This window comes from Aythya marila, assembly GCF_965140915.1.
Source record: "Aythya marila genome assembly, chromosome: 4".
Lineage (NCBI taxonomy): Eukaryota > Metazoa > Chordata > Aves > Anseriformes > Anatidae > Aythya > Aythya marila.
Genome location: NC_139045.1, coordinates 44934855 through 45223212, shown reverse-complemented (window position 1 = coordinate 45223212; position 288358 = coordinate 44934855). Strand labels below are relative to the sequence as shown.

The following is a 288358-nucleotide window of genomic DNA, read 5'->3' as shown; positions in this document are numbered from 1 at the left end:
AAAGATATATCATCTACTCTTAGCAAATAATATGGCCACTACCATACCCAGTCCCATGAAAATACAATAGCTCCTAACCATCCTTTTTTTTTTTTTTTCTTTGTCTTTTTGTCTTGCCAACTCTGAATTTCATCTCTCTGCCTTGTTGCGTGGAGTGAGCCTTATAAACTAGGGAACTGGGGAGCAGAAGGCAGTGGCTTTGCAAATTCTCCCATTAATTTATTCTACATGCTGCTGAAAAGGCTCTCAAACAGCTTGGCAAAAGGGCACTTCCAACCACTGTACGCCTATTTATCTCCTTATTCCTTTGTTTTCTATGAAGGGTCAGGCTGTATGCCACATTTAAGGTATAAACTTCAAAAGGAACCAACAGCTGTTTGAAGCCTTTAGGACACCTTGGCTATCACTCAAAAATGGGCAGGTCTTGCTATGTATCCAGCGGTCTCCACATCTCCACAAACATGGTCCCTGACCATGCTCTGCTTTCTGCACTGTCCTGGCAGAGTCAAGTCTGTGGCACCACCCACTCTGAAAAGGCAAGAATATAAGAGGAATAACCTTTCATTTCTCTTTTTTTCCTATGCATTATGTTATACTTCTTTCACCACCTGGAGTTCAGTTCTGATATTCCCGATAACCCAACTATAGGAAATGCTGATGAAGGAGACACCAGAAGATTACCCTGTCTATTTTCCAGCCTGACAGCAGGATCCACTGTGATTCTTTCTGACAGGCATTTTCCTAATGTGTTCTTCACACTGGAACATGCCCTTGCAATTCACATTATGTTCAATAGAGACATTCCCGTTTACCATGAGTAAAACCTGCAGCCTCAGAAGAACAGTGCAGAGGGTAGGTTTACACACGTATAAAAATTCACAGAAGATAAATATACTCTAGGTCAAATTAACCACTGATAGAAAAGTTAAGTGGGGTTATGCCCACCTCTAAAATGAACCAGTACATGTCCTCTATAAAGCTGTTGAGGAGCTTTATCTGTTAACGAAGAGTCTGTATGTTTAATATTCTCTCATGACGGTTGTTTTACACATGCCAAATAATATTTTGACCAGCTGCTGCATTTTAATTACTGCAATCTAATGAAACACAGGTCTAATCAACACGACCAGGACACCTCGGTACTTCATTTAGGTCAAGGAGTTTTCTCACCCAGTTTGAATAAGCAGAGAAATCAGGGCCATGAACACTTGGCTGCTGGCTCCGCAGCCCTTCCTTTCTTCTACACTGCATTTGGGGGAAATTCACCAATGCTGAGATCCAATGCCTCTGTGTGAGTATTTACCCCTGGCTTTTCAATGCCTGCCAGATCTGGACAAGTAACCAGTAGTTTCTTATTTTAAAGTCAGCAGTGTCACTTGGAAATTAACTGTAGTACCTATTAAAATCAACATGGGATGGGTACCTACCATGAGAGCTCAAAGAGCATCTCTGGAGGTGACACAACGGCATGTGGTAGCTGAGAAGCACCCAAGCATGAGGATGGCCCCTGACATCCTCCAGAGCACCCTACTGCTATTAGGGGACTTCGGTGCTGCTCAAACCCAGCAAATCTCACACTGAGATCACCCTGCTGGGGCTCTCTTCAAACACAAGTCCCTACCCCAGCCATACACTGGCACACCAGCCAACACACACGTGCGGGATGTGAGTCCCACAGGCCTGCAGAGTGATCCAAAACGAGTTGCACAAGGGGGAGGGCAACCAGCAACCACTCTGCTCTGACAAATGAACCTATTTGTCACACACTGTAGGACAATTTCCCTAAAAGTAACAGCAATATGCTACTAGGGAAACAATACTTTACTGCATTACAGAAAGGACATGAGCTCTGGACTAACTTTATTCCTTCAATCAATTTACTATCAGTGCTTTGTAACTGAAGAAATGGGCAGCATTTGCTGTCAAACTGACACATGAAGGTGAAATACTAAGTACACAGTGGGGTGTTTGTGTTTTGGGTTTTTTTTTTTTTTTGGTAGACACAACACTTAGGAGCAACACAAACGGGACAGGCCATCAGACCCACTGGTAGAGTTGCCAGCACCTGCTGTTCACTACTCATCAGCCCAGAGGAACACTCACCAAAGCAGTGAAGACATCTCTGTCCTGGTACACTTAAAGCAGGACACCTTGTATCATGCCGTGTGTTGAAAGGGGTGTTGTCGTATAAATGAAATTCACAACAGCAGCAATAATGAATTGGATCTTTAAAACTCTCATCGGAGCGACATGGTCACCTGCAATTCTCAGTCAGAAAGGCACGTTAAACCTCACAGAAAAATGCTTCCATTTCCACGACATTTCAGTGGATTCACACCTACTCCTGGCTGCATTTCAATGAAGATAAAAATAAACACCGTGTACGCTACCCCAGCTCCCCAGCAGGAGCACTTCCACGACTGGGGATGGAGGAGCTTTCTGAAGCAGAACTTCTCAAAGACGTGCAGCGTCAGCAGACCGCGCAGCAGCTGTCGCTGCTGATGGGATGGAAGCTGGCTTTGCAAGAAGAAAACTTCCAGGAGAAAGAGGAGAAGGCAAAGGGAGAAAAGCCATGTGACCACTGCAGACTGTACCAGCAGTCTTCCCCAGGCAAATTTCAAAATTGTAATGTAAGGATGATTTTAAAACCAGGCACCACCAGTTTGTTGTGTTAAATTATTCTCAGCAACAGAAATGTTTCCCTCACTGGTCCCTAATTTTTTATTTATTTATTTATTTATTTTTAAAGTATACATATTAACTCTAACCAACTAGCATAAACCTTGGAGTTTTAACACGCCCTTCAAAAAGGAGGGCCTGGCAGACTGAAGGATCTCATCAAAAGAAAAGGAAAAAATCCAGATTTTTGGTACTGCCTACCTATTTCAGAAGGCAATAAACCAAGGCATAAACGTGATGGACTCAGAAAAAATACGCTTGCCAGTGGGGTTACATCTCCAGGCCCACAGATAGCATGCTGTATCTGTCCTTCAAATACATGTAAATAAAGCTTAAAGCAGAAAATCACCAAATATACCTCATCCTGAATAACTGTCCAAAAGCAACATGAATCACCCTTCTGTGAAGTGCTGTTCAACACTGGCTTTCAGGCAACGCAGGTTCAAGGAGCTAGTAGAATTAATAGTCAAGAGATACCAATGTCTTTGCAAGGAATACCAAGAGCCAACTACCTGCAGTTATGATGGACTCGAGGCTTTCAAATTACCATCACGCACACGTACAACTTCTCTGAAGCAAAGTGGAGAGCCATTGCTGCCAGTGAAAGGACTGTCACTCTTAGCAACACAGAAACCAGAAGTAGAAAAGCATATGCATTTTAATCCAAAATTCTCATTCCTTTATCAACTGTACAAATTTTAGTAAGAGGAGGTCCATAAGAAGAATTCAGTTCAAGTTTTTCCTCACATTCAAAGGGACAACATCCATGTTAGAAATGAATCTACAGTTTTTCTACCTCTACAATGGAAAGAATTGCATCAAAAGGCAAGGTAATTTAAAACTTCTCTGACAAAGCAAGCAAGGGTCTTTGTTCCTTACTTCTTTGTACTGTTGGGCATGCACAGTCCTGATGCATCTGAGCTCATCAAAAAGTTCTCAACAAAACGAAAAGATCCCATTCATTAAAATTCTGGCTGCGCACTGCTGTTGCTACAATCGTCTGTCTCATGCAATGACATTGTGAAGTTCAGGGACAGATGAGTGAAGACATCAAAGCCAACTCCCTTTGAAAAGGAAAGGGTTTGATAGCTTGCGTCTTTTCTGTTCTGTACTGGACCCAGACACTAAATCCAAACGCCTTCACATCACAGGCAAATGCAAATTCCTATTTTGAAGCCCATGTCTCAAGTCAGGTCCCACTCTTACTGTTGAAGCACCGAAAGCAAGCCTGAGTTCCAAAAGGGGTTTTGCATTCTCACATGAAATTATCAGTATGTTCAGAGTATGTCCACGGAGCCCACGAGCTCTGGCCCAGACACTTCAGACTCTGCTGGTAAACAGCCATGTAGCATGGGGACTGAATGATAAACAGTAAGAGAGTAATTTGTAAAAACCCTAAAAAGCTAAATGAAAACAGGCAAAGAAAGGTGCTTAAATAGCAAGGCACCTACAAACGTAGAAAATTAAAAGGTACCTGCGATGACTAGACACAGAGGAAAAGAAGAAAAAAGGCAGATGAGTGTTTTAATGTTACTCAACTGTACCAAAAAGCTATCTTGTCTATCAAGGTTATCTTGTCAATAGAAATGGACAGCAACACTGCAACATGACATTATCCATTACCTAGTGAGGTAAAATATGTACGTGATCTAAGCACGTGTTGGAATAGGCATGGATACAAGTCTATCTGTAGGACCATACCACTGGCTTTCTGCCAAAACATAAAATACCCTATACAAAGACACCAAGAGAAAGGAGCTTAACAGAACCGAAGGAGCCTAACAGAACCTAAGTTGGGACTGAAACAAAACCCGTACCAGAGAAAGCAGTGGAACTGTGAGGCCATCTCACCACAGCCATAGGGATCTGACCCCAGGATTATTTGAAGTTTTAACTGAATTTACAGCTTAACAGCCTTAAGGAGAGGAAGCACTGAACAGGTCATTGTGAAGCTACATTTTCTAAATCCAAGCAAACAAAAAAGAGACAAAGTAGTAAATAAAAGGTGAGAAATGACTATCCACAGCCTCAGCCTAGAATATACTTAGGTGCATTGTGCTCATCTCCCAGAAGGCTTTCATGCTCAGCAAGAGTAAGTTAGCAGGGGGCAAAGCCAAGACAAATATTCCCCTACAATCAGACACTGACAGCAATTGCTGACCCTCATTCCCTGAAAGTCAGTGGCATCTTGTCTTGTGTTTAGATAAAGGAGATTAGTCTAGAGGTTTCAACCTTAGGAAAAATTGTTTTGTACCAACCCATACAACACATGCACTATCTCAAGAAACAACTGCATGCCACACTTTGTCTGGTATTGAGAGATTAAGTTCACTAAGTGTCTTTCTAATGATTTTACTAGGCTCTGGTTGGCCATAGAGACCCCACATTTACAGCACCAAACTGGTACCTTCCAGTTAGGTTTGACTGTCCAGCTTCAGCTTGTCTGAACTCTTCTACTTCATTGACAAACGTGCTCAACGTCTTTGCAAAACAAATCTAAACCCAAACTGGAAACTGCTTAACTGATAAACCCAGGTTGAAGCTGCAGCATGCTTCTTTTAAGCAGCTCTCTTTGTGCTTCCAAACAGTGTTATGCACATAAAAAATTATGTAATATTGAAAAGTTATCACCACTTAAATGTTCTCTGATATCCAAGACAACTGACCACATTTTAGGGTGAAAGCAGAAGTAAGGGATGCTAATCTGGGCAGCAAAGGTCCCCAGGGAAGTTTCGGCCTTCCTTCACTGATGCTGTTCTGCCCTTTCCGTGGTGGGCAGCCAACAGTCACCATTTTATGGTGAACTGCTTGTTATTTGGCAATTATGTGAGGTTTGTTTTGTTTTTAAAGCCCTTACCTTTTCAGTCACTTAAGGACGACAATTTCATCTTTGATTAACTAGATAAATATACAATAAATTAATCTATTTTAATGAAGTCTATAATAAAATTTCAACTATTACATGAAAGATGTATGCCTATTTAGAGAGATCTAACTTTAGATACAGATCAGTGTGTATGTATGTAAATATATATACACATTTATATATAAAGGCCTTCTCTACCACTGGGGTGCTAGAGTTTAAAATGCAAAATGGAATGTTACAGAAAAGTTATAAAAAACTGAGAAGAGATGCTGCACCAAGCAAGTGTAGAAGAGCACAGCAGCTGTGTATATGCCAGTATATGAAGCAGCATCACATCCAGCTGCCTTTGATTTCTCCAAAACAAGACATTCACTGGAAGTTAGATTTACCAATCAGTTTTTTTTGCTGCTAGATATCTGGAGCATCATTCCACATCAATCACTCACAGCACCTCAAAAATATAAAAATAAAAATCAACACACGCAACTCATATAAAAAGCTCTGTCACTGATCATGTCCAAAGTTCCATTTCTTAGCCAGTTTCACAATCTCAAAGATGTAAAGCTTTTTTTTTTTTTTTTCCTGAATAAGTTGAGGGGACAATAATGTAACTGCCAAAGCTGTTGTATGGCTGACACGATCAGATGTAGTTAATCACTAGCTCACCCTCTAGGTGCCAAGGGCTGCATGAAGCATAGCATTAGAAATGTGATTGAACAATAGTGTTCCTTAAGCTGTCTCCTCTTCAACTCTTTGAAAAGTTATTTTGCATAAGACAAGTAGAGTATCTAAAAGTTAAAATACCTAAGTTAAGTTACCAGCTCATAATTCAGCCTGGGTCATAATTCTGGTCTCCTTGGAGCTCATTTTACTGTCTGGTTCTCATCTTCTCTTCATGCGGTTACCACAGATGATGAAGAGGTAAAAAGAAACACAAATGCTGATTGACTCAGAGGCTGCTTATGTAGGTGGGCTGCGACCCTGTAAATGCTAAACAAGATTTTGTTAACTACTTGGAACAATGAAGGAAGCTTCAAGCATAATTAAAAGCAAAACATTGCTGAGTTTTATTTCCATTTAGCAGCTCTATGTTTGAGGGCCTCTCAGGCTAAGCCAGCATAGCACCTGCCTGAGAAACAACAACTTGCAATCCACATACATTTAAAAGTTTTCTGCAATTTATTTTTTCAAAAGAGGAGAAAAGCTACCAAACCACCAAAGTTACTTGTTCATCTGCTTCAGCTGGAGTAGTCTCCAAGAGTCTCAGCAGATTAAACTATGCAGTACAGATGCATTATTAGTAAGGAAGTTATTCCAAATTCTAGGTCACATCTAGCAAGTGAAAAAGGCAAGCATGCGAGACGGCATTGCACCGAAGCTCTGTAAACCCAGTGACTCAGCCAAAAAGCTGACCTATCGATACACTGACTGCTCATACAGCTAGTTCACGTGTCCCAAGGGAGAGCCAGGTCTGGAGTTACTGTAATTCCTTAGCACAGGAGCTCATTAAAACTGCATAGGAAACGTTAGGGTGGACAGTCACAGACAAATGACAGTGCCCCATCGTGTCCCCCAGTCCCATCTCCTCATCTATTTCTCATCTGTCTGGGACCTGCAGCCAAACAAGACACGATGAAATGAGAATCAGTCAGCATCAGTCACCATCTTCACCTTCAGCATTAGCAAGGGCTACTCCAGCACACCGAAGCATGCTACTGGATGCACACCTACATAGCTCAGGTTGGAACAGCTCAGAAAGAACAGCCTGGAAGACAAGGCTGCTGGCGTGTGACGTTGAAACTGAGCCTGCCTCAGCAACAGGTCCTGTGCACTGGATAGGTCCTGTGCAGCATGAGTGCCTGCTCACACCTGCACAACCCTTTGCTGCACCCCATCCTGGGACTTGCCATAAACCAGCCTGTACAGAAACACTTGCATTGCAGTGATTCCCAAAAAATGAATACTACAAAGGAATGTGCAAATAGCAAATATTTCAATGTTTCAAGGTTAGAATCAGACTTTTTTTTTCAGCTAAACCAAGAAGTTGGTTTTCGACCACTCAGGAAGAAAAGACAGGTCAGTCTGAAACTTAAGTGGGTGACCTACATAGCATGCACATTAGATGAATGCCAGTCGGCTGCCTGCTCTATCTTCCTTTCATGGGGCTATCTTCCTTGACAGAAAGTCATGCTGGAGCTGACAAGATCCCTGTCTGTGCAATAATCGACGTGCAGCCTTTATAGTATTTGTAGGATGTTTTGCCTCAAAAATACCTAAAGATGCATTTTTCACTGTTTTTAAGAAGAATGCTTTACAGTTCAGAAATCACAGGTTACGGTGAGTGAAGAGAGCTCTGTCTCAGTAATTCCAGTTGGCTCCTCCATCAGTACAACCTAACATGACAGCTTTCACAATGCATCACCTTCCTGAAACACGAATGCTATCTTTCTGAAGGACTGCAAAGATGCTTGGCACGGTTGCCAGTCTGGATTACAAGGAGCAGACCTCTACAGTACTGACTTGCTCAGAGCAGAATACTCTCAGCTAACCTTTTGCAAAACCAAAGACCAGAGAAGCAATGGTCAGAACCGTGGCAGTCATCCATCTACCTTTGAGATGCAGAGCGGGTAGCCTTTGGAGATTGGAGCATCAGCTGAGAATGCTGACTTGAAAGCCAGCAGAGTTTGGCTGCTCTGCCTAGTACTAGCCAATTTTAACAGGAGACAACCAGAACTAAGCCACTGCAGAGCACATTTTGTCACCTACCTTGCTGACAACATCATTTCCAGGACTGATCATCATGTTCTATGCTACCACCTACAAAACATTCAGCTTGCCAACCAAGGCTACCTGTGGGCTAACTGTAGTTATTTAGCTTTATGGATTTCAGTAGCAAAATCTGTTATTTGGTGGCGTAACTAGCCACATGTTCACCTGTATTTATTAAGAACCCAGCACGATGCAACAGCTGAACAAGACCTAAGCTGTTGCTGTGGTCCAGCACCACAGACTCCCACAGCTGTCAGAGCAATGAGCAAATGCTTCAGCTTGGTTCATTGCAGAACCATCATCTCCCAAAAAACACACATAAAACAAACCAGATGATGGCAATGACAAGTAGAAAACGGAAGTTATATACTGATTCTATGAACTGTGTACCAGTCTATTTTGTTTTTAATGCTTATTTATTATGTCGTTGTTGTTGATAATGATATTACAACTGCTACTTTTGCTACAGTGACCAAAAGGGCAGTCAGTGCCCACCTCCCATCCCTATTGATCAAGCTGTGAGAAGGCACTGTCTCTGCTCCTTCCCAGTCTGCTGAACGTACCAACCTACCACATCCTGCTGGTTTATTTCCTCCTCATGGGTAGTGGACATGCTGCCCGACTACTCAAGGCTTTCTGTGGTTTCCATCTCTTCCCCCTTCCCTCTCTGGGAATAGCACACATCCTCTCTGAACATCAGCCTCTGAATGCACTTTGCTTTTGCCTTGAAGGTGGCTAACCGCTGGCTGCCTGCTCTCAACACGCAGCCCAACAACACTGCTCCTCCTCCTGACTTCTTTCTTACATCCTTGCCTGCTTTCGTGGCCACAGTCAAGTGTACACACCAGAAAGGCTGTTTTAAACAGCACCTTTCTCATTTCAGAAAGACACAACTTTTGGAGGTTCTTTTATGCATTGTCCCACAATTCTGAATGTTTCTATGAACTACGTATGAACTTTTGATATCATATAGCATTAAATGGTCAAAATGGCCTCTTTTGGCCATACTGATGCGGCAACAGACTACCATACACAAGAAAACTCTGCAGAACATGCTTCCATAAACTTTGGAAAAAAAAAAAATTAAAGTTCTGTCCCTTTACTAACAACTGCATGCTTTGGTGTTTTAGGTATGTGTACCTGAATCCATTACCTTCCATCTGAAAAAAGCTTTTCTTTCCTTAATTCCTAAGACCATGTTGTTTCCTTGTGAGCTGCAGCTTTCCCAAGCTGTTAGCTCTCTTCAGAGCATCTGGTTCCTGATCATTTCAAGTTGCTGCAGTACATAAGTGTGAGGAATATCCTTTCAAACTACAACTAAACCCCTACAAATCCTGTTAGGGTACGACTTGTAATTCAACCACATCTCCTCTAAGATTAGAAACTCCCAGCAAAAATCACACTCACCAAGCACAGATTTGCTCACTGAGCATTAACATGGTTTTCCACCCACTAGTGAGATCCCAAGTCTTTTGCAACCATACACGAACATAAAAGAATTAAAACTCTTTAGTGATACATTAAAAATTGTCTGCTTTAACATGTAAATTTTCACTTAAGTCTGTTTTAATAACTTCATGCACAGTTATAAGCTTCAAAAGCTGTTAGTACTGACTCTTCCAATCCATCCCTTCCCAAGGAGTTTCAATGTACCCAAATTATAGTAGTTTTTTTCCAAGAGTACATTTTTATGACGCTGCATTTTTATTTTTTATTTTTAACCAGCAATCTAGCAATGTAGCAAATGTATATTTCAGGCTGGGTATTACAGATCTTTGTCATTCAAGCTTATATTCCTCTCACTGTTCTTACCACAAAGCCTACAAAACAAACTGTAGCCACAAGCTAGCCATTGTCACTATAGGATTGTTTGTCAAAAGAAGTGAAATCACAGTTCTTTACACAAAGGAAGGAATTTGACTTCTTTCCAGGAACTTCTTGTCCTTCAACTTTCAGAGAATCTGTGCACTGAATTGCACAGATATCCAATATCCAACATTAAAAAGAAACAGCATCTTGACAATCTGAGTGGAGTCTCTAAAGGGCAGATAAAAAAAAGTTATCAGGCAAGGAGGAAATCTTCACTGATTTCAGTTGGATCATTTAAAGTAAGGAAGCATCACTTCTGCCAGTAAATTCTTTTCTGCTCCCTGTCTGAGGTTACTGCAGCCACTTCAAACAGCCCACAATTACATTGCCAAGTATTTTGTAAACTGCAGCTCCCAACCAAAATTGTTAAAAACTAAAAACACAAAGGGAAGCCTACCAGAAATTATTTAATGATGTCAAAGTGTATCTGCAATCAACTCCTTACTCTGGGATGCACAGCGAGTCAAGACCTTCTTTGTGTCTGCTCTCTGTAACTTTGTTGGAGCAGAAATTCCCTTTATATTTGTGTCTTGTGCAGTACAGATAATGTTATCAGTGTTCTGCGAGCAGAGCACTGCAGCACATCACCACCACTACATAGCTGATCACAGAAACGAATTGATGAACTTAAACCTTGCTTTCCAGAACATGGATGTGCTTGGGAATTTTTGGTACCATAAACACTTAAACTGATGAAAAAAAACTTCTGTAGGCTTCCTGAAATAAAACTGAATGTGATTACATTGCCCGTGGTTTCAGTTTCCAAATTAGAGCTTGCTGTGGCCTTACCAGTTGCATTAAGAGCAGTGGACAACTTTTTGCATGATCCGTTGTTCTAAATGAACTCTACTGGGTGTCACAATCTGTTAGTTAATAGTGGAAGTAGCCTGAAGGCTCCATAACAAACATAACCTTGAAAAATGGTAGCTGAAACAGTCTAAAAGCACATCAAACCAACCGAAAGTCATAACTCAGTAACCCCTTAGCACTGAGACACATCTGAAGCAGAACAAATGACTACTTTCAGCCTCAGGACATATTCTTATATGGGGACCTTTTGGGCTTCCTCCTTTTTTTGAGGCACTGATTATCAATCAGTCTAAGCATTTAATAAACTATAGTTTAAGTAACACACTCTACATTGCAGGATTGTTGTACCAAAAACCCGAATGTTGATGTGACACACAAATACGTTCCTATTTTTGTATATTGTACTCTGGTCCACAAAAGCCCTCTAGGAGCTCATCAGTGTCCCATTCCAACAACCTAGAAAGAAGTCTCATTTAACTCCTTATCCAGACATATTATTGCTGCACAGCTTTAGGGCAAACAAGGGCAAAGAAAGGACAGCAGAAGAGCAGTCTGACCTGTTGAGAAAAAGAATCTGCGAAAAGCCAAAACAAAGGGAGGGTAAGGATGGAAGGGGAAGGCCATTATCTTCAAGTGTATTGCAACTAAAATTGTCTGTGAGCATCCCAACACATATTCTCATATACGAAAACCTGTCAAATGTAGAGTAAGTGAAAAGATGTAAAGATAAAGATAGCCATATAAAGATAATAAAAGATAAAAGATCCCAAAATAGCAGTCATTATGTTGCTTTCATTACTTTTCTTAAATGCACACAAGCAAAGCCCCTAAGCACTAATCATGGCCAGCAGCACACTGAAAACAGTGTTGCAGCTTGCATTCCTGGCTCAAAAGTACTCACTTGGTATGGAGATTCACATCTATGATTAATTAGTTAATATACAATGGGAGAAAGTGCATTATGGAAGCAGAGAATCACTGGATAATCTGAAAAAGTAACTGAGTTTGACAGAGTGCAGAATGATTTCAAATGAGCAGCAGCATGAGGTCTTGTTATTTTGCACGTGATCATCTACAGTAAATTCACCCAAAAGAATCAATTTCTGTGGTAAAATTAGAAGCATAGCTTACTCTATCTAGTAGCGTATGGCCTGTATTCTCTGTGTGGCACCTTGTAAACCCTTACACAGAAAGCTGTGGATTACACATGCAGTAATGCAACCTCCACGGCTACCTGTTTTGTTCTTGTAATTACTTGCCCTTTTGGGAGCAACTTTTGAGCACTCACTGAAAACTTGACTCCTCTTTTAACTTCAGGCCACTAAACCTAAAATCAAACACAAGAGTTAGCAAAAGCTAACAGGGAATAAGCACCTTGTTTCATTATTCTTCTGTTTGACTTCTGTACAATGGATAGCGTTACTTTGTTGGTACAACACAGAGGAAGGGCCATAGGTGCCCACGGTTTTGGCTGTCTATAAAATAACATCAGCTGTTCCAACAGGAAAAAAAAAAAGCACACAAATAATGTTCATACCCAACAGCACATTACACATCTGAAAGTTACCCACGATAAACCAACCTCTCTCTATTAAAACATTTAACTAGTCAACTGAACAGGTTGTGTTTTTTGTTTCTGTTTTTTAAACAATACCTGTGGGTCTTCCTACATAGTTTTATGAAGTACTTTATAAAAACTGCAGCCTTACACACTTCCTACGTTTTTTTAAACTGAAAATGTGGGAGAACTACTCAGTGTATAGAATACTCGACTCTGGAAACTAAACAAACACCATCTCAGTTCTTTGTGCAGAAAACCATACTTTACCACTCCGATACAAAGCCTTCTATGCAAGCCTAAATCCCATGGAAGAGTTTAAAAATAAAACATCTTACATGCAACAGCAAAAATGGAGCACTGTTTGTAATAATATGCCATTTACACTGCTTAAATCAAGAGAATTTATTTCTAAAGCCCACATTATACTGCAATATCCTGCACTTCTACCAGCTGTATGTATTCTACAAAATCTATCCAATTGTGCTCGTTTAACGTGTGCAGTGCTTTGAGCATGGAAGTCTACATAAACCCGGCCTTTGAATCTGACAGCCTATTCTCTCGTCTCTGATGCCTGAACAGTAGCACTACCCAACTCTACTGCAAAATGGTCAGTGGTTTGATTTCTCATCAAGTAAGTTTCACAAAGTTCCTTCTACTAAATGATGCACCCATTTACAGGCTGTTATTTTACTTTATTGTTAGGAGTGAACCCTACAGACTCCACACGTAATCTACTTGTGCTACTCATATTACTCTTTTTAAGAGATGTTAAATAATCTTAATTTCAGGAGTAACAGCTGCTGCCTTTGGGTGCATTTTTGAGAATATTAATATTTCATATATTATATATCAGTTAACAAATACCATCAGTTCATATCTATCAGTTACTATTTCATATTCTGATTCTACACAGCAGGCGTTCAGATGAAAGCTCCGGGATTTGAATTAACTCTCAACATTTTCCACTGCTGAGAGTGCAACTGCTGCCGGTCACTTTAACAGTATTGGCAACTGTTCCCCTCTCAACAACTACTTATCCTTAACTTAGTACGGATGATCTGCCTCTGCTTTGACCCTGAGATATCTAAACCGCTGATTAAAGTTGTGGTTCTGGTCTATGACAAGGGACTGAGCAGTCTGCAATGAGGTGTCCGTTCAGCTGGGCATTTCACACACTACAGTGTTCCAGGCAGAAGGGGAAGGTCAGTTCTGCTTCACATGCTTGCCCAATGCTTACCCTGTGCAATGACATCCCATGTTGATACACCACCAAGATCCTCTCCACTCAGAGTGCAAGCACTCCTTCAGGGCACGGGGAGAGCCTCAGGGCTCATCCTCATCAATCTTGTCCTGCTTAGAAAGCAAACAAAAAAACCCTGTGGCTGAACAAAGTTTTCTTACTCTTGCTAATACGTGTTTCTGAGATGACACTCATCATCAAACAGCTAAAAGAACCACACAGCTCAGCATGCCCTGAACTCTGAGGACTCCAAACCTTCCAGACATTACCTTTTGCATGAAATTATTCAAATGGATCATCTCTCTTTTATTGTCAGAATAGTGCCATTGCTGAGGACTGAAATAATTAATAGAGAGAGGTGAAGTATCCAGATGTTTTAAGTACCACATTGTCACTCATGTCCCTGCTTCAACGCCTCTCCCAGACTCAAAATGAATTAGGCTGTTAGCAGGCTGGTTTCACTTGCACCCTTTCTACATTCAGTAACATGCAAGACCTTCAAACCTCTGATTCCATCCAGGTTATGAACTTTGTATGAAGAAAACAGGTTTGTGCTTCACCAGTTCTGGATAAAAGCTAAATTAATATCCTACTGGCAATTTTAGCCATGCTGGACAAGCATTTCTCAATTTCTCAAATGGTTGTGAACACAGTTCTGCTTTACCTAACTACACAGGACAGAGTTGTGAGCTTACAGATGACCAGAATAATCACGAATGTGAAGGAAAGCTTCAGGTACTGAAAAAAAAAAAACAAAAAAAAAAACACACACACACAAAAACCCAGCTGCAGAAATGGCTTAAAACAGCAGCCACAAGCATGCATTGCCTATCTGAATGCTGCAATATTTTTAGGAACACGCCTCCAATTCTCTGATGACCAGAATAGCAAATTGTTGTAAATATATATACATCAGAAACATTTTCTGCTTTTTATCTATTACAAACTAAATACATAACCCCATTTATTTGATTGGGAATACTATTACAGTTCATTTATCAGATTATTACAATCTGACTAAATACCTAACACAAACATAAGTTCAAATCCCATTCAACTTGCACTTTGTACCTCAAAGCAGAGAGTTACATGGAAGGCCTTAGTGCTTTTTACAAAGACATGCAAGGAATGGTTTCAGCTGCTGTTCGCTCATTTTCATGGCCAAAATTATTACCTCCTTTCAGACCCTGCAACCAGAAGCCATACTGAAGCAGTCATCTCAATAACATCGATAAAAAAGGTAGCAATCTCTGTTTAAAAGTAAGAGAAATTCTATTATTTACCAAGCTAACAGTCTATGGACTGCCTTAGTAAGAGTCATCACCAGCCATATCACATAAAAGGTTTGAAATCTTGCCAAAGGTTTACAGAAGATGTGGGAACCAAGATCTTCTCCATGGTAAGGAAAAGCCTAACCTATGTCCAGAAGCAGAACTCAGAATTTTTTGGATCTCTTGGCCATGCTTACCTTTTATAACAACTTAAAGCTGATCTTTTTTTTTTTTTTTTTTTTTTTTTTGTCTTTTGACAACATACTCGGGAATAAATATACCATATACCACAACATTTTGTCTATATTACTTGCGCATTCAGTTTCATGGATTCCCTGTCTCTAGAGCTAAGAAATGAGCAAGCACATATGACAGCAGGTGTTAATTACACATAAAACAGGTGTATGCATTCCATCTTCCGCTCTTTACTAAGCTTTGCAGAGACAACACTTAGAACAAAACACCAGCACCAGGCTATGAGGTCAGGTCTCACTCTGAGGCATTTCAAAATATTTGAACACTACAGCAGTGACAGGAATATGAATGAGGTCTTTGCAACAAATGCAAACATTCAGAGAGACAGGAAAAACACATCTCTGTCACCTGTGCTGTCAGTTGGTACCTTAAAAAAAAAAAAAAAAAAAAAAAGCATGTCTTTATACAAACACTGAAATGGGGGATGGGAGGTGGATTGTCCTTCCAAAAACCCTGAGGAAATGCCTTGCAGGAAAGCACATAATTTAGACAGAGAATGATATCTTTTTTTTTTTTTTTTTTTCCCAAACCAATTTCTCCCCCCTTTAGTTCTACTCCTAAACTCGCTTGATGCCATGTTATCAATGCATTCCTTCAAGCACCTTTTTCTTCTGTGCCTTATTTTCTCTCCTTTCACTTCTGGTTTTCATTTTGTCTTTATTCTGCTTCTTCTACCTATGCCTTCTCCTCCTTTTCTGTTTTGTTCACTGTTCTCTTTCAATGCCCAACACTTGTGGTTTTTTTTCCTCTGCTGTCTACAATGCCTTCTTCTCACTTGGTCATTCTGTATGTTCAGCTGGGGTGAGATAGATAAGATTTTTGAAGAGGTGACACGATTGATGCCAAAGAAGAATCCCTGTTCTCAATGAAGTGCTGAGGAAGGCATTTTTCATTCACTTCATGCAATCATTTGATATTTAGGCTACCTGTAAACATGCAACTAGTGTGATTTCTGGTGATCCAAAACCCATTCTGAGGTATTCTGGGAGCACAGGAACAGTAGGGTGCAAGTGATTGACTTTTCAGTGATGTGCTCCATGGCTAAATTACCTTGGAGACAGAGAATTTGAGTTTTATATTACCTGACAACCCTACCTGGCACTCCTAATGCCGCTGAACATGTTAGTCTACTCTGCACTTGAGTTCAGACACAGACTTGGCAGGAAAACAACAACATGCGCATCAAAAGCCAACTTCCATATATTAGTTAAAAAAAAAAAAAGTTTTGAGTCACCCCAAGCTCCATCTGTACAGGTTAGCCCTGAAAATCTCTAGCTGTGTATTTTCAGGAACCCCAAGACTGGGCTATTAGCGTTAATTTCATTATGACACAGATTAAGCTATCATCTGTGTCCCTGATTCTCCAAGCTTAACAATGAAAACCAGACTACTAAAATTTAATCCAGTGTAGCAGCCAGCTGCCAGAAAACATGGGCAGGCTCTGAATGTAGAAAGAATATGTGCTCCCTGCAAAGCAGTTATTCTCTCTCAGATTTCTGAGTAAATGTGGAAAGACACAAATACACAACCCCCTGAACTCAGAATACCCACATTAGCAGACTTCCTTCCTGCCAGGATAAAGTTCATTAAGCTCCCTTCAAATACAGCAGATTAACTGTAATTGATCACATACAGAGCTAGATGGAGCTGGAAAATGAGCTGGTTTAGAGATGTAGCAAACAGTTAAAGGCAGCTGAGATGTTTCATTCCATATTCTTAATAAAGACCAACAGCAAGCGCATTTCTTATTACTTCTGGGCTTAAAAAATAACAGTGATAAAATCAAATAAGAGCTACTAACATTCTGCTGGCTTCAGCAGCTATCAAGACAACAGAGTCTGGCAAATGGCCCCATTTTGATCAGGAACAGAGTTTTAGTAACCAAAACAGAGGCAATTTCCTTCCAATCAAGTTCCTTGGTGCTCACTGATCCCTTCCACAAGGGAGCATGATTCTACATATCCAACCACCTCTGAAGGGAAGTAAAGATTTCTGAAAGCCTCCACGTCTGTCATCTTCATCTCTACCTTTGTAAGGGTGGACAAGGAGAGGAAGCATGTGGAGATGGAGCTCAGGATTCCTGCAGGGTCCCCAGTGCTGCAGCACTGGATGCAGCCTGCCTCTGGCACTCAGCTTTAGGCCCCCAGCTTCCAGTGTAGGACCAAGGGAGGGGGGCATCAGACAACCTGGGTCACATGAAAACCTAGAGAGGACAGGAAACGTAACAGGATGCTGATGGAAGATCATAAAGTTATGGCATTACAAGACAAAAGAGAAATCCTAAGAGGCTTGAGAGATTGGAAAAGCTCTGCAGATAGGAAACATTTTAGGTAGTAAGAAGGAGGAAAATGATGACTCCTTAAACACACACACTCAAGACATGTACCCTCAGCTTATACTTGAAAAATAAAATCCTACTAGCAGTGTCCATTTATTATTCTCCGCCCGTATGAGCCTGTCTTTGAAACTATCTGGTTCAAAGCTTACAGTACTTCACCCTAGTGAAATGACAGTGGAGTGAAAAGCAAAATATTTGCTGTTGTTAGAAACCACCTTTTCCTTTTCAGAGGCTCTGCTTCATTATAGCAGAAGCAGTTCCTTTGTACTAACAGGAATGCATCCTACAGAGCAGTAACTCCTTACTGCTGTACAGCAGAGAGATGCTGTTGACCATGTGCGGAAACCTAAAACAAGCTCCTTATTTAACCTACTGAGAGCAATTACTGCTGACAACCACTTCAAAGAAAAATAACATGAACACAACGAATGCACAGAACAAGCGTTAATTAAGCAACACACATACCACAAAGAGCATTGTGGCCATACAGAACTGCTGAGGAGCTTATCTCAGATTTTTATCATTTTTATAAACAAAAAACAAATCCTAGTGCCTATCTTCAATGTCTTTCTGCAAAACTATTGAAGAGTCTTTACCAAGGAAGCTCACAATAGACAAACCCTCCTAGTAACACTGCTGTCCCATACTACACTTGCAGTCAAAGACAGCAAGCCCCCTGTCTGCTCTCTCTCGAGCCAAAGAAGCCGAGTGAGGGTTTCCAACTGTCTCCTAAGGACTGCTTGCTTTAGAGGACATGGTTCATGGTGGTTCTTGATGTGAGGAAGCAGCTCTGAAATAAAAACTGCTTTGAGGGTGTTAAGAGCGTAAAAAGGGCATCTCCTCAGATCCAGACACAATGCAGAGGACCTGAGTGACAAACCTAGAAGAGAATTGGATTTCTCAGATTGCAGGGCAAAAGAAAGCATGAATTTCATCCTGATAGGCTACCTGGTTATGAAACACGTGAACTAAATCCTCCTTCAGTAGCTTCCATTTGAAAAGTTATCACAATACTTAAACTGTCCAGTATCCCATGGAAGCAGCAGTTTGCCAGAACGCTTTATGATACAAGTCTGAGCATCTCCATCCTTTGACATTTTCACTTTCCCATTCATACACATCACTAAAAAGAAAGTTATTAGAAGTATGACATGTATTTATCCCCCAAATGCCAAGATTTCTTTTTTTGTGTGTTTCATGCAACCCTAGCATAAGCTATTGAAGCACTGCTATGTCCCCACTCTAGGAGGAACCAGCAAATCTATGTCTCAATCCACAGACTAGAAGCTGTTCCCCTTTCACTAGGGCTTATTTTATTGGTGCTTTTTCAACATTGAGAAGATTATTCATGGAATAAGACATATGAGAAAGAGGAAAACATTCACCATCCACTCCAAGTCACTGAAAATGTTTGACAAGAACCTACAATCAGCGCTTATTTCTACCAACTTGTAAGATTTGCTCTTCCTCTCAAATGACATGTTCTGTCCATATAGAAGCAGTAAAAAACCACCCAAGTGCCTCCTGAGGAGGCAGCTTCTGAACACATCTGAATCACACGAAGCTGGGACACTGAAAGTGAACAACAAAGTGGCATTATCTTACACTTCTTTCCCTGTGAGTTTGTAGATCTATGTACACATGGTGCCAGAACAGGCATGTTCGCTAAGGCACCAATGAGAAAAACACACACAATGCCCTCAAGCAGGTTCTGGCTCAGCTCTGTGAACCCTTGGACTATCTTTTGACGACTCCCTGCTTTCACAGTGCTCATCTCATTCAAGCCATGAGAACTTGAAACAAAAGCTGGAATGGAGATGAACAAAACTATGAGCTATGATTCTGCTTGAGGTCCCTGGTGTTCTCGTTGCAAGGATGTGTAAGGATCCTGGTGTAAAGTTCCAAAGAAAAACGGCATAATTTCTCTGATGAAACAAAGCAAGCAAGACACTGCACAACCCATTTAACTTCCATGCAAAATGGTGGAACAGATGACCCAAAGATGGCATGGGGAAAGCTGCAGAGAAACGAGCCGTTCCTCCTTGAAACTTCGAGGTGCAGAAGTGAGCAAGCTGACTGAGGCCTTGGGATTTGGGTCCCCAGCATCTCAGAGCCTCATGGGCTGTTTCCCCACCAAGCAGCCCCACAGTGTGTGGCAGCAGCATGGAACAGGACAGTGTGCTCTCATCCGCCCCACAGCTTTCATCAGGACCAGTCCGCAGCTCCCAGCAGATGCCTTCCATCTGGAGCCACACGAGCAGGAACCCCTCTGTTGATGCTTTCCGAACAGTGTCTTTAATACTCGGTATCTGTCCACCACAGGTGAGCTACCTGTCTGCTCTTGTGAAAGTCTACCTTCCTGCCTTTTGGTTTCCCATCAGCTATGGTATCCAATGAGAAGCCCTTGGGGCAGCCCCAAATGCCAGCATCCCTCAGCCCACCATCCTCAAGCTCTCTTTTACACTACCTGCCCCACTTACACTTTACACTACTGGGGTCTCCAAATATCTGTGGAACCATTTCAGCTTATTCCTGCATGTCCATCAAGAAGAGGGAGAGAGCACAAAGCCATGGAGGTGCCATCATTTAGAGACCTTTCAACCCACCTCAAGCAGAGGCCAGTCAGAATTTGATCCAGACCAGAAGATTTCTCCTAAGCTTTTAAAATACACTTATAGCAACTCCAGCAGGGGTGTGGAAAGACCACATTAAGTGTTTGACAGGGCCTACAGAGAGTTAAGGAAGTACAGACGTAAAAAGCTGATGCCCAGTGCTGTCAGCAGTACTTAATTATTGCTAATTCTTGCTCTAATAACTCTTCACACACACAATGGTGAATTTATTCATTTTAACAAGTATGACTATTTTGTTAATCATCAGTAAGATACGTAGGATCTAAAGCAAGGGAGGTTTCTGGACAAGAACAGGGGAGGAGGTACTGATTCTCTGTTTAATTTAGCAACTGTTGCCATGGAAATATCTATTTTTTACTGACTGCTGATGATTATCTCATGTTTGAAATGTGATTTATGCATATTCTACATGAGAGCAGGGATGCATATTTATAGATGAACAAACCAAACTGTGGCTATTCCAACATTAAAACGCAGCATGCTCCACGCAGGTCTCACAAAAACATCATTTGTCACAACAGACTATTAATTATGCAAATATATTGGCCTCTCAGTATATGTAACCCAATTACCAGAGCAAAGCAGCAGCTCTTCCCAGATCTGAAATAAACGGGAACAGGAAACATAAAGCAACTCCCATTTTCTTCCTCATCTTCTCCTCATGAAGGGGAGGGACAGAAGCAGAGGCTGGCTGGTCCAGCAGCTGCTGTTGTTGCTGACTTCCACAGGCTGCATGAAGACATGGAAGACATTCAGGAGTCTGCTGCAGCAAGATTTTTGTCAGTTTCTTCATGGGCTTTTGTGCCCAAAACTAATTTCTGAAAAAAAATAAAATAATAAAAAAAAATGTTCCTCCACAAAGTTAAATATCTTATCTCCATTGGCTTTGTCCTGGCACATGCCTGCTAGTCAATCACGTACCTTTCCACACATCCTTCTATTTAAAATTACCAAGTTACACCAAAGAAACCATGGGGATATTACACTTGCTTGCTCGTTGATTTCCTTTGTGAAATCAACAAATTGTATTTTGACTCAAGGGATGCCATAAATTTCATCGCATCCCATTCCTTTTGATTACTCCTTCAAACATTAAGGTCACAAAGTGATGTTTTCTTTATCAGTAGCAGTGGAAAACAATGAATGAGGACAACAAAGCTGAAAACTAGATGAACAACAGTGACTAAAGTTACTTCTAATAGAGTAAATGAAAAAAAAAGTTTCTTACTGCAGGCTAGCAGAACAAAACACAGTCCTGTGACAAAATCCCAGCAGCCAGAAGAAAGGACTTCTCTAGTAAAGAGGATAAAACAATAACTTTAGCTCAGAGCAGCTTACACTAGTCCTAAAGATGGTGTCCAAGAATCAAGGATATGAGTGCTGTATCGAGTGCTGTATCTTCACACTTAAATACAGCATTTTTACACACACACAGTTGCAGTACAGCTCCTGAGCACTGGGGGTAAAGAGCTGTTCCTGTGGTGTGGGAAGACAAGTATTTGTGGGCAGCAGCAGGTGTAACTATCTCATCTACCCATGAAAGACCCCAGATGTCCTCTAACTTTTTATTTTATTTAGGGCTGATTCTCACGATGAACACAACGGCAGAGGAAGAAGAAACTGCAGCGTTCACTTGGCATTCTGGTTGAGCAACTGCTAGGACCATCATGCTGTGTGACTGGTTGAACTAAGGTACCCGTCATTACTGGATGCATACGATATAAAATACTTAAAATTGCTAGAAATATTCCTCTCTTTGGCAGCTTTTGACTCGGCTGTTATCTGTTGACTAAGTTATCATGAAGAAGCTGGTTATGAACAAGTTCTTGTTACACCTGCACCTAAAAAAAAAAAAAAAGACTACAGAAATACATGAAAAATCCAACGTAAAAAAGAATTTCTGTTTTAGAATTAAAAATAATTATAGCTATTCAGCAATGAATAACTAGATAAACAAAAAAAAAAATGCTGAATGCCAGACTTAAGGTACAAAAAGCAACGTACAGTTGCAGAGCTGGCCCTAAGTCAAAACAACCCAAAGTCCCCATACTGACAGCTGCACAACAGCAGGCTCAAAGTAAGAGAAGGAGAAACTAACTGCCCAAGTTCAAGTAAGCACAGAACAACAGCTCCCATAAATAAATTGAAAAAGAGACTTGGTACTTGGACAGAGACACCCAGAATCTGTCCAACACATAAAGCAGCAGCAGAAATGCCGAAAATCACAACTGTTGTCCCACGCAAAAAAAAAAAAAAAAGAAAGAAAAAAAGAAAAAAAAAGTAATCCAGCCAATAACAGATCTACACATTCTTCGCTGAATTTTGATGCACTCATGCTATTCTTCTGTACACAGTAACATAGATTAAGAATAATTACATAGTAAAATGGTTTTCAAACTATCATTTAAGAGGGCAAATAGACAGCGAGCCAATCATGGATTGCCTTAACCCTCTCTTTGCATGTTAACACCTGAAGCACAGACATGCTCCCCTGATGTGATGCAAGATCTTAGCCTGGCTTCTTGGTCTGCTCCTGCATGTTCAATCTCATTTCTGAACCCTACAGCAGGGTGAGGAACCCGCCAGCCGACTGGAAGATGAATCCAACAGTTAAGGACAAGACAACGCATGTATGCATTTCAAGTTTGGCACTGCAGCTACAACTCTCCTACGGCTGAAAAAGGTATCAAAGGTATCTAAAAGCTAGCTGACCATTGTGTTTGTAATAAATGGAGATCATGGAAGAGCCACTTGTAAAATTTTCCACTAAAATGATTACCAAGTCCAATGGCACCCTTTAGCTCTGTCTCTCTCATTAGAAATGATATATTTTCAAAACCAGATGGATAAACGTATAGAGTTAAAGCTAGCATGCATTATAAGCTTACTGTAGTTGAAGACACACAGGACCAAGGAAGAGCTGATTACACAATCCCCAGAAATGCTGGGAAAGTAGAAAACTTAGGGAGTAAGCCCAATAGATGCATCAAATGCTGAGTCACCACTGTCATATGTGGATGCAGATATGTCCTTAGCAGTGACAGATGGAGGAAGAGGCACATACAGAGCTGGTAAAAGGAGGGGCTGAAGCAAGCAAGCCCACTCTGTGGGTTGACAGCCTGGTAAAAGCTGCAGAGAGGCACAGGGAAATGGGATGCAAGCAGATTTCAGAGACCTTGACAACGCTAGCCCAAGACAGCAATTGTCAGTTCCCATGCCAGACATTCCACACAAATTGCTAAAGACATACGTAGTGATCTATACAGACACTAACAAATCAGCTCAGATCATCAACTGTCTGAACCACGTACTCTGGTGGAAAAAAAAAATAAAAATGTATATTTTCCATCTATCTACTTATTTTTGGCAATCAAATCAGCTGACAAAGTCTTTTTGCAAACAAGCACTGGAAGACTTGAAGGCGTTGCCAGCGTTCACATAATAGCTGATGACATGGTAACAGCAGCAGCTCGGGGACAGACTGAAGCTAGACATGGCAACAGCCCAAGCAGAACACACCGGGGTCATTCCAGATAAAACCTGGTTTGTGATGCAAGACCACAAATGCCTGGGACACCTGCTCTTTTCTGACAGAGCCTAGCCCCTAGTGGGGCTGAAGCTACTGCTAAATAAAATAGTGAAGAGTTAAGATCAGCAACACAAGGATGGGATTAATCAGGGAGTTGTCAACACCGTTACAATAATGGCTACTGGAAATGCTCGAGTGGGAGGGAGTCCGAAAATGAAGATGCATTCACTTAGCAATACACTGCAGCACTCTTTTTAAGATTTATCATGAATAATCATTAGAGTGCTTCTGGGTGGAGGCAGGGAGAATTTCACATGACCCAGATCCTGGCTGTAAACCTACACAGATGGGATTATAGCTAGCTGGTATCTCATAGCAAGAGCTCTGTTTCAGACTTACGCCTTTTACTTCACTCCTGGTCTCCAATACTGGGAAGCAATGACATTGCAAGTTCAGCAACTTCAGCCAGCAAACATGCTGGCATTGCTAGGGTTGAAGAAAACCATGATGTAAATGCAGCTGGGCATGGGGGAGACGTATAGTGGAGGGAAAACTGATTTCAGCCTGTGGAAATTTTTTTTTCTACATTGCAATTAGATTTTCATGTATTCTAGCCTAATGTAGTCAGTTCTTAATGCTGTGCTTAAAATTAAGTACCTGAGTAGTCTGATTAAGGCACTGTTCAATTGCTTAGATTTGTCAGGATGATTCAGTTGCTTAAATTTAAGTATGCATACAATTATCTTGTTAAGCCCCGCTGTCTCTTTAGTCCTGTGGGTAGTAGTGGATTCAGAAATGCTACTCGCAGTAACAATAATGCAAATAGAAGGCAGAATGCTGTTGAATACTGTTTCCCATAACAAGAATTAAGTAGTTGACAGATGCTGTTATTTCTCAAACCAAAATTGAAGAACTGCAGACTAACAATGCAGGTGACTACACCTAATTTACTATTTCTTCAATTCCAATTCCCAAAGCCTGAATACATTTGCCTGTCTTGCTTCTCTCACCGTCTGGTTCTCCTATTAGTCCTCCTAGAGGCAAACTAAACTTCCTTTTACTCTAATAGACAATATAGCAAAATGGTTATAATCATTCCTATTAGGAAAACTCTTCCTTATCATATTTCTTCACTACTAATAATAATTAAAAAAGAAAAGAACTGAGAGCACTATTTTAATTTCTCTTTCTCTTTCCATAGTAATCAGGTACCAAACACCGTCTCAATTGCCCCTTTAATCTGTGGGTCAAATATTAACAGGCTTGAATGCAAATTCTATTAACTAATTAATTTAGGGCCAAATATTGCTTAGATATGGTAAGCACTTGAAATTCTAATGGACATGAAGGTTAAATAGTTGTCAAAAAAAAAAAAAAAAAAAACAAACACAAAACAGTTGTGTTCTTATATCTAAATTACCCCACTGGAAATAACAGATTCCTCAGTCAAGCTAAATGTTTTGTCTATAAACCTGGAGCCTTGAATTTCCAATACATACAGGCAGATTTACATACATCATACAATAAGTTTGCCAGTATATGCAGAAGCACCTTTTGAGCCCTAGGTATGTAAGCTGCCAACCACAGTGAATGGCACCAACTTTGTGAGCTTCCCTCATACCACTGTAACAACTGTGCTGGCACTTGTGACAAGTACCAGCACGCGGTTCCAGAAGGTCACTGCCTACAGTCAGAAGACATCTGCAGTCTTTAGACACTGAAATTCTCCCTCTTTGAAGGGCTGGGCCTTTTAATTTCCTAGTGGCTTTATTACTTTTCATGATGGACTACTTTCAGGTGTTTTTTTTCCTTATTTTTTCACCCCCTCTACTCTGTGTAATTTACTTGTTTTTTCTTTCTTTTCCTGCTACAGTGGGAAAAAAAATTTCCATTTAGCTACCTGCAATAATTTATTCTGCATTTCCTGCTGCAGTGCAGGTTAGCATATATTTAATTTGGTTGGTTATATGCGCTTTCTGTGTACTTATCAAAAACAAAACAAAAAAAAAAAACAGTCTACTTTTATTTAGCCCAGCAAATCTACTGTATTTGTTGTTTTATTTGTTAAACGCATCCTAAGTTCTATCTACTTCCACAAGGAAAGACAAGTTTTCCCTGTGTTAGCACACAACTGATGATATGAGGGTTTATTTTCACGCATGCATGTGTAGTGACACATGCCTTGAGCACAGACAAGCTCTAGAGAGGCTAAGCACAAAGCCTTTGCTCTGAGGAAGTGGGAATTATTCTGAGGAGCTGCAATGACACATGAAATCCTTTAAATGCGGCCTGGGCAAGTTGTCAAGGGCTGGTTCAAAGTGCTAGATCCAGCCATGATTCAGGAACTTGCTGTCCCAACAGGGGAGCTGCAAAATAATTAACTGAGGCTGCTACATTGCCCAGCCACAGCTGGTGGATTGCTTTCATCATCACCCACTACAGGCCATGCTCCTCAGCTTGCTTTTTGTTACTAAATCTTGCTATTTACGGCTCAATCCAGGTACCTGCACTTCACAACTGTGGCCTGCTTGGTTGGAAAAGTGTCCAGGAGTTCCCCTGGGCAATAGTGACTTCTGTGAGAGTCTCTTGCCCTCAATACTGTTTACTCAACCATAAAATAGAGGCAATAACACTTATTTTTCAGAGTTGATATGAGGCTTATTAAAGCTTGTTTAAGTGCTTTGTTATGCTTGAATGAAAAAGGAAATTATTATTATAATTTTAAATGAAGCTTAATTATCAAAGTGTTAACATAGGCATATTAGAAAAATGAACTCTGAATTGTGAGCCAGCAATTTAACTCACTTTCTCTTTAAACAGTACAACAATTTCATATTCATCTTGCTATCACTAATCTTCACTTTTCCAAATTGTATACTTGTTTCCCACATTAAAACTAAGAAGAGGCAATATGCAAATTATATTTGGCATCTTATCTCTGCAGAAGGAAACAATACCTGCTACATTACTTGGTGACACGCCATCACTGGAATGTTGATTAAAAAATTGGCCTGCATATAAAACTATCCTGGCTGCTATATACTAATTTAAGCTACGCTCTGTCTGTCATTGGCACAACTTCTAACCTGGGAGACAAGTTACCTTGGTGATGTGCTATACCAGCCTGAAATTTGTAATAGGATTCTCTTGCAATTTTATACACAAATCCTAGACAGTACGCTTTCTTTAATCAGGTAACAATACAAAATCTTTTCTTAAGTAGCTTGTTTGGAAAACAACTTGGGACTAAAAAGTATGTAATACTGAGGATTGCTCAATTCTTTCATTACAGAATCTGTACCAAATAACCTGCTTATATTTGACATAGCAAATTGTCAGAACAGGTATTGATTCAAATCCTCATCCCTAAATCTTCTGTAAATATGTTCTATTAGCTTAAGCTCTGTCACTTATACAATGTATGCAAATAAATAAAGAACTCCAAGCTCATCTTTAAATAAGAAATAAAAGGAAAAGCCAACTATCCTACCTGATTTCCACACACAACCCCCCCCTCCAGTCTATTTGTATTTCAGGAGCTCCTCAGAAAAGGTAAATCACCATAAAAATTGTTTCATTGAGCCACTGCTCACAAATCCTCTAAGAGGATAAACACTGGAGGTTAAAACAATGCATTTTGAAAAAAGCTCCTCTGCACTTGTGCTACTCCCTGCCCAAAATTGCTATCTCTTTGGGAAGGCATGTGTGGTTTTCCCCTCTTCCAGGGGACTTCACTCAAGGCAAAGATTAGGCTCATTTTCAGCGACTCAAGGGTCTGATGCTTACTTGGACTTTCCTACTCCAAACTTCAGTCACAGATCAAAGTTGTAGTCTAAACAACTATTTCACCTGCAGATAACTGATGGTACAGGTCCACTTGGCAGATTTTCACATGATACTACCCTTAGCTGCTTGTTCCACTCAATAACTTAGTTGATGAAGACTTAATATTACATTAGCTGCGGCCTTTTTCTGCCCTCTCATTCAAACACCATTTATGTTGTCCTCTCTGTTTCTGGACTGCTACTTACACTAGCAGAGCACACTTGTCAGCAATACGTATCAAGCGTTTAATGATATTCACTATATAACGATATATGTGAGAGACTCCTGACAAGGAAGAAAAACAAGAATATATATGTCAGGTACAGCATTAAAACTACCTTGTCTGGCACTCAGAACAATGTCAGTGCTGCCATTTCTCTTTGCTCAGCAGCATCTTCCCTTTCTCTTACCCTTGTTGTTACTCTGATGGGTTACATCTCAATACCAAACACAGCACTTTGCAAACAAGCACGCATGTATTTATCACATGCGATGACAAATCAATTCTTTCGCTGACTTAATTTTCTAACCTGCAGGAGGAAAAAGAACCCTGAAAGGTAGCTATGATTTACAGTTTGCCTGTTTGGACTACAGGCCTGACAAGGCAATGCAAATAAGCAATGCTGAAGATGCACTGTGCTAGAGAATTAAGCCATAAAATTCTATGGCATATGGCATAGTGCCAAATAGCACATGAGCACAAAAAAGGCCTAGATCTGCGCCCTGAGTAAGGAGCTCCAAATTCCACAGATTTACTGCATTTTATACCTCACAACGCAAAGTTGCAATAAACCACAGTACAGCTCGCTTTTTTAAGAAAAAATAGTTCTCCATTGTATGCATTGTGAAGATGCCATCATTAGAAAGCTGACATTTAACATGAAAAAATACAGTATAAAAGGACTAAGTGCAAGGAAAAGAGTTGAATATCAAAGCAATACCATTTTCTGATGGTAAGCATGATGGTAAGGCACTATCTGCTCTTTTTGCTAAGTATTTTGGGCCTCATCCTAACTGAAAGAAAATGCTTGCATCACAAATTGTCATCATGTTTGACATTGACTCATGTAATACCAAAACCATCAACAAAATCTTACTTATTCTGATAACTTACTATCCTAGCAGAAGCTTTGAGTCTAAGTATTTATTTTTTACTTTAAGGACAAAGATTCTAGATGTTAATTTCATGTTATCTGGCTGTAGTATTGCTCAGTATTCAATGTGACATAATGGTTTATATCTCTCGACACCATTTTTTCTTTTCATATATGGCAATAAAGAAGAGGAAGTTTTATTAATGCACATCCATGAAATCTACCAGGAGATACACTAATACTATTCACATGAATTATTATTATTATTGCAGTTAGTTATGTATTCATTGAAGGCACTGTAAAAAATATGAAGGAAAGTTATAACCAGCAGGAAAAACCTCTCTATGGGTTTAGGTGCTATGAACATTACAAAGTCCTTCACAAGCCCAAAGTGAAATGGTCTATCAGAAATGTACATCCCACGTAACGTTGCAGTTAATTATATATATTTTGCCTATAATTAATTCTGCTTCCCTCTCGCTACATTTACACCATGACTGTTAGTTGTCTCCCCATATGCTTGTCTTTTGGAGCAGTGATTCAGTCCTTCCACAACACAGCTCTGCTACAACACAAAAATGCTCAAGGACACACACATTCACTTTTGGGCACAGGTAAAAGACATTCATGGTACTCCCTCCCTGAGACAGCTCTCAACTCCAAGTTAAATCTTTACATTACAATGTAAGGATTAAAAAAGAAACATCACAAAATTCAAGTGCCCAAAGAAAGTGCCTCATATGGAAGAAAAAACAGCAAGAGAAATCTTGCAAAAAATAAAAGCACGTTGCTTCCTTTTTTTTTTTTTTTTCCTGTGGTTTCTCTTCCCCAGATAGAGACATGACACCCAGTGAACAAAGTGAAACTGCTGCTGATTTTGGGACTCAACAGCAGCACAATATTTTGAGAATCTCTCACAGATGATGCGATGCAATTAATTCTAGGCAAGGTAGTCTGCTTCATAACCACCATGGCTACTGAACAGTCCCACACAGCCTTCCTTTTCAAGGTACAGATTTGCTAGCCTGGACTTGCTCTACATTTTCAATTTTAATTTTACAAAATTACCTGTATTTTAATCCAAGTGCTTAAATTGCAGAAAGCCTGCAAAGCTGTAGAGTTTATCTTTCACAGCAAGAAGCAGAGGAGGCGGTGGATCAGGTTGGTGGATCACAAGTAGCTCACATCACAAGATGAGCAGAAGTGGGCTTTGTAACCCTGCAGGATGGGTAACAAAAACACCGGGCCCAACAACATCAATCTGTATGAGACAGTACTGGGGAAGGGAAGAAGCACACAACTGCTAGGTCAGGCTGCTCTACAAAGATGCCTACCATGAAACGATTTTAGCGATGCTTCAGGAGTTGAGCCTTTTTTTGTATGCTCCCTCCTTAGCAAACTTTTTCTCCCTTTTCATACAACACTACTTGATAAGTAAATTGCTTTATGCTTGCAGATGAGGAAAAGTAGTTTACTGAGTACTAGAAATTTTCTGTGCATTATTTCCATGCGTGAGGTCAGAGCTCAAGCTGCCATTTGAGTGACCATCCCTTACAATTCGATTTGGACTTGGTTGCTGGCAGTCAAATCCTGATCGAAGATTTAGAATTTATTTATTTTTCCACCTTTTCTTCCCTTTAAAAAAATCAGGATCACGTTTAATGGGCTATGGTGTGATTTGTGGAGACTGCAGGGCCTCTAGGAAATGATTTTATCTATAATATTGTTGTCATTTTATTAATGCTACCATTGCCTTCACCCAGTTGAAGCAGCATCAATATTCCCCAGTGCACCACATTCTCTCCTGCCACAAGTCAACGTCGCTCCTTTGGAAACACCCAACAACTCTAGTTTGAGCCAGCTCCAAGTCTGCTCTGAGGCATCCTGATCTCTTACAAGCTGTGTAATAGAAAATTCACACAAATTAATCATTAACTACTCAAAAAGTACTCTTGAAGTGGGGAAAAAAAAACCTCATTGCTTGCTCAAGGACTAGCAACTCAAGTGCACTTGAAGCCTGTTCACCACCAGCACGAGGCACACCTCCAGGCTGTCTGCCCGTACTGTTTCTACGACCCTACCAAGTCTTCTCCACTGGGTAATGGGCATGGATGATATATGGTCCAGACCAGCCAGACCAACAAACTCTCAAGCCAGCTGCCCACATCCATACAAAGATTCAGGTGAAATTTTCTCCAACACATACAGCACCATGCCAACAGCCACATTAAATTGAGCCAACAGAGGGCAAATGACAAGGGATGTAAACCATCACCTGTTTTTTCAAAGCCTCAAAAGAAAAGCAGAGGATTGCACTGTAGGATTGTTGGATTAAGGAGTGTACAACACCTAGAAATCATGGTTTTTATTCAAGTATGTATTATTTTAATTTGTACAGACATAAAGGTATATTTGCCATATTCTTCTCTCATGAAAGACATCCACAATATTGGCTTGATTCAGATTGACGGATAATAAAATTAGTTTTATGTACAACAGCAAATTAAGCTCGCATGATGCCATAAAAATATCTATCTACACACTGATGACTGAAATCCAACATAAATTAATGCAGATGTTTAAGTAGCATTATGATGCACAATTAAGCCATGCAGATCTATTTCAGGAACAGCTCAGAAATAAATTTTTCTTTGTTTGTTTCAGGAAGAGCAGCATTAAATCTTCTTCTGTATTTCTTTTCTTACAGCACTCCCACCCCAGGCGCTACTCCAAGGAGTGTAGCCCTACCAGCCGCAGCTAACTGGAATTGCATTTTTCCAGAAACAAATGCAGTAAGGAATTGGATTAGGAAGACTCCCCCCTATCATACACTGCATTGATTTATATGAACTAACCCAGGATTACAGCCATGTAAACACAAAACTGAGCACAGGGTAACTTATTTCACAGTCTGCAGTATCAAGAGAGCCTTCAACAATGCCTTCTGGTCTGGTAAGCAGCAACATTTCCTAGCAGGCTGCTGTTAGAGACACACAGGTCTTTCAAGCCCCTGCAGTCTTACAGTGGGTTTGCGCAGGTAGGATGTTTTTACTCCTGGGATAGAACTAGTACCTACAGATAAAAAGTTAAAAATCATTATTTGCAATTCTGCTAGATTTTTTTCTTCATATTAAATATCTAGAGAGGAGGTCATAAAGCAAAAAGTAGGCAGAAATGCTGAAGAAGAAAACACCATTTGTGACAAAGAAGAAACTTCCATTTCTCAAAAAAACAAAAACAAAAAACATACAAACCAAACCCACCGTACTTCTGGAATACCAGAGAGCTCAGCAAGAGAAACCCCGTCTGTTCTCCCTTTTCTTCACCAACCTTTTAGCCAAGGGCCACTGAGGACAATGACCTTTACTAGATGGTTTATCCCCACTACAGACTGAACAACTCTGAATCTTAACAAATAGAACGAAAGCTACTCCATACCCAGTGGCCCCAGAAGGTCTATTTAACAGTTCCTTCTCGTACCCATCACAGGTGAGCTGTTCTAATTAGCTGCACCAGGAAGTCAGAGCACACTCAGAATGCACAAGCAGCAGCACCAAGCCTGCAGCCATCATCTTCTCTGTGCCAAGCTGCTCCCACACGGAGGCTGGCATCCCACACAGCAAGGCTATGGCAGGGCCTGTGGGTGAGCCTGGGGTCTGACCATGAGTTCATATAACCTCCAGATAACAGCTTTCAAGACACTCCTCGATCACATGTGTCTGCCTAGTCCCAACATAAAGTGTCTGAGAGAGAAGGTTCACGGAGTTACCATCATACTAGCAGCATTGCATTGATTAACCCCGTTCCTGGCTTCCACTGGTTTCATTCCCTCTTCATAATTAGGAAATCACTGTTGGTTTCCTTACAACAGAACACAAAGAAACAGTTGAGTCAATGTGCCACGCTGACAAGTCTATAAGAGGAAGCAGGCAAAGTATTTCCCCATGTGGTTACAAAACGCTTCCTAATGCTTTATGTAATATGAGTTCATATGGCATGCCCATAAGCATAGCTGCCTTACTGCTGGCTTGGTCTCCTTCCCACCCTCCTGCTGGCACCATTCTCTGGGCTTTTTGCTATTGATTTGGCCTTTTCATTCACTGTTCTGCATTCTACTCAAATTCTTTCCATATGATTCGTGTGGATGACACTGAAGAACTATTCAAAGCTTCAGAGGATATCCATCTGACCCTCTGCTTCCATATTCCACAGCAATAGTGCTGGATGTTTTCTGTAAGGTTGGGAGGAGAGCATGCAAATACTGAACTTGCCTGCCAGGTGGCACAGAGTTATATTTTCCACCAGCAACTTAAAAAAACACAGCAGAGATGTACATATTTCATCTGAGATGTTCACAGGTCACAGCTGGCACAGGGAAGTATTAAGGTCAGGAAGTTCACTCCTGTTCAGCAAGCGCAGACTGACATACGGCAGAATAAAAGCATTTGGTCCATCAGAGCAAAATTAAACAACTGGGGAGCCCCTGAAGTAAGACATCTGCATTTCAAATTTTTTACACGAAATTAATTTTGAAATTTTCAATTATGCAAATAACATCACCATTCCTAGTAGCCAGGGTTGTGCTGTGAGGAATGCAGACATTGACCCAGAAGTGAGGCAGGTTTGTGTCTTCACAAGTTTTCAGAAAGAGAGCATGCACGCACTTCCCAACTACCTCCAAAATTCATTTTTAACGTCAGTCACAGAAGTCTAAGAAATTTGTCATTTCTCCCCAAAATTCTGAGATACCATGAGGAAATAACCTTGGTAGAAGCAATGCAATGTTTTGAGGCCTCAAGCTTTCAGATACTCAAGGTTTCCTTTCTGTTGCTGTTGTTAAGGAATGAGGATGAAGAGCCTACTTTTTATTAAAAGAAAGCTCACAGTTTCTCTCAGCCTAGGGCATTAAAAATCCAAATGTGCAAAAGCATTGACTAAACTGTGTTTAATTATTATTTAATTAATATACTAATTTTACAGGCGTTGGGGATCAGTAATATCCAACAACAAACCAAGGATGGAGGGAGAAGGGATGTACATGAGAAATAACAGCCTCAAAAAGAAGGCTCACTTCAAAAGGGAGTGAAAACATCTTGTTCAATGATATGCTGAAGAGCCAAAAAAGAAAACACACAGAAAGATAAATCCAACAGCAGCAACAGAATCTACACATTTGCAAAGACAGTTTGCTTCCATTTTGTAACCTTTTTCAATGCAGTTTATTGAAGTTAAATGTGATCTAGTTGTTTCACCAAGAACTCTTTTTTTTTGCACTTTGCAGGAAAAACAAACACACCCAACATCCTTGAAGAGTAGGGAAAGGGGAAGGTAAACACCCAAACTGCTGCCAATGACACTCCTGAAAGATCTTTGTTACATGTATATATGCAGTTGATCACACAACAAAAAGCTTTTGGAAATGTATTTAGCATGTCATCTCTCACCAGGGAATAAAATTGCTCCTTACATAGCCATCATCAATAACAGACAAGTTTGTTGTAGGTGTTTTTTTTTGTGTTTTTGTTTTTAATATATGTATGTCATGCAACATTTTTAATATATACAACCTTTTCCTACTAAGAAAGACGGAGAAGTAAAACACCTGTTTGTCAGAAAACTGGCCTTGTAGCTCCTCTGATATAAGTCTGGTTTAACTCCACCAAACTCACTGGAGTTATTTCACATTCAATATGGGCTAGATGGGAGTTCAGAATTTCACTGTGTGTGCTCAATGTTTACACAGGTGAGAGAAACAAATATTGCACATTCCAGTTGCAAGATATTAAGACAGGGCCCTCTAAAGATTAAAAGCTCCATAAATATTTAAGTGCTTAGAAAACTAAAATTACTGTATCCCAGGTACTCTCTTCATCTGCATAGACGTATGAATCCTAGACTCTCATGTTTTCTACCAAAAGGATGTCAGCTCCCATTGTCCACAGCACTTACCTTATTTTCACGTTAATCAAAATATCCTCACTTTTTTTCTCATTTTATTTTATGAATACTGGTAAATATTTTTGTATTGTAAATGCTATTTCTCCTGAACATTTTGATATTTTTTTTGTCCTCCCATACAGGCAAAAACAGTATACTTACTAAACAGTATACAACCAGAATCCTTTTCTTCCTTTGACAGGTAAAAGCAGAGTTTTAGCCATCTGATTTCACATACAAGTTCCACTACTATAAAACCTGTGCTTTCATAAACAGGGATGTCTTGATGCAAGATACATAATTATATGTTCTGAGTCATTTGCATGTGTACAAGATCAACATTAACTGAAGAGAACCTGCACAGAAAGCATAAGCATTTCTATCTCAAAGCTGCAGATTTAAGACTGGCTCTGATCCACACGCATTCACAGGACTGCATCTCTAACTGATACACATACAAAGACTCCAAATTCATACTAAACTAAAGACAACTACAGATAATTTTCCTGTAGAGATGCAACTTCAGAGCAAGACCTTGAGTTCATAATTTTTATTTATGTGCACCATTTTTGACTTTCAAAAAGCTGTCACTGAAGGAAACTTCATCAAGTAATTCTCTACCTACAACATCCCTGAGAGAAAGGAACTTGAGTTTGACTGGTATCAGATACTGTTTCTGAAAACCTGCTGCCTGTGCTGATTTACCTATCCTAAAAACTAAACTGGGAAGAATGAAGCTGGAGGAAGTGGCTTAGATGATCACTGAACTCAAGAGATAAAGTACTCCAGAGACAGATTATGCTCACCCAGCTTCTTCAAAAAGGTTTTTCAACACATACAGCAATTTTAAAAATATTAGTGGTGAGAGAATATGATGTGCCATGCCTGTGAGTTTATCAGATTAACATGCATACATGATAGTATAAAAACTACATGCAACCTCTTTTTAATCACCATTCACAACAGACATGCTGACGAAAATCTTTTGTTCTATTAATATTTCAGTGGTATTAATTACCACAAATGGTAAATATTTTGCTGTTACCAGTTGATATAAACTCTGATTATCTACAAATAGCCTATTACCTATGTGATGCTAAACACACAAGTTCAAATTAAAAGCAAACACACAAAAGGTTCTATGGTTTTGCACTTCATTATGAATTCAAAACTCAGCCAAGCCCATTCATATAAGTTTCACAGATTTAAGAGTCCACATATTAAAGCAAGATGAATGCTGCTGTCTTGCTAGCTTCAGTTCAATGCCACATACCTTAAAATCCTTAAGAATTTGTCAATATCATGAGCATAATATGGGGAGGTTTTCAAGTTCTACATAAATGCCTTACTGTCACAGGATGGCCACAAGTCAGGGATGTGAACATTCAAGACCTCCTCCTGCCACAAATTACTCCTCAAGTCAAATATCTGGTTCCCCCCCCCCCCCCCCCCCGGGGAAGCACTTGAGGTTTCAACCTTTCAGTCATCTAGCAGGCACTTCTTTTTGATACTTTCTCACTCGTTTTACTCCAGAGCAGAATCAAATAGATTTACCCAACCTATTCATTTCTCCCAGCAGTTCTACCAAGGATGACAAAGACACGTTATCAGAGCACTCATTTCATTGTTATAGTAGTCATATACCACTACTGCCCACCAGTCAGGACAGACTGCATGTTTCCATCCCTGCCTGGTCTACAAACAGAAACAAAACCTATAACTCCTACTGAGAGAGCAGAAATATTTTGGTGACTTGAATTCACATCCTATTTTGTAACAGCTCCAGAAATAAGATTTGACACTGACCAGTGGTAAAGGCCAAAGACGACCTGCTTCAAGTCTAGAGATCAACTTGCATCTGTTGCCGCCCCCCCCCCTTTTCTTTTTTTTTTTTTAAACCTGTTGCCTTTCAGATTATGCTGGCTATGGTGACTGGAGCTGGCAAACATCTAGCTAGTATTAGGGAAAGAACTAATATAAGCTTATTTTGAATGGAAATTTAGTTACCCTAAAGACTCACAAGATTTCACAATGTCTATTTTGTGATTACACTGGACACCTAAAACCACTTCCTCCTATCCCAAATGTATGCCACAATCACCTTACAGAAATTATTAGGATCAGAATGGCTTGCAATATAAGAAATTCTCCATGTAAGTACGCAAGTAGACTTGCACATGATTAAAGCCATAGAGTACTTGAAAAAATGCTATTTGCTACTCATTACTACTCTCAGAATTTATTTTCTTGTCCAGGGATGAAGGAATTTACAGCAGGAAAACCTGTCAGGATTCCTCACGCTCTTCCTCAGCCATTTCACAGACCGAGAAACAAAATCACTTTCTTCTCCCTCACCACAAATAAAAGAGATGCAAAACAGTAATTACAAAATAAAATATGGTGTAAATCCCTATATACATCAAGCCCCCAATACATCATATGTAGCGTTGTGGGGTTTTTATAATCATTATTGTCTTCACATGTTCATCAAGACCACACTCCCAATACACTCCACCTGATATATGTACAATGCAGCAATGCTACGCTTGAAAACAGCATATATAAGAAGACAACACGATGCTCAAGTTCACTAAATATTACTGAAAGTTGCCAGTGAAATTCCACCCCCACCCTCCCCAAAATAATCAGCAAGCCAGTGGCATCGAGCAAGATTATTCTACTAAGGAATGTGATTTGTTAAAATCGTACATTGTTGACTCACCACGGCGTTTGATATGCCTCATCTATAGGAAATGGGTCAAAGGCAGCAACTTCATGCACGGGTTGCCATAGCTGCTGTTTGAGTCTGGCCGGCTGCTGGTACACGTTTCTAATACTAGCCCTAAACACAAAACAAAGAGAAAAGTATTTGGGTTTTACTCTTTAAGTCAGATAGAGGAACGTCAGAAAACTAAGCTAGCCTGGAACATCAATATTTGCATGTAATACAATAAAAGAAAAAAAAAAGATTATTCCTCTGTTTCCATAAGACACCCAGTTACAGGCAGTATCTGTACAGGCCATTAATTTTCTCCTGAAAAGAAGAAAGGTTAAAGATCAAAAATAATGCAGGATGAAGTGCTCTTTAAATGGGATAGCGGTGTCATGGTCATTTTCCCCCAAAATTAAAAATGAAAATAAGAAAAAAAATAATTCAAGGATGGCAACCCCAACTGTTCAAGAAATCAAATTCAGGACTGATCCAGGTTACAACAGATTGCACTACAAATCATGAAACTGTTCTTTAATAATGGTTGTTGTTTCAAACCTGTCTTTTCAGATCAGACCTTTATGTTTTTCCTTGGAATATAAATGATTAGAAACACCCACTACAACACATTGAGACTTATGTGCAGGCACCTACCATGAATACCTGGGGATTTAAATTAAGTTTGACTTATGATCGTGTGAGTTGGCAACATCAATGTTATGAATGGCTTTAAAAACTGCGACACAAATACATACAGGCATAAGGAAAGGCTTATAAATTACTGTTGTCTACAAACTTAGAATCCTCTTTAAAAAAAGTTCAAGTAGCAAAGTGCTTGTACTTAGAGACAAGCTTAAACAGAAAGGGTAATCAACAAATGCAATAAATTACAGAGGGTAAAGAGTGACCAAGGGTAAAGAGGGGGAACAACAAAGCACGTTCCACTCTGGTGTCTAACTACCAAACAGAAACTCCAAGTATATATAACAGGTGACTGAAGTTCAGCAAAATGCAGCCATGTTCATCACTGAGCATCACTCAGGTTAGGACAACATTTTAAGAGAGATCTGAACTGTAACTCTGTTGTAAGAAAAAAAAAAACCCTCAGGATAAAACAACAGCTTAATCAGAGAAGGCCCAAGACACTCCACTGTACGGGGCCAACAGTTGCGTAGTCTGAGGCTCCCTGAATTCCCACTGTAATTAGCACTTCCCAATTTCTTGTATTATCTGACCTCTTACTGTGCAACCCTGCTGAAATAGCTCTTGACTTGATGGGAACCATGATTTTGTTTTTTCCAAGCCTTCCACTGTTAATGTTTACTACAGAACAAAAAGCTGGCAGCAGTGCTGAGATGGAAATACCCCCCAAATGTTCCTTGCCATCAGCGTGGTGCAAGCCAGGCTCCATACTTGGAGAGTCATGAAGCTCTTTTTCTTAAACAGGAAAACAAGCAAACAAACAACAACAAAAATAAATGTAGAAATACAACAGTTCCTTTTCTTTTTCTGACCCTATTATAAGGGCTCTGACACCGTCCTATGCTCCATGTATGCTCTGGGATATCCGAAGACAATTCAGAGTGCTCACCTCCCTTCCCTAGACACAAAGATTACAACACTCCACTGACACCACTAAGTTCACGTGCAAAATTAAAGAATAAAATAAAATAAAATAATTAATGAATAAAGAAAAAAGATCAAGAAGTATCAGGACTTGAGTTTCCTATACGTCTATTTCAAGAACTAGCCAAAACTGCGGCTGAAGGTTGGCAGCAAAACTAGGGACGTCCAGCTAAAAGGCAGCAGAACAACTCATCTCAACGCAATCTGTTCAGTTTCTGAAAGGAGTGGATTGTGTACCATGAAATCCCATCCCTTCCCCTTTATTGTTTTTGATCTGTACGAATTATCACAGCTTAAGAGAAAGAAAACCCAGCCCTGAAGCCTGGCATTTCCCACTAACCAAGTAGTATGTTGCTTTCAGTTTTAGTCCAACATGGTTACTTGGGTACAAAAGCTTTTTTGTTTCTCTGAAAGACTGTTTTTCTTACGTTTGTCTCCACAGATGGTGCTGCAAGAAAGAAAGAAAGAAAGCTCGCAGCAAATGCAGCATTTTTTCTTTTAGCTGCTCCCCTCTATGAGGGTTAATTTTCCTTGCAGGTGGCTGATTCAAAACAGCAAGTTTCACAGAATCACAGAAAAGGGGAGCAGAACAGGAGTACTGGAAGCTGAGCTGCATTCATATTCAGTAATGTGGCCCAGAGAAGTCTCCCTCCTCTCCTCCTGAAGAGCAGAGAGCAGCAACTATGGTAACACTGCAATCATCAGGCTTAGAGGTCCTCACTCCTAGCAGTGGTATTGGAAACTCAAAATGTAAGCAGAAGAGGGGGAGACCTAAGGTCGTAAGACTATTTGCCATACAGAAGAAACAAAAACCAAACAAAGTCTGTACTTGGTTTTAAAAAGCTTATCAATAAGCTGGCAATATTTTCTGTTATTCAGGAATTAGCCCAAGAATTTAGTGGTTTATACTGCAGAACAGCTCATACTGCACAACAGAGATACCAAACACTAAAGCTGGGGATCTCTCTCTAAATGTGACCTTTCTACTTTCCAAATCTTAATAAAAATATGGTATCTCAAAGAGCAGTGCTAACATCCTGTTCTTTATGGCCTGCTTTAGCTTCCCCTTACTGTGTGAGTTTTGCAACAGCTTGCCAGCTATGGGTGAGCTTTATAACATTCCCAAATGCAATGGCAGGGAAATTTTGATAGCTATCCCTTTGCTTTCAAAAGCCAGATTTAATGCTGTAACAGAGTCGGAAGGTATTTTGTCTTACAATTACTCATCCATTGCTGTTAAATCTCTAAAAGGCTACAAACGTGCCAATCGCTTGCAGGGAAAAAATAAATAAATAAAACAAAAACCACGCTCATCTTCAAGATCTGCTCATAAAAGGCCCTTTCAGTGTGCACACATTTCTAACAATGAGGGGACATTTTCTACTACCAAGCAGGCAGAAGACAGGCAGATGAAGGCAACTAATTTTGCACGCTAAGCAATTTTTGCCATCACCCCTTTTAGAAACAGGCCTGTACTCCTAATACTGCTCCACAAAATGATAATTGGAACAGGACTCTGACAGATTATGCATGCTCTGAAACAGCAGGATAGAGGAACGTGTGAGCGTGCAGTTTGCTGGGAGTCAGGGAGAAGGAACACAGTTTAATGGCTGAGGTCAAATCACCTTTGTCATTGACATCTGCATCCCATAGAAGAAAGCCATTCATTTAGCCTGCAGGAAGGTATTTCCTGCAGCCTTTATATGCAACCTTTCCTAGCAGCAACAAAGTAAGCACACAACAAGAGTACCCAGCAAGAAAATACTACTCCAGAGCATTCCTGGCCAGTGGCTCCAGAGCAGTGTTCTGCAATAGGGTTAAAAGATCAGAGGTTGGGTGCACTCCACTTTCCCCAGGAAAGGGAAACCAAACACAGCTTACATGTGGGCAAAGACAAACATCCCTGTGCAGTAAGAACACCATCCCGTTCTACCTTAACCTATATCTTTTTCCAAAGCTGGCCTTGCATGGCAAGCTCTGTGTCCTCCAGCAAACTGATTTCAGGCTTCTGATCATTTATGATATACATTTTATGATATACATTTCCCTCTTAAAACATTTCTACACTATGCCATCATTTTTTTTTTGAAAATCTGTATTTTCATACAGTGTTGGTTTGCCTTTAAACAGGTCTCTGGCAAAACTCACAGAGGCTGCATTGAGGCCATCATGAAGCTATGCAGCAAAATGACCCCCCATGTAAACAAGCTTACAATCACTCAGGACACAAATGCCGGGGAACATGCCCACTGTGGCTCACTGAAAGCACAGCCTGCTTATTCAACAATGCTGTAACACTTCATTAGCCAGGTAAAATTTGCCTTATTTCTTATTAGGCCCCTCTGCAGGAAAAAAAAAAAAAAAAAAAAAGGGCAACATATTTTGCCGGAGGATTTCCCTGCAAAGCAACATTGATTTCACTGCAGTGTCTTCCAATTGTTGAATTCTCTCTTGCAAAACAACTGCCCTGGAGTGTGCTGTAAACACCTCTACAAAAAGCTCCTGATGGCTCCATCAGATGCAGTAGGCTTTGCAGTCCACTCATATGGAGGGGGAGTGATGCAGAAGACTGATGATTACCCGAGATGACCACTTCTTTAAAAACACCCCCTACCCCTCTATTCAACACAGTTTTTCAAACACGTCTCCCCACGAACACCTTCCTTTCCTTGCCCCACCGTTCAGGCGCTTTCCAAAGGCCACGACTTCTCTCCTTCCATCTTCCAGTTGTTTTAGCATTACCCTCTCTCCTAAATTTACAAATTCCCATTTCAGATGGCTGCGTCTGGACTATATAACCCACATAATGCACTCGTTTCCACTGAATTGCAAGCCAAGACACCTCCTTCCCCCCAAAGCCCCCAAGCCGTGTTAGAGGCGATGAGGCTGAGGAGAACACGACTGTTTACATGCGCCAGCTGGTAAAGCACTCTCACTCCTGTCCATGATGTGCCTCTGCACTGCTCCCACCGTCACCGGTCACCTCCAGCACCCGAACAGAGCAGCTCATACACACCCGAGCACAGGAGGAGGACAGCTCTCCAGCCACAGACCCTCCGGCGGCAGCCTTCTTGCTTCGGTTAGCAGTTGACTTCATTAGCCAGCGTCCCTCTCCCCCATTTTTTAAAGCAGCAATCAACATTCATCACCCCATCTTGCGAAAGCAGGTTAATCACAGAATATAAGCAGCAACCACCTACCATTCCGCGCTCGCCAACTGGTCTCCTCGTCCAGCAACCTCTCCCCCAGACCGTGACTCGAGGTGGTATTTTTCAGTCACATCCCAAACAGCGCTGAGGAAACAAATGGGCTTTTTATAAAAGTAAAAATAATAAAAAGATGGGCAGCTGGATTTGAGGCAATACAATGCTTTCCTCTAAAGAAATCAAGCAAAGCCTAGGGGAGAGGGTAAAGAGGATGGAAAAAGGGGAGGCAAAATGTCCAATAATAATGAAATAAAGAGGGGGGGGAAGAGTGGCTTGCTGAATCACGCTCTTTCACTGCCTGGAAACCATTGTGCGGCGTGATGCTGGCTGTACCATTGTGCAACCTAGCAGAGGAGACAGGCAGGGGGCCTGGGGAATGGGGCTGCCATGGCAACTGGAAGGAGCACACATGACGTCAAACACCAAGGTCTCGCGGGGGGGGACCGCGCGAGGGAGAAGAGAGAGAAGTCTCATCTGCAGCCACGGCCGTGGCACCTCCTGGAGAAGCAGGAGCTGGACAGCTCAAGCACTCACCACCGGCAGCAGCTCCGACAGCTGCAGCATCAGGGAGGGAGCGAGGCAGTGCGGGAGGCAGTAATAACGAGAATCATTTTCTCAGGGCAGATAGACTCTTTTGTTTGCGTTAGCTGCTATACATGCCAGGAGAAATGTCCATCACCCTGCAAAAAAATGCAAATATTTGGAATTCGTTTCAGTTTGGTGCTCAAGGAAAGAAAGAAATCACAAGCCAGATCTTTGTGGCTCCCAACACAGCTACCACCTGTGGGAGGAAGCAACACAACGCTCAGGACAGAGTCCCTCAGGACCCAAAGGACAGCTACCGATCTCCCCATCCACAGCATGTCATGCCTCCTGCCGTGGTGCCTCACACCCCCAGCCTACCACTTGATGCTCCTTCAAGACCCCACACCTCAGCCTGAGCTCACAGAACCAGCAGAGTCAGCAATGACTCCAGACCTCCTCGCGTCCAAAAGTGATGCTGACCACCTTTCTTCTGTGCACGCCAAACTGCAGGACACCTCCTCTCTTCTGACATTGAACAATGCAAAGTACACTGGTGAGACTACTGTGCTGGACCAGACTGCCATGAAACTGAGAGTGCCAGTCACAGAACTACCACTGAGAATTTCTACCTTGTTGGAACAGCTATCTTCTGTGAAGTGCAAACCATTTCATTGAGGGTATCGCCAAGTACAGCTCCAAGAAACTCAGTGCAGCCTCTGCCAGCTATCTGAACACCAGTGGTACCAAGTACCAGAGCCACGCACAACTCCACACAACCCAGAACCTAACTCAGATGCTACCCTGTTCAGCCTAGGCAACAGATGCCTCTCTAAAGGACAGCCCAAGGGCCTTCCGCAGGCAATACTCTAACAGAGGAGGTAACCAATGAACTCCTAAAAGTGTTTCACTTTCACTTTTTTACAAGTGGATGTTTTCGCCTTGATCTGTGCATTATTCCTGCATACACATATATTAGTAAACATGTACACCAAAATTTTCTGTCCCTTTGTCTCAATACCCCCATCCTTCTTCTCCCCACACCGTATCACATCTGTTCTCTCAAGGCCATAAAGACCTTCTTTTCAGCTGCCATCTAAGCATCACAGTTGCACAAGAACTACCACTGCCTCTACTGCAGAGCAATAACAACCCAAGGAGGGTTTTCTCCCTTCCGGAGTCTATGGAGTATCACCGCACAATGCCCTGAAAAAGTGCTTAGAATCATCAGAACCACAGAATCATCAAGGTTGGAAAAGACCTCCAATATTCTGGCCCAACCATCCCCCTACCACCACTCTGTCCCTAAGAGCCAGGTCCAACCTTTCCTTGAACACCCCCAGGGACGGTGACTCCACCACATCCCTGGGCAACCCATCCAAATGCCTAGCCACTCTGAGAAGCAATTTCTCTTAATTTCCAATTTCCAACCTGAACCTCCCCTGGCGCTTCTTTTGTGCTTAGTCTTCTTAAGACTCCAGACAGACACTATTGTTATGCAAAATACTATAACGAAGTTAGCTCTGTGAATAAAGCCTATGCATTAGCTTCTTGCATACGTGTGTATGTGCACACACACATTTCTTGTGAAAACATTTCAACACTTATTTAGAGAAACGCTTTGCTGCTGCAATTATATACAAATATTTGTGTGTGTGTTTACATATATGTATGAGTTTATTACTAATCTGAAACAACAGGGATTTTTTCCTTCATCCAGATATTTTAACTGTATTATCTAAAATGTTCAGAACATATTCAGGAAGAGGTTCAGTGGAAGGCAATAATTGTATGCATCAGTAGAATGGCAAACACCTCTGGAAAAAGCATTCACTACCCACGTAGCAGTGCATTAAGGGAAGGGGGTGGGAGCTTCTGGCACAATTAAGAGACATGGGCTGGGTGGAGGGTGAAGAAAGAAACAAAAAGCCTAAGCTTTTGCAGAGGTGACAGAGGTTTCAGAACGTAATTAGGGTATTTGTCCTTGGAACAGCAGATTTAATGGAAAATAGCATTTTTGCAGATACTGTTTTTTGTGATAAGGAGATGCTGCTTTCTCGTGCTGCACAGCTATCCCAGCATTTCGCTCCATGCTCCTCTGTAGTGATTCCAGCTAGCTGTTTGCTGTGTCCTGCTGAGATGACTTACTGGTTTGGCTAAAATATACAAAGTTCCCATAAAAAGCATTTCAGTCTGGAATTGGCCCACAGCTAAACACTGAAATGGGTTGAAAGAGTGCAGAAAATGTGAGTGAAACAATTTAAACATGTTTTAAGGCTGGAGTCTATAGGCACCTGCTTTCCAGAACAGCTGCCCTGATTACAATGAGCAGACAAATGCTTCCCGTAACAGGCAAGAGCAGAAAAGGGTATGAGATAAATATAATATAACCTTGACTGAAGCAAACGTTTACAACTGGAAGATAGCTACAAAGGTCACCATGAGCCAATTAAAGTCATTTCAGCTAAGCTCTTATACCCCCTTTCTGCTTCTAAAGTGTTCAGGAGATCTGGTCTTTTTTAAAACAAAACTTCCTTGTTTTACTTTAAACATAAATTCCAAAATAAGTACATGGAACCTGTAGCCCAGAAGATGAACACAAGACTGTACCTCTGACCTATTGTCATCATCCTAGGAGCTCAGAGGTTTGGAGAACAATTATGTAAGGAATTGCTTACACTCACTTCTGTATTTAGACAAATAAAAGGAGAGCCATCAACACAAAATGACAACGTAGAATGGAGATTCTGCTCCACCTGCGTTTCCAGTTCCTTGTTTGATGATGCTATAGATGATGATGCTATAAAAATAATAATAATAATAAAATAAAAAATATGTATGTAAACGAGATGCTCAAAGACCTAAGCACCACTTTTAACAGATGGAGGAAAGCTTGCTAATAACAGATTTTTATATTAATCTTCCAAAATGGTGCTACCAGGGGACCAGCAGCTACTACTCTGCCTGCAGTGGAAGCTCTTGGTGATTCACTGCTAATCCACATGAAGCCTGAAATAAAACTGGAATTGCTCAGGCAGTTTATGCCATTCCTTCCAGAGCCTGCTGTGTCTGCTGCATGGATGGCTGAATGTAGCAACTCCTGAATTGCTGCAGTTTGCAGTCTGGTATATTGAAGTAATTTGGATTTGGCAAGGGCTTAGTGCACTGGGTTGCAAGCAGTGGTGGCCCGGGAGCTGCTGTACACCCTGCTCCCCTCCATCTGCCTTACACAGGTCAAATCACCATTCTCTCTGGCCAAGTGGATCACATTCAATTAAAAGCAACTAAAATAAAATCCTAGTGACCAACAGTCTTAATATTTTAAGGCAGAAACTGACAAAATCCATCTCTGGAACAAATTCTTGCATCCTACTCAGTGCTGAATCTAGCACTTGGTGGTTTCTCAAGATCTGTTTCAATTATTATTGTTATATTTTATTATCCATCCTGATGTAAATGTAACACAATCAGGCTGAACACTGAAAAAGTGTAATATAATATCTACAGGAGCTGGAACCCAAACTCACTGTTGTCCTTCCAAGGGACATGTTCTCTGTACATCAAATCCAAGAGTTCCTTTGTTCCAAAGCTGTTTCTCATGTTTAAGAACTCAAGATATAAACTTTTTTTTCCCCACAGCTCAGTGATATGCAGTACAACTCCACTGCATAGAAGTTCTCACTTATTTTTAATAAAATGTATTTCAAATTCTTTCATTGATTTCATTCAATCTCCTTCTGTAGCATAATTACTGATGAGGACTGACCTGGACTCTATCTCGGGGAAAGGAACAAATGATCATGGATTTTATGCTTATCATAATCAAAATGCCTTTAAAACTCTCTTCTTTTCTGCATGATCATTACACTAGCAGCTAAGAGAAGCTCTTAAAGAGTTAAAGAAGCAGCACACACTCCTAGCACTCTGCTCACCCTTTGCCACTACTACCACTTCTTCTCCATTATACCACAAGGAAGGATACATTTAATCTCAGAATTTTTCATTTTGCTATATAGATGGATAAATATAAAGCATCTGAGATGGTTAAATTGATATGACTGGCATCACATTCACTTTCTGGTCAACTACTATTGAAAAGCACAGTATAAACAGTAATATCTTATGGCCTGACTGATGCAGAGTTTCTGCAGTTATCAAGCGCAACCAAGAGACAAAAACTGGTAGCTTACAACAGGCAAGAATATGGCAGGGAAGGCCTCGGCTGTTGGCCAAGTTCACTGTTATTTTCTGGAAATGTATTATTTTAAAAGCTGAATATATATATATATATATATATATATATATATATATATATATATATATATATATATATATATATATATATATATATATATATATATATAGAGAGAGAGAGAGAGAGAGAGAGAGAGAGAGAGAGAGAGAGAGTGTAAAGAAGAAGAGTACTTTTAAGAGAAACTGTCAAATCAAAATATCTTTTCACTACCTGTATATTTCTAAATCAGTGTCCTATATAGCATAAAGCAAACCTACATCACGTCTGCATATTACAATATGCAGCAAGAGGACAGACACTAACACAGGAGAAATATGCACGTGTATGCATGCACAGGAACATACAAATTAGATCAACTCAAGTATTCACACTCAGCACAATTAGGAAAAAGAAGTTCTGACCCCAAGCCCATAAGTATCTTCAGATGGATGCATGTGTACTTCACTGGGCAGTGAAACAGATGAAAAGATTGTTCTGGCAAGTACTTCATTCACCACTGCAATGGGTTGAAAGAGTACAGATAATGTGAGTGAAACAATTTAAACATGTTTTAAGGCTGGAGTCTATAGGTACCTGCTTTCCAGAACAGCTGCCCTGATCACAACTTCAAGTGCTAGAGAAACAGGAGCTTCCTAACAGGCACGAAAACTCCATCTCATCTGTAAACTCAACTGCTGCATTTTTAGTGAAAGTTATTGTCCTGGTTTCAGTTAGAACAGTTATTTAACTATTTAGCAGTTATTTAACTACAGAGATACCAAGAGAAGTACTTCAGCACACCAGAGCACTGCCATTTTGTGACAAGCACTCTTCTGTCTACTGGCAAGAGATACGTGCCCTGTAAAACTCTAGCAGATGAATACACACTAAAATTAGCTAACATAATTTTAAATAAACTTATCCTGGATGTTTTATTATCCTAATGATGAAAAGCATTGCAGAAGGTGCTAAAGGTGCCATAAACCGAATACCTTCTACAGAAAGCCATTATCATTTTAAACTGCCATATGAAGGTGAAAACAAAAAACTGCTCAGGTATAATTTAGTTTTCAATTGCCGTTTCCTGTATTCAATAATTCTTCCGAAGTGCATCATTTCACGCTCGATTTTCCCTGCAGAGATACATAAGGCACACACCAAGAATTCAATTATAAACGATTCCAGTTCAAGAGAGCACTAAACAGAATCTGAACTTGTCTCAGAAAGCAAACAAACAAAAAAATCAACCCCTTCCCCAAATGAGCACTTGCCTCATTTACACAATATGGATACACATCCACCATCTTCAACATACCAAAACTTCACCTGAAAACCGTGACATGCTTATAGCTGACTTGTGAATGTTTCTACACAGTTCACTGCACTGCAACCCAAAAATTAAATCAGACTCTGACAGATGGTGTCCAGGCTGTCTGAAGATATTATCTGCTGTATAAATATTGATATTAATAAGTTGCGCTACAAGTATACATTTTGAAAGAATATAGTTTTCTATCTCAAGCCTGACTGACAGCAAAAAGCCTCGGTTGTGTTACCATGGCAATAGTATGTTCCCAAATGTAGGATCTGTAAAAGTTGGACCAAGAAGCTGAACACCGCCGTATTCAAAGTTGCTCAAGACCTATGGAAATGGGAGAAGAATGAATGTCTAGACTTGGTCAATCACATCGATATCAGTGCTGTGTTGACAGCTAAACTTCCTCTTTTCTTGAAAGCTGACTGGCTCCTGAAAAACTTCCAGAGCTTTCCAAACAATGCCTTTTCTTAAGAAACTCTTTTTTGTCAGATTACCTGCCTGGGAGCTGTTTCTCTTCTTCAAGTCACATTTTAGATAACAGCTTGTGCAACCCATACTCGTAACTTATTTTTCTCACACTCACCAGGTGATGTTTTCCACTCCCAACTCCCCAAGTCTTGCACACGAACAAGCCTCTGCTCCCAGTGCTCCAACTCAAACTGTGATTATACAATGTAAGAGCTAGTAGCACATGATCTGTTTATTTCAATGCAATTGGTTGACTATCTTCCATACATTTGGTTCCCCCAGGTATTTCTCCCAAATACAGTTGCTACAGTTTCAAAGGTGTTCTTGTTCAGATTTGGGAGTACAATGATGGTAACAAACAAGCATTTGCTAATGTTTTATTTCATCTCGGCCCCGACCAATACAATAGGTCAAGAAGACTTCACGTAAGCTAGGGAGAGGTACAGACTATCAAGACAGAAACCAGCAGTGAGGATTCTAGAATCGCCTGCAAGTTAAAATGAATTATAGCATACAAACTCTCATTTGAGAATTTGGAAATTCATCCACAGCCAGACAGCTGTGTCAACCACCCAGCGCACCTTATAAGACATGCTCCTTCTCAAAGTATGTAAGAATCCTCTTCACCATACCCACTTTCTGCACGTGATTTCTGTCCCAGGCATTCTGACCAAAGGGAGCTCTGGATGCCTCGTCCCAGCAGAAGCAGCTCAGGCTCTTATTTCACATCACACTGGCCAGCACAGAAACAGAGGAGCAGAAGAAGAACCTGGAAGACCCTATTTACTCCTCCTTTCTCAGCTCCAAACACTATCCAAGGTCTCTGCTCATTAGCACTACAGAGTGAAATGGACACAACGGCAATTTAATGCCACTCTCAATTGGAGATTGCAGAGACAAGCAACAGATAGAGAATGAGGGCCTCAACATTGTTAATTCCACGATGTACTCAGCTGCCTCTCTCATACAGCATTATGCACATTTGGCAGAGCAACATTTTGAAGCACCAGATTTTAATATTGATTCTGGAATGAAACAACAGCTAAGCGGAGATGATGTACAAACCTGCCGAGCTAGACAGGTCCATAAATTCCCTAAAGGTGCAAAACGTTGATATGAAATTAGTCTAATTCCAAGCCAGCATAATTTCATCTCAAAATTGAAATAATAGCTGAGATGCAAAAGAGACCGTGTTCTCCAGGCATTCTCATTCCACTAATTGATACACTGTTCACGCTTCTAATCCTCCCCCCTCTTCAGTGCCTCAGCATACTTCTCTTTTCATTTCACTCTGCCATATTGCAAAGGATGCCATAGAAACATCAAGACAGAAAAAAAAAATAAGGGACACTCATGAAATGAAAATCCTGCCTAAGCTAGAAAAATATAAGGATGGATCCCAAACTATTTATCTCACTAAAAAAAAAAAAATAATAATAAAAACACACAAATTGTGTGATCACAATAAGTACCTATACTGGAAGAAAATATCTGTTCTGAATACTCTCTTAATCTAGCAAATTATGACAAATCTACAGCTAGTGCCTAGAGAATGAATTGAGCCCCCCACGAAGTCTGATACAAACTACCCAGCTGTCTGTCTTCCTCTCCCATCCAAGCTGCAATGTGGGACATACTTCAATTTACTTCTCCTTTCTGTCAGACAGATGAGGGAAGATAAAATATGTGGCTATGACTTGGAAGATGCTCATGAAACACAGTGTGTTTCTTCTTTGCAGATGACACCAGGTGCATGTGTCGAGCTGCTCAAGGGCAGGAAGGCTCTGCAGGAGGATCTGGATAGGCTGAGGCCAACTGTATGAAGTTCAACAAGGCCAAGTGCCGGGTCCTGCACCTGGGGCACAACAAAAGTACCTTAAAGGAGGCTGTGTCAAGGTGGGGATTGGTCTGTTCTCCCACGTGCCTGGTGACAGGACGAGGGGAAATGGGCTGAAGTTGTGCCAGGGGAAGTTTAGGGTGGATATTAGGAAGAACTTATTTCCCAAAAGGGTTGTGAGGCATTGGAACAGGCTGCCCAGGGAAGTGGTGGAGTCACCATCCCTGGAGGTCTTTAGAAGACGTTTAGATGTAGAGCTCAGTGATATGGCTTAGTGGAGGACTTGTTAGTGTTGGGTCAGAGGTTGGACTCGGTGATCTTGGAGGTCTCTTCCAACCCAGATGATTCTGTGATTCTTTACATCACAATTTCTAAGTAACGTCTTGGCATGGATTCCTTCCATGCCCAGTATTTTGCTTCCCAAAACAAAGTACCATGTGCCCAAAATAACATGTCAATCTCAAGCAATAAACTAAAGCATTAATCCACCTCTGGGTCAAAAAAAGGAGATGGTTCTATACTGTTCCATCACACCCTGTTATCATTGCCTCTGAGGAACTTAAGGATAAAATTAAGGTCCTTTGCACTTCAGAAACAGTGTTCTGTGCAAGTCTTCTCTTCATTTCACATGCGATTACCTTTGTGTGTAACACGGTAAGACCTCTCTCCAAGGTAACACAGCAACTTCTGGCATTGTACATAGCTCAAAATATATTTAATATAGAAATGGTTACCTAGGAAAGTAGAACAGAAATACCCACAGCACACAAGCTGCCCAGTAGAATGGTTTTTTAGAGCTCTTTAATTTGCATGCAGTATGCTACATGAAGATAGTGCCACAGAACTCAAGTATCTCACTAAACACAGCTGACCCTCACTGTTTGTAAAGGTGCTTTCACTGTATTTAGAATAGTAACTTAAACAGTATTATGACAATTGTCAATATTAATGTGATAACTGTTCAGGTATGTTAAAGTGAAGAAAACCGCTTTCAGTTTTTTCTCTATAAGGTTTACAGGAAATGAACACTTATTTTTACTTACATCTTGCAATAAAGCAAAGTACTTGAAAGTCTTATCAAATAGAATTCATGAAAAATTAGTCAAAAAGTATCCTGAAGAAAACAAGGGCAAACTGACAGCAGCAAAGTTATGTAATCTGAACCACATTGATGACTGCACAGCACAATTCAGTAAGTCAAGTTTACAAAAAAACTTAGAGCACCAGCATTCCTTTCCTTTTTTTTTTTTCAAGCCAGTTTCCCTAAATAAAAAACCATTTGAAGAATTTAAACTTGAAAGAATATTTAACTAGACCACAGAAAAAACAGTGCTATGTTTTTAGTCTTCTATATATATAATACTAACTTTTGTTCAGAACTGCAGCAGTTTCACATCTGCACAGCTCAAAATACACCTTTTTCCTTTAAGGCTTCTATTGTTTGTCCATATATTTTAACTAACATATCTCAAAGATAACCTCCTAATCCACTTGGTTACATGGCTTACTGTTGAAATGCTCTCATTAACACAGAATGCTGCTGGAATCGAGGGGAGAAGCTCAGTGTTTTGTTCTGAGAAAGTTAAAAGACTTAACATACTGCCAGCAGCAACAAGTCAAATACAAGCATCACCTTTAATCTGCATGATTGCCCAGCAAACGCTTATAGCAAAGCCTTAGGTTTGAGTTGGCACTAAAAGGGTTGGGAAAAGACATGAGGGGGGAGGAAAAAAAATAAGTCAAACAACTCTTCCAATGTGACCTGTAAAAAAAGAAGACATGCCAATCCATAGAATTCCTAGAAAAGCCAACAGGAAGGAATATGAACAAACTCCAATGTAATTTTAGCTTCTTTCCTATCACAAAAATCACAGAACAGATGGACAAAATGCTATACAACAAAACCTTCACTGAGGACTACTGCACCAACAGAAAAACTGCCTTAAATAGCCACTTACAGGTTGCCCCAGATCACTTCACTGAAAACCGTCTTTACTATGCATCTTCTTTTGATAGTGTTGGTTCAGTAAAGAAACCTAAATACCTAGGAACTGTGCATCAATGCATCTACCTTTTGGGCCTGTGGCTCCTTGACCTGAATTCACATCTTGAAGTTGTGCACTAATGCAGTGCTAGGGAGAAACTGGTGTCCAGCAGAGATGCTGGCACTGAGGACAGCAGCCAGCTCTTTAACCCAAGGGCAAATACTTACATGTATAACAGCAGCATGTCTGAGTTCCTTGCTCTGTTGAGAATACTGTCTCCAGGTCTCCTCTCATAATCCTGGGTGCCTACAGCTGTTCTTTGAACGGTGAGAGAAGCACCACGATTTTTGTAGCACATCTGGAAGAACCAGTAGCACTTTTAGATACCAGCATAGCGGCATAACTACTTTTCCAGACAGAGACAGGTTTCAATTCACTGTGTCTAAGTGAATGCAAAATCCAAAGCCAGAAAGAGAAACTTGAGAAAATGGTTCACCTGTCCATTTTGTTAGAAGGGAAATTACAGAAATATCTGTTCAGTTCACATCACTGTTTAAGCAAGCAGAAGGAGCCTTTGCAACACCCAAAAGAGCCCCAGACAGTGCTTTAACCACAAAGCCACTAACATGGCAGGCACTGACCTTTACATCTTTCCCGCTTTATTTCCCCTTTCTAAACAAAGTACCCACATCCGCATTCATGAAGAGACTGATTTAATTACTAAGTATGTTTTCAGCCTCTCAATAGTTGCAGCTCTATCCTGTTTCTGGATCCTTGCATTTAAGAAAGATATAGGTGACTATCTCAGCAGCTATGTACAGAAAGGCACAGAACTGGAGATGACAAGAAAAAGAAATGGTCAAACTTGACAAACGTATGCTTTTAAATAAACAGATTTCATGAATGCTCACTCACCTCTGCTGCAATTGCTCTTAGTAGGGAAATGGGGATGACTCTGATGAGGGTTATCAGACAGAGCAGTCCGAACATTTCAAACAACTATTTATTTATGCTTAGCTACTAACAGCTGCAGATGAAAAACTCAAACACATTAGTCAAATATGAGGTACAGCAATACAATGCTGTACAGGTGGCTCGCCTTTATTTGATGGCTTTTAGTCTCCAAGGCAGATGGAGTAAGATAAGGAGTTCAACAAGAGAAGCTGTGATCACAGTGAACTGTTTTTCTACCCCAAGATGATCACTGGTGTTTATATACAGCTTTGTACAGGTAAAGGCTAGTCTTGTCCAAAAGCTTCCTTCTATACATTGCTGAAAATCAGATTACCCTGGATTACCCGCACTTACATTACCTCCTGGGCATCACCTTCTTTCAGCCTATTCAGACAAGTATATTCAATTTGCAGTTGTGTTTTCACCTTTTCTTGTCTCCTGCTTTTTGCTCATTTCCTTCATTTAGCTACTTCATTTCTTCTGAATGCAATACTTAGAAGAAGCAAAGCTTCTTAAGTATTACTGGAAACTGGGTTTATTTTGTAAATATTATGAAGGAACAGTGACACTGCTAATTGCAATGTTTATTGCAAATAATGAACAAATAGCTCTGCCACAGCACCTCTTCCATCAGCCTACTGACAGTATGCAATACTAAGGCAGATCACCTTCGACAAGCTAAGATGATTCAAGTCTTTCTGAATATGAAACAATCACAGCCTTGGACAGCAGAACAAAAGTAAAAATAGCAAGCGTTTACTCCAATTATTAGCTTTATTTACAATCACTGAAAAAAAAAACTTTGCTTTTAATATCTACTCTAATTTGGATTACTTCGAGTGTTAACATTCTAGTTAGTAATTACTTACCATCAGCCTAGTCTGTCAGAGTTGGTCCATGTTTGCACCTTTACAGAAAGAAGACATGACACTGAAGTCAAGCCACTGAAGCTTTGCATAGTCCTCTCTCTTCTTGAGAAGGCACTCAGACCTAAAAAAACAGAAGAAACAATCAATTTTTCATGCTTTCTCAGAAAATGGAAAAACAGCATTTTTTCTAGATCTCACACAGATATTCAGCTATAAACTTTATTGCATGTATTACATATACATACATGTCTATACTTACATATAAAGCAGCCCCTCTTATATAAAAACTAATATTGTACAAAAGCCAGCAAAAATCTAGTTTTATTTGATAATGTCATACAAGGTTTACAATCAATTTCCACAGAACTACAGAAACACAACTTAGGATTTCATTTTTCCTATTTTCAAATTCTTTGTAGGCCTGTGTTTACCAGGCAGGTATGTACTGAAGCAATATTACTGTTTACTACACAACCTATTTCAGCTAGTCTTCACTAGTCTTTTTCCTCATATTGAACAAGTCTCAACACGGGAAAAACACCGCTAAAGCCAGCAAAAATAACATGAAGCAGATTGAAGGTATGATTATTCCTATTTCAGGTTCCAAATTATTGATAACCTCGAAGAAGACTTGAAAGAATTGACTCATTATTATTAGGCCATATTTATATTCCACGTAATTTATTATATATATGTTGTGGAACTTTTCTGATCCCTACATGGTACATAAATAAGGCTTGGGTTTTTGATTGCTTTCCCCAAATGAATGCTGTATAATTTGGTTAACAGTGTGGGGAGAGAAGACAGCATTACTTCAGCTTTCTACTTTTCTCCAAGTATTTCAGAATGGCTTTGACTGGCCAGCAACTTTGGGCTGTAAGCCTACAGTCACCTCATGGCACTGAAAAATCTGAAGAAACTGTGCATTTTCACCACAAACTCCCTGAATTTTCTGCTCTTTGCATACCTATCTCCACACACACACAGAGCAATGACAGTGCAGAGCCAGAACCCACTAGTATCTTGTGCACAGCATGCATCCAACCCTAAGTACTCAGCCTGGCAGTGCAGTGGCCTGATACAAAGGTTTATTCCACACTTGGCTATGTTTGTACAACGTGGCCAAGGAGATCCATGCAGTCCCTACCAGGTAGTTTTTTCCACATTGCCCTTCAAAAAGCATGTTCTTCCCTGGTGGAGTGCTAGGAAAATCCTGTCACTCGTGCAGATGAGGAAAACCACCGTTCTCAACACTGTGACCCACCTTAGGCAATCAGTGTTTGGCACCTTATCAACATAATAAGGCTGCAAACTGGAAACACGCACGTGCTTCAGTGCTAACTATACAGAAGCAAGAACTGCTGGAATTAACCTTCATTGCCCTTCAGAAGTCACCTAGATCAATTTGAAAAGGATTTTGCAGACTACCGCTGTTACAAGCTTTGTACTCCCATGTGCCACTTGCATCTTACTACGTAACATCCTCAAGCTTCTCCTTTATATCCCACTGCTCTCTGCACCAAGCAGTCAGTGTCTGCTCTGGCACACACTGGAAGTAATGAAAAGCCTCCCAGTGAATTCAGCAGTAATGCTTCAACCCTTAGGCAGGCAATTTGTCAAATGCTATGCAAATTGGTGCCTTGTAAAATAAAATTTTACTCCACTGCTACTGCGTCTTAAAAGATGTGGCTGAGTATTTTAAACTTACTGTCTTTCTTCCAGAGGAGAAGTAACACAAGAGCAAGAATAACTACACAAAACAGGCGAAAATGGAGGGTGGGAAAGAGTTACAGCCAGCACTCAGTAACTATACCAAAACATATCAAAAAGCAAAGGATAGGAAAAAAAAAAAAATCTAAAAAAAAAAAATAAATGCAGAGGCAGATAATTTAAAAATGACTCTTTTCCGAGCCTAAATTAATTGTGTTTTTAGAGTGGGCATTCACAGAAGAAGCAACACACTTGTTCAGTTAGTACGAGAGAATCCCAATTATGAACACAGCCCACAAGTGCAGTAACATGGAGAACTAAAGCAAAATGATTATGCACAGGAAGCTTGTGTTTTAAAGAACTGGAGCTATTTAATAAAAATATATCAATCCCTTTCAGAGGCTGGGGTCTGCGTTTCCACATTGCATGAGACTGTTACCTGTTCACTCCATTTTGATTATGATCAACAGAACGGGGTAGAGGCAGCAAGCAGCATTCCACAGACCCACACACAGGTGTTAACACCAGCACAGTCACCTGCGAAAACAGTACCACAGCTGCAGCAGCCTCATTTAATTCAACCCTTCCCATCCACAGGTAGAGTTGAAATTGGTCAAGATCCTAGGACAAAAGGTGCCAGAGGAGATAAACCCAGTATTTATTACTCAGCAACCAAGACCAAATAGAAAAAAAAAATAATAGTAAAAGAACCTCACCAATAGCCTTTCCAATCCCACATGGCCAGCTGGCAGTGAATGATAAGGGAAAGCACTGCAAAGTGCTTTTTCTCTTGCTTTTATAACATTGCAATCTTATATGTGGTATATGGCACACAGCCATTTCCATTTTTGAGTGCAAAAGCCTTGTACAGAGAACAGGGAGTACAGCCAATAGAACCAGATCTACTGAGAACTCTGAATGAAAATTTATTGTTTCATGGTGAACAGCATTTTTTTTTGTTAGTTTACTCTTGATTTTCAGCATTATTTATTCAAACAAACTATTAAAAGTCTATTAATAAAAACATGATCAAAAAGGGTGCCATTTGTCAACTCTGCTTCAATTCCCTTTTGCCAAATGGCTTTACAGCCATACAAACTATGTATGAATTGTACTCTCCCAGGAGCAGCAGAATGCCTCACATGAGAGTCTGTGGTGGGCAAAGGCACAGAGCTGTCAGATCTCAACCCAGCCAAACGACACGGAAGTCACTGCATTCAGCCCCACTAGGTTGCAGTAAAACATACCCATTTCTAGAAGCAGCTCTGACCAACCTGTTGTGGTGACAAGCATGAAATCACTGGAGATAAGTATCCAACTGTGCATTCACAGCCATGCCATTCCAGAGACGTCAGTCTAAAGACTGAAGGGTTGGGGTGTCAGTGGAAGGACTCCACAGAAGGCAGCATTTTTGGCTAAGAGCTGTGTATAACATATGGTAAGTAATCACTAACAATTAATTACTCCTATGATGCTATGAATAATGCAGATAAAAGGCAAATACATACAGAAGAGTAACAGCGAAAGGCAATGTTGATAGCAGAGATGAACGATTCTGGGTGGATTTCACTTACACCTGGTTATTTAGCTTTTTTTTTCTGCTCATTGATGTAAGAGCCGAAGTATTCTTCGAGTAATCACGATTTTTCTGTTTGTTTTTAAAGTCACAACAGAACACAGAACCACACAGACAAGGACCAGCCATGAAGGACGGAAGACACGCTATGTTATACAACTCATGGCTTCCCAGTGTAACCCTTTATGCCAAGAGCCTCCATTTTCAGATGGCAAACACGTATTCTCCATCAAATTTCTATTCCAACTACAAAGTCATCAGACTTCAAAATATTCCATTCATCCCCCAGCTTTTTCACTTAACAGTCTGTTTCTGTCCATATAGCTTACTCAGTTGTATTTATGGTACCTTTTTTTAAGCATTTCCTCTATGTTTTCGAATTGCTCCTGAAGAGGATAAATAAGCAGATCATGAGACAGCATCCTTCTTTCAAAACCCAGATATTCCCAAAGCCATTCTAGGAAGTTAATAAGTATACTGGAAACTTAAAAACTCAAGGATAATAGCAGTAAGATTAAAAAACAGTAAATCTCAGATTAATGGTAAAGTAATACTGTGAAACTGACATACTACAGCGTAATGAAATACTAAGATTAATGCTAACTGAATTATCTATTGTACTGCCTCTATGAGAAAACAAAAAGATAAACAAAAACAAGTTTGTCTTTTAAGTGAAATTGTCTGTGTTTTAATGGACTTTTGCGTAAAAGTACTACAAAACCTGCTGCAAGTGCAAACCTTGTAAACCAGTGATGTTTAAAAAGTGTTATGAATAAACTCTAAAGATTTAAGAAAATTCCTGAGGTAAAATTTAACAGAAATTAAATAGATGTTAGTAACTCCACATTGGGATTCTTCATGGGAGAATTTCTAATAACTTTGCAAAGGTCCAGGTTCCAATACAGCTGAAGGAAGACTCAAAAATAACAAAAATTAAAAAAAAAATTCCCACAAAAATAAAAATCTCAGGCGCATCTGAACGCAAAAGAAAGCAAATAGTTATTACACTCATGATAGAGAATAACACAGGCAAATCGCTTTTTATGCAATGGCAATTGGATTTACAACTTCAGCAACACAAATAAATATATATATGTTTTTTTAAATTGTATCTGATACATATTTTGTCTGTGCTGTGTCTATACACAAATGCTGGATGAGGTCATATTGGACCTGCTTGCTGTTTTCACCTCCATGTTAAACTGAAATTTTAGGAACGGTTATGAGAAACAAATAATAATGAATAATTAACAGTTTGAACTCACAATGCATGAAGCCAATAAAATATTTTTGGACTCAACACGAACTCCAAGAAAACTTTAGCAATGTATACAGGATGTGCATAAAAGCTTTTACCTGCTACAGCAAGCTGAGAAGTACGAAAGCACCTAAAGGAGCTGCAACAGTGGATAAAGTGAGGACTGAAAACATGCTTGGTATTGCCTTCTTTCTCTTTGTAATGCTTTCCAAAAATATACCAGCTTTTTGAAAGACTAAGAACCAAGAAATAAGCTTGTGAGCTGGCAAATTTAATATTTGAATTATACCATACTTCATAAAGTTAAAAAGTAATGTTGAGGCACTTTTAATAGCCTCTTTCTCTTCAAAGAATCTACATAAAATAGAATGAATTTTTACAGACTTCACTACACGTTTGAAGTCTTTTTCTCAGCATCTGCAACTCTGGGTCATAACTGTGTGTTTCCAGTATTTGTTTTATTTCTTAACACTATACAGTATTATACACACTTCAAATTTAGACTTGCTTCTGATACAATTGCCATGAGTAGTTTTGTAGTTGGGGTGTAATTCTTGATTATCAGTTTTATAGGACCTATTTAAAAAGGTTAGGATTATTCTGTTATACAGATGCCTATCACAGGTAAGTAAGAACTAGACCAGGTCATGTACATGTTTGTAGTGGATTAAAAGTATTTTTTATCACTGTTGTATTCATGCTTGCACGAATCAGCATAATAATGCAGTTGTGCTCTAGTCCTTTGACTACAATTAAATTGACTTACATGCAAGAAACAACAGCTAATATCAACGTGTTATATATCGCTGGTAGCATTTCATTTGCAAAAATCAGTGCTATAACTTCATATTTCAACATGAACTTGAAAAGAAACATTTTAAAAAACAGGTTTGGTGGTGGTTTGGTTATTAACTCATCCTCGAGTACAAAAGATCAATATAGAACACAAAACAAACATCAATATGGTGATAAGGTCACCAAAAATTTATATCCCAGGTCAGACTGCAGTAAGTAAACCAGATGAATGTTGTACAATTTTAAAAGCTTTAGTAAGAGGTAATCTGGAGAAGGAACAAGGCAACTGAACAGACTTGCAAAGCCATTGATACAACAGTATGATCCAGCATGGTATTTAGGACAGAGTTCATATTTAAACTTGTTTTAAACTATTACTATGAATGAGGAAAAATAGCATCAAATACCTCAATTAACAAGCAGACCTTCTTGACACAGAAGGACAGCAAAAAAATACATCTCTTAATATACCTTGGCATACAAGACATGGTTTACAAATATAACACCCAACTATTTACTGGATTTCCACCATGACCTCGTATGAAGCATTAAATGTCTCACTTCACTAAGGGGTACGTTGGTTATAGAAGGAATAAAAGGCTTTCAAACTTGTGTCAAGACAGGTTATGAACTCTGGTCTTTTAGCACCCATTCTCCTGTGTAGTTTTCAAGACAACTGTAAAGTAGATTCAATGCCATTAAAACACAACATAGTAGTTACTACTTGCAGTTGCATGAGGGATATATGCTATTCTTTGCTTCCAAATAGGAAATTAAGCAAAGATGCACATAGTATTATACTATTAGATTTGCTGGGTTTATTTGACCACTAAATCCCCCTATGTCAGACACGTTCAGAAATCCTAACAGCATTAATCCAGGCTGACTGCTCCCAAAATAAATAGTATCCATGGGGACTTTGCCCCAGACACCACAAAAGTTGACTGGCATGACTAATAAGAAAAGCAATAATGACAAAGTGTTGCTCCTTACATTCTCTTTTCCCCAATGTGAAAAATGTAAAACTTGCATGACTGTACTGACGCTTGGTGGGGTACAATGTCGTACAGCAGCAAAAACTTGTTTAAAGCTGCAGCAAAAGACATAAGTAAAAAGAGAAAAAAAAAAAAAAAAACACAAAAAACTTCTAGCAGTAAAGCCCTCGCTGCCTATGCCAGGAGTTCTTGCAACTTGTGCTATCTAAATGACACCTCTGAAACCTCTGTATAGAACTGGCATTCTATAACACCATTTCTACAACACGTTCACATTATCACAAGCTAAGACCATCTCTCTTCAAGCAGCAAAACACAACAAACTTGTATTTTCCTTGAAGTCTTCCTGTGTATGTGGTCTACCTAATACATAACAGAGGTGGTTCTCGGATAAAAAACCCTGATCTTTTACCCATATTACAGGCCATGGCAGAATATTGACAGCTGCTCATATTTATTCCAGGGAGGCATCATCTAACTTGGTGTAGCTTTCCTCAGAAGCACACCTTAAGCATTTCAACCTACGTACACAAAATCATGTAATACCTCTGTATGGTCGGAAGGGACCTCTTCCCCACCACCATCTCCTGTTGTGCTACTTCGAGTCAACTCTAAAATAAGGCTACTGTAACTCTAAAATAAGGCTACTGTTTTATGTTAATAAAGACCAAAGGATAAATGTTGTCAAATACAACACTGAAATATAACAAGTTTTATGATCCTAAGTCTAACTAGGCTTCTGTGAACCAAAGTGCGCAAATTATACTTAGGTTTACAACAAGCACACCTTGCAAGTGTATACTTGCAGAGCTGGAAAATGAATTTCTATGTTCACAAATGTGTATATATATATATATATATATATATATATATATATATATAAGAATAGAAAAATAAAAAAGTAATCTCGAAATCTCTCCCGTGATAGTTTCCATGAAGAAATTTTCTCAAAATGACTACTTCCATTCTCTGCCAGCTCAGTTACACTAATTTTTAGCAGCCACTTCTTGTAAGGATTGCTATTTGTATTAATTACAATGCGCTTCTTTCCTTGCATTGCTTTGTGATTTATTTTCACTAGATGTGCAATTTAGAGCAAAAACAGTGGAATATTTGTAGGCAGTATTTGAACTGGGGCAGCATGCAGTGACAGGCCATACCAGCACTTGTTTTTTTGCTTTGGGGTTCTTGTGAGTTTTAAGCAGTATGTAACACCAGAGGTGGACAAAAGGTCCTCCATCAGGAACGCCCCCCTATTCTCCAAGAAGCCTCAGTATTTAGCCAGGAGAAGATGAATCCAGTATTTCAGCACAGTTCTGTAATCCTGCCACTCCTGCTGCACAGAAAGGCAGGACCTTTTGTATGAGGCATCTGCTCTCCCTCCTCCGTCCTGCAGGTTTGCAAGCACCACATGACACCTACCATCCACACAGGAAAGCCATTCCCAATTCATATTATATCTAAAGTGGCCACAAAGAACAAGCCTTTCTCAGCACCCAAATCCCCAGTGCACGCCTTGGGCATGGTCCTGTTTGCAGGGCTGCACTGGTCTCTCCCACATGCCCTGGTTTCTACATGTGCTGGCCCAAGTATGCATTGCCTACTTTCTGAACACACTCATGGGTCAGCAGAGACAGAGACAGGATTTGCTATCCACTCATGGCTTCTGACTTCTTAAGCAAGTCTCAGGTGAGGAATAGCTCCCCCAGCGAGAGACATGTGTTTCTGGCCTCCACATCCTCAGGTCCCCCAAGCACTGCCCCATAAACCCAGATACTGCACTCCCTGTGATGCTATTCCTATCATATAATCATTCTTAATGCTACCGACTTCATTACTTCCAAGTAGTTTAACCAACTTGTGAAGGACTAATTTCGTCCTTGGCTTACATGATAGGGGTGGGAGGGAAGCAAGGCTTTGTTGTCCTGATACTATTTCAGACTTTTTGCTGTATGGATTAGCAAAGGAAAAAAAAAAGGGAGGGAGAAAAGAACTTAGTGGTCACACCTGCTTCATCACGTGAACATTATAACCAGAGCATGAGAAAAATCAGGAAAGGGAGAGCAGCAATCCTTCCTAGCTGTTTCAAAAGAATTTCCATGCAGTGACATGTGTCACAGTCTATCCCATAAGATAATAGTGAGGTTTCCCCCCCGCTACTGCCATTGACTGGTTATATAATACCTTAATGCATTCCTCCTTGGTCTCTTCACAAAAGCAGGATGAGAGGACATTCGATTACTTTGAGGAACCTCCTGCTACATGTATTTTAACAAGGCTGAATTAAGTGAAGCATGCTCCAAGGGGTGCATTTGATGGACATTGACATTCATCTGATTTAGGTTAACCAATAAATAAATAAATAAATAAATAATCCCATTTGTTATCTACTCTAAGACAATTGTTTTTATCAGTTCATTGTTAAACAGATTTGTATCCCCTCTTCCACCAATGGATTTGACTTTTTCAGAGCATTCTATTGAAGGCTTAAATGAATGCCTCACAAGTCAGCAGTTTCCTTTTCCTCTTTCCCTTCTAAGAGCTTGGATTTATGAGGAGATGCCACAGTCTGATTTAGGACAGAGCTGGTGGTAGTAAACTTCTATAATCCTAAAGTAACAGAGGTTTACTTGTTAGGAGTGAACTGTAGCTTATTCCCTGTGAGATTTGTAGTTTAGTGAACAAAGGCACCATACATGCATCCTTCTAGCTCTGAAGAGGTTCTGCAGCATTACAAACATGACTTGTCTGCAACACAATTCATCTCTAACAATAATTTTGGTGGTGAAACATACAGAGAAACAACAAGCCAAACTGTATGTTACTGAATAATGCTCTGCACCAAGAATAATCACCTTCAGAAATTCTTACTAGTACTCACACAGGTGCTTTGCTTTTCCTAATTTGGATTTTAGCCCTTTGTGTAACCAAATCAGTACCAGCTGTTTGCTCAGACACCATCTTAAATGGCCAATATTTGCACTAGCAGTAACCTTGGTGCTTAAGACAGCCTCTCTCTTAAGTCCTGCTCACCACTCCATCCAAGTCACTTTTACATATGGGAAAGGAAATTACGTTACTTAAGTTGCATCGAAGTTCATACTTTGGCTTTATTGGGCTGTTTTTCAGTTGTTGCATTTATTTAATGAACCTAGCAAAGTTGCATTTTTCTCTATGGTTTTGTTCAAGAAAAAAAATAAACACTTGTCAGTAGAGAATGTCTATGCCTGTCTTTGACTAATAAAACATTACCTATCTTTCTCAATTTCAACTTCACCTAATGCAGTTTCAATGTCTAATACACATCTGCAGAGAACTCTGCAAAAGCAATTGGTTTTAATGGTCTTACTTTAGGAGCTTAACGTGCAGCTTATTTGTGTGTTTGTGTAGAAGCTAGCTTGGTGTGACAGAGCTCCAGGCACTACAGCATTACAAATACTGTAGTCTTCTGCTGAAAAATATACAAAGCTATCTAAGGCTTATAAGATCTTCAACCATGTTTTAAATCTAGCAGTCATCTTCTTCATTATCCCATGAGGCCAGAATGAGGAAAGGATTTAATCATAGTTTATGGAAAGGAGAAACCAAGTCCTGGTATTCGTTTTTTTTCCATTGCCTCTCCTCTTTTACATTGTTATATTTGAAAATTAGTCAGGATTTAGGATGTTTTCTCCAGCTAATGGCTTTGGCCTTTGCATTTACTCTGTTCCTGCTCCCCATATGTGACATCAGGCTACAGTGAGGAAAACTGAGGGATTGTTAAAATACTACATTAATTTATCTATACTTTGAGTTATCCTTTCGATTAAGAAGCTGAATTTAGCTAAATGATCTACATAGCATTTGAATAGATTATTTCAAATAGTGTGCATTATAGGCCTGTATCTGGTGTTTCTAAAGCTAACTTGGAAACAAACAAATTTGGAAGGATTCTGGCACCTGCTGGCCAGCCTGAGATGGAGGCCACCTGCACCTGCCTGCTGGGCTGCAGGAATCATCCTGCAAGCTTGACAGTTTCTTGCCTTTAATGTGACTGTGCTAGTTGTTAAGTAGCATACTTTGTGAAAATGTGTACAATATATCAGCTGAACTTTTCCAGGAACATGAGAGTATGCAGCATGCAATCAAACAGAGTTGGGTGGCTTAATACAGTAGTATTTGTGGCTTGCATTTCTTAAGGACTGACTTTTCACATAACTCAGACAGCTACTCCAGTATAGCCTCAAACTCTTCTTTTAATTCACAGTCATGCTTATAAGACTCGTGTTTGATCATGAACTTACTAACATAGGTTATTTGCCATTTTTATCCCAGGAATTCAATTGCAAGCTTGTGTGGAACTTGAAGATGAATTTGATTTTATCTATGAGTATTAAGGTTAAATTTATTTTGAGGTCATACACTCCTTCAGCACTTAGAGGCTTTAATACACTGTTGTATGTGCATGGATAGCTTTTGCAATAACCAGCAATAATAATTGCTTGTCAGATTCAAGTTACTCGTAAGTTATTTCTGCTTAACCAAAATGTCATTGAAAGTATGTGAAGAAGCCAATCAAGGAAAAAAAAGTACATAACACAAGAAGAAAAAAAGGTTAAGCCTGTAGACTCCTCTGTGCAGTATAATGGAAAGCAGAAGTCCAAAACGAGCACTCCACAACCACATTTCATTACCCTTGTTTTACAAATCCCACCTTCAAGCTTTCAATTTAGACTGTAGCACCACAAACGGCCTTTTAAGCTTCACGGCTGCCCAAAATACAAAATGATGTTCCCAAACTGGGCAATGTTTCCCATAGCAAAGTCGTAAACCACAAAGATATTACACATGAATTCTCAGGCAGAAACACCAACCAAAGGAGCTGGAACAGAATAACAATGCAGTTACTCTGAAAGGCTGCCATCCTGTGGCACTTCAGGTATGCTGTAGTAGCTTGCTGCCCAGAATTAATGGTCTGTAAACTCTGTGAAGTGGGATAGACTGCATGTATTTGAGACAGCTCGTAGGTAGATAAATACTTCCTCATTTCTGTTCAATATTTACATAGTTTGAAGAGAAGGCTGCAACCTCCTGTATGTATCAACTGCATCGTAGTGCAGCTCATAAGCCAGGGCTCAGTTTAAGAGCTTTTATTTCCATCAGACAAACTAGTGAACATAACTTGAGAATATATTAAACTTCATGCTAGTTCTCTGGTATTGCTGTCACATTAAGCCATAAATCCTAGTTGCTGAATTTGCTGTACTACATCTGAGGAACCACTTTTCATGAGTGCTTTACTCCCTTAACCTATTTATTACTTGATTTGAAAGACTGTGGAGAGACAAAAAAATCCTGTAGAGGTCATTTCTTTAGTGCATAAATAGTATTTTTAAGTAGTGCATATTTTTCAGGGTAAATCAGTAGGACTTCAGGATAGACACTTCAGGATTTGACCCCGTACCTGATTAACTGCTTGTACTTCAGTTCTTGCTCTTCGTTTGCTGTAAATGCATGTTACTCATTAAGACTAAGGAATACATGTTCCTTCTGACAATTACAGCTTTTTTTTTTTTCATAATAGGATGAGTAGAAAAAATAATTTTGTTTGCATTATGCTGTTATGAATAGCCTGTGCACATGAGCTAGGAACAAGCCTGTCATATTTCCTTTCTGTTCTGGGAACAGCGCTACAATTCTAACTCTGTTCTAAGAATACTTTATGCAACAAATAATACAAATTCATAATTAGGATGAGCTCGTAACTAAAACTTATAATTATGTAGCAAATAGTTGTAGGAAAATGGGACTTCCACCGCTCAGAGAAGCTTTGTTAAAAAGGTTAGAGAAAAACGTGTGCCTGACAATTTCTACTCTATTATTGCAGAAATGATCAAGGAACCATGTACAGTCAAATTACAGTGCTTAGAAATGTGTATTCTCAGCTACTTCGGTAAGGACTACATCATAGCTTAGGAAGATGCATGAGCATTGTGGTTGCACGTATATTTATATATAGAGAGAAAACTTGTTTAAAAGCTTGGGTTAGATCCCAGGCAGTTAGTTCAGCTGTCTTATGTCTGTAGTCCATTATCTGCAAAGACAAAGGAGCTCACCTACAGCCATAGTCTCAGTTACTTCTCCCCATAGTGGTTCCTTGATTTAGGATCTGATTTCAGGTAGCATTGTTTCACTGGAGATGCATTTCTCCTCAGTGCTACCTTTTGTTCCTTTTGATCCCCTGGGCTGTGATACCTTTCAAATAGCATACCAGCAAAGCTTTTAGACACTAACTGTAGCTCTCCTCAGTAGCATCCCTTGAAATGCTAACCAGATTTAAAACAAGAGCCCTGTGGAGCTGACATTGTACACATGCCAGTGCATGTACTGCTGCTGCACCATCGCTCTGCTCTCCAGAGACAGCCCGTGATAGTTGCCATGGGACATTCTCAGCTCCCTCTCTTTTTTCCAAATACATTTACCTTTCCACAACCAGAAAACCATGAATTCTTACCTAATCTACAGCCTTTGGTCCTTACATAGTAGATTACTATTCTTGGCTCTAGGAATTACTCTGCATGTTTGTTTGTTTGTTTTTTCTTGTATTTCATCCTACCTTGGTGGAATTCAGCTCTGCAATGCTCAGGAGTCACAGCGTTTCCCACCTTGCAGGAAGCACTCCTCCAAGGAGATACAACAATCTGCTTTTCCCTCTTTCAAGCCAATGCATTCTGCTGTATGAGCTCTCAGGCATAAGGTAAAACATGGTGTTGCAAAAGACAACACAGGAGGAAAGTTCACAGCAGCCCACAGCTGTCTACTCAGCTGCTGCTATTTCTGCAACCTCATTTTTTGACTTCCTTAATTTCCTTTGACCTGTAAATGAGGGACCTCTCCATCAGGCCCTTAAGACTCAGGTAAATAGGAGTCTGGGCAATCTCACAGGTGAGGTGAAAGGAGTTGATGGCAATTCAGTAATTGCCAGAATGAGCCAATGCCCTTCTTTTACAGGAGAGGTTAGTCAGTTGAATCCCTATCTTGTGCATACATAGAAGGCCGTCTTCAATAAATCACACAGACTAACAAAACACTTCACTATTCCAAACTAATGAATCCTGATTGTAATGTTTTTGTGGTTTTATTATTATTATTATTATTAAATAATAATTATTATTTATTTCCCAAATTATTTATCTCCCAAATTAGGAGAGTATTATTATTATTAACAATAATATTAATGTAAATATAATATATATATATAAAATAATTAAAAATAATAATGATAATACTCTCCTAATTTGGGACCCAGTATGATTATTCAAGGACAAAGATGCTGACTCATGCCATCTGATCTCTGGAGCTTCAAAAACCTGGACATGTTGTACCCAGACTTACTCTATGATACTTGTTATTGACAGAAACAAAACCATCTGACCTGCATCATTTCACCCACACGTTTAATCCGAATTAACTACACTCTCTTTGTCTGAATTCATGCACTATCTGCCTGCTCTGATATGTAAATAAAAAGACATATTTCACTTTCATGATCAGGTATTTTGTCCACTTTGAGCCCAGGTGTCCATGTCTGCTTTACAAATCTTCTGTCTCATACATTTATTACTGTTTGCTAACCTTGAACAGGAAGGCTCAAGCCATTCACAATTAATAAAAGACATGGCATATCTGTCTGCAATTTCACAGCTTGTCTTCTCTGCTTAGTCTTTCCCTTGGCAAAATAAAAATGCTGAAGGAAAATGCTGGGTTCCTTTTTTTTTTTTTTTTTTTTTTTTTTCCCTAACTGTAATCTACATTCCTTTTCTGTATTTCTGTTTCACCTGCAGAACCAGAAATTATTGTACGCCAGGTGAAAAACTCAAACCTTAATGACCCTGTAAACAAAGCTGAACCTGTATCCTACTGTCACCCCAAACCCCTACAGTCTATTATGCCAGTTCTTCACTAGCAGCCCAGTTTTGAAGCATTAAATTTGAGCAACTGTAGAGTGAATGTATTTTTTGAAGTTTCAGACGTTGGTAGTTAACCTACATTCTGTCACCCAGTTCCTTTACTTGCATACTTCTGACACCCTTTTGCTTCATGTTGCTTTCTCTGTCTTTCCCCAAGTAATGACCCAGCTCTGCTCCCTGTCTTTTCTTTATTCCCCCCATCAAGATAATGTTTTGTGAATAGCATTAGAAACATCAAATAGAAAAGGATGTTCAGGTTGGACATTTGGAAATGTTGATCCTGATAGGCCAACAATGCAGCAGTGAACTGATACCTGCATGATCATAGACGTCTCATCCTGGAAGGTCTACAAGACTTGGCTACACAAAGCATGGCTGATCTGAATTTCCTTCCCACCCACATTTTTATGATTCTAGAAAATTTAGTGCAAACACATTAGTTGATAATACTTCACAGAATCACAAAATCGTCTAGGTTGGAAGAGACCTCCAGCATCCCCTAGTCCAACCTCTGACCTAACACTAACCAGTCCTCCACTAAACCATATCCCTAAGCTCTACATCTAAACGTCTTTTAAAGACCTCCAGGGATGGTGACTCCACCACTTCCCTGGGCAGCCCATTCCAATGCCTCACAATCCTTTTAATAAAGAAGTTCTTCCTAACATCCAACCTAAACCTCCCCTGGCTCAACTTTAGCCCATTCCCCCCTCATCCTGTCACCAGGCACGTGGGAGAACAGACCAACCCACACCTCCCTTCAGCCTCCATTAAGGTACCTATAGAGAGCGATAAGGTCGCCTCTGAGCCTCCTCTTCTCCAGGCTGAACAAGCCCAGCTCCCTCAGCCGCTCCTCGTAGGACTTGTTCTCCAGGCCCCTCACCAGCTTCGTCACCCTTCTCTGGACTCGCTCGAGCACCTCCATGTCCTTCTTGTAGCGAGGGGCCCAAAACTGAGCACAGTACCTGCGGTGCCTTTCATAAACCCATGCTGACTGGGCCTGATTGCCTGGTTGCCCTGCAAGTGCCACGTGACGACACTCAAGATAATCTGCTCCATGAGCTTCCTCAGTACCGAAGCCAGACTGACAGGCCTATAGTTTGCCGGTTCCACCTTCTGGCCCTTCTTGTAGATGGGCATCACGTTTGCTAGCCGCCAGTCAACTGGGACCTCCTGTGGTAGCCAGGACTGCTGATAAATGATGGAAAGCGGCTTGGCCAGCTCCTCCGCCAGTTCTCTCAGTACCCTCGGGTGGATCCCATCCGGCCCCATCAACTTGCGTACATCTAAGTGCTGTAGCGGGTCGCCAACCATTTCCTCATGATTTATGAGGGCCACATTCTGCTCCCCATCCCCTTCCACCAGCTCAGGGTACTGGGTATCCAGAGAACAACTGGTCTTGCTGCTAAAGACTGGGGCAAAGGAGGCATAAACTGAGGCAAAAACTGAGGCAAACTGAGGCAAAAAGTACCTCAGCCTGCCACTGCAGGGATGGAGGAAAACACCACCTGTACTCCCGCTCCATCTAGTAATCATCCCAGTCCCCTAAAGTCCTGTTTGATAGCCTTCAGCCTTCTCTCAGCAATTTCATCACTGTCTGGATGATAGGCCTGGACTGTCAAAATAGGATAGTAATCATGGGGCCAAACCAGTTTAGGAAGGTTTCTGGCAATGTCCCTCACCTGGGCCCCGGGGAGGCAGCAGACTTCCCTATGGGTAGGGTCAGGCTGACACACAGGGCTCTCTGTTCCCCTGAGAATGGAGTCGCCCACAGCAATCACCCTTCTCTCTCTCTTGGTGGAGGCAGTCCTGAGGCGTGGAGTCGACTTCCTCTCCCTAGGCATCCTCCTGGGTAGCCTTAACCTCACCCTCACCCACTGGTCTCTCAAGCTTCAAGGCCTCAAACCTGTTGTGTAAGGGCACCTGGGAAGACAAGGCCGGTAGGGGGGGGTTCCCTGTGATGCCGAGCAGCGACTCGTTTCTATTCCTCTTTATCTCCTAAGGCCTCTCCCTCTGCCCGACAGCAACAGGGCAGGGTGTCCACCACTGCTTGGGGTGTCTCCCCCCACTGCCTTTCCTCCAGGCCTGGCAGGGAGTTGCTCCACCAGTTGCCCACCTGCTCACACCCCACACACGGTGTCCCTGCCACCCTCTGACAGCAGCTACAGGCTCAGGCACTCCCTGCCTCCAGAGACCTGAACTGCCGCGTTTTTGAGCGGGCAGTCAGTCTGGGTCACCACAGGCTTTCTAGAAAGAGCTTTCTGCCTAGTGCAGACCATGGTGGTTTAGCTCTAGGTAGCTGAGCTGTTCTCCTGAGCAGGGAGGGATGCTCTGCCCTGTCCGAGTGTGCCCTGCCCACACCACCTGCTGTGCCCTGCTCTGTTTGCCCCTCACAAGGGCTGCCAGGGCCTGGCTGCTCCCTTGGCTGCCTCAAGTGGCCTCAATGCCATAAAAAATGCCCTGCCTGCCTTGATCCTCTGCTCCATTGCAGAATGTATCTGCCTCGGAGCCAATTGCCTCAGCAAGGCAATACAATTTCAATACAACAGACAGCCCGGTTAGTCCTAGAGGTTTCAGGACTGCATCTGTTGGTATAGGCTGCAGAGAGAATTACATTAAGTGGCATTTCCTTGCTGTCTCTCAGACTTCGTTAGATGCATCACGACACCTTTACACATCCAGAAGGAAAGACAAGCTCCAGGGCTGCTCTTAGCCTCTCTGAAGCCTCAGATTTGACTTCCCCACTACCCCTGCAGACACAAGAATATCTAGAAATAAATTCCAAGAGGCTGTACTAAATGGGCTATGTTAACACCTGTTTTGCAATTCACATGCATCTGTGCCATCAATGCTTTCAAAAAAATGAGCATTCTACCATTCTAAAGTGTTGCTAGAACTGCTACTGAAACTTTTTCCTTAGAGCAAGATGCTAATAAACTGGCCTAGACCTTTTACTACCATCATTGTTGTCTGTTACAGCAGTTTTCTTTGTATATCAATCAATCAGCTTTGAAGTCTCTTCTAATCTTCTTCAGCTACAGATAATTAATTATGAGAACACCAAACAGATTTAGCCAGGGGACTCAGATTGACATTACAGTTCTCACTTCCGTTTGAGAAACTCCAAATTTTAACTCAGGTACCAGTCTTTGCTAGAGCTCACAGTAAAACCGCCATTTCCTTGCTTCTGAACAAAAACACAGCAGTATTTCCTCCTCACAATCCAGTAGGTGATTTTCTGAGCTCAGTCATAAACACCTTTCCTAACAATTAAGAAAGGCATTTGCAGCAAGGCAGGGAAGGTGCTCTGCATGGCATTTTGTGCTGTATTGTTCCCTTCCCATAGTAACCCCATATAAAGGCTGTTGGCACCAGTACAGAGCTCTAAAAATGGTTTTGGCTATACAAGTTGTAATGTGACTTAGTGGAAAGCTTCCTGCAAAGATGAGGTAAAAGAAAGGGGATGTCTTACAGGGTTATTGTTACAGTCCAGTACATTTTTGCCTAGAGAAAGTATATCGGATTGTGAGGTGTTTAAACAACAGTAAGGAGTACATACTTGACATCAACTCAATGACTGCATCCTACTGCAAATTAGATTTTAAATTTAAATCAGGATTAATATGACATGGTAAGCTATGTCTCTTAAAACATTTTATGGATTTGAGTATAATTGGAGCTTATTGCTTGTTTTTTTTTTTTTTTTCTTTTTTTTTTTATAAGAAAGTAAGAAACCAAGCAAAGTGATCAAAGACTGTTTCCCCCCACCCCACATATTTAAAAAAAAAAAAAAAAAAAAAGAATTTTTCCAGTTCACATCCTTCATTACAAAACAACAGGTTTAGCTACAGTATCTACAGATACTCTAGTATCTGTATCTAGATAATCAGATACTCTACAGATACTCTAGTTCTAGTATCTGTATCTAGAGTATCTACAGATACTCATGTATCAGGAACAGAAATATCTGTCTGGGCACCTTGGAGATCCTAAATGTTGTCCAGGGTATAGTGGAATTATTTTTAAACAGCAATCCCTTCCTAGACTCTTAGGTCAGCATGACAATCTTACAGTGTCTGTGATCATCACCAATCATGTCAAGAGAAGAGAGAGATTCTTTTATCAGAAGTGCTTTCATGAACTCATATAAGCCTTCACTCAGCAGCACTCTTAAGTATGCATTTCCCTGCTAACTGTACCAGCACATAACTGCTCTGATGAGAGGCTGTTGTAGCCTTAGGAAGCTGTACTGTGTACTGTTGAAGCTCTAGTCTCCGTTCAGAGATACTGGTACCAAGGTAAAAACATCCCAGCCACTATAGGATTCTCATAAAAATAAACAATTCTCTTAATTATTTTCACTGGGAAATAAAGAGGATGCTCAGATGAGAACTGCTGGATAAAGGCAAGGCTCTGCAAGTGCCTGGGTGCCAGTGCCACGTGGGAGCTGCCTGCCTGCTCTGCTGCTAACATCGAGTGTCCGCATCCAGCCAGCACCTGGCACAACGCAGGAGTGAGGCTGTGTTGCACAGCTGGCACCTGCTTGGGTCCAGCCTTCTGCCCATCACCGGCTTCACCCTCTCCGAGGTCTTTCGTCAGGATCGCTGTGCCTCTGTGTCATTGCTGAATCCAGATTTTTCTTGGTGGAAATGCAGGATTACAACTGTTTTTCTGCACATGCAGGAAAGATTTTCTTTCTCTTCTGACAACGAACCAATTAATTTAAATAAATATAAAACCAGGGTGTGTTAAAAGAACTCGAGAAGTTGTCAGGCAAGCTGTAGGAGGATGTGCAAATCATATTAGTCTGCAAAACATTACACACACCTCATGGAACACTCCTGGTAGCTGGCAGAAAGAAATCACAGGTCCCTTAGGAAAGCGTAAGCACTGCTACAAGAAAACACTTCACACAGACGATGGGGCAGGGTTGGAACTGACTGTCATCTCTCCTGATTGTTGGAAGGCACAAGGAGGCCTAAAAGATAGCAGGTATGCAGGCAATTAAAAACTGGGTAAGATAGATGGAAAAAACAAGATTGTCTTTCTCAGAGGAAGAATACTAAAGCATGGATTGGCCCCAGGCAGCAGCCTCTCTTGCAGAGGGCTCTAGCCCCATTTCTACCCCATTGCTTTTTTTTTTTATTACAACTAGAAGAAGACAGAATTAAGATTCCTTGCTTTTCACAGATGGAAAGGATCATGTAGGCACAGTCCCTTGCTCTGAATACACAGTGGTATGTACATGGTGGCAGAACTAAATAATCACATTTCACAAAACAAGGATATAAAATGGAGTATATTTGCTTTTTTGGAGGCGTTTCAAACTGTCTGTGGCTGTGGTGCAGACAGTATATTTACAGAGCTAGCAACCTGTGGTGTTCCACTGAAAAGCCAGTTATTTCCCTTCTTCAGGTCTTAGGGGCTTTTTGCTTGTTAGATGTTTTTAAGCAGTGCTTTTAAGCATCTCTTGAGATTCCTCTTGTGACTGAAAATGTAATTGCCATTAGTGCAACATGGCTCGTACTCATATTCATAAAAATGGCAGCAGACACTTGAATATTTATAGACTGCACTAGCTTAATATAAATATAATGTTCTATATTTACATAATAATAGTCTAAAGGACCAACAAAGCATGCAGAAGAACAGGTACGTAAGCACTGATTTGAGGCTCCAGATAAGAGACACACAACCCATGGTAAGCCCCAGGCCTTCTCTTGAACTTCATTCTTTCTCATGTAAGTTCGCTTGCTGAATTGTGTGGGTTTTTGTTCTGGTAAACTCAAAAGCCTCACAAGTTACACTGAGAATTGAAGAAAAGATAGAAGTAATCTGCAGGCACAAAGCATTCTTAAGGGCATGGTTGGAGTTTACCAATAACAAGGATGAATTAGTCAGTTACAGATTTTTATTTTTATTTTTGTCTGTCTCTTGAGCTTCTTGAAGGAAAATGAATGTTTTTCCCACTTTTGGACAGCTTTGAATTTCTCACTACATCTGTCTTTTTATCAGATCACTACTGTTGCACAGAACATACTACATGCAAGTTGGGTGCCTGAGCAATGCTCTTGTGAGAAAAGAAATCATGGGCAAAGTGAATGCACAGATTGCTCAGTGACCTAGGTGACTTTGTCAGTCACTAATGCTTGCAATTTTGTGTTGATCCTGTGCAGCTACATTTCAGCCCTGGAAAATGTCTGCATAAATAGCACAGTGTGATTACTCTTGTCTGTATTTATGAGCTGCAACAATATGTTCTCCCATTTACCATCTAAAATGTCTTTTCCTAATGTGCATTACAGCTTATGAGGGCTTAGTTCTTCCTTGTAATGTATCAGCATTCAAACCAATTGCCTCATCAGTAAGATTGCTAACATTACTGTGGCTACTACAGCTAACCTTTGCTGCATGGTAGGAATATATTCAGTGAAAAAGTACTGCAGCTAACTGGAGGAAAATAGGAAAGAACAGGCATCTTAGTATACATGTACAGCTCTCTGCAAGCATCATTTAGCTTTTCAGTTACAGCTGGTTTACTCATACCAATGTGTATTTAACTATTACTCTCTGAAACAAACAAACAATGACAAAAAAAAAAAAAAAGTACAGCTTTCCATGTAGTCAAACCATTTCCTTCATTTATGTTTATTATGAAAGCACAATTATTACTGAGCTTGAAGATGGTGAGACCAGCCTTTCCTTCTGCTGCCACACTTTAGAAAACCAGCAATTCCCACATTTTTAGCATGTTTTATGTGTCTGGTAATGGCATTCAGTGTTAGAAGCAAACACTTGAATTGCATGTGACGCAAAATAAAGACAGACCTCCTTTTTGTTGTTGTTGTTTCTTTTCCTTGTTTTAAGAAAGCTACTGTTGGCCTGGTAATATGGTCACATAATTTCAATAGGGCAGGTCAGTTCTTGCTAAAAGCTTGGGACTTCAGGTTTTATTCAAACACATATTTCCTGGCCCTGGATCACAGCTATTTATATTTGCAAGGCTTATTCTGCAGCTGCTTTTCTTTTAGTGTTAGTCATTTTCTGAGCATGAGTCATTATTGTGGATACTTGGTCTGAGTTGTTAGTACACTGCAGAAAACCTGAGCAACCATGTGAATCAGTAAGTAAAAACAAGCCCAGGAAGATTTTGGTGATGGATATTAGGACTCCATGGGGAAGGACTTAGAATTGTCCAAGAGGAAATTTTATAAGAATAGGGTCACTGCTGAGTGTGAAGTCAAGCTCCAAACACATCCTCCAAAATGTCCCACCTCTTGTGGAACCAAAGAAAAAAAGGAGGTTTGGAACCTGCCTTGAAAAAGGAGTTTGTTCTAGCCAGGAACCTTTCATCAAGAAGAAGAAAGTTTGCTTTGTGAGGAAGTGCTGAGTTGCTTGGTCCCTCTACACAGCCTCTGGACAAAGAGAAATGGTCAGTGGTTCAACCAATTCTTTTCCATTTTGCATTTCTGGGCACTACCAAGCAGTCTTTCATATATTGTATTGCCTTCCAATTGCATCCCCTGGCCAGCTCAACCCCAGGCACAAAAGAAAAAAAAAATGAGGTGAGGAAAAAGAGCGGTTTCAATAATCCAGCACGTTACAAAACACGGGTTAATACTAATCTTTATTTCCCCCACACACACAACTAGGTCATTTCCTACATACATAGACTAGAAGACTCCAGGAGATGTCTGGTTTGTCTTCCAGAGGGGTCAGAAAATGAAGTTGGGTTTACAGCATAGAAGGCTTGGGGCTTTTATTTTATTATTATTATTTATTTATTTTATTTTCTATTTTGATACAATTGATTGTATAAAACATATATAAAATATGCTGAAGACAGATAAGAGGAATTCTTCTGTATAGCTGCTACTTCCGTGCTACTTCAATGAACATTCATCATAGAATTACTTCTATGAAATTTGTCAAAGACCCTTTAAAGACTTAAGTAGTCAGGCTGATCATGTAGTAAATCCTTCCAACTGAAGTATTCTTTCAAGAAATGCAAACCATTAAAATTGCTGTATGGGAGCCTGTGGGCTTCAGCAGGCAGGTATGCAATGATGTCCACTTGAAAAAAAGAGTCTGCTTATCTCTGAGCATGTGCTATGTTTTAGGCACAAACGACATTCACTCTAGAACACGTTAAATGCTCGGGGGGGAGGGGGTCTTCTCATCAGTTAGGGGCAAGAAGGCCAGTCAGCCTGCTGCTCTGGGGTTTTCTGGTAGGAAGGGCCCTCTGGTAGGCCCCTGCTGTAAAACAGAAGTAATAATCTTGACTTTAAAAACCTTGCTGTAGCTTTTCTCAGGTCAGTTACACCAGACTTCTTTGATGCTGCTCTAGCTTCCCGATACTTGCTGTGCTTTACTTAAAAGGCAACCTCTGCCTTTGACGGTGGCAATAGACATTTCTCCTTGCACTCTGACAGCCTTCTCGCTTTCCCCATCTCACACATCCCCTGTGCTGGCATGGCCTCCTCATTACTTTGATTATTCTTTTCAGGTTTCCAGTGTGCTTTTTTTTGTTGGCGATGTTTTGGCCTGCCACAAGCTGTTGGTTGGCAGAAGTGCCACATCCTTATGCACTCAGCGACACGCCAGCCTGCCTTGCCAAGCGCATTTGTAGCACTGAAGGGGAGAGGAATAAAGCACCTCTGCAAATGGTCTCGTGGCAGCTGAAGTCAAAGGAAAAAAGGAGACATGAAACAGAAATGGACACTAGAAGCAGAAGTCCCAAGAGTTCTCTTAGCTGCAATTGGGAGGAAGGAAGTGGGTGAAATCCTGGCAAGATGGTGATAATAACAGAGTGATTTCAAGCTGTGGCACATGGCTGACCTTATACACTGTATGAATAACAAATGTACACATAAGCACATGTACAGGGAAATCTGAGGAAGCAACTGGAAAACAAAATTGAGGGAATCCCTAAATCTCCACAACTGGTGTATCAAGAGCTTTTTCCAGTTTACTCAGAAGGTGTTACTGGGAGTTTTATTGGTGCTATCTATGGCAAGACGAGGATCTTTCTGTTCATCTGAAACAATTCATGCTTGCATCACAGCAGGGATAAGCTGCAGACATCTAGTGGACAGGAGCGCAGTGGGAAGTCGCAATCACCATTTTTGTCTTAAATCACAGGACTCGGGTTACTGTGCAAAACGCAAATAATTCTTCTCAAATAATAGATTGCAGCCCACACTGATACAGTAGTGGTCAATGTGGGTATGCAAGTGCATTGCAGGGTTTAAGCCCATTTATGAAAAAGTTCAAGCCAAACCCAGCTGTTTTTACTCACAGCCACCTTTAATGGTGCAGAGCCTGTAATATAAACTGTGAAGAGACATCGGAGTTACAAGTGGTACATGTTATCACTTGGCCTATTGGTAGAGAGGCCAGTGTAAATTTAAGACTTACACGGAGTAGCTGCATAGGAGTGGTCTGCATGTGTTGTGTTCCTGTCTGCTCCAGCATAATGCTGGGCTTTTGCTGATGCTGTCCAGGCTACTTTCATGTAAACTATTATTTAATATCTTAATAATTTTCATTTTGTTTCTTTATATTTCATTGTCAGTGTGCATCTGATGACTGTATGAGTGACACAGGTTAGACTGAATGAGTTTAATGTAATTTGCAGGAAACAAAGCCAAAATACAAATCTCTTGCAGGTTTTCCTGCTGCATGATAGCACCTGACTGAAATCCTGTTCTCACTACAAAGCAAAGTTGTTCTGTTGACCCTAGGCCATGCTGGACCTTAAATATTAAGTCTTAAAGAAGTCAGTCAGGTCCTGCATGAATTAGGGGAAACCGTTTTTGTACAGCCTCACATCTTTTTCACTTTCAAATCCTGCCATGTTTTGTCAGCAAAGGTTTGCTGCTTGAACACAGGCTGGCTCTTGGTTATACCAGTGTCATTCTGAACTAATGCCATTTAGTGTTTTAGAATTGCTTCATATTATGCTTGCATACCTGTCAGGGAGACTTTGAGTTGCCTGAACTGAGCAGATGATTTATCCTTCTCTGACACACAGGGTCAGGAATGTCAGTGCCGAGTTGCTCCAGGGAGGTCTGGCATTCATTTATGTCTAAGCCACTGTCTCTGAGGATGGAAGACAATAGCAAATTTGTATTGCTGTATCATCATGCATTTCTAGGTAGAGATTGCCACTCCCAGTGCTAGCCGTGGCATGAACGTGGTATGTTATTGCTGTCCTTGGAAAGGTTACTGGTTTGATTCCAGCTTCCTGGTCTACATCATTCTGCTGATGTGTTTTTCTGTGGTCAGCACACACCTATTGACTCAGTATCCCTCTACTGCAGATGAAGATTTTATTTTAAAATCAATGAAGAATTTATAACAAAGGTTTACAACTGATTCTTTTCCAATTTTTTAATTCTTAAGTAGGAAATCAATGCTTACAACAATGACTTTGATGTCCATTCTTCAGCACGGGCATCAGTCTCCTGCCAACCTGTCATTTTTTATTGCATCGGTGAGTTGCAGTGTGTTTGGCTCCCCACAGTAACATCTAGGTTAATTAGTTTAGGTATTGAAAACCAGGACTGGAGAACTGAAAAGCATGACTTGGCTGAGGCATGTTTCAGTGTGTCGCTGAGGTTCCGCTGTGGTGTCCTGGAATTACAAGTTTACAAAGAACAGCAGGGATATCTATGCCCGCTCAGATGAGAAGGTTTCAACAAAGAAACAGATACTATAGTTGGGTTTTCTTTTTTCTTTTTTCTTTTTTTTTTTTTTTCTTTTTGTCCAGAAAAATTTGAGACAGAAGTAGAATATACGTATTTAATTTAAATTTTCTTAAAAATTGCACAGAGGACTTGTTAGTGTCAGGTCAGAGGTTGGACTCGGTGATCTTGAGGTCTCTTCCAACCTAGAAAATTCTATGATTCTATGATTCTGTGAAACAATTTGTCAGGAAACAAAAACCTGTCACATCATAAATCCACAGCACCTGCTGTCACCACTTACCTCTAGCGTGTATGTATCAAGATTAAAATTCACTTAAACAAGCGTTCCTAAATCACCTACAATTGCTTCCCCTGTGGCTCTGTTGCTGGCAGTAGTGTCCCTAGAGCTCAGAGGTAACCCAGCCGTGCCCTCCCTCCTTGTTGGCATGCTTCTCAAAGGGCCAGCTCAGTGAACGTTTCCCAGCATGGAAATACATCTTCTCACCCACTTTAACCCTTATCTGTGTTTTATTTTTGAGTGAATCCTGGATTGGAGCTGGCAGTCCTTTCCCACCGGGCTATCACAGAGGGCCCTGCTGCAGCTGGGCACTGCCAGGGCCTTGTCTCGCAGTGCTTGGGCCTTGCTGCAGGCCCACTCCAACACGGCCTGGCATAGCACATGGCATATTTTGCATGTCAGGAGCAAAATACGGACGGCAAAGCAAAGCTGGGGAGTGTGCCAGGCCCTGCACAGGACTGCAAAAGTACCCAGCCCCTGCTGGCTCGGGCACATGGAAAGTGGTCTGCCCTTAACTCAGCGTGTCCCCCTGAGCTGATGTGAGCAGCTCTCCACCTCTTTCCTTGATAGGAAAGTTTTTTAATGGCTCACTGTGCTTTTGATCTCAGGTTCTGGCTTTGACAGAAACAGGCCCGGCTAGTAGCACAGAATCAGATGAATGAATAGTTCATGAACTGTTCTCCTAATGGCCTGTGGAATTGCCTCCAGAGATGCTTCATGTTTGTCACGGTTCTTGCTTTCCATTACAGCCTCCTTTGATGTAGGTCCCTTCAGTCAGACAGAAGACCAATTATGTCAATTGTGATCCATTCACTGCTAATACTAAATTACGTAAATATCTTCTTCATCATCCACATGCACTGTGGGCACTATTAGGGCAAGTCTACACATGGGAATTATTCTGGAATGATGTGTGAGTTTGTAGCTATTTCACACACCTCCCTAAGCTCTCAATATAACACAAAACACACATTTGCAAACATGAATTAAGCAAAACATCACCAAAGTGCTCAGTCAAGGTTAGAAGTGGCTCCAGGAAGAGCTAGCACCACATTAGGCATCTTGTTCTGCCAAAATCCAGGTGCTGTAGTTCAGCCTGATCTAAAGAAAGCACAGTTTAAAATACCTGTCACTGGCACATCTTAGTGCTGCTGGAAACTAGGAGGGCACTTTCTGTTATGAAGTATGCAGAGTTGATTTGCAGACAGTGCTCGGTGCAGTGAGCGCTTTCATTTCTACTGAACTGGAGCCTACATTTCAGCTGGCTGACCTTAAAAAATAAAATAAAATAAAATAAAAAATAAATAAATAAAGTAAATAAAAATGTTAAGGTTAACTTTTAGGGTCAGAAAATAAAAAGAGGATCATCCTGCTTTGAACAACAGAAAATACTGGTGCTCAGAGCTACCTGGTTTTGGCCTCAAGCTGAATCACTTCCTCCATGCTCTACAGCTAAAAATTACAGCTGGGTTCATAATAGTATTGTAACCATCGCAGATTTGGCTCCTATACAATCCTGCTGAACATGAATCATTTTACACTTCTTTAGCATGAAATGAATAATACACACAGAGGTAGGGAGGTTTTTCCATTCTTGCATTTAGGAGATTCAGAAATGAAATTGTGTTGCATATAAAACTCATTATCCTTGACTCCTTAGGGAAAAAGGGAGGAATAGATTTGCATTGTGCTCATTTATCTGGCCTCAAATTGTTTGCACTCTCCATTATTACTGACATACTAAAGAAACTTGTTTTCCTGCTGACATGCATTTCTCCAGCAGCACTAGACCACCGCCACTAACAGTAAATACAGGCGTTATGACAGCACCTGAAAGCCTAGTAGGAAAAGATCCTTAGCTGCTGTCATCACTTCATAAACCTCTGCAGAGCTGTAGCAATTTGCATCAGCGGGGCTTCTGCCATAGATAATTCTGTTTGCTGAGAAAGGCTGCTGAAGGATGCTCTGGGACCATTAGCAGCTCCCAGAGCATGCGCTGGAAACCCATGGGGCTCCTTGCTTTGCGTTCAGCTGCTTGGCCATGCATTTCTCCACACCAGTTCTTTCTGTTAGCACAAAGGACAGGTAGCAGCCTGGAAAGTAGTCTACGAAACAATCTAGCTAATGGTGTCTCCACAAAAAGTAAACTACCACCTACGCACAGCAATTTCATGTATTCCCTTCCTTGTTCTACTCATCTCCCCTGTTTGCTCTAGTTCTGCATGCCCACATCAAAAGTACAAGTTCTAATTTCTTTTTTTTTTCCATCTGTCCCCCACGCCAAGCACACACTTTCTTGTACATTTGCCAGGGGCTGAGAGAGTCTGCAAACGCTCTCTTCTTCAGTGGACAGACAACAGAGGGAATTCCAGATGCAAAGGGAGGAGTTTGACTCAGCTAGGAAGGGTTCAAGGGTACAGCAGCCAGAAGCAACTCACTGTTTTGACTGGGCTGTCAAAACATTCAAATCACTGTACCTGTTTATTCAGTGTCTTATCCCACTTCTATTCATCAAGGGATGCTATACAGTGAATTCATATCAAATCATCACTCTTTCTAGCAAGTTGACTCTTTCTTACCCATTTTGGACCCTCATTTTGACTACTGGATAAAGTACGCCTTGCTTATCCTAAGAGCAGTAATCTTACCAAGCTCCTTTCCTCTTCATTCTTAAGAAAGCCTAAAATGCCAGTTTCGTATATCATTTAACGTAACATCTTTTATTTATTAATTTTAATATTTGCAAGACTTGCTCTGTAAGATGCTCAAAAAAACATCTAGCAAATAAGAAGAACAGGTTTAATCATTCTGCTACAGCAGAGCACGCTCCAAATGTGGATTCTTAGAGAAAGGAAGACAGAAGACTTTCTGAGCAAAACAACAGAATCTAGCATTTACAAGGTACAGTGAGTGCCTGCCACCAATCCAGTCTATTCTGCAGACACACATAGGGCCACATCCCCCATCGCTGTTTTCTGGCAATGTGGCTGATGATGGGATTAACAGCACCATGCAAGGCTCCATCCCTTGCTCCGTCCATCGGCTGTAGCATCCTTGTAGCCTGCTTTTCTTACACACGTGCTGCCCTGAACTCATGAATGTAATGTAATGTGATGTGATCATAGCCTGTGATTGGAGCAGGTTGATAGCTCCTGGGAAGATTCTGTCTGCGGTCTACACTGATGGATTGTAAGAGCATCACCTCTTGTGCACCGTGCACAAGGCAAAGTGATGCTGGGCAAGACAGCAGAGCTGCTCCCAGCTTGCAGCTTTCTGGTGAACTCCCAGAATACATTTTTTGTTTGGGGAATTCACAGAAATTCCCATGAGACAGAGGGGAAAGCAAATTTATTTTTAATCCTTCTTTTGGTTATATAATTGATAGCTGAAAATCTCTCAGTGTCCTCTCACAGTAGGTAGCATGTCAGCTTGGCCTTCCTCGTGCTGTTACAGAGACTGATGAAAAAATGGTTATCTCAGCTAGAGCCTTACTTTCACTTAATACCTTGAAACTAAGCTTCCTGGAAAAACTGCTTTCATAAGGTAGGTCCTGATCAACAAATACTCTGCACAGAATCTTGACAGTTATTTTCAGAATGTTTGTGCTCAGGTTGCTTTGACCTTAGTTTTGTCAATAACTCCTGCCCCTTTCCAACCCCACTACATGAGAAGGAGCAGGTTTTGTTCTCTGGCCACTGTTGTCCTGGATTGCAAAGCAAGAAATTTGGGAAAACAGCACTCAGCCACATAGCTGGAAGCTAAGTTCCTTGAGGAACAGAACTACAAGTACTGGAATATCTTTCCTAAGGTGAAGACAAGCTTTAAACCTAGCCATTAACAAATCTTGCCTAACAGCAGCTTCCAAAAAATCTTTCAAAGATATTTGACACTGTGTGGTTCAGCACAGTTCAAGCTGAGTCCAAATGGCATAGCTACACAGTGAACTTGACTGATACTGTGTTGAGCCAGTACAGAGACCTCAAACAAGAGAAAGCTAAGCCAAAGAATAGCTCTGTCCAGGTTCAGCTCGTGGAAGCAGATCACCATGGTATGAGCTGAGTGAAGAGAGTACTAAAGAGTAGGGTAAACGAACAGGTGGTTGAAAGATCACAGCAGCACCTGGAACAGTTTTACACCTATCAAGGTATGGGTGCCAAAAGGAGCATGGCTAAAAAGGAAGCTGAGGTGCTCCCAGAGCAACAAAGACCTTCCACTGGGCATTCTGGCTGTGAAAAATTACTTCTGCATCCAGGTGACTGAAAAGGCTAGCTAGTTATGTGTGACCATAACGGCTACTAATGGTTTCTGTTTTCTTCCAAGACTAAGTCCTAATTTCAAAGTAGATCAAGATCCTTGTGATACAGCCATAGGAGAAAACAAAAACAAAACCAAACAAATGAAAAACAGATATTCACCGACTTCTTAGCCTGGCATTGATCAGAAAGAGCCAAGCCTACTCCATCCTCACCCCTACACAAAGTTCACATGGGGAACCTCTTGTCTACAGTACCTGAAAAAAACAAAACAAAACAAAACAAACAAACAAACAAAAAAACCTCAAGGATTATGCCCTAAAGAAATCACTGAGGTAATCATCAGCCAGTCTGAATGAAGTGTGTTTAATGGCAATCTCAAAAAAAAAAAAAAATTATACAAAATGAGCAGGCTCTATATCTCTGTATACACCGAAAATGAAGATTTTCACTAAAATAGTTTGTCTTATAAACCATCTTGGGCATCTTGAGTGAAAAGACCTGAAGATAAACAAAAAACACTATGAAGTGCATTTTTTCAGTTTGGGGTAGACCAGGAAATAAGCTTCAGAAAGCAACAGTCTGGATTCAGAAACCAAAGCGTAAGAAGAAACCTGTTCAAACATATCAGGAAAGAATGCAGCTGATGAGATCACTGGAAGCTTCCAGGTTTTTTCCTCTGAAAACCAAAGATAACCCAAATTGAACAGAGAGAGTACATGCACCTTGAACACCTTCCCTTCTTCCATATATATTGTATAGCCCAGGGCACTGGAGGCAGCTGTGGACACAAAATGCAGTTTTATCAAGGAGCTGTCACTTTAGCCATCCTAGCAGCTGGTAACCCCAGAGGAAAAATTTGGCTTACTGTGACTGAGGAAGCAGGACTTTCTGCACTTTACATACCGCTGCACGGGCTAAGATATACCTCTCATGTAAAAATAGGAATTCCAATTACAGAAATACACATCTCAGAGACTTTGCTGTCATACCAATAGATTTTGGATTCTACATAAATTCTGAATTGACTTTGAGGCTTACTGCATATGATACCAAGGCTTTGGTGACACAGACGTAATTAACATAGCAATGTTTCCTTCTCTTACCATTGCACAGACTTTTCATGATTGCTGCTAGCCAATGCAAAACATTCTGCTTCCTCTTACCTTGGTCTCTCCCTGAGTTGTTCTCATCTGCAGACAGACTGGATGTGCACTAGACTTGTTTACAGTAATTAGCACAACAGGCACCCTGACTGGAGCCTCTGAACCTCAGAGAACACAAACAATGCATCCACAAGCGCCAAGAGGAATGCTCCACTCTCAGCTGTTATTTCTCTGAAACGCAGACCTCATATTTGCTTCCCATGTCTAATTAATGTTTGTCTAATGTCCATGGTACAGCCACGGACATTGTAGCCTCTTCGAGGCTACATTCAGAGTTCTTTCTCAACTGGATTTTGAAAATAACTGTAATACATTTCAGTGACACTAGAGGGAAGCCAAAATGTTTCAACAACCCTCTAAAAATACAACTCACAGCCCTAAACACAAAGTTAAGAAACAACAAAAAAAATCTTTAGCGTGGTATAGAAAATACCAGTCATACTTACTATAGGTAAAGATGCCAAACAGGTTATTCATTTACAGCATGACTTTGGATTTTTTTCACTGGCAGTCTGCATGCTGTTAGGCTCCACACTGTTCCCTCTGGGTGTTCCCCTGGTGACGCTATGAGCCTGGCTGCTTTCACAGTTGTAACACATCTTCAACAGTGTAAGTTGCTAAAGTGCACTGTAAATACGGGTGGTTAACGTCCGTGTGTTTTCTTCCATATTTGCTGCTTCTGATACAAGTCCTGGTAATTTCTATTCTGCTCATCAGTTGTGTGTTTTTGTGTTTTGTTCAGCATCTGTCACATCACTAAGGCTGTCCAAATGTCCCCCTCACCCACTCCATCTGTCTGTTTGCAAACACTACAGGGAAGGCTCCTTTCACCCAGGATGCTGAGGTAAGACAGATGTAAATGTGGTCAGAGCAAATGTTTACATTCCTGCTCTGACCTGCAGTGAGGCACAGGGCTGTGTTAGGGTACCCCAAAAAGTGCTAGCCATATCTTTGACCAACTTCCCCTTATGTTCCCTCTTCCCCTCTTTCAACTTCTTACTCTTCACTACCCACATTTCCTCCCATACAAGCACCTTTCAACACTAACTGCCTGATTTTGGTGGCCTGATTTCCTGACAGGGGGTTCAATATGGGTGCTCTGATAATTTCCAGCCAGGTGGAATTTTTGTTAAATCAGTACATTTGTTACCCACAGCATACTGCTGCTTCTCATCCTGCTGTCTTCTTAAAAAACGACGCAAAGGGTTAAGCATCAGCACACATACCTTAAGGTATCTGTTTATCTTCACTCCCCAGCTAGAGGGGGGAACAAAACAAAACAAAAAAACAACATTTGATATACAAAATAAGCTGATGGTAACACAATGCCAAAAATAGCTTATTATGTTAAGTGCAAGGGAGAAAAGCCTTGATATAAAGCTTGATTGCAACAACATTTCAATTTACCAGTTTAAATACAAGACTTGCATTAAAATATTTCTTGAGATACATCTCTTGCTCTCTAAGGTGATTTTTTTTTTAAATTTATATACACATATCCAGTTGTAACACTTGACAGTAGTCTTATGAAGCATTCAAAGAGCATAACTTGATAAGTACACGCTGTAGATATGAATGGTTAATGTCTATGATTTCCTCCTTCAAGGGTTTATAACATTATGTTGAGTACTAGCCTCAGACAGGTGACCAGCCACCTGATGCAGTGTAATACCCCCAAGCCCTTCCCTGAGGTCCCACAGTCCAAGCCTCCAACGCTCACTGGATCCAGATGGTGTTGCCTCTTTCTGGTCTGCGAGGCTCTACCGTAAGTTCTCCAAAAGTGGAGAAAAACTGCTCCATTTCCTTCTGCAGCATGTCATTCCTCTTCTCCGCATCTTCTTTGGCCCGTTCTGCATTACGCATTTTGATTTCTACCATCGTGAACTTCTTCCGCTCTTGATCCAGCTCTTCGTGTAGGGCCATCAGTTCAGTCTCCAAGGTGAGATTTCTCTGCTCCAAGCTGCAGAAACCGAAATAAAAGCAAAGAGCTCCTGAACAGCACTCCTTCCATTCACTTGTGCAGAAATGCACACCACCACAAACTCATGCATTTGCCTTTTCAATTACAAAGCTTGGATTGAATTTCCAAGAGGTGTATCTTATATGTATCTTGTAACTGTCTTCATCAATGATCCCTTCCCATAGGGCACTCTCTCCTCCATAGCTCGTTTAGAAAATGCATGATGGCAGCCACTGGTTACAGTGCACAGTGGCAAATAGCTTCATGTAATTCTCCAGCAAACAGCCTAAGTAAGCCTTTTACTTCTGGAAGTGTTGACACCCAGCTCCCACTGTAGTTGCACTAATTTAATGTAAAAGGTCAGAGTAACTCCCCAAATACCTTTATTTTGCAACCCAGGTTTCTCAGTTGATTTATCTACTGTATTTGTACTTATGAATACAGATTGACAATTCAAAAACAAAACAAAACAAAACAAACAAAAAACCCTGCAATCAACCTGGCTTGTTTTTTGTCCTAAAAAGTTACCCTATTTTTGATCTATTTATCATTTTATCTAACATAGCGACCTTGTGTTTGAGAAGACTGTGCACTACTCGTACACAAAGACATGGCTCCCCCTTGTCCTCTTTAACAGGCCTGATCTTTGAAGGAAAGACTCAGGCAAAGCAGCAGTGCAGAAATGGGACTGTGAGCACAGGTAACTTACAGATGTATCCCTGTCTGACTAGGAACAGGGACTCTGGAGAGAGGTTAGAACAGTCTCCCAGTCCCAAAATTTACAGGTGGAGTAATGCAAGACTGATTTCACTGAAAGGTGAAGCCCAGTTGTACCTCAGTCTCTGGAGGACAGACATGGAGCAATGAAATCATTGCAAGAGCCTACTGATTTTACCAGTCAGATTCCACACAAACTCCTAAGGTTCTGGCTTTATTTCTGGTGCAGTGTAGTGTGTTGCAACAGAGGCAAACAGCTGCTCTGAAACAAACCCAACTGGATCATGATACCAGAAAACCAATCCCATACGCCAGCAAACTCAGTGCAGAGCATGCAGTGATCACAGCTAGTGCAGATTTTTAGCAACCCGTAAGAGAGGGAACCTCTTTTCTCTGCAAGAGCTGATCAGATGGCAGAGCCAAACCATCTTACCTCTTTAACCTTGTCTCATACTCTAGTTTTTGTTTGGCCATCTCTTGCTTCAAGCTGGACACCAGGCTGTGGAGAGCACTGTGGTTGTTAGTACTGTTGGCCACAAATGTTTCACTGTTATCACTGCTGCTGGTGGCCCGGCTGCTGTGGCCCCCCACGCTCCTTCGGTCACTTTTGTTCTCATAGTCACCCGGGTTGGAGAGGTCTTCGTTTGGTGGTCCATCCAGCACAGAGTCTTCAAAGTTCCCCGCAAAGAAGTCCTGCTCGGGGCAGGTGGTGGTGGATGAACGACAGGAGGTGGAGTGCTCGGGGAGGGATATTTCACAAGACGACGTTGACCAGGTGGCACTGTCCACGCTCTGTTTGTCGTCAGAGTTCACCATGGAGAACTGCTGGTGGACATTGTCGTAGGTAGAGAGCCTGTTGTGCTGCCCCGACTCGCTGACTGAATCCTTTTGCTTGTTGTCCCTCAGCGTGACATAGCCATTGGGCGCCCAGCCCGCGGCCCGGTTGTTGAGGGTGGTGGGGAGCCCGTCAGTGCTAGAAACACCCATCCGCACACCGCCATTCTGCATGCTCTGTGTGCCCATCTTAGTCACTGCTCCTTTCAGGGAGGACGTTCTCCTGCTCTGCAGGGTGCAGTTGGGTAAGGTCTGGCTCTTCTCCTGGCCCTCCACAGAGCTGCTGAACGACCCGTTGGTGACTATGCCACTGCCTTTATTAAAAGCTGGATTTTTTTTCACCATGAGCGGTGGGCTTCTGGTGACATCTAATTTCTGGATGCTGTTCCTGGGGCTATTTGTCTTGCTCCCTGGCTGTGCAGTTGGAGATTCATTGTCCACGCTTCCCCTTTGGGGAGACTCAGGTTTATCCCAGGAGCAGCGCCTCACTGCTGTCTCCTTGGTGTTGTTATTCTCCTTGTTCTGCAGCTGCCCCACGATTGCTTTCTTTGGCATTTCATTGTTATTGTTGCACACCTCAGGTCCCATCTCAGGGTCTGTGTCCTTGGGAAACAGCTCTTCATGCTTGCTTATCATCACTGACATCAGCTGCTGGACTACTACCGTACCTGAAAGAAGGCACCAAGCAAGGTTATTAATGACCTGTTTTATTTAGAGCATAAATGCATTTTATGGGTCAAATTCCACAAATATTTAGCAAAAAATCAATTTACACAAACATTTACTTAGTATGTCCACCTGTATGACACCCTGAATCTATAGAACATGCCTGAAATTCATCTGGCCAGCAGGTCAGATGAGCACCACCTCTGCCTTCCATCAAAACTAGCCAGCACGCCTCACAGACCCCCAAACAACCACAATTTTTGGAAAGGAGCTACTACTGTGGCAGTTATTGCATCCCAAGAAGACCACAGAAGGAGATAATGAGTAGTAAAGAATAATGCCATTATAAGTGATGTGTTTCAATGTGGAAATCACTTAAAACCAAAGTCTCATTCTGGCTAAGCACTTTCATGTAGTAGATTAATAGAAAGGGGGCAGGCGAGGGATTCACATTGCTGCAACACAGAAGATTTAGTCTGGAGCAAAACCTCAATGATGTGATGGAGTTTATTTCATGTGAATGCCTTTAACCAGTACACAGTGAGACTAGATGCAAGCAGGACACTGCCACATTATGGCATGGTAAGGAACTTAGATAGAACCACAGCTTGCTACTTGCTTTAATAAATGACTGCATCTCCAATAACCCCTTGGTGTGCACACCCCTTGACTGCACTGCAGTTTACATGCTACCATTTATAACTGGACTTGGGATAATAAAGATGTGCAACTGTTATTTCTTTAAACTGAACCTCATTAAGGACTATTAAGAATCTTTCAGGAACAAGGTCAAGGTAGTTAGAACAACCATCCCATTTTTAAACTCCTGCAGAGCTTTCAGAGGTAGGCTGTGCTCTTTTCATCAGTAGTTTCCCACTGTGCAATATCAACTGCTTGGAATACTTGGAATATCCTTATAACCTAGCCTTTTAAAATACAACTACTAAGAGATAAATCAGGCAGGTACTTGGAAACAGTTTTTTAGTGTTTTTGTGTGGTTTTTTGCTAAGGCAAAATCATGCATTAGAGGAATCATGCAGCAGGAAAATTCACTTAGTAATTCCCCTGGCAGGTGTAGCTGTATTCCTTCAGAACACAGCTGCACTGTTCAATGTGCAGCCTCTCTTAGAAGTTCCTGTACATTTAATTACATGCAGCCTAACTGGACATCAGCACCATCTCATGTCAAATCTTAAAGATTATACCTAAGGAGAAGTCATAAATCTGTTTAAGTAAAGCTGTTTCTCATGAGTAAAAACAAAATAATAAATTATTTCCCTTCGGTGAGTATAGTAACCATGCCATCTTCTACAGCAGCCACCACCGTTTTAGGCTGTTGAGAAGCAGAATGCAGAAGTTTCTTCAGTCATTGCAAAAACGGTATTTTGTTTCCACCCACTTAAAACATCTTTCTTGCTCAAACTTTAACAAAAAAACTCCTCTCAGCAGCCAGTTCTAAAAAAATACAGACCCAGAAGATACCTTTTTTTTTTTTCTTCCCAATTATTAAATGAGTGGCTAACTCCTTTTCCCATCCCAATGGGATTTCCCATCTCCCATGGGGAGACAATGTAAGATGCCTAAATGAGGGCTTCAAGGACACCGTAAAGCTTATCTCTGCACCCCAATGTCCGATGGTCACGATGGATTTGAGAGAAGTATCTACAGAAATGAGGGGTAAGCCACAAATGTAATTTTAAGGGTACTTGAAGCTGCAAAGATTGATGATACTCATGCACAGTCACAGCAAATATGCATGTAAATTGGACACCTGCCCTTGCAAAGCCTTTTGAGTCAATTGCATGATCAAACCATTCCCTATGACAATGAGAACCCAGATATGACAGTGCAGATGGCAACTAAAAAGCCTTTCCAAATTAGAAATTCCTGGCTTGTTTAAGCCACTGTTCAGAGTACTGTTCAGCTGCCCTGGGTATTCACCACTTTTGTTACATGATTTGGAAACACCATGTTTCTGTCTTCAGCAACACACTTGTTGTGTTGACAAATGGAAAGAGGAGGAATTGCAAGACCTCAGAAGAACAACAACAACAACAAAAAAAAGTAAATAAAGAAAGTCTATGGGGAATTATTATATCTGGAAAAGAGGAAAATCATCAAAGAAAAAAATAAATCCACACACTCCCGAACAAACCAATCACAAACTACCTTTTCGAATTTTGGTAAAACTGTCAGTGCCAGGTCAATGTACAATCCTAATTTCTGAGAAAGTTAAGCAAACCATACATACTAAGAAACTAGTGGTTGGAGGGAGAAAAGGCACCGTGTAATTTATGAAGAATGAAAACCATAAGGTTTAAAAAAAAACAACTAACTGTGACAGTGATATTAGTTTTAATCACAGCAAAAGGTTACAGCTAGACACTGCTGTAAATAACAGAGTGCAGCCATTTGATCACTGTTGTGTAAGAAGGCGTGCAATACTTCTCTGCCTTCTGGGGGATTCTACATGGGTCACTGCAGTATGAACCTGCACCAACTTTGTCCTTAAAAACTGCAGGTGAAATATTAACTGCACCTCTACCACATGTGCTGAATAAGAACATGCCATATTTGCAGCAAGTGTTTAGAGGAAAAGTACATTTTTAATTAAGTTGCCACGGCAGCAGGATTTAATGCAAAATCTGTTTGCAATACTGTAAATGTCAGTCACTTTTACAGTATCTTGCAAGATTTAATCCAGCAGTTTCTTCACATTGAAGAAACGTCCATAGAGACAAATATATAGAATTTACTGTTCATACAGCAGAGACTGGTATGTACTGTTTGTAAATCTAAAGATATGCTTTCTACCTCAGGTTATTTACAGTCAACTCACCCTCCATGATAGTCAAAGGATCTTCCACTTTAGGGCGAAGGATGTTGGGTCCAAAAACAGTAGCCAGATTCTGCACACTCATTTTATTTACACCCGAATAAGACTGGACTTCATCAAGGAATCTGCGTGAAAGAAAAATGCCTTTGATGAACATTTAAAAAGGGAGGAAAGAAAAACAATCAAAATGTATGGTATTTTCTTAACACTGCTGAAGTATTCCATTCCACATCCTCATGGAATATCATGAAAGCTCAAGGCTATTCTCCTCAGCTTTTTTTTTTTTTGAAAATTATACATCAATAAAAAAATAAATCTCACTCTGAACTAACTTTAAGCTAACTCTCTTGAAGATGGCAACTTTCTTCAGCACATTCAATCAATTATTTGACTCAAAATATCTTCAAAATGCAAAATCAAAAACAAAAAAACAAAAAAAAGATTAATTTTCATAATGGTTTAAGATTATACTTTTTTTTTTTTTTTTTGAATACTGGGAACTTCCTTTAAGTTCACAAATTGCAACTCCTGAAGACTTATTTTTAAGATCTTATATGTTTCCACACAACTATTCTACCAGACGTGCAGTTTTCAATGACACCATGCTTCAGGAGTGCAGAGCTAAGGCCAGTAACTGTAGCTAGAAATAGGAAAACCAGGGTAGGGTCCTATGAAGCAGACAGTATATATATATATTTACTTCTGCCTTTCTTATATTCTCATGAAAGCACTTACCTACAGATGTATTTCAGGAGATTATAATTGACAGCTGGCAGGCTCTTTACTTGCTTCACCAATTCTTTCAGGCCCTATATATGTGGTTTAAAACACAGTGGGGAGGCAGAGTTTTCTTAGTATTTTGCTACAGAGACTGAGAAAATGTCAGCAATTCCAATTACAAGACAATAAACACATCACTGAAGCTGCAGTAGTAAGACAAATGCTATACGCGTTACCATCGGAAACGGCTTGTAGAACCCCTTTTGAGGTGAGGCTATATTCTGCTAACAAGGGTTAACTCTGGATAAAAATACATACATATATAACTGACTTGGTTTCATCCCATCCTGCCATCTGCCTTTGTTCTTTCTTATTTTGACCAGCTGCTCCATTCCTCCTCCTGATGATAAGAAGGCTGAGGCTTCAAGGAACAGTTCTGGTTTGAATTAGTTGGTGTTTTCAGATGACAAATTATATACATGTATATGTATATATCAACCTAGTTCTGGTCCATACTAGAAACAGCTATTCCAGTTTGTGCCCACCTTGGGAATGAGATGAGCAGAACTGCACACAGTAATTTCTGTGCTCTGTGGAAACGGCCCCTGGTGATGGTCCTTGCCAACCAGTGCCTTTAAACTCTTGTTCAGTATTGGGTAGGCATTAAAAGAAGGCTCAGAGAGTGCCCCTCAGAAAGGAGGGACTCATACTCTTCTCAATTAACTGGAGTGTTAGGGAGGGGAACATCTGTACTTCTACAGCACTTAGATGTATGCGAGTCAATGGGGCTGGATGGGATCCACCCGAGGGTACTGAGAGAACTGGCCAAGGAGCTGGCCAAGTGTGGCCAGCAGGTCTAGGGAAGTGATTGTTCCCCTGTACTCAGCTCTGGTGAGGCCGCACCTCGAGTACTGTGTTCAGTTTTGGGCCCCTCGCTACAAGAAGGACATGGAGGTGCTTGAGTGGGTCCAGAGAAGGGCGACGAAGCTGGTGAGGGGCCTGGAGAACAAGTCCTACGAGGAGCGGCTGAGGGAGCTGGGCTTGTTCAGCCTGGAGAAAAGGAGGCTCAGGGGTGACCTTATTGCTCTCTACAGATACCTTAAGGGAGGCTGTAGTGAGGTGGGGGTTGGTCTGTTCTCCCACGTGCCTGGTGACAGGATGAGGGGGAATGGGCTGAAGTTGTGCCAGGGGAGGTTTAGGTTGGATCTTAGGAAGAGCTTCTTTACTGAAAGGGTTGTGAGGCATTGGAATGGGCTGCCCAGGGCAGTGGTGGAGTCACCATCCCTGGAGGTCTTTAAAAGACGTTTAGATGTAGAGCTTAGGGATATGGTTTAGTGGAGGACTGGTTAGTGTTAGGTCAGGGGCTGGACTAGGGGATGTTGGAGGTCTCTTCCAACCTAGACGATTCTGTGATTTTGTGGAAGGGTCCAGTTCTAGCAGTATTTGAAATGTCAAGATGCAATTAAACAGAAATAATAACCTTAGAAAGTTAGAGGAAAAGACTGCAATCAAATGAATGAGCCAATTTATATTTACTTGGTAGAAAAAATATCTGGCTGACTTGAATACCCATAAACACACAGAACAATGTAAAATCAAACACTTAATTTCACTTGGTACTTCTTCAGACTAATATAAAATTCTCTATGCCACTGCAGGGCACACAGATAAACAAAATATGGGTTCTGTCACATACTATGTTATGCAAATGTAAAGAATTTTTGGAAGGTGGCCTACTTCAGACATCTTTATGATGCCTTCTGATTCAGTGATAGGCAATGAATAGAGTCGTTTGGTCTTTAAGCAAAAGTTAGTAAAATGTGTCCTAAAATGCTTAGAAGAAAATTACCCCTCATTTATTTGCAAGAGTTGAACAGCAACTCCTAAAACCCTACCTCTTACAGTTCAGGATAATGATCCATTGAAAGAAAACAAAGTGTCTTCCATGCAAGCTGGAAGTTATTGACTACAGTGATGTTCATTTGAACTGGTTTTGGTGACATGGAATAAATACAGCAAAGGGTATGTTGTGTTTTGTTTCAGACTTCCAAACACATCAGTAGCAACAACTTTCATACATAGATGGCGTCAATTAATTCAAGCACATCTTAAATTAGGATAGGTAATCAGCACCTTTCCTCCTTCTCAAATCTGTAACAGGTTACAACATGCTAGCCTTTTAATTCATCATACTACTCGAAGTGCAAACTCACCGTTTCTTCCTCCTTGCTGAGCATTTTGGCACAGGAAAGAAAATCTTCATATTTTGCGTATGGTATGACTGGCTCTGGGAGTTCCCTTAGGTACAGCTTCAGCAGCGATGCCACCGTGTGCACATCTGTATTACTGTTGGGTTGGAATACAGTAGGTCCTCAGTGTGAACCAGGAGAATGCAACTTACAGACTAAAAGCTGCTTAACATTCTGATTTTCATCCCAGATTTTACTGTCAGAATTATATATATTTATAGACTATACGTGTGATCTGGTTTCAGTTTTATTGTCCTATAAAGAACTTAGAAGGGTACCTGTAAACAACAGTCCATCAACTCTGTCGAGGTATTATTATAAATAATTACAAATTGGGCCCAATTTGCAGACATAGGTGTTGAGATCCCAGCTGTCATTTACAGGCATCTCACACCAGTCATGCAAAGTCTGGCTTAATTGCAAGACACATTTCATTCTGACCCAAAGCAGCAACCAGGCATTATATTTACACAGTGGGGATTATTCTCCTAGCAGAGGTGGCTCTAGCTCCCAAAACATCCCCAGCATGTCTCAGTTCCACTGTATCACTGCCTCCTTTGATAGGAGCATTAAGCAAGCAACTTCTAAAGACCAGATATTCTATGTGTTCAGTCCAAACTTCATCTGAATTACAGGTCTTTTCCTGGCATGCATTTTCTTCCTGTGGGCTCCCACAAGAAGACTACTCTGCCTTTCAGCTGTACCAGAAGAGAAACAGAAAACTTGGATATGCTCTGCACACACAATGGTAAATTCTTGGGAAAGGAATTTTAGCTCCATCCTGTACAGAATAGGACAAACCACTGCAAGTCACTCAAATTCAGAACATGTCTGAATGCTAGAACAGCAGGTAACATTTTAGGGCTGGGGGTCAAAAAGCTGATATAACATGCTTTGTTGCAATTTCATTTATGGAAATTTAAGTTCTTCTTGGATATATCTAGTAGCATTCTAGGCTCATTAGCAGGTGTGCTAAAAGTAAGAAGACATGACAAAGAACAAAACCACAGGTTAGGTATGCAGTAAAACTTCCTTAAATCTTTCCATAGCATGTAAGATAACATCAGGGTATCTTAGGAGTGGCACTGTGAAAAGTATAGAAATAGATAAAAAACAAACAAACAAACAAACAAACAAACAAATTTGCATAAAGAAATCTCTCTTTTGTTACTTCCAACTCCTCTGAATTTAGCTACTCAGGCATTTTTTAAAATCCATCCTTACTGGAATGTTCTACATGCTTTCCCTGGTTTGGGTAAGAAGTTGCACTGCAAGCTGATACCCTTCCCTCTGACTTGTGAAGAGTTTGAAAAACAGATACTGAATTACACTGTCTTCATTCATAAGAATTAAGTAATGCACAGACATTTCTATGATGCACATCATTGTATATTTTCTTTTTTTCTTTGAGGACTCCACACTCAGAACTTTTTAACATTTGGAGTCTCACAGAGGGAACCACTGGAATTTGATGCACTTAATGATTAACATACCTCTAGCAAAGCTTATTTGGGAACGATCTCTATTAAAACTAGAATGGCTTTTACTAAGTTAAATCTTAACAACAATGATGGGAACAACCTTAGATTAACATGCTATGGTATGTGCAATCTAAGTCAAAACAGAAGAGCAGTGATAAGCGCTGTATGCATGTAAATGTTAACTACCACCACCACCCGCAAGAAGTAAATTCCCAGAAAACAATGCTATTTCAACCATGAAAAACTGCCAGCCAAAATTCCAAAACATGTATCAAAGTGCTTTCTAGAGAAAAATTACAAACAAAGCATTAACTCAAATCTGCATTTTTTAAAGAAGGTGCAAATTCTAACCCCTGGGTTGCAACCCTGGACTGCAGGCCTAGCCAGGCGTGGATCTAAACTGAGAATCCTGTGTTATTCGCCCTACTTGGATACATATAAAACGTGTAAGAAACAGTATTATACATGAAACTAGATATAGCTGAACTATTTTATGAGATTTCAAATGCTAGCTCAGATTTGGCATTTATCCTTTGCCTTGTACCTTTCCCCAGTCCAGATGCAAACTAAAACCCTCTTCTTGACATCTTGATACGCAAAACTCATTACCAACCACACAGCCCAGAGTCTTAAAACACAGACCCTTTTCTCCTCTCACGTACTTGCTTACATGTCTTTTTGTTGCTATTGGGCCTGGTGTTCGGAGCACACACATGGCATGGCATGCATGTCCCAGCAGTTCTCACTATTCATCCTTACCCAAGACGCAGATCATCCATAGAGCTCTTGAGTTTCCTAAGTTTGTTGGTGTATCACGAAAGCAAAAAGCAAATACAGAGGAAAATATGTTTGCTATTCAGACTGTGAAGAAGAGCAGCAGTTGCAGGGAGCAGATGAGAACTGGCAGCTTTAACACAGTGCCTTACACTGCAGCATGAAAGGGAAGGGAACACAGGCTGTGATAATCTGCGAAGAATTGAACTCCAATTGCTCTGCATTTTTGGTCTTTCTCAATATTCTTCTTCTTATTTATCTTTAGCAAACAGGGTAACTTCCCAGGCCTTGATGAAGAGCTGAATCATATCTTTCCAGGGATTATTTGCATTAAACTACAGCGGTCCTTTGAAAATACAAGATTCAAATGGACAGAGTGAGAAAAATTACCAAAGAACTATCAAAAACTGATCCATACATCTCCCAGAAGAAGCAACAGCATCTTCTTTCTATTGCAAGGACCACACTTTGGGTAGTACCTTAGTATAATTTCCACACCAGTCCCTTAGTGTGAAGTAACATACTTGTTCCTTGAGGGCACAGCTGATGGGGGGAAAAAAAAGGGCTTGCGAAACAACAAAAAAATCAGCCCAACACCGTGCAGTTTATGAACTTTCACGTTTCAGTATTCAGCACTGGCAGAGTAAGGTCCCAGTTTAGCAGACGGGGACATATTTGCAATCTTTTAAGTTACAGAACAGTAAGGCAATACCACAGACTGCCACAGGATGGTGCGATTACAAAGTAAGAAGATCTAAATGGTTGAGTTAGATTTTCCCCTGAACTGTACTGGAGCACTGCTTGGGACTTAATCTATCTATACAGAAATTACCATGCATACGTTGGCAGTATAAACAAACACATATATATACACACATACTGCCTGTTAATCCTTTTAAAAGAGCTCGGTTTTTTAATTATATTAAAGTGGTAGTTAGAAGCAAGCAACTTTCTTCTTTCTTTGCAAGCAACTTTCTTCTTTCATTGTTACATATTGATATAAAAATGTCAAATAATGCAAGTAGAAGAGCACTTCATATAGTCTCAGTATGTTTAGACCTTGCAATCCAGTATTAGTTTTTCATGCAGTGTTTTAAAATGCAGAGGTAAACTTAAAAACATCAGACTACAGCATGAATCCGTCTGTTTTTTAGGCGTTTCAACCCACAAATACCCTCAAGCCAACTTCAGCCACAGAGGCCAGCTGTGAGTTTCAAAAGAGTTTTCCACTCCAAGCTCTCTTGAGGATCGGGAGCACTTATTTCCATTTCCTGTTTGCAGCACTGTATGTTGTATCTATCCACAGTCTAAGTCAGCCATCAGTAATTACATGCCTACCTTGAGGACATTTGTGTAATCGGTAGTCCATGGATCTTTTCAGGGCCTGTGCAGGGCCTTTTCCTCAGGGACTTTTTCAAGCTACAACTGATCAGTTTCAGAAAAGACAGCATTGCTCTCTTCAGTCTTGGCCTTGCTTACATCCTAGACCCATTACAGCTCCAGACACTTAATAATTATACCTATCTTGACAGTTCTTTTGCAGTGTGACATCGTAATATCAAAAGGTTTAATCATTACACATTCATAATTAACATGATTAAAAGTATTTATTAACAAGTTTTGAAGTACAGAATGTCAGTTCCAGAAGAAAATCCTCCTTATTCGAAATTGGAACAATCCTCATTAAGTGAGGCAAACTTTTCCAAGTGCAGAATGAATGATTACAACCTTGAAATGGGAATGACAAAGCACAAAGTTGGAATGCAACAGAAAAAGTAGCAGCAAGCTGAGAAACAGCCTATTTCAGCATCTTGTGCTAGGCTGAGGAAGATTACTTACCCACTAAAATGTTCATACTGCTTTACTGTTGATGCTTTTGGAGGAGCATCCCCCACTCCAGCACTGTCCACGCAAAGGCATTACAAATGCACATACACCACAGCCTCCCTGCAGCCATCAGAACACACATTGAAGCGCCCTTCGTCCAGACTTTGTCATTGGTATCCCTCATGGCAGTGCTGTTTTTACAGCGTTTGCCTTTGTGATACCACACGCGCTGTGGAAGTGGTTGTCAGATGGATTACACTGCCTGGGGATCTTCACCCTCTCCACCATAAGTAAAAATTGCTGAAGCCCAGCAGGTCACCAGAAATCCCCACATAACCCTCACACTCGGATAAGTGCACAGCGTGTTCAGAGAGCTGGAATCAGCGCTTCAGAGCACACAGCCAACAGGCTCCTCGTAACTTTCAGAGAGGAAATAGGGCAGGGTCACATTACAAAAAGATAAATGCTACACCAAAAATAGCTCTGGCCCACGATGACACGTATACAGTTTGCATAAAGAACAAGCAGTAGGAAACAACAAGCTGTGAGACTCTAATTAAATTCAGGAGTTCTGGTAATAAAACGAAGGAGAACAGTACGAACAGTTTGTGTATCAGTACATCCCTGAATTACTGGAATTGCATCTCTGTCCTTTAAAATATGTCACAGGTCTTAGTCCTGCAAACAGAGACTCTGTCACCAACATATCCTGAATCCATCCCAACACCTGGTGGCTGTGTCACTGCTTAGCTGCATTCGGGCCTTGTAGAGAAGCTCTCCTGGACCAGTGTAGATGTCTTCCTGACACGGGAGGATGAGTTTGCAACTGGCTGCCAGTCTGCAGACAGCACATGATGCTAGAGTCCATGATAAACCAGTGCTGAAATACTGCAAGTGAGCATCATTGAGAAGTATTACAAACATGAATAACTCTTTATTGAGAGAATGAGGCCACTGCTACTGCTGAGGAACCAGCACTCACAGGATGGCCAGACAAAGCCAGTGCTCAGTAATGTTAAGGCGACTCAGGAGTGATGCAACTGATATTGGAGTCAGGCTTTGGGCCAGAAATGCAAAGGTCAGGTCAATACATAACATAATTGGTTGAACACTCTGTGCCATTTTTGTCCCCGTGTGTAGATACCTTCACTTTCCTCTATAATGTAGATACAGTACAAGCAGTACAGTGCGTAATCTAAGTGCCAGCTGAAATTTTGCCTACAACTTGTGAAACATGCATGAAAGCCTTTACCATCTTAGGCCCTGAGCTCTGTTCTCCTCTCCTTGCTGCCTGGCTCTACTTTAAGTACACTTCATAGAATCACCCAAATTATTTAGGTTGGAAGGGACATCCAGAGGTCATCTAGTCCAACCCCTGCTCAAAACAAGACCAGTTATGGCAGGTTGCTTAGTGCCTCATCTACTTGACTTCTGAGTATCTCCAAGGGTGGGGACTGTAAAAACTCCCTGAGTGCCTCTTCCACTATCTGGTCACACTCTTGCTGAAAAAAAAAAAAAAAAAAAGAAAAAAAAAGAAAAAAGAAAAAAAAAATCCCAATATATAATCAGAATTTCTCATGTTTCAGCAAGCACTGCAAAGAATACTAAGGATTGACAGACTATTTCCAAGTTAGACATCCACTTCAGGAGTTGTAACAGGAGCCAATTCATTCTAAAGCCTGATGCTTCAAGAAGAGCAATGAAGACAGCAGTTTAGGACAGAAAGAGACAGACTTTGTGGAAGGACATGAAAGATTACTTACGAAATATAGATCATTAAAAAGAGGTGGTGGGTGCTTTCTGAGGCCTAAAAAACAGATGGGTTCCTATCAGGAAACAATTAGCTGCCTCCAGCCAACATGCTGCCAAAATATCTAATCATTGCTAGGTTGTTCAAAGAGGCTGGTACGTTTCTGCAGAGATTTTGCAGGCATTCTACAAATATATAAAACTGGGTAAGCCCCACAAGTAAACTACCTCTTCTTGTTTATTGGAAGAAAAACCCACAAATCTGGCAAGCCTTATTGTATAAGGATCTGCTAAAACACTCCACATGCTTACAAAATGTCATCCTTTCCTAAAAACTTGCCATTGGTAGTGGAAAATGCCCTTTCTTGCCTTCTTAAATTAGAGCCCCACAGCAACAAGTGAAAAGCAGGTGTCTTCACAAAGGTTAAGGAGCAACTCCATTTCCAAAACTGAAATTCATGCAAAGCAACTACAAATTTTTGTTCACTGCCAATAACCAAAACCACACACTCCTACAGCAGGACACCAATTAAACGGATTTAATGACCCTTGCATCACACTAGAATATCTTTGTTAACGTGTATTTAATTGCTAGATTAGGCCTCTTAACTCATGCCATATGCAGAGGTAATTTCTGCTAGCTGGGTAGGAAGAGGGCCGGGGTTAGAACAGACTTGGAAGTGGCTCCAGATGCACAAGTGATGAGCAGGGTGTCATTTGTGAGGATCAGGGAAGGAAGCCTGGAACACCACAGGCACAAACGGATGGGAATTTACACAAGCTTAAGGCCATTTGTGTTGGCAGGAACTGGCTTTCTAGTAAAAACTTCATTTCACGTAAGTGCTTTGTGTAGGGATTACTGTGCTTTTTTCCCCTAGGAAAGGAATAAAGCCCCATTCTTGTGGGGAACTGTTTCTAAACAACTTCTTACACAGAGGACTGAATTTGGAAAATGAAGAAAATGCTTTAGTGATCTCCAAGTCCATGTCTACCTGTAGCCCTCACAGTGCCACAGCATACTGCATCCCCGAAAAGACAGCTCCCGTTGCATGAGACTGTAAAGGGAACTAGGCTGGCCTCCTAGATAGATTATTAAGTGCCAAGGCCTGTGCAGTGCCTAGAAGAGTGGTCCTTTCCTCTGCATTGCAGACCTCTGCTGGGGTTGGGGGGGATGCTGCCTAGCAGCAAGGAATGCCTTAATGATAATTAAAGGAACAACAAACAAAGGTCTGTCTTGTTCTCTTCCAGAACATCTTTCCATACACTACAATAATACTAACACATAACAAAGAACAAAAAGATAAGAGTATTTCAGTATTATGCTTTTAAATGTATATAGTCGCCTTCTAAAACTCTGACAGCTTTCCTGGAAACTGCTAAGCCCTAAAACTGTGGAGGACCTTGATAGATCACTGCCTGAGGACTGAAAAAGTAAGGTTTTCTGGAAAGCACAATTACTTCCATGCTACAAAAACATTTGTTTTGCCAGGCTTTTCATTCAATTGTTGTACCTCGATTCAGAAAAGACATACATAACACACCATAATTACTCCACCAGGGACCAGAGTATTTCTTTATAGCTGTATGTTCTTCAGAGTCTCCCTTGTTTTGTCTGCTCAACAGTTTTAAAATACAATCAGTTGTCCTTATCAAGTTGCCTTTTCCAGCAATTGCTGTCCCCATGTCCACTGTTCAGAGAAGTCTTGAATCTAGAACTGGCACACCTGCTTTCTCTCTTTCGCATCAGCATTGTAATTTTACACCAGGTCTGGAAGGCTGAGTGTCCCCACAGAGCCAGTGAGGGGGTGCCCATGCCCTGCTGTACATGAGGTTGGTGTTCTTGTGCCTTGCTACATTGCGGGGCTGCTTTAGTCCTAGAAGCAAAAAATCTCAGAAGCCCGAAGTGATAGCCTCGCTGTCTGAGCATGCTCAGGGAGACTGTGTCTTCGCTGTCTTCCCTCAGATACATGCACTCTTCACGGGCTTCAGGATATGTGCAGACACAGCCAGTGGAGAAGAATCCTCCCTAAAATCATTCAGTCAGGTCGATTTGGAGTTGAAAGTAATTTATGGTATGCTTTGAGGATGCCCTTGCAGAGGGAGGATGCAGGAACGATTGGTAGACAGTGCTGTTCTCTGTATATTGACTTGGGCATGTGGTCCTTCTGACACCAAGGATATTACCTCGTACCATCCTCATCATTCACCTATTTTTCTTCGACAATCCCAGTGATTAAATGTACAGAGATTAAATGTGCTAGTTCCATGCTCTGGATTGTTTGACTGTGGTGAATAATGGCTAATATTTGCCAGCCATCACATTCTGCCACTTACATATCCTTTTCTCAGCTGACAGCAACGGCGACTAGAGCAACAAGGAATATTTTGTCCTATCACCTACTGCCTTCTCTTTTAAAGGAATCTATACGCATGAGAGAATGGAAAAGGGATTTTGTTTTGCTAAATGTGCAAGTGTGTGCTTGCCTCTTCTCTTGTGCATATTCAAAAACGCAAGCAGGTAAACAATGCCATTCTAAACCCCAGCAAACTACTGGGCTGTATACATGTATATCAATGATAACAGTTTGAAATTCCAAGCCACATACATAGATCAGTCATGTAAGTATTAATATCTGTTTCAGTGACACTTCAAATATTTTTTTGTCCCTGAGAAATCATAATTCTCATGTCTTCTGGCAATAACTGTGATGAACAGTAGAAGAAAAGAGATAATATAAAAAGAATAATCAAATTTTATGTGTAAAAATTGCAAAATGAACCCTTATTGCTATTTTCCTTATCCAGTGCCATATTTCCTATGCTAATTTTACAGAACAAATAGTCATAATCCACTTCGTATCTTTACAAACGTGTGATTTGTAATGCAGCTGAAGGACTTCAAATTTAAAATGTAAGCCACACAAGCAGAAAGAAACCTACCCCAAAGGCAAGCAAAATGGATTCCCTGGAGGGGACAATTCTACACAGAGATGGCAAATACCAGGGATATTTCAAATAGTAGTGAGCTCACGTGATTAACTAATTCCAGTGCTAGTTCCTCAAAGCAGATATCATAGGATGTGCATATAATACATACATACGGAGTGGGATATTATTTGATTTTTTTTTTAACTGTCATACACTTTTCATTATTCTTTTTTTTTTTTTCCTTCATACAAAAGGCATCAGCATTTTTCTGCTTTTGCAGCTGTACCTCCCCTTTGCAAGACCACAAGAAATGTAAATGCTGATGTGCCAGTTTTCATAGCAGGTGGGATGTTGGATGTTTCAGATTGGATACCGGGTTTTGTCATTATGCAAGTTTAAGAAATTTCAAATATTGGCTCCACTCTCACTGAATTGTGTACACAAAGCTCACAATTCTTAAGCAACGTTTTATTGACCACGACACCTATAAAATAAGATCAAGCTCAAATTAATATGCGAAGATTTTTTGCTATTTTCTGAATTGTCCTGGATTCACTGCATTTTTGTAACTGACCAGCAACAGCACATCTAGCTGCTAACTCACAGGAGCTACAATTTGTCAGATGTGTCTAATGTTTACAAAACATGGCTGGAATTTTTCTATCCTCTGAGCAAGGCTAGTTTGCTCCCTTAAAATGCATCGTGCTCTTCCTGTTTGCTTTCATTTGTCTTTGTCAAACGGGCACGGACAGGAGCACAGGAGGGGATAAGGGCAGTGTATCCACAGAACCGTGGACAGCAGCTACGCTCAAGGCCACTGCGCAAAAAAAAGACATCTGTGCAACTGAACTCCATCTCCTAAAAATAGAGATTTAATATTAAAAGAGTACTAATCACAGCAGTAAAACCTTACCTTTCTTTTTCCTTTTGTTTCTACAAGTTGTGAATTGTACAGAATCAGCTAACAAAGCATAAGAATGGTTATTTTAATAATCTAATTTCTCACATAAACCCATACACCTGCATACCTACGCATTTCACGGTGACTTCATTTATTCTGAAGTCTTTGTTTCACCTACGTGTACTTACATGCAGAAAAAATGTCACTATGAAAAATGGCAAACTACTCAAACATCAGCTCTTTGTATTACTTCCAGCCCCAATGACAACAGCCAGTCTTTCTCCCAGTCCAAGCTGGTGACCCGGCACTGCTATGGAAGCGTGACCTGGCTTCCATTGTGTTTCTTGTCCCATCAACAAAACTGTCAGCTAAGCTCTAAATGCTCAATCGTTATTACTACTGATGTATGAGAAGGAGGGAATGTAAATTAATAATCAAAAAACAGGAGATTTTGCACTACCAGACTGGTGACTACAAATAGATAATTACAGAATAAACCCAGTGGATTTCAAACTCCATGACAAAAACTAAGCACAGCCCCCTCCCCTAACATACGCTCCTTTCTCTACAGCAACTTTTCAGCCTGTGGCCACTTTCCAGGAGCTCAGCTTGCCATGCCAGTTCCATCAAACCCGGAGAACATGCTGCTCTTCAGCACAAGGAAAAGAAAGGCTACCCAAAACCAAGGTAATATGCAGGTGTTCTTTCAACATTGTGAAATGAACTCCAAAGCATACAACTGAAACAAAAGATTGTAGGAAAAAAGTAGATGCCCAGTGGCAGAGGTGAGAGCAGAGATTAAATCTGCCTGACTTCTGGTCCATTTGCTACAGCAAAGTCACACATTACCTCCAAATTCAAATGTGAAAAAGTAACCAGAAAAAAAGGACCCTTCGAAAAAGGACACACAGGGATACAAAGCTGGTCTTCTATAAATTCTCAGCTTCAGAAGCAGAACTGCAGTACCAAAGACTGATAGCTAACTCCTGCTCATGTTTCTTTTTTGCTGTAGTGGAGATCATGTGCTTACTTCACAGCACTGGCGTTTAAACTCTCTTCTCCATTTCGTCTGCTAAAGCTCAACCTGCGTGCCTGTTCCTGGGTCTCATTAGTGTGTGCTACAGACACTGTTAAATAATTTTGCAAAAATAATTTAAGCAGCTCATCTCTGGTCTCATTTGCTTTGAATAGATAGACCTTATGCACCTCTTTCAAGCTGCACGTCTCAGTGGGGTGTTCAGTACATCATCTTCCTGGGGCTTGGGGGCAGTCTGTTTCTTAAGCATTTCCTCCATGATCATTTGGCTTGCAGGCATTGAAAAAATAACCTTTGGTTTCATTTGCCCGTAGCATTTGCCCACTTGTACCTTTGGTAGAGATTGTGCCAGGAGCATGACCAGCAATATTTAGCTAAATGTCAAAGAAAGGAAAAGATACCCAGCAGGTTCCCAATTACTGTAATTTTCTACATGGTTTTAGGTAAATTAGGCTGTATTTGAACAGTCTGTAAGCATGCTTCAAACGTTTACCAGGTAAGCTTATCACTACCCAGAGTTTTCCAGCTCCACAAAACTGTTTTCTGGTCAGTCATCCTAACTATCACCTTCTGATGAGGAATTAATAAAACTCGTATGAAGAAAATCACTTTGCTTTTCCACACAATTATAAATTCTTGGCATTTCCTAAACTAAGCATCAGGACTTAGGAAACTGTTCAAGATAAAACAGACCACAGATGTCTGCCTTCTGTGCATCTGTGAAACACATACCTTCATACATATTAAATTTGCCTACTTCATAGAAGTAAGGAAGAAGAGGAGGTAAATGTTTTCCAGCAATCAGGTTCATATCATGGTATATTTTTGCACTAAAAATCAAGCTGTGCTTTCCTTCCCGTTACTTGGATTGCTATCAAAGGTCCCACAAAATAAATGTAGCCTGCCTCTTCCTCCTCCTAATTCAGATTAGAGCCCTGCTGGGAATGAAGAATCCCAAATCCATTTTGGAGGTGTATTTATGGGTATTACAGCACACATCGAGGACTACAATCCCCTAAACCGGAATTTCATTAACGTCATACTAGCTCTTAATACGGAGTTTAATGCAGGCTTTGGGGCATTTGTAATCAACTGGTTCTGTTTCTTTGACTGTATGCCTTATGAATATACAAACTATTGCAGTTGTTGTTTCAGAAGAGCTGAAATTACCCAGAAGACTGATCTTACAGATTGAAGCCATCTACAGGTGTGTGAATAGGACTGGGTTTTTGGCCCATAAAACTCTTAATAGCTTTGCAAAATTATATCAATACTGGAACGCATCTTGGACCTGGACACTCAAAATCATTTGGGTTTATGATTACAGTCACAGCAGCCTTTGTTTTTTAAAGCAAGAGGCTCAAAATTATAAAAGATCACACAAAATCGGACTTCCCTTCCATTCAGTTTTATAGGTAACAGAACATATTGCAATTGGTGATAAGACAAATTCTTCCTTTATGGTACTGACTAAATCCCAGCACCAACACTGCATTTTGAGTTATACCAAGATCAAGGAAATCCAGATATTTCTGATTAAGCCAAACCATTAATGATACATTTCCTAACCAGCATTTCATAAATGGAACTCCTCCAGAAATGCTTTGAAACCAGACATCAAAGTCAGAAAAAAAAATAAAATGTTACAGTGATAATAGGAAACATGCAGGAAAAAAAAAGCACAAAAGCATTCATTCTATCGCCGCTGCCACGTGTCTTACAGCACCTTGGGTCTGCCAGAACAGCAGACTGCTTTGTGTCCTACCTAGGCTTCAGGGCGTGGGGGACAGCTGGAGGATTTTACCTGTCAAAAGAAGGCTTCTCTCCACAGTCAAACGCATCCTGCAACTCCTTGACAAGGTTAGCCTGCCCAGGCAGCCGAAAAAGGCCTTCTTCTTTCAGCCCCCGCTGCCGGATAAAATCCACACACTGCTCCACCAGCATAGGAGCCAGGCGGTTCCCATATCGCTTTTCGTATCGGACAGTGTCTTCTAGTTTCTGGCCAAAAATACCTACATAAAAGAGAGATGTGACATGGTTGTGATTCTCAAAAACATACAAGGAGCCTGTGTCTTTCACTGCAACCCATGCAATCTACAGGTCACTTCAATGCATGGACAATTAATGCACCCCTTTCTTAAGGATAAATTGCTGCGTCTCACGTCTGATGCTGTCATGATGCTGTCAGACATAAATGTGATGATGACATATTATACAACAGTGCTCTAAAATACTCTTTAAAAAAATAAATAAATAAATTTGAAGTGACTTTTCAGACCAAAAGCACAAAACACAGAGAAATATTACAAATAGCATTTTCTGTCAACAAACCTTCTGATTCAAAAGTGATGTACATCTCCATTTTCTTAGCTTGTGCCTAATGATGCGTATAAAATTAGGTAGTTTCTGTATGAGTTTTAATTACATATAAATGTTACCTTTACACACGGAACACAGATAAATATAACTCAGGATTTGGTTCATACTAAACCAAACAATTAATTGCATTTCACAACATAAGCAAAGACCTGTCCTACAATTTATTACCAGCTGCATTATCACTTTAGGAACAATAAATTGTGTGTACAAAAAAAAAAGATCACGAAATGAAAGGCAAAAACACGTCAGACAAACTGCAGGAAACCAGTATTTGGCTTTAGCCTTGGAAAAACATGGAATTTTACCAACAAAATTAACTTCAACCCCAAACAGAGGATACCATTATGGACACCGGAAATACAACTCCTCTTCTGTAACTGTTTTACCTCTCCCTTTCCAACTGCAGAGCCAGCCATCACAAGCATTGTCACAGCAATGTTCAGGTATATCATCTGTGATGGAAGTTCTCCCTTGAGACCATTTGTTGATTGAAGCTGGGGCTGAAGCAAGGCAATTCAATTTCTATATATAGCAACACAATGAACAGCTCTAAGGCAGCCATGATAAGAAACTAAATACCAAATAACTACCTATACTGAAAGACTGCTTTTGCAATTACGTATGACAGAAAGTGAAACAAACAAACAAACAAAAAAAGCAGTAAGTCAAATTCTGCCCTTCAGTGAGCACACAGTTCCTACCAGTTTGAAAATGCGCAGCAAGGAGAATAGAGTTATTTTGTTTTTTTCTATAGAAAGCCAACAGATGAGCCAGTCAGCTTTTGCCTCTTGCCCCAAGAACCTCTTTCACCCACAAATCACTGATACGTAAACACATAAGTAACCAAAAACTAAGGTAGGATGTAGATCAAAGCGTCCTTCAGAGCACCCTTCAATGTGTACATTCTTCCTGCAACAAAAGAAGAGTAACTCCTGCCTGTCCTTGTGCTGAAAGTTGCCTTCTGTACGCTCTGGGATGTTACTGCAAGTAGGTGGCAAGCTGTCAGTCACCCACACTGAAGGTTTGGGGCTTGCCTTTAAGTGCAATTATTTTTATGCTAACAAAGGAAATGACTGGTGAGAATAACGATGTCCAGCTAAGACATCCACAAATTATACTGAGATGCAGAGCAGCAAGCACATTTTGTGATTTCCATGGTACTCACACATGTGGATGCCAAAAACAGCAGTAGGCGAAGTGACTAAACATTACACAGTCACTCTTTATTAGCCAACTTTTTTTTCAAAAAAGTTTTTTTTTTTTTTGTAAAAAAAACAAAATCCCAAAATTTTTGATTCAAGACAGAATTTTTGAAATTTCAGAGTCAAACAAGCTTAGAAGGATACTGACTAATGTAAAATAGTTGTGTCCCTGAAGTTCAGCTTTGTCATGCTGGCAGAGGGCACTAAGTATGTTTTCTTATTTCTTACTTACCTTCCTCATCTCCTGCAAACTCGCCCAGGGCGTCACAAAAGTGTTATATGAATTTGGGCTTCTCATATTTCCCTGAGTTAAGGGTTGCTGCTGGCAACACTGAGGCCATCCTCAAGTCCCCCCCATTTTCTAGACTCTTTCTAAATGAAGCAGAATTAAGGAGAAGATCTGATGTTTAGTTAGTTAAGGAATCAGTGTGATTCTACGAATTCGGGGATTTCAAGGGCCCTTCTGCTTTTGGAATTGTAACCAAGACCTTCATCTAAAGACTCAGTTCCATTAGGGAAATCAATTCAGAAAGATCCTCTAAAAAAAAAAAAAAAAGTCTTTACTGTCAAAAGCACCTGTTCTACCCCCTGAAACAAATCCAACCCTTTTTCTGTAGAGGGATGACACACAAAACTTCACTAAGCACCAATTCTTTACCACTTGAATCTGTGTGGTAGAGCTCACTAAGCAGATAAAGGAAATGGCACATGACAGTTCCAAAACGTCTTCACAACCAGGTTCACAACCTCTCTGGGCAACCTGTTCCTACTACTTGGCTGTCAAGGTGAAACACCTTTCCTGTCTGAAACTATCCTGTTCGGTGTATGCCAGTGGTCTCTTACCCTCCCTCCACCCACTGTTGTAGAAAAGCCCAGCTCCATCTTCCTGACAATTTTCTCTTACTACCTGAGACAGCCACTTTTTGCTGCCCCCAGAGCCGCCCGTTCTCCTGGCTGAACACACACTGCTCTCTCTGCCTGTCCTCGCACAGTGTATGCTCCAGCTCCAGCACCTTGGTGGCCCCTTGGCTGAACAGAGAGTATTTGGAATAGGATCTAACAAATGCCGAGTAGATGAGGTTCGCTTCCCTCCCTCTGCTGTCTCCACTCCTGTTGATACAGCCCAATTTGTAGTCAGTCTTCCTTGCTGCCAGGTCCACTGCTGTCTTCTGTCCAACTTGCTGTCCCCTGGGATACCCAGGTTCTCTTCCATGGAGCTGTTTCTCTGAGGTTATTCCTCCTCAGGTGCAGAATTTGATCCTTCTCTCCTTGTTTTGTCCCATGAATGTACATTCAGAGCTTTCCTTCAATAGTTCTTGCTTTTGACACAAGAATTTTCAATTCTTTTCATCAGTGGAAAATATGAATATTCCAATTATATGACATACAATTACAACTCACGCTTGCTGACAGTACGCTTACTACGAATAAGCTCTGTCCTATTAGCTCTACTTTCTTCTCTCCATGCTAACATTCCATTCGATAACGTGCATTTTGCAGACCAGTTCACATTTTGCAGAAGGAAGATTAAGTTCTCAAACCTACCAGACTGCTTTGAAACTAGTATTAGTAATGACACTGTAGTCAAAACACATCACTTCATTTTTTGGGATAGTGCCATTTTTTTTTATTTTTTTTTTAAGAGTTGGCTTTCAAAGCATGCCTAATACATAACGAATAAAACTAGAATAAGGGGGCTTGTGCGGTGGAAGCAAAAAAGAATGCCCATGTTGTTATAAGTTGCTGATGCATCCCAACACAAGCTGTAGAATATTGAAAACAGCTGGCAACCATAAAGCATTAAGATGCCCAGAAGTAGTGCTACACAGCATTTTTGAACTCGTAGAGAAAGTAAGGAGTGATTCATGTACAAAAGGTGACATACCTGAAATGGGTACGACCAACTTAGATGTGTATTACAGAATCACAGAATCATCTAGGTTGGAAGAGACCTCCAAGATCACCGAGTCCAACCTCTGACCTAACACTAACAAGTCCTCCACTAAACCATATCCCTAAGCTCTACATCTAAACGTCTTTTAAAGACCTCCAGGGATGGTGACTCCACCACTGCCCTGGGCAGCCCGTTCCAATGCCTCACAACCCTCTCAGTAAAGAAGTTCTTCCTAACATCTAACCTAAAACTCCCCTGGCGCAACTTTAGCCCATTCCCCCTCGTCCTGTCACCAGGCACATGGGTGAATAGACCAACCCCCACCTCACTACAGCCTCCTTTAAGGTACCTGTAGAGAGTAATAAAGTCGCTCCTGAGTCTCCTTTTCTCCAGGCTGAACAAGCCCAGCTCCCTCAGCTGCTCCTCATAGGACTTGTTCTCCAGGCCCCTCACCAGCTTCGTCGCCCTTCTCTGGACTTGCTCAAGCACCTCCATGTCCTTCTTGTAGCGAGGGGCCCAAAACTGAACACAGTACTCGAGGTGCGGCCTCACCAGAGCTGAGTACAGGGGGACGATCACCTCCCTAGCCCTGCTGGTCACACTGCTTCTGATACAAGCCAGGATGCTGCTGGCACCAACTCGTCTTTGGGCGCATGGGGACGGTTTGCTCCTGAGTCTTTAAGATTTCCTTCTTGAAGAGCACCCAGCCTTCCTGGACTCCTCTGCCCTTCAGAACTGCCACCCAGGGGACTCTGCCAACCAGTGACCTGAACAGCTCAAAATCTGCCCTCCAGAAGTCCAAGATAACAGTTTTATTGGTCCCCCTTCTGACTTTGCTGAGAAAAGAGAACACTAAAATTTCATGATCACTCTGCCCAAGACAGCTCCCGACCACCACATCTCCCACCAGTCTTTCTCTGTTTGTGAACAGAAGGTCTAGTGGGGCACGTCCCCTGGTAGGCTCACTAACCAGCTGTGTCAGGAAGCTATCTTCCACACTCTCCAGAAACCTCCTAGACTGCTCCCTCTGAGCTGTATTGTATTTCCAGAATATGTCTGGAAAGTTGAAGTCCCCACAAGAACAAGTGCTGGCAATTGCATGACTTCTGCCAGCTGCTTGTAGAATGCCTCATCCGTCTCCTCATCCTGGTTCAGCGGTCTATAACAGACCCTCACCAGGATGCCTGCCTTGTTGACCTTCCCGCTGATCCTAACCCATAAGGACTCAACCTTATCATTCCCAGCCTCAAGTTTCACAACATCAAAACACTCTATAATACAGAGAGCCACATCACCTCCCCTTCTGTGCTGCCTGTCCTTTCTGAAGAGCCTGTAGCCAGTCATTGCAGCACTCCAGTCATGGGAGTGGTCCCACCACGTTTCAGTGATGGCAACCAAGTCATCGCTTGCTTGCCGCATGGTGGCTTCCAGCTCCTCCTGTTTGTTGCCCGTGCTGCGTCCATCATAGAATCATACAATATCCCGAGTTGGAAGGGACCCATAAGAATCATCAAGTCCAACTCCTGGTGCCACACAGGTCTACCCAAAATTTTAGACCATGTGATGAAGCACACAGCCCATTAGTGCATCTATACGACATTAGTGTAGATGCACTTCAATTGGGTCATTGCCCTCTCCCCCAGGCCCATCTCTAATGAGCCTCATTTCATCCCCATTCCCCTTCTTACCTAGTTTAAAGCCCTCTCAATGAGCCCTGCAAGCTCTGGGGCTAGGATCCCTTTTCCCCTCAGAGATAGGTGGGACCTGTCTGCACCTATCAGGCCGGATGCCAAGTAAGCGCCCCATGGTCAAAAAAACCCACAACACTTCTGTGTTGGCACCAGCCTCTGAGCCATGTGTTTATCAGGTGGGCTTTCTGGGTCTTCCCTGTACCCCTCCCTGGCACTGTAGGGATAGAGGAAAACACCCCCTGTACTCCCGCTCCACCCACTAACCATCCCAGTCCCCTGAAGTCCCTAAATTTATTACAGCAGCAAATCACAGATACTGAAGAAAAAACTTTAAAAAACAAACTATACACGAGGAAAAATAAAACCTGGTATGATGCAGAGATGACCACTGTGAACAATGTAATTGAAATCAGGGCTGAAAATGTCCTGATTTGGGTTCCCAAAGTGTAAACATTGAAGTATTTCTACTACTAACTGCAATAAGGTGGTTTGCAAATTAAGGGACTTTTATTGAGACATGTAAAATACACACAGCTGGGAATGCCTGGGGGAGAGGCAGAATAACCACAGCAGTTGTCTAGATTTGACGGATTGGATTCAGATCCCACACAACCTTCAGAACACAGTTGCATCCAGTCTGGTCACGTTTATCTTCACAGCCAGAGGGGTCTATGCACACCACCGCCCACATCCCAGATGAAGCCTCAGAGAGTTGGCTCTCCAACTATGTGAATGGTGACAATCATTTATCTGCCTTGGAGGCATGAGGATTTCCACATTCTACTTTGAGAAGCTCAGAGGTAGATGTTGAAAAAAATATGCGCTAACCTAAAGACCTCGGTCTCATGGGAAATCAATGGGAAATCAACACATCATGCCTTAAGAGCTTCTAAAGTCACCATTTACTATACTCTGTTTTCCAGTTTGGCTTTGGAATTCATCTCAGGCAGGCTTGGTGTGGTTTTGAAGTGTAGACTGAACTTCTCCAAAGGAATTATTTCTTTCACCTAATAAATACAGAACACTGCACCGAGCAACACTTAGCCATGAAAGGAATTAGTTGTGATAAGCCTGCATAAATATTGACTTGAAGTTACAGGCTGATGCCTTATGGAAAAAGTACTCTGTTGCCAGGGGCAGAAGAGGCAGAAACATGACAACTCTGCTTCCACCTGATTTTGTCCTAACTTTTACCTTGTTCATCATCTTTTTGTTTTATGTTGGGTTTTTCACTGTCGAGGAATAAAAGCCAAGATTGTTGCCCTGTAAAGGTTCCCTTTCTTCCACTATCTCTTTCTAAGGTCCTTATCTCCTCTTATATCACAAGTGACTACTCCAGAGACACCGCAGATGAATGGTTCATGAAGACTGAGATGCTGACTGTCACGAAGCACAGGCAATGCTGTGATGAACTGTGGTTACAAACATACTGTTAATACAGTGCTTAGCAGAGACAAACCAAGCTGAATGCTGTAAGCTATAGCTGGTGGCATCTCCTAGCCTCTCCTCTGCAGAGAGGCTGTGAAATGATGGTCCGAATTACAGAGACAACAGAATAATCAAAACCACAGAGTTAAGTTCAAATGCTGTTTTTTTTTGTTTGTTTGTTTGTTTGTTTTTAAGTCAACTTATAACACTGTAACTAAGCAAGAAAACCTCCATGGAAAAAGAAATAAAAGAGCCCTCGTGTTGCCATCCAAACCTAAGTTCTCCTAAATCTTATTCTCTCTAAAATCCAGAAATGCACAGATTCATGAATGCCGACCTGTGGATAGGGTGTCAGAGGAGAAAGCAACAAAAACAAGCAAATTTGGCATTCACACGGCAGCAACTTGCTTGTCTTCCCCACAACTGGAAGAAGGCAGGGAAATGTACAGATTTCCAGTTCTGACCAGTCTTTAGATTTAATCAACAGAACTGCTTTTTCAGAGAGGCCCTTGTAGGTCTTTAAGGCTATATCCAATTAAGCCAAGATCACGCATAACATCAAAGAGGAAAATCACATGCTAGCAAAGGGCATGCTGAGTGGTTATTCATTAACTAGAACATTCCCGCGGCAGAAGTTTTGTAAACATTTTGAGAAACTGGATTTCCAAGGCTAACGGATATCCATAAAGCTTATGAAAGACACTGCAGTGCTCTGTCTAAATTCTGTGTGTGTCTGCTCAAGAGTTGTGAAAGCGCTGTGGTATTTTCAATGGTACATACTCATAGTTAGAGCATGTTTTCAAAATTTAAGAATGCTGTTAGTCAATGATCTCCATAACTACTGCACACAGTCAAGGGTCACATCTCAAATCTATTGACTCCAATCCAGTAAGAAGAAAGGAGGAAGAAGATCTAGGCGGCAGCTCGGCTCCTTGCTCCTTGACAAATCACTTGGAAAACAACCGCCTGCCTCTCCAGCCCTACCGCAGCACACATGGTTGGTGAACCAGAAGGTTCTGCCTTTTCCATGCTGCCCCTGAGCAATTCAGGCAGCAGCAACGTTTTCAGAAGCATAACGCCCAGAGGGCTGATAATTTCAACACAGAGCCTGTACAGCGTGTTCTCTCACTGTGCAGCAGAGAGGATCTTCCTCCTTCCAGAACATGCCCTTAGTTTATGGACCATACTGATCAGAAAGGGCCAGTTAAGGGCTAGGGAACTGGTCTCAGATTAGAGTACCTGAGGCACCCCTCAAACTCTAATCAGTAACTGACACTGAAAATAAAAGATCAGGGGAAGGGTCTTCAACAGCAACACAGGAAACAAGCCCTGGCATGGCCACATAACACTTCATGCAGAGCTTTAAACTGTTATTTTCTTACCAGCTTTCCACTTTGCTGTTCCCCAGCGCTACATGCAATTAATTTTGAGTGGATCAAATGCAGGCAGTATTTCCTTCTTCTCTACAGATGTTTTAAATGTAAAGGAGAGGAGGAAAAAAAAATACAGCAATGGCAGAATTTTGTTCCTGTTTCACTCATTTTCTTACCTACAAGCCTTCTCCTACCCCACAGTCAATGTGATGCCAGCAGGAGATAAGGTCCCTACCCTGGAGTTGAGCACAGCTGCACAACAGAGGTTACTGCTTAGAAAAAACAAGTCTGAAAGAAGAGCAGACATAGCTACTGGCTGGAAAAGAAGAGAGGCAAATTTTAAAACATCACCAGGAGCTTAACACAGCTGGATTAGGACTGCTACTCTTTCTCTGGCCACAGCCAATGCCACTTTCTTCTCCAAAACTGGTCACTCACATGCCAGCCGACGTTCTCACCACTGCATGCAGTAGCAAGTCACCCTCGGGTATCCATTCCTTTCTGCACTTGCACTGTGTGCTCCCTCAGGAGGTTCCCACGATGCTTCTCAAGCAGAGAGCATCTTCTCCGATTTGGGCTTAAAAGATTTTCGGCTCTGTCTCTGTTCAGATGCCACCTTCTGAGCAGCCATTTCTCCTATGACGTGACCTTCCTCCAAAGGACATTTTTTTTCCAGGGCCTAACACAATGCAGCTTTCATCTGGATTTCCAGAAGGGGTTCTACAATTTGCATCATCATGATGGTACATCTCTGTCATGTCACAATGTTGTGATTCCCCTGTAGTTCTTCCAGTGAGCAGCCAATGGCTTTCCCTGTTAATTTTCTTTGCTGTGTTGTATTGCACAGCTTAGAATTTATCTATCTGATTTATTTAAGTGTATGGGCTGGGTTTGCAGAAGGCTAGCTTTGACCATTTTTACACTTAGGTATACAATCTGCAAATGAAGTTACAAGAATTCTTGAAGCCAATTAGTAAGATGAGTGTAGTTGGCTTAATTTGCCTGTTAAGTCACTGTAAAGGCTTAACTGAAAGTCCAATTAATGATCATATTTCTGTTGACTCCAGAGGGACATGGACCTCGTTAAACATGTGCACCATCATTCTGAGCTCTCTGATCTAGGGACCTCACAGCAACACTCTTGACAGAACACGTGTGTAGGAAAGGAACTGAAACAAATGACATTTAGAGGAAAGCAAATGAGCAGCATGGCCTTTGTCATTCAGTCCTCTGCCCAAAGTGCTGCAGCTTCATTTGGGGGTCTTAGACACGAAGAATTGCTGTGTCAAAACATATGGGGAAGGAGTAAACAGCTGAGGTCTTCTTGGAGAGGCTAAGGCTGTGACCTGGGGCAAAAAAGCAGCTGCCCGCAAAATTATCAGTTAATCCTTTATTAAATTTCCAAACATTTCTCAAATAGTTAGGTGTACAAACAGGGCACAGACAGCTCTAATTTACACCAATACCTTGAAATGCGCTTGCACGCTTGATACAGACATATCCACATCCTCCTGGGCATGGAAACTCCAGCAAGCATGGAAAACGCTGGCCTCAGGAGGAGGTTACGGGGGACAAACAGCTTTCGGTGCCATGTCAGCAGCAGGCAATAGCTGATCCCTGCTCTGGTTCTGCAGGGAGCACCCCACTGGTTGTGATTCCTTGTTTCAGGGCATTGTCCCTGCCTGCACACAGCACCCTCAAAAGCAGTGAGGTCACTACATCACCACCGAGTGCTGCAAGCAGAGAGCTGCTGGGCTTGCAAAAGGACAAATGGCAGCAGGGAGGGACACATCAGGGAGGAACACATGATGACTGTATTCATATATGCCCCATGTAAGATCATTTCTCACACTTCAGAACATGATGGTTTAGCCCTTACACTTGGATTTCCTGCTCCAGCATAGTTTCTAAGGCAGCACCAACATTTCCCTCTTTCCCCACCCACATTTTTTATCCTTACCACAGAGGCAGTTTCCCCCCCCTCAGCCCCAGCACCGTGGTACCTTACATCACTTGCTGTATCGCTCCCAGACATGTGTTTCCCTTCCAGCTGACACATTTTGAAAGCCAGCCTCCTCTTTGCCTTCCTCCCCTCAGCACTGCCATGCTCTGCTTCTACAGGTGTATATGCACTGCAGAAGAAAACTGGCCTTAAAAAATCTCTCTGCAGCAGGTGGAAAGGCAAGTGCAGGCTGCAGGACAGCAGAATCAAGTGGCAATGCAGCACTTGCAGCAGGACAGTGCACTGTAGGGATCCACTTCAGTCCATCAGAAATCTCTGAATCCAGGGACTTGGTCTTCTGCACACATGCACTTTTACCTATTTATCATGTTCCTTTACTCCCTCTTTTCTTGCCTCCCACACAGACAAGATAAAAACCCAAACTCTTTTCCCCAGTATTTTGCCAGCCAAACAGGCAGCAGTTAGCATCCCAGGTCCAGTTCCCCAGCTCCTCTCAGTGATATTTGCTCAGAAGCTCTGCAATAATCTTGTCTCAAGCCACCTCTTTCAGGCAGCCCATCATTCATGGGTTATTATGTAGAGGAGACAGTATCAGCTGGCCAACTACAAACAAATGAACAAAGAAGTAAATAAATCATTCATGAAATGTCAGCATCTGCATTGTTTCATGCCTTTTGTTTCGGTGCTCTCATCTGCCTGCACATGCAGCCCCCATGACTTCTCTGAAACCTGGCTTCACTAGCAAAGCAGAACAGAGTGAGAGAACAGACCTACCTTTACGGAAACTAAAACACCGCTTAATTCTCCTATAAGTAGTTTTAGGAATGAAAGGAGGTGCCGCTAAGGCACCTGGGCTGCGGACTCCAGCATTTCTGTCTTCAGGCATCATACAGGCCAGAGACCCCACGTCCCTCCAAAGCTTTCCTTTAGCAGCTGCATCCAGACAAAACACCAGGGCTGCTCATCGTTACTGACTGCTGAGGAGTTTCTGTAATAGAGTATTTTCCTCTGGAGCTAGGAGATTAGTGGTCTTCTAGCTCTTGGAGAAAGCTTGAAGTAATTTTAGTGTTCTCTTCCCTGCTTCAGTTTTGCTTTAGGGAACAATTTCCTTCCGTCTCTCTGTTTCCTTTCGTTTCTTTTATTTCCTGCGGTAAGACAACCGTCTATTATGCAATGTCACAACAAAAGAGTTTCAGCAGAAAGATGTATCTTCCATTCAAACAGAAGTGCCAGCACAGACAGAGGCGGAGAAAGACCTCGTCCTCCCAGCTGGAACAGGGGGTGGAGTGGCAGAGACTCCAATTCCACGGGAAAAGGTCAGCGCTCTGCGGTACACAAGGAGAAAGAGGAGAAAATACCCAAAAGGTCACCAAAGAATCCTCTGGGTTACGATACCCCTTGCCGGCTCCTTTTATCTCTGCAACGGAGGAGCAGAAAAAGCAGCCCCTTCACCCAAAGGGCTCTCAGTCCATAGCGGATTCCTCTCAGAAGGCCTTTTATATACCTGGCTCCCTGACGTCCGCGTGGGCTCCTCGTCCGACCGCCTTCGAACTACCAGCAGCTCTCGTGGGAGAAACACGTCAGATGCAGCAGCAGCAAGGCGTCCTTGCCAGCAGGATCCCGGGCTGCCGCCGAGGAATACATGCCTCCACACGGGGATGCTCTGCTCGCTCCCTCCCGGTCCCACGCCTGGCAATGGCAGCCACCGCCGCTGCGCCAGCCCCTCGCATGCAGCAGGTGCAGGGAAGCGGCGGAGAGGAGGGAGCTGCTGCTGCTGCTGCTGCTGCTGCTGCTGGTGCAGCGCGGCTGCCTCTGCTCCACCGGGTGACTTTGAGTTGACTTCAGGCGGCTGTGGCGTGCGGCAGCTCGAGCAGCAGGCAGGCTGTGCCCAGCTCCCGCAGGAGGTACCAGACCTCCTGCCACGACCCTGTGAAACGCTCGCACTCCTTCTCGCCTCCTCCCTCCCCCGTCATCGCAGGCTCTGCAGTTAGAGTACAGGCCTTCCCCTCCTGGAAAAAAACTGCCTTTTAAAATCTAATCAGGGAAGGAATTTCGTGTGCAAACAGGCATTACATGCCCTGGCTCATTTACATTTCTCTTCCCTGACAGAGATTTTTCCACAGTCACCTTGTGCTTGTCGTGCAAAAAACAAGCTGTTTCTGATCACCACAGCGGCTTCCCTCCTCCCTCCCCTCCTCTTCTCTTTCTAGCACAGGTTAACAAATAACATTTTAATGATACGGTTAATCATTCACAGAGCAACTTGGTACCAGGAGTCCTTTTCCACTGCAAGCCAAACTTCACATACAGGTGGCTCACCAAGACTCAGAGGCATCCATTGAACACACACACACACACACAAGTTGCTTACAATGCTTAAAAGAACCAGAAAATTCAAATACATTGCTCATGAAAGTGGCACGCGACTTTTATGACACCAGACTATTGTGGTTTAAAGTGTTGAAATCTAGGAAGCAGGTAGAAAACAGGTACCATGATTAATTAGCTGTCTGAAATAATTTTGTGTTGCAAGAAATGTATTAGTTACTGGTTAGTCATTATTATACAACCACAACTTTTCTATATCTTGTTTATAGCTAATGTAATAGATTTTTTAACTTCAGAGGCTACAGCTGATCAAGACAGGCTCTTAAACACCTTAAGCCAGAGGAACCCTTCTTTAGGAGGGTCAGACTGTTGCAGAGCAGCTGCAGACACGTCCCTGTGAGAACAGGTAAGAAAAATACGAGTGTGTCCACCCATACATGATTACAGAACAGTTAACAGTCCTTGTTAAGACTTCAGATATCTCAGAACGTCAACTTAAATAACCCATAGTTAGTCAACCAGGGAACATTGTATTGGCACAGTTCTTAATGGTGACACCTCCCTTGATATTGCTTTTACCTTGTACTGAGAGTCAGATGTTCTCCATAAACGCTAAACCCAAAATCACACACTGGCTATTCTCATGTTTTCCAGGAATTAACTGTTTGTTTCCTAATACAGTAATCCTGAGGTCAGTGTATATGCTCAAGATATCCAATAGGGAAACGAGAACACATTTACAAGTGTGTCAACTACAAATTTATTTAAGCAGTAATGTAAGGATTGCTCCCTTCTCTTTTTCTCTCTGTTTTTTTTTTTTTTTTTTTTTTTTTTCAAATCAGCTTGCGAACTCCTCAGCTAGGTGCTTCTCTCAGTATTTGGCATTAAACACTCTTACAACAATGAGGGTGTCCTGCGAGTTTCCATGGTGGCTGGAAGGATTCCCAGCTGTAAAACAGAAATAGCTCTTGCCCTATAAAAGCAAATGAGGGGCTGGTGAAGAAAGCATGGGGTCAGGGCTCGGGAGATTTGGTTTCTATCTGTAGCTCTGTCACAGCCTCTGCACAGATGGGGGCTAGAAACACAGCTTCACCAGACGTCAGCTCCCCACCTGTAAAATGGTGACACCTCTCCCTACGCCCAAGTACTGCAGGGCTGCTGCAGTTCACTGTCTGGATGGACAGATGCTGTGCTGGTGGAAAACAGGTATATAACATGGCAAGAGAGCTGCTCTCTGTGAAAAATACATCTCTGTTATGCACCCAAGTGTCTGCATTGCTGCAGTAGCTTACACTGCCATTTGACTCGAGTGGGAGAACGCTGAAGAGCTCAACATGAGGCCTTCTCCATGAACAGAAGGTTGGGGATAGATGATCTTTGTGCTACATGAACATGTGCTGTACAAAGTACATTTCTCCCCTAGCCTAACTTCAGAAGCCCATGGCCCTCCCACCTCCCCACACCAACTCAATAAGCCTGTAGAAGACAACACTTTTGAGGATAAACCTCTCACTTTGTGGGTTTTTAAAAACATCGTCCTGCAAAACCTATATGCCAAGGACTGTACCAACTTATCAACACATAAGACCACTTCTCAGCAGGATGACTGCTTAGCATTATCTTTCTAGCACGTGTTTCCCCAGGAGGAACCAAGAGAAGACAGAAATGTTTGAAGATGTGCCAGGCAAGCCCCAGCTGACCAAGTCCCTCAGGGCAGCCCACCAGTGAGGACAAAGCCTTCTAAGAACTGAACAACCTGAACAAAGCACAGAAGATGGGGGGTGGCTTAGAAGGAAAGTTTTAATCAAAATGGTAGTTTCCTTCAGTCCCTCCCATCCTCTCTCCTGTGCTGTGCCTGACAGGTGAAAATAAAACGGTGTATGCAGTCACCAATCACAGCTTTCTGTGATAACTTCTCTTCTCCGTGATCAGAGACAACCCTGCCTTATTTTTCCATGCTAACAACACCTGCAAAAAAGCAAAAAAAAACACACAATGCAATCCAGTTGCTCTTCTCATAAATTCAGTACTATTGAAATTGTTGGGTCTGCCCATCACAAGAAAAAGACTAGCATACAGTGCTTGTGGCTAATACTCCAAGGCTCACTATCAGAGCGTACAGATTTATAATAAAATTGTCACTGGCAGAAGAATCACTGACAGCTTCTTGTAACATGGATAGTCTCTTAGCTGGTGACCAAAGGAATTACCCTAGGTCTCCCAGTGGAAAGCTGATTTCGTAGAACACACATCTGTGAAAACTTCCCTCACCTTGGTAACATGCTGTCCTGTGCTATCCCTATCAAGGATAGTAGTTCCAGATAGTTTAAAGCCGTTTAATTGAGTGCTTTGTGTAGGAATACACCTGATGCCTGTGCTGCAAGTGAAAACAAAGGACCTGTTCTGCTTTTTGGAAAGATCTAGACTGTTCTTGTTTCCTCCTCTTCAAATTCTGGCTGAGAGCGAGAGACGACAAAATCGCCCCTATGTCTTTGTGCAGCTTGGAGCCTTGCATGTTCTCTCGCTGACTCACCTCCTCCAAATGGTGCCCATATAACCCTGCGAATGGATTTCACCCAATCCTCCATGTCATTCTGCGTGCCCGCCATGAGAAGGTACGTCTCATGATTAGCTGTCATCCGCTCTCGGTCTGCTCCTGCAAGAGAAGATAATTGCACTTTAGAAACCCTTCTGCTTTCCTGCCAAGCCAGCTCCTGCCAGACCGACTGCTGAAAGTGGTAAAAGCAGCTCCGTGGCAAGCAGACACGACACCGTGCACTGGAGTGTTTATCATCAGCTACGGCATGAAAAGAAGGTCCTGTAAGTACATTCCCCATCAGACAGCGAGGAGCTGTCCTGCTTCCAAAAGGAAATGAGAGGATAAATGTCATCGGTAAACAAAACCAGCCCCATGCTGTTCCAAGAGCCACGGGGCCTGCACTCATCTGTAACCTGATATATGCACTGGAAGGTTTGCAGCAGTTACTATGCCACAACACAGAGAATAAACGCGGCGAGAGAGAAGTGTGCTTTGAACGAGTGGGGACGAGTCCATTTTTGTTTTCAGGAACACTGTGTCGCGTTCCTGGCAATGCCATTTGCTGCTCCCAAGCGGTGCTGGGAATCTCTGAGGAGAAGGCAGCTGATGCTAGGAGCGGGAACAGCACAACCCGCTGCTTTGGATGGGTCTCATGAGGATTAAGAGGGAACACAGTGATTTCTTATTCCTTGTTAAGGACAGACCAGCACTGAGAAGGTGAAAGTCAGAACCTGGCTCACCACAGGTTTTCATGCCTCGAGTACTGCATCACTTCCATCCTAATGGGCACTACACTAGCTCAAGAGCAGATGGGGATTCAAGCCACCCTTCCAGCTCTGCAGTAGGAACAAACCCTTCTAGAAAGACAGCACCAGACATTTTGAAGCCCTTTCATCGAGCCAACAGCTTGTGCTATATTTCATGCAAAAACTACAAATCCCACGAGTTTCTGTGCTTATCTCTTTACAGCTTCTTCCATCCTTATCTTTGATTCTGGTCATATATAACCTAAGTATTTCTGTTCTTGCCTCAGGAACTCTGCTAGTGCCATGCTCAGTGGCTACAAATTCAACCATGACTTACTGGCACAACCATTATGAATAAACTCACTTGTATACACCAGGTTCTGCAGAATTAAGCCACACAATTGCAAAAATAACTTAGACACAGTTTTACAAACACAAGCCATATTCTCCTAGACATAGGCAGATCAAACTGACAACTCATTCTCAGGGTTTAAATCATTACTCAAAACTTAAATTTGAACTTGGAAGCAAATGAAACTTATCTACCAATTACACCTATACATACAGCAAGCATGTGTTCCCACACACAGCATCCCAAGGACGGATGCAGCAACCTGAAGTACAATGCAGGTATGCTGTAGGATATAGCACAGTTTAAAAGTTTGAAAAACACTATTTTTTTTTTCCTAAGACATTGTTAAAGGTAGCGAAGAACCTATTTTAAGTGCCAACACTATAGAAAAAACAGCGTGTGTTTTATTTTTTGGAACATTTTCAGTTACTACCATAGCAACTGCTACAAAACAAGGGCCTTTTATGCTTCATTCCACCATTTTTTACCTTTCACGGAATAGGAGGATGAGGGTATGGGAAGGAGGAAGCATCAGCAGTTGAAATAGCAGCACTCCACACCAACCCCATCCAGCAGAAAGCACATGGTCAGGCCCTGGAAATGCACACCCAGACTCTACTGTTTTTTGGCCAAGCTGCCTACAGCCAGGACAGATCTCACACTCAAACACAGAGTAGACATGACACACTCTGCTGAACCTGGTCCCAAATTTGATATAACATCTAGAGTTCTTGACCTAGTAAGACCCAGAAACAAAGATACAAACAAAAAGCCTCAATATATTGCCTATTAAATGTAATGGTAATAAACATAGTATAAAGAACTGTATTGCAGGTGTCCTTTTATGGACCAGGACCCTGTAAGTTGCTGTACAAAAAGATGTGTTCATAGAAAATAGAATTCAGATCTAAGAATAAAACAAGAGGTGACTTGATTTTCTTTCTAAATAGGGAAAAAAAAAAAGATGACAACCATAGCCATCTAATGATCCTCCTTCTTGGATGTCTCTCTGGTCATTCCATATTCTTTTAATAGTGTACATAGTTAAATTCAGCAGATCATATGAGATTTACTCAGTCAACTATTTCTAACAAAAATGCTTTCTGGAGAGCGCTCTCCAGATAAACTGGAATAATCCTGTGAGTCTAGGTATTTGATTTACAGAGGAGATTCCAGAGCAGTACTCTGAACAACAAATTCAAGTAAACACCCATTCAGCTAATACAGAATTAATGTGTTTAATTTAGCAGAGAAAGAAAACAATGTTTGGTTAGATTCTCTTTTGGTCTAAGAAAGCAAAGGTTTCCTAACAAAAGAGCTCCACCATATTATATCAGTACTTGATTGGTCTACTTTGTAATTAGACCCCTTTCTTTTACACCACAATACTAGCTATTGCAGGGTTTTTCTACTTATGCATTAATTTAGTTGTTATTCAAAAAGTGACAGCAGCTGGTCTTAAACCTTGCTAAAATATTTTAGGGTGTTTAATTTGTATATTATTGCAACTGTTAATTTTCTAGTGGGACTGTATTTAAAATACAAACCAAACAAGAATAGGGGACAGACAAGAAGAAATGCCCATGGTTTGGTAAAAAGTCACCTCAAATAACTAGTTATCAGTGAAACTTGAACAGAATGACAAGGACCTTTCTAAATCTCAGTATGTCCACAGGATATCTCTGAAAAGTACTGTTTAAAATCCTCACTCTTGTTTTTAGTTCCATATATTACTGTAACAGCTATAATGGAGAGTGAGTAGATCACCTTCTCCAAAAATGAGACATCTTATTCGTACCATAGATACTGACATTAAGTGCCTCATCTTGAAAATGGTGCTGTGCATGGAGCCCGTTAGAGATGTGAATGCATCCTTAATCCTTTCCTATGGGCATGCAAACCATAATATATTTTACCTGTTTTGTTGCATAGCTCCAGATTATGCCTTTTCAAGCTCCCTTTCCTGCATTTGCAGTCCAAATACCAGAGACACATAATGCTGGGGGTCGTGGCCTGCTTGCGGCCAGCCACCTCAAAGGGCTGGAACATGAACTCAGCTTTTGTTTCATCTTTTCCACTCATTACTTCGCAGGTGTCACAGGACCTGGAAGGAGCAGAACCCAGTGTACCTGATCAAAGAAGTTGACTCTGACATATCCAAGATGAAAAGCTGCTGTTCACACAACTGATGTTTACATCCTGTTCCTTACATCCTCTGGTAACTGCCAAACATAAGTGGATCCAGTTTGCTTCTCGAAACTACAATGTAACGCTGCATTTTTGTTTGTACAGACCCAGCCAATCCATAATCCGTTTTGTTTTCCTGGCAGCATCAGAAATGAACTACATTTATTGAATAAATCAATGCAGAGCATCCATTTGGACTGGAAACAGTGAAACCGCACAACGCCATGGTGAATCGTCCAACTCAGAGAGGTCAGATCTCTCCCCCTTCCCCTCCTCCTGCACTAGCACTGATTTACGAGTTCCCAAATGCCACTCCTGCCTCCTCCAGCAGCTCGCTAACTGGTAAATACAGCCTGCTGCTGCACTTCCTGACCAGGACAGCCTGAGACCACTCAGCCCCATGCTGGGCACAGCTTTGAGCACTGAGCTAGCGCTGCTTTGATACGAGCGAGGCGAGGTATTTTAAGAGCTCCTGCCAGCAACCGGAAAAAAACAATTTAAATACAGAAAGGCCAGTTCCTGCAGGGATCCACTCCACAGGGGAAAAGAAAGGGAAGAGCCTGTGTTTGCTCATGCAGCACCACAACACACACAGTTGGAAAAGCATAAAGAGGTGGTGACGGACTTGAAAGGCGATTGTTTCCTGAAGTATCAGGCTCAACAGCTCACCTGCTTTGTATCATCTGTTGATAAAATGCGAATGTACGCAGACATTTTGCACTCAGATGGGGAAAAAGAAAAAAAAAAAAAAAAAGTCAGGCAATGTGTTTTTTGTTTCTGGAATCTCTTCCTGTCCAACCCAACACCTTTCTCCTACCTGAACTCATAGAGGCTGAACTCAGAATCAAGTATTTGTTTGTCATTTTAAAAGCATCTTGAATTTCTTACAAACGGTAGTTCCAGCATCCCTGAGAATGAAATGTAAAGGGATTAAATTCATACCATCTGTTTAAAAGAGAATTTTTTTTCCCCGAGAAGAACATCAAAAAGTAGGATTAATCTGTTTTTTTTTTTTTCTGAGCTGAGAATATCATGGCCAACCTCAAAAGAATATTCACATTCCAATAAAAAATAAAATAAAATTGGAGGCCAATTTCAAAGTGAAACAGTTCCCAACTCCCTTCTGCATTTCGTTAAGCCACAGATTCTGAAACCCTCATTCTCAGCTTGGGAACTGAAAGATGGTGAAAAGCAGATTGGCATTACAGCACAAGCCGCTGGGTTTTCTTCAGAAACAACCTCCTGCTTGGATTCTTCACATTTGTTTTCTAAATCTTTTGTTTCTCAGGAAAATGTTGAATAGAAAAATTTCAGTCTGGTAAAGTTTTCACTGAATACACTGAATATGCCTATATATAGTATTGAAACAGGAGCTCCTAGTTACTCATCAATTCAGGAAAATCACCACTTCTGCATAGGCGCACTAAATAATGCCCTCCTCTTCTCCTCAAACATCCTGTATCAGCTGAATCCTCATATCTGTACCAGTCTTTAAGGTGGAAGACCTTATCAGGTACAGCTGATATTCCATACAAATGGTTTGCAAATCACAACAGTACACATCATCTCTGTTCTGCATAAATCTTCTGATTCTAGCCCCCTGTAGAAATAAGTGCCAACCCTCTGTGCAGCATAGCAGGCATGCTCTTCTCCATTAAGTGTACGATACTCAGTAATTTATAGTTCCTGCTCAGGACTCAGTATTTCTTTACAAGCAAAATAGCAATAATTACCACAGAATTCGTGACACTCTCCCAATATACTTGGTGTTCCTAAATGTTCTCTGTGTTGCAAATGAAGTGCATGGTAAGTGACATACTTAATGTGTTTCTCTGGAAAAGCTCATGTGCATTTACTTCATCAACTTGCACTTTACATCGTTTGTATTCAGACTTTGTAATCCAAAGCAGTAATCATCTCTGCAAATGGCAGGGGCTACTAGGGTATCACAGACCAAGATGAACGACCTTATTCTCTTTTCTTTTTTTTTTTTCCTAATGGAACTTGTTTAAGAACGAAACAGAAATAATGATTACCCAACCTTGTTATTAACACTAATCACTGCTGCTTTAAGCAAAGCTCTCTGACTTGACATGCTGATGAGCTTCTAAAAGACCGTTCAATATCAACCCACACTAAACTGATGTGGGACAATTTGCCCTTCAAACTGTCCTTGAACTGTGAGGCCAGCTTGAGCACTAAAACATTTTGTGGTCATTCCAGCTGGGCCAGCAGAAAAATCTAACTGCAAAAAGCTTGGTTGTAACATGGGTTGAAATTTGCAAAGCAAAATGAGGGGGCTAAGCACCTGGATGTAATTGTATTTTAACAGGATTTTAATATCTAACTGGCTCTGGGATTCATTGAGAAACCTTTCCTTATGGCAAACGCGAATACGCTTGAGGCTTCTATTACAGTAGGACAGACTTAGCAATGGCTGCATCTCAGGTAACTGATTTAAAGACATAACCGAAAGAGACACAGCTACCTGAACCCTGCAGCATTACTGAACTGCACGTACTGCTTGCTAAGCAGCCAAGCATATGTTCTTACAGCTGTGTTGCGGTGGAGGGGAAGGTAGGGACCAACGAATTTCTGCAGATCAGCTGATGATGCAGATATAACGTGGGGATTGCAGACAAAAGCTGCATTTTTTTTTATTTTCTCAAAACCTTCTTTATTTTGCATATGCCTGGCATTGCTTCTACTATTCTCCACTATGTAAAGCTTTACCAAGAATTGAGTACCCACTTAGTTCACTTAGGATGAAAAAAGGAGTATGTAGTCCAAGACCCAGTCAGCCCTCTCTTTTTTTTTTTTCCCCCACATGATTATGATAGTCTGGAGAACTGAGTTCCTGATAACTATGCAAAAGCTCATGTGAAAAAAAACAACACCACACCACCAGCAAAAAAAAAAAAAAAAGAAAAAAGCAACACTATGAATATCAGAGATAAATACTCCATACTTACAGGAGCTTCAGCATGACTTCTGAAGTGACTGCTAGATAACACATGCTGTATTTTCTCATCAGGGAAACCTGGTCCATTGAAACTCTACACAGAGCCTTGTATTTTCTGACAAGGTTCGATTCATTTCTGTCATTCATTGCACAGTTTCTTTAAAGCATGTCTGTATCAACTTGGAGTAAAAGAGAGCACCCTGGAAGGGTCTCTATTTAAGAGATGTTATCAGAGCCAAAGGGAAAAGAAAAATCACCCTGAGCTAGGCTGCAGTGAAGAAGTTACACTCTTTGCAACTAAACAATCACGTCTTAAAATGCCTGATAGTTTTATCTCGCATTGAATTTCACAGAAATTAAAGTACAACCTGGCAACCTTTAGCATTTCATTCATATTCACAAAAACAAAACAAAACAAAACAAACAAACGAACAACAACAAAACACCACTGCTCAGCTTAGAAACTAAGAGGTTTAGGGATTTGTGTATCTTAGCTTAATATTTGATGATTCTCAAGATTTCAGGATTTGTGTTTTGAAGACCTTCATGGCAAAACTGAGTCCAAAAGTTTGATTTTAAAGAAAATGGAAGCTGATAAATTATCATATTGTCATTACTGCAGCACCTGTTCGAACCCCATCATAAGAGATACTGAAAAAGAAGCTGAAACATTTCACTTCCATGTGAAGAAGAATACAATTGAGTCATATCAATAATTAAAACAAGGAACTTCTTGCCAGCTCTATTCCTGGTCCAAGACCAACCAGACTAGAAAGACCAAAGAGATACTAAGAAAAAAATCCCATATGCTTTGTAAGTAGTCACTATATTAGGTGAAATACCTTGACTGGTATTCCGCTAATCTTTGGACAGATAAATCTATCTGGATGGCTAGGTGTTACAACACAGCAGTGGCCACCATGAGAACTTAATTTCTAAGCATTTTCTAAAATGTATTCCATAAAACTTGCCAAATACTCTGTCTTATTGTTCTGTTAGAACCAGAGCAGGTATCAGACCCACTGCGTTATTCTGAGTGCCATTACGCCTCTACAGCCTTGATGACAAGTAATAGACCGGGCTGAGAAAGACAAACAAATTACAATCCCAGTTCTTTTACCCAGGGCTGTCCTGTTTATCTGTTGCTCTTGTCAGGCTCAGTGCTGTTGTGTCATCTGAAAGGAGATGGCCTGTAGATATGCTCAAATCCCCTATATGTTTTAAATGATTAATACCACCACTGAGAACCTTGGCTTTGAAATACATCGTTATCAAACTCACTGTTGTTTTACTACCAAACCATATCAGGGGCCCTATTTAATTTCTTTTTCCACACAGAACTAATACGTTTTCCTCAAGAGAGCAATTAAGAAACTGCAAACAAGTCAATACTGAAGATACTGCTTTTTAATACCTGAGTATAAAGACACATTTTCTGCTGATAGCGCCCAACCTGATTTTTGCGTTAATCATCTTGAACAGCTGTTCTTTGCATTGAAGGTGTATTGGGTTTTGTGCATACTAGCTTTTAAGCATAAGGGCTGCAGGCTAATTTAAGTGGTTAAATGGCAAAAGACTGCTAACACAAGTACATTCCCTGGTGGGCTTTGTGCTCTATCACAATTTCCCCACTTGCAGTATAAGCCTGAAAGACAGCAGGAGGTATTCAAGAGGGGGAGTTGCTTGCATGAAGCTCTGAATCAGCTGCTGCTGGATACCTGAAAGCAGGCTCAGGAAATGTATTCACCATCTGTAACATGATGAATAGTCTGTACCAGTAGCTTTCAGCCGTGCTGCAGGGCTACAACTGCACTACATGCCTATAAAGGTCTTACAGAAAAGCATCTTACACGATAAGAGCATGAAACAGTGCTATATACACGTTTTGTGCATTGCACAGCTACCAAAATTCTTTGTGTTAATATAATTATCGCATAAATACCTCAGCAAGAAGCCGTGATGCTTGCTCACCAGCAGTCATAACCATGCTGAAAAATGTAAGTAATGAGGGAAGAGAAGGCAGTGAATTCAAGCCATCCCTCGTACATTTAAGAGCTCTTATTTTTCCAGCGCACTTTATCTTTTCAGGCACACATCTCACTCTGCCTCTCTCCCCTACTTTTGCTGCTCTTTCTTTATTCCCAGTTTAAAATTCGCCTCTGCTTCAGGTGGATTCCTGTTAGCCACCTTATCCTCAGACACAGATCCCATGTATTCTGCCACGTCTGTTCCTCCTTCCCTTTCCTGTAACTAAGAAATTGGTGCCAATACGGTTAACTTCTGCATTCCCCCTTGACCTCGTGCCATTCCCACTTAAAAATGTCATCTCTCTTCTTGCTCAAGGCACACCGCCCGGAATATTTTGTTTACAGGCTGCACTGAAAGGCCATCACATCGTGTCGACCCCTTCACAGCTCTGCCCTCCGCCAGCCCCTGGGCAGCAGCACACATCGCTGCCTCCTTGGTTAATCAGTGCCACGTGGAAGTCAGAGGCATGCTTGCCTCGCACTGCCGATGATAGTTTTCAGCCTTCCAGAAAGAATTTTTCAATGTTGTCAGCATCCTTGTGATATAAAATGCTGTCTGAACTGTCAGGTTTGCTGTTCTATTGTTGTGACTTTCAGCTGTTTTCAGAGCTGTTGGTAACATTTTTTTGCATCCATTAGTGAATCCACTTATTTATGTTGAAGTCCTGTGAAACTGCAACAACAAAAAACACTGTTCTACCTCTTTTTCAGCCACGCAGAGATGAAATCGCATTCTTCTGCCTGTACAGTCAATATTGGAAATGAACTCTTGGAAGCAGATAGGAAAGAAAAGACAGATTTCCAGGATGCAAGTCAAACTTTTAAGGAGAATAAATAGCGTCAGTGCAGATGACTGTAAATACACACCCTGGCACTAATGTGAAATTTTCTAATGCTGACAAAACATGTATTGCAATATTACCTGGTCTTAACAAACTATTACCAGTGCAGGGAAGTAGTGAAATAATTGGATGGACCCACAAAAGTTGCATTCAATATCACTTTTCAAAAAAGCTTCCCACTCATTGTCTCTTGTAGTGGAATCTCACATGGGTATTTTTGCATCAAGACGTGGAAGATATAACTAAAAAAAAGCAGAGCTTGGCCACAAGAAATCCACTCCTCTACATCCATCCTTTCTGCTAAGATTTGAGAGATACCCAGTATTGATCCAGTTACAGAAAATGTGTTGGGGGACCCACTTGTGCATCATCACTTTCAAAACTTGTACCATAAAGAGCCATCCTACAAAATAATGAGTTCAAGAAAGTACAGATTAAAGCAAAGAGTCTCGCCAAATTCCATAAACAATTAAAAACATTAAAACATTGTGGCTTTTTAGTGAAAACTTGGAAACATAGAGGATATAAAATCAGACCGTCAAAGCCTTATATTTTGGACAAATTAATCAGACTATATCCATCTTTGTAAATTTCCCCCTCTGCCCCTTCTTCTGACTTTTGTCTATTGTTTCCTGGGAAGACAAGCATCAGTGGAGTGGCAAGAGATTTAGTGGGTCCCTTCTCTGCTATCTGCCATAGCTGATTTATTTTGAGAGAATACAAATGACAGCCAACTTACAATTTTCTCTGACTTACATGACACACCTTAAAGACAACTGACTGCACTCCTATCATTTGACAATAACAACCTTCTTTCAGGTTGGACACACAAAATGACCATTGTGTAAGTTTAAAATAAACATAGGGATCAGCTACATATGGAGAAACTCTCTGTAGGCATGTACCTAAAGAGAGAGGAAACAACGCACACGTGCATTTGCTGGTCTAGACATAGTGACCAATATAGAAAGATGCTTTGCAAGTAGACTGTGAGGGCTCTGCTTTGGCAAAAAGCAAAATCCTAGAGCTGCTGCTGCTGGAGGGGTGGCTGCCCTGTGCTACCAAGTGCTTTTCAGCCTCACATCATGAACTGCGCTGAAGTGCAAAGAACTAACCTGAAATGGATTATTTTGAAAGGTCAGTTCCTCAGCACTTACATGTTTGGCATTTGACCTTGAAGGAAGTTAAAACTTGTCGTGATTCTAAGAAAGGAAGGATCGATACCAGAATAAAAGTTCTTAAGTGTACAACCACCCAGGGACTGGAGGGCTTACCTTTAGCCATGGGCACATGAACTTCAGCGTGCAAACCAGGATGCCCAGATACCTCACCTGTGTCTTCCTCAGAATCTTAACAGGAACAACACTCGAAGCACGTGCTCACCTCAGCTCTCAGGAGGTGCACATTAAGCGCCCTGTTCCTCCTAAACATGGACTACCCCGAGCCTTCAGCAGCTACAAATCTAGGTGCTCTTTTATCCCTCTAAACATGCTGCTGTATGCAAAACAGAAGGGTAGTGGGCACTGGCACATCACAAAAATGGAGTTGAACAGCTAAATTATTGTGTATCTCCTTTGGAAAGCAAGCCAAAAAGAAGAGCACTGCTCAGCAGGCAACTGTCCAGTACCCCAGGACAGTGAAATTGCTGGTGCTCAGCCATATATTGATCCTGTCCTTGTAATTCTGTCTCATGCAACAGTGGGGTCATTGCTCCACACAGGCAAGAAGACATTGTTTGTTCTTAGATAACCAAACTGTTTTGCTACACAGAAATGTTGTTCTTCCTCTGATTTTTTTACAGGGCAACAATTTTGTTAACACCTGGCAGTAAAGATACCATGTTTCCAACACCTTTGAGGGAGAAGCAGTTTCATTTCTCCAGTGGAAACTGCACTTGCTCTCCCCCAGTTTCTGAGCATGGTGCCTTCCAGTTTGCACTGAATTATGCTCAACTTACAAGTACTTCATTTCTACACAGACCAACTAGTTATTTCATCTATTATCTGGCCTCTAATTAGATCACAGATAAAACTAATAGCTCTTGGTGGCATGTATACACAACCCAAAGGATATAGATATGCTAACTGAGCAAGTATGTTTTATGCATACGCATCACTTCATCATAATGCACTCATTTAATAATGCAAAGCCATGTTTTAGCAGTTTAGAAAACAAAAAAAGAATGAGTTCCTCAATGAAACTTGAGGGCTAATTGACCTACACAGAAGAGCTAACAGAGAGTTATGCCTCTGCATATCACCCTCTTGGTTATCTAAAGCAGCAGGAGGTTTTTGTTAGCAGTTCAAGACATTTGTTCCTCAGCTCCTCTGAAATCAAATGTCTCCAGGAGCACTGTGCCTCCTAGCACCATTTTGGGCTATCAACTCAATACAAACTCAGAAGCAGCGCCACTTCATGAATTATCAGCTCAACTCCTCAGTCCTTTAAATGTTTCTGAGACTTCTAATTCAAGCGCAGCTTTCCTCCAGGAAGAGTCGCCGAGCACCAGTTATCTGCAGGGTACAAAAAGTGCTCAGTGCCTTGCTAATCTCCACACGTACCTCCAACACTAGGAAGCTTGCTCACTGCTGCCATACATCTTCCCCCTCAGAGGTACATCACCAGGCTCGGCAGAGAGAGCCTGCCAAAGGCTCCGGGCCCAGCTGGTCACAGGCTTAGGTGGTTTCAGGGCTTTTGTGACCAACGGAGCTTTAACATCTCAGACTAGCGGTTTTGCCCCCAGATCCTCATTCCATTTGAGAACAACCCACAAATATGCTCTTATGATGAAGTTTAAAAGAAAAAAAGGTCGGGTCTTCACATTCGAACTAATTGCCACAAGCGTTTTTTTTATGCCAAAGAACTGCCAGAGGGTGATTCATCCAAGCTATCTTTGGAACCTCTTCTAGGATGAGATGAATCACTCCGTGGAAATATCAGGTCTCTTCTGAGCTGTTCATGTGGGCACCCTCACATCAGCTTTCCATGCAAGTTCACTGACATGAGAGTGTGTCTGTGTGCACGCTTTGAGGGTCCGTTTCTATATGCAAATGTCAGCTCCCTGTTCCCTGGGCTGTTCTGGACTGCACACCAACTTTCAGACATGCACAGCCATGTGATCATTATCAGCAATTTCTTAAACAGCTAACAGTTGAAAACATATCCCTGAAGTGTCTACAGACTATTTATTTAACAAGAAATACCACTAACCATACCAAGTAAGTAATCCTTAATTAAGAAAAAGTTATTCAAGATGATAGTTTTAACAACTGGGAAAAAGAATTTATGTAATAAAGTCACGGCAGCACATAACAAACATGAGATGGAACTATTAGACAGTTCTGATCTATTTTTGGCACGTTTCTTTAGGTCTGTGGAAAGAGTTAAACTCTGATGATGGGAAATGCAACAAAAATCAATGACAATCTGGCAGCTGCGAAGTATGAACCAAAGCAGCCACACACTCGGCAGATGCCAGCTAATACTGGAGAGAGAGCATCTGTCCCTCAGGTAGTCGTCTGAGCTGCTCATGAAGCAGAGAGCCTGAACCATGGGAAAGTTAGAAACCTGGGGCAGTGACCTAAAGGTGAGATGAAAATATCTGCAGCTGACAGAACGGGAGAGAGGAACTGAACATCGGCTCCTCTGAAAAATTTACTGTTCATAAACACACTGTAAGAATAAGAACGGAAATCATATGATAAGGTAGAAGTTGGTGAGAGATAAATATTTCCCAGCGAGGTGATTAAATTTATCACCAAAACCTCCTATTCCAAATATAGTGGGAACTGCAGGATCACTTAGTGTGTCGTACATGGAAGTTGCCAAAATCTGGGGGATATTTTGGAAAGGTGTCTCTGGTATCTCAGAAACACTCTCCCAGAATCAATGACAGCTCAAACTGGCAAGCATCAGAAAGCACATGAGGGCACTGCCTCTCGCGAGGTTTCCCATGTAATTTCTAGAAATCAAGTTTTCCCAATTAGGACACAAACTCTCTGATGCTTATCCAAACCAAACAGCTGAACCCATCTGAAGTGTGCTGAGGCACACACCAAGAGGGGGACTGTCCCCAGGAGTGGGGTGTTTTAAGTGCCACAAACAACATACCAGCAGAGCCACACTCCCACGAAGAGCTCAGCAGAAATGCCAGGCACAGCACTTTAAAATGACTTTTCCTGGTCTTACACGGATTAGGCAGGAGCTGCCAGACAAAGCTAAGTTCTCTACCATGGTAAGAGCCAAGTCACTTCTCCCATGTGTCACAGAATAGCCTTAGACTGGACTGGATTCTAGGGTCAATCTATCAGATGCAACCCAATTAGTCCCCAGTTCAAAATCATTTCCTCCCTTGCGGTTCATTCTATAGAAAGAAATACTGAATTTAGCACTGCTTTATGTACTCACAGGGAGCTAAATTGCACATTTGCAATCCAGCCCCAGGCCAGGAACAGCAGGGGTACAACAGCCTTAGAGGAGGCTGCGGGAATGACTGCTCCTGCACAGCAGTCAGGTGCAACGAGTATCACTCAACCCTTCTGCAAAAGGCTGCTCGGCCAGCACTGGGAGATGGAGGAGAGGTGCTCTGCTACCTACCAGTGTCTGCTTAGGTTAGAGACAGAGGCTGGAAAAGAAGGAAACGAAAAACTGAACAGAGCAAAAGTAGTTGAAAGAATATTTAGGTAAGACCCAACTCTGTCTTGTTCTTGCAGCACAATTTTCACTTCCTTGCAAAGAATTCATCTTCAAAACATTCCTATGGTCAGAGGTATAGCATATCTAAATTATAAATAAAACAATAAAAGTACCCAAAATGTAAATAATTTGTTCAAAGCTTTATGGAAAAATCTGTTGTACAGCTCTGGGAAAAGCACCACGATCTAATCCTGAGGACTGTGTTTCCTTTGCAGGAATTCTCCCCTGCCACTTTCTGAACTGTCAGGAAAGTAAATAATTGGATACAAAGTCACTTTGAACGTTCAGTTTTTTTAACAAATTCCTGGAACTGTGTTCTTGTGTCTCCTGTGAATATTGTACAGAGAGTACACTTACTGACAGCAAGGTGAACAGGAACACAGTTTTACCACACACTACATTTTGAAGCAGTGAGTACAAATATTCCCAGAAGAATTATACTGTAACTCTTTATCCCAAATTAAAATCTCACAAAGGAGAAAAAAACAAGTTGTTTATGGCTAATTAAACAAAGAGAGATCACTACACTCCTTATATATTAAATACAATGCCAGCTGAAGCCCAGTAATACAAATTACTCTCTCATTAGCGAGCACTGAAGTGGAGGGAACAACACTCAACTGCCAAGTGATTGGTTTTTGTTTTTGTTTTTTTTTTGAGGGCAAAAGGTTTGTTCAAATGGATGCAATAAGTAAAGGGCAACCTGCTAAAAAGACAAGAAGCCACATGACTATGCAGCTTACCTGTCTGGAGCTTCTGTGGTACCCAGGATGGAGAAAGAACTGACCTGGCGGTGGGAGGAAGCAACTCAAAACAGGCAAGGAGCCCCTCCTGGGAAGCTGGGATGTAACAGGAGAACCAGGATGCACTATCTGTGCTGGCCATGGCCAGCCTGCCAAGGGACCCAAATCAAAACTCACCAGCTCAGATCTATGTGGCACTGTAGGGATGACTCAGCAGCAGCAGTCCTTCACGTGCTGGTACTAGTCAGCCTGAGAGAAACACTGCACTGCCATGCTGTGGGATAGAGTTTTTTCCTGTGTCAGCTCTGGCAGGGGAGTTTGTTTCCTGCCTTAATTTCTCTCTCTTTGCAGTCTCTGACCAGACTCATTTTTAATGCAGAATGGCCTCCAAAGAGTTAGGTTTTGGCCATTGCATCGAAACTGCTGGGAGGGAAAGTGGCCTGTTGGATATGCAGATTAATCTGTTCTGTAACTGGTATACACAGAGTAAATAAATTTAATTTACACAAAATAACTCTTTTACTGAAGGATTAACTATCAATGCCTTCAAAGGCAACAGTAATTTGCAAGCCATCCCTCTTAGGGGGCTGGACTACTCCAGCAGTAACTTCTGCTCCACATGACAACACACTGACAGATGGACAAAATGGTTGAGAACAGTAACAAAGACCTGCAGATCCAGCCTCTTTATCCACGGACGGGTTGGGCCCTTTTCTCTACTAGCCAAGCAAAGTCCTGCCATTTCCCTCAGCTTCAGATGCTCTGTTACAAAATAGAGACAACTGCCTCGTGCTTTTCTCTGCTTGTTTTTTTCTGAGATGAAACGCTCTGTTTAAATGCTGATCAAGTAATTATAGAGACACAACATCCCAGGGAAAAGAAAATGAAAAAGGCAGCAGGATCTGAGGGGAGAGACCAGGTTAATTCAAAACGATGGTAGAAATATAATGATACAGTTAGAGTGGTAAACAAATCTAGACGTAATGAATTACTATATTAAACTAAATGTCACTATGCATTCTTACCGTGTAGGCGTAATTCTCACAAGAATGCCTTGAATAACTCTGATGAACTGAAACACACCAAGACTGCAATTTAAAATCTAATAGCAAAGTCTACCACTCAGGACTGCTAATAAGATTTCTGCAGCTTAATAGCTTTTCTCCCTGAAAGCAGATTTTGCCTAGACACATAACGAAACTCACAGACCTCTTCTCTCAATTTTTTAGTGCAAATTCCATGACTGTACTAAGCACACACCATGCTACAGCTGGGTAGCAGATTTCTCACCACAGAGGCTGGGCCACCAAAATGCCAACTCTTTCAGTAACCATTGCTCAGCCGGACTCGGCTCTGAGATCTGACAGCCCTGATCCAGCATGCAGCGATACAACAGGAGGTGTATTTTTATACATAAATGGGTGATTTGGAATGAAGCCCTGCTTCTGGGGTAAAATCCCAACAGGCCAACCTAGGCTGCTACTGCAGCTACACTTGAGGCTTCCACAGGAAGGAAGATTGACAGAAATACATGTATGAGAAGTTCTCCTACTGCATGGTGCTCTTGAAGCCCAACTCCTCAAAAAAAATCAAACTTATGTCAGAGGACAATACTGCCATGTTCAGAAAGGGTTTTCTGCTGCAACACAAATTAATTATTTATTTGAAATTCGAAAGCCTATTAGAGAAGATGCATTCTCTTTTTTTTTTTATTATTATTATTATTATTTTCCACGAATATCAAGTGACCTGCCATGAGAAGACTCAGTTGGTGCTAAGGGATTAACTGGCTACATGGCATCCCGACTCACGGTTCTGGAGAAAGGTAAGCTCAGGCCTGTCCCCAAAAACCATGTCATCTCCACCACACTGTGCTGTGTCTCAGCTTTAATATCATAAAGTGCACGTCTGTGATCTCATTCACTATCCTTTGATGCAAAGCAAAAATCCTGCTTGGTTTACAGCACAAAGGAAATCCTCTATGTCTGCTGAGGAATGCTAGATGATGAGAAAATAAAGCGCAAATGCTCAAATTTGTTATAATTCCTCATTAAGATAGTGATAGAGTAAAAGAGAATATTCATGAACTAACGTGCTACAGTTCAAGTTACAGCAGATTGCTAATCAAAGTCTAAAAACATGCTGACCAATTAACCCTTGCTTCACTGAGGTGTTAAGTAGCAGCTAGGGATTATCAACCCACATTAATCTAGTGGCAGATAAACGTAAACTCTCATTTCACCTACCTGCCGTTTAACTGTGCATTTTCTCCATGCTCTTCCTGTGTGCTTCAGTATCCCAAGGCACACAACCCTGATCCTTCATTCATGTTTTTCTTTTATCCGTCATCCTGCCTGGTTCTGCCTCTCAATAGTAGATCCACACCACATATACCCACACGGTGATCTGTGAAATCTGCTGGAGCACTTTGTGAAATCTGACTTGAAATACAAATAGCTAGTCTGAAACCTGTTTTCTCATCTAATGCCTCCATTTGTGCATCCACCTGAGACCAGTAAGACTGGGATCCATCCATGCCAGACCAGAAGCAGTCGTGAGCCATTACATTCATTACATGAGTCATTACATTCAGCAGCTGCTGCTGCTTTGGGATTTTCCTTGGACTACACATTTGCTTGAGCAAGAAGGAAGTAGATCCCACCCTTGCAAACCGGGAGCGTGGAAAAATGAAGAGAAGGGAGAGCTACAGCAACCTGATGAGGGCAAGTGACAAAGGAAGGTCTGAGGTGATCTCAGGGAGGACTTCAAGGACTTCAGACATTCAGGCATGAGGGAATGCTGTGCCTGCAGGGTGTGCGGCCTCAGACACGAGCAGCTTCCACCTCTGCTGGAGGCAGAGCCGGCTCCCCAAGCAAGCAGCCCAGCACCGTCCCCTCCTGATGGGCAGCATGCTCGTGAAGGACACACCACACACAGGCAATGCTTTTAGGAATACTGCTAATTTAGGTGTCGTCTAATCTCTTGTGCTTTATCTCTGCGTAAACACAACTGTGTACTTAGTAACTTCGCACAAGGTCTAGCCAGTGTTTTTCTTTTCTTTTTTTCTTTTTCTAAATGTTTAATGCTCCTGACCTCACAGGTCTGAAGGAGCCACACACAGACTGGAAGGCTATCACCTGTGGAGAAAGCCTACAGAAGACTGTTTGTCTGTGCTCCGACAGGATCTCAGGAATGACCTTTGGGGCCAGGATAATGGGCAAGAGTTTCAGCCCTGAGGAGGAGTTGCTAGATAGGGATGTACATATCAGAGACAAGCCAAGGGAAGGGAGGGTGGCACTGGTGCCTGGGCTCTTTCTGTTCAGGCTCCAGGCATTTTAAGCACCTGGGATTCCCCCTCTGACAAACCCAGCCCTCAAGGTGACACTGTACTGACACTGCACCTGCACACTCATGTTGAACTGCCAGCCAACACCGAACAACTGGCTGTGCCCATCTGCCCACTTACAGGGTGCTTTAATGCAGGTACCCTGTAAAAGCAGCCATCTGCAATGTTCAGTATTGCCACTTAGCTTCCCATCCTCTCTGTTTGGGGATGGATTGAATATTCCCATTCCCGCTGCTCTGCCCTGGAGCTTGGGAAGCAACTCCAGGCTTTGATGGCAAAGGTTTTGTTTGTTTGTTTTAAATAGCTGTAGCAGTACAGCATGGTAGATAGGCAGCTATCCTGCAGTGCTTCAACAGCAGCATTTCGCAGTGAGCTCACTTCATGTAACTTTGCTATCATATTCCTTTTCCCCGGCTCACAGAAGCATGTTGAAACCCAGCAACCAACTCCAGCATGTGCAGAACAGCTTCACTCATCCTCTCATCACACAATCAAAAACCACATCCTGCAGGAGGACTAGGAGCTCCACAGCTTGCTGCGCCTGGAGGAGAGCATCTTCTCCCAGCAGTCCCCTCCTCAGCAGCACCAAAGACCTCCCTTACAGCTCCATAAAACAGAGCAGCACACCAAGAGATCTGCTCATCAGGTATCTGCTGCCCTGAGCATAAAAGGTATACTGCTGCCACTTAAATAGCAGCATGCTGCCACTGCACATCCCAAAGCACTACAGTCAAGTTAGCCTCATTGAACTCCACTTAATAAGCAAATCGTGGCCTCGTACACCAGTTTCTGTTTGTGAGTGGCCTTAAGATGTAGCACCATGCAGAGCTCATTACAGTAATCCACTCCTGAAGTAATGAGGTGTGTTGCATGAATTTGGCAAATTGTGCAACAGAAAATGGTTACATCCTAATGAGGTGCAGATGGAAAGCAAAGAGTGCATATAATAATCATCTAAGACACTCTATTCCAGCTGTTCTTTCTCCACATTTTGGACGAATGATGTCAGTCCCTCATCCAGAGGTCCCACTGCTTCATTACCTGACCACCCTCTCCTAACCCATTCTGCATGGGCCACGGGCACAAAAACGGTCATCCAAAGCCCAAGCTTCTATGTATAACTGCACAAAAACTTCCATTTTGCTGTCTGCTGCTGTGAGACAACTGTGACTGACACATTTGACAACGCACCCATTTATTTTCTTTCACTAGTCTTTGAAAGGGTGCTTCAAGTGGCCTCAATACGGCACATAAACAAGAATTTGTTTGCAAAACAAACCAAATTTCTCTGTGAGGCTACCAAGTAATGCAGCACCTCCCAGACAGCATGTCCACCCTGTCAGAAGATAGCAGCAGAAGCATTCGCGTCTCTCTGTCTGTATTTAAGCACACAGCTGGGGAAACCACAGCCGTGCACCCTGCCTGCTGTGTCAGAGGCTGGTGACTGCCAGGCTTCCCTCAGAAATCGCTGGGAGCCGTAGGCTTGCGCCCTCGGCAGATGGAAATCCTCAGCTGACTTTCATGCGGGTGGGCTCCGTAAAACCACTGAGAAGAAAGTTATTGCACAACATTTCTGCAGAGCACTGCACTTAAGAGCCATCCTGGAGCAGACTAAACATAAATCCCTTCAGTGATTAGTATGGGTCAAGAGAAACCAGTTATTGCTTCCCAAGCTATGCCAGAGGCTGGAGATTTTTGTCACCTGTGTTAGCTTCACTGAGGGAAAAGACTCCCTGTTGCCACTTGCCAGGAGCTGTATCCATAGGTCCCAAACTCCAGGAGATGGACTGCAGCTACCACATCCCACCACCATCACAGCATGGCTTACCAGAGCCCACACCACCACCAGAAGCCTTGTAGATGCTGTGCAGACTGGCTCACCTGGATGCTTGCTTTTGTAAAACCTAGCTGTGTGGATCCCACGGGACACATGACTACTTGACGAGTGGGAACAGGGAAATGCCACCCCAAACATGCTAACACTGAGCACCGACTGTAGCTCAGGTCATAAGCAACCTTCCTTCCTTCCCAATCTTCCTTCAGCTCTACTACTTTTTGCTCTGGTCTCCACAGAGCTCACCTGTGGTTCTTGCAAAACACTTCTGTCCTCCCACTCTGCCTCTCCCTGCAAGGGGAAAGGGAGGTATAGGATCAAAAGAAGACAGACAAGGATATCAGCAGCCTACCAGATCTGCTCAAAGCCAGGCAAACAACAGCTCTGACCTTGGAAACAGTCAAAGTAAAATTACATCTTATCTCATTCCCAGCACGGGTTTCTGATTAGCCGGAAGGACACTTAACATGGCAAGAAAGAAGTACCCTCACCACACACAGGACAATCTTGCTTGCACGCAACAAACAATCCCAAGAATAAATCCACAGGAATAAATCCTGACTAGTTACTTTAGGTAAGGAGGTGACAGCGTCCTCAGACTCAACCGCTGGATGCCATCCTATCGCTAGGGATTAGGTCGGTTGCTGCTGCGGCCTTAGAATTCAATGTCCTTGTACTTTAATTATTTTAAAGGATATTTTTAACCTGCCAAACATAGCCATTCATTAGACAAGACTAAGGAAGGGTAGAATGGCTTCAAGTATTCCTTCGTGCTGAATGGAGATTTCTGCTGGGTGCCTGGAGGTGCAAAAACCACACTGGAAGGCAAAGGGGGAAGACTGACTGCAGTGCCGGGCTAACAATACACCAGTCCATTAGGGAACAACTATGCTGTTTGATCACACTTCAACGAAAATGTAAATCCTATACCATATATAAGGGTAGAAAAGAAATGAGAAGGTTCATGCCATTTGCACCACAGGCTATTCAGAGCAAACCCATATTTTCAATGGTAACAACGGGAGGTGAAGCACTTCAGCTAGCTGAGAGTAATATACTTATTTTGGGGGTAAGCAGCAGGTCTCGGACTTGAAATGTAGCTATCATCTATAATATCATTGGTAGGTATTTTGTGTGTTTCCTTTTTTTTTTTTTTAAAGAACGAAATACTACCCATTTTGGTTATCTCAGTGTATGCAGTATCAGCTATATAACAGGTGTCCTGTAAGCCCCAAAAACCTTACTGTGAAAAGGAACCAGTCTACAGAAACCATGGGATTTGCAACAGCCAAACACTCTGAAAAAACAAATGATCTTTGAGAACAAACCATGCTGAAATTGTTCCCAGGCTGCATTTGGGGAAGGGAGAAAGAACACATTTCTGGCTCGAGTCCTGAAAGACAGCCTTTCATTTTCTAACCTGGGCAAGTGCAGAGAGCCTTTATTTAAGAAAATAAACAATTAAATTAGCCAAATATGCTTTCTATTCCCCAACCTACTTCCTCTGTATTTTGTCCCTGAACTGATAATTTAAGGGCAAAGGAGTTGCCGATCCTGACCATTGACTCCATAAAGCAAACTAATACTTTTGGCAGAGATGCAGCAGAGATTGCTAAGTCTCTGAGCCAGGTTCTGGGAACCAGTAATTTATTGGCCATTAGTAAAGGCCAGAACCTGGAAGCTACATTGCATGAGAAATTTAGGAGAGGCTAATCAAAGAACAGAAAATTAGATTAATAAAATTTCAGAAGATGAAGTGTTTGGAAACAGTAACTAATAAATAGCAAGTATACCACCATCCTGTAAACCAGATGACGGCATTTGAATCCATTTACCAAAGAAACGCGCTCTCCCTTCTGCACCTGGCATGCTGAACACACTGCTGCACACACCTGCAGTAGTTTCCCCAGTGGCATCACCAGAAGTTCAAAAGCAAGGACGCTGTTATATGGATATACAGTACAGGAGCAGACAAGACTTGTATCTGTTCCTACAAACAAAGTCAATAGCTATTTTTTATCGTGATATCTGCAAAGGGTCAAAGAGAAAATCGAAAACATCTAATTCAAGAGCTTTGCAAATCTTTCCACATTTATGACGATACACAAATAATCTTTATTTGAGATTAAGCATCAACAATTAAGCATTACGTTCATAAAAATAGAAAAGAAGTCCCAACCAGCAACAGAAACCCTGGCTAAACCCAAAGAATAGCTTCTGCCCTCCACCAGAGAAATGAATGCAATTGTGGGCATAAATGTCACTGCAAATCGCCCAAAGACCAGACTCAGCAGTTCTTCCTGAGCCTGTTGAACACTCTTTGTTTACAATGGAGGCATTGCAAACTCAATTCCCTGCTGGGAACCTCAGTCCCATTTTGAGCTCCAGGGTCCAGTTTCAAGAGGAGGGCTGACTGCTACTGAATCAACAGCGGCTGGGCTGCTCTGCTGTTTGTTCTTCCTACCTCGTCCCCCTCTGGGGAGTCCAGCAGCCATGCAACAGAAGGAGGACGCCACTTATCAGGGGCAGCATTAACTTCATCCTTGAGAACAAAAGCCCCAGGTATCGGCCCCAAGGAGATAAGCATCTGGCCCCTTCTACACCAGGAGTAAGTGGTGGCATTTAGGTCCCTGTGTCTCCTGAAGGACACACTTGAGGACTCTGGCAAGCTGTACCTGCCTAGCAGCAGTGGGCTACAATTTGCTGCTTTGCTTTTAGTCAAAGCTAGAGAATGGTCCTTGTCCCCCTAAAAAGCACAAACATGACTGAAACACCCCAGTGGGAGGGCACAGGCACCCGAGGCATTAAAATCCCTGCTCACACGCGAGATGTGGCAGCACCATCCACAAGCCTCTAACCCAAAGAAAGGGCAGACACCCAGTGATGTTAGCAGTGAAGTCTGAAAGAGTAAGTCAGGCACAGCACTTTCTGAGACACCTAGGGACAGGTAGAGAACTGCTGAGCTGTGTGAAACATCACGCGCTGGCAGTATTTCCAAAAAAAAAAAAAACCAACAACACTGCAGTTTCAGCAGACATGTGCCCAATCCTACTGTATCCCAAAGAACCAGACATCGCAGTGATGCTACACAGCAATGGGGGTTGGAAATCCAGGGGAAGGAAATCCAAAGGATCCTACCAAAAGGACATCCATAAGCCTGTGAACCATTCCCCATGGTGTGCCAGGCACATGGCTTGTCCACGGAGGCTGCTGCTCCATCCACGCAAGCCTTGCAGACCTGGCCCAGCTGCTCAAAAAGGTGCTGGGATTTCTGCTCTGCAGCAAACAAGTTCCCTCGCTGTAACAACCTTACCTGCAGACTGAGCCAGCTGATGGAAGTGAAATGCAAAATTAAGGGCCTTCAGGGACACCTAGTAACAGCAAAAGGTATTTTGTGTTTTACCAACACTATCTGAGATTATATATACTATATATATAGTATATGTATATATATAGTGTGTGTATATATATATATATACAATCAGTCTGCAGCAAATTTAATCCCTAATTTCACTACAGGGAGCCTCTACTAAGCATGATCTTAAGCTCCATATTTCACCTCAGACATCAGTTTCAAAAATCAGAAAGTACAGACAGAAATATGTGCTTCTAGATCAACGCTTTTTCTCTATCACATACGATGACGGATATGTTATGATACTACACAAAAAGCAACCAGCCAATTTTAACCCCAAAGCAAGGTGCAAATCCAGAATATTTCCTCTGAGAAACAATAGAGTTAAACTGGTCCAAACATGGCAGCAGCAGGCGTCTGCAAGCTAATCTTTTAACTAATGATAAAATAGGTAATCTCTCTCCTGTTTCCTTCTCAAACATTAGAAAACCACCTGTCAGGCTACCAGAACTGAGTGTTTTTTCTCCTGCTAAATATTAAAGCAAGTTTTTTAAAATAGCCAGCTGAGTATCTACCCTGAAACAAACACAAACATTATTAATATAAATTGAAACTTTTAATCCTTTAAAAAGGACCTTTTAGGATATTCCACTGTTCAGGCTCAGGCATTTTCTCTAGACTAACCCTAGCTAAGCAATCAGCATTCAACCACCACAATTACTTAATAATTAAAAAGATATAAAAGAAAAGATGCTAGAGCATCAACAGTGATCCTAATTGCCATCAGAGTTAAAAAATGCCAGTTCTTAACAAAACTTTGTTTGTCATTAGGGATTTGCTTTGTGTCTACCTCTCATTACATCATATAGAGCAGGTAAGCCCACCACCTGCTAAATATCCTGCGTAAGGGCTATTTAGGGTAGAAAACCTTCCTAATGATATAAATTATGTTTCTATTAGACACGCCACATACCATCTCTCTACTGCTACCACCTCTAGTCTGCCAACAGGCAAGGGTAAGCCCAGATGAAAAGCTTATTTAATTCTTAGTTTACTTTCAAGGAACTTTGTCATTTCCTTGCCAATGCCTTAAAGAACTCTGCAGTAATAGAGAGGCTTTGCAGAAATCCTGAAGGTCTTTATAAAAATAAGATATGGTAATTCAGCAGTCCCTGCAGAAATCTGAAGGATTTTCAATAGCATTATGACTGAACATTAATAAAGGCATCCACAGCTTGTGATACAGGTATAGCAGTACTGCTGACAATATTTCATTATAAAAATTCCTAGAGGGCAGCAGGGATCCAACTACGAAGACAGCACTGACATCCACAGCTCATAATGTAAGAAACCAAAATTTAGACCATAAGTTATTAAAGAGGAGCTTGCCTCCTGCAGTCTTCGGAGCTCTTTCTTTTAGATGCAATTCCAGTCTTCAGTCCATCTGAAGCGCATGTTAAAATGTACCAAGGAAGCATTGTCAGTCGGGGTGCAATCATCTTTCAAGGCTTTACCAATGGTTAATAAGCATTTTACCATTCGCTTTAATTCATATAATCGCCATACTAAATTCTTGTAGGAAGAGCACAGATTAAAAGTCTTCCCTGGATATTGATGTGACAGGTTTATTAATATTGCACAGCGACTGCAATACCTAGCAAGACTGATACTTCCCACTCGACATACTGTGCCTATAATTTAGGAGTGGGACTTGGTAACATAAAACCTCGAGCGCACAGCGGCGTGGCGTAATGACTGAAGAGAAATGAGATGGAATTACAAATTTAATTTGCTTTGATACAGTTGTAAGAAAAAAGCATATAGCTAATACAGCTAGTAATATGTGAGATCAGAGGAGGAGCCGGTGAGTGGGGTGGCAGGCATTTAAAGTCTCTGGAAAAATAGGAACAGCCGTAACTATTGCACGAGCCCCCTAAAACCAGCACCTGGCTGTGGTGGGGAGGCAGGCTGTGTGGCTCTGTAAGGTAGCACTGTGCTTACTGCATGCTGTGCGCCACTCCAGCAGCCACAGCTGAGCTGAATTCACATTTCGTGGCGACTGAGGCTGACAGGAGACCGTGCGTGGTCCCTAGCCCAAAATGGGACCCCGAACACCAAGGTGCTCTCTGCCTCGATAGTCAGCTACAGATGACACTAGTGCTTTGACAAGGATTTTACTCGTAACATAACCCAGCACTTCACCAGGACTCCCAGGGCAATGCAGGTACCAGCAGGATTTACGTCCCTGAGCTTGTATTTTGCAATTTATGCCAAATGCTGCAAGTTCCTGAAAAAAATTGTTGTTCCTCCTCCCTGCTCACTCAACCTCTCATTCCAGATTCATAGAAGGACTTCAGGAAAATTAGGCTATTACGATCTTAAGAATTTTTGATTTGTTTAGACAATATGCATGGAGAATGAGAATGTAAAATATTTATTCAAGCAAATGACATTTTACCATTTTTCATGCTAATGCAGTAAGAGGAGAATGAAAACACAGTGTGAACTGAAATTCTTTCTCCCAGTAGGTAGAAATTAGGTATCAGGTGAGGCATAGGATTTTTTTTAAAAAAAAGTCCATTGGGAAGTTAACCACACCACAACCTGACATTCAGTTTGAGCCTCGCTTCTTCTGCATGTGTGAACATTCATATATGCACAGAGGGAAGACATACAAACCAACCTCTGCCCTGGCTTCCTCAGCCCTATTTCTGGGATCATAGTTTCCACAAACTCAGGTGGCTCGTTCTTCAATTTAGCCCCATTGCATCATTAAAACTTCCTAAGTTCTTCTTCAGGTTAAAATATGCCCAGCCACAGGAAGGAAGTGCAGACTCACACACTCTCCTAGACTGCACTAAGTCACCACTGGCGGTATGTTTTGGTTTGTTTTTTAAACCTGGGTACACAAACCCACTTACAACAAGCACTGCTGAACACGAAATGCCTATTTGCTGAGGATGTGATGAGCATGGAGATGCTTGGACAAGGAGAGCTGGCCCCCAAGGCTTGATTCCAGTTAAGCTCGTGGCCTAGCGTAAGGCTCAGGTACATTGGCTCTTAAATCAAATGTTTAGTGCTGCTTTTAACCCTTATGGCATCGAACGTCCAGATGGTATTAGAAGCGGTTCTTGAAGCCCACAGCTGCTATGGCAACAGCTTTTGCAGGAGGCAGCCTTCTCCTCTCCCCATGCAAACAGCAGCTCTAATGGCACAGTGTATTCCCAGGGACACCCCAGGGAAACACCCCCAGTCACAAGTTAAGTGGGCAGGCTGCTGCTTCCATCAGCAGCAATGTTTCTGCAGCTTGATGGGCTTTCACTGGAGATGTTCCTCCTAAATACAGCCTTCTAAAGCAGGGTAAATAGCCAGGGCTGCCTCAGGGACTACTTCTGAATGACAGCAGCTCTGTTCTGTTCTCAGCACCCGCAGAAGGCATTCATAACCACCACAATTACTATAGCAAAAAGGCACGGAGAACTGCTAAACAGCCAGCTACTACAGACTTCCATTTATTAGCAAACACAGGCCTTCCAGGCTGCTGAGCACCCCCGGCATATTTTAATAACAGAGCGGACAGGCAGCCACTTCTTTTCATGAGCTCCTGCAGGGCAGGCGGCATCGTGCCGGCACAGCCGCAGCGACACGGACAACGAGCATCAAGGCAGACAAAATCACAGAGGGAGAAAGGCAGTAGCTACCCAAGCGAAGCTTTTTCATTAGTGATTGCCGTGGACCAGAACATGGTATCTGAGCCCTTTCCCCTGGAGATGCTTCAGTGGAGCCAGGATCCCAATGTGGACTTCGAGCCCCCACTGTTTTTCATGTAACGCTTGGTCTAAGGCTTCATGTTAAAAGCATCATGCAGGAGAAGGGGATGTGAGACTTGAGTCTCAGCTCTCACCATGACAGCAACTCCTGCCTCAGCTTAGCTTTGGCTCGCAGCTCCTTTTTGTAATGCACGTGTGGAGCTCTCCTTCATGAGAGGCTGTTAAATCTGTGGAGGGTTAATAAAAGCCAGTTACGGGAAGGTGAGGACTGTAGCTGCTGGCAGATGCCAAGCTGCTAGGCACACAAACAAGAAAACGGAGCCAGGGCTCGCCCAACGGCCTTGGCAAACGCCATCGGTGCTCCTGGAGCAATAGGAGGGGATGCTCCAGAAGCAGCTACAGCCATTTCTGAATGGCAACTCTGCCCAGGCAGCCGTACGCTTAGCAGAGAAGTTGTTCATTCCCTGTAGGGGTACACAGATTAAAGGAATGCATCACATCTGTGCTATCCTTGAAACAGTGCCATCTCATTTTCATCAAGTCACATCATCTGCTGCTTCAGAAGAAGAATCAAGAAACAAGCCTCTGCTTTCCTAAAAACAAGCAAACAAACAAACAAAACCAGCCCTCCTCTAGCAAAGCCCTCTGCTCTATTGATTATGTTTAGCAGCATGAGTGCCTTCGGCCTGGTGTCAACCGCCTGCCCCAGGCTCTGAGAACTAGTTCTCTGCAGACAAGACGTGACCTGTGACGCACAAGATGGTTATGTTGTTTTTATGTGGTTTTTGAAATGCCTCAGCAGTCCAGCCAGCCAGCAAAAAGCAACAGGCTCCTACAGGGAGGTGGAAAGGTAAACATGGCCACCGAGCCCCCTGGAACACACTGGGCACAAAGGCAATGCAGAGGGAGCACTTAGGAGAGGACAGCCCAGTCCCACAGGCTGTGTCCCTTGTTCAGGCAAGGCCAGGGACGGTGAGGGAAGCCGTGCTTCAGGCAGGAAAGCCAACAGCCCAGCAAATCCAACCCAGCAGCTGCAGCAGCCAGGTCTGCTGCTGATTGAACCTGCTCGTGGCCAGGGCAGAGAGCGAGGACGGGAAGGTCAGCATTTCCTTAGCTCACCCCATGGCTCGCGGCTCCGTCTGCTCCGTGTCACAGGGGAGTCTGAGGGACCTCTGCTGGTGTTATTGTTGCGTATGAAAACCTTTTCAAACAAACGCTTGTGATCCCCCCATAAATCTCATTTTTCGAATATCTGTCATGGGCTGTGGCCCAAAGGCAATACACATTTTCATACCATCAGGATTTTTCTGTCATGTGTGCAAGTCAATTAAGAAAGGAAAAGACGCATATGTGAGCATATTTTTCGGCAGTTTGCCATGGACTGGAAAAGCAGTTGTTTTCTTTAGCTGCTGCTATAAATCAAAGCGTGTAGATGTGAAAATATTAAGGTATCATTATTTATAGCTACGTGAGTGAGCGAGTTTGTGGAGTACTGGCCAAAGAAAACAAAAAAGTCATTTCACCAGCTCAAGATGACAAGGCTTTTGGCTTTCCGGGTAAAACAAAACTGGAAAGGTTCTTTTCAGAGCAGCAAAAATATATGGTAACCCAGTACAAAAGTATTTTTTCCTCTTATGCCATATTTCAACAGCATTCTTGGTGATTTTAAAAGCAAGATAAGATTCTTTCAAAAGGAAAAGAACCTCCAATCAACTATTTTTTGACAAATCAAACAAAATGTTTTTTGTTTGTTTTTGTTTTTTTACTTGAACCATTCGGTGTATTCAAGTGAGCTTCATGTATAGCTTCAGTCTACTAAGAATAACCAAACGAGCTGTCTGGTCCTGTTTTACCACAGCATCAGTTAACAGAAAATGCTTTTTTTTTTCTCCCTTTTTAGTGTTAGAAATTTGGCCTGTGCTGCCTGCAACAACTGCACCCTCATGGGCATCTCTGAAGCCTCTCTGTGGCTTCAGGCAGCACCGGCAGCACGTGCACGGCTCCCTGCGGCACCGGTCACCGTCTGCTCTTCTGCACTCCTCCAGGTACACTCGTATCACTGAGCAGAGTAAAACGAGAGTAAACACGTAATGTAAACGCTCAGCACCACACTGATAACCTGCCTGCAGCACACTGGTCGCTGCTGGCTCCGTTTGATGCCATGGCAACACGCTACCTGGGACAGAGCTGCCAATTTGCGGTATTTCGCTCATTTTGTCCTCTGGTGTTTTGTAATTTTAGCAACAAGTCGTTAAGATGGGCAACTAAATATATAATCTGGGCAATTAGATAGAAGGCACAAGGAGCAGCAGCAATGTCTGTGGTCTGCCACTGCACAGATCCAGGCAGAGCTTTTCACGTTGTTGGGTTTAACCAAGGATTCCCAGCAGCAGGAAATGGCGGCGGCAGCTTCCCCGGCCAGCAGATTCTGCCTGGGCTCAAGCCTGTAAAACGCAGCCCAGTTTCTTGACCTCGGTCAGTAAGTTAAGTGCCAGCTTGAAAGCTGAGCTGAGTTCTGCATGTTTCCAAACAGTCATTTCAAATCTTTTTCCTTTGTAATGCAAACAAACGTTGCTGTTCTCACAGCTTTCATCTCAATGTACATCCGATAGCCAAACCGAAAAGCAATGCATGATCTCTGGGGTGGAAAATGAAAAATTGTGAACTGCTGTTTAAATCCCAAACTGGTGATTCTTATTTGGAAGTCTTATACTTGGATACTACTTCTGCCCAAGCTGGTAGTGAGCTGCATGCACCTTTACATGTGTTGTTACATTCAGGTAAGATATTTAGAAAGCAAGTGATGCGTTCTGAAATGTTACCTATCCCTGCTGCAAGGCATTTGCTCCTGGTCAGCTGCGTCAGTCCATTGCTTAGCTTCTGCAGCTCAGCATCATCCCTGTGCTGAGGCCTCTCCTTTTTCTGGTACTTGCTGGGGCAGCTCAGCCCCAGATGTTTGGATCCCAATCCCTGGCACTCCCTGGCTTGTCTTGACTTCCCCACCTCTAACACCATCATCCCTGCATTCCTGACGCTGGAGGAAATACACAAAGCACGCCTGCTTTCCACACTCCACTTGCCAAGGCAGTCGTGCTCGGAGAGTTACACAGAAAAGGCACAAAAATGAAAACTTACCAATATAGAAATACCAACATCATTCCCTTACCCTCAGCTTTGCTTCAGCATCCCTTGCCAGCTGAGCGCCAGAGGCCAGTGCTGCCACTGTATGTTTGGGGGGACACTTCTTGGAGGTTACAGGGGCCCAAAAGGCTGCTACACAGCACTGGGGCCATAAATCCTGGCACTCGGACAGACTGACCGACCTCCAGAGCAAACACAGCGCCAGCCCCTTCCCCTCTGCTCTTCTTCATTATCTGTGCTTGCCTGTCCAAGGCTCCCTTGGGCAGTAAAAGCTACTCTGGGCCGTGTTTCTCCTTTCACTCCTCCACCTGTTCCCACACAGAGGCCTTGTCCTGAGGGTGTCAGGAATGCATCTGTCACTCTCTGCCACAGGGAGACTGTCCCCAGCCCAAAGGCAGTATTTAACCCACTTCAAAACATTTATTTCCAACTAATTTACACTTGGGTATTATTGCAGTCTTCCATCTCTTGCATTTTCTCAAAGCTCTTCAGCTGGGAATGGGAAGCCAGATTTTTACAACTACAAAACAAGCTTCCAGACGGAAAGCTGCTTTATGAATTGCTCTTTAAACAAACAGGGAAAGGATTTAGAAGCCAAAGGGAAACACAGCAGCGATGACAGCCAGGTCTGAAGCCTACCTGATAACTCCTGCCTGTTTTTCACCATCCCCTCAGCCACGGCACATAATATAACCATTCTGTTCTGAGCAATGTCAGTCAATATTAATTAAGGGCGCAGGCATTTTAACACAACCACCAGACTGCTCTCTCAGTCTCCAGAACAAAGGCATCATTTTCTTGCTCCTGCTCTTCTAAAATAATCTCTGTCCCTGGGTAAATTTAGATTTCAAGGGGAAGTGCAGAAGGTCTCCAAGAACCTCACTCAAGTGCTGCTTTCACTGGGGAAAGGCAGATGTTTTTATTTGCAAAAAAACAAACGGAGTCCCAGGTCGGGGGCAGACACACCCCAGGAAGAAGGATGGTGGCAACGAGCAGTCTGTGCCGGCTGGCAGGTTTTGTTTCTGGAATTTGCTTCAGCAAAAGGTTAATCCCTGACATGTTTCGGGGAGGCAAACACCAAGCTGCCATACATGCAGCCGCATACAATGAAGAGATTTTCATGGCCAGGGACAGAAAGGTCACAGATGCTCGCCAAGTTCACGTTTCTCCTACAAAGCCACGGTGAACAGTAAGGTCCTGAGCATGAGCCCCTGCCCCAAGTCACGTGAACACGAACCAAGGAATTTATATCCCAGAAAGCAGGGAAAGGGGCAGAAAGGTACGACGTGCAGGTGCTATAAAGGGTGTCCCCTGTACCAGGCACCCCTAATCGGCGCCAGATGGTACAGTCAAGCTATGACAAAAACGAGGCATTAACAATTCTCAGCAACAAACAAATGAATTTGGTGGACATGGGGTTTTTATGATGCTACGGCTCGAAAGGCCCCACAAACAGACAGGGAAGCCCGTTTTGTGAGCAGGTCTACAGCAAAGCAGCACATTTGCTGGCCCATACACTGCACATTTAAGCTCAGCCTTGCACTAGTTACCAAACTGTTTAGGCTACATCCTTCATGAAGCCAAAACCAGAATTGTCTTGGGCAAGTCCCTCCTGCTCCCAGAAGAACAGGTGAGCTATAGCATGCAGCCACACTACATGACACTACAGACACAGAGCTAAGGGAAACCAGGAAGTCAGAAGGGGAAAAAAATAAGGAATTTTGCCATTGCCAGTAAGGAGTGTTTTTTCTATCCAGAATCAGAGAAAGACACCACAGATCATTGAATGAGAATCGCCTCTAACTTCTTCCTGCCCGTGGCATGCCCTTTTGCTCAAGTTATACCAAACACTACGTCTGCAATCCCTGCAAACCAGTCTGTCACTCGCAGTTCATCCCCTGCCTCCCTTCGGGAGCTCTGCTTTTCGCCAGCTCCTGGAACCGATGCTTTCCCAGCCTCTGGTACATGCAGGGTCAGAAGCAATACAGATGCAGCCATTCCTTCCAGCTTATTCTCCTGGGCTTTTCCTCTAGCAGCTCCAATCTCCTGAACTGCTCTACTCGGATAAAAAGATTGACAGCACTGTAAGAAAGAGGTGGCACAAATAAACCAGCCAATATTTCTTGGGTCATATTCCGAGAGACAATCACAATAAATCCAAATTTCTTTCCTGAATTACATTGCTAGCTTTTTCCTCAGAGCTGTATTTCAGGATACCCTTGAGTACTTCCATATTTTAGTATGCCATTTCCCCTCTATATTTACTAGAATAGCACTTTACCTTGTATTTCTTCTTTACCTCATTCATTTCAAATCTGAGCATCTCTGTTTCTGCTTCATAAAAAACTTCTCTCATAGTAGGCCTACATTTTTTTAAAAATGTAGTTCTTTTTATGAAGTGTCTGACATGAGAAGCTGGGTATTTTTGCAATTTGTCTTCTGCCTCCACATTAACCCTAATCTCAGTTTGAATGTTAGGCTTGGAGATTAAAGCTCACTGTTACACTTTGCTCGCAATGAAATGGACTCGATCCTCATTCTATCCTTTCAGACTTCATGCTCACAAGAGGAAGTTTACAATTTTGTGCTTAAACAAACCAAAACCATTCTGCTCACTGGCTTCAGAGAAAACAACATTGTGCAACAGCATACAGCGGTGCAGTATTGCACTCCTCAAAATCCATTTTCTATTTCCCTTCCATTGATTTAACTGAGAGCAAAAGCAGACCCAGGGAAGCATCTCTCCCTCCTGATTCAGGGGAGCAGCTGTTTTCTAAAAGGTTCTGGAGTAAAGCACAGACATTTTCTCCTCCCCTTGCCTTTCTGGAGCAAGATAAGGTGATCTGAGTGAGGCCCAGCCCTGTGGCAGCAGGGTGGAAAGCACCCTGAAGGACATCCCATCCCACTGCCCCCATCCACATCCCCTGGTGAGCGATTATCTACCACCTCCTACCGATGATGCATCTCCCAGGGCAAGCCAAAATAAAGAGAGAATAAAGCTGGACTGCAGAAAGGATCCGTGAGTGCCACCTTGACTTGTGCTAACACACAAACGCTTCCCTGGGTGGTAGACGACAAGGCAAACTTTTCTGTTTGCTTATACTGGAAACGGCTGCCAAAGTGACACGGGAATGAAGCACAATGGTTACATTAATGCTGCTGTTTGCTGAAAACTTCTAAAAATACCACAGTTCTCTACCGCTGCAGTGTGTAACAGCTACTCCTGTAGAGCCGGCATGCCTGCAACACATTCTTAATACACATTAATTCTGATCTTATTTTAAGAAGGAGAGTTTTTTCCTTAGTCCCCAGTCATTTTTGATGGCAGGAAAAAGCACGTGCCCAAATAATCCTGCCTTCTTGTAGGCTTTACTGAAACCATTCTCTCTAGGAAAGAAAAATCATTTCTATTTACATTACCTAGAAATAAGGGCTCCCTTCTATCAGGACCACTGGGAGTTATTCATAGCGCATGCTGACATACATGCAGGCTTTCCTACTCCTGACACAATGGAAATTTCTCAGCAGGAAGGATTTCTCTGCCCTCCTGCTGGAGGTGCATTACAGCCACAGCTTCTGTGCCCACACCGATCAACTCAAAGCTGAAATTTTCACGCTACAGAAAGTTTCAGTGGATGCAGGACTCTGCAAACAGACTGCAGTATACACTGACAAATTCCAGTATAAGCTGCTTAGATGTTGGCATCTTTGTAGGACTACAAATTGCAGTGTTAACAAACACATTCAGACAGAAATGCCACAAATTTCATCTGCTCTTCAACCTGGGCCAACGTGTAGGTTGATCTTTGGCACATTTTGGAAAAGGCATTTGCCCCCTTCATCACAAACACGGCATCCCTCTTAACCGCCGTGTCTCCCTGTTCTCTCCCGGGACACAAAGAGCACACGGAGTACCTCTGCTCCTCACTGCTGCTGCTCCTCTCCACTCCCGGGCTCCCTGCCTGTCTGTCAGGAGCCGCTGGTTTGTCCCGGCACAGCTCCACCGTCCACCGCTAACGGGCCGCAGCTGTGTCACTCTCCTCCACCGGCCCAATGTATGTTTTATTTCCATTAGGGCAGCTCAGGCTGCTGCCTAAACAGCCCCAGACAAAGATTACGCTGCCGCAGCGGTTTCTACATGGCAGAGCCATTCCCCGTTAATGCCTGTCGTGCCTGCAGCAGCAGGAAGCTGGGCCCTGCAGTGAGCAGGGGGAGCGAGACGGGGCCGCCTCGACGCCAGCTGGCTGCCATCCACCCCGGGGCAAGCTGTACCTCAGGGCCACCGCTCAGGACTTTTTCAAAACTCACTTCAGAAACCTCATTTTGATTCACGAGATGTAGAAGTGATCGGCGGAGGGGAAGTAAGAGAGCAATCTGCTGGAATCTGCACTGTTATACAGGTCCAGATATAATCGCTTCTTTCTTTTGTACTGCGTACACAATGACTTGGTTCTCCAGATGTGAAGAGTACTAAACAAACCTAAGCAGATTCTTTCAGTTTAGATACATAACTAAATGGTGTCAGCTGCAGCAAGAGAATACTCTGAGTGCTCTCAGTGTATACGCTACGCTCAGAATTAGCCCAAACTGACCCAATACATCATGGAGCTGGGAGGCGCTGAGCTAGATTAAACGTACCCGAAGCCCCACAGCACACATAACAAAAGGGGCAGACAGCACAGCACTGATTCTGCAGTGACGGCAAGTGGCATCACTCCTACAGATCACAGGAAAATGACATGCTTGTCACTTGCTTTTGTGATGCTGATACCTCTGTACTAAAAATGCTCAGGTACCTATCGCAAGCAAGTCGATCTTTAGTGCACTGCATTTTCCAGACTAACGCTACGTTTTTACCCTTAAGCTGCTATTAGGAGGTGTGCACGCAGGCAGCGAGCACCTGTCATTTCTGTTCTCAACAAACTAGGAGCTAACAGAGCACCAAAGACAGTTTTCAGCAGTGACATCTTGGCGTTTTGCCTTCCAGCTCCAGCAAGTGATCAGCTATGCAGTACTGCAGCTTGCCTGCTTAGGGCCAAGGAGAGCTTCCTGGTGTAGACTGTGGCCGCACAGTGACTTTGGTCATCATTAATTAGACAAAAACTGAGCAGGCAAAGGCTTACACACTTCCCTGTGCAGGTGCTCCACCACTGGGAATCCTGCCACCAGCGCTGAGGACAAGCTGCCAAAATTAAAGGTCAGGTCCACTCCGTCCTACTGAAGCCTTGCCTGCCTGTTTACAGAAATGGGCTTACCCTAGTTCAGAGTAAGGTGCGGGAGGATCACTGGTTCCATCTGCAACACAGCAGACACAACACAGGCAGACGACAGGAAGAAGGGGTGAGAAACAGAAGGGTTTGTGGTGTTCTCCTTCCTCCTGAAGAAAGCAAGCTTTTGAAGGGTGGAGAGCTCGTAACACTGAATTCATCTGCCAATGTTAGTAACTGAGTGCTGTCAGGACTGAGGTCATCTCAAACTTTGATATTTTCAAAATAGTAAATACCTGGAAAAAATGCTTCCTCTGCTGAAAAATATCCAGGCATTTCCTTTGCTAAAAATAAATTACGTCCTACACATTTAGTATCTAAAGAATCCAAAGCCAGGCATGAGGTTCCAGCTTGCAATGACTTGCTGTGTTGCCTGTTTGCCTCCTTTTGGGGTCGTTTTTATTGGGAGGACATGGAAGTACTGAGTGGCCAACACACAAATGAGTGCTCAAACATCTTGCAAAATGATCTTTTACGTGTACAAATCATCAGATAAATACAAATGCACAGTATTTGTGAACACAGGGCATTATACACTGTATAGCATCCAGCTGAGGAAGAGCCACCTCAGCTGCATCGATTTAAATTTCATTTAAACATTGCTCTCACATTCCAGTTCCGGCAGCAATAACCACAGGAGATGAGGCAAACAGTCCCCTCTGCAAAGTCACAACTCCAGCTTGTTGCGGAGAACAATACCTGCTGAACACACATCCTGTCCTGGTGCCTGCAAACGGAGAGGCTGAAGGCTTCAACCTACAGCATCTTCGCAAGCCTTAGGTAACACGGTGCCCTCGAGTTCCCCACTTGGTTCCCAGTGTTCACGTGCCAGACTGTGGGGCTCTCTCTCTTCACTTCAGTGCCATTTTGGTCTGTTTTTAAGTGAATACTGCAATCACCTACTCTTGTTTGTATTGTCTTATCCCATCCCATCATGATCTATCGCAGACCCTCTGTGTCAGCCAACTGCATGTTAGAGCTCCCCCACTGAAGCCTCCAGGCAGGAATTCAAAGCAATTTAATAACAATAACAATAACTGCTGCTTCAAAACTGCACAACTATCCTCTGGCAGCAGAGTTCATGGCCACAGAAACCTGCTGCCATTTCTGCAGCCTTCCTTGCTCGAAGCTTTCTCTGGGGAGTTGGGGAACAGGTAACAGCTCGCTGGAGCTGAGCAGCTCTGCTCCCCAAAGACAGGTGTATTGTTATTACTCATCTGCTGTCAGATGAGTAAAAGAAAAAACAGTTGTGTCCAGGCCTTCCTTCTACTGACCCGCTGGGGAAAAAAAAAAAAAAAAAAAAAAAAAAAAAAAACTTTTATTTTCCAGGAAGATCAGAAGAAGAAAACATGAGCTACAAACGTCAAAGCAATCAAATGAGCATGGAGTTAACCCACTGATTCTCATCCACCCATTTTGTTGGTGCATGACTGCCCTCACTATTACACCTGCTCATCTATACTGTGATACTGTGCTTGGTAAAGAAAATGGAACAAATGCTAAGGGCTTGAGTAAATGAAGGTTTTGCCTTCCTTACTCCAGACTGCTCCCTGCTTCTTGACAACTCGGGCAGCCTTGTCCTGAGAGCCAGCCTCATCAGCTGAGGTGAACAACCAGGCACCGAAGGGTGGAAGAGGGTTTCCGTGTGGGATGGAGCACCAGGAAGCGCAACTGATTTTCACTGCCGCTTCAGCCCTTGTTCCTCGGTGGTCCTGAAAACTGGGTGTCACATCGTGCTACCAATAAATGCCACTTTCCTGGTGAAGCAGTTCACAACAATGCAGTCAGGGTCTTTTCTCCCTTTTGCTCAGGCTGGAGTCAGCAGCACCCCACAGTCAGTGCGGGAATGCCGGCTGTCTCCACAGGACGTGCTGCCCCCTCCACAGGAGCTCAAGCTACCAGGCGTTACACCAGCAGCCTCAAAGCAGGATCCGTCCCTTCCCTGCACAGCAGCATGCCATGCAGCATCGATGCTGTGCCTTCAGTGTGGTCTGCTCTGCCTGGGCCCTGATTTTCACCACACACAGAGCACAACAGCCCAACAACTACATTCAGACTTCAGCTACCCAGAGCCAGACATACAGAAACCCTGCGCACCCCCCAGGGTATACTTCTTTGCCTGAGCTTCCTAAAAACAGCCCTTCAGAACAGAATGAGGCTTTCAGGGTTTCTCTCTTTTTTGCTTGGTTTTGAAAAGACTTCCTCATCCATACACTTTTGTTGCTTTTAGCAACTCACAGGTCACAAAGCAGAAAGTTTTCTGACAAAGGAGACATGCCCTATATATAAGCTGTGTTATATATCCTTGCCTGCTTATGGAGTAAAGCAAAATGTTGCACACAAAGAGGGAGTCGGGATTAGGGCTTCTGCTTGTGCCTCCTCAGTATCTTTCTGCGTAGCATTGGTGAATTCCTTTAAAATTTCTCTACCACATTTTCCTCATTCTGCGAAAAAAGCAATTAAGAATATTTACTGGCCTCACAGGGAAGGCACACTGCTTCAGTTAATTAAAGCTTCTGAAGACTTTAAGATCACCCAGCGAAGGGCTTTACGGGAATGCCAAGTGCGTAATAAAGCCAGAAAATGACCCGGCAGAGACACAAAGGTCGTATCTGAAGTGAAGTGTGTCCAGTGAAGGTCTCATTGAGATTTAAACCAAAAAAAGTTGTTGTATAAATGACTACAACATGCTTTCTCACTGTAGCTTGACTGAGATTTTACAATGTGTGTGAGCTCACGCGCTAGCTGGTGAGCTGGAAGGAATGCATTTAAAGGCAATTTGCAAATCAGAGGCACCCGACACAAACCGCTACCTATAAACATCCTAACTGCTTCAAGAGCTGTAAAAAGACGCAGTGAGGGCCCACGCAAGCCCAAGTAAAAATGCCCCTCGCTGCTACATATCACTGCCTTAGGCAAAAGCCTAATTTTGTTGTATTAAAAGAGGAATCAGCCCCTTTCAATACTACAAAGCCTGAAGGCCTGTGGTGAATGTGTTCTTAGAGCACTGAAGAACAGGATGCCCTGAGCTGTGAGGGCAGCAAATGAGGCACGCCAGGACAGAACAAGGTGTGCACAAGGGCAGGGGACACAGCAAGCTGCTAGAAAGCAAGATACCACACAGTGGCTTAAAAAAAGGCAAAGATAAAGCTAAGTTCATCCATTCCCCTCAGGATGCTTCTAGGTTCTCCTTCAGGATGGATTGGTGCCGGCAGTGCTCACTGGAGCAGACACATTAGGCACGTAAGATGCAATACTTAACTTCTGTAGGAGGAGAGCACTCACGCAGGCTGCAGATGATGTTGTGATCCAGAGCACTAAGGTTGCTGGCACTAACTCATCACCACAATCTTTCTGAAAAAACACGGAGTTGGCCTAAAACTGGTCGATCAACCTTGTGTGACTGCTTCTATTGACTGCACGACTTCCCACCTGCAGCGTTTCTGATTCACCAGCTACTGTCCAAAAATCAGATTTACAGGTTTCTGCCAGTAGCAACCAGGATGAAAAACCTGTTTGTGGATCTTAGAAAGAAAAGATGATACACAACAGGAAAATATAAAAATCAAGGCCTAAGGCATAATCCAATTCCACAAAAATGGCTTTTACTTCCAAGACTCCTTAAAGCTTAAATGCAAAAATTATTTCCTGAGGACACGTTTCACATTCAAAGCAGCCACAGCTCTTCTAATTCTGAGTGCCTAAGCAAATACACTTGCACATACCTCTTTTAATAAGAACAGGTTTTTCTATCTCATCTTTGATCATTTATTGCAGGTTCTGATTGCACGGCCATGTCTCTCAAAATTCAAGATACTCTGGTCTTAGTTTTACACCTTCATTCTATCTTTCCATTAGTTTTCATGTTAGGAGTGCAAAATTACGAAGCCACTAAGCCACCTTGTCTTTTACATTAAGCAAAGATTTCAGTGTCAGGTGATGGGAGGACATGAACAAGTGGCACCCAAACACACATCTCTTGCCACTGGTAACACAACACCAGCAATCAGCTCCCCGAGAGGTGGGTGTTCATAATCCATAGACAAGCATGGCAGCTCTTCACTGTTACAGGGAACATCTTTAGCTTTTGGGCGCTTCATATCAGGAAGTTAGTATTTGGTCATTACAAGTCCAGCTCATTTGCAGTGCCAATGTCCCCTGGGTGGAATAAGGTGAACTAAGCAAAGCCCGAAGCAGAACACAAACAAGGAAACTGAAACAACTGCTGGGTGTTAGCTCTTCCACACGCTCTCAGCCAACAGTCCTAAGCACTAACATGGACGAGTATCATCTGTGCTCTCCCCAAACATATGACAACTGTTTTTAAAAGGTATTCTCTTCTGCTCCTAGCTGCCTTTTATTCCTTTATAAAGTGTAAAATATTCAGCCTGAAAAATGCATCCCTTTTTCACTGATGAAAAAAATCATGTCCATCTCTTTGTGAGTACCATTCACTGCTCAGCTTTTCATCAAGATCTATCTGCAGTCCTGGAGAAGGGGCAGATTATCAAGAGCATCATGCAGAGCGGCTCTTGTCCCAACCTGAACAACCCCATGTTCCTGGTGGTGGTGAAAACCTGACACTTATTTTCATGCTTAAAACCAACAACGCACTTCTCACAAGATCTGGTGTGTTCTTGAAAAATCAGCATCAAAAAATCTGCAACTGCTCCTCTGGCAGCAGGAACGAACAGTGGGAACTCACCTGGTTACGTGTGCTGTATTACAGTGCTTCGTAAGTCAATAAAGTCTGTCTTGGGAGAAGAGGGAGCTGCAGGGTCTGCGGGTAACGGTCAGGTTAAGCACTGCAGTCATCTGCACCATCTGACTGACATTCACAGACAGAAAAGTCAATGACTTCATTTAAGGATTAGAACGAGGTTGGTTTTGTATCAGACTTGGCTTAAGAAGGATGAGCTGGATTCATTACAAAATGAAGTTTAATTAATAGACTATTTCAAGTTATAATTAGCTAATGAAGTTTAGGGAAAAAAAATGGAAAGCAGTTTTAAACTGAAGTATGTAACTGATTTACAGCTCTGCAATTACAGTACGTGAAAAAAGACAATGTGATAACTGCTCATCTCCAGGAAGCTCAGAAGCCATTATTTCTTTGAACTTATGATTAAATGCCTCAACGCAGTCTGGACTTCACAATTTGCTTTTGAGCTGTATTGCTTTCTTTTATAGCCTGCAGAAGATACAGGGTGCACTAGCGACGTGCAATCTATCTCTTTTTCATCCCAGACTGTACAATAAAGACAGAAGGAAATTGCTTCTCCTTGAGCCAAGACTTCTGTCCATTCTGTGAGGATGCATGGACATTAAGGTACGAGCATCACCCAGTTTTAGGAAGAGAGAGCAGGAGGCAGCAGCAGCCCCTCAACAGAGCAGGGCAGCTCTGCAATACTGAGAAGCAGCTCCAGAAGAGGGGTGCTCCAACACCCCCTGTGGTACCACCTCCAGCTGAACGCAGCGCATGGCAGGGGACCAGCGGCACAGCGTCTCACCCACCGACCCAACTGAGAGGCTTAGGGCTGCAGGGAAAGAGGAGGAAGGGATTTTATATCCCGATACTCTGCAAACACGTGCTCACTTCATAACACCTCCTGGGAGCATTGCAACCACCTCTCACGTGGTAAGACCCACACTACCAAACAAATCCTTGACAGCTGATGTTTTGGTGTGTCTTTGAGTAAGGCAGCTAAGAACAGGCATAGTTTTTCTGAGGTAGTGGAGTTTTTTGCTTTAAGGACCAGAGTCTTTCCAGCACAAAAGGTACCAGAACATTGGGATCAGATGATCCAGCCACACAGACCACCTTCTGTGTCAGGCTGATTCTAGCACACAGCAGCCAGCACACCCTCACTACCCCTGTTTTTGAACTGCAGAGCTGGCTTGCCTTCACCTGTCATATGAAATTTGTGACTGGCACGCTCCAGGCTTTCACCTTTGCCACCATCGATGGCTTTGTTGATGGCTTCAGCTCCTCTCCTTTGCTGTGCAGCTCTCTGAACTGTTTCATTATTTGGCCTTTTCTGCCCTTTGCACATCAGAACTTCTCAGATAACTCCCTCCGTCTGTTCAGCTGCTCTGTGAAGCACTCCATTTGAAAGGCTGCGTGCTGCCCTGTGCTAACAGCATGCTGCTACGCTCTTTAGCTAGTAGCAGAAGAGCTATAGCACAGATTCTCCAGCAGAAATGCTGTTATCTGCTCCTGCAGTTTCCCCTCTCCACAGAGCCATAAACATTTCCCATGCAGTAACACTATCCAGGCTGTGTCAAGTGTGGAAAATAGAACTTGAAGGCTCAAAATCGGGCAAGAGCAAGATCTCTTTGGAGGTATCAGACACTCCTGTCGAGGGCTGGGATACTGCAAGCACAGCAAACCACCTGGAAAGGAACAGGGAGCTTCTCAGGCCAAGCAAGGCTGCAAGCGCAGAGCTGCTAACAAGCAACTAACTTGAAGAAATGACTAGACATGAACAAGTTGGAGTTCTTACTAAATATTAAGACCCTAATTTTAATATCTGTTGCCAAAGGACTCGATTAGCCCCGCTGCTCGCAGATCGGAACGGAGGAACAACGTGTGGGACTCCAGCCCACACGTGCCTGTCCCTGCCCTGTGTGGTGCACAAGGCATCATCCTCCTGCAAGGCGGTGTGATGCCTCCTGCCCAGGCATCTTCCAAGATGAAGGAGTGGCTACGGCAGTGACAGCTCCCCGCGCAAGGGCTCTCTGTCCAAGTGGTTTGCTTGGCAGCAGCCCACAAAACACTTGGGATAACAGGAGGAAGCAGACCAGCACACGGTGCTGACTGGGACATTTCCAGTCCTCCTTTAGAGCAGTTGCTAACATTTGTGCATTTGGTCTCCATGCGCAGACACACAGCTTTGACCTACACAGAGACGCACAGCGTCTCCCAGAGATGTGCTGTTTGCAAGAACCCTAAACTGTTGCCATTGAAATTCTTGTGAAACCTCATCTACTTTTTCCAGAATTAACCCAACTAATTATAATCTTAATTATTCAGAGCACATAATAAGTTCTAGAGTATAGGAACTCTGCTGAATTCAGATGATGGAGTAATTGACTCTTCATTCCACTTGCCTTCATTCAGTAATCAGTGTTGTGACTGGCAACTCAGCGAACAGTGCTAGAAACTCTTTCTGGAGGAGGTAAATCTAGTTTGCCAGCATCAGTGAGGACAAATCAGCAGACTTTAATTCTGATATTTGATTTTACTTTTTTTTTTTAAAGCCCTAAAACATCATTAAAAATCTCATCTCACATGAACATGACTGATCACAGCCAATCGTCTTGACTCAGTCCATACAAGCTTAAGGCCAGCACATTTTATCAACACCCTGTTTGTGCCATCTGCACAACGCACACCCAAACACACGCATCTAGCAGGAACACGCAGAAAGCTTGGCCGTGAAGCTGCCCCTTCGCCTCTCTTCAGCAGAGCTGGGGCAGAGGTGGTGACCACAGCAGCTCTGAGAGCAGTGCGTGGCCCTGGCCGGGACAGCCCGTTTCGGTAGCACACGTTCCCAGCACGTGGAGGAGGTGGCAGCAGCTCGGCCAGCTGATAGGCAGGAGTGTTAAACACAGGCTTCGTGGGAATTCAGCTGTGCCCCTTCCTCGTGCGTTCCAACAACGCATCGAGAAAGAGGCACGCCATGCTCTTTTAAGATAATATTGTCACAGACAGTGCCATGCCCACAGTTGTTTCAAAAAGCAGCTAAACTTGAAGGCTCACCCTGAAGTCTGAGACTGACCAAAGCAAGGACTTGGCAAACATTGCACAAACAAGTTGAAACAAAAGGCTGAAAACACAAAACAGAGAAGCATAGACAACTACCCCAGGTATATCATGTGTGTGAAAGCTTCCTTCCCTAACCCCAGTTGCTGTTCCCGTGCCTGTGAAAGCCAGGAGCTGCACAACCAACAGCCTGGAGCCCTCTCTCCAAACGAAGCACACTTTAAGCAGCTGCTACACGGCATCAGCTCCACAAACCGAGGAGGCAGCGGGCAGGATGCTGCCGAAATCCAGGAGCTCATCTCCTTGGCAGCATCACAACAGGGCCACGGCACACCACGGAGCACCAACCCTCTGGGAAATAAACCTGAGGCCCCGAGATCTCACCTGGCAGGAGCGCACGCTGGCAGCGGAGTCCGCGAGGGCAGGGGCACCGCGGGCACGACAGCCCCAGGGCTGCCGCTATCGGCTGGCTGGCGGCCGTCCCCACCGTGACTCCATCGCCTGGGAATGGCAACCACCTCGCCCCTGGGGCTGCGGGCACAGACCCCACGGGACCAGCTTCCTTGGCGTGGGGCTGAGCCATGCCAACCACCACGGGGACAAAGGGAGGTCGGTGCTGCTGCCCGAGAGAGGCCGTGCAGGGAGAGCCGACCCGCGCCAGGCACCGCGCTCAGTCTGCCAGGAGCCCCCACGGGCTGCTCCGATCGAACCCCCTCAGTCCCAGGCAGGGGATTTTTCTCTTGCGAGTCGATAAAGTTAGCAGGGAGGGAGGAAGGGGTTGTAGTACTTGGTCACAGGCTACTCACCCCGACACTGAAATGGCTGTGGTTTTTTTTTTTGTTTTGTTTTTAAAGCAGAATGCCTTCACTTCAGAAACTTTTTCACTCCTGCCATTTGCTAACTCGCCCAAGATACTGTAAAACCCCAGAAAAGGCTAGGGAAAAAAAAAAACTGGAGAGGGTTTTAAAAGCTGACGGTCAGGACAGGAATTTACGGAATGAAATCTTTAAAGGCAAGAGCAGATAGAGCCAGCCAGCTAACGCTTTCCTGCCCTGTCTCTGACCAGCGGATCCACTTCCCGGGCACACCAAGGGTTACAGGATTTTACCTGCTCTCGATGAGGGCTTCTCCACATCGGCTGGGTCTCCTCGGCGTAGCTAACAGGCTGCCGCGTCTCCTGTCGGCTCCAGCAATCACAATGTCACAGCTCCCCGGGCCTTACAATCAAGTGGTTTGTTGTAAGAGAACTAAAAATAGTGCTGAATTTTTCGCTGAAGCACTTGCTTGAGTGAGCATAGTGCCAGTCAGCCCATGCGTTAGGGAGCTGCATGCAGACCTTTAGTATTAAATACAGCCCAGATTTTCCTGGAAATATGGCTGCTGACTTTTTTAAACAGAGTTCTCTCTCTCTCCCGCCCCCCCCCCCCCCTTTTTTCTTTTTCTTTGAAGGACAGCAAAAAATAAATCCCTCTTTCTGACCACTCAGAGACAAAATGAGTGGAGTTGTTTTAAGAATGTCCTCAGGGAAAGAGTGAGTCACTTAAGCTGCTTTTATGATAAAGATCCCTGGAGGAAGTCTATCTCCTTAGTAAGTAGTCTCCAAGTTGTTCAGGGATCTGTCTGCCCTGCTGGAAAACAACGTTTCACATTGTTGGGTTTTACAGTTTTGTGTTTGTTTTTCTAATAGTCTTAACACCCGCTTCCACCACAGAGTTAACAGCGGCACGGGAACTGGAGCAGGATTTGGTACCAGCTAACACACCAGGAGGGTGGCAGCAGAAGGGGCTGTTCTGCAGGGCTGTCGGTGTGCGACCCACGGGGACACTGCACATGAAAGCACACAGCCCAGGCTGCAAAGTGCAGGACAGAAATCCGAGGTAATTATTTTGCCAAGATTCTCATTGCTGTGGCTTGAGAACAATCACCGAAGATGAAGGCTGCAAAAACACCGTTTGAGACACCAACACCAGTGCTGCCAACATCCAAGCTGGGATCCCAGGAGCATATTTAGACGCAAAACTCCCCATCAGCGTACACCAGGCTTGCACACTTTTACACTGCTGGACGCAGGCAGACGTAGCAAAGAAGCTGAGAAGTGAGAAGATGCAGGCAGCTGCTGGCAACAATTGTTTGTGGCATTATAAAAGGCTGGTAAAGCTAAAATCCATCTCCTGGTGGTTGCTTTGGTCGTGAGGCAGACACCAGAGTTCACCTGGCAGCACGCAGGGACGTCCAAACCATGTTGAGGGTTGGGGCTGATCGCTGCCCAGCTGATGTTACTCCATAAAAGCATCAAGGATTCCCCTCTCTATCATAACGCACACCGCCGAGAAGGTGACATCTATATCTTTACTCTGAGACTTCCTCAGGCACCATAAATTTGCAAGAAAAATTATTTCTTCACTTCCATAGAGAAACTGCCACTGGCAGAGACGCTTTCCATAAGCAGCTGTCCCGAGCTGTATTTGTAAGTTTACATTTCTGTACATACACACACAGCTGCGAGAGAAAGATGCATGTATTTCAAACCAGTATTTTAGGACAGATCCAAACACTAGGAAGTCGGAGAGTTTCTGGGAATACCAGAGGAGAAATGCTGTTTGCAATATCCTTAGTTTGATCGGTTTTCATATGAAGAAGCTGAAACAGAGGAGATCAACAGTATATGGTCTGTTTGGCTGTTAATGTAAATTGTCTCTGCGTTTTTCTTTCTTCCCTCACATGCTTTCGAGCACTTTTATTTTTGTTGCAAGGAGAGGAGAGCTGCAATCTTTCCTCCCTTGTGGGAGGACTGGCAAATTCCTCCTACTCTTTTTCACTGCTGACAAAACACGCCGTAGACCTCTGCATCTACTTAGCAGCAGAGGCAGCCACAAACACAGCAGCGTCTTCGTTCCTGCTTCACTCTCCAGCTATTGTTTATACAGAGAAAGAGCATTAACAGAGCACACGTCTCTCGCTAATTTAGCCTCGCTCTGCCATCTGCTACTTCCCCATAAGCTGACCCTAATGAGAAAATACTTTAAAACACACTTGAGGCCCAGCTGCACCCAGTCAAGCCACCAGAGGAGGGGAACATTCCCCTCCCAGTACGTCATCCCCCAATGCTGCATCCCTGCCCCTACCCGTGCCAGGGGAATGCTCCCTCCTGTCCGGATGGACGTCGCCCCGGGCCGCAGCCCCTTGCAGCCATGCCGAGCAAGGATCCAGCTCGATACCACCTTCCGCAGTGCTCCACGGTCCTCCCCACCCACCTGGGGTACAAAAGGGAGAGCTCTGAGCTTTGCAGACCAGCAGCCAGCTTTCTGCAGCTGCTCTGGTGGGAGGACACCGCGGGCAGAGTGACACGAGCACCCGGCAGGCAGCTCCTGCCCAAGCAGCCAGGCGTTGGCTCGCACTGCACAGGGAAAGAGTGGAAACACAGGAGTGTCTTTGCCAAGATTTGGAGAAGTTCAGTCCTGAGCTGGCAACGAGATCACTGCCGCTGCTGCCCTGCAGACGGCTGCACCGCATCACAGCGAGGATCAGCGATCTGCCGCTGGAAGGGCTGCTGCTGAGACCCTCCAGAGACATCCACCTGATGTCTCTGAGACCCTCCTGAACATCCACCTAAACCCCCAGAGCACTGCCACCCCCCTTGGTGCAGGGGCAGGACAAGGATGGAGATGTGCTGGGGCCCAGCAGAAACATCCACTGCCCGGGAAGGCACTGCTGTTTTCTTAACTGCTAACAAAGCAGCAAGTGGTCACAGACCGTGAGCTTTTCTTCACTCAGATATACTGTGCATCACAGACCTGGAGGCAAACCAGGGCACGTTTCCAGCACACACCTCTGCTGTTATCCTGTAACACACTGGAGGGCCACGCTTTGCGTATGAATGACCCAGCTGAGGCAAAGGGCAAGAGCTGGGCACAGGTGAAGGAACATCTTGGCTTCAAAAGGGGCCCCTGAAGAGTATGGGGTGTTCTGTCACCAGCCTATTTCACGTACGCTCTTCACTCATCATAAAGCAGGAGCAGCTCTGTGATGCCCTGCTGCCCCTCGGCCAGCCCTTGTCTTTCATTTGACATGCGCTGGGAGCATGACTTTGGGAGGGTAACAGCACCAAAAAATGAAGATTAATCACCCATGAAAGGTGCAGAGCACAGCACAGAGCACAGTTCCATATTATTACCTGATCACACCAACTGGTTAGGCACTTCTGCTCCGCCTCTTAGGTCCAGGGCCTGCTATTTAAAATATTTGCTTCAAGTTTCCAACATCCCTATGAAAAGACCCTTCCTTATTACTGCAGAGACCATAACTGAGCACTCTGGGATTATTTGTAATGCTTCACGTGACCTCAGAAAGCGATTTTTTTTCATTGTGCATGTTTCAGTGGGATTTGAGGCAGGAATGTGCTCAGAGGTGCCAGCAGGGCTACACCCATGTGTAAAGACAGTAACACCCAGAGACGCGAATCCTAAGGATCATACACCACTGTAAATTTGGCTGTCCGGTGGATCCCTTGTGCTTTATGTCATGCGTTTAATAATACGAGCACAAACACATCAAAGAACAAGTATGAAGGAGGACAGCTAAGCCATGTGGGTATTCATAGAAGAATGCTGAGGAGGAATCCTAAAAATACAGAGCACTCCCCAACTGCTTTGTGAATTTCATGTGACAAGAACACGTCGGGTCCTCTGTTCAAAGCGTCCAGACAACACGGGGATGTCCCGATTTGGATCTGCCCTCTACATGATCCACAAGTCTCTCGTTGTCAGTAAAGTGTAATCTCTATTGGAAGTAAAGCTGGCAACTTGGCCCTTAAAATTGCTAAAAGAAATGCGCTAGGATGACAGGCATTACAAGGAGTTCCTATGAGAAACCCAACTGGTTTTCTGATTACTCCACAGGATGCAACTGGGCTACACGCGTTTTGGGGGTAGGTGAAAAGTCAGTCACAGGCAGGACTAGAACAGCAAACTAAAGGACATACCAAAAGGGAGAGGAGATTGCAATCACAGAAAATGGGAATTGGGCACAGAAATGATTTCCTGTGAGATACAGATGCAGCATCTGGTTTTACATATCGTAACACAGGAATAAATCTTCCCAAGCTCTTTCCTTCCAACTGCACCACGGGCCAAATCCAATTCAGCTGATACGTAAGAAATGAGCCTTCCTCTGCAGGTGCGCATGTTTGGGGGTTTTGTATTCGCAACCCAGGGGGATGCCCAAATAGCTCGTCTGACATACCAACATCTTCTCATGGAAGCTTCGGTCAGCTGTACCACATGAAGGGCTCTCAGCTGCACAACTGTTTAACTTGCCCAATTACATTTTTGGCTGCCCTCCTGCCCTTCAGCTTAGACAAACTCTCTCCAGGAGCTAGGTCACAAGGAGGAATTGCCAAAATATGCTACTTCTCAAAGAGCTTATTCCTAGGGGAAACAGGAAGCATGAGAAATGTTATAGCAGGTCTGGAAGAATATTTTTTTTCTGCTGAAATCTGTTACGACATCTTTTCTTTCTTCCCCTTGTATCTGTTACTTTGAACTGCACAGGTTTATAAACTCGTATCAGTACGCCAATGGCCCTTCAGACATGAACTCATTTTCAGTTTTGATGCTGAGAAAGTATGGTGTTTGTGTAATGCGCTTGTCCTCCTGGCATAAGCAAACACCAGCTGTTATTTACTTGGTTTTTAAAAAAAGTAAACACAAAATTATTAATTAAATAGGGAATTCAGAAAGCTTAGATGTGGATTCAAAATGTATTATGCAGTCACACTAGCTTGAAGTCAGGGAGAGCACAGGAAACCTGACGGATCCTCCAGTGCATTCCCAAAAGCAGCAGCTTGATGCTTTACGTACGTGTGCCATGAGTACCTTGTTCGACAGAGTATGGACTTTGGTACGTTAGGTGATTAATCAGAATAGACCATTATAAGCTGAGAAGAGCCCAAATGCTTGTTCTGCCTGAGGCTCCCTCCACACCACACTGAAACATTGGTGACAGCAGCACCAAGGTTTCAAATCCAGAGAGGAGACGAGGAAATAAGCAGAAGTTCTGAAGAAGAATGTGGTTTTGAGGTTTGATCATGACAAATCAACCCTCTAGGTGAGCCAGAAAAAGCCCTAATCTTGCTCTCTCGAACGGGAAACATAACTCCTCAAATTCTCTGCTGTTAGGGAGCAGCAAAAGCACAGGTTGCTGTTTCCTGCAAGGTTTGTTTCCCAGCAAGTTCTCCTCCAACAGCCCAGTGAGATGTGCCCATGGGGCAGTACAGCTCCTCTATAGGACCCAACAGTGCAACCCCAGTTATGAATCAGGAGTTACAAACACTGAAATCACCTTGAAATGAACAAGTCATTCTTTTGTACTTCAAACAACACCTTGTTCCTTCACTTGTCTTCTAATTTTTGTGTACGTTGAAGCTTTCTTCTCAAACTAGGAAGTCTGGAAGGCCACAGCTCTGGTGAGTTGGGACAGGCGTCTTGCTCCTGCCAGGGAAGCATCCCGAAACAGGACTGCCATCAGGAGCAGCTCTGGCAGCCAGGTCATTGCAAGAGGCAAGGGCAGGGCACACGTGGAGGAGGACTGCATCTTGCTCTGGACAGAAGGAGTTACAGGAGAAGAGGCATATTGGGCCTCTGCTCTCTTAAAACTTCTGGGTGGGTCTTGTGCTACCTGCCAGCCCACAACACCATTGCTGTTGGGCAATCCCAACTTGGAGGGTGATAATCACTGCTCTGCTGAGACAGTGGAAACATGTTTCTTCCAAAGTGCTTTGCCGGCAGGACCTTTCAAGGTCCTCGAGAAAGCAGTGACTTACAGCTAACGTATAAAATATTAACATCTGCGTTAGATCGCACATCTGGACCCTGGTAGTCGCGATGGATTACAGCACTGGTCCCAGAGGAGACCTGCCCTATGCTGTGTAACTTTGTCAGGAGGCCAGCCACGGCTGCTTTCTCACCATTGTGTGGCATGACACGTTTTTTTATATGCCAGGGCTTCCAGGAGAGCACAGCAGCAACAGGTCAAGAACTGGCTGTGCACCGCCATCTCCCAGCTCACAGACAGCAACCTGCCAGCTAGGACTAGAAGGGTGCTCCAGAAGCGTGGACCCAAGCAGGCTGGAAGGCCAAGTTAAATGTCTGTACTTCGCGCTGATCCAACTTTGAGAAAGGGCCAGGGGAAAAATACGGTGAGAAGGCAGAAATCTCACCTTCGGACACAAAAGTGCTTTTGTTTAGTTTGTAAGCAGATGCAGAAGAGTAGTAGTAAATACTCACTTATTTTCCATTTACTTTGGAGCTAAGTCCTAAAACAATAAGGGTCAACTGAGCATTAACTACTCTCTTCAGGGGACCAGATGAAGAGAACAGACATTCCTGTAGCTAATGCCAATAAAATATCTTTGTGAAAGGAGTTGCATAAACATAAACAGATTATTCCTCTAGGCTACAATAAGCGGATAAATATTTTTCTCTCCTTTCCACAGATAGCAAAACAAATGTACCGAGGCAGCAGCGAAACACCTAGGAGACCAGGGAAGGGCAGCTGCAGAACAGCAGCGTAACACCCAAATTCCCCAGCCTCTGCTCACTCCAGTGCTGCTCCGGAGGTGCCCCCACCAAACAAGCCCTGTCCCACAGCAAAGGCAGGGGACGGCTGTTACCTCGTGCCTAATGTGGTTTGCACTGAGAAGCCCGAGTTTACAGCCTCAAAGAGCATCCTTCCTACCTGCACGGCCATTTCGGCAGCTGCTTGCTCCTCAGCAGCCCCTACTTCTTTGGTCAGTCCTGCGTGGGGAGAAAAAGCTGTGAGCATCCTCCCAAGGGTGAGACTGAAACATGTTTGGGGCGCAGCCCTGTCAGAAAACATCCAGGCTCGTTGCTAGCATGCAGCCAAGAATGTATTTTGCACACAACGGAGGTTTGGGGAGAGCCTTATGGCCCTAGCGGTGTTTAGGGGTGCTGTGCCTCGCTGACCTGTGCAGCAGGTTGGCTGCAATCCTCTTGCACCTGGACGGGGATGCAAGGTGCTGCTTTGCTCCCTCCTTGAGGAGAACAAACCTTGACTTTTTATTCTGTCATCACCCACGAATAAATGCAATAGATGTTCTAGTTCAGCACAGTCTTAAACCGTTTGGATAACCTCTTCCTCTGTGACCCTCAGGAGCACATTTTTCCAAGGAGATACGGCACAACTCTGCCTCCCTTTCACCCTGAAAAGAGCAATCCTTACTGACTGCCAAGAAGCTGAGGCACCTTGAAGGCCTGTGTAAATCTGTGTCTGTTACAAGCATGACAGGAACTTGGAGGAACTCAGTGAACTCAAAGCCAGCTCTGTGTTAATGATGCAGAGCAGCACCATTTTCCCTGCCTGACACAGACAAGCATACACAGACACACGCAACCCACAGGGACAAGCACCCTCAACATCTTGGCTCAAGTATTCTGTACTTACCCATGCCTTATATGCCAGCGCGCAGGACTTATGACAGGTTAAGAACATTTGGAAGCAGCCAGCGCCACTTCCCGACAGGAGGTCACCAGGACCTTGCAGACCAGTGTGGCTGCACAGTGAGGGGCAGCCTTCAGACAGCTCTGCGCTGCTGCACGATGCATGGGGTCAGTTATGTCCTGCAAAAACACTGAAAGAATTTCAGCTGGAGCACAAGGACTTCATAAGCACAAAAGAGTTTCACTCTATTATTGCTACAAATGCAACATTTTCCAAACTGCAGAAGTGCACTCGCATTGAGAAGCACTTCCCTTATTTCATGTATCCTTCTCTGTCCCCTTCCCTGGATTTATAGATACACCTGGCAATGCACGACTTCATTTGGTGCTCACATGGCTTCCTTTCTCGTGCCCATCCATACAAAATGCACACACAGGCATGGCTTTCCAGCCAGACCCACGGCACCTACAAACAATCCAGTGCCCTTCTATGCGCTTCAATGACCTATAGCGAGGCGTAACTAGGATTTATAAACACCAGCGTTAGTCGACACCCTCCCATTACACAAACTGGAAGATCTGCACACACATTCCTGCAGCACAGCGAGTACTGAACACCCTAGACAACAGCGGCACAAGCTGCGGGCATTTGCCAGGGCAGCCTGCAACAAGGTTGCTGCTGCTTCGACAAGAGGTGGTCCAGCTGGAAAAGACAACCCAGTTCCTCACCCCTGGATTCTGAAGAAACTGGACACCCAAAAAGTAAAGTAAAAGTTACTGGTTTTACCCACTGCCATTTTCAAGTGAGAGAGACTGAAGCTGCTTCCCTGCACTCCAGCCAGACTGCTAGACTGTTATCCGTGGCCTCCTACGGAGCCGCTCAGACTTCTCAGACACTTTGTGAATTCCTGACAAGAGTTTCCTTCAGGTTCCTGCGACATTTGACACACCAGCCTGTTGTATCAGCTCTTAGTATCAGCTCATGTATTAAAGCCGAAAGAAAACCACCTCACTCAGAGAGGAGAGCACTGGCAAACTGCTAAGTAGTTACCTGAGCTTAAAAGGCTGGCTCAGAACCCGTACTTTTTGAAGCTTTTAATTCATTTTTGAATGAAGTGTGCATTTACTTTACAGAGAAAGGTGACAGACCGGGCTCCCTGGGATTTCAGACAACTGTAAACAGCACTAGCGTAGCAGCACCATGTCCCAAAGGGCTTTGTCTGTTCACCAGGCACTTTGTCACTGTACACGGGGGAGCCCAGCTCGAGCACTGCCCCAGACGCAACACACCTGCTGCTTCAGCAGAAACACTGCCACATGGAAAAGTTGGCTCAGCACGTTTCAAAAACTTAAATCAAATGAATTTGGGATTAAAATTATCAATAGATTTCCCTCATGGCCTCCCTGGGAATTGAACCTGTCTACACAATTAAAGCGCGTAAAGATTTTCTCTGAACCTGTAAAAGCCCCTTATTTACAGCCACATCTCACCACGCTAAACACCTTGCTCTGATCTATTACAAGTTGATGAGATGACAAATACTAAAGCATAAGCTGAATATACTCCACGCGTTATGAATTTACAACACAGCAAGACTTTACTTATCAATTTCCATCCGAATTAAGGGCAATCTCCTGAGCTGCTGAATTCGTACGAACCCAGTGACACATTGCTCGCAGGGAATTCATCTCTCAGCAACGTGGGCTTTGTTTTGCTGCTTATTAATCTCAGTGTCACTGTTGTTCGGGACCATGCGAATCCCTCACCAACGCGGCTGTGCGAGCATCGGGGCGTCTTCCTGAGACTCACTGGGGCATTGCTCACGTAGACCCCAATCCAGGAAGCTGCGGAGAGAATTGCAAATCTAACCCGCCCAGATGGCGCAATCTTATCAAAGTTTTGCATGTCAATCTGCTCGGTTAATTAAAACCCTCTCCTCTCCGCAGTTAATGGCAGGTCTGTGCAGCAGAAATGGCACCAGAACAGATGTTAGTAAATTTGTCAAAGCTGCAGGATGATTGCTCTGACTTCGCTGTCTTTTGAAGGACTACTCTATTTACATTTCCACTGACCTCCCATGTCAAATCTGGTAAATATTACCTCTCCTCTGGCTGCTCTACAAGACAGCCTAAGCCAAGTTTGTTGGTGAAAGTCGTCTGCTTTGAGAAAACACCACATGATTACAGGCAGCCGTTTCTAAGATTTCAGGAGAAAAACCTTCGATGATGAAAAGCATGCCTTATTTTTAAATAGGCCTTTGTCTACATCGCCTTTCATCTTATCTTTTCAGGATTCCCATGAAAAAACACAGTTGCGATTCAGGAAAAGAAAAGAAGCTGGAGACCGCCTTGGCTCAGCCACAGCCCACACCGCGGTGGCATCAAGAGCACAGAGGGCAAAACGAAGGCTGTGGGTAGGCAGGAGTCCCCCGCGTACCCCAGAACAGTTACACTACAAAAGCTGTCTCCTTACCACAAAGGCAACTAGTTGGTAGCAACATTTAAGGGTCTGACACATCCGTTCAAAGCAAAAGTGACCCAGGTGCCATGAGGCAGACAGCCTGGGCAAGGCAGGGTGAGCACATTTTCTTGGTTTTGTGACTCTGTGGAAAAGCCCTTGTAACGTGAGACGCTCCAAGACACTGACTATGCATCGAGAAAGTGGTGTTAACACAGATGTTACCTGCCTCCCATCCCAAGGGCTCAGAGTGCTTTTCCAACTCGGTTGCTATCACTTGAGTTGATCGGCATGCAAATTAAAGCAATTAGGCAGCAAGTGGCTCACTTGATTCCACGTGAATATTAAAAGAGCCAAAGGAGCTGAAAAACCTGGGTCCATGGTAAGTTGAAATGCATGTTGTCAGAGTTGTGCTTTACAGAACTGGGAAAAGTGCAGAAGGAAGAGAAAAAAAAAATAAAAAAAACGGAAAGGATCTGCATCTTTTAACATTCTTGATCATGCAAAAACCATTTGGAAAATTACCACACTTCCTTCTCCTCTCACGCCCACCTTTCAGCATCCCATCGCCCCTACTTAGCCAGCAGCCAAGCACACACCTACCCAGACCTGCAGGACTAGCACCTTGCTGTCCGCTTGCTCCTCTGCCACCCTGGAGGCCCTAAACCCACAGCAGCGTTTTCTGCTGAAAGCAGAAATACACCAAGGGCCGACAGAAAGAAAAGCAACGTGAAATGGGTTCTCCAGCAAATCAGGGACTGGTGAGTATCCAAGCAAAACGTCACCAGTAGTTATGCCTTCCTTATCCATCACTTAATTCCCTGCTAGTTTATGACCAAATTCAACTGCACGTGGTTCTTAGGGAAAGCAAGTACCTTATTGCAGAAAAATACGAGGTAGTGTTGAGATGCCTACATCTCCCTAAGACAGCCAGTAAATTATTTCTTCACTTTAAAATATTATTGAACACAACTGAATACTTCTTAGAAAATGAAAGCCCTGCACAATCATTTATTACTCACCTAATTGCTATTAGTAGGGGTGTATTTTTTTTTTTTTTTTTTTTTTTTTTTTTTGCTAATTGGCACCTCATTCAATCACTTTAACCTCTGCAACCACTGGGAAAAAGATCTCCCAGAGCAGTTCTAGAAAGCACGAGTTGATCTTATTTATTTTAAAAGAAAAGCAAGAGGGGACAGAGTAACCTCCCTGGGATGTCTTGTTTCACTTCAGAGGAAGAACAAACATCCCCACGCTGCTGTTCTTCTCTCAAAGAGTACAGGTCAGCTTTCCCCAACTGTTCCTTTTTCACACACATGCAAGACATCTACAGAACCCTGCTTTTTTATTTTTATTTTTCCTGTGTAGATTTCTATTTGAAACGATGAAGAAATTATCATCTAAATCAGCAGCTATCGTGTTATTAAAATCAACCTTTTGGCAAAATCTCCTTTTAATACACTTTCATATCCAGTTTGCTATTTAAAACTTCTCTTTACTTACATTTGCTTCTCTTCAAATTTAGGCAATGAAGCTTAGTGAAGGCAATGTGCCCACCCATACCATGAGGTCAGCACAGTTAGGTTATGCTCGCCGGTCATGAGAATTTCCTAACTGTAAACTTGTCCACTTTTTGAAATGAGCAGTGGAAAATATTTTGACTCAGGCTCACCTTGGAAGAGAAAGGCATGCTTCTAATGCAAGCGCAAGACAGCCTGTCTTTGTGTTGATGCTCTCCTTATAAACAAAACAGTAAACTCTTCAGAAAAAGATTATTTCTTGCAGATGGGAGAGCAGACTGCTACAAAAAAAAAAAAAAAAAAAAAAAAAAAAGTTAAAAAGAATTAAAAAACACGCAAGGCAAGGTAGAAGATGGAAAACAGTTAAGGAAGTAACCTCAAATCACTTAGGATTTATAAAGATGTAGGATTCATTACTTTCACAGATGCCGTTTTTGATGGCTTTAATTCTGAGATTCAGCAATTTTACTGGAAAGAATTCATAGCAAGCCGTGGGAACTGCTGGATTTGCAGCAATTAACCATAGGCATGGGAAAAGATGTTATGCTCTGCAGCGACGGGGAGTTCAAGGTATTGTGCTAATCCAAGGCTTGCTAGGATTATGCTCAAAACAAACACTTTTGACTGAGCCTTTAGCAATGGAAGATACAGAAGAAAAGAAGTCAGCTTTTTTCCCCTCTTTGGAGAGGTGGGCAACTCTGGAGATCAGAGTTGTTTTTTTTTTTAAAAAAAAGACATGTGTTAACTGCCCCTCATCACCTATAAATGTACATATTTATTTTTTTTAATTTCAAGCAATGTAAACTTCTGATTTTCATAGGGCATCTTTTGTAACAACACCTCTTAAGCATCTCCTGAAATCCGAACATTAGCTCTTAATGGATTGAAGCAAAACCAGTAGCAGCTGCTGCTCACCCCACCTACTGCCATTTCGCCCCACAGCTTAACCGCAGCTTACAGCATTCCTTACAGCAATATAAAACACTTTTCTTCTCACATCATCCCTTTAATTCCACCTCCATTTTTTCAATTAAGTGAACGAAGATCAAAGCTAAACGTGTGACTAAGCGTGGACCTGCTGGCTGTCTCACGTCCCAGATGCGATGCTCAGATTAGATCTGCTGCCTGAGAGCCCAGTGAACTTGAGGTGCCTGCTAACGAGCTGGTGTGCCTCTGCTGCCTTCCAAAACACCCTGCCAGGGTAAGTACAGCAGCAGGGCATAAAGGATGATAACTTTTTTCTTTTTTTTTTTTTTTTAAATCAGCTGGCACGGGGAGCAACACCGAGCCCCGCAGAGAGCACACAGGCGGGTTTCAGCCCATGCTGCCATACCCATGTGGCTGCTGCTGCTCAGGCTGCCTTCTTTCATCCAGCTGCTGAAAACCACTGTGACTCCTCTGATGAATCAGTCCTGGAGCTAGAATTATGGAGAACTAGACCAAAACATCAGCAAGCAGACATTCTGCTACAGTGGCTCTGCTCTACTGAGCAGGCCAACATAGGGAGCCAAAAGCAGTCGGCTGAGGCCTCCCAAGAAGTTGAAGGACCAAAAGGGGATGGCTCTTATCTCCCCCGTGTACACGCAGTAACCTCTCCTGATGTGCAGACATCTGATGAGCTGAAATGACAACAGTCTGCCTGCTCTGCAGCTGGTATTTGCAACTCAGGGTAAACGAACCAGCGCTGAACCAAAAACGCGAATAAGGGTAACAGCAAAAACATCACACAGAAACATAGGAAGAAAAATCAAATTAAGTGTAGCTGCAATTTTCAAATCAGTAGGTCATGATGGGTAGGAAATTAGATTAATGTGTGCTTGTGCAAAGGTTAAGGAGTGGGACTTCTCTTCCCACACTTGAAGGGGAAGAACAAGAAAATGAAAAGATTTTCCCAGGTCAAGGGTTGTTTACAGCTATTAGGATTAAAGGTCGAGGGCTTATGGGAAAAATGCGTCCCTAAGTGGATGACTTCCCCTTTTTTGGGACAGTTTTATATGGGCAGCCATGGCTTCATATATGACACATCAAGAGCAGAGGCAGCTCTGGGAACAGCAACAGACATGCCACATCAGACAGCACGCTACTGCCTCTGGGCTGGGCCCTGCGTTCAGCATCTTCAGCAAAATACAAAGTTTATCCCGTGTATGTGCAAAACATACTCAGCTTTTTGGTGACTTGCTTTCAGTCCCACAATCCATCACAAGTGCAGGCTGACATGCTTTGCAGCTAGGTCGTTCTGTGCAGAGATTGCCCAGCTCCTCGCACACACCAGGGCTGGCAGCCAGCTGCCAGGCAGGGCAGGCGAGATCCTCTTTCCCTGGGAGTGAAACGTGACTGACTCTGTGAGCATAACTATTACCAGCTCCACCTCCTGGACATCTGCAAGGCATTATGCTGCTTCAGAACAGCCTTTTACACTCACGTCCTAATTAAAATGGGATTTTTAGATGCATATACAGACAGAGCACAGCGTACCATATGAACTCCCTCCATCTCAGAGCGCCTGCAGGAAGCCTGCACAAGCCGGGCCCCGCAGAGCGATGGCTGCGGCAGTTACACCCTGGAACAATTCGTCCACCACGAGCAGACAGTGCTCGGGAACCTCTGCGACCTCAGATGAAGTTTCCAAAATACCATGACCAAAACAAGAAGCACTAGAGGTCACGAGGGAAATGCCTCTTCCGAACATATTGAATACCGAAGACTCGCTGTTCCCTGGGATTCCTTGTCATCAAAACTCCTGCTGCCCTGCTGGTGCTATTAGTAAGCCGTAACATTTCATCTGGTTCTTGTAGTCAAGGGACCAAAATATCCCCTTCTTTTCCCCAAAACACAATCAGGCAGAGGAACAGTCCTGCATTGCACAGTCCCTCCTCCCAACCAGCATTTCTCACAGGGGGCACAGGGAGGGCACTGGCGGTGGTGTTCCCAGGCAGCGGTGTTACTGGACATTCATCATGTTATCACCCCAAAAATGGTTTTCCTCTCAGGCCCACGGCCAATTGGGGCATCTGGGCACAAAACCTGTACAAAGCACGCATGCCTGCAGCTTTTGCTGATGCACGCCTTGCTGCAGGGAGGCATCCTGATGTTTGTCTTCAGTCATTGTGGGACTCCAAAGGATCCTGCCGTGGGTGATCAGGTACCCACTAACCCCAGCATAAAAACTCAGCTGGAACTCAATGACTTGCTTCCAACAAAAATGTGCTCCTGGTGTGGAATTTCAGGTAAAAAGGCAGGTTCACCTGTGTTTCCCAGCAGTCAGATAACCAAAGGTAAACGTATACAGTTTGCAGCACCACTAACGTTCGCGTTTGGTGCTTTTAACTTCCATTTGACTGTCTTCACATTTGCCCAGGGATGAATGGAAAGGTCCTTGTGGCCCTGGGAACAAGCTCTTCTTACACAAACATATTTTTCCATCTCGTTAAAATGAGAAATGCATTCCTCAAAAAAAAAAAAAAAAAAAAGCCTTCTTAATTCTTCATAAAAGTTGACTGCATACTGTGATGTTGACTTGGTACATGTTCTCCAGAAGCTCATGGAAAAAATGTTCAACTAATTTCTGTGTCAAACCACAATAAGTCAGTCTGACAGAAGCCAGAATTTGGAGAGCACTTACACAGCCTTGGCAGAAATCACCAAAAAAAAAATATTCCTAGATGCTGTACACAGTAAGTTACTTCACCGTGCAAAGGCAGACCCCAAAAAGGTGGAGTTCACCCTGGGGGAGAATTGGAAAGCTATCTGTGGGTGGGGAAAACATCTGCTAATCGTCAATATCAGCACGGGGAATTATGCTTAGTGCTCACTAGAACTGTTAAAGGGTGCCCAAACCAGACATGTTTTAGCATATATCTCACCTCATAAGAAAATGTAGGATGCAAACTACAAACAGGAGTAAAGCACCAAGAAAGAGCAGGTGTAGAGGAAGACGAGGGCCTGAGTAGAGGGAAGGCAGCAGCAGTAGGAAGGAGGAGGAGTGCTGTGAGGCATGCGGTCATCCAAACAGAACACACCAAACAGAACACAGGGCATGTGATAATGCTCGCCCATTGCTCAGCATACTTCCAGCACACCACTGTCCCCTCCAAGACCTATTTTCCTCCTGTTCAGTACAAAATGCAAACATCCCCCACTAATGAATATTTGCCTTTACTCGCTCACACTTTGCTGGCTCTACAGGCCCAGTGTTAAAGCTCACCCTGCATCAGATTTTGCTCAGAGAAACAGAAAACATTTCACTTGGGGTGCTCAGGAAATTAATCTGGGGCAGACACATGAAGACAGGGTGCCCACAGAAGTACCATCATGCAGCCCAACCAAGCACCGCGAGCACCGCTCACAGCACCCATACCAAGGGTGCAGGCAGCACCTTGCCTTCTTCTGCTTCTTCAGTATGGAGCGAGTGCTCGTGCTGGTTCTGGGACCTTTTTAGGGAACAAGCTCATTGAATTGCCTCTCTTAATGCCGCCAGTTACAAGCCAGGCATAATAACCATGCCGCACACCCAGAAAAATATTAACAGTTTCCAGAATTAATGCCGATGAACCAGACAGTCGGTGCTGCTTCCACGCGGCCCCCACACCGCTCACAAACGACAGCGGTGGGACATGACAGTGCTGAGCACTGGAGTCTCCAGGCCATCAGGCAGCCCCAGAGTCTCAGGCAGCGTGCTCCTGGGCTGCGTGTAGCAAGAGCTGGAGCAGCACTGACAGCTGTGCTGTGTTCAGTTGTGTGGAAGGCAAGTACTAGGACGAAAGAAAAGCCACTGTTGGGAAAGACAGCCTTGTTGCCACCACTCCAGACATGCAAGTAGGCAAAAAGGAGATGAACAGGGAATAAAAATAGGACCCATTTAAGACAGAAGCAATGCCCAGCATTTAGGGACTATACCGAGGGTTGTGATCACCTCTCTTGGAGATGCACGCTCCGGGACAGAGCAAACGCCAGCTCCCAGCCAGCATCTCACACAGGTCCCACACCCTGCACACGTTTGTGCACGAGCTCAGACACCTGCACACCTGCCTGGGCCCCCCAGCAACTGGGGATGTGCTGCTGTCTGCAGGAGGACAGGATTGCAACAGCCAAGGAAAACAAACTGCCTTCTGGTGAGAACAAACTGGGTGTAAAACTTCCCCGGGCAGCTGCAAGCCCATGGGTGCATGGCTCCTTGCCGTCCCTTGCCAAAGTCTTTGACCGTGCGTCAATCAGCATTTCCCCATCCAAATTTTTCACAAACAACAGATGGACACTATTTTTCTTCAGTATTCATCCAGGAAAACCAGACCAGTACCTCTTGGGTTTCCAGGGGCAGTCCCAATGCAGCAGAGGACAGGGAGACGAACAGTTCGCAATTCCTGTCCTCTGCTGAGAACAACGGCGGAGCAAGGGTATCAGGAACAATGAGAATACTTACAAAAGTCCTGTGTCTCTCACAAAGAAATGCAGTACATCATTCTTTTTCTAATTATTACTCTAAAACACATGCATTACTGAAATATTTAATTTTGACTTTCCAGCTTGGCATCTTCGCTAAAAACCGTACTAAAAGCAACCCATCAATCCCAGTGAAGGCTTCGGCAACACTGAGCAGACTGGACTAGCTAGTTATAGTAAGTAGCCAAGCCTAATATTTTATCATCTCCTACATTCCCATGCATGTTTTGATGTCTGTGGAAAGGCACACAAACTCCTGTCTTCATACGCTACAGTAAATATAAACCTCTAACACATAAGTGGGAAGAAATAATCCTATCGACGTAGACGGGCAATTTTATCTCACTGCAGCTCCGAAGTTCAAGCTTATGAATAACCAACTGCCATCTCTTCAGGTGGTAAATGCACAGCTGATACATCAGACCCTTTCTCATAGCTCAAAAAAAGCAGCCACCTCTCTGAACAGGGACCAAGAGGATGCTGGCTTTACATGCCTTGCCCAGCTTCCTGACTTCTCAGCTTCCCTGCTCAGAACAAGTTCGGCTAATCCAAGTAGCAGAGCCGCAACAACACTGTCTCTCCCGTACTGAGGATCTTTATGGGATTCATTTCAGTCACTGATGATTCAAGAATGAAAGAAAATTGTATTTTTCACGTGTGTTACATTTTTGGAAGGAGAAAGGAAATCACTTTGCACAGGCAGTTTTATGGATAATTCAGTCTCCCATCTTGGCTTGTTCTCTTGACTTGGAGTTCTCAAGTGAGCTACAAATTGCATTACCTCCCAGGTTTTAGGTCCCAGTGCTCCACTTACAAGAGTGGGCTTTTTCTGGCTTCCACAGGTTCCTAGCTGCTTCTGGGAAGAAGCATCGGTTCCGTGCTGACCCTCCTCACGCAGATTTCCTGTTGGATTTATTAACTCTTTGTTAATTGTCGCTACTTCTCCTCCCAGGGTCCACACAAGTAGGGGCTTCTGCAGGAGCAAGCAGCAGATCGTTTGGTCCAAGGGCAGCCACCCTAAGCTGTGATAACAGCCTAAATGTTAGGTCTGAGGGCATACACTCACCCTACCTTCCCCAAGCAATTCATGGAGGTAGGCAACACTTCTTTCAATTCAGTTTTGGAGGGTTCCCATGTTCCATACTCTAAACCTTTACAGAAATCCAGCCGCGAGGCACACACCTTATCTCTCTCATGCTGCTTGACTTTAAAGCTTTCACTACGTAAAACTGAGGTATGCCAGTCACAAACACAGGGGTTTGACTGCACTGGGAAAGTGCTATCTGCAGATGTGGCAGTTGTGCGTGCAAATATCCCACAAATCCAACTGGACTCACAGTCATTACGCATTAAAACATTGAAGGAATTAACTTTCCAGCTAGCAACACGAGTTGAATTCCACTGTTATTTGCTTCCCGAGTTAATGTAAAACCTTCCAACAGCCTCCAAGAATTTCAGCTTTGGGGAAATGCAAGTGGCCGTTTGCCACCACAGCTTGCAAATGTGGACTTCCCCTCTCAGAAATCAGAATATCTTTCTGCAAATCGAAATGTCCTTAGGAACATCTCCTATGCTAGAGCACCACTACTTTCACTTGTCAAGAGACACTGGTCTCAGAAGGACCGAGCAATCACCCCAATCACAATTATACCGTGGTGAATGTATGGGAGGGGGAGGGTTTTTAGCTGCTGTCATGTTTTGGAGGGACAGCTGTGTAACAATTACCTAGAAGGCTGAGCCATTTTGTGCAGTGCAGGGTGAAGACCTGCCTGCTTGCATGCAGGTGGAGGCTCCCTCTGGGACACAGCTTCTCTGTGGCTGCTGCACCGTTCAGTTCTGTGTTGGTGGCCACAAAGACAATAGCTCAGCTGGAGCTTTGCCTGCCTGTTGTTTCAGAAACAAATAGCTCTACATAAATTCACAGTGAAATAATCCAGTGAAGCATCGGCTAGGTTTCTTTCCTCCTACCTGCTTCCACCAGAGCGCAGGGCAGCAGCAGCATGATGCCCAAGCCAGGAGCAGCCGTTCCCACAGCTCGTCCCACAACCCAAAACTGCACCCAGAACTTTGACAGCGGCCACGGCACACAGGTACACGCTTTCTGCTTCTCGGTGGGGAAAAATAAAAGCACTTTCCATCTGTTTAGGAAACCAGAGGGCTTCCTAACAACTTTCTGGGTGCTAGCCCCTTTCACATTTTGGTGTACGCGTGGTACTCCAGCAGGGAAGCCCAAGACACAAGCAGTAGCTGCTTGGCACTAAATTTCAGCGACAGCATGGAAGCGATTTCAATGAGTTTCACTTATGATCACACGCACTCAGAAGATGCCCTCTTCACCCATCCCCTCCAGAAACAGCTTCTGAAGACAACCAGGGCCTGAAGTGTGCTGTCACCCCCCAGTGCAGCACCACGCCACCCAGACACTACAAAAACCCCCAAATCTCCCCCGCTCTTCACACCACAGAGCGGCTGCAGCGTCCTGAACCTGAGGCAGACTAATTTTGCTGCCTGCCATTCTCACCTTTGCCTACAGGCTCCCAGTTGCCTCATCGGTAACAAAGTGAATCTGATCACTGCCATCGGTCATCGAGCAGATAGGTTATGTTATCTAGGGCGGACTGGCAGCAGTTCATTTGAGCACCATTTGAAGTCATTAAGTCACGACCACTAAATCATCTTGGAAAAAAAATAAAAGACTCAAGTCTGAGCAGAAAGTGTTTGTACATGAACGCCCTTTTTCTTCTGCTTCCTGACGTGAAGGGAACAGTAAGTTCATCTTCGGCCGAGCCTCACGGGACACACTGATGGGATTTCGCAGAGCGCAGAGCTCCAGCGCGCTGGCTGCTTACAGGACCCAAACAGCACTGTTTTTATACTGCCCCACTGAAACATTCCAGCTGCTCACATACCGCAAGGAAAACCTGTGATCTCTGTAATTTCTTAAAAATAATCCCAAAACCAGACCAGCATCATGTTTTCAGGTGCAGGCAACGAGGGAAGCTACATTAACTTTAAGGTGGAATTTCAATAAATGACAAACGCTTTACTAAGGTCCAACTTCACGAGTTTCCTTATCTTAAAATGAGACGATTTCTATCTAATCCAAAGCCTGTGCTTTAAAGAAAAAATACATTCCTTTTTACAGGATAAAAATCTTGCACTCTATGCAGAACTGTGAAGCATTAGGTATGTCACAGACAGGCAGGAGAGCTTCCTCCAGAGGATTTCTGCGTAGAAGGTAAGGGCAGCTTTGGAAGAGCTCTTACAGTGCGGGGGGTGTCTGATGTTTCCAAAGGCTGTCACACTGTAGATGGTTTTTATTGGTAAGACGCAGCAATTCTGGCCTCACAAAGGAGAAAGTTTTCTTTTAACCACGTCCACATGTATATCACCATGCAACGCCGAGTACACATGCTTGCATTTGTGCGCACACATGCCTCTACGCAGCAAAAACATGCTCTGTAGATGTTTTCATTATTAAATGGCTTATCGCTGAAACAGGATCTGATCTTTGCAAGTACTCTAAGTCAATTAAAGAGGATCAATTTCAAGCCAGCAGAATTCAGATTATTGCTATTGTTCTTCTGTAAAGGTCAACATCTTCCAGAGGTAACTCAACCTCACGTGTTTTTTTCTAAAAAAATTTATAACAAGCTATGGGCAAGCTTAGAGAGCACGTTACTGTGGGCTTCTTATTCTTTTCATGCAGTGCAGTAACACAGTGAAATCTGCAATGAACAAAAGGCCAACTTTGAATGTTATTGTTTGATTTTACACTTGAGAACATACTCCCAGAGCCGTGGTGTATCTTATTACATATAGGGCATTTGGATGAAATCTGGAACAGACTTCCTGACCACATGCACTTATTCAAGTCCTTGTGATGACTCCCCCAAACACATTTACACAGGGGAGAGGGGGGTGTGTAAACACGGCTACAGCTAAATTCCAGTTGGAGACTTAGGAATTTTCAACCTAAAATCCCCTTTCCAATTTCAAGGCATTGCAATGTTTTCCACAACATCCTGTCATCATCCGGCTGCAATCTTGTTTACAGCTGCTGGGAATTTTGCCACCAGTCTCAGGAGTCAGAGGTACTGCTGCAAAATTCTTATTAACTGGGGTGGTTTGCCAGACAGAGGTCATAAATGTTTCAGGAGGAAAGGAGGAGGCCCAAGACAACTGGTATTCTCCCTCCTCAATCCTCTCTGCTTCTTTTTGACTAGCCATTAGCAACAGGCACTTCTTGATGCCTTCCTGACATTACACAGGTAAAACACCAGCTAGCCAAGTATCTCTAACATCGTACCCTAACCACTGAATATTCAAACCTTTCCTTCTGGAACAGGGGAAGAATAAAGAACAGAAGCGCTTCTGAAATGGATGGAAGCCATTTGGGGCCAGATTTCCAAGTACTCCCAGTTACACAGAGATGAAGGTCAACCACCACGGCAAGCGCTTGGCATTCAGCAACCTGGAATAACTGCATGTGGGCGCTTCTCTGCTGCCAGAGCAGTGAATCATCCCTCATCAGCAGAAGCTCCTTTTGCAATGTGTTAATACAAGGTGGAACACTTCATTCTCTCTCTTTTTTTTTTTTTTTTCCCCCGAAGCAAGGTATTCAAGGGAGTCTTTTCTGACACAGCTGCACGAGTCAAAGCACGGGGGTAAGAGCCCCGTACTCAAGACAGAAATGCTGCAACCACGGGGTGCAGCACGGCTCTTGTGCTTGTGCCTGTTGCAAAACTCCAAGTCCAGCTTTTTCCTAGCGCTAACAGAAAGATGAGGGCAACGAGTCAGAAGCCACGCTTTGGGGGCTGGAGCTTTTCATCACGCAGAGCAGTGGCAGCAATTCGCACACCACCTCCAGAATACAGCGGTGTTCAAGCAGCCCCAGCAAACAGGAGGCGTGCCTGTCACTAGCACAGTGCCACTACACCTGGTTTTGTAGTTACACATTAACACGGGCAGCATCCTAGGGCCCAACAGGCTACAAAGGAAATAACTGGAAAGCATTTCATATAAACTGCATGACAAGAGAGCAAGCAGCTCCTTAGGATAGATATGCACTGCAACTACTAACACCAGAAAACACAGGTGAGGAAGCTAAGCACACCTGGTGGCAGAAGGCCACATTCCTTCTGCATGTCAGGCCCTGAGTTAAGCTGACTTGAATGCCCTGTGTGGGAACAAAAACAGAGCAGGAAAGGGTTTGTTTGAAGTCATCTCGAGATCTAACCACTGATCTGCAGCCCATTCAGAGTTGCTGCTGTGGGAGATGCAAAGCAAACCTCCCTCTTCTTCACAGCGTCACCCTAGTGCATGGTCCAGACACACGGACACCCTGCCCGTTCTCCCAGTATCATTTTATCCCAGATAAGTACTACACTGTGATCACTGCCATCCATACGCACTCACCAGGGGCCACCAGGTAGGGCAGCAGGCACGTTGGGCAGGCAGCTTTTCAGCCTCCTCTGCACCAGGCTGCCCTAAAAGCCACTCCACTGCCTCCCGTGGCCAGCACAACGGGGGGCTGCAGAGGGCAGCACTGCCGTGCTCTTGGCTTGCATCACCCGGCACGGGATGTCACAAAGGAAACAGAATATTCACTGCATTAACCTCGCTGTCACACCCACTGTGAAATTCCCTCAGTTTCAAGGCCTCCCTGAAAGGCAGCACACAGCGTCCGCACCAGCTCTGGGAGACCCCAGCCGGTGCAAAGGGTGCACAGTGCAGGAGAGGGAACGTGTCCGAGATGGAAAGGGGATGGCGATTCCTTTCGGAAAAAGCCACTGAGTATAGGAACAGCCAAGGGCCTGGCTCCAGTACGGCTCCAGTGCCACAGGATGCAGACTCACCAGGGAAGTGGAGCTGCAGCAACAAGCAGTGCTCTCAGCTCGGTGCCTGGCACCGCGTCAGGGCAGAGCTCAGCCTGCATACCAGCTCTGTTCGTCTGAGACGTCTTTATCTGCTGCTCGGTCACCCACCTCAGCACAAGGAATAAACGGATTTGGAGAGGTTGATCTCTTTATGCTTTTGGATTCATTTTAAGCACAGACAAAGGCCGTTAGATAAGCCTGTTTGGCAATGCCTATTAGGAGGGAGTTCTCTGTCACTCCGCAGAAGAAAATATTGCTGGGGAGCATCGTGAGAGATCAGGCACCACTGTTTCTGATGCACAAAAATCCAGCCTGGGATTCAACTTCATTTTGGTTAAGAGCTGCCCAAGATCAGGCACTTCAGTACGTAAGTGACAGCAGCCACTCAACTTACCATGACAGGCCACACGGTGTAGATCTCACCACCTCACACAAAGCAATTCCCACCTTACTAGTAAAGGGAACGTGTATTGTGCTGAACAACAGGGCTGTGCAAAACCCTGATGCTTTCCTTAGCAGCAAGCTGTGCCCCTGAAGGTGGAAAGGGCAAGATGAAGAGCTAAGCGTAGCAGTTAATCTTTACCTTTCCTCTTCAGAAACAGGCACAGGTTAAGCACAAGAGACCACCAAGGATGAACTCTGCCTACACCGAGGCTGAAACTGTCCACAACCTTGTGGTAAAGACTTTAGTCAGGTGCTGAACCATATGAGCCACCTGTTTTAAAAAATAAAAATACAAAGGAGAAGGATGGTAACCAATTACAGTGATGGTTTTACGTTAAAATCCACATACCTCAATAATGCTGCATGTGTCTCAGTTCTGCCTACAGCCCAAGAAACGTAACACACCTCAAACAACACGTTACACATGGCTGCCCCACTCTCAGACTCCACAGCCCAGCCGCTTTACCCAGGGCTGACACGGTCTGAGGGGGTGTCACATACCACCCAGCTCTTCTCATTACTGACGTGCATCTCCACGGGACACATTCCACATTTCCACACTGCAATTTAATCTGTTGAGTTATGGTGTCATCAGTCAGACATTATTTAATTACTATGGAATAAAAGCCTTATTAAAACTCTCCCCAGCCTTTGTCAGAGCAAGGTAACTTATGAACACAACTGGATCTTCAGGGCATTTGCAAGGGAGTACTCCCCATCTATTTATTTTAAATAACGTGTTGATATGTAATTGATGCTGTCAAAACAGAAAAGGAATTAAAAGAGCTGATGCATCAAAAAAAAAAAAAAAAAAAAAAAAAAAAAAAAAAAAAGCTGCAGATCTAACAGTACTTAATGGTATTCTGAGGACATTAAACCTACGTTATCCCAGCGGTGGTGTTGACACGCTCTGCCAAACCTATTTGAAGCGTGGTTTTATCACGGAGGTACGTAGGAGTCCCATGAGATCAAAAGCACTGTCAAGTGGATAATGAATTTCACATTTTTCTTCTCCCACCATCTGCATGCATGGACAAAGCTGTACCCAAAACACAATAAATCAGCATACACACGTATGCATACTACGGCACCTTCTGTACAAGATCCCACTTCTCAGCCAAACAGCATGGCTTGAAAAGGACTGGCATGTAAAAAACCTTTGGGGATTCTTTAAATCGGTTTTCTTGCACTGATGTCTAACTGACCTTTGTCAAGGATTTTAAAGGAGAACCCCAAATCTGCATTCAGAGCGAACATAGGAATTACAGCATTTTACATAAATCCTGGTTCAGTGTCAGAAAAGAAATCTACGATGATTACCATGGAACCACAGTAGGTGGATCTGCACTCATTTGTGCAAAACATGGATCCATAACAAGTGCCACTTGGTACACGCAGAAGGAACAAACCTCTGGGGAAAGCCACGCTTGTCCCTCGTCCCAGCTCCTGCTGTTGTGACAACTTCCCCAGGCGGCACCCTGGTCTCTCTGACCGCCCGTGCTGCTTTCCTCTCATTCAGAATTGCTGCTGAGTGCTACTACCATGCCTGGGGCATGGCTTCCTGTACTCCCACTTCATTTTTAATTAAAGTAGAATTATAAAAGGCACACTTGGATGCCTGCTTTTGTTTGCGAGGTAGCACAAACATAAAAAAGAGATGTTTGCAGCTCAGCCGTCATAGGGAACACACTGCATTGGTCGGTAATCCCTTTCTCATATCACAGTGTAGATGGACATCTGGGTTCTTTATTACTCAAGCTGCACTCACTCTGTATAATACTTCACAGTTACAAAACACAAGAAAATTATGCATATGTTTGTCCTGGTTTCAGTTAGGACAGAGTTTCCGGAATTTCCTTTCCAGGAAAGCAAAAGTAAACCTACCTGAGGTGTGCCAAAATATCTACCTATTATCCTCCCCTTCCCTGCTGTGGCAAGCTCAGCAGTGGAAGAGGAGGAAACAGGGAGGAGAGCCTCGCATTAACCAATGCTTGCAGCTAACCAGCACCTGCAGTGCATCTGGCAGAACGTATCACTCAGAGAAATGGATGTCCAACAAAGAGAGTAGGAAAACATTTTGGAACAGCTAAAAATGGCCTTGGTTTCAAATATCCGTCACTGCCAAAGCCATGACCTCTCTGGAGCCATCATCCAAAACAGAACAGATGGAAGCTAAGTGTGCTTTTATCCATCACGGGCCCATAATAAATCGCAGGCTGCTCATCCTGCCGGGGTTCTCCTTCACCATTTTGCAAGCTTTCCTCTCCAGCGCTGCAAAAAGTCATTTATACTGTGGTGGTTCTTCTGCTGTTTATCACAGCTTGACTCGACTTTCCATTGATAAGGAAATGAGAAGGGTGCAGCCCAAATTATTTCATTTCCTCCAGGGCAAACGCTTGTTTCACATGTCTTTTTGGTAGCCCAGCATTTCTTTCCATTATTCATTCTCCTCAGCTCCAACCACTCTGGTCTCCCAGACCTTGAGTTTTGGGTTTAGCTTGCCTGCAGCATGAAGTACTGTCCCCATCCCCCCCCTCATGCATCATTTTGTTCACGATGCTGAGCGAAGCTCTACGTGGCTTCAGCACTGTGCCCAAGCTTTTTGCTGAGAACCATGCTCCTCTCTTCTGCCCCCAGGAAGCAAAGTGACATTAGAGATGGCAGCGACCTGCAGCACAAAGCGCAAGGCCCAGGGCTGCAGTGCTCCGTCCTGGAGGAAGCCATCCCCAGTTCAGCTCATCATGTCCAGGTCCAGCAAGGTCTCCACGGAGCCAGCTCTTCCTCATCAGGCTGCACAAACCTCCCATTCTTACCCTTGAACATTTCTAGAAGTGCTACTGGTGTCACTGCCCTTGACAGGCCCACTACTCCACCACGGTCTGGGAGCCTGGGGACAGCCCCCAGGCACGTAGGACGCACTCACTCCCAGCCAAGCACAAAACTTCTGAGCAACACCCCGCCGTGCCCGAGGCTCCCCGTCCCTCTTCCGCAGTGCCCACGCTGCTGCCATGTTGTGGCCACGGTGTCCCTTCCCGGGGGCAGCACCCACGGGCTCGGCGCCAGCTCCTCTTGCCGAGGTCGAGGACAATGACACGCTCTGTGCTCCAACCGAGCCGTGCCAAGCGGTAGCAGATGGCGTCTTCCCCACAGGCCCCGCCGCAGTTGGCACACGGCAAAGATCAGCCTTCCCCGGGTGCTTCCCTTCTCCCTGCTGACACACGAGGCCGTCACATTTTCCCTAATTGCCCCTGAAAGGAGCCCTTTACAGAGCGGGTCTTCTTGGGATGCTGCCTTGAGAGCAGTCCTCACCTCCTCCCGCTGCAAAGCCTGCTCAGTCTGAAGCAGAAGTCCACTTAACACCATCCAGTGCTGCTCCTCGACACTATTCCTGCGCTGATCATCACATCAGGCTTCATTAAGACCTGACAGTTGACCTTGGGCTTACCATTTGAAGCTCTCTCTTCACAGGCACGCATCAATCACATGCTCCTCCTCAGAATTTCTGCCAGAAAACAAAAGCTAACCACTCACTTCATATCGTGGTGATCTGAAATACAGCACAGAAGAAGATCTGGGCAGCAGCTCAAGCTGGGTCTGCAGAGGACAGACAACACAGCATCCTGTGTGGAGCTGCTCCTGTCCCAGAGAAAGGTTCCCCTCTGCTGTCAGAAAGAATGTGTCAGGCTAGCATGGCTTTCACCACCCTGCACAGCAAATCAACACCAAGTACCAGTACATGAATAAACTCAAACCGGCAGCTGCGAGGTGGAAGTTCTGCTCTTCAGCCTTAGATCTGACAGCTGGACTCAATAAACTAAGACTAGCAAGGGCCTTGCACTCACCGCAGGCTTCAAATTTTGTTCCACTTCTCTAACACACAGCTAAAAGGCAAGAAAGAACTGTCTTATTTAAATAGCAATCAGGGTTTCCCAAGCACCAGCAGTGGGACAGAGGGAAGACAAAAACAGCCTGCAGAAGGACTGGATGAAGACCAGACCTCCGAGGCTCTTACAGCCACAGGACGGGGAATGAGATCAGGCAGAAACGTCCAAGCACAGGAGAAAACAAGAAGCAAACTTGCTTTAAGATCAGGAAACTTCAGGAAAACAAGCCCATTTCTGCTCAGATAAGCTAGGTGCTAGGCATTACCATTTGGAGGATACAGACCCTACCATTTTGCCTCTTCTGCCTCCGATTTTTCCTAGCACCACCTTTCCTTTCCACTTCACACCATTTTTTGGAAACGTAAGTCTCAAGCTGTATCTTCTGCATACTGCTGACGTGAAACAAGGTAAAGGTGGAAGCCCTGCACAGAGTGTTCAACACAGATGCGTCTATCACTTCACTGGACTTTTTGCTGCCACCACTAGAGGGACATGAATGAACCATAAAAAAATTAATAAATTAGTTATGGAGACACAAGTAATGGTGTTTCTTTTGAGACATAAGGTTTGCCTTGACACACCTGGAAAGCCCAGAAGTATCACAACACATAGTTTTGTGCTGGCAAGTACAAAGGTGTATCCATGGCACATAGTTAATGACCACAACACAGAGATTTCTGAATCTCTGCTGTACCTTCACAACACATTCAAACCACAGAGCTGGGGCCTACTTTACCTTCAGCCCCACAAAGTGCTACCAAGAGCCATTTCTGGTCAAGCTCAAGTGCCAGCTACAGCGCTGAGGTGCTGAAATTCATCACCATTGAACCTTTTAAAATTGAGTAGAAATAAGAAGTGTCCTCGGGCACAACTTCTGTGATATGAGCTACCCCTTCCCCCCTACGAGCAAATCCCATACCCAGGTATACTGATGGTGGAAGACACGTACCACAAACCTGACTGGTAAGTTTGTTCTACGCTACATGGCTTTTGAAGGTGTCCCAGACTCTTCTAAGTAGCAGACAACATCCAGAGTGATACCAGTGGGTCACACAGAGAAAGAAGCGTGTCAAAATTATCAGCACGGCTAACCTCACCTGTGAAACAAGCACATCAGGTCACTTGCATCAGGTGTTGAGCAGGGCTAAGTATAAGCAGTCTGCTTCTGAAGTAGAAGCAGCAACTGAACATTGATTTTTTTTAACTTCAATTTCATATCCCACGTTTCACTCGAGGCATAGCGATGCGAACAATCTGCACATGTGCAGAGCAGCCATGCAGTACTCTGCCACCTGAAATTAATGCCATTGAGAACAGATGATTGAAAATAAAGTGGCATTGCTTTGCAGGAAGGTCAATGAAAGCTGCATGTGTTCGGGAGTTTCCACAAGCACTTCATCCACCACCTGCTCTCAAAGAGACCTTGGCAAGGCACTGGTGTTCAGAAAGCAGGCAGTAGTACTGCTAGTGTTGTAAATACACACACTTTCAGCCTCTACTCTGTACTCATTCACAAAGATGAAATAAAGGGATCGTGATAGCAGGCGTCATTTACTCAGATTTCTGATGGCTCATGTTTCAGAGGCTTCAGTCACACAGCCAAGCCATATGAGTGCAGGTAACGTGCCTGTTCTGCACATACTGCATGCTTCAGAGAAGACATTTAGACAAGGGTTCAAAATACCTCTTGAATCTAGATTTAGTTCCTATGGTTTTAAAAGCAGGTGAACTAAACCACCCTGATTTCTACTAGCTTATTTTTAAGGCTGACCACAAAATCTATGGATTAATTTTTCTGTATTTCAGTAGAGATTGGTAATTAAATCATATATTTCAGACTCTTCTGTGTTAGCTATGAGTGCTGGAGTTTTACCAGAAAAAGGGATTACATCTTCCAAATGCAAGAAGGTGGAACATCATGCAAGGATCTTCCATATGAAAGAGAGGGAGTGAAACTACTCACATGATGCAGCAAATATGTATCACAGTCCTTGCCTTTCGTCTCCTCCTAACTTCCCAGAACAAACGACACAAAAACTTTACTTTTACCATTAGTTCAGATTTACATTTCTAGAACATCATTAATGTGCAAGGATGTTACTTCTTGCAGGTGTCACCTCAAAGCCACGTGGACACACGGGTACAACGAAGTAGGGACTTGGTACAATGTCACCAAGCCAGTCACTGCTGAACCTGGGACAAAAATCAGGTATTTTCAGCTCAGTGCCTTCCCCCAGTGTTCCTCAGTAGTCATGACAACAAATGTAGGGGAAAAAAATAGCTAAAAAAGTTTATTTTATGCATTGACCTGTAGGGAACTGAGCTTGAAATTAGCAGGTTTTATGACAGCAGTGCAGAAGCTTGATGGCATGACCTGCACCTCATTTCACAGAGCTACAGGAATTGGGAGGGTTTGAGTTTTATTTCTCAGAAAGCTCAAGTATCTGAGCATCGCAATGACTGCTGCTCAGGACAGAGAAGAGCACTTTCCCCCGGTGCCAACACCATCAGCCTGTAGGCAGCTCCCTTTCTGTGGCTCACTGACTCCACACATTTCCAAGGGTCACTTAAAAAAGCAGGTGGGGTTTAGTACAGCTTCCTTTGCAGGCCGAGAGCAAGACAGAGCATGCCACCCCGTCGGCACACAGCAAGGTGGCTCCCTGCAGAGCACATTTCTGGGATTCTGAGAAAGCACTGCACTAATAAGGCCAGCACCTCATTCAGGAGACCTCCACGGGGAAGAAAACAGTGCTCACGGCTGCGCTAGCGCAGTACACTGCTATAGAGATTCCTCTGGGCAGTGAAGCTGGTGCCCGTTTGATTAAACAGCCTGGCTGCTCCCTCCAGAAGATATCAGAGGCACAATTAGTTCAGCCGGCAGTATCAGCAATGCCCTTGAGGTCCTGTGCTGCTGACAACTAATGAAGAGGCACTGCTGGCTGTCAGAGCGTGCAGGGGGAGGCATTCATCTTCGTGGCAGCGCCAATTAAATCCACCAGGGTCATACCAGGAGGAGACAGGAATTCAGCGCAGGGAGCAAGCCAAAGCCGACTGGTTTTATACACAGCCTTTGGGTTTTATGTGCTACAGAGAAGGGAATCAATTGTTGGTTAGCCATGCTTACGGTGAATGCAACACAGCATCTGCATGAGAGCATCTCAGTGCTAGTGGGTGTGCGTGCTATGGAAAGGCTTTTTTCATTTTTCCCCCTTCTCAGTGGGGTGGGAAACTGCTCTGTACACCAACACTTTTCTCCTGAGGCCCAAAGAAGGGAATTTGCTCAGTGCACTGCATTTCTAACACTCTGTTAATCCTCCAGAAAAGCTACTTGCAGTATGCAGGGACGTATCCTCACCTCAGACACGGCATTTACTCCTGAGAGAGAACATTATGCAGAGAGCTCTCACCCCTTATTTCTCTCAAGTTTAAGTCCTTATGGAAAGCAAACAGCTCATCTTCCAATCATGGGGGTTCAAAACTTTCTAAAGTGTTTCCATCCCTTAGATTTGAGATTGAATTTTGTCAGTCATGTTGCAACGTGTCACCTAACCATCTGGCCTGTCCAGTGCCTCTGCATCAAGACAACCCTCGGAAGTCCTGCAGAAATCCTGCTGTGCCATGACCTCTAGGACCACGAAGCACTGACAGCAGAAGAGAATGGCACTGAAACAGAGTCTGCAGAACGTATTTATGGGATACAACAAGTCAAAGCAAGTGTCTTAAAAACAGCAGCACATCTTAAAAACAGCAGCAGTAGGTTTGGAAGCAGCACTTAGCATCTGAAGATCAGCATTGTTCTTGCACACATTACAGAATGAAACTGTATGGTGCTTCCAAAACACTGAGAGACCATGCATTGTAGCTCAACCAATTAAGACAATCCAGTTAATTAATAATCAGTGTTAAGATATATGGAAGAGAAAAAAAAAATCACTTGTATGACCAAAAAAAGCATTCGTATTTAAATCCTGTTTTGACTTTTTTTTTCCTGCTAGAGGTACACAAGTGAACTTGGGAAATCCAGATACTCCAGACCCCGATGGGCCCCTGATGGAAACCTCTACCCATCTCCAGGTGGCACAAATTCCCTCATTCTGCAGCCTTCCCGTTTCAGATGCTCAAGAACCCACAATGAAATTCTCAGAGGGTTTCTGTGCCAAGCACTGTGTATCAACAGGGAACTGGAGGGTTTTTAATAACTTAAAACGCATTGGCAGACGTTTATCTTCCGAAACCTCGCGACATGCTGGCAGAGGCTCAAGGGCCTGTTTGGCAGCAGTGGAATCAGAGTGACATGTACAGACAGAAACCAGCTCCCTCCAGATCCCTGCCATCAGTGCACAGACCTACGGCATCTCAGCTGAATTAAAAATAAAATGGCTCTGCCACAAGAGTGGAATAGCCCTGTCCTTTGGAACTGGGAACAAATATCATTAGTTTTGAGGAAGGAAAGCCTGCTGTAGCAGTAGAAGCAAAATAATTTATATCCCATCCTTTTATGTAAAGGACCCTAAAAAAAAAAAAAAAAAAAACTCAAACCCACTTCATGCTCCCTACCAGAACAGTCAGTCTGCGGGAAACTCCATTTGCCAGATGGTATGCAATTAAAAAAGAAGATGACAGAAAGAAAGAAAAAGGCCTGTGGACACCTTTTTTTCTGACTAATAAAAAAATCATTTTAATGATTTCAAAGTTCTGAGGATTAATATTTCACTTCCTTGTAGAGATTCTCTAATAAAGCCATGGGCTCTGGCGAAGTGCTCTGTATTCCAAGACTTCACAAGTCCATTCGGCCAGCCTAGAAAACTGATGAAGTGCTGCTCACTGTTCTGGGAAAGCTGAGCGCAGGAACCTCAAGCCAGAAGAGAGCAGCAAGCAGCTCTGGCAGGCTGGGAGCAGCAGCAACTCAAGTCCTCCGAAATAATATAAAACTGCTCAGTAGGGCACTCTCCATGACAGCATCTAGGAGCACTTTCCTAGCACTGATCTGCAAAACCTACCCCTAAATTACCTGAAAATTATTCTTACGAGGGAAGCTGAGATGTAACAGCACCCAATTGTTTGATCAGCATCAGAGACACACACTGCTGGAGTGCCACAGTGAGTCCTGAGACAGGCTGGTGTGTGGCAGTCTGGAGAAACCACTTTTGTTTAACCCTCTGTCCAGATAAAGCATTCAGGAAGTAGCTTAAATATTTTAAGCATGTCCTATTTAGATTTATATCCAGTGTTTCTTTCCTCTCGAAGCAGCTGAAGCTGTGTCACTGGGGCAATCCATCTGGCCTGATTTCACTTTGCACCACAGAAGCGATGCTTTCGCTGCCCATCGTCACAGAGTAGCTGCCTCCTGAAAAGATGTTCGTGCAGAACCCACGCATGGGAACAGGAGCAGTGCAATTCTCCAGCAGCACTTCCCAGCCTCTTCCTGTCCACAGCTCTTGGGCCTGACAAACCAACCTGTGAGCATGCGGAGTGGACAGCGCTGATGTAATTCCTGCTCTCTGCAGTCCCCACCATCCACGGCTCAAGAAAGGCCTACCCCCATGTTCTGGGGGTAGGGAGACAGCCCTGGAGCTGTGCAGACACGAGATCAGCAGAACCACAGGTCCAGAGAGAAGCAGCAGCAGAGCCAATCAACTTCCCTGCCATATTACAGCTCCTGCAGAACAGCTGAGTAACCCTTGAGATCTAAGCACAAAAATGATTTTCAGCCACAAAAGAAAATTTGAGGGGCATGCAAGTTGTTGCATCTTCAGAAACATTACTATGGCAGCATATAAACTGGAAGGATTTTTCACTGAAGTTGCTTTAATACAGATGCCGATTTTCTCATTTGTTCCCCATCAAGTGACTTGGTAGCTCAGCCCTACCCAAGCAGCAAGGAGTTCAGAGACACTGGTGCTGGACTGCAATACTTCAGGTTCCACAAAGCCCCTTTCTGAAGACAACAGGGACTTCTCATTTCCATCCCACCCAGTCACTATGTAATCCCTGCTCAGCAGCCACCACCACAACTGAAATGAAACACTCCCCTGAGCGCTAGGGAGGCTGTTAATAACCCCAGCCATTAATCACCTGGCAGTCACACCGACTCCGGTGCAGAAAACGCCAGCACAGCGGAGCAGCCTGGCCCCACGCTGTACAGGAGATAGTTCCATTCCTGTAGAGTATCTTCATCAGTTCAGGGGGGAAAAAAAATAAAAATCAAGCGTTAAATAATGTCACGGCTTAAGGAATGAACAGAATGTTTTGAAAATGCAAATTCAAGCATCTGTATTTTAATTACAGCACCAACAAAACTAGAAGGCATTTGTCTCCACACATACATCTCTTTCATTCATCTTCACAGACAGCCGTACAAAGAGAATTAGTTTCATAGCACAAACCAACTCCCACATGCATTCCCAAAATGATTTGCATGTATTTCCAATAAACAAACACACACACAAGTTTTCTGGCCACCCACTGATGTGATAGACAAAAAGAGGACTTGTCACTGCTGCCTTTGGGATTATAAAGCATCATTCCAAGAAGAGAGGGAGCCTTAGTGCTATGCATTTAACACAAGGTTCAGCTAGGCTGACAAAAGAAAAATCCTTGCAAGTAGATCTCGTTTCTACGTAGCTGTTTTCTTACACAAAAGTTGAGAAATGCTAAAGAGAATGTTGGCTACAATATATTTTTCTTAGTTATATCTATGAAACCACATCCCATTGTTGCCATCTACCTCTACAACCAACGTCCCCAGGAGCACCCTGGTGACAAGCAGCTCCCTTACGAAGCACTGACAGCGCTTGCCTGTAGCAGTAAGGGTGACACAACAGCAGGAGGAAACTCACTTTGTCTCTGCTTAACATACAGCTGACAATGCTTCCATGGGCACTAGGATGCCTTCCTGATTGGTCTGTGTCTCAGTTTTATTTGGAGCTGCTGAAGACGTATATTTTTGTCGTGACCCCATGGCACAGTATCTCCCCAGGACAACTGCTCCAGTGTCACTACAGCCGCAGAGTCATTACCAGAGGGCAAGCAATAAACAATAGCACTCCTACCTTAAACACTTTCAAAACCTCATACTCGGAATGAAAAGCAAGCTAACAAACCCAGATAGGTAGGAACCCTCTTTCATCTTCACCACATTGGGCACTTAACAGTTCAGGCTGGTAGGAAATGTCCTGAGAGCTGCTGGCACTCCAAAAACCAGGGAAGAGCAGTCAATTATGGGAAAGGAAGCAACGCAGCTGATGCCTGAAGCTTAACAGTGTCCCAGCACCTCAAGAACAGGAAAAAACACAGTGTTTTCCAGAAGCTTTCTGCAGTGTAGGCAACAAACAGCCATTCCAACTCGCTGGCAAGGCCCGGCCTCCAAATGTGCTCTGCACATGCCAGGGGAATCGGTGCTGCTTGGGACAGCTTCACACACAACTTCAGCACATCAGAAGGTGCTTCAAGATGCACAGAAGGGCCTGTCTTCAAAGTATGTGGCTGCTGTAGCCATAACCCCATACTGTTTCCTACCACCCTGTTATCAGCCAGATGCACAGCTGGCATTTCTTCGGCAGTGCCTTCCAGCTGCAGCAGAAACAGAGGCTGCTTCTCCCCTAACACTGTCCTTCAGGAGGAATGGGTGCAACAGCACCAAGCTCAGTGCCTCTCAACACTTCTCAGCGGAATCAAGATTAGAGTCGACCCCAGGCTTGTAAAGTTAACAGGTTTACCTTGGTACTTTGAACAACAAGTAAGATAGAGAACACAGGGAAAAACTTAAAAATGTGATCGATTCAAGCTGGGGTGAGCATTGAGGAAACCTCAAAAGCAGATACCATGCTCGCTTTCTTCACATACTTACCCCTTACAGCACGTAGCTGTCATAGTTGGATTCCTTACTATGTACAAAACAAAAGGCACTCTGTGTTGAGCTGCGGCTGCAAATTCCACTTTGCTCTGCTCCTCCTTACCTGATGAGTGAGTGGCCTCCTTAACTTGGAAGTGTATTTCCTATTTCTTGCACTTCACAATATATCAAAATCTCCACATATTCGTCATGACAATTTTTTAAGTTCACATCCACTTGGTTTAAGAGCAAGAGCACAGAGATCGATTTCAATAAACATTATCCACAATCCATCCTTTTAAATAGCCATAATGGGAAAGTACACTGGAAGGTAACATGGGGATTAAGAGAATATATTGAATAAACACAGTGGGCTAAGCAGATGTGGAGACACTTATCAAATCACTCCAGTAATACAGGCAGGAAGGAGTACCACTCAGTTGGCAGGGCAATGTTCTTTAGACAAACCCACTCCCAGAAAAACATGAGCAAGAAAAGCCATGCTAAAAACAAGTTTAGGTTTCAAAGCAGCAATGCTCAGTGTTGTTATCCACCCCCAGGGACAGGGTAGCAATGCTAGGTGCTGCTACCAGTGCCATCAGACCACAGGCTACACTGAGAACCTGTTGCTGCCAAGTAACTGATCCCTTCATTGCCAGTAGAAGCACCATTTTGTGACACCCAATACCATCTGAAATAATTGCACAATACACTTGTACCACCTGTATTCCACCTGATGCCACCTGGCTCCAAAGCAATCATACTTTACAGTGACAAATAAAAAACACGTTGTTTTCCTATGCTGCCCAGAGGTAAGTGAAAAAAAAATACATGAATCAGAGTATTAACAAATTAACCAATTTTTTTTTCCTTAAATTGAATGATTAATCACCTTCAGCTTCTGTTCTGGCCAAACAGATGTGGCCATTCGTCACCAAGAATACAAGTGCAAACAGTTTGTACAAGGAGCAGAATGTCCTACCTGGAACAACTTCAAAAAGGAACTTCCCTGGACTTTCTTCATTGCAGGGGTGCTCAATTACTCTGTTGCCAGGCAGAAAGATGGTACCCTAAGGAAAAAAACATCAAATAGGGGATCAAAACTGCTACCTGACTTTGGATAGACAAATGCTTCCTTTTTTCTCTTTTTGGCAGCAGCATACATGAATGCGTGTCATTGCTCCTGGCCAGCTGATTTCCAAAGCAAGACTGAGGAGGGATTATCCAAAAAGCCAACATCATAGAACACCTTAATTAACAAAGGCGTTCAGTAATGGCTTTAACTTTTTTTTTTTTTCTCCACCCTTCTGTTAGGCTTTTAATACCGCACAGATTTTTGTACCACTCACGCCTCAGTGTGCTGCAGGGGACACTTATCTGAGACACAAGGGGTTGGTTTGATGCATTCGCTGCTATGACCTACACTAAGAGCAGGACTGCCAACTGGTGGAAAGAGGACAGGGACCATGAGGCAGCCTTCTCACCACAGAGAAGGCAAAACCAAATAGAAAAATTAACCCAAAGAATGTGTAACTTTAAAAAGCACTGTTAACGACACGTACTTTATGTCACATGCCATAAACCATTATGACAGGCATAATTTTGCTGCCCATTGTAATTTCCAGCTTGAAATGTTTTTAATCGAGAAAAGCTCTGCATGCATCATGGGATGAGCACAACAGAGTCTTCGCTCTGGAGCAAATTTCAGTGGCTCAGGAGCTTGTGTTGATGAATACATAAACATACTTACGATAATTACACGCCATGTTATTCAATTAAACAAAAAAAAACACAAAATTAAGGAGACCTAGCCTACAGCACTGTAACCTAGAATCAATTTATGAGACAGTAAATGAAAACTGCACTTAAATTGGCTGTGAATTCATTAGCTGTACGCACGCAGTCTCATTACAATGTGATGCTTTCTGATTCTTTGATGTACAATCCTTTCAATATTTACTTCACAGTGAGCTGTCATAGCAACAGACTTTTAAGAACCTAAGAACAAAACAGTCATAATATTTGTAACTTCAGCTCTTTTGTTCTACAGATGAAACTTACTTCCCCTACTAAAATGCAAAGCCTAAATCCCACATGGCAGCTACATTTATTTGAAGTGATCTCAGTAACACCATACACAACACTGCTGTTATTTAAAAAGAAAACATGCTCTCAATTGGTAATATATTTTAGTATTTTTAAAACTACTATTGGAAACATCGAAGCATGTAAAATACATACATATGTTTTTCTAAACACATATGTGGAAGACCGTGGGCTGTCAAAGCTACAAAGCTTCAACTAGTTAAAGCTTGGTTTTATGTTGCATGTAGATTAAAAGAATTTTCAAGAAAGTTTAAGATCTGCATATACTCAGCCTCTAACTGAAGGCCCACTTAAGGATGTGCTTGCCAAAATACTGCAGTGCAGCAGGAATGACTTAAGCCTACTTTGGCTTTGGATCACAGTACTACAGCCTCACCTGGGAGATTTTACCCCACACTCATCACCCATGTCCAAGAGGGACTCCAGTGGTCCCAGGGAACCTGATGGGACAAGGAGTTGCCATGCCCTCCAAGTTGCTGACTACAAATACCTGATCTTCTATACATCTGGAGGGATTTTACTCAAAAAGCATGTTGATACATGAGGAAATGAACTGCTTTCTTGCCCAGATGTGTTTCTGGCATTTATGCTAACCCACTTCTACAAGGCTCAACCAGTCTGCCTGCTTCCTGCCAGCTTGTCCTGCCAGCCCTTACAGAAAGCTACTTCAAGTCCACATTATCAGCAGTCACTCCTATCAGGTGTTCTCCTCACCCTTCCAACTTCTGTCAACAAGATTTATCACAGATTACTACATCCCCTTTCCTCTTGCAACCAAGTGCTGTGTTTCCTTCTGTGTGTTTTGTTTTGTGGGAAGCTTCCCAGGAGTTTTCTGCTACCTTCATGCCGTTGCAGTGGACTCGGAGGATCTTCACAAGGCTTCTTCCTCTGTTTGCCGCTGCAGCTTGGTTAACCACATTGCAGAAGTGCCTGTGTTGCTTTGGCAGCAAAAGTTTCCAACGTTTTTTTCCCTGCCCTCACAGATCAGCTCATTTGGTGTGAGCACTGAGAGACAGGCGGGCAGTCACCACCACCGAGCCCAAAAGGTTTCGACCACAAGCTCGCTCGCTGCTCGACCCAGCAAGGCACTGGGGCAGCTTCGGAGCATTTCTCCACTGCACAGGGGAAGTAGCTCTGTATAGGGTTTTCAGTCCCTTTGCCAAACACTGCGTAATGGAAAGAGGTTTTGCTCGATATGAACCGTACAGGACTTGCACTGCACAATGCACAGCATGTCTGGTTTCCTGGCGCACAGAACAACAAACAGTATGACAACAGGAACAACAGCAGTCACAACAGACCTAATTGCCGTAAGAATGAAGGAGCCAGATGTTCTGCACTGAAGTATGATGGTCTTAATGCCAGCTAAGTAAACGGACCTCTGGCTCAATGGACTGCAGGTAATGCAGCCACCAGCTTGCAGTTTTGTAGCTGGCCGTACTTGTGCAGCATGCAACGCGAGAGACAAAGAAATGCTGCTGTGCTAGAGGCATGCTGAGGAGGGGGATGTAACACACCAGGAACGCAGACAAACTGCAGAAGAAATAGAGTTGGTTGAATAAAATGGGGTCAATAGATAGTATAAGTTTTTCTGGCATAAATTCCATTGCATTTGACATTTTCTCCTCCCACTACATTAACACATTACTCCGGTTTGTTTCCGTGGAAGAATGAGAGTTGCTGTTTAGTTCCCAGAAATTCCCTACAGAGAACTATAAAGGGGACCTTTCCTTAAGAAAAGGTTAAAGTCTAAGTTTTTGCTTAATTTTCTAATCAAGAACCAAATTCACTTCCACAGAAGTTAATACCACACATAACAAGCACCAAAATATGTATCCTGACCTTACAGAGAGAGCTGTCCATTTCCCTACAACACAATTAGGGTATCTGTAAAGATCCTGTACATTTCTCTGCTGCTTTAAATACATTGCTTTATGGTTCAGCACCTCTCTGCCCAACATACAGTTCTTGCCCATAGAATAAAACAATCTTGGCTTGAGCAGCCACTAATAAAACAACTAAACTCCTTTTTGTTCCCCAAGAGAAAGCAAGGTGACACCAAATTAAGCTGTAACACCACAGAAGACTCTGCTTCCCTAAAAGCAGAGGCTCACACATTGTATGCCTCTGGATTTTTTCTCTCCAGTAAGGGAAAGCAAGAAGAATGACCATCTCCTGACTCCATCTGAAATTATTACAAGCTTTTTCTCTTCCTACATCTATTTCTCAGCACTAACCACTACCTTCCTGGTGAAAGGAAACCTTAACACACTGCCCTCCCACCCCTCCATTCTGCCTGCTATTCTAAGGGACTCTTGAATCCCCATGAAGCAGCTTTTCCATCCAAGGATGATTTTCTGTGGCACCTTGTGAAGCTTAAACACCCCTGTGTTACCCCTGCTCTCCTGGCTTCTCCCTAGGGAATGAGCATATTCACCTAAATGTCAGCAGCTTCTGTGACAAACTCTGCTCCTCCTTCTCCTCTTCTTTCCCAAGCTCATCACAGAAGGGTGTGAGGCACTGGGGTGAGAAAATTCATGAGCAACGCCAATGGGAGCACCTAATTAGATCCATGTGTGAAAGTTTTGATAAAAATAAGTTTCATTAGGTTTTGCTCAATAGGTAACGATATGACTGGGCATTAAGGAATTACTGTAGAGGACAGAGGCAATTATGGATCAATCTTACCTCTAGAATATCCTCCTTCCAAGCAGAAATTTAGCTTATTAGATATAACAATTCTCTCTTTTATATATATATATATAAATTATTATATATATATATAAAGAGAGAGAGAGACCACCAAAGAAAAGAGCCAATACAGCACAATGCTTTTTATTGCATCAGAATGCTGGGGAACATGTCTTACAGACCTTTTGCAATGAAAATTTACTGACTCGTAGTCCGGAGAATATCTGGGCCTCAACAATGCATTTGTTGCCTGAAAGGATGGTATTTGGCAGCAGACAGTTTCAAGTACAGCCTTGCGTTTATACACAGAGCTCTCTGGTGACAGCCTTGACAGAAACAGCGGCAGAGATATAATGCAGCATGTATGATTGAACGGGTGAAAAACCAAGTCAGTCATTAAATATTGAACTAAACATTTTTCAAGAGGATTCAGAGGCAGGAAGGAGAAAAAAAAAAAAAAAGAAAAAAAAAAAAAAAAACAGGGCCCTAAAACTGAACTGTCTACTCCATCTTGGTTCTTACCTTGTTTTGAAAAGGTGGGGAACCAGTAGTCACTGCATGCAGCTGCCTTACCTCCAAGGTAACGCCAATATAATGTATACTCTTTCCTTGGCTAAACACCCATGGCTGAATGAAAGAATCAGGATCGAGTCCGTGATGGAAAGAAAAACATTTCAAATTACCAGAATGCTAATGATAATCAACTGCTTTGCTGGGACTCATACCAATTATGCTTTCACACTGTGGGAGGACTAATTTAGGGGGAAAACAGTGTAAGAATCCGTAGAAATACTAACTGCAATACCTTCTCAAAAAACAATGCAGAAAAGCAATAGGTGCATCATTACAGAGGCCTTTCAGAGCAGACTGGCAAGACCTGGCACACCATAAAAGGCACCAGATAACTAATTATCAGTGACAAATACTGTCTTCTGTCCTCCAGGGTGGCAACAAAGAGCAGGGACAATCCCCTCTGAACCACAGCAGCCTCAGCCTGGACCTGTTCAGGTTCACCTGCTGCCTTCTTTCAGAAGAAACCTCATTTGGCTGTCACTTGCTTAAAGGCAACCACCTCTGTTCCCTAAGTCCCATGTGAACAGAACATGAAACAGTCGAGCTGAACTGCAGGCTCTTCAGCACCAAAGTGCTTCAGAAGCAGGTGAAAGCACATACTTATCAGCAATCCTTAACTGTTCTCATCTGGAGACAAGGGATGACCTGAGGCTGTTTGGATTGCGTTTGTCTTCTGGATTTCCATGCTGAATGTGAGCAGTGAAAGCCCGTAGGATTCCACCCCACGCAGCTCCTTCCCAAGGCAGTTGCATGCTGCCAAGCACCCTGCTAGCAGGCATGGCGTCCCCAGGCCAGTCAGTAGCAGAGGTTCCCGCTGCTGCCGGGGACCTGCCAATTGCAGACACGACTTTCTCAGCACGTGGTCAGAGAAGTGGCAGATGCTTCCACTGACTGATTCTCCTCTTTCCTCTGCAAATGTTCTTGTCTGCTTTCAGCTAGCAAGCACATTCCAGGGGAGTTGATCCTATAAAGTCACCGTCGTTCACTTTTTCATTAAAGAATGAACTGCACTTTCATGTGAAAAAATAGTAGGGCTTAACAGCAAGGGTTATACATCTCTTGCAGGTTTTTTAATGCCTTCATGGCTTGTTGTTTTAGTATCTATGTGCTGTTTATATTTTGTCTAGGTAATAAATGCTTACGAGCACAGCTTAGAAATACTACTGCACTGCAAATACCACAGAAACATTTACACATCCCACTTGACTTCTGGGCAGCTGGCGTAAGGCACTTGTCTAAGGGAGGACACTCATTAGCAGCACTGCTCATTAGCAGTGAGCCCATCTCCAGGAGCCTGGGGTCTTCTGAGCTACGTGAACAATTAACACCAACAGAAAACCCCATTTGCTAATTACAGGTTGCTTCTCCAGCTGTACAATTTGTGTATGGTATAGGTTTTTTCTGTTATTTTTATTGAATTCAAAGCATACTAGCCTGTTTCTTCCGTTCTAGGACACCTTTTCTAATTGAGAACTGGACTTCTCAGGTAGTTTCTCATCTTTATACCTGAGCCAGATCTCACATTTCTACAGCTTTGACGTGAGACCTAGTTGTTCCTTTCTCCAAGTATTTTGGTTTTGAAAAGTATCCTTAAACATTTTTAATATGCAGCTTAAATATTAAGCAGACAATTTTGGCTGATTAAAAGTAAATTTATTAACTAGAGCAAACTTCATTACTGGATGAACACAAGTGCATGAAACACTGACATGGTTCTTCAACATCGTGAATTTGCCATGGAAAGCAGACGTTTTAGACAAATATAAGGTGGTCTTCTAAACACTAGGCTCTTGGGCACAAGAGACGCTAGAGAAGTACCTATCAATTGAAACACACTTGCACAATATCAAGTGAAGCGGGAGCTGCTGCAGGGCAAGCAGCGCACCCAGGGACCACAGTAGCCCAACACAGTTGGCCATACAGGGGGTTACTGTGGCTTTAGGTATTTAAGCACCGAAACGTGGCTAATCTGCTTCCCTCCGGGAGTGTGGCAAGCTTTCTACAGCCCCGCTGGGGGACCTCGCCAAGTGCCAGACTGACTTGGGTAAAAATGGGTTTGGGGTGACTGGAGGCCAGCGTAATTAATTGCGCTGCAGCAGCTGCTCTGCTCCATGCTGTATTCATAGAAATAGCTTAGATTCCACGTTGCTATTTTAATAAGTTACCAAAATATAAATGACCATGGAAGTCTGCGAGACAGACTGCAATATCCCTCACCAACAGGGAGGACGAACCACAATTTATGTCAGCGGAGAGGCCAAGACAAAGCTCCCACAGCGGGTGAACAGAAAGCAAACAGCAGATTTTCTGGCAAACAACCAGCAGTCCTCTGGCCACCGGATGGTTCCCTGCCTCAAGCTGTTGCTGGAAAGGGTCCTTTCCACTGGCCAAGAACAAAAAACAGCTCATATCGGCCGTCTGAGCATTCTGACTGCAGCTGGAGAAAGGGATCATCACGGGAGAGCAAGGTAGCGATTAGGATGCTGTAAGGAAAGGGGAGTGGGCATCCCAAATGCAGAGGTTGCTTGTGAAAACTGCCACCTGGTTGTGTCTGATGGGAGCTAGTGGTCAGCCAGAAGACCCATGGGAAAGCTCCGCAATTCCCATCTCACATTTGAGCCCTTGGGAAAAAGCTCCTGCAAAATGTCTTGAAGGGGAAATATACAGAGAAGGTACTTAATGAGGCTTTAATATCTTACTTTAAGGGTTCAGTTTTGCAAGCCCTGCACTGCTGACTAACAGCTGTTATTGCCCAGGCCCAATCCCCACACAAATGGCAGGAGCCCATTTCTGACATCAGGCACGAGGAATCCCCAGGCTAACACCAACAGCCCTGCTGCTGAGGGACACGCACTGAGCCAGTCCTCACAGACAGGACAAGCTCACGAGGAAACACAGACACTGACTTTGCCAAATGAACACTGCAATGCGACTGCATCAGCTCTGATGTGAGCAGAGAGCAGTTGTCTTGTGTCAGTCAAAACCTCAAGAACTTGAATTATGCCCACTGTCCACCTCTCTCCCAGTCATCGTCTTCTCAACAATCCCTGTTTGTCTTTAAAAGCTCTGAGCATGCTCCAGCCAAGTTTCCCCAAGTACCACACAACTCTGTGGTCAGCTTTCTCCCTTCCTATTCCATCTCCTGTCCTCCTGGCTTTGACTTTTTACAGCACCTTCCTGCCTTACATCCCTTCTGCAACACCAGACAGCTTTGGCCTAGTCACTGCCTAACTTAACTGCACCTGAGTGTCAGATGTGGAAAGCATGCCTGGCTGAGAAATCACAGGCAGCAAAGGACAAACAAGGAACTAAGCGTCCCCTATACTGGATGGAAAAGAGTGGGGATTCACACTAGAATCCATTATCCTATGTTCTTCACAATAAACATCTCCAAAACCTGAGATGGCAACCTAAGGCCCTTACAACACACATTTAACTTGCCAATGGTAAAACAAAATAGCAAAAAAAAAAAAAAAAAAAAAAAAACCAGCATGTAAATCTTCTGCAGACTCTCAGGGGATCCAATACTTCCCTGGGCACTCGTCTTGTGTCTGCAGTGCTGCAGAAGCCTCTTCATTCTCTCCATTCTCTCTTACAACAGGCTGCCCCCAGGAGGCACGGGTGAGCCCTTCTCCTGCAGCCACAGAAGAGCCCCAAGCCCTTCTTACAGCACCCACCGCACTCGCTTTGCCAGCTTGCTGCTGTTTAATTAGAAGGGCAGAGCTGCTCCACTGAGAGGCATGTGCTAAATGCTACCTCCCAGCTCCTGAGATGAGGGAAGTCTCAGCAAAGGCTAATGACAGCATTAATTTGACTTTTTCCATTAAATACAGAACAGGTCATTAAAATCTTTAACAGGTGGCAGGTTTGGCAGCTCTACCATGTGTGGGCTCCAGACAGATTTATCTGTCCTTTTGTTTTAAAACATTTATGTGAATGCATTTGCTGAGATAAATCATTTTGTTCACAGAAGCATCCTGTTCGAGGCTGCTGTTTCAACTGTTACATCGATCACATTAAGCTGTAAAACATTAGCACAGATTTTGACAATCATCATTATCTCGTAGCTATGACTTTGCTGCTCTCTTCATTAGTTTCCTACTCCAATTCTGATCATTTTTACATTTTAACACAGTGCTGTCAAGGAAGTACAGGAAACCATGGGGGTTACTCCCCCAGTGCGGCCAGACGGATGCAGGGAGCAGAGAGGGCAGTTCCTGACGATGCTTCTGACCATGCCATGCAGGAGCCCACGAGGGACACCAACACTCCCAGCATGATTTCCAAGTTGGATGGGGTTCACCTACAATTCAGCATTTGTGGGGAAAAAAATATATAGATTTTTATTTTATGCAGATTTATGAAAAACCACTCCCATGGCGAGAGGCACTGAGAGCCTTGTTCCTGAGGTGCCAAGCCCTTGGTTCAGCCTCACTGTCTGCCTGCGCCAGCAGAGGTACTCATGAGAGGCTTGGACCCATCATTTCTGCTGCCACAACACGCTGCTGGAGCCCTGCTGAAGAGACCTGCCCCCAAACACGCTCAGCACAAGGACAAAAGAGAACCTTTCCACAGCTCTGAATGAGGAACCTCATCTCTACACCACCTCCTTTCCTTCTCCAAAGGAGAGTTTCTGTCCAGGATCGCTCCAGGCTAAGTTTTATTTGCTTCTCTCCTTTAAAGGTGAGAAGACCAACCAATGTGGTATTACTCCACTCCGTGGGATCAAGTAGCTGCCCATTTTCAAACGCACATTTTTGCTACCATTTGATGACCCCCCTCCTGAGCGTAAGATAAGGGCTCGTGTTCTCATTTATGCAAAGATTAACAAGCAGCAGGTGCTGAGAAGAATTTAGGAGAAAGAAAATTACTTCCAAACGCAAACTGCTTAATCATCCAGGAAAAGCAATGCAGGCAGCAAAGCCTCCAAATGCTCCTGCTTGCTATTCGACGCACAGCCCTCCCGACTGAGCTTCAGTGCACGCTGACACACAGCTGCTCCTAACATACAGACGAGGCTGAACACATCTCTGGCCAAGAGGCCTTTTAAATACGAGTGCCAGTCAAACAACTGACAGCCACTATCAGCCTGGTGGGATTCTTCTCTCTATTATTAAACCGAGACAGCTACAAGATCCACGCAAAGGGTGGGACACCGCCAGGATTTTTGGGCTTCTGCTGCTCATTATTATTAGCATCACGCTAGTGGCAGAGGAGTTTTGGTCTGTCCAGATCTCCGCTGTCCTGTGCAACATCTTTACAACAAAGATACATGGCAAAGGAAGATGGTTGGTATCAGAGCAAGCCAAAGCAGTCGTGTTTCAGCATTTTGATTTTTACCATTAACCACCCACTTCTCAAAGCCAGGAAAAGCCCACTGCCAGCCAAGGTCGCAGGGTCAGGACCTGTTCACTTTCCAGCCATAGCTCCAGGCTCCAGCAAGGCAAAGCCTGAAAAAAAAAAAGCCTACAGCGCCTGCTCCAAGCGCTGCCCTCGCAGACTGGGCCCCAGCAGGCGGCCTGTCCTGTGGTGCTGGTGGTCTGAACCAGAGAGGGCAGGAGAGCAACTCCAGAAAGCCCCCGTCTGTCACGGGAGTGCTTTCCGACTGCCAGCTGGGGAGCAAAGAGCATTTCAAGAGTGTGGTTTGGGGTCATTCAGCTTTCTCCTGCTCCACGAGCCACCTCACTGGGCTTGGCGGAGGACTCGGAAAGCTGCTTTCCTTAGCAACTCGTCATGTTGTACGTGCTGCTCCTTCAGCTGCAAATACAGCCTTTATCCCAGGGGTAATGGACTTAGAGCAGGCTATTCTTAAGCACTAATAGGCTAAAAGAACCCAATTATTTTCATTTAAAGACTAACAAGGCTCTCCTGTGAGCTATTCATTTTGTTACTTGAGGAGCCAGGCGTCACTTGTACCAGATCCAAGTAAATAAAAGGAACGGAGACAAAAGTCACCAGGACGGCCCTTTGAATGGACACAGACCTCCTACAGCGTTGAAATTCCCTTGAAATAGGAAAAGAGAAAGATCATTAAAAAGCTCATCACAGTAGATGGAGCAGCGTGCAAGGGTCAGGCTGTAGACAGAAGCAATTATCACTGAACTGCTTACCGTCCCTAGTAGTTGGGGAACTTCAAGGCAACGTTTTCACCATTTAGAATGAGTTTGGCATTGGGAATACTCCAGCACTGCTTCCCTCAGGCTACTCGCCACTGACCTGACGTCGGTATTAGCCTAATGCACAAAAGGGATTAGGCGAGATTACAGGGAACAGGTCCCCTGTTAGCAACTTGCCATCTTCACTTTACAACGAGGGAAGAGTCCCTGTGAAGGCTGCCTGCCTCGCCTTCCTCACTGGCTGCCACAAGCCTCTAATTACACCGTAAAAAAACATGCATAGGTAAGGGGGCTGCTAGTGACCACAGGGCCAAAAAATATTTCTGGTATTAGAAAGCACGGTAGAAGACTGCCTATGTTTTGTATGGCAAAGAAATGTTGATTTTGTCAACATCTCAGTGCTTTCTGTATTCAGTTCTTGTTCATTCTACATAGCAATGCTTCTTGGCAAAGCCAGGTAGCGAAAATAAGGCCTCTGCTGCTGAAGTTTTTAATACGGTACCAAAAGTGGGCTTAAAAAATAAATAAATAAAAAAAGTAAAGAGCAAAGTAACACACCACTACTGAGAGCTGCACTTGACGCTGTTGCCATTAAAATACCACCTCTGATCTCCAAATCACCGACATCTTTACTTGGACCCTCTGCATCCAGCTTGAATGTGCGTCCAACCAAAACACAAACACCAGCTGGAGGGGCTGACAGCCAGAAGCAAAGACAAGTGAATTTCCTAGGAAACAGTGCGCAAGGGCAGGCTTGATACTCAACAGCAATTCAGGAACAGAAACAAGACCAAGCTGTATTCACTGGCTGTCCTTGCACTTCAGGTTCTGAAGTATAATATTACTTATTACGCTTTCATTACACTTTGGGAAATATGTACTTTATGAGTAAAAAAGTGAACTGTGAGTTTTGACTGCCTGGAAGAGTCCTCCAAGGGCAGGCCACGGCTCAAACTCCAGCTTCTGTCTGCTTGCCTGCACGGCAGGCACCTCAGCACGCCCTCAGAACAGTTTCTAGCTTAATTCCACAAAACCTTACTAAAATACAGGGTCATCCCCTCATGATCAAGTGCTTCCTTCAAATGAAGATCTTAATTTCCCCATCATTAAAGCCATATTAATGTATTTTAATTACCCGCTGCAGCCTCAGGGCTGATGATACAGCCAACTGATTTTCAGTGCTTGCCTCCTCCACAAAACAGCCTCAGTGGTCATACAGTTGCTGTGCCCAGCTGAGCACTTCCAGCCCAGTGGCGCCTCCACCCCTTGGACCTGCTTTGCCCCTTGGGTTAAGCCTCATAGCAGGCTCTGTCCCTGTTGCTGCCACATTACTTTGGGCATCCTGCCACAAGCATCATCGAGGCGGTCTGTGGCCGCACGTTCTGCCCCAGCAAGCTGGGTTTTGTGCTGCAGAAGAGGAACAGCAACAGTCCTCTAACTTATGGGGACTGTTTCTTTCTTGATGCAAAACTGTTGGGAGCTGTCACCCATGCTCACTTGCTCTCTGTTTTAATGATGCAGGACTGGTATGGATTTGTGTTTTAGGGTTTGACAAAGTGATCCTGTAGAATTCAACAAGGGGTGGTACATTCCTTACAGAAAATCTGGCTTGCAGACATCAATCATGTTTGCATTTCTGAGAAAACTCCTGCACAAGGCGATAGCACAATTTTCATGCCACTTTGCATTTTAAGTGATATGCAGCACTTCCAAAAAGGTTATGAACAATGTTGGATTAAACAGTATAAATTTGAATGTTACTCTGCTGTCCACTCTTCTCTCTGGGCAAAAATCAGCCCCCAGTTTCAGGATTTGCTAAAACAGCAGAGCACAGGTATTGTCTGTACTAAAATAATGAGCAATCCTGAGATGAAAAGCACTATGTGTTGTCTGAAAGCACCTCACAGTTACCTGAAAACCTACCCAAACAAGTCTGGGAGGGCACACAATGTCCAGCACATCCCTCCACTGTTCCCCACCCTTCCCACCTGCAAGGGAGTCACGGGAAGCCTTCCTCCTCACCCAGCCTCTCAGCAAGGCAACAAAGCCCGGCCATGCTCTAAGTGCCTCCAGATCTCTGGTCTAGAGGACGTTTTTTTGTGTGTTTTTTTGTTTTTTTTTTTTTTTTTTTTTTTTTTTTTTACATTTCCACCACTGTGCACCTGGATAAGAGAAGCTGGGCAGCAACGAGTACTTGCAGCTTTCTTGGCATCCCTGCCCACATGGCACAGTGTCCTTGAATTTCTTCAGCCGTGGGAAGCTCAGTGCTCCTTGTGCCATACCAAACATATCCCACAGACTAGAAAGTGTCTTTAAGTACCTGACTTGGTAGTTTCACCAAGTTCTTCCAGGTGAATGGAGAAACTAGTTTCTTTGCTCATTTTCACAAGATTGCTTGGGGTGCTTGTGTAGGCAAGAGCCGAATACATAAGAATTTCATTCCTTTTTCAGCAACACTGTTTTCTCTGGTTCCCTAAAAAAACACAGGTCCAGGGCACACAACAACAAAGAAACTTAACTTCCGTAACTCACAACCCAGGCAGACCCCGGGTTTCTGCCAAACGAGCCTCATGCTCACCTGAAGCACGCATTCCTCCAGCCGTGTCGAGAACCTTATCCCTTCCTCATCGCCAAAACGGTTCAGAAGTACACTTTTCTGAGAGCCTTGCAGAAAAGCCAAGCCCCAAGCTGAAGGCACCAGCACTCACTACAAGTGCAACACCTGCATGGCCAGCAGCTGAGGCCCCCTTTTAAGCAGCCCTTGGTGACACAGCTGCTGCTCGAGAACACAATCAGGTAAGTAAGACCTATTGCTCCCTGCACATAACTGCTGTCACCTGCACTCCCCTCCCCTCCTGCTGCTTGTCAGCACCCTGCTCCCCTAAGCCCCCAGCAGAACAGCCGCAGCCGACCTTCCAGCTGCCATGCACCGCTGCCTGGGGACTGACCTCAGCCATGACACAATCTGTTTTCGCATCCCCCAGCTACTGCTGCCCAGCATCATAAAAAAGGCAAGGCGCTTCTCAGACCTTGCTGGGTGTTGGTGCCAATGAAAACTTGCCCAGCCGCCCACCTCGAGTCCCGCAGCAGCGCTGCGAGTGCCCCTGCCTGGTACGTAACGCCAGGCTCTGTGCCCAGCAGCCTATTGCAGGAGTGCTCACCAGCCTGTTACAAACTGATTCTAAAAATAAATATATATATATATATATCTAAAAGCCAGGATCTGCGTTTATAGCTGTTTTTAAGGCATTTCTCACTAACGCAACTATCATTGTTATGACCTAAATAGCCTTAAAAGGAAAAATATACCTTTTTGGTTTTTTTAAGACCTCACCACCCAGAAAAAAATGATATTTTAGCTGTATCAGCAGACATGAGTAAGGTATTTATATGCAGTTGGAAAACTAGTGCAATACAGACTAAGGAAATGAAACTGTACCTAGAGCTAGTGAAGTGATGGAACATCTGCTCTCCCTGGAAAAGCAAAGACGTATGTTTACCTCCTGAAACACTGAGATGGTCACAACCCCTGAGTGGCTTTCAGCTACCAGGTCTCTGCAACAGCAGTGGCAGGCAAAGCTCCATGGGACAAGTGGATTTGCCAGGGACTGCTGCTGGAGGCAACCTGGGCACAGGCGGCCCCTGGGCAGGCAGGCCATCCTTCTGCTGGGAAGCAAGCAAAACAGACACCCATGTAAAAAGTCCTCTGAATTTTCAAGCGTACACTTGAGCACAGGCTACTTCATTGCCTGTGGTCCTCCTCTCTCCACTCTCACTCCATTTTTTCCTGTAGCTGCTCAGTGTTTTATTTATAACCCCTCCGAGGCTCTGCTGTGCTGCAGCTTGCCATGTGCGCAGAGCAGCAGTAAGCCCAGGTCTTCCTCAGGCTTTTTCCCTGTTTGTCTTCTGATTCACAGCGCTGTCAGCACCTGCGGCTTTGTTGTGTTTCGTGCAGACAACGTGTTGCTGGATGCAAAGAAAAACCCAAACTTTTTGTCTACTTCCATCTGCAAGCACTTGGACACCTCTGATATAGCAGGGCACTTGTCAGGAGAGCGTAGGCTCTGCTCGCTAAGCTAACAGCATCATCACCTTTGGGGTCAGGTGAGAAAAGACAGCCACCTTCCAGCATTTGTCCCTACAGACATCTCTTTCCCTGAACCCTGATGTGCTCAGCATCTCGCAAGGCTGCTGATCACAGCTTTCTTTAAGCACTTAATAGACAAACCTCTCAAGCCACCTTCTTGCTGGCTCCCCACACAGTAGTGAACTCCATCACGTGCAGCAGTTCTTTCCTGGATAGCATCTATTGTTCGCAGCCACCCTACATGGAAAGCCTTTATGCTCTTCCTGGATGTTTGTGACACACTGGGGACCTGCTGGACACAGTTCGTAGGAGAATAGTTGTTTTTTTTTTTCCCCCTTCAGCTGGTTCCATTCTTCAGCAGCCATTTGTTCCACTGCTGGCGTTACCACTGATGGGAGAGAACCAAATGCATTGTTCTAATGTCTCAGAAATCTTTTGGCATTTTGTCGTCTCATTTACTCAGCATTATTATCCTATTGTCAAACACTAATTTAAAAGCGTCTACACACTGAGAGCTCAAGAGAATTCTGTAAAAAAAGCCCCTTTGTTCCTGTACCATCCACAGAGCACATCCTCCTGAGCTCCACTGTGAACTGCCCAGGGTTTTAAAAACAATAGTGGCTACAGGCTTTTATGAGAAAGCTCTGCAAGCCAAACGGAGAAGTTAATGCCATTTGCAGATGTACACTGAGTCTCACAAGCTGAGCCAGGCAAAATAATGCCAGCAAATAATTATCCTCTGAAGAAAACAGAGAACGTGAGGAATGGTGGTTAACAGATTCATGGATTTCTTACCAGCTCCTTCGGTCCTGCAAGTCCAGCTCTTCCTCCCCACACCTGCTGTGAAGCCCTGGTGCTGTTCTCCAGCCGCTCATTTAACACGCTCTTCTCTCCATCTCAGGTTACTGTCTTGGAGGCTACACACCACCACTAGTATTTCTCCTTCAGGCCCCTCTGACCACTTCACCTTCCCTCCCAAGGTCTAACGCATTCAAGGCCCTCATCAGGAGGACAGTGCAGCTCTGCACACCACGTGTAACCTCTCCCAGTCCTCCCTGCTTGCTCTTCTCCGGGAGCACAGTGCGATGGGATGAGGAGGAGCCAAGCAGGAGCATGCTGAAGTCAAGCTTTTTGAAGAAAAGCTGGTCTTGACAGAAGTCCTGCATTTCCATGTCCCTGTAGCACACTGCAGACTGCTGACAGAGACCCCTCGTCACCCAGCCACACGCAGAGGCAGCAGAATGACCAGGATCCCGGCAATGGAAAGGACAAGGAGAGAGACATGTGTGGCCCACACTGCTCACGTTGGGCCAAGCTGCTCCATTGGGGTTCCCAGAACAGCAGTGCACTCACAGGCATTTAACACGACGTTGGGATTTTCATCGGGACCCAGGTAACGGTGAGAGTGCTCTCATCTTCTGGGAAATGGTGAAAAGCAGCAACAAGCCAACCCAGCAGACCTTCATTCTGCCTAATTAAACACTTGGTAAGAAATGCTTACTTCACTTAGCATTCAAGTCAACCTATTGCAAAACTAGAAGAATACAGCTGTGCTGCCAACACCAGCCGAGAGTGGGTGTCTTCATTGTACTGCTCTGTGCTTTGTGGCAGCTACATCGGCTAATTAGCTCTATTCGCCACGTTAAAGGCCCCGATTTAGACATTAGACCAGCCATTTGAGAATTCAGAGCAGTAGATGTTTTCTTCACTCAGTTAATGGGATACTTCTTCCCAGTACAGCAAAGGGACATCAGAATAATCTCTGTTTACCGGGCCAGCTATTACACAACTAAAACAAACACTGGCCCACTCTCATGCTTTTGGAATGGGATGCAAGGCGCTCCTCACAGTCACCAACACACTCACACTCTTTGTGAGAAACAGCCCCCGAAAAGCTGGGTCATAGCGCGCTGATCCCAAACCCCTGAGTGCACGGGTGGGGAAAGCAGGGCTGCGGTGCTCCCGCGTCCAAGTGGTGTGGGCAGCGCAGCACCAAGAGCCGGGACCTGCTCCTTCACCAGAGTCCGAGCTGCAGCCGCCAAGAGCCAGCAACAGCTCTGGTGCCTGCTCCAGAAGGTCATTAACTCTCCTGATTGAAGCAAGTGCTTCAGTAGAATTGGGAGACTATTTTAAGGGGGAAAAAAAAGCCCACCGTTTCCTCCCTGGCATCTCCGCAGCACAAGGTATGTGAGCCCCTGGCTGCAACTGGCTGAGAACAGCTTAGTTGCTCGTAAAATGGTAGGTTTGACTTGCGTCCTGGTGTGAGCCAGCGGGAAGAAATGTATTGTAAGCATTTCTTCTTACTGTCACATTATAAAGTACCGAAGATTTATTTTTTCCTGTTCCCTCCACCTCACCTCTTCAAAAATGAGGCAATCAGCCAGAAAATTGTAAGCCAAAAACTTCAGTGTATCAGAAAGGCTGACACGGAGGCTCTGTATGCTTTATTTTTCAGCTGTGGCTAGTACCTCCTTTTCCCAGATAGTGCTGGTTATATAAATGACATTATATATATACAGAAAGAAAATTAAGAAACACACCTGGAATAACAATCAACCCCAGGAAGCAAAAGGAAAAAGATCTTCTGTTGATCTGAGGCTAGTTAAACACAACATAAATGTTTTACAACCTAGGCTGTGAATGAAATCTAATGCTGGACTCCTTCCAGACTAATCCGTGAATTCTCAGAGCAAGGGGCATTGCTTTGGGAGCCCGCTGTTACACACGTCATGCTAAGCTTCCTCCCCGAGTAGCCTTCCATTCCTGGCGAGATACCTGGGGACACAAGAGCTCTGATATCATGTGGAAATTCACCGTTTTCTCCATTCGGCCAATTTCTCCCCTTAGAAGAAATGTAGCACTTTGGATGCTCGAGAGACTGACCCCAAGAACAGCTCAAGAAAGGTTACAGCAAACAAGCTTTGCTTTGCTGCATCTCCTGTCCTTGCCCAGCGCTGCCTTATGCCTCACCTGAGCTCAGCAGGCATCACAGATCCATCTCCTCTTTATCCTTTTCACCAAATCACCAATGGGAGTTGCAACTAACACCAACCGACTATGGCAGCATTTCTTATGAAGCGCTTTCTCAAAATGTTTCTTTAGGCAATCTTCCCCCTGTCGAAATGGAGATTTTCGTAATGCACAGCCTCTACACTTCTGTAAAAGTTTATGTAGCACAGCTTCTGTCTCACGGGAAACTCATTTTTTATGTTGGACTGGAGACTAAAGACAAAGAGGTCATACTGCCCTAAACCACGTCGATCAGGAACAGCTGGGAGGCTCACTCTCAGGCTCTCCATGGTTACTGATTCTGTATTAAAAAGGACAGATTTCATCAAAATGAACTGAGCAACCACCTAGTTTTCAGTTTACCTGTAAGTCATTTGCTAAACATGCTTTTGGCTCGCAGAAGCTGGACAGAGTTGCAGTTATCACTGGTACCCAACACGACAGCCATCCTTCGTAGGCCCGGGGAGGAACTCTGGCACCTCTACACTTGGAAGCAAAGGGGCACATGGTAAATTTAATACCAATGGCAGTCCCCAATTCTTCCACAACACCCTTTCTCCCCAGTGCAGCATCACTTAGTGCACTTGAGGCAAGGAAAAGGAAAAAACCTGCAAGCCTCCCACACGCTCCCTGGGCTCCAATACAGATAAACACTTCAACGTTTTTGCTGGCTGCTCACTCACTTTTTTTGCACCCTCCTAGAGCACTTGTGCTATTTCCATGTGCATTTTTAGGATACGAAAGCTCCAACTAAACAGGGAAGAGAAAAAAAAAAAGGATTAGTCCTCACCGAAGACCAAGTGGGGAACAGGGGCTGGGGGGTGCCTATGCTCATTCCAGCAAAACGACTGCTTACTGTAGTAGATACAAAACACAGACATGCAAGTTTTTAATTGTTTTTAATTGTTCCATATCCTTAAAGTGCCAAGTACTGTTGCTAGGCTGGAGCAGCCATTTGTCAGAGTAACAGAGACCAGCAAGTTTGCCCTAAAGCATCAGCCTGCTGCTTAAATCACAGCCTCATGTCCATTTGTCCACCACCTGCATTGCAGCATGTCAACAGGCCTCTGAAACACGTGCCTGGGCTGTGCAAGTCCTCACCACTGCCTCTGTGCTTCTGGTCACCGCTCAGGAGCTCAAAGCATTTGCTTTTTCTTGGAGACACTGCAGCTACTCAGAGCAGGAGCTCTTTGTGGGTAGTTGCACAGTGAAGGAGCGTAATGGGTTTTATTCAGCAGCCCTAGCAGCAAGAGAGAGCTTTTGTTAGTCCAACTTCTGTGCTAAGTCTGCTTAAGAGGATGTCCCTCCAGCAGGGGAAGTTAATTTAACTGCTTCCATCACCATTCAGCCCTTGGCCCCTGTTGTGAGGCTGCCAACACCAACCCCCCTGTGACGGCCACTCTCATGAACTTGTTCTGTACAAGGGATTGCAGAGGTCTGCCTCAGCTTGCCAGGGCACATGTGGCAACCCCCAGGCCCTAATAACAACCACGTTCAGGAAGGTCTTTCATCCATGGCATCAGTATTAAATAGCATGCCTTCACCCTTTGAGCTTGCATAGGATCCAGGCCATTTTCCATCATGTTCACAGAGAAGAGCATTTACACAGCCCCACTGAACAAAGCTGAAAGGAATGGGCTTGTACAAATGCTGCTAAAAAATCATCACTCCTTGGTTACTACAGCAACTGCATGGAAGAGGTCCCTTAGCAGTACGTGAGAAATCAGCAAGCACGCTGCCCTGATTTCAGTTAGGATAGAGTTAATTTTGCTCCTAGTAGCTGGTAGGGTGCTATGTTTTGGCTTAGGATGAGAGGAGTGCTGATAACATGCTGATGTTTTAATTGTTGCAGAGCAGTGCTTACACCAAGCCAAGGACATCTCAGCTTCTTGCTCTGTCCTGCCAACAGGCAGGCTGGGGGTGCAGCAGGAGCTGGGAGGGGACAGACTCAGGACAGGTGACCCAAGCTGCCCAAAGGGGTATTCCATACCTTATGGGGTCATGCTGAACAATAGATAGGGGTGGCTAGCCGGGGTGGGGTGACAGACTGCTTGGGGTTAGGCTGGGCATCGGTCAGCGGGTGGTGAGCAACTGCACTGTGCATCACTTGTTTGTACACATTATTAGTAGCAGTACTATTATCATTATTTTATTTTTCTTCCTGTCTTAATAAACTGTCTTTATCTCAAGCCACAGGCTTAATCTTCCTGTTTCTCTCCCCCATCCCAGAGAGGGAGGGAGGAGGGTGAGCGACCGGCTGTGTGGTACCTAGCTGCCGGCCGGGTTAAACCACAACACACACGCAGAATTTCTTTGAATAGGGATGTTTAACTACAGCCTGTGTGAGATAGCACAACACAAATTAAACTTCAGCACTCCTTGAACACTGGTTTAACAGTGTGTGCTACGTTGGAAGCTGACTGCACCAGCTCCTAGTTAGGAGTTGACCAAATGTCCTGCAGCCTGATCGGGCAGGCTTCGCAGCACAGCTTGCAGGATTTTACACCAAGCTGCACACTCCATCAAAGAGACAGGGGCAGTACAGTGAATGTCAGGGAGACATAGATGCACTGGCCACCAAGAACCTACATTAAGCTGCTGGCTACTCAATGACTTATTAGAGTGCCTATTTTTCCAGTCTAGCAGCAGCTGCTGGCTGATTGTAATTATACCCAGTTTACACAACACATGGTAGCGTACTCGAGAGCTTCAGCTCTGTACACACACATGGGCAGTGGTGCTAACATTCTCCACCGACACCATGAGGGTTTGTGCTTTGTACTATTGTAAAAATATTTACCAAAAGACTCACTTCCAGTTTGGATTGAACAAAGACAGAGAAGGTTGGAAACACAGACGTTCTCCCCAAAAAGGCTCTGGGAGAGGAGCTGGGGCTGCAGTGCCTGCCATGTAGGCTCTCACGTGGGATCAGCTGCTCATTATTCTGCGCAGGAAGGACAAAGGCTGCACCTGAGACATCCACGGAAACCAAGGGAGGAGGAAGAGCTGCAAGCCCTGTGCAATGAGGTATGCAGGGAGTCGAAGGGATGGCTGCGGGAACAGGCTGTGGTTTGCAGATGTCCCCACTACAGGGACAGACATTAACGCAGCAGCTGCATGCCAAGCTGATGAAGTAAGACTGAACACTCCTTGCACTGCACTAAATCCTACAAACCATCTCCAAGGGAAAAGTGAATTTCTAGCAGCACCAGTCAGGGGCAAACCACTGAGCAAGAATTGTCTGAACCTGGCACACAACCCGTGACTCTGTGCAGCCTTCAGTGGCACTCCTGTAGTTCATTTGGGACTTCATACTGGACAAGACACCTTTTTTGTTCCACAGGGACAGAACAAAACCAAGAGTTATTGAAAACTCAGGCCCACATTTTTGGTCTGAAAGAAGCAGAAGAGGGGATTAAAGCTGGAATCTGATCACCTCGCAGCTGAGCACCTCAGTGAATGAGTTCGTGGATATTCACCTCAGGCTCAGGACAGAAATTCAATCCTGTGAATTTGAGAAACCTTTCCCAAACAACAGAGTGATGGCATCAGAAACACTACGGTTTCAAAATACTTTGCCTTATCACCCTGAACTCTTTAGTAAAAAATTCCCATGGGTATCTACTGACAAAACGTATTATACCTTTAATAACCCTGACTGAGACCACTGTGGTGAAAAAAGTGTATCTACAAGTAAATCCCTGAAACCTGCAGCACCAGCCAACAGATAAGCTTCAAGGCACAGCATTAGAAGTGGCAGAACTTTCTGCTGAACGTGCAGGCTAAGACCTATCCCTCCACAACCACCTCTTTATTCCCGAAACTTCACTGCCCGAGCTGCACAAGCCCACTTACGTTCATGCGCTTGTGAAGCCATTCCCAGAAAACTCATTAAAAAAAAGGCCCCAAGCAGTTTTGGGGCTTTCACTTCACTTTCAGCATCAACCAGCCACCACGGCCATTTGCTGTGTGAAGGGGACCAGTCCTTGGATTGCTTCACTTGCTGCTGCGCCAGGTTTTACCTGGTTTTCTCAGGCAGAAAACAAGCCGAGAACAGGAGATCCTGCAACTCACATCCCACAGGATACAGCCCTCCTCGTCTATTCTGAAACTCATTTAGTCAGAGGGTTAACAAGTTGATTTAAAACTTGAGGCCTTATGTTCAGTGAATGAAGACCAAGAATGATGAGAAAGGAAAAAAATGCACTTGCCCTAAGTAGAAAGACATGTCTCATAGAGGCTTCTCTTCCTTCCACTAAGTGTTTAAAGAAAAATCACAGCATCAGGGACATGGAGCTAACCCAAAACATGTGCCAAGTTTGCACGATGCGTGCAAAGCTGAAAAGAGCAGTACCTTTCTGCAGTGAGCGAAGTCAAAAGCCATGCAGGGAAAGGAAATAAGGGCAAGTTCATGCTCTGGCTGAAAGAACAACAACAGGGGAGCAAGAGCAACCAGGCTGCGGCTGCATGGAGCTTGGCCCCATGCCCTGCTGAGACCTGCAGTGCTCACGGCCCCAGAAGAAGCACTCAGCCAGCAGCGAGTATGCAAGTCTGCAAGCCACTTAAAACAAGACCCTTTCAAACATCCAAAAAATGGGGTCTCTATTTGCTCTTGGTATTTTAGACAAAATTCAGCAGGCCCAGCTGGCAGCCTTTGATCAGGAACACCCTGGAGCATGTTACTGTTAGAAATGCTGTTGGCAGCTGACTGTATTTGCAGTAAACCAGGGCATTTGGCTCTGTTAAAATCTTCATCCAGCATCCAACACGGTGTCCTTCCATTCCACTCCATCCATGGGAACAGGTTCAAGTGTATTTTACAGTTCTGTTGTGTTTTTTGTTTCTTTCTTTTTCAGGTTTTTTTTTTTTTTTTTCAGTTTTCCTTTGTTGAGGGGGACAGAGGAGAAAGGTGGGGAATTTTCTTTTTTTTAAACAGTTGTGAATTCATCACCCTCCCAAATCAGTATTCAGTACTAGAAAGCTGTTCTGGTGAACCCCTTCATAATCAGGGAGCATCACCGGTCATCTCAGGAAAATCCCATATAATTTAGTTCTGCACATTGAGTTTCTGGTGGAATTGCCAAGAAGCGTGCTTGCTCTGTTGAAACCCCGGGTTTCTTGTGACATCTGCATGACTGCTTGATTAATTTTTCCTTCACAGTTGGCAAGAGGTCTTTGAGCAATACCCAAGCAGTGAGGCTCTCAGAGGGTGGGTGCTGCACATCCTCCTCCCCTGCACGCGAGCGAGGAGCCGCTCTCACCACCCAAGCAACCTGCGGAGCAGCTGCTGTGCTGTATTTACACGCAAGCTGGTTCCTGTGGATATCCAAAGACGAGGACCAAGGCAAATCAAACTCTCATTGTCCTTACCAGAAATCCTCCAGGTAACGGGGACAGACAGCCATTTCTCGTGATGCGGTTCTAACATGCACGTACAATTAAGTTTTCCTACCTGCCCTACATTATTATCCATTCCTTTTTAACTCATAAAAAGGCACCATGTTCCATTTTTCATCACATCCAGTACTCGTACTGAGAGGCTTCCCCTACTGACAGGCTCCATTTCCATTTTGATAATCATCACACTAGTCTCTATTTAACGCATTCGTTCCAAGCTTTGTTTTATATTAAAAAGGTAACAAAATTTTGTCACTTGTATCCTATTAATCCCAATAAATGGAATTGGCTGCCTGTGGTGGTTCTTTTTGCTCCACACAAATGGGATTAAATGAAGCACGCATATTTTGCCAGAAATGAGTACTTTAAAATATTCTGTTTGTACATCAGAGACAGTCTTCCCCTTACAGACAGACGGTGGTTACCTGTGCTTAAGATTCCAGCAGACAGTTATTCAGTTTCCAAAGACACTCAAATCCCAATTTTAAGGTTTACACCTTAGCATTCCTATCTACTGTTCCTTGCAGGGGTCTGGCTAAGATCCTGTGAGCAAATGAATGCTGTTACACATTACTTAAGCCAAAACCTAGAGGATAAAAATGCACACCAGGAAGTTCAGGATGGGTTATCAACTGAAAGAGCAGATCAACCTCAACTTTTAGGCAAACACCAAAAGTATTTCCTGAAGGCCAAAGTTCACAGTTCTTTGGGATCCCATTACACACCTCAAATTCAATTCCGTAAAACCACATAGGCCACAACTGTATGATGGCAACTGAACAGTTGAGAGTGGGTGAACTTGCCTGTTCTGGTTCATTTACAGCCCCACATCAGCGCTGCTCCATCCAGACAGGTTACCTGGCTTTGATCCCCAAACCTCATGTCCTCAGCACGTAACACCAGGGCCGTGTGACAGCAGAGCTGTCCCACAGCCATCGAACCTGCAAGTTCCCTCCTGCCGCTTACCCAACTACCCAAGTTAAGCCTGGGCAGAGGGGAAAGCAAGACAGACGTTTTCATCAGCTGCCAATAAACAACAGCTGTACTGTGAAAGAGGGGCTGCTAAATGCTGATTTGCTCAGCTGCCCATATTTCGAGCTGGATAGGTGACCTTCAGATCCAGCTTAATGCTGGCTTCCTAAAGCAGAATGGGCTGTCAGGAGTACAGTGACTAGCAGAGGCAGCAGAGGACCAACAACACAATACCCTGAACCACCTCCAAGAGGGAAAACACTACGCAGAATCATCAGAAGTCAGATTTCTTCATATGTTATAGGCTTGCTCACTTCTTCACTTTGTCTTCTGGAAGTACCTAGATCAATTTGCTATCCCTGCCTGCATCTCCGCTAAATGGAATTGCCATCCTTGCCAGATCCCCTGAGACACTGCAAGGATATCAGAGCACGAGACTGCTGTTCTTACTGATAAAATATTACAAGGGTAAGATTGTGTTTGATGATAATAAGGAATCAATGAAAATTCACTGACCTTGACTAGAAGAATAACAGGCATGTATTGCTTCTTTTCCCTCTGCTCTCCTTCAGTAGCTCTGTGCCCCTGCAGGCAGCTGACACACATTGGCAGAGACCTTTCCCCACTGACAGCTAATGACTCAAATGTAATAGTCTGATACCAAGGAGACATACACATATATTCACTACAGAATGCTGTAGCTGCTTATATTTCTAACAGCAAATGAGCATGCTTCACAAAGTGGAAACCATTTAGTTATAGTGTCGATATAACCAGATATTATTTATTTTCTTTACTCCCATCATACAGCGTGGAGTAACTGCCTGAAGTACCAAGGAAAATTAAACTAGTATTCACATTTTAAAGAAAATGTACGGCATTGGAGAGGCTTTCAGGGTGGAGTGTAGCTGAACTACCTAAATGTTCCCTAGGCTTCTGACCTTAGATGCTATCACACAGGGGGAACCTGGTGTGCTGGCTCTAAGGAACAGGATGGAGCGCAGGGCAGAGTGGAGACACCACGGCTGGGCTCTGCGACCAGGCAGGGACTTGATTGTTCTTGTGCACACCAAGACCGATAAGCTGTACATTTGCTACCCTGAGCCAACAGCCTGCCATATTTTTGACAAAATGCTGTACTCTAGTGAACTTTTGCTCATCGTAATACCGTTCACATCTCCTTCACTTCCACACATACAAACGTTGTGGTGTAATTTTTGGTGTGGACTGGACAGAACCCAAGCCCAAAATGTAAAGCAGACTGGTTCTCAGGCATTCACTGAATTCACACCACAAACTGGAACCTGCATTTCCCAAATTCGCATCAGAGCTATGCAGATAAACTCAGTGGCTTGCCCTGTCCACTCCTCCCCACATTCTTCCATCTTCTATAAATGCACACACGAAATAGAGCATTCCCCAGGACCAGGAATCATACGTCTTTGCCTGCTTCCAGGCACAACCCAAAAAAAAAAAAAAAAAAAAAAAAAAAACAGCAAAATACAAACTACAATCTGACTTTGGGGGAAAAAAAAAATCACCTTTTGAATGTCTTCCATCCCATTAATCCCATTACCATCTAAATGTGTGGCTGTACTGTATGCAGACTGTGCAGTCCAGTAGTGAAGAAACAGGTATTTGTCCTAAACACAGATGCCACAGTATGCTGCCAATAAAATAATGGCAAAATGCTGCTCTCCATCTCCTAATGACCTCCTCACGCACTGGAAATTCATGCTGTCAGTTGACTTCTTGGCTTTAGTTCTCCACTGCAAGAACACCAGGGTTCCTACAAGGTCACATCAATTTTCTTGTCAAAGTGAATGCAGCAGATCCTTACACGTAGTTAATGGGAAAAACACCCTTCTGTACCTGGCATCCAACCTGGGACATATTTCAGCGACACATATGTACCATTTGACTGACCCACATTTGGGTTGGCGTTCATTCATCTTCCAAGCCTAGCAGAATATTTTAAATTATGCTGCTGGTAGCACTTGTTTTTTCTTTAAACCTTCTCATCTGTACATGTCTTTATAAACTACTTGAGATTAAAGTGGAAGACTCAAGCAAACTATTAGGTATTTAATCAACTGCTACCAAACTTATCAAAGCAATCCAAAGACCGGAATAACCACCTCCATTTCACAAAAGGAAGCAGCAAGGTTAATAGCATCTTCTGAGGTCATCCTGCTGGTCAATGGCAGAGAGATGGAAATATTTGGGGTTCCTAGTGCTGTACGGTGCTCCGTGCTTTTTGACACCTCTCAGTAAGTGACAAAATCCTCAAACGCATCTGAACATATTGCCAAATGTCAAAAAGAAGAGCTGTACTTCCTGAATTCCAGCCTCTGGCTCATAAACGCTTTTATTTTGATGTCTGCTTTTCAAACTCTTCATTACCAAAATAACTGTAGTGAACGATACATTGATTCCCCAGAAATTATTACTTATTGGATATTCACGAACTGTTGATACTAATGTGTAAAGCATAGATTTGCCATGGGTTATTTAATCAACCTATACAGCCTGGCATATTTTTAAGGGTCAACAGCTACAGAAATGTGCTCTGAAAGCTGCTTGTACAAGAACCTTCTCTGGGAACAATTACCTGAATACTGAATGGTTTTCTTAACACATGCACCTTAATGCAGACTGCAAAGCTTGATGAATTGTCACAGCCTGTGCCATGCAGGACGCTGGCTTAGGCAGGTCTGACATCTCTGAACTCACCGCTAAATCCCCATAAACACATACCATCAAAAATTTAGTAGGCATCAGTAGTGTGCATGCGATTATGTGTTTGAGTATCTGCACAGATGTAATTCTCAGAGCATTTTCCAACATCACGAGATGATTAACAGCTAGGACTACCGTACTCCTGCAGGTGCTAGCACAAGGTCTCTCAGCTTATTATCACAGTGGCTCAGACCTGCCCTAGGCTGAGAGGCAAGAGTTATTTACTCTGTTCTTATGGCACTCTAGAGACAGACAGCCCTAAAGCATGCCTGTAAAAAAGCTAAATAAATAGCAAAGTAGATGAACATTAAGGAGCAGTAAATTACTGCCACAGAAGCAGGCAGCAGACACAAGTCTATTCCACGCTACAGATGGCAATGTATTCAGGCTGCACTCTTAGGGGATTTCCTATCCAGGAAGGCACAAAGCTGTGGTACTCCAAGATTTTAAACAGCAGAAAAATAAGCAGTACCTTTAAAATAGTGTATTCATCTGATTCAAGTGAGCGCATCGGACCGATTTTTACTACTTGAACTTCATTTGGACTATGCTCCCTTAAAAATGCTGCAATGGGAAAACTTGACCTGGAAAAGGAAGCTTTAGAAGCAAGTGTGGTTGGAGAACCATGTTAATTGCCAAGGCCTGATCCCGTTCTGTGGTCACTGCCAACAAAATCTCAAGTTGCATTGAGTCTGTGACAGAGATGGAGAGGTTTCTTGAAATGTGAGACAAATCTGCTCATATGAACTTAGTTCTCTCCCTCACCTCCCATCCCATCTCCTCCTTTCACTTACCAACGGCTTGGTTTCATCTTCGTCTTTGAAATAGTACAGCTGGTCCCCCTTGAGAACAAACCAGCGCGTGTGCCAGGTCTTGACGAAGCCTCCTTGCTTCCGCAGCCACCCACACTTAAAGGTGCTGTGCCGCCCGTGGCTCGGAGGGGGACTCTCCGCAGGGCCAGTGTGTTCGTCCATACTGGGCCTGGGCAACTCTCCTGATGAGAAAGGAAGGGGAAAAGGAAAAAGAATCAGATCGTGAGCCCAGCACAAAGCTGTTCCTTTCAACACAGCTGAGAAATGAACATGCCCCGACTACCAGAGAGTGCTAGCAAGGCATTGACCGTCTGACTGCTTACTCGCATACAAGCACCCATCAGCCATGTGAGCGCTGCTCACCTATAAGAGACAGCAGTAACAGCAAAATGAGTTGTTTAAAAGCAGGCAAGAGGCAAAAATTGCTTCAACTATAGCGTATGATATCTCCACAGGCAGAGGAAGACAGCAGCTATTTTTCACACTGAGTGCTGCTGGATTACAGGCACTGAGGAGGAATGAACGTCTTCATACCAAGGAAGGCAGGATGCTTCCCACTGCCAGACAACCCTTTTAATATTCCCTGACAGGCTTTAGCACACCAAATAATAAGGCTTCTGTTTTTATTTTATTTTTTAACTATTGTCACTGGTATTGTGGACAGTAAATATAAAAAACAGCTGCACATCCCATGCTATAACCAACCCCATGGCTGAAATTGGTGCGTCCAGCTATGCCTCTTTATAGCCATTTTGCCAATCATACAAAACGTTAGTGCATCAACTCAGGTTGTGAGATGTGTCCAAACCAGCGCTGAAGGCTGGAATCGAACTGACAAATTTTCAAGTGGCTTTTTGACTTGTTAAAGCTATGCTTCTTACTTTATCTGGACAGTCACAGACATTCTAGACAGATATTTTACATACAGCCGTGTAGTCACATGCTAAATCTTGGTGTTCAAAAGGCTTTTCTTGATACCTTACCAAGTTTAGAGCTCAAAAAAATCAAGATTTTCTCGGTTGCACATTGTGATATTCTCAGTTGAAATACAAGCCCAACTGAGACCCAAGTGTGCCAAATTGCATATACTTAAACAGAATAAAATGCAACCAGAACCACAAAAGCGCCAGCATGCAAAATGAAGGGTGAAATTTCAGTGTCTGAGTGCCTGAAAGACGACCTCTTTCTTCTCCTGGACAACCACCAGCAGCCATCCTTGCCCAGCCAGGAACCTGCACAGCTGCTAGTGCCTGGCCAGGCTGGCTGCCTAAGGACATTTGTTGTTTCTACACATCCGGGTGGGAAAAGAACAAAATAAACCCAGCCCCTGTAAGCAGGAGATGTTTCTGACTAGGAACATCTAGACACAAGCTTTCTGTTGTGACTTTGGCAAAAGATACTGGCGCCTTTGCGCCCAGCACGCCTGCTCTGTTCCCTGATAGAAGCAAGGCTGTTACCAAACACACCAACAGGTACCAGCAGTGCAGAGGTTTGTTTTCAGCTTTTAAGGAACATGAGGAATGGGAATACACGTTCACTTGGTAGAGGAGACGGTCCCTTTGACAGTTAGCACCAGTTTGTGTCTGGATATTGCTACATCAATGTAAAATGGATAGCAGTTGTAAGAAAGCAAGAGGACATTCTCCAAATAACTGGAGAATGGCAGGGGTTCAGCTGAAGTTATTTACAATAAGCAGTGACTGGATCATCTTCAATATATGACCTCAAGCACATGTGGCAGGTTTTCCAGACAGGCTCACACCCTGCCTCTGCTCATCACCCGTGTGCAGAGGAGGTGTGAGGAACCAGGACAGCCCTACCTGTCCTACACGAGGCCACCCTCTCTGACAGAACATGCACCTAACAAGTACTCAGCGTTTCTCCATCCCAGCAGAAATCTCTCCAGCACTGCTGGCTTTTGGGGGGGGGCAAAGCAGATAGGGGAAGCAGCTCCCCAGCTCATGTTCTCAGGAAGCCAACTGGCAAACATTTTAAGGAAAGCATTGCAGCCAGCAGGGAGGTTGTTACAGCTTAGAAAAGGACAAAATAATTTCCACGGGCGACCCCCTGCTCCTTGCAAGGCACCTGCAGAAAATCCCAAAATCCATTTTTTTGTTGTTGTTGTTTTCCATCACTCCTTTGCTTTCAGAGTCTGCCTACAACAAACCAGACCGAATCAGAAATTCCAGCAGCTGGCTCACTTTCACCAGTTGTTTTTACAGCTGCTTCAACACCAAGATCATAAAAACAAACTGCAGAAATATCAGGGTGCTGGCAGTGCCGCAGGGAACAGCGAGGTGCAAACAGCATGTAAATAACACACGAGCACGTGCAGAATTACATCAGCACGCTGCTAGTCCTCTCGCCCCTATGAGACCAGGCAGAAAGCCACTACGTTTTCAAGCACTAAAGGAGCGTATTCCTCAAACCCATCTTCTGAATGGGAAACACAACTCGTGCCTCCTGCCAAAGCTAGCTCCACTGACGTGGCCGGCCTCCAGCATCGGGAATGAGCAGAGCTGGACAAATCCTGCACAGTCCATTCACTCTGGGCTGGCTGCGGGCAAGATGTCCTGCTGTCGTATGGACACAGGGAAACACAGGACTGGGCAGCTCCTCCAAGTCCCAGCCCTTTGCCAGGAAATCCTCGGAGAAAGTTATTACAGCACGACAAATCCAGTCGCAACGCAAACCCCGGACTGCACCGAGATGTTTGGCACGGAAGCCCGCTCTTGCTGTGTGATTTTATTCCCCCTCGAGTTTCTCATGGCCCAGCTGGCACGCTTCCAGCATGCAAAGCTGCATCAGCTTTCGCTTCCAGCAAGCCTTCTCCACCCCTCACGCACCGCAGCAGCTCCCTTGAAGCCCATGCTCAGTCTGGTCCAAACCGGGTCGCGGCACCACACTGCCCAAGCACCAGCCCAAACCTGCCCTCCTGCAGCCCAACACAAATAAAAGGGCGCCAGAGGATTTTTCAAATTTTTGAAAATCCCTTCGGAATGACCCTGAAAAAAAACACCTTCAAAAACCTTTTTCCTCAATGTATTCAGGATAGCCTTCTGCCCAAACTGGTGTGTAGGAAACCCAAGCGTGCCAGATGCTCGGTTTCACTGGTAGAAAGCACAGCTGGGTAACCTGATGTCTTCCCGAGCATCCCCAGAACCTGTGAAGTCCCGCTACATAAAGCAAAGCAACTGCAGCACTTCTGTGACTACAGCATCATGTGGTCACACTGTATTTTGGGCACCTGTCATAGGCTAAATTTTTGCTGTTTAAAGGCAAACAGAAATCTTCAGGTAGATGCTTTTTTGTCCCTACATTACAGTTGTGGCAGCAGGAGGCACAGCTAAGAGCCCCTGTCCATTAAAGACTCTTCGGACAGCTCCAAGTGATGCTTCAGTCTCACCACTTCCTAATCCAGCTGCCTACTTCTGAGTCAAGAAGGACCCCAACTGTAGAAGGCCAGGAAACTGGCTATGCACACATCACGTCCTCAGGTTTTTCCTGGAGAAGCACACAGAACAAGAGACAAGACGGAGAAGAGCCTCTGGTAGCTGAAGGGTCAAGTGATGCAAGATGGACAAAGAAATGCAGAAGGGCTGGCAAGCCTCAAGTGGCAGTGCTGAGCAGCGAAAAGGTCAGGGAGTGAAGTCAAAGGCTGCATCTGGAACAGCAAAAAGCCACTCCAGCTCCCAGATGTCGCTCCCATCCAATGGGCTACGCTGCCCAGAGCAGCTGAAACTGGAAAACCCCAAATCCTGTTTACAACTTCATACTTCACATGGAGAAAGTGATCACGAGGACAGCTTAAAAACAACAATTCCCATATGTCACTGGTGAACACTTGAGCATTTACAGGACTAGCTTACAAAAGAATTGATCAAGAGTTGGGTCCAAGCATGATCTCAGCAAATCATTCCTCAAAGTATAAAAATAATTTCTGGCACTACTCCTCATTCTGAAAGACTGATGACCAAAAGCATCAAGTGAGGATGTCAGCAGCTCTCTGACAGTGACTAGGCTGCGTGCTCTTTTAGGAAAACCAACACAATGGGACTGTCCCTGCTGTCCTCCTATTCTCAGCACAGCTCAGGTGTTAGGTGTTCCTTGCAGAATTGACCAAGAGAATTCAGATGTTATAAATTACATTCACTAAGTATGCAGGCAGGTGGGAAAAAAAAAAATTTAGTTTGTCAACAGCAGCAAAAGCCTTCAACCAAAGCTGCTGCAAGTAACTGCTCCCTCTGTGTTTTTAACCCATGTGCTCCTTAAAAAAAAAAAAAAAAAAAAAAGGAAAAAAAACAGAGGATGAGTCAACATGGAACCCAATTCATGCAAGATAAGAACACATGGAGAAAGATGGGGGAGAGGAAAAAGTTCTTCTAAAACGAAGGAGCACACAGGTCCTGCAAAAAGGGTTTGTGGCTGGGGCTGTGCTTCTGTGGCTGCAGACCCAGTTGGACATTGCTCCCTGCATACCCGGGTTCAGAGCAGCAGCAATCTTCTCCTGGGGGCCTCTGTGGGAGCCACGCTGGTGGTGAAGAGGCAGGCGTGTGCTGTATGCCAGTGGTGAGTCAGGCAGCTCCTTGGCTTGGTCTCAGGACTATAAATTCATGCAGGTCAGAACCAAAGGGTCAGGCTTAGCACGCTCAGGGGCGCATCTCCTTCCATTCCTGCTCGTCTCCAAAGCGGAACAAACATTTGTGTCCCCTCTGCAGGCCAACCCCAGCAGGACCTCAATTTCCAATAGACTTCTGAGCAGAAATCAGTCCAGTTCTAGAGCTTTTCAGAAATGTTTTATGTAAAAGGTAATTGCCTCTGTCACTTGAAAACATGAACCATGCTGACAAGTTTCCATGCTACAAAACTGGAGACAATGCAGCCAACGTTTCTGAAAGCAGATGTGTGTCTTTCCACTGAGAGAGCCAACACAAAACAAGCTCCATTATTTTGTAGTTGCTATTTCCAACTTCTGCCCAGGAAAGCATTAATTCGTACTTACGGAATTCACTTTTCAGTTACTTTAAAACCAAGTTTGTATGAGAAATTAGAAAATTAGAATTGGAGTCTAAAATCCCTCCTATATATTGCAGAAAGCAGTTCTGAGTCTGTCGTACTGCCTCAGCTGTTTCAGCAGAAGATAAGTGACTCTACAATACTGCTAACTAAGCACTACTGCTTCATGGCCCTTTTCATTCAAGCTCCATGCTAATACTGTCTCCACCTTCCTCAGCCAGCCTCTGACTCCCACACCCTGGGCTCTCTAAGTCATTCTCGTGTAGGAACTGTCCAAATTCACATGGTTCTTGTCCTTTGTAAGGTCAACCTGTGCCGGGATGGCAGCATCTCCTCTTCGAACCTGTGCCTAAAGAAATACTGAAGCCAAAGATGCATCTCTGCCATATCACACCCACAGTCTTCAGGCTCTGTTCCCATATCCCATAGCCAAAGGCTTTTAGAGAAGGTGCGTTCACCTTTTTGTGTTCACACGTGTCTCTGGTGACTATACACACTGCCTGTGAAGCGTGCAGGATGCCGAGCCTCGCTGCACACTGCCATCCTGAAATCTAGCAAAAACCCACGTAAACACCTTTCACCAGCATTGTTCAACCAAAAGAGAAAGTAAAGAGAACATTACATCCTCCATCACTTAAACACTGGGCAGATGAGCACGTTCAGCTCACGTATGGCCTCCAGAAGGGATTCAGCTTCTTGGGGAGCTGCCGAAAGGTGCTGGCTAGCACAGTAATGCATCACGATGCTCAGAATTGTATGCGACTCAGTCACTGATCTTAATGCAATGGCATTCTCTGTAAATGAGCTCCTGCTTTGCTCAGCTGGCTAATGCACTTGTTCCCCACGTTTGCGAATCACATCCTTGATCATGACTGAATAAAGCTCATTGCAGTTTCCAGCCTGACACTGGAAGCAGTAAATGACAGGAGGGGGGAAAGCAAGCTCTCTCCCATGGACATTACAGATGGGTACAAGCTAATCGCAGACCCCAGTTCACAACTTGCCAAGAGCATGTGGCCTGAGGACAAGAATCGCTGCCCAGATGCACTCCTTTGGCTGTGCCAAGGGCTTCAGCACGGCTGCTGGCTGAGGTCCCTGCATGCTCCTGGATTTTCAGCTGCCCTCAGTCACTGTCTACCCTTCCCCATCTCTTTAGTGGTCACCATTGAAGAAAAATAGGACTAAATCATGTTCCTTTCATAGAATATATAGTTTTTCCCTCTGTCATCTACAGCAAGTGTCACAACTGTCATTTCAAAAAATATTCATTTTCAGAAGATCATATTTTCACACTTGTAACCTTTACATTATCTATCACCTGCAGCAACACAACCCTGCATTTCAAAAGCAACGTGTTTTATTATTACAACAGAAGTTTAAATCAGTGCCTTGCAAATTCAGACAGCTCCCTTACTTGCCTAAACACACAGAGAGAAGATTTATTTTTGTAAAACACAGTGCTTTCTGGAAAGTATGAATTATGTGAGGGGACTGCTAAGTGCACAAGAAATGCAGTCATCAGCACCACAGGTTATTCCATACGCAAGCCCAGTGCAGCAGAGCTGGGGAAAAGCTTCAGCTGTGACTTTCGCTATTTTAAACCCATTCCCTACACACAACGTTTCCCATGGAATTCTACTTACAGCCAACCTCTAGAAGAGATCACAGGAAAGCCAGTGTAAGGTACTTAGATTAATCCATTCTTTTAAGAACTTCATACTTGACTTCTCCCTGCATGTGCAACCCTAACAGCATGCACTTCTACTCTGCAGCCACTTGACCTTGATAAGCTAATGATTCGAGAGAGAACAGAGAAGGCAGCAGGCAGGCACACTGATTGTGCACACGTGGACACCAAAAAAACAGGTCTGAAGCCATTCCAGGCAGTCCTAAATGCTCCAGACTAGCCATGGTTTTTATTTAAGTACTGAGTGTCTGGAATGCGTCTTCCTATCTTTCATTAAGAAATTGCAGTAACGAAAACCTTACCTACTACAAGCAACATAGTTTCACTGATACCAGATTGTTAGCCACCACTTCTCTCCCCTGAATATTTCATTATCTTTGCGTACAGCTGTTCTTCCCAGTTAGAAGGCAAAATTTCTCAATAGCAACCCTATAGGAGGTGATTTTATTCATAAAAGTTGACTTGTTTAGACCAGCTTGATACATCACTTACCTAAATTTAAGAACCAAGTTTATTCAGAGCAGATGCAGGCTTCCCTAATATTTTTCAGCTTATCTTCTAGAAAAAAGAAGTTAGTACTTGGGAGCTGGCAGAACAGACGCCCTCATTATTCTGTCTTGTGACTTGAGTTTTCTTTTCTGCGTTAGCTCTTGAAAGGCTTTGTTATTTCTCCACATTTCTGTTTTCATTATTTCTACAGGTCTTTTACAAGACCTAAAATCACCAGTGCTGCTTCAACACTGTAAGAGGAAACAGCAAGATTCTTTGCTGTTACGTTTCCCTAACAAAACCATCAGAAACCCAGAAAGTTTCCAAAGAATCAGAAATATCTTTATGCGTAAAATGTTCCAATTTGACAGAACGAGAAGCGATCAACCTGACAGATGTCAGACTTACTTTGTTGATGGCATTCAGCTTTCCTGGCAATGAGCTAGCAAAGGAATCCGGAGGAAACACACACAAAACCACACCGATGCTTCCACGTACCAACTCACTTCTGAAATTCTACAATTCCTTTTAGGGAAGTTTGCCTCAAGATGTTGAAATTTGCCACGTGCTTCAGTGAAACAAAAAATGAAATTAATTCGTTCGCTGTTTGTGATTTTGCATTGTAGCAGAGCCGTACCATCTACCGGCATCAGTAGATAAAAGCAGCTGAACCTTGGAAACCCTCTCCGCTGCACATAAAGAGAGAAACAGCTCCAGATCGGTGCTTTCACTCGCAACACACTTGCAGTTACTTTTCTTCGGGAAAGAAAACCCATTTCCGGCCTTCCAGCTCCGCTAAATTGGAGGCAGATGATGCAGCCCTTGTCCAGACACACAGAGGACAACGCAGCCGGAATCTCAGTGAGGCCCTGAAAGATCCTGTACGTAAAGCACTAAGCTTGCTACAACACAAGGGGGGTCAAGGAGGCAACTACTGCAATTTCATTCCGCAGTGTGATTTAGGATGATATTACGAGGCAGAAACGGTAAAGGAAAGTAATAAAAGCCTTTCATGTACCTTCAAACGAAGTCAGATGTTCGTGTGTCATGTATCTGGACAACTTCTGCTTTCAATGGAAGCCTGATCCCCACTTCAAAGGGAGGAAATTAGACGGAAGGGGAAAGAATGTACACCTCTAAGTACCGGCGGCCCCAGGAAGCCCACGAGCTGTGTTTCGTGCAGGAAACACAGCTCAAAGCCTCTCACTTTTTTTTTCTTTCAGACATATTCAAGAAACTCATTTTCATAAGGAATTTTGTATGAATCCCTCGAGGTCGATCATTTCATTTTCTGAGGTTTGCCCCTCTACCAGACTCATAGCTCAGATGACAAAATACAGATGGGTATTGGTAGCTAACCTAGCTCTCAGCAGCGCTAACTGCCTTCTCTGTTGGCAAGATGGGGAAATACTGGGATCCATTCCTGGAGAGATCTTGAAAAACTTGAGACATACTACCCCTTTGCTCTTGAATTTCCCCCACAAACACTCCTGTGCTATCAAGGTTCTGATGCATCTTGCTCATCTTTCATCAATGCAGGGCAGATGAGATTCTTCTCAGGGCTTGGGCATCCTAAATCCCGCACAAAGCATTTTGTACAGTTATTAACTAATGGCTGGCTGTAGAACACAGCTGGCTATAAAGATAAAAACAGAGTAGGTAGAGCTAAACCACCAAGAAAACTTCTGCTTTTACTTCATCTTCGTCAGTACCATCAGGTCACTGCAGACAGCACCGAAGTTATCCCTAAGGCTGACACCACCTGGCAATTCCTTTGGGGCAAATGGGACAAGACCAAACAAGTGGTCCCAATGGACCTGTCACCAAGGAATGACGCACAGAAGAAGGAGAAGAGAATACACAAACAAGTACAGCCAGACCCTCTCCGTTTTAATTGTTTTTCCAACCCTGAACTACTTAGGGACTGTTTTGTAGCAGTCTGAAGAAGGCATTGAGGAGAAGCACTTCACCTTCCCTAGGGTATTTGCTCCGGACCGCTAATTCTGCAAGATGCAACCACAGCACAAGTATAGAGAAGAAACTGCGAAGCAAAACAGGAGCAGTCATTTTAGAGCCTGATTACTGCCTCCTCCATCCTGAAGCCATCACAGAGTGAGGATGAGAACCTCTCTGAAAAGATCGACTGTTGTCAGGGGACAAATGAGCCTGACACCCAACCTACCGCTGACACCGAGTCTGCCACTAGGGCACCACCACACAAGGGTTACAGGAGAGGGCTCCAAGACTGAGGACAGCCTCACAACCAGCTCTTTCTGCTGAGAAGATAAGTGAAAACTGGTAGAAAGAAAGAAAAAAAAAAAAAAAAAAGATAGCAGCTCCTCCACAGTATAACAGAGGCAAGATTTACGTGGGATTTTAAATGAACAACAATATAAACAAAGCAGCAGACATTTATCACAGCGATCACTTGAAGTTGCTACCTGGTAATAAATCCTTGCATGTGATTTACTGCCAGATTCATCTACAAGCTCAACTATGCAGAACAGTTCCTGAGAAGATGAATAGCATCATTTTAAGGTTGTTAAAGCACAATTATGATCACATTCCTACCAAACCCTACTGAAGCTTGTTCCAAACCCCACAGCTTTCTAGCTATCTTATCATCTCAAATCTGATTTCAAGTCCCGCTTTTCATTAAAACTGATGATTTCAGAAACATCCTAACACCTGAAAATTCAACACACAGTGTTATTACTTGTATTAGATGCTAGCTTACAATACGTGCTGAAAATCAAGCCTTGCTGCACTTCAATTAAAAAAATCTATAAATTACAAGAGGTGACAAGCTGCCAGTAACAGTTACAATTACACAAATGGTTGTTTTCTGCTGCCAAGTTCTTTGGGGAAGTGGTTGACCAGCCCTGACCCAGCTAACATCCAGCAGGAACGTTGCACAACTCCTAGAAATGGGAAACCAGCAGCACTGAAGGGAGGCCAACAGTTTTGCACAGTGCCTCCTCCCTGCACCCCCAGCACTGCCCTTCATCCGGGGACATCCAGGCAGCAATCTGATCGTGTCCGTGTCATGCTTCACACTGAGCCACAGTTTATCTTTATTACTGAATTGCAAACCACACACAGCAGAAGGAAGACAGAAGACAACCAAGAAGATGTCACTGCAGCGGGCAGACAGAAGGAGGTCTAGACATGTGCACATATTATGAAAGCAAAATATTTTCAACTTCCAGTTCTTCTCTCTGGAATACAACCAGTGCATGTACTAAAATCTAATCTCAGGTTATTTGAATTAGAGTTCAGAAATAGAAAATACCCACAAGAATGGGCAAGATTCTGCTGGTGAAAGCAAAAAGCCCATGATAAACAGCACAGCACCTGATGGAGGGAAAAAATACAGAAAGAGCTTTAAGAGGAACAGCTTTCAAGAGGTCGTTGCCGAACACAGCTGCTTTAGCACCCTGATGGCAGCTCTGCACAGTTTCCCTCACATGGGGCAGGAAGGGCACCAGCAGCTCTGAGCTGTGTGAGCCCTCTGAGGTTGCTGAGGAGCCCAGGGCACAGACCTCGCGTCTGCAGCCCAGGGAGCATCCAGCTCCTCATAATTCACCTCGTGGCCCTCATTTTCACGCAGCCCTGCAATAAACGTTTTCCTAAGAAGCATTTCAAGTTTCAATCTGCAAAGCAGAACCTGAAAATAAGCCTGAAAGTCATATAGAGTAAGCATCGGTCTTTTCTTCATTACTGGTTCCTAATGTTGGTAATATGTAACAAATGATTTTCAAGTTTGCTCTCCCTTTCGATACGGAAAACAATGCATCATACCAACGTATTATCAGCTGCTTTTTTGAGTTTGATGCTTCTCCCCTGGAGACAGAGACAACTTGGAAAGCATTCAGGGCCGAGGAATGAAGATGAGCGTTTGGCTGGAGTGACGCCGCGGCAGCCAAGAAAAGAACAGGAGGCATTCCGAAAACATTGCAAGGGTGCACACAGCCAGGGGAATGACGGCCTGAAGGGAAGGATGCCTGACATCAGCTCGCTAAGGCAGGTCAGCAAGTGCAAGTCCCCCAGTAGGGTGAGGTCGGCACGATTTCCCAAACCACAGATATAAATGCCATCCTGGCTGGATGGAAGCACAAAGGTTCAGGACGAAGCATCTCAGTATCCCTCCCTGCTAATTATTCTTTTCAGTGTGTAAAAACACCCCAAAGTCAAAACTGCTTTTACAGCACTTTGCACAAAGGCAGTGCCTAATCCAAACTGGTCACAACCAAGAATTCCAGCATATGAAGACAGGAAAATGCATGATGGACCAAATAGCAGTATATAAAAAGCTTTTTTTTTTTTTCTTTTTATTGCCTTTGAACCACTGAAGTAATTTTCCTTCTTCCATTCCCTGAAGGAGGTGGAATTTAGTCCTTATTTTCATGACAGTGTGCAGAAGTTTCCCTCTTTCAGCCTGCAGATTGACACCAACAACTGGAACAATCTCTCCAAGGCTCTAAAAGCACGCTCCGTGGCTCTCAGCTCGCCGTCCCCTTTCCCTGGTTCCCGTTTCATGCTAACACGCTGTATTTTTCTCAGCAATTCTTCTCTGTCTCTTCCACAGGGTTCCAGGACGGGCTGACACAATACAAATTGAAGCCTTTGTTTGGGGAAGAATCACACCAGTTCACCCCAAACCTGCCGGTGAAGCTCTCACAGAGTTGTCCCCCTCCTGCCAAGCAATGCCATTCCTTCTGCTCCGCTGTTGTTAGCAGGCAGCCTCCCAACACACAGATGCTCGGACGCTTCCTGACGACCTGAGCTGTGAATTAATTACTACAGAGTAACGACTGAATCAGTCACAGCATACTTGGAAACTTGCTGATGTTTAGGGCTATTTGCGTGGCTTTCAAAACTTTGCAGGGTACCAAAGGAAGAATGGGGAATTACAGATGGCCAGCTGAGACAGGGATTCATTTTAAGCACTAAAAACCTGGCAGTTTCAGTTCAGCAACTCGCTGCAACCTTTGAGACAACTCACAAGCCCCCACAACACCCCAGAGCATCTGGAGTTCATTTCCCTTCGTGTCACGCTGCCCCCACTGCCTGAATTAACACAGCGTTTTCATCCAGTGCCACCCCGGGCTCTTCAACAGCGCTTTCTTTCTTGAATTCTGCAAGAAAGATAAAATCCAGAGCTCCACTTGGTTGCGCTGGATGCCTGTGATCAAGAAGGCAATGCAGGGTCTGTTTCCTGACTGGCAGAGACCATTTATTTTCATGCAGGGCTTCTGTACAGGCCTGACTGCTCTTGCAGCACCCTTTGCACTTCTGCAGCCCATTCCCAGCAGACAAAACCATGGGTCCCTGCTCCATGCCTTGCGGCCATCTTCACTCATCTCCTCGCAAATCCAGGCAGTAAGGCATCACAATTCCACCTCCACAGGTTTCATGTCGTAGCCCCAGGAACAACGCCAAGTTACCTGAAGAAGCTGTAATGAACTCCCAGCACACACAAAGCCTAGGTGCCAGCAGCAGGAGCTGGCCGTGCCAGGCCCAGGGCGCTGTTTGCAGGATCCCCAGGACAAAGCAGCCCTGATTTCTGCACACAGAGACGGGCACATCCCTGCCTTCTTGGCTGAGTACCACCTGCTCGCCAAGCAAACTCAGTCCTGTCCTGTGGGAGCATCAGCCTTAAGGATGAGACTTTTTCCTGATTTCCCGTTGCAATTTCAGACGCTTTAAGATGACTGTGCTGGCTCCAGCAGACCTACCACATGAAATGGGTGCACCTTTGCACCTCCATTCCCTGCTCCACAGGGTCAGCAAAACCCCTGTCATTTCCACAAAGTTCAGCTCTCTCCAGCCACCTGCAGTTTCAGCCTGTGTGCTTTCGTCCCAGGACAGCTGATGGCCACCTTCCGTCTGGGTAGCACCCTCCTGATGAAGAGCTGGCCAAAAGCAGTACATTTTCTACAAGCTCTCAGCCAAACCACAGCCTCTTTCTCAAGAGACCTTTCAGCACCACCAAAAATATCACAGGTTGCCACTCTCTGAAGAGCTCTGTACAAGTTTAATAGGCCGGTTAAAGAGGGGAGAAATTGCAGGATCATGTCACGATTTCCAGAGCACTTTACTTTTTCCTACCTTAATCGTCTCAAAAAAATTGCGCACATGATGGACTGGCCAAGAAACACAACAGCTTCTTTTTGTTCCGCTCTCCATGAGCCCCAGAACAAACTGTTTGCTCATATCAGTTTCCAAGCGATGTGTCTAGGCATCCAGGCTGAAAAACCAGAAGAGCCATTCAAGCCTCCTGGCTTGTAAATATAAAGCAAGCTTGTTGGACAGGCCAATTTGGTGCAGATTTATTTCTCATTTCCAATAACTCCTCTCTTCATTTTTGCAACGAGACTTGAGCCCTTTCATTGCTACTCATCTCTCCCAGATGCCCAAAAGCTGTGCGTCTGCCTGCTTCTGAAAACACAGCAGAGCATCCCCTTTTCCCAGCTGTCCAGCAGCGCTCCTAGCTCGTTTCTGAGCTCACGTTTTCATCCTCCTTCTGGGCACAGACATTAACTCCACACTGACTGGCAAAGGACCTTGCTGCCACCAGTTCTGCATTCAGTATTTGCCAGGTGGGCACCCCAAAGCCTGTGGCCATCCGTTTAGCTGTGCTGGTGGTACACCGCAGCCAGCATTCAAGCACTGGCTCCACCTGTCCGTGATTTCCTCATAAAGAGGGATTTGGATTCACTTATTATTTGATTTCCATCCTCCCAGGCAACTCCAGGATCCCTCGGGTTCTTCACAGGACAGCCATCTCTTTACTCCTTACAACCACACAAAGGTAGATCGCAGGCAAGAACAGCCTCATCTTGTGATATAAATGAAAACCAACTTTATCTCCCTGCCCTCCAAAGCACTGGGCAGGCAAGTGCAGGTGCACTGTTTCTCCAAGAAAGAAGTACAAAAGGAGAACAATGTTGATGCAGAACAGGAAGGAGGGAAGGAAGCAGTCAAGGAGGGAAGGTGTTCTCACCCTTTCAGCTCAGATGACAGGAGCTGCAGCGGTGAAGGCGTGCTGCGAGCAGCATCACCCCCGGGAAGCACGCTCCCCAGGCAGCAGGGCCCTGCTGCCCACCCTGGCCAGGCTGGAGGTGCACATCTCTGCTTTCAAGGCTGAAACCCCGGGTGCCTCCCACATCACAAGGCAGCAAGGACATCCAACACAGAGTTAACTGCCAGGTGAAAGCTTTTAATCAACTCCCAGGTTAAAAAAAAATAAAATAAAATCCACCTAACCATTTGAGAAATAATGAACTTCTCCTTCCTCACCTTTCCCATCTGTCAGCACAACCCAATTTCTCTGGCTACAGCGGAGCCGTCCAGCTGCACTCCTCAGGCCATCGGTCTGCCAGAGAAACTGCAGCTACTCCCTGCTGGCAGTGCCTCCCTGACTCCTCAGAAAAGGGACTGGAGCACCACAAAGCTTGTCCACAAAATCCCCCAGCAGCACTGCTTGCAGCCCAGTACTCTGCTTTTTCTCCTGCCACGGCAGTAGCGTGACCTTTTTGTTAGCATTTCCTTGTCCCGGGCTCACTCAGCATTCAGTGTAACAGCACCGAGCAGTAATTATTTCCTTTGCTGTGTGCCTCCACTGGGCACAGCAATTCGGCACTACTTACTGGACACAAGCTACAGGTTTTTCACTGCACAGACACCTGCAGAGGAACAGTAACGAATGCGTCCTTCTGGCTCCTCTGTCCCTCCCTCAGAAAATAAAGCACAGTCAAACTCACGTCTCAGAGCCCTCCTGCTCACGCTGGGTGACGAAGCCCTCCGAAGCAGCATCCCGGGAGCGACGGCATCAAACAACCTGCAAACATCTGCAGGTGGCCTCGGCATCTACAGCTGCTTTGCTGATGCTCGGGGGGGATCCCCCGGTGCCCAGCTCCGGCAGCACGCTCCCCAGCCACCAAGGCTGTGAGCCTGGGCTGCACAGCACCGCTGAGCCACGGCTTAATCTCCTGGCGTGATAATGAGTCTTGACACCAAGCATGCCACGTGCTGCGTGCTCAACAGGCGGCACACAGACAGGTACCCCTGCCTTGCCCCTCACGCAGATGAGAAAGCAACCCAAAGGCACCCGGTCTCTAGCGTAAAGTCATAAATCTCTGCACAGCTGTGTGTTAACTATCCTTTCTTACACAGTCCTGGAGGATGGATTGAAGTGTCTCCAATGTGAGTGCTGCTGTACTGACTCAGGAAGAAGAGTTTCTGGTACAACAAACCAGTCTTTCGGATATCTAACTTGTTTCCTTCGTATTTTACAGCCACCTCCACTGAATTGGGCTCCTGCTCCGAGTGCAAGCCTAGAAGACATTCAACTCACTTGGAATGACATAGTTTTGATTATCACTCCTCATTTGCCTTTTTTATTTAAAAAAAAAAAAAAAAAAAAAAAAAACCACCACATTCAGGGTTCAAGTTCTCAAGCCTGTTTTTCCATTTAAATCCACGGCTGCTAGAAACCAAAGCGAACTTACATTTCTTGCATCATTTCAAAGGTTTGGGCTTAAAGCTCCTCAAATACTGCAGGAACAAGGCAAAGTTTCATAAAAGCTCAAAATCCTTTTCCATGCTAATAACTTAACAGTTTAAAGTTATTTCGTCAACTTTTGAGGCACTTTTACCTCACCTGTATTTAAAATTGAACCTTCAAGGCTTCAGACTGCCATGTAACAGAGTTATATGCTCGCTTTATTTTTAATTAAAAAAAAAAAAAAAAACAGCAAACTGCAAATAAGACTGTGTTACAGCAGACGGTGAGTTGTATTTCACCATACATACGAGCAAAGTTAATCCCCAGCCTTGCAAGCAGTTAGTGACTAGCAGGTGGTGTTGCTGCTACGATTTCTTTTTGAAACTTCCTTTTTGGCCACAGGGCAGAACTTGTCAGATTAAGCTTTTCGACCAGGACTTTTACCATTCACTTTTCAACTCCACAAAATTTACATCAGAAGTTACTGGGATCAGAACACCTCAGGCTCCAGCAATGCAGCTGATTGAGCTCCCAGCTTACTACGGGGAGTACAGAAACACAAAGGCCGTCCACAAACCTCTAATGCTAGCAGATCGCCTTTAGCTCTGCTTAAACACAAAAACTAAGCAGGCTTTTAACTTGCAAACCTGAGGTAGGGCTCACAGCCCTTAAAAAAAAAGTGAGGGGTGTCACTATGTCCAAACAAAAAAGCACGGCACGTTTTCTTTCTCCAGACAAGTCCTCTAACACCTCTCCCTAATTTTGCTTGCTGCTTAAAACTTAAATTAAAAAAAAAAAAAAAAAAAAAAAAAAAGTGGGAGCAGCTGCACAAATATTGCAAGTGCCAGAGACAGAGCTTCTTTCCAGCCTGCAGGATTTCTCTATGTGTTTTGCAAGACCCCTTAGCAGCAAGTACCCACGCTTGGGACCTGCAATTTTGATCTCAGCTGTGGCTGGGAGGTGAAAGCTTCGCGCACGGCCCCCGGAGTAGCCCGAGCAGGTAAAGCGAACAGGATTAGTGCTCATTACAGGAATAATTGACTCAAGTAACCAGTCCTAAATATAGTCACGGTAGCAAGAAGATCTTGGAATTACCATAGAAAGCAACATTTCTTAAAGCTTAGAGATTTCCTTGAACTTTTTCCCCCCCCTCAAAATGCTGAAGGAATTATGAGCCACTTGGGCCGTCACAAGCTGTACCCACATCCAGCTGACCCACGGAGTAAGAGTTGAAGGATGAGAAGCAAATCTCAGCCGCAGCCTCTGCAGCACGTTTCTTGCTCCAGCAACGCAGCATTGGCCTCACAGGCTCTGCTCTGCCCCAGCACATAGGACTCACTCGTGGCATCCACTTTCTGAACACTCATCCCTGCAACACTGAAGCCTTCAGAAATCACAAGTGCAAATGGTCATCCCAGCACACTCACCAATACCAGCTCTTACCCAGCCTAATGTCCACACAGCTCGGACTGAAGCAAGGCAAGCAGCGGTCTGCCGTGGTCCTTCAGTTTCCTTCCATCAGGCACCAAGCAGCATACCAGGTTATTTTTTCCCCCTGGTTAAGTAACATCCAGACAAAACAGGATCGTGACAGCGCAAACGGGCACCTAGGAGGGGACGGAAGCCGTCTCTCCAGCCCAGCGTGCCATCTCTGATGGGCTGAGGCTAAACCTCGGGGCCAAGCAGAAATAACACAAGCACAGAACGTCACTTTCAGCAAGCTACCCCGAAACCTGGGTTTTCCCTTTACTAACCACAACATTTTCCACCAAGCATCTGTGCATCTTAATTAGACCTTATTTACATCTTACTTGCGCGCAGCCCTACCTCCTTGATGTTGTTTTGAATGCACTACCACTGCCTTCAGATGTCCCCTGGTGTTGTCCTGGTGTTGTCCTGTTGTCCCAAGCGGCCCCTTCACAGCCTTCCCATAGCCCTAGGTAACGCACATGGCCCTACCTCACTTTTCTTGCATTTTAACTTTTTTTTTTTTTTAACACACAGTGGCTGTTCGGTGTGGCAGGCACAGAACGCCAAGCCAGATACAACTTGGAGCTGCTCTAAAACCATAGGCATCCACAGGAAAAGGACGGGGATTAATTCTTGGTTAATTCTTGATTAATTCTTGGAAGCCCCAGGCATGAAACCTGTCTTTTCCAAAGAGGTACTGCTCATAACTGACATAATATATTACTGCACAGAACTAAGCGTAAGAAACCAGAAGGTATTTCATGACAAAAAAACTCTGTAAGCATTGCTGAGGAATTCAACGCAGGTTTGTCTTGGGGGGCCGCAGAGCACACAAGCCCCTCAGAACAAAGAGGGGCTGCAAGGAACAGCACAAGTTGCTCACAGCTGAAAGCAGGGTGCTGGTGGGCTCCCCGGAGGCCTCTGCCTCGGGGAAGGCAATGTTTGGGGCCAGAAAGCCAAGGAGACACAAGCTGAGCCAGGCAGACAACGCGAAATCAACAGTTAGCAGCTCGGTCACTGAGCGTGACTGCAAATGAAGAACCTTCCCAGTGCAGGTGGTTTCTGCTCTCAGGGGAAATACCTTATTTTGCTGCTCAGCCAAGGGCTTAGAAGCAGAAATAAGATGGTGGCTGAAAACCTGTGCGGGTGACGAGTACCAGGGAAGCGGTTAATTGTGAGCAGGAGAGGCGGCGGACAGACGGCTGGCTGGGCACCAGCCTGTGCCTCCTGCCTCAACACAGACTGCCAAGAGCTGACAGCACCTGAGAGCATCCTCCTGCAACATCAGCCAAAGGCCCTGCTCAACACAACCGCCCCCTGCCTTGTGCCACTGCACGGGAATTTAACGAGGAGAAGGAAAATTGCAGTGTAAAAGTTGTTGCGTCTCTGGATTCGACCAGACTGCACCTCAAGTGCTACCTCCAGTGCAGGTATTCAAACACTGAGGAGTGTGTCAGAAAACTGGAAACCACTCCAAGAGTGGAATAAACAACCTCCAAATGCAGTGAAGGAACTGGGATTTTCACTTCTACTAAAAAACAAAGGCCGAGAGCAAGGCAGCAGTTCAGGTGAAGCAGAGATTTGAAAGAAGAAGGCTACTGAACATCCAACAAGCTAATAAGCACCAGAGCTAACAAAGCAGGCAGCTAGAGACAAACAAATAAAAGAAGTAGTAAAGCACATACTTTCAGACTGATCATTACACCAAGCAAGTATACTGCACAATGCTGGGTTGAGTGCCAAGTGACTTTCTGTTAGTAAAACCACCTCCTTCTGGGAGAAGTTGCCTAGCTTTTAATGGGAGCTAGTTGAGGACTCCTGTGGTTCGTTTTCTACCTGTACTACATCCAATACAAAATTAACGTATCCAAAATTAACGTAAAATCCACACTTCGACCACCCAAAAGGAAGCAGCAGAATTGTCGAGCAGAAGGGAAGAGCGAGGACGCATGCAAGAGGCTGCAGACCAGGAGCAGGTCTCTCGGCATGCAGCTCCTCACACCACCAGCCACCTCCTATTTCTATCCCTGCCCAAACTGACAGGGGAGCAACAAACTCCACGGAAATCTGTTGCCTTGCAGTCCAACAGTATCAGCCACCTGTTCTGCCTGGAGTCCTCAGCATCGCAGAAGCCACCTACCAGACAGCGATTGCAGCATTCCTGCACCCCATGTTTTCCATCACTGTGTTCCTCGCCTTAGAGTTTGTGAAGATGGCTCGTCCTTTCCTTCATGTCTGACAGCTAACACGCAGTCTGCTCAGTCACAAGGCAGCCCAAGTTTGTCTGTGTGTGTGTGGGCACCCTATTCCAGAGCTAACTCTCCTTATCAGGGAATGAAAGCCAAGAAAAGACCACGCAAAGAAAAAAGCAGCTGGGAGGCAAGACCACAAACCAAACAAGAGGCAGACAAAACTTTAGGCTTCGAGCATGAAGAAACACAACTTTTATTTTTAACTCAAGCCACTGTATCCCATACTGAAGGATGCCTTTTGCACTTACAGAACTTGCCAGAGCACAAGGTTTTCACAGGGACCAGAGATCAAACTTCACTCTGCCTTTCCCTCTGCTCATATTTCTGCGCACCTCCCGCGAGTGCAACACGGTACTACACTGATTTTGGCAGCAACAGGATGCTTTGCCTCTTGCATAGCCACAGCACCCTCCCTTAACTCTTATTCCAGGGGAAACCTTTCCCCCAAATGCACAGGAAGACCCCAGCATCTCACAGGTATCTCCGAGTTACTCTCTTCTCCCAGCAACCACGCTTCTTAGCACAAGCACAATTCAGATTCACATTAGACAAAGTCCAAGTATTACAGTCGCTGCGCTTACACAGGGAATTAATTTGGTTTCTTATTTCTCCCTACGTGGGACAAGGACACCTACCTAAAAAACACCCCGCAGTTTATTTCCGCTTACCTATTGTACAACGGCTCCAACGCTGACCACGATTTATTTACTGCTCGCCACTGCTGAAAACGAAGGCACCCCCACCCCCATCGACAACTGCCTGCATGTTACTGGAACAAATATAGACAGAGAAATATTCCCTGCGAGCCCAAACGACGAGGAAAATAAGGCTGACTACTGCCTTATCTTAAGAAGCAATCCGCCCAGTAACTCTCAGTGCACCGAAGATTGCCCAACTCTTTGGTGATTAAAACCCAAGCGCTTATCGCGAAGCCTGTCCCGGTGGGCGCGTTATGCCCGAAAGCCTGCCACGGGCAGCTCGGGAGAAGAAAAGCCGTGAAGACACCCAGCCCAAACCCCGAGACGAGGAGCACGGTGGGCACTGCAGCAAGCACAAAGGGCTTTTAGCCCTGCTGAAGCCCCGAGCCGCCAGCTCGCTCCCGGTGTGCCAGCGAGCCCCGGGGCAGCACCCAGCCGCCGGCAACCCCTGGGCAGGGCTCCTACCTCCCAGCAGCGGGGCCGATGCTCTCACCCATCAACGCGGCGGCTTCTCCAGACGGCCCGGGGAGCAGCGACAGCCCGTTTCAGCTCGCCCCCGCAGCTCCGGGCTGCTTTGCCTTCCCCCCGGCAGCAGGGATCCCACGGAGGATCCGGGCGCACGCAGCCCCAACTCGCAGCCCCAAAACTCCGCGCCCCGAGAAGTTGGGAAGCGCGGCTCCGGCCGGGGATGGGGGGGGCGTGAATTTATAGGGTCGGGAGGCTGGAGCAGCCTCCCAGGGCCAGCCCTCAGCCGCAGCCCCGCGCTTCGGGTTTCAGCGGCGGCTCCGGAGCAGCGCCGCGGGGAGGATCCCGGCTCCCGGCTCCCTTCCCACGCGTCGCAGCCCCCGGCCCCACCGCACTCACCGCTGCTGCCCGTCCTGCTCCGAGGGGCTACCAAAAAAACACCTTGGGACCCGACGCGAATTTTTTCCCTTCCCTCCCCCAGTTTGTTGTTGTTTTCTTTTCCTTTTTTTTTTTTTTTTTTCCTGCCTGCAATGCCGTCCAAACGAAAGGCCACAGCAAAATGCCCTCCTAATAGCCCTTTGCTGCAGCACAGCTTCACCCCTCCGAGCCCAAGCGGGGCTCCACGTACCCTGCATCTTCGTGAGCAAGCGCTGCCACGTTCCTGGCAGGCTGGGGGCTTCTGGTGACCAGGGCTGGCAGATTGGTAGAAAAATCTAGAGAAGGCTTCCTGCGTGAGCCGCAGTTCGGCAGCGATGCACGTGCAGCACGGCCAGGCCCAGGCACACTCGCCCAGGTTTCCCTCCCATCGCCCATTTCTTGCAATTCTGGCTGCTGGCCCCAGCTGCACCCGGCACAGCAGCACTAAAAAATCCCCCCTACTACAGCAATTAGTCACAGCCTTCTGAAGGCAACCAGTTTTCTAACAAAACTACAAAGTTTTAAGTGGATGAGGGGTGAAGAACATTCACACACTCGCAATAAGTTCCAGCTTGCAGCAGGAATGCCACTGCACTGGAGCAGCTTCTGACAAAAAACCATCTAGGAAGGTGTTTGATTATCCAGAGTGAATCCCAACACTGAGCTCTGTCTCTCAGCAATGCTGCAGTAAGGGCAAAGACCCTCCTGCACAGCAGCCGGCCCCAGTATTGGTGTGCGAAGGGGAATCCCGAAGGCACTCTGCTCACCCTCCTAGCCTGGCTGAGTGAGCAGCCAGAAGCGAGAACTGTGCGAGCTGCTGAGCACAAGGGCTGGTCCCTGCTCCAGCCCTGGGAAGAAAGCCCGGCCAGATAAGACAGGGACAAGGCAGAGCACAGCCATTCCCACCGTCCCCCTTCCAAATGCAGGGGTGAGGCCAGGAGCAGCCCCAGCCTGGGGGCAGCACACTGCACCTTGTCCCAGCAGCCACCCAAGGCTGGGGAAACAACTCATATTGGTGTGACTTTGCTGGTTTTGTTTTTTTTTCTATTTTTAGGAGAGTAACCAGAGCATCCGGACATATGTGGCCACTCGTAACCATGCACAACCCTCAGCTGGCGAGGGGGGACAGGATGCAGCAGGCGCACAGTAGGCTACCTGTGCTGGCCTTTGGCCAAATGCCAATGCATGAGGAAAACAGCCCAAATGACATGCTCCAAGAAGCATTTTTTTAATGGCCTGGGAAGCCTTCCACCACCCGGGAATGTGGCTGCTCCCGTGAGGTGCCTGTCCACGTGGGAGCCGGGCTTTATGCAGTGCAGGAACTGACCTTGCGTAGAGACCTCAGTCGGGCACTTGTGTAACTTTGGTCTCCATCGATCCGCGCCTTCCCTTGACTTGAACAGCAGCCACATCAGCACACAAGACCTGTTGTTTGGGTTATAGGAGATGGCTGTTTTGCTACTGTGCTGCTCTCGCAGAAGAGAAGTAACCCCAGGGAAGTTTCCAGCCGCCAAAGCGAGAGGAGAGCAGCACAGTGCACTCACTAGGCACGGCGGCAGGCAGGAAGCGAGCGGGAGGGCAGCCAGGGCTGCTGGCCACAGGGCTTCTGCAGCCTTGTGTGGTTATTCGGGTGTGCTGAGAGACAGGACCCAGGACTGACACTGCTGAGAAGTGCGAGGTCCTCCCTGAACACACAGCAAAGCCCTTGACACCACTGAGCACTATGCAGGTGGTATCAGGAGTGGCTGGAGAACTTCATGCATCTTTAAAGCTATCAAAGCTACCAGGATTGCACTGTCCAGCAGGGATTTCTTTTTTTTTTTTTTTTTTTTTTGGGGGGGGGGGGGACTCAAGACGTGCACGCTACAGAGGGGAAATCCATAATCTTGTCTTCCCAAGGAAGCTTTTCCATCCCCCTTTCTGTATAAGTGCTCTGATGAACACAGTGTTTAGGTTGGATGTTGCTATCGAGCAGGGAACTCATAATTTGATAGGAGCCCAATTTTATCTCATCTACTTCCTTCAAGTTCAGATTGCTGAGCCTAGAGTCATACTGAAAACACTATGAATAACAAATGAAGTTAAACTGGACACACAAAAGGAAGCTGATTCAACTATGATCTGGCTGAGGAAACCAACAACGGTGACCCCTGTCTGTTGTATGCCAAGTCCTATTAATACAGCCCTCAGACCTGGAAAACTGTCAGGAGCCGCAGTATGGAGCTTTAATAGATGTAGTGGCAATTTCTGGTGTGTCAGAGGCATGCAGAAATGCAGAAACAACGAGGTACACTAACAGAAAGCTTTGAACCTATTTTTTTTTCAGCACTCAGCAAGTACGGGATTTGACTCTTTCGCAAGGATCCCAGATTAGATCGGATTTTACGACACTTGACTTTGATTTCCTCAAGTTCTTACAATATTGCTCCAAGATTACTTAGGAATTAGCCCTTACTAGCATAAACATGGTGTGTTTGCCCAGCCATACAGCAAATTTCACTTGGGCTTGCCAGGCAGGAAAAGGGTAACTGACCCTGTATCTTTGCTCAGAAGCACGGGACATAGGGACACGCATCCCTGGTAGCACACAGGAAGGAGTAAAATTAAGGAAAACTTGCCCCTGCAGCCATTCCAACAGTGAAACCTGAGTTAATACAAATCTGAGCTCAAAGTAACTAACCAAAGCAATCCTGGACACTGGACAAAACATTTTACAACTGAACACCTTACTTCCCTTCCCTTCTACAGAGGATAAAACCTTCAAATCTACACATTTTATGGGCTGTCTGCTTAAGCTGCCAGTGAACACTTTGCAAAGCCCTTGGTGATATGCTTTTTTTATTATTATTATTTTGTAAATAACAACAGAAAGAAGGGCATCTTCCTACAAGCTGAAATCCCCATGGGTATGGAGTGTCCTTGCCTGTCCCTGTTATGAACGCTGACAGTGCAAAAAAGGATTTATTCCTTTTAAAAATCAGGAGCTATACTGCAGCACCTCTGTTGTGCCACACATTTCATAAACCTCTTCAGTTGTCCACTTTGCAGCTGCAGCAGCCCGGTATTAAAACAGCCTCTGTTACAATAGAACAGGCTTGGTACACGGCCTTTGTACAGTTCATTTTTGGTACCACGTATGTCCAACCTGAAAGTGTTTCAGCTCAAACAAATCCAATGCTGAGCAGACGTGGAAAGTCAGCAGGCAGGAACCCCAGGGCTGACGGTGGGCTCGAGCCAGCCATCACAGCACACAGAGGACTGCAGACAGCATGGCTCCAATCCCCCCCACCTCTGCTTGCTTCCCCAGCCCCCTCACCATGTTTTGTTTGCTGCTTTTCTCTCTTTTTTTGGTGAACATTCGAAGCAGGGAGCATTTATTAACAAGCAAGAGACAGCCAGTTTCTCCCCAAATGGCCCACATGGTGAGAACTACTTTTAGGTACCGGTATTAAAAGAACAAGGTGGCTTGCGTGGAGAAACTGGAACCCAGCTTGGTATTTTCCACTTTGCTCAAGCTCATTACAAAAATCTCCACTCTGCACTACCTGATACAGCAACTGCAGATGTTCTGTGCTTTGAACAAAACCGAAAGTTACACGGCTGAAATTTCAGAGTTGGTGTTAGTTTATATCAAGACATTGAGAAATCAAGTAACAGTGTGGAGGTCTGACTTCCTAAGTGAATTCAGCTTGTTTATCAGGAAAGACATATTGTCAACATTAATGACTTCAATCTGTGTTACAAATATTTGCTCTCTTGCTTTAAGACTAGCATCTTCAAGTCTGGAGATACGTTAGTCACAAATTGTGCCTTCAGTTAAAAACACTTCTATGCAGTACTCGGCATCTGAAGAAATGTTGAAGTCAGCTGCACAATACCCACAAGCCAGAAGACCAATTAATATTATTAACATTCCTATTATTAGTTTTGGTCTGTTTAAGCTCATCATTTTTCTGTTTAGATGAGGCATTTAATAGTTCTTTGAGTAGTGAGTGTAAGAGAAGATAGTATCCTACCTGCAGAGTGACCAGAAACAAAGACTGTAGGACAAAATCGTGGTGAGAAGATAATTCTGGCTCCACCTACTGCAGCCAGAGCACTCTGTTACTATACCCTGACACAAAAAAATGCACCACACAAACACAAGACAAAGCACCTAGCAAGAGGGAAGCCGTTAAGTGTCAGGATTTATTCTGCAGACGCATTTAAAATACATCACTGCTTTAAGCAGAGGCAAACAGGACGGTTACAGTCTGCATTGTCTCACCTCGTTCTCGCAGACGCCAACTCTGAGCAACTCCTCTTCCAATAAGCAGCAGAAGAAAGCTACCCACAAATACTTGGAGCACCTCGCCACTGGCCCAGCAATCTCCTCAAGTTGCTAGTAAGTGAAGACGTGCTCTTAGACATCATAAGCAAACAGGAGCTCCAGTTCACATGCCTCTTAATAGGTGGGATGGAAAATAGTTCATAGGTGGGACGGAAAATAGAAGCATCCACCCTGTGAAACAGCACTAAATTTACAAGGGAAAAACAGCACCCCGTGGTGAGCCTGCCTGCAGGAATAAATGCATCAAATGTGATGAATTTCACAGGGTTATGTCAGTGGGCAAAGAATTCAGTACAGCCTCAGCAGCCAAGCTGTACAAGTGTCCCAGTGTCTGTATTTCACCGTCCACACCACTTCCACTGGGCAGTCTCCCCCACCCAGCCTGGCTGGAGGCCCTCACTCCTCCAGCTCTGAGCGCATCTCTAGAGAGGAACCTCAGGAAATTTCCTGGGGTGATACCGGACGCCTGCCTCTGCTTCCTTGTAACAGAAAGCTCTTATAGCAAATGTACAGATACAGCTATTGCATGAGGCACAGTCTGAGCCCTTGTAAAATCCTTCGAGTCCCAGGTTATGGCAGCACAGACAGCTGTGGCTATGTCACATCAGTGAAGAACAAGTGCAGAGGGGCACAAGGCAGCATCTCAGACAGGAATGAAGGAGACATCTGCGTTTTAGGAAGGAAGCGAAAGCGAAGAGTCATTACCCTGCATCTCAGCGTGGCGGCACGGGAGAGGGGGTGATGTGATGAACCAGCCAGCACACAACAGCCAGGCGTTCCCCGGGGGCAGTCCTGACAGCCACTCCGATGAGTGACATGCCTCATCACACAGCCTGCGTCATTTCAGAGGAAAAGGGAAAATGTGCAGAGAGAAGTACAGGCGGATCGCTACCGATAGCTACTGGAAAAGCGAAGGAAACAACTGTCAAGCCAATGGCTCACCAAGTGCTCCCCTGTGTAGGAAACAGGCTGTCACCGGGATCAGATGAGAAATTTTCTTTTAATAGGTGTGTGTGAGGCAGTGAAAAAAACACCACATGCATGTTCCTTGGTCAGCTGTTGTTAGTGAGCCCAAGTAGGCAAGGGTGATGGAAGGGAACAGCTCAGTTCCCTCATGCCGAAGGGTTATTTTAAGGAACGAGTCACCAAAGACGACTGCTAAAATGCCTTGAATTCACCCAAAAAAAAGTCCCTGTGAGAGGATTGCTCCTGTCAAGGCTTGCACAGTACCTTAGAACCGAGCATGGCACTTCCCAGGCCACACGTACCTCATCTTCCTGCATCCGTCCATGCCTGCAGGTCCAAGTGCCCCCTCCAGTCCCATCGCGTTATGTCACAACAGCCCGTGTCACAGGTGAGGTACCATGGATACCTAACGCCCAGGTGACATGCAGACCTGGAGCCCCATCACCAGCACACGGTACACCAGGGGAACCTCACTCAGCTCCTGGAGCTTTGGCAAAGGCAGAGATCTGCTCACAGGACGTGGTCTGCAAGCCTCAGGCTGCAATGACTTCAGGGCTCCCCTGGCACATCCATCAGCACTTCCTTCAAGGAGAGATGCCTGCAGGGGCTGACATCTGCCATCCTGCCACCACCACAAGCGTTTCCAGTTATATTATCTATTTTACCCCTCTGTGTAGCCTACCCTGCTTGCCACCAGAGCTCAGATGCCTTTTGGTAACAGACAGTTTGCCTTCTTTCAAGTCTCACAGGCACTTCCTGCCGCGCTTCAGCTTTCACATCCAAGTTACTTCTCAGTTCTGCAATCGGGTCTCACTGTCTCCATTACACGGTGCACAATCCACAAAGGAAATGCCAGCACAACAGCCTTCTGCAGCAGCCAGCTAGCAGCACTCAGAGTGTCACCCAGGAGCCCAGGGTTGGGCACCGACCATGTGCTGTGCTGTAGCACAGAGCTCAGAGCCAGCACACACGGCCACAGCTCCTGCCTCAACCACGGAGTGTTAAAAACATACACAAAGGACCTGGAATACAGGTTGAGAAATCTCATTGCATTTCCGTAGCACACACCACAAACAGAGATGATCTGTGGTCCCTCTCAGGCAAGCCATGGGTGCCTCAGTCATTCACCCTCCCTCATCGTGAGGGATGGTGCCACCTTTCATCCTTGATGGGGAAGAGCATTTCCAAATCAGCACACTGCTCCAGCATTCAGACTGTACGAGAACTGTAGAAAAAACGAGAGAGAGTTCTGGCAGAGGCTGCCTGGGACTCGCAGCCGCCTTACACTGTGCATCTCTGTGCCAGGCATCAGCAGGCTAAGGCAGCAACAAGCAAGTAACAAGATACATGTACACTAAATCCCAGCAGCTACCACTGAGACTTAACAACTGAAAACGTCCAGTTAGGAGTAACATTTACCTACCAGGTGACTATCAACACGTTAACTCCCAAGGATTGTGCTCGTGTGGGGCAAGTATGCAAGTTTTTAAAGCTCTAAGAGATACACCCTACAGAAATTGCAGTCTCTTTTATGCACCTCGTCATCTCAGCCCCCTGTTCTGACCCTGTATCTTTGCTGCTAGAGATCCGTTTCTCTCTGTTTGTGGCCAAGGAGTCCAGAAAGGCTTTGAACAGATATGACAATACCAAAGGGCTCAGGCTGCTGCCCCAATACACCCAGTTCTGTGAATGCCTGGCTTCTTGAGGTACGACTGCTGTTGGGCACAAGGAGATGCGGCTCCTCCTGCACCTGCGGGGGGACCCAGGTGATCATAACGTGTAGCGAGGGCCACCTCGCCCAGCCCCTGCTGTCCCCTAAAGCCCCCCACTAGCCCAACGTGGCCATACACAGGACTACAGAGCAGGACGAAAGCCCAGCTGGCTGCATGAGGAAACAAGAAACTTGCTGTGGAACCAGAGGGCGCCTCATGGACAACCGAGCCCGCAGCAGGCCTCAAATCCCTTGCAGGGAGGCTGCCAAAAACATTTCTGGTTCTCAGCCAGAGCCTAGATGTCAAACACAGACCTGGGCCCTAAGGCAACCTGAGCCTTCCTGCTCAGCAAACGTGCAGGGTCAGATGCAAGAGAAGACACGATGGTATTGTGATTAGTGCAGAACTTTTTATTTTTTTAATGCATGTTTTTAATTTTTATTTTTTTTGTTTTTAAGGCCACACTCAATCCTGGCCCAGCTACAGAATGACAATGGCACGGTTTGGCACAGCCATCCCACATCCCCAGACAGCAGCAAGGTGCTGCAATAACATGACAATGGGGCTGAAAAACGCAGAGTAGAAAAACATGTCCCAGACTGGAAAGCCACTGAGCCTTGCACAGAAGCTGTGGCCCAAATCAGAGTCATGACTAGGATATTTCAGCAAATCTTGATGTTAAGAAAACTCACTGTTACCTTCCCCTTCCAAAAACCTAACTGTGGCAGTGCATGCTTCTGGATATCCCCACAGCAATTGCAGTGTGTCCCATTAAGGTCTTCTTGAGCACCGAATGGCAATTCTCAGACCTGACACAGATGCCATGAGTGATATAAACAGAGACCAGGATCCAGCCCAAGAAAAGCAATGAGCTAGGGGCCATGAGATTTGAGTTGGAGTCCAAGTTCCTGCCAGCCAAGTGAATCTGGGCAACCCAGGCTGCTGTGCTGGGTCCTTTTCTTCCTCCCCTACTTGTAACACATCTGTTTCAACTTAAGCTCAGCAGGACAATGGCTCTCTGTTGCCGCAATGCCCAACATGTTGTGCTTCCATTAGGAAGCAACAAAAAGCTTACACGCGTAAGGTGACTGTTCAATATCCAGGCAGAGAGTGCAGAGATTCTGGCACAGTGCTTTCTTTCCTGGGTTTTCTACTGCAGAGGAACAGGATGGAGTCACCCACTCACCACAGTGGAAGCAAAGTACAGAGGAATTTGGACTGTGCAGCCCGTCTCGTCAGATCAGGGGACGTACCTCATCTCACTTCAAGCAGCTGTGGAAGGCACAAGCAAGAAATGCCTTGCTGGCTTTTACACAGACCATAAAATCAGAGACAGCTCACTTGTTTGAGAACCGTTCCCAGCAGAAAAAATACATGGGGCAAGCCTTCATCACTTTTTCCCATATTAGGTGTTTTTCAGACGGCATGGAAGCAGGTAGGAAAACGAAGCCCAGCACTGGCCCAACTACACAGCGTAAAGCGAGTCTCACAAAAGCAAGTGAGAACTGGACATCATTTTGCATTCAAGAACCCTGGGCTGAGAAACGGTTTGGCACAAAGGCAGCACCTCCTAGCATGTCTCCTCCTGAGATAAGCACTGACACGAAGAGGGGGGCTCTTATCTCAACAACTCAACTGTAGGCAGCTCACAGACGCTGGAGCAGGGCAGGAGGTCCCGCACAGCCACCTCCCAGCTCTCTCTGTAGCCACCTGCTCACACCAGCACCCCAGTTATTAAATGATGCTGGCAGCTGGGGCACTGGAAGGGGCTTCCGAAGGAGGGATGCAGACGCACAACACAGACCATTGTTTTGAGGAGATGCAGGAGCTGTTTTTACTGTTGTCCAGTCGCATCCATGAAATACCTTCAAGTTTAGCTGGAGACAGCATCACGGCCGTGCCCAGCTACTACATGCATCCCACAGCGTGTCCTCGTGCTTCTTCACACACTCCCGCTGAGCACAGAGGAGACAACAGGCGAGCATTTCCTCTGGTGTTCGATTCAACCCCTGGCCACCTGGTAAACACCTAGTACAGACCTCATGGCTTCTTAGCCTCATTTCACCTGTGATTTCTGTAGTCCAGTGCTGTGGAACAGTACCATAGTTGCACACAGTGCCCATAGGACTGGCAGGCCTCTTGTCTAACCACCCTTCACTGTTGCTGGTTAAATCATGTTTCTAGAAGTATTTTAAATGCCCTTACCCACCACTGTAGCTTCAACAAAGCTGAAAGAGAAAATGCTCCTCACCAGCTGAAGACCTCTCTGTACTAGGAAGCATTTCTCTGAATTAGGGTTAATATGCCATCACCACCATTAAGAAATATAGGGCTTGTAAAGAGAATAACTGTGAGAGAAAAAAATGGTAACTTTGGCTTCATGTGTTTAAGTAGTAAAGCAAGGTCTACTACAAGGAAATAACAAAGTGTCAGCAAGTGGAAAACTTGTTAGCAGAAGGAAAAGAATAAGTGTTTTGTCCTCAAAGGTGAGCAAGGCACCATTAGCATTCATGTTACCAGAAGCAGCCAACAGAAAAAATTGTAACGGAGCATCCAGCAAGCCTCTGTCTCTGCTTTTTAGCATTCAGTTACAAACTCTAGTTCCCAGTCTCATTTCACAAGGGCTTTGCAGGTGTCCCTCAAGGAGCCAGGGTGAGAAGTCAAGAACTTCCTGAAGTTGCTTTCATTAATGTTATTTTCAAATAATTTTTCTATCCTTCACAGACTGAATGCAAATATTTTTTGTTCTTTATGGTGGCTCCTCCATTTTACACAAACATCTTTCCTAAGCAGTTTTTGTGTGTGAGATGAAATATGGCACATTTGGGGATGAGCAAGGGCTGAATGAGGTGAAGCCACTCAGAAGGTGACTGACAGCACAGGGATGACCTGGACACCGAACTAAACCATTTCATTTGACTTGCTTTTAAATAAAGTATATTCTGAAAAACTCTAATTGGTTTGCTAACATGTGCAGGACAGCCATAATTCATTTTGTTTTCAGAACTTTTAGGAAGGATTTGCCTTGGGTGCTTTTAGTTCACAGCTTTTCCATCTAGTAAATGGATTTGATTTCACTGACCAGAGTGGGATGGAAAGACTCCGTTAGTTTGAAGAGGCATGGATTGGAGGTGTCTGTCGAGCCCAGAAAAATGGTACTACTCCAGTACTAGATAAGAAATTCTGGGAGATTTTCAGAAATATTGCAAAGCCCGATTTGTTTTCATTTCCATTTTTAGTACGTATATAAACAAACCCTAACACAAAAGAGGGGAGCTTTTCATGATGTGATAAAACACTCAGACTACTCCCTTGGTCTACAACGCCACCAGCATCATTTTACTGTCCTGTTTCCTTGCCTCTCCCTGCAGTCCTCTCTGGTGTTTTCACCCTGCACCCTCACTCACCCCTGAAATGACAAGTTGGGAAATGGCATTTCTCCATGTGGCGACGAGCGACCAGGGCAGCCCTGCACACTGATCTATGTGCTCGCAGCGGTGGTTTTAGTCGGACACAGGAGGCCAAATGGCAAGGTGATGTTATCCTTCATGCACAGGATGAAAAAGCGCAGCCATCTGAAACTCAGCAAACAGAGCAACGACAGGGACAGCAGTGCTTCAAAGGTCTAAGCACCACTCCTTGAGTAAGCCATTCACGTGCAGGCTGACAAGGAAAAATCGCGACATTCAGCTGCTGCTTCTTTGCAGGCAATTCGTGCTTCAGTTCAGCCAAAGCTCCTTGTATCATCACTTTCTGGAAGCACTTTATGATCTCTGCCTCCAGAAAGCAATTCCATCACCGAGCAGGAAGGGCATGCACTGAAGATGAACCTAAGCCACAGCATGTGATGATCAGGTGTCCTGCAGCAAACAGCAATTGTTACCCAAAACACAGTTGGTTTCTACTCGAGCTATCCCCACACGTGGACAAACCCAATTCCAAGACCAAAACTAGTCCCAGCTCCTAACAATCCTCAACCACAATGACCATTTCATACCCTCTGGCACATTTCTGACAACTAGCTGGTCATTTCTGAACACATAAAAACATCTTTTTTTCCCCAGAATCGCAAGCAAGGCCAGCCATTTACTTCACCATGGCTGGTCACAGCCTGTTAGCATCCAGCTGCCAAGCATGAACATGTTCCACAGTTACCTACCTTGTGCAAACGATGCCTTTTCCATTTCTGTAACAAAGCACTGAAGGCCTCATTAACTGAGAACACATACTGGTGACAGGTACAGCCCAGGGTACTGAAAAACCTCACAGTGGTGTTTCCCCTTCTGCCACAAACCTCAACAGGCTGTGCAACACCACACGGCAGTACGTTTCCCAGACCTAGAAGCCACACAAATTCTCAGTGTTAAAGGGCATCTACGTGCAGCCACATACTGAAGCGGAGCAGACAGCTGGCTTCTAAAAAAAAGCGTTGTCAAGTTTTTCTAAGAAAACACTGAGTGACAGCCTCGGTCAGACATGATAAAGATCTCTCGCTGCAGACCATTCAGAGCTTCCACTCAGCACTTTTCTGAGCATCACATTTGGCTTTTTCATTGGTGAAGAAAGTCCTGCCACCCCTCTGAGGTTGTCCTGGCAAACACTTGGAAGGAAAACTTCGATGCAGAAAAAACTGAGATGCTCTCACAAAATGGCTACTTCCAAAAATGGCTACTTACAAGCCCCACTTTTTTTTTTTTTTAAACTATGTGTAATTTGTATGAAACTTGGCCTTGTGAGATACCAGCAGTGTCATCAACAACAGGAAGTCACAGAACATGCCATGTCTAAAGCCAAAATAAAAACAAATTTCATCTTATCAGAAATTGGAACGTTTTCTTATTATTTTTCTACAAACTACAATATTTTACTGTTAATATGCAGAGCGCAAGGTCTCCTTAGAGGGAAAAAAATACAGCATTGCTGTTGAGACCTGCTCAGTGTGATTAATACCTTTACTAAACTAATAAAATTACCAGCTGCAATATTGACGTAGAAACACTTTAGTTTTTTTTACCCTTCCTATAGACAGGCCCAGCTGCTACTATGACAGTGAACTTTGAAGTGCACAGAAGAAGTAAAAAGCCCAGAGAAGAGTCTTTCGTGCAAGGTGGTACAAAGGGAAGCTACTCCGCACCACAGCCGCTGATAACACAAACATCAGACCTGATATCAATTATTCCATCTCTTCAGTTCTTGCTTCCAAATTCTGTGTTCTTCAAACTCATCACTCTGATAGATTTAACCCTTGGCATTTCCATAAAATAGAAATCCCTCATCCATCGGCTCTTGTGAGACGAACAACATCTGACAGGAGGAGAATAAAATTATTATTCGGGACCCTAAGTCACATCCATGCTCAGATACTACAAAAAAAGCCAAGTTATTTAAAAGAACTTTCTTTATCTAAAATGATCTCTTCTTCCAACTCTAGTCACCTGACGATACGATCTAATGCACTCCTCAAAATAATCCAAGTCCTTTACTACCCCTACTACATCTCCAAAACATTTTTACTTGGCAGATTGACTTTGTGTGAACAGAACGAGACCTGCATGCACAAAGATCCAGCACTCCTTGCTAAGATGCATCTTCATGGTTTTCCCCTACACTTCCTCGGCCTACTTGAAATTGAAATTTTTGCTCAAAGGCTCACAGACAGTTCTTGACAGCTGATGAGATTTGAATGATCTACATTGGAAAAGATGGACAACGAGAATAGCAATTATACTCTGTACATAAGAACTTCAATATACTCTGGGGAGCAAACACCAGTTAATGAACAAGGACAGAAGTGACCATAACTAATGCAATATTAAATAGAGTACAATCCCTAGAATGGTCACTGTCAAAGACCCAATGCAACAAGTTCCCAGAAGAAATGGATCTGTCTAGATCCTAGATTTACCCAGGATCTACTTAGATCTTGGGTAAATTGCAGGTATAGATTCTGGTAACAAATTACCAAATTCTGAATTGTCACAAAACCTGAACAGACTTAGAGATTTGTTTAAAACATCGTGACTTATCTTTTGGGATAGAGTTACACTACAAAGAGATCAGAAATGGCAAAATATCCTTCCAAACCTACTGCACCTGGAACATTAATGCTCCGTATTTCCTAAATCCTGCAGCCTGTTGCTCACAACAAGGGCCTCGAGGTAAGAAGCAAGTAGAAAAGCCTCAGCAGTTACTTGGCTGGCCAACTCAAAGAGCAACCTGAGGCCCTGCTGATGAGGGGCTGGGGGAATGTGCTTGGTTGTGTGCTGTCTCTTGGCTCTCCAACGCCAGCATATCCTCACCAAGCCAAGGTAAGGCTCCAAGCAGTCCTGTAGTATCTGGAACTGCCTTTGCAGCCAGCAGAGAGCTAGTTCTCCAAAGAAGGGATCTACACTGATCCTACTGTTACCTCTTCCTCCGCAGCAATATGCCCCGTCTTGTCAGTTTGCTGTCAACAGCTCTTCAGCAGCAGTTCAGGAGCATTAGAAGCACTTCTTTCAGCTGAGCCACAAGGGCTGGGCTGCTCAAGTCCACAAAGAAGATTTCATGATTAAAAGAAACTCGAGTACGTCATTATAGCTTGTAGTCGGAGTACATTATCCCTTTAATTATTTGTTATTTCGTCATCTGTGCCTTTTTACTAAGCCAGCTAGATATAACACATTTAAGTAAGGCTCATCTTCATCCTTCATCTCCTGCCTACCTGGAAATCATTCTGATGAAACCTTTGTTGGCATAAAGTACAAACATCTTCACATGACAGAGGCAGAGATGAAGTAAGGAATGCTCCTCTGGGTACCACTACAATTACCTCACTTTGTGGGGAAAAAACTCTGTCTGGGAAAACAGTCTTCATACTGCACAGGGACTGCCTGCCTGCTCAAAGAGTAGCCTTCGGTGAACAGCGAAGAAGCAGAAGCAGGTGCTTTAACTGCCAAAAGGAGGTGGGCTACTTTTACATGGTCCTAACTCTGCCTGAGGAAGTGCAAGACCATCAAGGCAATTTGGTGCAAGACATGGCTCACTTACAGGAACATAAGGGCTCAGCATTCCTCCCAGATGTTACAGCCACCTCAACAAAAGAGGCCATGGATTTTTTTTTGCTGAAAAGGCAGAGAAAAGTAAACTTCTAAACCTAGCACAAGTGCAACCCTAATCCTTAAGTCAAAACTACTCCAGTGTCCTGCTTTCTGGAAATTTGGAAAGAGGAAAAGGGTGCCTCACTGTGACGAGGCAACGCTGCTTGAAGAAAACGTGACTTGATGGCAGTCCTCTGGAGCCTGGGGCTGCTGTGCAGCTGGGAGCCTGCTGGTCCTTCCCAGCCAAGCACTGAGCACGCCTGTGATGAGGAGGCACATTAGGGACAGCTTTCCGCTGACAGGCCACCAGTCTGACAGGTCACCAAGTTCACCAGTCTGGTGGCATCAACAGCAACTTAACAGTTGTCCTTCACGTAGCAGCTAGAAACGAACACTAGCACTCTCGTGGGGTTTACCTGGAACATACTGTCACCGAAGCAGAGGTAGCAGAGGTGGCCTCACCTCCCAGCAGGTGACAACCAAAGCTGGGTGGCTGTGGTCTCCTTGACATGGAACAGCTGCACCAACACACTGCTTGCTTCACTCACTCCTTCAGCTGCACCCCACGTAGACACACACGGCAGGGTCCCAGTCCTGGGCCACTTGCTGAGCAGCTCTCCAGCTCCTTTTGCAGCTACTCCTGGTGATAAACGACTTCTCAGGTTAGAAAGAACACACAGACAAATATCCGCAAGGTAAAGTCTCCCTCCATGGCTGCCACCACCAACCAAGGGCACCCCCAGAGCTCTGCTCGAAGGAGCCTTCAGATGCCTGGCACCGCGGCTGAGCTGCTGGCATGCACATCAGTGGAATCACAGCCACGCAGCCACTACCTCAGCAGTCTGCAGTGCAAGCGAGCTGCTAAAACACTAATACCAGAGTCACAGATACCTTGAATCGTTTTTCAATTGCCTTCTCCAAACAGATCAAATTCAACCTCGCCTTTAAGAAAAAGGCGAACCAAGGCTTTTCAAACGAACCCATAGTTCAGCATCACTTCTGAAAGCCTCGCTAGCCTGTGGCACCAGCAGGGCTTTTTTCAAATCCCTCTTTCTCATCCTTCCCAAGATTAGTGGTCTGAACTTCTCCACCTTCTGTGAGCACGTGCAGAAACAGCAGCTGCTACTTTAGGGTTAGCATGGCCTCCAGTTACAGCATCCCACAGCACCAAGGCAGGAGTACACAATTACAAACAAGGTCTGTAATACACTGGTTCTTTGGAAAAGGAGTATTTCAACCACAGGCTCCTCCGATTTTCACTGATGCTTAGTACCTGTGGCTTTAATGGACTCTATAAGACCAGAGGGGTGTCCAGTATTGGGGCGTCCAGTATTCATAGAACAGTCATGAAGCCGTGTTTAAGAAACCTCCTCTCTCCAGAGCGCACTTCTGGAAGAGCAGCTGCTGCCTGGGGAAGAAGAGGGACTGTGGCAGGTGCTCCATCCAGCAGGGCCGAGGAGCAGACTGCAAGAACCGCCAGTGCAATTCCCCACGCTGCTGCACAAACGAGGGAATCCGAGGAGCCCTCAGCTTCGGCACAAGGAACAGCAAGGCCCTGAGGTCACCTTCATCCCTGCAGTCCAACCGTTTCACTCACCTACTGTCCTCAGTCCCTGGGGATCCTACTGTGCAGAGCCCGCAGCAGCAAGGTCCTTCTCACGTCCCGCCACGCTGAGATGGGTTTTGGCCCTTCCCCTTTTATTGGTGTCCTCTGTTCACACTGACTTGCCCGTGCTGCCCGAGCACCACCTGCACAGCACCTTGCCCTGTCATCTCTCTGCCTAAGGTGGCTGCAAGCATGCAATAAATGAGCAGAACTAAATCCCTTGGGTCCCTTACTGGGGTGTTTAGCAGGCATGAGACTGCAGCACTGATCACACAACCTCCTGGGCAATACTAACTCAGCTATGCTAACCAGAAGACGGCTGGATTAGGGTAGTATTTCATCTCTGAAAGGAGTTGCTCATTATTTTCCACAATGATCTCATCTCAGAATCCATCATTTGCTTGTTCAGTTGTTTTTCTTTTCACTGCAGTATCCATGGCTCAGATTGTGAGCTGCGATAGAAAGGCTGATGTGACTTAGCCAAACTGACAGGGGGGGGTCTGAAGAAGATGCACGAGTCAGCTGCAGTTCAGTGACAGCTACTCAAGTTTATCAGAGAGGGAGAAGAGCCGAAAATGCTCCCCTTAACTGCAGGGCAGACTCCCCCAGTGGGCATCCAAACCGTGCCCTGATGTGGTACTCATTCAAATCCCAAGTTACACTCGGATCACAAAGCCTACCCAGTTCCCAAAAACCAGCTTACAACAGGTTACCAGGAGTTCTCCACTCAAAAATCTTTTATTTCTAATAGCTACGCAGATTTTGCAAACTTATCTCCCAGTTACTGAACAATGCTGAGTTTTAAGTAGTAAATTTATACTCATCACTTCTTCCTGTGCCATCGTACATAAAGGAGCACACTTGGTTTCCATAAGTTACATGCAGAAAGTGACACGAAACGTGGTGACGAACACTCAAAGCTGACATCGAACAAATAAATGATCTTGTTTCAAGCCCAACCTGTTCCCTGGGCACGTGTTTTAACACAGCACAGGAGTTACCAAACACCCATTTGTGATAATGAGAGGTGTCATTCCTGGGGATGCCTTACAGACAAAGCAGGTCACCCGCTACTGCCGTGCCGAACTGGCAGCACAGTTCATTATTAGAAGACACCTTCAGAAAACATATTTCTCATATCTGGTTTTCAGATCTACCCACAGGTAACCACTTGAGGAAATGAATGAAGATGCGGTGTGGTCTACTGGCTTTGAACTAAGTGCCTGCTGTAGAAACGAGCTAAAACATTTTTATCTCAATAGAGGTAAAATATTTTAATTTGTTTTTCTAATCATTTGAGTAACTTCATCTTCATGAGAAGAAATGCAACATTTTCTCCCCTTAACTGTACAATATAGTATTGTACACATAGAATTGATGAAAATTTAGCTAACTTGACCAAATCAGCTCAGAGGCTTAAGTCCCTTTAAATAGTGAACAAGTGGCATTTAGCATCCTACCTACTGAATTTTCATTTTAAAATTGAACATGTTTTTGAAGTAAACAAATTGCACTGTCCAGCACAAGCACAATACCCCCAGGTTTGTTTTTCAACACAGGCAACGAGGCAGCTGTCCTTTAATAAAGGAAATATTTAACCCTATTTCCATTACACGGACAGAAGTTTGCATGGCAGGGAATCCAGTATCCAAAATACCTCGACATCGAATTCCATTAGTGACTAATGCTGCTAACATAAGCTGCATCAACTCCAGCATCATGCAAGATGACCTACAGTGTAAGAGACAAACGATGCTTTATACAATTACACTGGTGCAGCTGCAGATGTTCCAGCTCCTGATCAACATCTTGCAAAGATCGTGTCAGCCACTTCAGACATCTCTGTGTTACATGTACAGTTGGGCTTGTCTTGCAGCAACTTGCCCAGTTTAAAAAAACCTGTCTACTCTCGTTTTTGTCGTAGCAAACATAAGTCAAGGAACATGGCAAATATGATTCTACGTGTAGGGGAGCTAAAGTGACTCAGTAAAATGCTACCAACTGCGTGCTGTCAATGCAAAAGACAATTGCTCTCTCATTCAGAGCACTGAGGTATGTTACTAAGAAATAGAGCAGAGCAACAGGAGTTGGGAAACACATCTGGCATTTTCTCCTTCTGCCAATTAGAGCCCTCTCGATTTCTGGAAGTGCAGCAATATTTCTCAGTCTCAAACTGAGAGAGGTCTCACAGATTCTTTCAACTTATTTCAGGGCTAAGGCAACACTAGAAAACGACTCAAAACATTTCTCAGTAATAAAAACAACAGTCTAGAGTGGTACTTCTCATTTAATGTGTGATTCTTAATGGATTTGAGTCGTGGTTTGTCAAATATTAATTGCTGACTTTTTACCCTTTGAAAAATACTTTTGTCTGAATCATAACATGAGAAATACAAGATGGAAAACAGATGACAGAACTAGTAAAGAATTTGTCCTTTCAGTTGTACAAAGAACTGAAGTTTCCCACAAGCAAACCGATATTCTAACCATGTGCTTCTGAAAGAGACAATCTTGTAAAGCTTTGTAGCCGCTGGTACTAAAACCCAGTGCCTTCCAAGTCACAGTAACTTTTTCTTCCTTATCCGGAAGCCTTCCTTATGCTTTAATGATTAAACCTGCTGTTCTTGTTCTAAGTCAGAGAAGGACTTGGTTACTGAAGCTACAGGGAAGGTTACTGCTTTTAAGGTTACTTGCTTTTCAATTTTAATTTTCAATCTTTCAATTTCAATTCTAACAGATTCGACGTATTTAATTCTAACATTTTGGAACCATGTTTGCCAAGCCCCTGTGGTGTAACCCTGGCCCAGAGCATCACACTGCCTCAGCACAAACCTCTGCCTCCCACAAGCTCTCTGAACACAGCAGACAGCTTCTAGGTTTCCCCTGCTACCTGTGCCAGCGTGGTGGCTCCCAGCACCTTCCTTGTTCCCAGCCCCAGCTGCCGCCTGCTTCTGAGGCCATCCTACCACAGCTGGGAGCGGGAGGGAAGGTGGAAGGCAGCATCCATCCCCAGCGAGGGGCAGCGTGTCCCCGAGCAGATGCTAGCTCTTAAAATAAAGCAAAGCAAGAACAGCTGCAAATACCGTAACGACAAAGCAAACATGAGTCCAGATGAATTGTACCGACTTGACGGCAGTCTGACAGAAAGCGTTTTGATCTTCGGTTTTAAATCACTGTGATTAAATTAATCTTAAATCAACTTACACTGCATTCATTTAAAACAATTTTCAACTGGTGCCACTAAACTGATACAAATGCAGTTTGTTTTCTTACCCAACAGTGTGTGCTTTGTTTCTCAGCTATGTTTCACAACACTTAACTACTGCAACACTGAGCCTTCCCTCTCAGCCCCAGCTTTGTACTCCTATCCCTGTAGAAAGCAAACAACCTGTGGGACAAATGGGCGATGAGACGCACAGAAGACAGAGCCCCCAAAATCTGGCCAGCTTGCTGAAAGGCTCTGCAGCCCCGTGGAAGAGCACCCTGTAAGCCTAGGAAGCTAAAGAGGCCTTCAGGGGGCCCAAATTTTGCATCTGTGTCAGATCCAGTGATCAGTGCTTCAAACCCACACTGTGTCTGCAGGAACCTGAGGCACAAACTAATCCAGGCAGCTCAGCGAACGTGAATCACGCAGGGTGCATGCGAGCCCTGCCCGCAGGTCTCTAAACAGGGAGGGACAAGCCCGCTGCACGCAGCAGGAACTCCAGGTGTTCGCAGCGGGCGCACCAAGAACCATCTTGGGACTCACCTCCCTCGCTAAAAAACGTGCTAAGTTACCTGCATTTGGGCATATCCCGAAACCATGAAACGATCATTGCGTCAATCACCCAGGGTGTGCAAACAGCAATGCCTTGCTGTGCCTGAAGAGACAGCTGCCAGCTGCTCACAGCCTTCTGTGGGAGCACGGGGAATGCTGAAAGGAAAATTACAGGGACGAACAAGTCCTCTAAGGCTGCTGCGGGGGCAGCCCTGTGCTAATATCCCGGTAACCTGGCTCATGCTGCCCATTTCAAGTGAGGGTGGGCTGTGGAAACACAAGGTGAAGGGAAAAGTTCGCCAGGAGGGATTAAAACCCCTGACACTCGCAGTGTTGCTGAAGCAAGGTGGGTTTTTCTCCCCAGTGACACTTCAGCACGCTAAGTGCAGGCAGACAACTGAAGCAGAACTTGCAAAGACTGGGCTGTACTCAGGAGGAAACGTTACGTGACTTATTTTCAAGATGCTTTGAGACAGCACTCAAGCTGTTTACTGAGCAGCCTGCTCAGCCATTTCATCAGAGCGGGCCACCCACATCTGGCCCAGCACAAGTGCATATGTGCAAGAAGAATCCCCGACAAGCAGGGTAACCTTTGTAAACCAACTGACCTTCAGCAAGCAAATGCTCCCCTTTTGCACCGTGTTTATAAGGAGAAAAATCTCGTCAGATACACAGTTTTACAGGATTTTTAAATCACAGAAGATACATTGCTAACAGCTTCCAGACCAACAAGTGTGGAGGAAGTTTAAAGAGGTGAAAATTTCTTCTTCTGAAGCATGTCAATATTCGAGCGTTTATTTTAGTTCCAGTTTACAGAAAAATATCAGTACCAGACTGTTTACATACCACACGTACACCTAATTGGTTTCAGCCTGGCAAGGGAGCCCAAGCCCCCCGAGGAGCACTGGCAAGCCAGAGAAGCCAGGCTGATCATTACAGGGGCTGCCGGGCACTGCCGGCAAACAACGGCCACATGTATGTGACCTGAAAAATGTGTTTTGCTCCCATTTCCCTTTTCGCAGAGGCAGAATGAAAACCAACAGCAACTACATTTCACCTTTTTTTTTTTTTTTCCCAAACCTACAATTTATTCATGGAAAAATACTTGCAAGCGATCTCTCAGGTTTCGGAGCAGGGAGAACAGAGAGGCAAACAGCCTACAGGCACAAGAAATGCAACAAGGCTACATCCAGCGCCGGAGAATAATCAGCAGGGTTAAGTCAGTTCAGAAAACACAGCCTGGACTAAGCAACGGGACTGGTGCCTTCACCTATGGCTGCTGTGGGGTCTGATTCCAGGTGTCTCCAAGTCCAGCAGGTTTCATCAGCAGCTTGTTCTTACCTTGCCGTGTTGGCACACTGTGCTTCCATGTGGCACTGAAAGGAGCACGCTCTTCTGGAGACAGGGAGCATGCAGGATGAGCAGGGCTCAACTCCAGAGGGGCACCAGGGGCCTGGAGGGCGGTGGGAACAAGAGCAAGGGTAACGGAGCAGATCACGGGGGAACTGAGCTCGGCTGGGGCTGTTGGGGTATTTATGGAACATGCATAGAGGGAAATCACTCTTCGTCTCCGTGAAAGGCACAAAAGCAACAGCTCGAGACTGTCTCCAGAGTAATTACCAGCCAAGACATTCCCTTCCCTGAAGCAAGGGTTCAGACTGCTGCCATCAGGAGACAGGAAGCTTGCCTACAGATTAAAAAGCACATTGCAATTAAGATCACATGCAATATTAGGCTAGAGGATGAACGGCATAAACAGTACTCCTTGTACAGTGAATTAAACTGCAGTTCATTGCCAGCTGCAGACCTCAATGCCATTTCTGTAACAGAGACGGCTTTTCTCACATGAAAGCAACTCAGCTTCGTGTCTGCAAGTTGCCCAAATTTAACCACCACAAGCCTTGGAGAGAGCAGAGTGCTGACCTCTAGCAGCAGCTCTGCTCAGCACAGCACGCAGCCTGAGGGCACCACCAGGTTGCCATCCCTTTTCTCCTGTCCTGGTGATACCCACAGCAACAGGAGATGTTGCTCCTTCGCATATACTTGGACTACTCTGTGGCTAGAGGAGGTTAGGACCTGGTTATGTTGCATCCTAAGTCACTGTAAGAAACACAGAACAAACTAACCCCAGTTTTTGAAGTCTGTTTCGCATAAGTGGTCAATTTCAGGCTTCAAAGTTGTCATCAGGTGTAAGGTTGTAAGAAGCCAAGAAAAATACCACCTGCCATTCCTTTTTGCATTTCACTTGACCTGCTTATCTACCACCATAACCTCACGGTGCAGCTTGGGAACAAGTGACTGTAAAACCTCACATGAGTTGCAAAGGGACAAGCTAGGTGTAACAGCACGTTAGGCAGCAGTGGGACCTCCAATAATATTGGGGGATGCTGAGTCTCAGCTCTTTTACCAAACAGCAAAGCAGCCCAGACCCAACCTGGGGGAAGGAAGATATTCCTGTCTACGATTTATTAGCCGCCCGTGCCCAGTTGTGCAGTAAAACTTCCTGAGGAGGAACGGCAGCCCATAACCTCCAGCTATCTGTCTGGGCAGCGCAGGGATGAGAGATGAAAGGCTGCCTCCACACAGAGCGCGGGTCACCAAGGGGGCAGTTATTGTCTGGCTGTCCTGCCCTGTCAGCTCTGGACAAGCCGATGGCATCACTGCTCGGCGCTGCACGCTGCTGCTGCTCCTTTTCACACACCCTGCACTCTGGAAGTCACTCAGATGCTGACCAAGGCATTTAGGATCCGGGTCAGCCACAGGTTACAAGAGGGAAAACGCACGCTGAGTGAAATTATGGTTTTGATGCACCCCTGATGCAGCATGCGTTCAGAAGCCACCAGAGTGTTAAACCTGCGCCAGACCTCGCTGGCTGCTGCCCGTGCTGCTGGACCAAACAGGGAGGAGCTGGTAACAACCTGCACCCCAGAATGTCAAATAGGCCGGCCCTACAGCAGATGCTTGAGATGGCACTGGAGCCGGCTGTACGAGCAAGCTGGCATTTGTTCACAGCCCTCTTCTCCGCTGGCCCCCTGTAGGCCCGAGGTCAAAAACAAAGGGAAAAACCTGCACTCTGCATCCCAGACCAATTTTACTCAGCAACGGGATTACCTGGCAGGCTGAAAACACAAGCAAGAAAGTGCCACGTTCAGATACAGCCCTAATACTCCACAGAATATCATTTAAAAACTGCTCACACAAGCAGCATTAGCAGATAACTTAGCTCATAGGAACTTTTTCCATCCCCCAAAGTCAATACCCAACTTACCAAGTTCCTAAACAGCTGCCGTTCAAGCTGTACCTGGCAAACCCACAACACCCCAAACCAGGAAGCACATCCCAGTTGCTGAAGCAAGTCATAAGGCTTCCCTATAAATACTGGTGACAAGTCCCTTGGCTTTAGGCTTACCCCAGGAACCTCTTTGGCAGTACAGTGTTATTTATCAGCGTCGCAGAGCGTTGGGTAAATAGTTTGCATTTCCGTAGGCCTTCTGTGCAGTGACGGATACACAAACTTCTCTTGCAGTAACACGAAGGGATTGGGAATTGAGATTGTCCCAAACTCTCAGAACAGTTTCCAGAGCAGATCCTGTTTGCATAAATGTTTGCAATGAAGATGACAGTCAGAGGAAAACGTATACGTGTCTTCTTTACACTTACCTAGGAATTTTCAAAAAATTCCTAGAACTGTATGAAAATTGTGACGTAGCAAACATGAGTGTGCATGCCAACAGACCTTGACGCTGACTCTTCAAATAAAACATACAACAGGTACAGAGAATTCAGCTGCTACTTAACAAACAGTGATGATTTGTCTGGCCTCAGCGTGGAAGGCAGGCAGCAGTGAATCCTCCTCGAGCACCAGGGAGAAGCGTTGGTGTTGCTCTAGCGCTGGCTACACCCACTTCAGAGCGAGTCTTCCAAAATCACTGCCTGGGGAGAGCCCACGACAAAGTCTGTCAGCAGCTTTGGGGGAAGAAGTAATCCTTGGTCTTGCCTGTGTTCTGGGAGACCAGACACAGGTGGGACCTGACAGGAGAAGCACACTGCACTGCAGGCCCCCACCCTTACAGATGCTGTTCAAACCTCCTGCATCAACTCCTCAGAAATGTAGCTGAGGGATCAGCTTCTCAGAAGCTCCTCTAGCACCAGATTCCCCTGGCATCCCATGAGACACCCAGCTGTGGTACGGCTCAGAGGCTGCATCTCACCTGGCGAGCACCAGGCAGCTCAGTGTGCGCACCTACGCACTCGGTGGATTTTAACAGGTCACTGCAGTCACATACACATCAAGGTGGAAGAATTGAGCCAGAGAGCACACACAAATTCACCGAGGAGCACAACGAACGAGCCATTAACTGTGTGCAGAGCTGTTGATTTGGCTTGGCATCCAACCAACTGAACTTTAGTGCACGAAGCTTAAAATGCCTCCAAGGGGTTAACTACAGAAGGTGTTCGAAAACCAAATGGCTGTTTTATGTCATTGCTTTCCCAGGGCTGGAAGCTTCAGGCTGCAAAGGTACAACCACCACAGAAGCTGAACAGCTAGGTCTTTTTGCCTCAGCAGCAACCCCTGTTGCATCCAGCACCATGAGATCGCGCAGGACATGGGTTGTCTGCAGCACCCAGGTCAGCCACCGAGCAGCTCTGACCGAAAACAAGAGAGCAAGCAGGCACGTAAGCACCACGTGGTCTCTTACCACGTGTATTTTTCCCCATCTCCAGAGTGTAGATCACTGGTGAAGTGCTGTGGAGGACTCACGTATCATGTCAGTGCCCTGTGACAGACCCAGAGGAACACCACAACATTGAAGTACTGAAACATTCAACAGTGGAAAGGTACAATAATGAAGAAAAGGAGTGCAAAGGGAACATTTATTTGCTTCTTATCCATACACACTCAGAAAAAGCATGAACACTGACACAAACATAACATTTCCTTTCTCGGAGGTAACAACTTACCATAAAACGAGTTTCCCCAGCAGGAAGGCCTCTGGAGAACAGGTAGCAGAACGAACAGCTCAGCTGTGTTGAGAGCAATCAGAAACAAAAGCTCCTAATACAAAGGAAAGAAAAAAAGGAATTTGATCTTAAATGATGGACCTTCTCTTTGCAGTAGAAGAGAAACACTGCAATTTTCCTTCCACTTGATTTCTCAGACCTTTTACTCCCTTCTGTGGTAATTTATCAGTAGCTTGCACCTTGGTTATCATTTGCAGTCTCAAACCATGAACACAGCAGTCTAAGGGCAACCAGACAAAGAATACCAAATCGGTCAGTTGGATTATTTTAAAGATGTCACCAGTGCTGTAACAAAAACGTGCCCCTAGCCCTTATTTAGGATCAAAGGGAGGAGATAATTGTTATCTCGATAGCAATGCCAGTGGGAAAAGCCGACACGTACTCACATTGATCTTTCCTCCAACACTTCTTCTAAAGTCTTCTTCTTCTCAGCCTTCTTCTAATGTTATAGCAGTCCTCCCATCCCCTTGAAATCCATCACGCAGTGCCCCGGAGCACCTGCACGTGTTCTGTTTATAAATATAGGCAGGGTGAGCTAACCCCAAGCAGTTCCACAGCAGCGGCTCAGGAAGGATTACTTGGCAGACGAAGCCCTGTACAGGCATTAGGGGCACCGCTCGGATCCCACCCGGTCACTAAGAACCAGACAGAGCCCTTCCACCTCCCAGCCTGCAGGAAAGCAGCCCTTGCTCCTCATTGGGAGGGAGTAGATCCCAGCAACACCACATCTAAAAGGCTTGACAACTTCTCTTCCCCTCTAAGTGTCATTTCGTGGTTTTTCTAATGAGATGATTTGCTGGCACACACTACGCACACTATCATATGGATTAGGACTAATAAAGCAGCATATATCCATTTTCTCGGTGCTTTATTTTTTGGTCTGTTTTTAAATGAATCCCCCCCAAACACACCTTATCTTTTGTGTTTGTATCAGAAGCAGAATGCAGTAGAAAAATCCCTGGAAGCACGAGCCATCTACAACAACATCTGACAGAACAAGGGAGCTGTAACAAGCCAAAGACCAGTAAATCTTAGTATCATAAAGACACCCAAGCTGGTTGTTCACAATCGCAGTTCTCTCTCACCTTGCCCATGCCCAACACATCCTGTTCCACCACCCAAGTGCCATCAAGCAAGCTTTATAAACAATCGTGATAGCTTGGTTATGTATATGCCTCTCTGACTGCATTTGGACAGGTTTGTGACATATTTATGTTGTTTTCCTAAGAAAAGTTAGGTTTGCCCATTTCCCCAAGGAGCCTGCCTGCTGACTCCTCACAGCCTCACAGTGCAGGAGTGGTTCTGACATCATGCTCCATCTTGCAGCTGGATCACAGAATCACAGAATTTCTAGGTTGGGAGAGACCTCAAGATTACCGAGTCCAACCTGTGACCTAACACTAACAAGCCCTCCACTAAGCCATATCACTGAGCTCTACATCTAAACGTCTTTTGAAGACCTCCAGGGATGGTGACTCCACCGCTACCCTGGGCAGCCCATTCCAATGCCTCACAACCCTTTCAGTAAGGAAGTTCTTCCTAACATCCAACCTAAACCTCCCCTGGTGCAACTTAAGCCCATTCCCCCTCATCACTCCTCACGCTCCTGGCCTCTTCCCCTCGGCAGGGAGCTCTCCGAGCCCTGCAGGGCAGGCAGCACAGCCCCAGACGGACCCCAGCACGCTCCCACAGCCTGCTGGCACGGCCCCGCAGCCCTGCCCAAACACCAGGGCACCTTTGCCACCACCCAGCCCGGGCCTGGGCTCCACAGCACCTGCTGCCCCCCCCCCAGGGATGCCCTGCCCATGGCTCAGCAGGCAGGGGGTGCCCCATGTCACAAAGGGGCAGGGACGGCCTTGCCCCAGAACGCTGGCCCCAGCGGCACTTGGGCCCTGCCATGGCTGCCCGTGCTGATGGGGAGGCTGCTCGGCTGCCTGCTCCTCTCCTGCGGCTCCAGCCTCCGCTCTGGACACAAAGGCGAGCACAGCAACTCAGCTCCTCTCTCCTCAGGCCCTCACCTCAAACAGCTCTCAGCGCCCTACAGGACACTGACCGAACTCAACCACCGCACACTCCCGGCCGCTCCTTTCCAGCACTGTGCTGGATAATTGTTCACAACCTACAGGACAGGTAAGTTTGCCCCAACCCACACCCACCACAGTCCACAGCAAGCAGCCAGGTGACATGATCAGGCCAGGACGGCAGTGACGGCTCCATCAAGACGATAGGACATGGATGGACATGGTGAGACCTCGAGACCCTCGGGCACAGAGGCAGAGGCTGCCTGTGGTCACAGGGGGATGCTGCTCCCTTTGGTGCTTCTCTTATGAAAGCCAGGCACACACAGCGATGGGACCACTCCAAGGCACAATCCTGGCCACTCTCCCCTTGAGAACTCAGCCGGAAAAGATGCCAACACTCTACAGGACAGGTAAGACAGCCCCAACTCATTCCCCACCACGGTCTCACCTCGCTAGGTGGGAACCTGACATGGTTGATCTACAGTGAACATCTCCCGGGCATCAGGAAGATGCGAGATGGATGGCACTGTTAGGCTGGGAGAGCCTCGAGGAAGAAGGAAGGGCTTCCAGTGCTGGCAGGGGGTGGCTGCTGGGTTTGTCGCCTCCTCTATTACAGCTGGACACACTGACAATGCTGGAATGCAGCCACGGCACACACCTGGACTCTCTGCCGCTGAGAACTCAGCTCGACAATGACAAGGTGTCAACGCTCTCCAGGACAGGTAAGATGACCCCAACCCACACCCAACATGGTTTCACAGCAAGCAGCCAGGTGACACGCTCGGGCCAGGACAGCAGTGACAGTTCCATCAGGACAACAGGACACGGACGGACGTGGTGAGCCACTGGAGACTCTTGGGCAGAGAGGCAGGGGCTGCCCATGGTAACAGGGATGCTGCTCTGTTTGGTGCTTCTTTTCTTTCACCCAGAAACACACAGAAATGGGACCAGCCCACATCACACTCCTGTCCACTAGCCCCTCGATCACTCAGCTGGAAGGAAGAACTGCCAACGCTCTCCAGGACAGGTAAGATCGCCCCAACCCACACCAGCCATGCTCTAACAGCAGGCAGCCAGGTGCCACGATTGGGCCAGGATGGTAGTGATGACTCCATCAGGATGACAGGACACGGACAGACATGGTGAGACCTTGTGACCCTTGGGCACAGAGGCAGGGTCAGCCCGTGGTCACAGGGGGATGCTGCTCTGTTTCTTCCTTCTCTTATGAAAGCCAGACACACACAGCGATGGGACCAGACCACAACACATGCCTGGCCTCTCTCTCCTTGAGAACTCAGGTGGAAGGAAGAACTGCCAACACTCTACAGGACAGATAAGCTATGCCTAACCCATTCCCCACCACCATCTCACAGCATGCCAGAAGATGAGATGGGTGGGCTGTGATGGGCATCTCCTGGCCGTCAGGGGGATGTGAGATGGACGGCCTTGGAGTGAGGCTGGGAGAGCCTCACGCAGGGATGCAGGGCATGGCCCTGGCAACAGTCTGGGGCTGCTCTTCTTGATCATCTTCCTTTCTCTGCCCAGCAGAAACCCCTGAGCACACCAAGGTCTGCCACTGTCCTTTCCCTCCTCTGCCTAATCCCTCCGTGGCCACTGACCTGGAGGCTGCTGCGGCTTTCTACAACCACAGCCACCAGAGGAGCAGGAAGCACACCAGGACCCTGTCTCTACTTGCCTATGGTCCTACAAGCACAGCAACAGGCCCCGCGGCTACGGACAAAAAGCGCTCAGCACGCCTCCGCACCACTCCACCCCACGTCTCTGTCAAACCTTGCTCAAATAAATGTTCTCATTCACAACCTCATCGGCTGCTTGCTCCTGCCCTTCTTGGGGAAACTGTGGGGGGCTCTGCCTTTTGCAGAAGGAGCAAGTGCACCAGCCTTCGCTTCTTCATGTGCTGGCGTCAACAGGATTTCAAAGCCGACTAAGTGGCCTAATGTAAGACCAGATTCTGCAGGCCATTCAGATAAGCGTTTAATGACAAACACTTAGGCGACTCTGGAGGAGAGTAGTCTACTGTGTTCTTCATTTATTCCTGCAGATGGAATACAGCATTACAGTTCAGTTGCTGAATCTGAACACATTTTGCCATTAGTTCTTCTGATGCACCAGCTTCATCTACAGTTACGTGAGGTCAAATACCTTTAACACTAATTTACTCCAGCACGATTTTTGTTGTTGTTGTTCATTAAATGAAGGCATAACGAATCACCTTTTTTTTTTTTTTTTTTTTTAAAGTATCGATTGACACCTCTTTAAAATTCCGTCTGAAAGAGGCAGCTCTGATCACTGCCCCTGCTACTGACAAGTCAAAAAGGAAAACTCCCACTTCTGGCAAGACCGAGGAAAAAGACCAGAAATCCTAGAACAGGAAATTACTCTTGCAAGCAGGAGTAATCAGAAGCTGGTAAAGACAGTATCACATCTTAACAGCAGGACCAGAGATAGCCATTGAATCCAGAATATATTGGAGCATCAGAGAAAGTCTGCATAAATGACTAGAGTCACTTGCAAACAACTAGTAATGACATAGTAATAGCATATATTCCTTCCTGTCTCAAGTCACCAGGGAGACAGTGCCCTGCTCAAGCCTAGAGCATGTTGCCCAGGAGCACATCCAGGTGGGTTTTGAGGATCTCCTGGGAAGGAGACTCCACAACCTCTCTGGACAGTTCCAGCGCTGTCACCCTCACAAGAAAGAAGTTTTTCCTCACATTCAGAGGAAGCTTTCTGTGTTGCAGTTTGCACCCACGGCTTCTTGTCCTGTTGCTGGGCTCCACCACAGGAAGTCTGGCCCCATGGTCTTGACGCCCTCCCTTCAGGTATTTGTATGCATTGATAAGATCCTCTCTCAGCCTTCTCTTCCCCACACTAAACAGGTCCATCTCTCTCAGCGTTTCCTTGTAAGCCAGCGCTGCTGGCTCATGCTTAACCTGTGGCCCACCAGGACTACCAGGGCCTTCACAGGGCCTGTACTGCTGCAGGGGCTGATTCCTCCCAAGGTGCAGGACCCCACACGTGCCCTTGGTGAAGTTCATCAGGGATCTCTGCCCAACTCTCCAGCCTGTCCAGGTCCCTCTGAATGGCAGCACAGCCTTCCAGTGGATCGGCCACAACTCCCACTTTGGTGTCATCAGCAAACTTGCTGCGGGTGCGCTCTGTCCTTTGGCCAGGTCACTGAGGAGGAAGTTGAACACAACTGGATCCAGTAGGGATTGCTGGGGACCCACTAGCTGGTGTCACTGGACTACCAAAAAGCAGAGTTTAGAAGGTAGCCCTCACGCAAACTGAAAACTGCAATGCAGCCTTGTCACTGAGTGACTCCAACACAGCACAGTGAGCAGACTTCTTGTCCTTCACAGTACAAGCTGGATCCTGGGCAGGGGGCACCACGACGACAACCTAAAATGAAAAGTAGGCAATTGACAGGCTTGTTAAAGCTGATTTCTAGAACAGAGCATTTCCAGTACAGTTTGCTTTTCGTTATTATTCCTACTCAGCTCTATGTTATCTAGTCACAATTTAATAATATCACAGATTCACAGAATTTCTAGGTTGGAAGAGACCTCAAGATCATTGAGTCCAATCTCTGACCTAACACTAACCAGTCCTCCACTAAGCCGTATCCCTAAGCTCTACATCTAAACGTCTTTTAAAGACTTCCAGGGATGGTGACTCCACCACTTCCCTGGGCAGCCCATTCCAATGTCTAACAACCCTTTCGGTAAAGAAGTTTTTCCTAATATCCAACCTAAGCCGCCCCTGGTGCAACTTTAGCCCATTTACCCTCGTCCTGTCACCAGGCACGTGGGAGAACAGACCAACCCCCACCTCGCTACAGCATCCTTTAAGGTATCTGTAGAGAGCAACAAGGTCTCCCCTGAGCCTCCTTTTCTCCAGGCTGAACAAGCCCAGCTCCCTCAGCCGCTCCTCGTAGGACTTGTTCTCCAGGCCCCTCACCAGCTTCGTCGCCCTTCTCTGGACTCGCTCGAGCACCTCCATGTCCTTCTTGTAGCGAGGGGCCCAAAACTGAACACAGTACTCGAGGTGCGGCCTCACCAGAGCCGAGTACAGGGGGACGATCACCTCCCTAGACCTGCTGGTCACACTGTTTCTTATGCAAGCCAGGATGCTGTTGGCCTTCTTGGCCACCTGAGCACACTGCTGGCTCATATTCAGCCGACTATCCACCATCACTCCCAGGTCCTTCTCTGCCTGGCAGCTTTCCAACCATTCCTCTCCCAGCCTGTAGCTCTGCTTGGGGTTATTGCGCCCCAGGTGCAGGACCCGGCACTTGGCCTTGTTGAACTTCATGCAGTTGACCTCAGCCCATCGGTGCAGCCTATCCAGATCCTCCTGCAGAGCCTTCCTACCCTCGAGCAGATGGACATACGCACCTAACTTGGTGTCATCTGCGAACTTACTGAGGGTGCACTCAATCCCCTCATCCGGATCACTGATGAAGATATTAAAGAGGACTGGCCCCAGCACCGAGCCCTGGGGGACGCCACTAGTGACTGGCCTCCAACTGGACTCGACTCCATTCACCACGACTCCTTGGGCCCGGCTATCCAGCCAGTTTCTAACCCAACGAAGCGTGCGCCAGTCCAAGCCACGAGCAGCCAGTTTCTTGAGGAGAATGCTGTGGGAAACGGTGTCAAAAGCCTAAGAAGGATATTAAGAAGGTCCCCAAATATTCAACTTGAACACAGTAATTCAATTGCAAAGGCAACAAGCTTAGAATAGTGTTTTGGAGTTAGGAAACAAACTCAGAGAGGCAGAAAGCTGTGTGCTCTTACGCTCCATGGAGCGCCAGAGGAAGGCAGGGACCCCTGGAAAGGGAAGGATTCCTACCATAGCCACAACAGGCAGCACCATGCTGTTTATTAATACATCCAAATGCAGCAGATCTCACATCTTTGTGTCCAGGAAAGCCATTTTCCACACTTCTTCCCTCTCTTCTTCTGATGTGTAAACCATTTGGTTCCTCAAGTATGAAGCACATAGCTTTACAGGTGAAAGGATACAATAAAGTCTGTACAAATAAGCATTTCTGAAATAGTTTGGCCTTCCCCCCGTTGTAAAGCACACTAATTTTATACACGTGTTATACAGAGCCCCAAGGTGTGATATTAAAGGGTGTCAGCTTTCTCCTGAGGCAGCCCAGAGATTTTAGGTGAGGCTGGCATTTGAAAGCCATGCCTACATAAGCCTGCTATAAAACCCGCTGTCACACCTGCCCGGATACATATTTTACCAGGACTGTTAATGTAGAAAGATACTGAAAGCACGCAAGTTAAAAACTGAGGACCAAATAAATCCATCACAAGTCAGGCTGTAGGAGATCACAGCTATGTTTAACAGACTTCTTTTTCATGCAGGTGCAGAAAAAAGCCAGCTTTTTTTTTTTTTCTTTTTTTTTTTTTTTTTTTTTTTAAGTATGAGACAGGGAATGCTATGAGGCCTACAATTCCTCAACACGTTCCCTTCCATGGCTGAACATAAAGCTTTGCCTTACCTTTCTCTCATAAGATCAGCTCACAGGCTCACCTGTACCCTTTTGGAGGGCACCATCTCAGCCTTTCTCCTGACACGAAGAAGAATTTCCTGCTCTGCGGTGTGTGACCATGGCTTTCTGCCCAGTCATCAGTGTAGGACTGAGAGCAATGTAGATATAAAGCCCCATTAAGTTACTTTGTTTGAGGGTTTTCCTGCAGATAGCAGGACTGCACGATCAGTAGCTACCCAGCTAAGCAAGCTGAACCGTGAGGGTTTTACCAGCTTCTGACAAATGGACCTCTTTTTGATCTGAGCAGCTTGTTTCACTCAAAGATGAATAGTGAGCCCTACTGGAGGGACCCTTTTCAGCTTTTTTGCCTGTTTTCAGATCTTCTGAGAAAACACTGCTCCCTCGGTCACATCACTCAACATTTTTCACCACTTATTTAATTTGGCACCTGCAATACAAAATCCCACGTTACTTATTTAGAGGATATTTGCTGGAATAGAGAGCAAACACCGCATGCAGGATTTATTTGCTTTAAAAGTTTGGCCGTTTGTCTGAACTTTTACCCTATATCTGACACAGAGAGAAAGAATACTTCAATAAATCTCTGAGCAGTAACAAAGCCAGCAAGCACTGAGGAAACAGGGTGATGAAAGCCCATCACGTAACAAAGACAGGACAAGGAATTGACAAGAAGAATTAATCCTACATGACTGCAGTGCAGAAACAGCACTTCTAGTGCCAGCGATGAAGCCAAACCCCAAGTCTTTGTCAAAAGCTTGATAGAAGATTTGGCCTTGGCATCAGTACAGTTTGAAGGACCTTAAGGTCAAACTTTTTTTTTTTTTTTTTTTTTTTTTAAGACAACAGATTTATTTCTTTCTCTGCTCTCCAGTTTTAGCCACTAATACCAGAGTTCCTGCAGAAGACCAGCTTATGAATTTGGGAGTTAACAGAGCTCAACCATTGAAACGTCAGCCTCAAGGAGCAGACAGGTCCAACATATCAGGTTGGGCAGGTAACTGGACAGAAACTCTGCTCACACCAGGAATGATTCAATGGGAAGCTCGCATCTCCTGCTTGCTGATCAGCCAGGTCTCAGACCTCAGTGCCCCTGAAACCCAGGCTATGAAATCCAGACTGCACCTTCTTTCAGATCTTCAGCCCATGCCTAAACAGCGTGCCAGACATCAAGGGTGAAAATCATTATATGCACTTGATAAATGCTTAACCCTTAACATCTCTCTTTCAAATGTTAGGACAATATTTTAGCCTGCTTCGGAAGCCACCTTCCCAGGGCCAGGACTCACATTTAAGCAGCGGAGTTTTTTTCCACCCAGCCCATTCAGTTTCTGTCTGACAGCCACTGCCACTACACACGGCATTCAATTACATGTTCTTGCAGTGAGTCAGCCCAAGAGCCTCGGACATACGACCAGGCCTGCAGCACATCTGTCGCTGTCCTACAGCCCAAAGCAGGCAAACAAAGCAATTAACACACTTCTGATAATCTCAAACCTTTCTCAAGCTTTCCTCCTGCCATCCACTTCCATTACAAGAATTATACCTTACCTCTACGTGTGTAACATCACTTTAAACTGCTCATTTGCTAGACCTTGGGCTGTACAGATGCCTCCAGCAGCTGTATCACCAGGGCTCTTGTATTCTGGTTCACCAGGGAGCTCCCTTTGTTAAGGGTCTCATTCACTGCATGGGACAAGCTGAAAGGCTTGTAGCAGCTTTTGGCCAAGCAAAAACAATGGTGGGAAAATAAAGCAAAGAGCTGCACCCACCACTAAAACATTCAGTGAAAGTCTAAGTCAGTGGGCATGCAGAGAGACACCTCGGCTAACACACTCCTGAGACACGGCATTCTCACACACAGGAAACCTTGTGTGCAGCTACCTTATTTCCCCTTTCTTTTTAAAGGACAAAATCAAAAGTCTTGTCAGCACAGTCCAGTCCTGTTCATAGCTCCTGTCTGATGACAAAAACATAATCAAGTAACACGAAATGGAAAGGTCTCCTTGGTACTAGCGACAGACAGTTGTAGCTGTCTGTGTGAATTCATGTTGCTTTACCAAAAAGAACCTCAGAATTTTTAAGTTACATACGCAGTGAGGAGATTGTCTTCATTCTTCTAAAACAACAACAAAAGAGGTGCCTATAACAGTAAGATCTAAAACAAAACTTGTCTATACTGCCTTTTATTCTACGATTCTCGCCTCTTTTTCTTGGTGCAGTCCCTCCGATGTTAAGTAACCTAAGTAATTTTATGTTGTCACCAATTTATATTTAATACCTTATTACTCACTCCACACTCAGCCCACATTCTACCACAGGAGATCAAAAGCATCACATCTGGTGGCAATCTGCATCTCTCAATGGAAAAGACAAAAACACCAGTTCAAAAACAAGACGGGGATTTTATTTTACAACAGTAATTATTTTCTGGCTTAATCAGAAAGGAAACCAGAAGCAGTAACTTCTTTTACCATATCACTTCCACATTTTAAGCAGAGCTCGTGTAGGCAGAACTAAAGATTCCTAAAAAGAGACCATGATTTAAATTTACAGCAGTTCGTGGCCACCAGGAAATTCAATTCCGTGGCATCAAGCAGAAAGTTGGTGTGGAAACACCAAATCTCCCATTACCTGTTTGCAGATGCATGCAGATCGCAGCTTACACTTGCGAACAGTTTGGAGTGCCCTACAGCTGGCTCGCTGCCTGCTGCAAACAAGCTATCCAGCTGATTGGCTTCATTCTCTGTTTTCCACAAGGTCCTGGAAAAAAGGTTTCCTGTGCATAACTTGCCTGGAGCGGAAAGATTTGGGAGGCGGACAAAGGAAAAATACTTTCGTTTCCACAAGTTTTCGTTACAATTTTAATTCTTTCTGGCTGCAGAATAGCGCAGGGATTCAGCTGAGCCTAATGGTCCCTTAAATACTGTTTATTTTAGTGTGATCTACACCAAATATGAATTCTCATGCCTTATTCTACACATGATGCCTGAAGAGTCTCAAGAGTCAAAATCTGTGTGCAAGGACCTCCTAACAAGCTCCCTATGTTACCAGCAACTTCATGCTTGCTTAAGACACTTGGCAACGTTGACTGCGACAGCCCTGTACTTCACAGAGTGCTGTCTTCAGGCACACTGGTAACACAAAGCTTTTTAAAATACAATTTGAAAGCTTGTTTTTATTTGAGGGTGGTTTTGGTACTCTCCTGGACACGCGTGTGTGTCAAACAGAATCCAAGAGCAAAGTCATGCATGGTTTGACAAAACCTGAGGCCAATCAGCCAACGGAGTTTCTTCACATCAGCCTTGCACGTCAGGGAGTGCCCCTGCCCTTGTACCAAACACCAGAGTTACACAGCATGCTGAGTGTTTCAGCATGGCCCAGAGCTCAGGGACTCGGTGAGACTCAATCCCACCGGTCATTGCAGATGGATGGTGGCGTGCAACTGCAGGTGCTGGCTATTCTTCTGAAAAGTGTTAGGTCAGAGGGTGGACTAGGGGATCTTGGAGGTCTCTTCCAACCTAGATGATGCTGTGAACAGCACACCATTCAACCAGCTCAACGAAACTGCTGGTTAACTCCCTTGCAACTGGGACCTTCATAAAATAGCAAACCGACCAGCAGCATCTCTTTCATGTTTCCAACTTCTGCCAGCCTTTTTTCTCCCTTCAGAAAGTGCTGTAGCAAAGCTCACGTTGTCCTTCTCCCCTCTCTGCCTGAAGCTGCTGCAGCAAGGTCCTGGCTGTCTGCAGCCACCAGTACCTCCCTCATGCAAGCAGAGGACATGCCAGCGTGCCACCAAATGCTTGTCTCCAAACAAGGCCAAGCTGAACAGATGGTGCTGAAGCTGAAAAGCGCAGCCTCGCATCCATCTGCTGTTGCTGGACGTGCATCTTCATTTATGCACACAAACATGTTATGCCAATGAGTGCCACACACGTACCCAACATGTTAAAGTCAGGGAAAGGAACTACTACAGGTGAAAGTGGGGTGTTGTGTGGGGTCAAAAAGGAAGCATCCTTACTACAGGTCTTCCATTATCAGCTACAGACCCCAGGCAGTCACAATTCCCCATAAAGCAGACCACTGAGCACCTGTGCAGAACAAAATAAGCCAGCACATCCCGAATTTTGGCAGGGGCAACTCTTATTAAACACATTCTCATCGAGTCCTGAACACCGTGGCCCAGCATACAGCCCAGAGTCAGTAACCTAAAAGCTACTCCTGAGTCTCAGGAAGTCTCAGCAGGCAGCATCACCTCTCAGCACAAGCAGCAGTAACTCGGTAGGGTGCACTCTGTGGTTGAGGAGCTGGAAATTGAGGACAGACCAACAAGAGAAGGATCGATTCTGTCAGAAAAGGGAAGAGAAACTGCACAGAGAAGCTCAGTGTCAAAATGGCTGCAGCTGCTGGGTGGCGTTCAGGAAGATGGACTCTCTTATATCCCCCCTCGAGGCAGAGAAGTGCCTTTCAGCCAAACCATTATTAAATATTTCTGGTTCCACCTAATGTACTTATAAACATAGGGACATCAATATAGCTTAGTTCTAATTGGCAGGATAAGTTTAATTAAGAATGGGAAAAACCAACATCCCGTTAAACAGTCTCAGTATCAGTGGAAAAAAACAAACAGCAAGAACTGAACTCTTCAACAAGCAGAAATACGCACTCATGTTTCAGACAACAGCTAAGTCTTCTCCAAAATGTAAACGGAAGGAAGTTATGGATTGGCAATGCGTAAAGCCCCAGGCACTGTGTCCAGTGGCAAGATGTGAGCCACGGCACGAAAGGGATCAACTCCTCTGTTGTGGCACTGACTTTTTCCATCCAGCATGTGTCACCCAGGCATGCCGCGTGGCACACAAGATGCCAGCAGAACACCACACAGTGCCCTCATTTATCCCGCTGGCTGGGAAAACCCGTGCCTTCTGCTTGTCACAAGTGAGTCAGCTGCTGCCGGTCACAAAGACCTGATTCTTCACACCTCCAGGACCCCGGCATTGTTCCTTCTGGAGAAAAGAAGCTCAGCACATTCATCAGCGACGAATGGCACCGTACATAAGAGACGTGCTCATTTTCGGGAAGTCAGCCCCAGGTTGCCACCAAGCTGCCAGCCTGCCCACCCACCTGCAGCTCCATGCCTTACTACCTGATTAAATAAATAACAAACAAACAAAAAAAAAAAAGCTCAGGCCAGGCTCCCTCCTCACCTCACAGGCATCAGCAGAGGTCCCCAAAGCCCCTTGGCCTCACAGGCCATCGCCTCAGCACTTGGCATCCCCAACAAATCTCTTGAAAAAT

At 44.2% G+C, this 288358-nt stretch overlaps 1 protein-coding gene and 1 long non-coding RNA gene across 7 annotated transcripts; both read right to left on the bottom strand.

Annotated features, from left to right (window-relative positions):
• Positions 1-42226: 42226 nt before the first annotated feature.
• Positions 42227-52941, bottom strand: LOC309877999. Its single transcript, XR_014317465.1, has 3 exons — positions 52810-52941; positions 42753-42898; positions 42227-42305 (listed from the first exon to the last, which is right to left on the bottom strand). It is a non-coding gene; the product is annotated as an uncharacterized lncRNA (long non-coding RNA).
• A 33377-nt stretch (positions 52942-86318) lies between these two features.
• Positions 86319-251344, bottom strand: ARHGAP24 (Rho GTPase activating protein 24). Of its 6 annotated transcripts, none has more exons than XM_082759857.1 (10): positions 251231-251344; positions 229999-230198; positions 202497-202584; positions 122563-122685; positions 107576-107783; positions 95040-95172; positions 92842-92915; positions 92110-92231; positions 88204-89272; positions 86319-87053 (listed from the first exon to the last, which is right to left on the bottom strand). In XM_082759857.1, the coding sequence occupies exons 1-10, from the start codon at positions 251235-251237 to the stop codon at positions 86810-86812; spliced, it is 2268 nt and encodes a 755-aa protein (XP_082615983.1). In that variant the 5' UTR covers positions 251238-251344; the 3' UTR covers positions 86319-86809. The 6 variants fall into 6 exon arrangements, with proteins under 6 accessions (XP_082615983.1, XP_082615984.1, XP_082615985.1 ...); XM_082759858.1 differs by lacking the exon at positions 251231-251344 and adding an exon at positions 250603-250878; XM_082759859.1 differs by lacking the exon at positions 251231-251344 and adding an exon at positions 247161-247388.
• Positions 251345-288358: the final 37014 nt, after the last annotated feature.

Excerpts from the sequence above, each read along its gene's own strand:
- ARHGAP24 (XM_082759857.1), bottom strand. Across the intron at positions 92,916-95,039 it reads TCAGCAAGGAGGAAGAAACG|GGCCTGAAAGAATTGGTGAA; the intron begins GTGAGTTTGCAC and ends CCACATATATAG. Across the intron at positions 92,232-92,841 it reads CTCCTGAAATACATCTGTAG|ATTCCTTGATGAAGTCCAGT; the intron begins GTAAGTGCTTTC and ends TCTTTCACGCAG.